The following is a 257,290-nucleotide window of genomic DNA, read 5'->3' on the forward strand; positions in this document are numbered from 1 at the left end:
AGAACCTTCATCAATTTGGCTAACATGACTCAAAGTCTTATGGAGACCAATGTTGAGAGCACAGCTGTGCGTCCTGCAGAATTTGTAGTTCATCTCTTTCCTGCTCCATTCTCCTTCTTTTTCATGTTGGAAGTGTTCCAGACTCACCTCATGTTTTTCTTTTATTTACAGCCAACAGCTACAGTGTGACTGAATTTTTTTAGCCAGTCAAGCAATATGATGAACAACGCTTTGGGTAAAGTTAGCCTGTTGTAAATGATTATTTTAGTAATGAAATATTACCAAAAATGATCAAATAAAAAACAATAAAATAAAATACTGGCAAATAATGCCATAATGGTAGTATTAGATATCTACATCATCCCAATTTTTAATATTTGAACATCTCTAACAATAACTTTTCTATAGTTTAGAAAATTAATCTGGAACAGTAATAGCTCAATTTTTAAGTCAACCTCTTCAAAATTATACAAAAATATGGGCTCCAGTTTTTAATTTATGTTTGCATTTTCAGTCAATTTAATTAGCAATCACTAATTGCTGCTGGTTAGTCTGACGGAACTGAGTGGAAGAGTCGCAGGGCCTGGATGCTCTCTAATGTGGAAGCTTGAAAAACGTGCCTTTTTAATACCTCATAGTTTATGTGGTTTAGGTCAGATGTGTTTGTTGGGCAATCAAGTGATGCCATGATCACTTAAACAGGTGTTGGCACATTTGGCAGTGGTACACGTCTGCCAAGTCTGACAGGTGAAAATGTGAACTCTAAGCTTTCAGGAAAGATGGCTGCGCTGCCTTTATAATCCAGAAAACACAGTGGAGCCACACCATGTCTGATTTAAAAAACAAAACAAAACAAAAAAAGCGTGGGTGAGGCTTTTCATCTTTTTAAAATACTGGACATAAACAGCATTACAACATATTGCAAAAATATCAAGAGATTAAAAATAAGAATGAAATTGAATTTGTGGAATCCACACTTGTTGCTTGAGGATGGTGTTCTTTAATCAAATAAATCACTGCAGCCAATTTAAACTGGATGACTAGCCTTCATTAACCTCATTTGGACCATTAAACATAAAGGCTAATTATGAAGTTTAAATAAGTTTTAATAGCCATAATATTCTTTCAACAAGACATTCCTGGGGCTTGTTTTATCTCACTGGTTTGTGTTATTGTGACTTACTAGTTACCTTAACATGAGATTGCAGATCAAATTGAGGTTACTCGATTTAATAGCTCTTACGAAGAGCAATAAAGCCAAGCGATCCTGCTTTAAATCACCTTTTATATTTCGACATTAGCTTTTCTTTTGACATTCTTTGAATATATTAATAAAACAACAATTGAAAATGTTTTCAAGGGATGACAAGCGCACAGCTGGGGACTTCTTTACGCACGCAATTGTGTCATTATAATTTCAGCTATATGGCTGCGGTGTGCCAGTATATAAGGATAGTATTTGTTGTTTTTATTGGGAAAAAAACCTCCAACGGAAATAAATCGGCTTAATGGACAGAATTAGAAGGGTCTGAATCCAGGGGAGGATTAAGAAAAATTGTGTGAAATAAACGAACGAGTGATCAGGAATGACTGTGCGCCTGTCTGGAGGGCGGGAGGAGAGAAAGCGAGAGAGGGAGAGGAGAGAGGCACACGTTTTCATCCAAACCTCTGTTTTTCCACAGCCTATCGCTTTGTGGCTCAGCTCAGTTCCCTATTGTTTAATCTCTTAGAACAGACAGGGGAAAAACCCGCTCCGCTTGTTTATAAACGGATGTGGTGAGACAATTTTTTTTTAAATTTTGATGCTCGGTGTTCTTGGCTCTGAATGCTGCATCCTTTGTCAACTTCTCCGATTTCTCCACTTAGACTTGAGCTGCATCATGAATAGTTTGGGGACGTCTTTCCATTGTATACCTCTGGAATGCTCGGGATTACACGGCCGAAACCAGGAGAGCATGTAAACGCAGATGGAGTTTGGGATTTATTGCAAAATAAGGGAAAGATGACCGTCTTCTCGTTGTGCTTGCTCCTGTGCGCAGATCTGCTGGATTTAGCCGTCGGTAAGTCTGACCCTGTCATATCTTTTTCTCGCTCTCTCACAGCGGGAGCCTTTCGCGTCCCTCCTATCTGTGCTTGGGCTTTTAACAATAGTGAAACTGTCAAAAGAGTTGAGGGTTTTCATATGTGCAAGTGAAACATGGCTTCTAACTGGCTATGAACCGGACAGCCGGATGGAGGCGATCGGTGCCACGCTTTCCTCATGCCAACTTTCCCTGCCATCAGCGCCAAGCGAGTGTTGAATGAGCGAAATCAATGAATAATGGTCGGATTCAGCTCAGGCTGGAGAGGAGCGAGGTCGATGCGCTTGAAGAAAACGCAAGTAAAGCGGCGGCGGCAGGCCTGATTATATGTTCAAGACTTGATACATCTGCACTATCACAACCAGCACGCATGACAGCACCTACTTTTGAAAATGGTGCAACTAAAGAAATGAATGCAGAAGCACACTCTGTGATGTGCCTTGTAAACACCAGATTGAGCTCAACAGATTTGAAAGTTGTCCTGAAAGGCATTTAAAGTGCTGCATTATGAGCATCTGCCAGCTCGATGTGCGCTGAGTAGTGCTGCTTCTGTGTCGCGTGTGTATAACCGATGGTATGTTTTATCAGAGGAGGGAACGTGACGTTTATGTTTTAATTGGTATAAAGTAGCAAATAAAAGCCGTAGTTTACAGAGTGATAAAAACCGTCTCTTTTTGACAGGAGAATGAAACGCTCTAAGCTTCTTCCTGTGCGGTCAGAAATTTAAACATGTCCCTTAAATTGCCTGCTCTGTTTTGGTTTTTGACAGAAGCGTCTTGCCCCTGGCATTCTGATACTCATCTTAGAGGATGCTTTATCTGCAAGCATTCAGAAGCACTTTGTCCTATTTAAAAAAAAGAAAAGAAAAAGAAACTCAGGGTTCCTCTAATTCCAGTGGAGTTCATTTACAGTGTGCTGTGTAAATGCACTGTGTTCTTTGAAGGACTTCAGAGGAGAGTTCACTCCTGTCCACAAAAAAGCACCACTAGACCAGCCAGCCTCATTTGTTAACCTGTTGTTGGGGTGCACTTGTTTTAAAGTTTTATGATGCTTCTGATCCATATTGGAAATTGTTCAGTGGATCTTTCTACAATGTTAAAAATTACGCATAGTAGACTCTTTGCTGAGAGAATAATGAAGTGCACACAGGTGCTGTGTTCTGCCTGTACTTAGGATTAGTGCACCTCAACAGTGCAATCACAGTGATTTCAAACAGCTTAAACTGTTAAGTGACTGTGACATTTATGTGCAGGTGTAACTGTAAGACAACACTGAGAGGCAGTATTATAATATCTGGAATAACAACATATTGTTTCAGAACAGAAGCATCCTAATATTTCACCTAGGATTTTCCCCTTTTTTGCATACTTTGTTCCTAATATATGTGATTGAAAGCAGTTTTTACACAAAGTTTTCTTCTTTTGTTTTATGGACATTAAGATCAGTAGCTTTTAGTTGGAACAATACATATATTTTTTTTACAATATCTTCACCCTCATCTTTATCTAAACTGCCATACACATTTAATTAATCCCATGATACTTGTTTTATCATCTTACTTGCAGTCCACAAGGTGTTGCCATTTTTTCATCTTTGGACTTTTTTCCATCTATCCATCTATTGTTTATAAGAGCCTTTTTCCAGCAGTCATTGGGAGGGAGGCAGGGTACACCCTGGACAGTTTGCCAGTCTGTCCCAAGGCAACACAAATCCATACAGGACCAACAACCATACACACACATAAAGTTCCCAAAGTGTGTGTTTTTAGGGAAAAAGAAATATCAGTCATTGCAGTTACTTTAACTGAGGGAACTAAGGTAACTTACTTTCCTAAGGTAACTCCATATTTCTTTTTAAGAAACATGTAGAACATGACAATGTCATATCAACAAGCTGTTAGAGTCAATGTGTGATGTACTTTCAGAGTGTGTTGCCACAAGCATTATATTTCTTCATTGCTTTTTTTACAATGGAAGTCCTGCAAGGAGAGGGAGAACTAGATAAGAGGCTTGAGTTTCACTTTAGAAAAGTGAAAATTGGTAATTGAGCTGGGCTATAAGGGAAAAAACAATACTATCACAATAAAATAGTTTCTTATTAGACAATACTGATATCAAAATATTAAAGAAAACCCTTTTATTGTAAGTCTTTGTTGTTCTCTATGATTAAGTGAGAATTGAAGACATCTGAAGGTTATTTCTGATTTTAAACAATTATTTATAAAAGTTGAACTTGTCATCAAAATTTGAAACTTCTTTGGGGCAAATAAAACAGGTATATTTGTTCTAAAACTTCAAGCATTACAGGAGAACAAAAATTGACAATTTCTTTGCTGATGTGAGAAAAAAAATAGGTTTGGAATATAGATTCTCAAAAGTTCTACTTTCTATAGCTATTTTTAATAAAGCTTTTTTTTTTTTTTTAAATGAGCAGTGAAAAAAAAATGTAAAAAGCAATTATTTATATTCTCAGTGAGGCGCAGATTAACTAATCAGAAGGACTGGTGAAATTCCCAGTGGGCTGGTCTGAATTTAGGGCCACAAGTGACAGTTTTATCTTTTTAAAATATATTTTATTTATGTACAGGCGTAGCATTGGGTTACATTACGTTGCCACATCAACAGAAACTTAATCCATGGCCATACTGAAGCAATGTAGAGCATAAAGTTACTGGCACAGGCCAATGTTCTTAGTCAGTGCTGCTTAAAAGATGGAAAGTAAAAAGCGAAAGACTGGTGTGGAAAAGGAAAAGAGAAAAGCTCTCTTTTGTATATATGTATGGAAGCATACAGGTAAATATGCAAATATTGGCAAGTTTTTTCACAAGAACGATCTTATGATTAGTAAAAACTGATGAGGATGATAAAATGGGTAAGGCAAACCACTGTTCAGTCAAGTCAAGGAATTGTGTGGTGTGGTACTTTTAACAAAATCTTGCGTAATTTATATAATTTATTTATCAAATACTCCGAGCCCTGAACTTGTGTGCCCCCAAGTTCAGAGCGGAAATGTAGAATTACTTGTTGAATGAATAGTATTAGGATTAATAATGAAGAGTACGGTCTGGAACAGGATTTTAAGAAATGTGGCCTTGGATACTTGATGATTTAGCTAACCCTAACCCATCACAATTGACCTGAATTGATCAGAATGAATTGATCAGAATGTATTAAAAACTGAAGATTGGTGCTGAGACTCCTGACCTTCTTTTAAATGAGATTTAGTGACTGAAACGGATCCTGAACCTCAGAAAGAAATTCTCAACAGACCAATATACTGCTCAGGCATATATTAATGTTTTAGGGTTTTTTCTTTAAAACTACATTTAAGCAGAAGGCAGGGGATAAAGAAAGTTATATCATAATATGGATAACAAACTTTGAAAACAATATGTTTTTTTTTTTTAGTCATAAGGATCAGATATCCTAGAACACCAGTTTGCTTGACATTTAATGTAATGGAAAATTAAATAGTGGTGTTGTAAAAAATAGTGTTGGAGGTCATGTTCTCTGCAGAGGAAAAATAAATAATAGAGTTTTAAGAAACACGTTTTCTTTATTTTTTATATTTAAACATTTTATTAACTTTTTCATTTTGAAAGTTCATTTAAACAAAATACAGATTCTGATTTTGTAAAAAAAACAGACATGTAAAGAATATTATTTGTGGTGTGCGCTAATATTGAAATAAATTATTTTAAAGCAGCTATTTTAAAGCAGCAGGGAAAAATTCAAAGCAATAAAATAGCAATTGTCTATATTGAGAAAGAAAAGAAGCTTCAGTTGTTTCTATCCTCTGTGCAAACTCCAGCAACTTTCAAAGACAAAAATCAAATAAATAAAATAGACATTGTGTTTGCTCAAAAAAAAGAAAAAAATCCAATTAGGAGAGTGCTGTCTCAGTGCTGCCAATCTCCGCGTTGGCCTGGGTCAGATATTATGCTGTACATTCATTGTTTTCGGCATAGGGGGGTTTAGCACTTGCTTTCGTCTCAGATTGCAAAGCTTTACATTGTGCGTGGTCCAGCAGGTGCCACTGGTTCAGGTGGTAAAACAGATGGAACTTATTTTGAACATGTGTTCAACATAATTTGCGATGTATACTACTTTTTATGTCTGACTTTAAATGGTCAAAATGCGTCCACATGGCTGAATTTTTTTGGGTCCTTAGCAACAATTATCGCTGTGTTGTCTTGTCTACCTGTTACCTACAGTAAGAGGCAACAGCTGCACAGTCATTATCCATTTGTGCATTTGCCTGCTACTGCTGTGCTGTGTGTGTCAACCTAACTCTCCATCACTTAATTCCACTTACATGATTGGCTAGCGACTTTTGATTTAAACAAATATTGTCCCTTTCTGATACGTCTTTTGAGAGAAACTTATTTTGTGATATATATATATATATATATATATATATATATATATATATATATATATATATAATATATATATATATATTGGGCTATATATATATATTGCTAGCTAATATCTCAGTCTTTCTTTGGTTTCTCAGGATAAATCTCAGTCATCACATAATGCGGTCTTTTCACTACATTTTTAAATGACTACAGGTATAGCATATAAAAAAAGAACCTCAAATATTATTTTATACTTTCCATTTATTATTGTTGTCACTCATATTTTCTGATTTGTTGAGTTTATTTGTAACTTTGTACTGATAACAATTTTTTCTTCTCTTGCACACTTGCAGTTTTCTTACATAGCCAGTTATATCGCTTAACCTGTTCTTCCATGTCTCTTTGAAATACATTTCTTGCTGTATCTTGTTTAGTATGTTGCATATTTGTAGCAGTCCAGTGTCTTGTTGTATTTCAAAATTGGAATAAGACAGCTTTCCTGGCTTTCACAAAAGACAACAAAATTGTGTTGATGTCTGTTGTTGCCTGGCAACTTCACACTCATACAAAGCCTTTAGAAAATAATTTACTGGTTTTGGCCCCCAAAATGCAGCTATACTATGCTAACAATATGTTAGATGTAACATCATAATATAAATCAGTAAAACACTGTTTTTTGTTGTTTACAATAGAGATATTACTATAGTCAAATTAAGTGGGTAAGTGGAATTTTTGCAGCGTGTCAAAAAATTCACTCAAGTTTAAACCTTAAGGTGTTTTCACTTATTGGATGTCACATGGAAGATACATTTTGGAAACCTATAGGTTTTAGCACTACCATTTAGCATTTTCGTGTTCAGTACATATTCCAGTACATATGCCCTGACCTCAAATTCAGTGGGGATACAGAGTGGGCCTTTTCCACCAAAGTTTAATGTGACAAGCAGGTTTTTAATACAGTATATTAAATCCAAGGTTATGGCTTGTTATTCTTATCTATGTTCGATATTTTTCTGAACAAAAGATCTTTTAACCCAGAAAAAAAAACATTTGAAAAACATTATGTGCGGTGTATGTTGGATTTGTAAATATTATCTGTGGCAGAATGTTTTATGGTCTGATGAAACCAAATGTAAATTTTATGGACACAATTGAAAAAGTATTTCTGGCACAAAAACAACAGCACAGGGTGTCGGTGAACAAAAATATATAGTATTTCCTTCATCATGACAAAACCACTTGTTCCAAGCAAAGAAACCTCCAGTTTATGAAATTGCCACCATTGTGTTTTACTGTAGTTTCACAACTGGATGTCTCTTTACTTGGAAGGTATTAGGGGTTTTGTCATAATGGAGGAAATAATGAACTTTTCCTCAAAGCATTCACTTTGACCTCTCAACCTTGAGGTGAAAGGTAGAAGACTAACGATTAAGAGGGATTCCATTCTTCAGAGTCAGTGAGCCCAAGCATACATTCAAATTGGAAAGGTTTAGCTGGAGTCCACAACTTAATCTGACAGAAAATCTTTAGGATCAATTTAAGAAGACTGTGGACAAAATAATTAAAATCTGATGTATTTAGAAACCACTGCAAATCAAAGCAAGCACATTTTGCCAAGTCAATATGTTCAAATTCTATTACCATTGAAAACAGAATTAAATTCAATTCCAATGTGTTTTAAAGTTCCAGTTTGTCTTGCGTATCTCATTTACTTAAAGCATCAAAATCGGCTCTCATTGGTGTAGTTGTGGGACAAAAATAATTTCTTCTCCCTGTTTCACCCAGGCTTTTCACTAGGCCTGGGTAAAACTATTTTGCACAAAGCTATGTGTAATGTGTGGTTGGTAGGTCAGAAGTTTGTGGGTGTGTTTTATCCAAAAATGTGCTTAGACAGCAATACTGATATTTTGCCTCAACTATTTTCCTCCCGAATCCTGTTTCTGAAACGCTAATGCTTTTGAGAGACATTTGTCAAACACATTGAGGAATTTTGAGCACTTGTATGATCCTTCACAAAATACTTACAAAGATTGCGAGATGGCTAAAAACTCCGGTATGAAACTTTAAAGTTTCAAAGTTGTTGTCCAAAGTGGAGACTGTCTGCATAAAGGTGTAATGTTTTCTCCTTGACCGTTTTGTTACCTATATACTTAGCAGCATGATGAACGTCCTTAAACCATGTGACAGCGGGTCAACTGTTCGGCGTTGCGTAAGCTGTAGGAGAACCTATTTTCAACCAGATTTTTCTTACATTTTTATGTATTAAGCATTTCTTTTGAAGACTATAATTATAGTATGAACATTTCATAAAAGACATTGTTTTTAATCAGTCAGTATGTTTGTCATCGAAGTTACCTCTGTGCTGAAATTTATGACACATTTAAAGATATGTGTGAACTACAAGCAAGTGGTTGTCTAAAATAAAAATATTTGTTTACAGTTGAGAAACTGATATTTTGAAAAGCTTTATTTTTTTTTTTCTGGTTGCCCATAATTGCCTTCTATTCTAGAAGCCAGAATAACAATAGGGCTTTTTGACTGTTTTGATTCTTTGGGCAAGATTTGTCCTCAGCCAAATTCTGATCCTGTACTGAAATGGTAAACAATATCCCCCCAAAAAACATGCTGTCAGTATTTTGTGAGGGGGTTGGTATTGTCATCATTTTCACTACCTACCTCCGCAGCAGTGTTTTTTGCCCGAGTTTCTGCTTCTTTATTGACAGATATTTTCTGCACAGAGGACAAATATGTCTAAAAATATATTTAAAGTAGTGTGGTCAAGCTAAACTTCTATATTGTATTGTATTCAAGATGAAGGCAGTTTTCAGGTGTTGTGAAATTACTATATTCGTATGAAATTATTTTGTATTCCAATGAAAAAGGGTATGTTAATCATCTTATATCTCATTGAATCATTAGCGTCTCAGTCCTACTTTTATTATTATTTATAAAAGATCAAAACGTAAATTAACTTATCTTAATCCAATAGACTGTACTGCTTAGATTTGGCTAAGGGGGTTTCAGTGGTTTGAAAATATTTAAACTATAGTGCAGCTAATCAGTTGTGAAAGCAGACCATGTAAATCTGATCATCCTCTCCATGTTTATTAATTCCTTTGTACAATCAATAACATTCAAGTTTAGGATTTTTTAAATGAATTTTTTATATATATACAGATTGCTACTACAGGTGGTATTAATGGCATACAAGATTTTCTATTTAGAAAAATTGCTGCACAGAGCCTTAGAGAATTCTGTAAGAGACAAACATTTAATTTGCAGTGTTCAAAAATGAAATGAAATTATATAAAATTGCTGCTTTTTGAAACTTTTTCTCTTTAAAAACGCAGCCGGCTTTCTATTTAACTGATATCTATCGCATGTGATCCACACTTAAAATGCTTTCTCTTTTTTGTACATTGTGAATTTTTGAGAGCAAGTTTATTTAAAACCCATCTGTTAAGGAATGCAGGAAAAGGTCTTACTTCACATGGCACAGCTGTAAGTTGGTTTGCAGATGGTGTATCATGACAATGTTGACAGATTAGTCTAACCTGGATCAAGGTTAGACTTCCGGTGGAGTGTGGCAATCTGCTATTGACGACTGGTCCTGACTCACCGGATGTTGGAAGAGACACTCGCTGTGGTGTGGGTTGTAGTTAGGCCACGATCTAACAATAATCAAGCTTTGCATTACATTGCAGCTTCCATGAGTTACATAAAGTGATTATCCACAGATTTAGGACCCATTTTTTCAGGTCTTCAATTGTGTCTTTGGTCAGACGTTGTGGCTGAATAAATAATCTTATACATCCTTGTATATTGCTCTTATGTGGTCGACTCTGCTAAAGTAGACTAAAACCCCCAAGTGCAATATAACTGATTTATTTATTGATTCCTCCTCATTCTTTTTCACTTGTGCATTTTCTCACATTTGGGGAATGCTTTGCAGCAGGAAGTACCAATTGTATCTAAACCTTGTGATTATCCAGACAATTCTGAATTTACAGTACATTCAACATATGTGGGATATGTTGAATCATCCTCTCCATGAAATTAGAATATTTATTCAGTTAAAAGAAGACTTGTATACATTCTAATTCCTAAAAAGGGAGAAAAAAAATGTCTAAATCTTGAACCAGTCTAAATATTATCTGCATGTGTCTTCTGCTATAATTACCTTCAATTGAAGTGTGACTTCTGTTTTGCTCACCTTTTAGACTGGATCTTTTTTACCTTAAAATCCCATTTAATGTCATAAAAGACCCAGATTAAAACCTGAGCAAGTCAGTGACCCAGAAATGACAGCTTTTGTAAAAGTACTTCAGGGTAGTGCATGAAAAATGAAAATCATGACAAAAATGAAATAGCTTTGACAAGAAAAAAATCTGAATAACCTGAAATTGTCTCTGTGGTTTCATTCAACTCATTCAGTAAATTTTCTGACTATCACTAAAAGGGGTATGAGTGTGACTATATGTAAACATGATTGTTTTTTGTTTACGTTACATGACAGGACACAAAGATCTGACATTTTAATTCTATTTAATCATTACTGTAAGATGGCCTCCGCTATTTGCATCGTGGTGCAGAGAATATGGCTATCTTGTGTTTTATCTCTCTCTCTCTTCTCTCTCTATTATTTTCAATAAATGTTGTGTTCTGATGAGACTTATGAATTTGAAGTACCTTTTAAAAATAACAGCCTTTAAGCAGGTATTAAAAACACTAATTCAGCCTACATTTCTGTATTAAAAAGCATATGATATATATTTTATTTTTTATTATTTTATTGTTATTGATCTGATGTTGGTCAAATCTAAAGTGCTGTGTTTTAATTAGCTGCAAGAGCAAAAGTGTGTTTTATATGTTTATTTTATGTTTATTTTTGTTGTCAGTGCCCTGACTGATGAGGCTATTTTTTTTAGCAGCATCAACATATGATTTTTACAGTGACCCTCATACATTTTTCTTCAATAAAAGTTGGCCTTTAATAAAATCAAAGGTATTTGTCCCAATACCATGAAGAATTGTGACATCATCAAGAATTCCTAATATTATGTAGAGAATTTGACGCTGGACAGTTATTTGGTTTCTGTGAGACACAGTAAAAATTCATATTCCTGACATTTTGGATCAGCCAAACTAGTTTTTTTGTGTGACACAATTTCCAGAAAGCTGCTGCCATAATTGTTGTAGTTAGTATGCTAAACTATGCAGTTTGCATGGGAAAAAAATGTATTACCTTGTAGCTTCAGGGCTTAGTGGTTATTATATACTGCAATACAAATAATGCCGCTGAAGTAGAGCCACCATGACAAACATGAACTTTCATGTTGTCACATTAAGGCCGTAAATATTACCCCCTAAATATTTATGGCATTTATTGATATTGCCAAACAAAAACATATATTCTTATAAAACTGAAAATAATTTACTTTCTCAAGTAGTGAGTCTATGTATTGATCAAATTATAAAATGTGTGCTTAAAAGAGGACAATAAATACTTGGAGGAACAAGTATAAACAGAAAAAATAACTACTGGTATGCCTTTATATACTTTTCTGATATATTTGGATTCCGTGGGAGGTTGAAATAACTAACTTCCATCAGCAGCTGGTGATTTTGAAAAATAGGGACAAGAAAATCTGTGCTCATCTCTGAAGACATCTGCATAGAAGAAGCATAACCGCCACTTTTGTAAGCTTCTATAACCAATGGTCTTCACAAGTAGTGTAGAATATTCCCCTACCAAGAGTACTTTTAATAACCTCTTTGATAAATTTAAAACCAGCAAGTTCATACAATTTTATTCTTTTCTGTGTGATTTTGTTTGTCATATTCAAGCATGATTGCCATGTCTTTTTTCACGTTTCCAATATTTTGAAGCCTTTTTTAAATGACATGTCATTCTTATCCCGACATAGGGTTCATTACATCAAGGCTTAAACTTATATTTGCATAAATGATTACTTTAACACATTTTTATTTTTGGTATAGCGACAGGATTGCTTAACCACATTAGTAAAATTACTTGCATCGTGTAACATCAACCTGTAACACTGTAACATCAACCTGAAAACAAACTGAGTTGGTCATTTTTGTCACAGTTAGGATAGGTATATCAAGGTCATCTCAAAAAAGTACAGAATATGGAGAGTTGACATGACAGTGCAAAAAAACAGAATGTAGTGAATAGGAGAGTTCTAAATAGAAAGGTTGAAATGTTGATTATATGCTGTCATAACATTGTCTTTTTAGTAGGTAAGAATTTATTTGGAAAGAGTTTGATTTATTTTTAGAACCTACTAAAACCAAGAATATCAGCAGAGATGCCTCCACCATTATACATCTTTTAAATACTGCCACATTACGTAAAAAAAAAAAAAAAAAAAAAAAATGCTTTTTACCCTACTTCTATTTAGAGCCCTATTTTATTAATGTATGTTTTATGTGTAAATATTCCCAAATTGCTCACTTACTTGTTTCTTTTGTTAAACCTGCAGCAAAGCACCCTTTCAGTCAGTGAATGCAACATCATGAAAAGTCTTGATCAGGCGTGAAAAAGGAAAGAGATGGTTGAGGGGGTGGGGGTGCACACTCTAATCTGCTCATTGACGTCACTATTGGTGGGCTGATGCTATGCAGATGGGAGTAAGGATGGATTGTGTGGGCTATGTGTCTTATAACAACAGATTATTTCCTTTTATGCATCTTGAATTCCTCTGCATGAGCCTCAGAGAGACTTTTTCCCTCGAGGACAGTATCCTACATTTTCTCTTGCCAAAAAAAGAGGAAAGATATATGAAGACATCTGTCTGAAATTACTGAAGCAGGTATTAGTAACATTTCACAGTGGGTAAATGACAGTTGAAGTCAGTATTTTCCTCCTCATCAAACATCTGTCGTTTTTTGATACCATTTATCAGCTTTTGATCCACCGCTAAAACTTATCATCAAGTTCAGAGAATTAATCTCTTGAACATGACACAAACTACACAATGATAGCAAGTTTGTGCCATAGCCAGATTTACATGTTTATTTATTCAGTCTTTTCCCAAGATGCAGCTTAATATGCTCAGGCTACTTCATCTTTAAGGATGATTACACTCATGTTTTGGCTGCTTGCTCCTTCGTTGAGACTTTTTATATATAGAATGAATTGTGATGATCTAATTTATTTTCGCTTTATAAAACTGTCAGCATTAATTTAATTCTGGTTTAACTGTTGCGTTTGGCTGCTACCTGGTAACTCTCTTCAGCTCTCAGGGATGGTGGAGTAAAATACAGTCTGGGGGCAGCTGTAATGACTAGTCAGTTTCTCAGGTTGTTGTTATTCTTGGAGGTGTTAATGTGTATAAAAGTGCATAATGTGAGGCCAAAGTGTGAGTCTTTCCATTTCTTTTTATGAAGCATGTAAGCATGAAATGCAAACTATTCACATTTACAAATACTGATGTCTCATCCAGTCATCGCATAGCTTTCATTGTTCAGCTTCTCATGGTCAATAACTAATGACATGCTTAAGACCCAACTCTTCTTTCTCTTGACCGGTACAAAGCTGATCGAAATAATATTTTGTTAAACTGGAAGACCTCCTGTTAAAATTATATGTTAAAATTTTTATTTTATTTCTGTTTATCACTTTAAAGTGATTTCTGTTTATCACTTTAAGTATTTTGTCCAAACCAAGCATTTTGTGCAGAATTTGTGTTGTGTGATGCTATATGTCAATATTGATTAATGTTACGTTACATATGCATTCCAGATCTCGCTCTGGCAGGCCTTTAACTAGAGGTTGGCACTTCTGTCTCCTCTCATTTATCACACCTAGATTAATTTTTCTGTTTTTTGTTTTAAGGTTTTGCCATCATCTCATTTTTATTTGTACATCAGCTGTATTACTTGGCAAACAGTTACTGTTTTTTTTATTATTAGAAGCCAAATCAAGTACTCTATTATTTTTAACCATCATTTTATAAAATCTACACATTGTCAATTTATGAATTACAGATCCGCTATGCCAGTCTGCAAGTATTATTAAGCTACAATAGAGGGTCAGTGTACACCATATAAGAATCAACTAATGTATTATATTGACTTCAATCACTGCTCACCAAGTTTGACACTTTTTTTTTTAAATAAAAAAATCATGCTATTTTGGTCTAAAATGCACCTCCTGTTCTGTCTTTTACAATCCTTACAACATTTATTTAGAAGTGTGATGTGGCTTTTTTGACTTGAAGGTTCCCATTATGCATATTGTATTTATGTTTCCCCGGTTTCCTGAAATGGCTGAAGCGAGCAAAAAAGTCGTCACACTTTCTTGCAGATTCAATGTGACCTTCATTGTCTGCAGAACAAGTTAAAAAGGCTCACAGTTGCTGTGAACAGAGTCCTTTCGCTGAAGGAAACTGCAGTATAAGAGAAAAGTGTTTCATCAGTGTCAAGCTTTACTGCTAAAATGGCATACCATTAGCCTAACTGCTGCTCTAGATACCAGGACAGTTTCAGTGATGCAACATAATGCCGACTGTAACCTAGTCAGAGTGTACTTTTTCCTACAAATGGCATACATGTTAAATTTGCTATATTATTGATGTACAATGATATTTAACAATAGATGAATAATCTGACTTATTTCACTGTTTGTATACTGCTTAGTTCTTAGTGTTTTCATTTTTGATTTATTGATTACAATGGAAATGATTTCCACTTGTACTGACATTTTATACCTTGGTGGTTATTTGCCTCCACGGTAAAAAATTAGAATATATTTCTCTTTTGACATCTTTCAGAAAAATGTATTAAATCCTATTGCTTCCTTTCTTCTGGTTAAAGGTTGTTTTGATACAATCCTTTTAGCAGTGATGACTTGGGATGATTAACTTCAGGCAATATTTAGAAATCTCAGAAGACTTAGAAACTAATTTATCTCCTCTGTTATTATGTCTGCCATTATACTGGGAATCTGTGTATCTGGCATGTAATGAAAGTTAAAAAATATCCAGGGAAAAAGATTGTGGAAAATAATTATTTTCTGACATGCAAAAGTCAAGGCAGCACTCAGCCAAGTTTGTGCTGCAATATTCAAACTGAATTGTGCAAACTCAAACCTGTTTAGCAGAATGGGCCAGTGATCGAAAAGGAAACCACATTGCTTCCTTATACATTTTCTGATTAACATAGCATTATAATTTCACAGCATACAAATTTTTTAGGTATCTCCTTTTTAAAATAGGGAATATTAAATGAAATACCATTAGCATTATTTCAGCAGATAGATTTAAGTACCTTCTCATGTCCTCAGTTTTTTATATGTTGTGATCTCTTCCTGTGAGAGTTGAATGTAAGAAGTGTTAAAATTAGTCATCACAGCTTACTGAACATAGGGCCACAGTGTACAAGATAGTGAAAGTTTCATCATACCATAGAAACACTCTGAGATTGAAAATGTCATTGTCAGGAACCTCTGCGATTGTACGATGTCAGTTTATTGTGCAGTTGCAGGGAAAGATATGTGGATTGCTGAACACATTATCCCCGATTTACAATTTTGTAAAAATGTCTTTGTAATCAGATGAGAAATATTTGATGTCAGAAAGAACTGTAATTATAATATGTCCTGTATTTAATTTATTACAATCTTCATTTTTATAGAAGAACTCAAAGTTTTAGACAAGCTTGAAGGGTTTAATGTTAAAATGCTTTTGATTCTTCTTCCAACATCATCACAGCTAAGAAAGAAACAGCCGCAAGTAGTTCCATACATAATTGTTCTCTTTTATTATAGATTCTGGGCAATGAAAAGATTAATTCTTTCATTTAGAATTAAAATGTATTCTTAGCTCAACATCTGTCATTCCTCTCTGACTTCTGGCCATTATTTTTTGCATTCCTTTTCTACTCTTACTTTTAATTCTGATGGGACTTTATGCTAAACTGCTTGTGTTCAGAGTAATAATCCTGAAATAAAATGTAACATAAATCACATCAATAGGGGGTATTGGGTCCTCATAATGCATATTCCTTAATAATGTCATCTGAGGCTGCACAGCGGTGGTGGTGGCACAGCGGTTAATATTAATCCTGTTGCTTAAGCTCCACCCATCAGTGAAAGCACCAGCTGACAAAAAGATTAAAATATACTGTGCCAAAAAAAGATCTGCCTGAAGCAACAAATGCATTGTTTTGCATACAGCAGTCATTGGATGGAGGGTTAAAATAATACTAGTTAATAAGGAAACTCAAACAGAGTGAAAGGCAGTGCTTTTTGCTTCTATTGAATAGTGTAAACTTAACATAAAGTATAATTTGTAGACAAAATCCCTTATTTACATATTATTCATATGATAATCTGGTTATAAATTAAAGAAGCCTGTAAATTGAAATATAATAAAAAGTAATGTATTACTCTATTAAGATCAGATAAGTCTTATTTTTTACTATTATCATAATAAAAAGAACTGCCCCTTCTGTAAAAGCAAAGGTCTTAAGCTGTAAGTGATCAGGCCCTTGCCACACTTAAAAGCTATTAACGCCCAATCACAAAAAAATTACAAGCACACACTACAAATGATATTTCTAACTTACAATAGTACTACATAATGATAGTTGATTATTTGTAAATGATCACACTCCATTCAGTCATTCAATCAGTCATGCATATATTTAGACGCTGATGGTGGCAAGCTACTGAATTGTAGCTGCCCTGGGGCAGTGTGACAGGAGAGAGGCTGCCATGCACCGCCACTGGGCCCTCTGACCTGTTAATTCACTCATTAATGGTCTGAATATGATTTGGGATGTACGTTTTCCCCCACTGTCTGCATGTCCAATATTCAATATTTATTGGCTTTCAAGAAGCTTTCAAAGCACTAAACTAAGCTTGTCATGTGATGTTACTTTACTTGTAATTAGTGCAGTATGCATCCTCCCATACTCACATGTATTAAGGTTGAATGAGACTTGATAAATGTGTTTTATTATGCAAATGTAGACTCCATAGGTCAGTTCAGTGTATTAATTTTTTTACTGTCAGGAGTTTATCGAAATATTTCAACAAACTAAATTAAAAAAAAAATCAGAATTACTATTAACAGATCATAAGACACAAGTTCTAATAAAAGAAATGTTTTTTCTCCTGCTTTCTAAATTATCTGTTAAACAGCAGCCATACTGCCTCTTCCACATTCTTTAGTGGGTGGAGCAAATTCTGATGCAACTTTTTTTTTCTTTAACCCTTGAGAATTTTTTCCCAACAAAATTGCAAATTTTCAATTCTCATGTGGAGTTTAATTACTATAGTGTTCTTACTTAATGAAAAGGTACCTATTGCAGGTGCCCATCATTTTATATCCTCTGTAGTGTCCTCTGTATGTGCACTGCCCATGCATGCCATATAATTTTTTGGGTGTTTAAGCATATCTGGGATTTTTCAGGTAGAAGAAAGTCCACTTTTTTTGGATGCATGTTAATGTGTCCAACTCAAATAAAAAAAAAGAAAAGAGTACTTTAAATTGGAGAGCAGTGCAGCATACACAACTCTGAAAATAGCAGTATTTGGGAAAGGAAACCACATTTTTGGTAGAGCAATAGTATTGGAAGAAATGGAGTTGAAATAAACTCTCTGGGCCATCAGGATGCCTTCTGACATGAACACATTTTTGGCCTGTCACATCTCCACAATGTATCCTTTGAATGATGCAATACTGCAACACTTGGAAATAAGAAGGAAGACCACAAGGCACCAATAACTGCTTAGGTTTGTCACAGCAAATTTAGTAAGCCGTTTTGAAACCAGTTTTTCAAAAGAAACAGCTTTGCTCAAAAAAAGTGTAAATAAAATCCTGTAAAGTACTTATTTGCTCAGTAAATAATGGAAACTTGCACAAATAAAAGTTTTGTGATGCTTTAGAAAGAATAAAAAAAAATCATTAAACAATGGAGAGCTAACTGAGAAAAGGCACAGAATATGGCTCATCTTCACCAGTGCCACTGTGTGTCAATATAACATTGAACATTGGCTTATTTGGAAGGAGAAACAGAGTCACTACAAAAACCCTCGGTATAAAAGTTTATTGAAACAGCGCTTAATGTATGTCACCTAACTGGGCTCAGTGCTAAAGAAAAACCTGCATAATAGAGTTTTTTTTACATATGCTTCCTTATGATTCAATGTTGAATACAAACCATTGAGTGTTGAGTTGAATATCAACCAATGTGTGTTGTAAGTACTTCACCGTCCCTCTGAACCAGGAACATCACTTAACTTTTGAAATATTTTTTCTGAGATACTTTTACCACACAATGTTTCAGTTGTTGGTTGGTTTGTTTTATGGCTTAGTCTCGTCAATCTTATTTTCAGCAGGTAAATCCATGCTGGATTGATTTTGGTCTGTAAATTCAGTCAGCCTTATTATCTCTTACTCAGTACTCCAGTTTTTTTTTTTTTTTTTGCTTTCCTGTTCAGGACATATCACATGGTTGTACTGGCTAGGGGCAGTGTTTGTACAGCACTTCTATTTAATTGTCCATCTTCTGTCAGCTTCATAATTGATTGTTTTTAACCAAAAACACAGCTCTCTGTTTTTATATTGAATACACTTCTGACTGTAAATGCAGTCAGCACAGGAAAAATCTGACTGGTAGTAAACATCCACCAGCATTTATTCTCATAGGACATTGCTGGAAAAGGACCTCAGGCACATGTTCCAATAGTTTAATTTGTTTCATAGTATATTACGAGCTGTGCATCAGCTTTAGACTCAAACATCTGGAAATAAAAAATGAAATGTTAATCTAATGTTGACCTAATATTCATCTTTAGATGTCAAATCTAATTATTTAAAATCTATGTCAAAGATACAGAAAATAGCCTCAATTAGACAGTTAAAATATTTTTGCAGGGATTATATAACTATATTATAATTAAGTTTTTTTTCTTTGAGATCTGAGGTTGTTTCAGCAGATGATAATAGACAAATTACATCACTGTCAAATGTACAAAAAATTAAATGAACAGTCATAGTCTTTGAAATCTTTCATTCAGGCATAATTGACATCCATCCACCCATCCACCCATTGTTTCAGGGGTTATGGTATCTATCTGTCTCAGCAGTCATTGACTAAGAGTGAGCGTGCACAAAGACAGGTCAGTCCATCACAGGACACCACAAAGACAAGTAGGAAAAGCAACCAGGCAAGCACACATTCATGCCAAAGGGTTATTTAAAAAGACCAAATAATCTAACATGTATGTTTTGGACTGTGAAGAGAAGTTGGAGTACTTTGAGAGAATACAGACATGCACAAAAATACCATGCAAACTCCATGCAAAGACTCCCAAGTAAGATTTGAACCAGAACCTTCCTCTTCCAGGTAGCAATGCTAACTGTCCACTGACACCAATTTATATTTTTCAGAAGTTTTTTTTGAAGCTGCAGAAATTCATTTCTTAATTTCTGGACTATAGAACAACTTACTAGGTGTTATACTGCAAAACACTATTTTCTCCCACTTTAAGGGTGTCGCTGTTGTCAGAGTTAGGGAGTAGAAAAAGTGTTCTTTTTTACTCAATAAAAATGCATCAATCATAAATTACATTTTTATCTTTATTTGTACATTTAATTGAAAGTCTTACATTTACATTGCAAGCATTGAAGCATTCCAGTATTTTAGTAGCAGATTTTTATGTTGTAATCCAATGGACTGAAAAAACCCATAATGTAGGTGTTTGGTTTTAATTGCATGCTTAAGCAGGAGAATATTATTTTTGATAGTGCACTGTCCTGTTAGAGACTGTAAAACTGTGATCACCTAAGATGCATGTTCGAAGAGGTCTGCTGAGATAACACTATGATGTATGAAGTCACTGACAAAAAAAGGGCATGTGACAAAGAGGCAGACTATTTAATATTCAGAAGAGTGGTCGTCTTCAGAGTGACCTGAGTAGACGCCCTTGCAGTTCAGTTGCTGAGAGTCAGTATAAAGAGAAAACAGAACGTAGAGTTTGAATTAACAGAATATTATCAAAATTATTGATCAAAGTGTACTGAAAGGTTTGCTTGCACTTCCATACGCCTATGTTAATTGGATTTTAATGTTATCAAGAGCTCTTGTCAAACAGTTGTGAATACCAAGTACATTTTGGGCCTAAATCTTTCAAATTATCAAAAATTGTGCTATGTAATAATGGACTACTTTTTGATTTAAAATTTTTCACATTGCTGAAAGTGTTAAAAGACCCAAGTGTTTCTTGGAATTATGTGGGCTGAACTGTGTGCTGTCTTGCCAAAACACTCCTGTTTGGATTTGTAGTCTGTCCTCATGGCAAATTGCCATTTTAGATTTGCCCCAGCTGAAACTCTCTTCCATCACAAGATGTATTTCTGCTTTGAACAGCACCCAGACAAACTCAACCTCTTGCCAAGTGCTCTGCAGCCAACAGTGAAAAAAGGATAATCAATAGAGATTTACAGGACTTTCCCAAGGCATCTTTGCATAACAGCTTCACTGTCCCTTAACTGTACAAATATCAAAGCCTAGTTATTGAACTCTGATGAGGTCAAACACATCAACACATCTTCTTCCAATATTTATTTATTTAACACATTTGTACATAAAAGGATCATGGGAAACTTTTATTTGTCAAGGCCATAAAACAAATTTATGTTTTATGGTCAAAAGGCAAATGAAAATGATTTATGATAGACCATCATTCTACTCTTAACCTTTTGACCTTTCCTTGTATTGTCCTATGCAAATGAAACATGAGGTAAAGGAAGTAGATTGCTAAATTAAATATCAGATGTTTAAAGGATATGCATATTGAAACATGTTTAAGGTTAAATAGGGGTCATGAACACATAATTGTAATTAAATGTTTAATTCCTTTGTACATATAGGTACAATAGACAGGCAGTAACAGGCATAAAATTGAAACAAATAGATGCAACATTTGACATCAATGCCTTTGAAAAATTATCTACTGATCGCTGTCTATTGTGCTGACATTTCCATCAGAACTGATGTATGCTCCACCTTCTGAATGAAAATCAATTGGTGGGTTCTGTTGCAAAGATAGTATTCATTAAAGGTGAAAAGAGCACACCATAGCATAATGAGCAAATAATAAAGGTACTTATAGTCCACCACAGTCCTTTCAAACTCTCAAAAAAGCAAGTACATGCTAGAAAATGCTTTGATATTCCTGAATGTGTGACTTTAAGCCTTTAAAGACATTTTGCATTTTACCTCACGCACCAGACATAACTATTGTAAGGGGACAGGCGTTGTAGAGAATGTCTTAAAAAGCTACAATCAAAGATCAGATCTTTTGTGTTTGGTCTATATATTTATAAAAGCAATTTGGTAATGTAACAGCACTATCTTTTGCAGTACATTTTAGCAAACATCTTCTGTGACCAGGAAACCATCTCAGAACTTGAAAGTGAAAAATGTGCTGCCTCTCACCTCAACTCTGCAGCATGTGCATTACTAAGAACAGTTTTGCTTGTTTCTTAAATACAACTTTTCTTTACGAAGGAGATTTTGACTTGTAATAAACTCTAAAACACAGAAGCTTTGATAATGTTTTAGCTCATGATTTCAAATTATGTCAAGTTTGCATTAACTAAGTCTATCATTATCCAAGCATGAGAACATTTTGACAACCCCTCTTTGATATGCATTGAATGAGCACAAACCACAGAATCTGTTTGATTTCTTCCCTTTATTAATTAATTTTTCTGGTGGTTCACTTATACTGCTGGATGTTCTTTTTTTCATTTTGCTCACAGCTATGAAGATAAGGACCATCACAATGCAATACTCTTTACAGAATCATTAGCTATTATTGCGCTATCTTAAACAACAGTATGTATGAATATAAAATCTCCAAAAAATGTTTTACTTATACATATAGGTTTCAGATCCTGCCAACTTTTAGTCCTTCATGGTCATTAGATTATTCATACTGATTTAAATTTAGCAATATTTAGTGTTGTCTTAATCTTTTCATTGATGTTCTTATTCTACTTTATGTTTTAAAATTTACATTTAAACTAAAGCCGTACATAAAAATACTGGAATGACATAAAATCAATTTAGTTTCAAGTATGTGTCTATTTTTAATGCACAATTGTTGACAACCAGAATGTTCACTTTTATGAAAATTTATCTTTCTATAAGATCATTAAGATTATCTAACGTAAGTAGCTTTTAATTTGTCTGTCAAAACAACTATATTCAATTTGTAGACAGAATCTATTCATTTTCTGCAGAAACCTAAAATTCTTTAATTTTGTATTCTTTCAAAAATGGGGTTGTGCAAGCTCTTGTTGCCTCTTTGCAAAATTTTTTTATTTTTTATTTATGTGTTTTGTTTCCTGGATTGGCTTCAATTTTGAGCAATAATGAGGATAACCTTGAAGGATTAACATAAATTTATAGCTGCTTTGTCATCACATAAAAAAGCCTATTGATACAGCTATTGGGAAGAAACCAGCTGACTGAGCAAGTAACGTGATGTGCAAAGAGACAAAGTCTAGTCATGTCAGCCATTAGCCAGGCCTAGACAGGAGCTGACCAGTATGATATAACATACAAATGCACTTTCCTGGTAATGTTTGTGAACAGCAGGATAGATTATTTGCAGCTCCAATTACAATCACAACATGTACAAACAAGCGCTCTTTTTCCTGCTGCCATTTGAATTCTGCTTTAAGTGAAGTCAAAATTAATATCAGGATATCATCAGCTTTTTTCTGACGAGCTATTGGTTAACACATCGTAATAATAGCTAGCATCCGTCAGCATTTAGTTTCTATATTCCTTTAATCTGGTGTAAACTGCAAAGCCTTGATTTCAAGGTTTTAAATCAAAGGTTGATGTATAGCCTTGATTATTAAATAGAACAACATATTGGATGTGTACTTGCCTGATGATTTTAATGATGACAGTTGACAAAATGTAAAGTTTACTGCTCGTTTTATAATTGGTGGCCGTGTGATGTTTTTTATGACATAAAGCATTTTGAACTGACTTGGATGCAATTACTAATAGTAGTGAATTGGCACCACCCATCACAAGATTTGAAAACTGGTTTCTACAGAAACTCTTGATACATGCTTAAGGCGAGACATCACTTTCCTAAGAGTCCTGTTGAATGTTTTGGCAAATTGTCCTGCTACTTGGCTGTGACAAGTACAAATAATCACCTAAGAACTGTGTGGAAACCAGTGACGTATGGACAGGGGATGCACAATAATACTACTACCATATTTTCCGGACTATAAGTCGCTCCGGAGTATAAGTCGCACCAGCCATAAAATGCATAATAAAGAAGAAAAATACATATGAAAGTCGCACTGGAGTATACGTTGCATTTTTGAGGGAAATTTATTTGATAAAATCCAACACCAAGAACAGACATGTCATCTTGAAAGGCAATATGCTAACATTACATGACAAACAACGAACTGAGAACGTGCCTGGTAAGTTAGCATAACATATTAAGAGTTATTCAAATAACATGCTAACAAGTTTACCAAGTCATCTGTATCACTTCAAATCATTAAACGCAGTGAAATCTTCATCCTCTGTGTTGCTTTTAAACAACTGCTCACACCGAAAGTAGAATGACACAGACACTCTTGCGGTTTAGTGTGAAAATAACATGTGATACGATATCATGATGTGTTAATTTCAATACATAGTTGCTCCAGAGTATAAGTTGCACCCCCAGCCAAACTATGAAAAAAACTGTGACTTATCGTCCGGAAAATACAGTATATTGAATCATTTTAAATTGATTGCTTGCATGTGATTGTTTGGAATCTCAGCTGATTGTGAGCTGTGACTGCACCCAGAATAAATATTGTAGATTCACAAAGACCTACAGAAGCCAGGGGAACAGAGGTTGCTTGAACTCTGTGATGGATTAAGCTGTCTGGTGCTGCTCATGACTCATATAGAGTAATCATCATTTAGAGCAACAGTCCATAGCATATAACAATTGGAAGCTGAAAAATTACCAATACAGCAAATAGCTGTAGTCAAACAAAGATTTATCAAACATCTCAGTAATACCATCTCACATTACAGATGTACTGATAGAGACCAGGCTGACATTATATCCATAATAGTCAAAGCAGTAATGTGTATTTTATGCTACTTGTGTCTTGTTCAAAGTGTCTGACTGAGTTCATAGAAAGACCATTTGGAACGGGCAAAAACTACTGCAGTTCCCTTTTCCCTACATTTGAAATGCTATTAAGCCTGCCCTGGCATGCACCAAGTTTACATTAAATGAACAAATTAATGTAATGGAGGATAACAGATCATTGTAGCATAGCTTACCAACAGCTACCATCCAAAATAGCATATGCAGATCCCATGTTTGCAGATCAGTCAGTTGGAAACAATTATCCAGCCAGTCAGGATTCATTGAAAAACCAATGGCTTTTTCAACACATATCCAGAGGTCTATTACGATAACCTGTTTCTGATGGCACAGAACATAAAGTGAGCAATCTGTAATTCTGGAATACTGCTGGCAAAGCCTTATGTGCCCTCAGTGCATGCAAAACTTTTCCTACATTTTCAATTCAAGCTGCATTTCAAGGTGCAAATATAAATGTGATGAGAAACAGCAGGGCAGCTATGATAAAACTACATACTTTAAATGCTGTCAATTTGCCACTAAAATTGATTAATTGAGTTATTTGACACGCCTGCTCGCTTGCCAAAAAACTGCTTTTTCGTTGTGTCTCCAAGGAAATCACTCTTAAATAAAGTTAATAGGCTGGAACACTGGAAGTTAGTGATGGGAGACCACACGTAAACGTGAGCGAATCAATCAGACTGTATCCTTTGTCAGGATTGGCTCAGTTCAAAATACATACACACCAATGCGTTCCGTTGTGACAGACGGACCTCAGAGTAGATGTGATAATTCCTATGGGTCAGCACAGTGGTCATATGCCTTACAACCACACTCAGCGACAATCTAGATTGGATGGCAGTCACAGTGAAGACAGGATGCCAACACAAGCACAATTTCTGCCCTTGTGTGCACTTCATACCTATGTCAGCCGTGACAGCCACTCCACGTATTTCCTCTAATGAGGAGCCTCAACACCAACGTGTCACACATGCTAGAAAAAGTGAGAACAGTAAAATGCATGGCCTTTTCTGACTCATTTCTTTGAAAATTTAAAATTTTTCCACTTTGGAAAGTGAGTTTTTGAAGGTTAGAAAAAAAAAAAAAGTCAGATGTTTTTGAGAATTGCTAGACAATATTTTTGTGTGGATAAGACAAAGACAACAATATATAAACATAATCAATGAAGATTAGGCAGATATTTTTAACAACTGAAACTGTTATTTAATTTATGAGAGTGGAAATTGTTTATAATATAAGCACTGGTAGCTAATCTTCTTTGTAATGTGAATTCATACAGTGAAAGATAAAATGCAAACAATGGCAATCGTGTTTCCTGACAGATGACCCACTCAACAGGCTGCCATTTTGGTTCTACTTACTCTAATTTTTGCATCTGCTAACACATTTCTCAAAAACAGCATAATATTGCTACCAACACATTAAACCGCAAATTTGTTACAAGAAAATAAGCATTCTTACTTAGAGCAAAGTACTTTAAATAAGGAGGGATGCCTTTTAAAGATTTTTTTTTATTATTCTACTGTCTGCTTTTTAAAGTAAAAACGGTACAAACATAAAAAATGCATAGGTGTTCTGTAGGCAACAGGAAAATACTATGAATATATGAATCCTCACTTGGGGTGTATTTCCATAGGGCAAATACCTTGAGAATGAAGGAAATCTTTTTCAAAGGTGTTTCTGAGAAAGCCCCTTTTCTTCAATCTGTCCATTTTAAGAGGGGGGGTGGTATGTGCCTGGCATTTCCCAGGTACATAGTGCCATTTTATACCACAATCACGTAACTACATTACCTTCAGTTGCAATGCAAATGTCATATCGATTTAAAACAACTTTATATTGAACTTTATATCATAGCTTTTTCTGATGCCTTGAATTTGGCCTCTCTCTTTACGAACCTTTCTGACATTCACCCTTCCACATATCATCACAGCAATGCTTCTCCTACCACTATTGTATCTGATAATATGTTGAGGAACTTCAAGAAACCTATGGAGATGCCATTTTAAAAAATTCTCAAGGTCCAAGATCCTAACCCTGATGTTTCCTAACCCTGGTCCTTAAGTAAAACCATCCAGCATATTTTAGATGTTTCCGTACCTTAACACACCTCATTCAGATGATTACAATCACCCAGCCATCAGCTGGGCTGATGCAGGGAAACTCCTAAAATGTGCAGGATAGTGTACCTTGAGGTCCAGGGTTGGGAAGCACTGGCTTAGAGAAAATCAAAGTACAGAAAAGGTGCAATTTTGTTCTTAGAGAAACATTTGTGTTCTTGCATAACATGAGGAACAGGAACACTTAAGCCTCATACTTAGTTAGACAGTGTTTCCACTCTTGTTCTCATTTTATGAGTGAGCTGAAATATGTCAAGTCCTGCACACATTTAATCTGAACACCATGAAGATGACCAATGTTCTTGTCAACTCTGATTTTAAGATCATAAGGGTGTGGAAAGTGAAAAATACTTTAGGCTATAATATAATTGTAGCCTCAGCGTAATCAAGAGCACAAATTATGCTGCCATCTGTAAATGAGATTGCTCTCAAACTGGTTGCCATCAAATTTTACACATTTGTTGGCGTTCAAAAGTCATCTGCATTATGGGATTGATGACATCTTTGAGAAAGAGTTGAGATATTTCATCTTATTAGCACCTGCCTTCATAGAGAATTCTTCAGAAGAGTTATGCCAAATATGAACCGGACTGGTTAAATCTTCAAAGGCTGATTTGAAAAGCACATTTATTTTTTGTGGCACATGTTCTGTTTCTCCACATGGTGGCCTGGTCAACACAATCAAATGCATGCATGGAGTCCTTAAATGCAAGGATCTGTTCTCTCATCAGCTGACGAAGAGTGAAAATTTGATTTCAGCTACCCTGTTAAGTTCAAAAACCATCTTCTTCCTCCCTGCTGGGTTTCTCTTTGTGTTTTTAGAGCCCTGATTGAATAATCTTTGAAAACATGATTTTGATGAAAGGGAAGCAGGCTCAAGCTGTTGAATTTCTTAGGCTCTCCATTTTCATCTTTCTTGTAGGTGACCTTTTTCCACCTCAATGGTACATGTTGATTATTTAAAATAAATTTTTACATTAATCTGTGTTGCTTGTACTCAAGCCAAACCATGTTTCTAAATAGCTCTGCCACAGTATTGTGTTGTATACTGTAAATAACCCTATATCTCAGAAATTTAGAATACGACTTTTAATGAGGCTTTTTTTGACAGACTTAAAGTACCTTTAGAAATAACATCATTAAGCAGGACAGCTTACATCTAATGTAAAGGGCTCTGTGTGAAATATGTATTTTCATACCGTAAACTTTACCAGTGCTTATATTTTTGCCACAAGTACTTAACAAGAATGGCTTCTGATTGGATCAGTTAAATTACACTCCACACTTAAGTTGTAGACTTTTTGTTGATGAAAGAAAGACATTTTTTGACATGGCTGGCCACTGGGCTTTATTAACTTATGTTCAACATTGACTACCATCTCAGCCTGCATTTTCTAACTTTATTTTTTAAATCGGCTTCATGGTTGCCTGCAGGAATTTTTTAAAAAGTCACATTTGTCCGAATTAAATACGAGTTTCAAACACAACTGATTTTTAATAGGGTGAGAAATGTTATCTTGCTTCAAGACAAACATTTTCTAGTTCTCTTTGGCACAAGAATCCGACACGTTTGTTTAAAAAATGTCTCAGGAAAACTAAAATTGACCCAATTGTGCAGTACATGCCCAAGTTCAGGCACACCTTAACTCTATGGCTTGCATTATAAATTATGTTTATGCCTTTAGCAATGGGTTTATAACACTTCCGTAAATAGAGATTGTTCGTAGAGTACATTGCAGACACTTAACTTTGTGCATTTGTGTCCTGAGGCGAAGGTCGGGACCACAAGCCAGGTCTACTTCTGCGCCAGATTTAGGGGAAAAGTATATTTATTTAAAATTGAAAAGTTTATCATGGGAAAAAACTTTTAGGTTTTGACTTGTACATTTGGCTTCTGGTTACTTGCCTCAGCAGGTAAGGTTGCAGGTTTGTCTCAGACAATTTTATTCAATTGGCAACAGCTAGCAAGACACTTGGTATCAAATATGTGCTCTCCTTATTATTTTAATGATCACTGTCAATTTTGATGGATTAGTGTATGCATTATCGACCTGAAAATATGAGAGAGAGACAGTCTCAGCATGCTTCACTGAAGGAGCAGTTTGGTTTTATGGGCAAACCCATTAGGCACGTTAATCAGGATAAAAATGTCTATCTCATCTATTTTCAGTGGCTGACCGCAATAATGACTCATTAAACAACGTGTTTCAGAAAAATTCATCTCCATCTTGGCTCAAAGACATTCTGAGATCATTCTTATTATCTTTTGTTCTCCAACATAGTGCAGAATCAGATGCAATTTTGAAGAAATTTACCAAGAAAGATGGAGAAAAATTAAACAAATGAAAAACATGTTTTAAAAGGTTAATCTGGAGGTAAGGCTTTGTACTCTATCTCCATACTAATTGTATTCTCTTGGGTATTCATACTGTATCAAGTCATGCACTGTCTCTATTTTAAACTTTGTTATATTTAATTATTTTTTTAGACATCTGGTCCAATGGATGATGTGTTTACATGAAAAGAATGCCCCAGGCACATGGGTTGGTTTCACATCTACAGTTTTTGTCAACATTTTTCCTGAACCCTTACTTTACTGCCTCATGACCTAAATATGAGTGATTTCTTTTCACATTTTCACTGGGTCTCCTATAATTTTCTGAAACTGGCATCAGTTTTCAACATGAAATTAAGTTATGTAAAAATCAAATAAATAATGTATGAGTCTGTGAAAGATTCTAGCAGTGAGATAGCCATGAGAAATAATACTATGAAAGTTTTATAGTTTTATATAAAAATGTAAAATATATGTTTGCATGTTTTTTTTCTAAAATGAAATTATTCCTGTTATTGTGAAAATAATTCAACATCTAGTTATTGCAGTCATATTTAAGGCATCTGAATTCTAAAATAGATATCTGCCAAATTTACTTGTGGTTTTAAAGTAAACATGGTTACTTATTGTTAACATCCTTTTTAGTGAAGTGTAAAAACAGCTATGATAATGTGGGGCTATTTGCTTGATCTCCTTTCTAAAATTGTGTTTTTAGAGTTATAATTTGTATATTACCCTAATTAAAAACAGCTGGAGAATGTTCATTATTGTGTTATTCCATGATCCATCCAGAATGAGGATTTTGCATTTTTGAAACTGTAACAAGCCATACACTCTTTAATTAATTGCTTTGTTCTATGCAGAAGTTGACAATTTTTGAATGAAACTATAAATTGTTTACATGCACTGCATGTTTCATTAAATTAAAAAAAAAACAAGAAAACCATTTTTTCTTGGTCAAGAAAAACTGTCACAAAACAGAATTGTTTACATGTTTTCATGGTTAATAATATGCCTTGTAGTTTTGTATTATGTTCTGTCTCAAACTGCATAATTTTATTTCATTCAAGCGGAAAACCGGTAATCAATATATCAAGCAATAGCAATGTCAATGGAAAAGTAGTCAAATAATTTTAACCAGGACAAAGCAAAAAACAGAAAAGATACAAAATATTCATATCCAAGGTACTTTTAATATGATGAATGAGCCTCATCAAAGCACACTTTCTAGTTTGTTAAATATGACAGTGTTTTCAGCTTATATTGTTTTATTTGTTGCTTTTGGCCTGGGTTAAAATGATAATTATTGTCATTCTGTATTTGGTGTTATTGTGTAACTCATGTCTAATATATAAATATGTATTTGTAGGTCAAATTTACTGAAGCAGTACTCTAAATGTAGGTTACCACCAGTGACGTGTGGTGATGTTCATAGCTGGTGAGGAACTGACTTAATTTAATAAAATTTACAAATATGAACCCCCAGGAAGTTATTGTTTACATAAGAAAATGTTGTGCATGCGGACAACGTTGGATGGCAAAAAGACAATTCTTTTACAGTTCATGCATACCTGCGCTGCAGTGCTAAAATAATTCCATTAACTCAATCAAACTTGGACATGTAGATAATAATTTGTGCTGTGCCCAACAGCTAATAAACTAGAAAGTACAACTATAAAATATTTTATTGAAATTTAAAAAAATATATATTTACATTTTTAAGTTAGCCAAATTATACCATAAAATGTGTTTTGAAAACTTTCTTGCTCTCATTCCGATATATGCTACATAAAACATTATATCTCAATATTTCATTGCCTCCTTTGCAACAAACTATACATTGGAACTAATTGATAAGGTACTGACTTGCATAAGTAGTCTTCTGTGTAGGGCATGATTCTTTAACAAACTGCATTCAAATTTATGTGGAAAAGTCAATTCTTATTTATAAATCTTGACATAAAGTTTCAGTTATTTGACATATGCAAGTGACAGATCAATTAAATGACACGATAAGTTGCTTGTTTACTTTTCTTTAGCTGTGACAAAAATACAAAGCGTGTTCAACTTTGCTATTTTGATAGCTGTGGTTATCTTGCCATCAGCTGCTGCTGACATTGTACGAGGTGTCGTCAGTTTAGTCGCTGCCAGAATGCAAGATCAAAACTTGAATGCATTCATGGAGGTGAGTTCTGGATATTTGAGGCTAAATAAATGACTGGACAAATATAAATTCTTCTCATTGCTATTTTCATTGAGTTCATCTTTCATTGAGCTCACAGATTGAGCTCAATATTTATTTATTATTTTGAAATAGCTAAGCACTCAACCTTTATGAAGTTGCTAGAGCACTGAAACACTAACAGAAAAGTGTCAACAGAAAAGTTGGCACTGAATTGGTGTTTTAGCTGCAATTCACTGGTAGCTTAAAAGAGACGTTTTGGAGAGAAGATAATGACATCAAAACACGTTTGAAAGGGCAACATGGAACAAAGAAAAAGGCTGCAGTTCTGCAAAATTTTAAAAGCAAACTTCGACTGAACTATATGTTTCTTGTGTAAAAGCTTGACACCTGCTGTAGATTGTGCAAAGCTTGTCATACCCTCAGTTTTTATTTTGTCAGCTTGGTTAAAGAAAAATGTTGGCAAATCTTAATAATATACCGGTAAGCTTCCAAGTCTACAATCTTTTATTTGCTGGATTACATTGTTCACTATGCCCGGCAAGGAATCCCAAGAATATTAACCAAATCTACAAAAGTATCTTAGACACAGATAATGTAGGAAATGTAACCAGTTTATAGTTTTTGCTATATTTGAATATAAATATCTAACTCGCCATACTTTTTTTCATGATTCTCTATTCAGGCTTTCACCCAAACAAAATAGCCATGACAACATCTTTATAACTAATTGCTTGAATTATATAATTAGGGTCTCTTGGGCCCACTGGTCCTAAAGGACTTACCACAATGCTCTTTTTAGAGGATCACAAAGATGGAAAAAGTGCCTCTGCATTGAGTATAGGGATGCAAAGTGGCCTCTTGCATCTATTCATCATGCCTACTACTCAGATGCTTTTTCCTGCTCATTAGAGCTTCACTTACAGTCTAATGAGGAAGCAAGAGGGGTGTTAGCCATGGGGTGGGGGACACACTGCGGTCATTTTATTTTACTTTGAAGGTGACCAGTTTTTTTAATGAAGGTGTACCCCTCACTACATGTAACCTTTCTCCTCTGAGTTGTTAAACTCTTCATCACTTTGTCTCTTTAATTGAGTGTTTTTTATGTTTTTGACTGTCTTTGATTTCTTTATACCTCTGTTTTCCACTGTCTGTCATTCACTCACTGGTGCTCTTTTTAGCTCTCCCGTCTCCTTCACTGGGGTGGAGGCTCTTCCTGTCATGAATAACGCGCATCAACTGCAGAGGTCAAATGAAATGGGTTTTGCAAGATAATGACTGGAGTGATGGTACCTGGGCGCCACCAGATTGTGGCGTGTCTAAGCTTGTCATAAAACGACAGGGGAGGAGGACACTGGTTGCTCCTGTGTCCTTTAGGCATTGTGAATGTCAGAAAAAGCAATGACAATGCGCTCCTGTTTTTTAAATTTAATCTCTGCAGCTCTATGCTCTTTTTTATTTAACACAGGTACTGATTTGATCATTTTCCTCCTCATTCAAACAGAAAAAAACCTCAATTCATCCACAAGTCACAAATCTCTATTGCAACATGTACATTTATGAACTACATCTATAGCTGACTGACGTATATATCTGCCAGTTCTGTCATCACGTGGTGAAAGCTGATATTTAATGCAACTGTCTCCTTGGTATTGGATGACTTTGCTGCATCTCTCCTCCTTTACAAAGTCAAGTTCCTACTTTTTTTATGTTGCCCCCCTTCTTGTCCTCATGAGATTTACAGCTCTATTGAGTGTTTCCGTTCTTTACCTCTGACCGCCATATTTAAAACCCAAGGAAACATATCAAGCTAACAGAATTGGGGGCATCACTCTGCTGTCTTCTACCACTTTGCTGCTCTAAACACTGAGTTTCAGCTTAAATTACATCCCATTAAAAGTCAATGAGCTGTTGTCACATTATAACAGGCCTTGGACTTGACAGCTCACAAAATAATCTATTAAACCTCACGAGTCACTGAGAAGTGTTTGTACCCAGTGAGCAACAAAAAATAAATACATTTGGGACAAATGTCTGTCATTAGAAAAGTGGACCAGCAGTGAATAAGAATATTAAAGAATATTAATAAATAACAATAATAAAAAAATGAAACTACAAAAGGTGAATTCAATAATAAATAAAATGTGTACCTTAAAAATGCTGTGCAGTGACTTCTTAAGATTAATTTTTGAAAAGTTAGATACGTCAGGCAAAAGAAGAAGAAAATTAATATGTAACAGGATTAGAAAACTTTTCAGAAAAAAGGTTGTATGCTTGACATTGATTATACAACCATGATGGTACCCATCTCTATAAATGAATACCTTTATCTTTGACATGTTTACAACATATAGTCTAACAGAGACAATAATTTACACATCACATTTTCTTTCAGTTTGAGGATGTTTTCCTACTGACTTATCAGTAGTCCTATAGGACTTATAGGACTATAGGACTTATAGGACTATAGGACTTATCAGTAGTCCTATAGGACTACTGATAAGTCAGTAACTTAGACAACCTCTTTATGTTGAAGGTTGATAAAGCTCTTAAGCAATGTCTAATGTGCACAAATAAAAGGTAAACATATGCAAACATAGATGTTCAAATGTGCCTGAAAAGCTTAGTGGTGGAGAAAATAATCATCTCCATCATGATTTTGAACTTTATGATTTAGGATAAATTTGTAATGTTTGATACATGTTTGTATCAGTACTATCTTTGTTTTCACTGTGGCAGCCAAAGATACATGGACTTGTGTTTGGGTTTCTTTGTAATACATTTGCTTTCTCATCGGTGTGGCCCTGTTCTTGTAATTGTTTGAAGCATGATGGTGGGTGTCCCAGGAGTATAGGTTTTCTAGGTGCAGATGCTCACAGCTGATTGCATCAGGCCCCCAAGATGATAACCCTGGGCAGAGGTGAAATACCTGACCTTGTGAGCCAGTTCAGGGTTTTGCCAAGGATGTCCCTGATGTTCCTTATTTAGAATGCTTTGCTAAAGCGGGAAACTGAGACAGATGCACGGTGCAGGGATAATGGTTGACAGCAGGGATTTCCATCATTTAGCTTTATGCCTTTACTACTCTACCTTCCCAACACCCTATTCTTCCCATAACTACTGACTTCTTCTTAAACAGCCACATTTACTATGAGTACCTGTACAGAATTTACAGCATGGATGCTTTTGCAATAAATATACACAACATAGATGCACAGTATGATACAGACATTAACTGATCCCTCAATCGTGTGCTCTGCAAGGCGTAAGCCATAAAATTGTTAGAACAAGAATAAACACGCGAGGGAAAAAGTAGGGGAAATAGAGCTGCTGTTTCAGTCATGTTTAGAGAGTATTTTTGGAAATAAAAAAAAAAAAAAAAAAAAAAACGAGCTAAAGATAACTGTATTGTGGCAATGAGGGACGGGTACAAGAACACAGAAATCCCAAATAAAAAAACTGTCATTCTGACCTTCTTATTAATTAACATGGTTGCTTGTGTGCATGTCAGTGATTCTTTTTATTGTCTCCAAGCTGATATACAATCAATTTATGACCAATTCAATTATTTTTGACACTGAAAAAAAAAGACACATAATTGCATGCACAAACAGAAGTCAAATAAAATAATGAGAGTAAACCGAAGAAGTATCCAAGCGTTTAGCATCCACTGTCTGACACATTTACCTGTCTGTGGTTGAATTTCTCTCATCACACTCACTACACAATTATTGCCTTCTCAGAGGCGTGAAAAGAGCTGTCAGAAATAATATTGTCTGTTGAAGATGTTGATCAGGAACTTTTAAGCAATTTTGATATGAATCACTTTACTGCTATGTTCAACTAGCGATGGAGCAGTTGTGTCTGAGCTTGTCAGACTGACTTTCACTTTTTTTTATCACATCGTTGCACAATTATTGGGTCTAAATAATTGTGCATAATAGGTTATGCTGCCATTAGTATGGCTTTCTTTTTCAAAACCAAATAACTTCCAGCATGTGCTTTAAAGTGTGTGTCTTTTTCATGGACATATGCTGTAATAAAATATTTGTTTTAATCTTTACAAATTCAAAATCATTATCTTCATCAAAGATCCTGCAGCTTTTTATTATTTTTTTATATGTTAATAGTTCTTAGTAAAATAAATCAGAATCAGAAGGTCAAACATCAGGAAAACTTATCTAAATAAAACACAGTTCAGTATCCGCAAGAACAAAAAATAATAATGATTAGTGCATGAGTGTGTTTAACTAATGACATTTCTTTCCTTTATAGAGGTTACACATAGTATTTCACCCCTCTCTATATTTTGTCTCTAAGGAAAGCAATATTTTCTTCTGAAATCTGTTCAATCCCAAGGGATGCCTTCTTACATATTGGGTAATACAGTGCACTGCACTGCAAGGCTAAATTTCAAAAGCAGGGGCTCTTCATCTCTTTTGTGTAAGTGAGTGGGGATGTTTTTTGTTATGCTTGTTTTTAGTGCAGAGATGCTGCTCTTTGTCAAAATGAAAATTTTGACAAAGAGTTTAATAAAAAATGGCTTAATAAAGAAAATGAATTTAAAAATAATTTCAATGGCGCATAGTTTAATATTTATTGCAAAATATTGCTTAACATGTTTGGGAGACGTTTGGAGGTTTATGGACTTATGTCAGAGGGTGACCAGCAACAAGCAAAATGGATATAATGTCCTGCTACTATCATTTCCACACGGAAGTGCATTAATCACAGGTTAATTACTGAAAATTAAGTCATCAAATTTGTAAAATATGTACATTTCTGACATTTTAACCATTGATTTTATGAAAATAGTCATGTTTTTGTTTGTTCATGGTTGCCCAGATCCTCAGATTTCACTAAATGGAGCATGTTACCCAGTTCAGCTTATGTACACAGGAATTAAAATGACCCAGATAGATGCACTCCTCATCTTCTTTGATCGCTTAAACCTGACAGATGTGATTCATCTATCCCCGTAACAGCCTTGCATTAATATCCCCTTCCTTCTCAAACACAGCTACATGCAATTAACACAGTATCTTTTTTACAACATAGCGAGGGGGGAATGTGCATGTGCAAGAGCTGCAGTTGGCTGCAGTGAAGTAACAAACGCAACCCAAAATGGAGGGACAACTATGAATACCAATTCCTTGTGCTTCCGCTTGTTCAAGACAAGTGATATCGATCTTTCTCGTATTTCACTCACTTTCTTTTATAAAAGCAGCTATATTTTTGTTTGTGGTTTTTTATTTCTGTATAATACATTATGTTCAAGTTGGAGATGGGAAACGAAAGAAACAAGTACATGTAATGCAGGACAACACATAAATAATTCATAAATGTGATAGTGAGATTAGATAAGCTGTTATATTCTGGGAAATAACTTGCTCTTTCTTGTGCTCTTTCAGAGAAACTTTGTGTCCGGTTAGTTATTCTCTCCTTGCATTCAGTTTTTCTGCTTTAGCATCAGAACATGAAGGGTTGACTTCTGAAAAAGTAGAGTCATTCCAGTTTATTTCTGCACCTTTAAAGCATGCAATGCCTTTCATGAAGTGTACTGTAAAGAAGTTACCTAAAGTGCTTTTGAAGAACAGGCAATATTACCTATCAGGGATCTTTGTTGATGGGTCTTGCTATAAAACAGCCCTGCCTGTCATTGTAACAAATTGTTGGACTCAAATTGATATACTTCTACTTTTATCATTTTACTCAATAAAAATTTATAATGTTTCTATAATGAGAGGATCCTGAAATTCATCTCACAGTTCCTACCCTGACAGCCGACTTTATGGCTCGGTTTTGTCTAAAAGACAAGAAAGTGACGGAAAGGAAACAGCTGCAGGTTGAAAAATGAAAATAATTTGATTGTCTTTGGAATCAGTTGTCAGAAGTACAAGGAAACATAGGTATCTAAAATGATAGCATTAAGAATTATATATAGGAAAATAAAACAGCTTACAAATGTGAGTGGAGTGGAGCCAGTCTTTGTAAAATCATTTAATTGTTCCTCTTGACCGTTTTATACCAAGGCTTTGCTGTCTGTATAAGCTATTTCAGCAAGACAACTTTCAAACATGCTGGCACAGTCAGTCTATTGCACCAGAATGGAATCAGGATAACAACATACTAGTTCGGATGGGCAGTTATTTTTCCTAAACGGCAACATAAAGATGTTGGTAGTTTAGACTTGAATCATTGGCTGAAATCCATAGTTCCAAAAATAGATTTGATAATAGAAAACTCTAAACGGTTTGTTTAACTGCTGGCAACATTCATCATTTTAAACAATAGAAAATAAAATTGTGCTGGTGACATCTTTACAACGTTACATCTTTATTATTAGTAAAGTATGAAGAGAACCACTGCAGGTCTGACAGCACATTAAGCAAGGCACTACTTTTCATATAATCAATCTTGATCTCTCATTATTCTTATTTAAGCACTACCCTCTGACCTATCATTGCTTAAAATTATTATTTAATGTAATCAGAAAGAATGCTTTATTGCCAGATATTTATTTAGCTGGGCAAATAAGGATCTAGACCCTTTGTGTTGGCATTTTTACCAATGCTATAGCCATTACTTCAGTGTTTGCTGAGGTTTACCTATATGTGTAACAGGAAGTCAATGTGAAGGTCATTATTTTGGCCAGGATGGCACTATATTCCCCAGAACAGAGAGGAGAGGAGCTGCAGTGGCAGCCTCTAATCCTCTTTAATTTGTTTTCAGATGAGGCTTTGGAATAGCAGCCTGCTCCCTAAGCAGAGATCACATAAGAACGTGGGCTGGGACAGCTGGCTCCTCTTCTGGCAGTTTATAGCACAGGTCTGGTCATCCTCCCCGCCCTGTAATAAATAATTCTGATGATGGCAGGAGAAGTTACTTTAAGGAGTTACTTTATTTGTTATTTTTACACAATAATTAGGCTCTACACTTAAAGGCCAACTTGCTCTGTTTCAGCTGCACATGCATTGTTTAATCAGTTTAATCAGATTGCCTCAGTCTTTTCCCGTCCATTTCTCTCTTGCTTGACTGTGAAGGTCGATTTATTGCTAACAGAATATTAAATAAAAAAACTCCAATAAAAATAATAATAAAACACATTCCTATCCCAATGAATTACCTATTAGATTTCCTAACTGCAGCATACATTATGTTATTGTGTGTATTTTAAAGCAATTTTCATCAGCGACATATCGTACATAATTCTACTGAAACGATGAAGTACATCTTGAGTGACAGAAGGGGTTTAAAATCTGCTGAGACAAAGCACACCAACAGTAGGTTGTGGTGCAGGCAGGGGGTGGGCAGGCAGTCCTCTAATCCTTACCATAGCACAGATGAAGCTTCATGTAAGTTCAATTTTTATCCCCCCTTACCAGTTTTATATGCTCTGAAGTCATAAACAAACCACACGTTGCCTTTGAGGGCTTCTGATGCAACACAAAGCCCTGGATTGCACCTTCTCCTCTCGCCAGATTAATACTGAAACACAGAGGTAACAAAATTATCAACAAATGGGGCCTTAAAACCTCTAGTTACTTTTGGAGAAGGGTATGACTTTATTACACACCAAAGTCATTTCATTGATTATTTTATTTGGTGATGTACAGTCATCATCAATCACCCATAATGTTATTTTTATTTATCCATATTTATGACAATCCACCAATTGCAATGTATTTATATGTCTGCATTTATACTATGTAAATTTGTAAACTGGCAAATTCAGAAATTTGCCTGTTCCTTGTATGACATCAGGGAAAAATTAAAAATAAATCAGGCAAGATATCAGGAAACAAAGATTGGATCTCCACAAGTCTGATTAATCCCTTGGTTGTTTGCTGCCATCATAAAAACAAACAAAAACAAACAAAAAAAAAACACAGTCCTAAGATCAGAACATCTTAAACCGCTGGAGTAGCAGATGAGACCTTCTCATTTTGTTAATGTGTCCATGCAATTGTTTCCAGTGTAAAAATATATAACTGGCAAAAACAGTAAAACTATGTAATGAGTGTCATTCTTTCACACAATGAGGTACTCTTCACTATTTAATTAATTTCGTTTTACTTTATCAAAATTCATACAAACACTGTCGCCATGAGAACCAACATGTCACACTGGACTTTAACCATTCATGAAAAGAATGGGTCCATCCACACCTTATGTAGCAACCTGACCTAGAATACTTCTTTTGATGTCACTGTTGTGTGTACCATGAAGATGCTCCAGATTTATAGGCCCGAGTCATACTTCTGTTCCTCAAAATAATTTACTGCATTTTGTTGTGGCACTTTGGGTAATACGGACCATGGCTGATGATGTAATTTTGCTTGATGGGTGTATTATTTTCTGTAACCAAGGCAAATAATTTGCCTAAGGCCAGAAATGGCTTAGAAATTGACTGGATGAACTTGTTCTAAAATCTTCTTATCATGTCTTCACACATTTTCACCACCTCATTGAGTATCTTTCACATGTTTTTTAGTTGCACGACCATGTGACTGCAGTCGTGAAAAATAAAAAGAAGCAAAAGATAGATGCAGCAGTCTTTTGGCAAAGATTAATTATTTTGTCCACGTATTACTGAGATTGACAGTCATAGGATGATAAATAATTTTCACAGCTGCAATTTAATCGATGTACTTTAAGGCAAATACATATAATTTTAGCTATCTGGAAATAGGCAAATGTGTTATGTCCTCTTTAAAATATTAAACTTTTTTTTTTTCAAGTGAAATGCCAATAGAGGAACTGTAAAAAATAGAAATATTGTATATCTGTATATCTTACATTTCATTACAAAAACCAACATTCATTGGCTTTAAACATTCATTTAAAGCCAATGAATGTTAGTGTTGCATTTTCTTTGCTTTACAGCAAATTACGTGACTTAGTTTACACATTGACTTAGAATGTCCACCTCAAGCAGTCAAGCTAATGACACATTTGTCTCTGCACATACAAGTTCCCAGCTGGATAATGCACACCAGACCTTCCTGTATGTATCATTTTTCCAGATGTCATCGCCATATAAAACTTGGTGCTCAAACTACTATCCAGGGACCACTTGCAGGCTTCAGCAATGGTGGTCTTTCTTTATCATGCAAGCCTTATGTGCCTCAGCTAATAACAACTGAATCCCAAGAGATCCTTTTTGTTGTTTTTTTTCCCTGTGGAAAGAAACCGCTTTCTTGTTGCTGTTTATTTCCTAAAATACCAAAAATGATGCTGAGAATCACTAAACCTGTGCAACAATATATATGAAAAAGAAAAAGCTGTGAGTTTTATGTTGCATTTGTACATTCCTGAGCTAATTTAGGCCATATAAAGGCAGAAAAGAAAAGGAGATTTTAAAGAACTGAATATCCGTCATAGTTGGCCAGCTAAAAATCCAAGATATAACCCTGTTTGACTAAGCTGTGTAGGAGGATTGGCTGCATTTCTTTTCTGGGTCCAACTTCCAGATGCCTAAGGCCCTCTAAAATGAGGACCCACTGATAAGGTTCCTTGTGATTGCTATCCACCACAGCAGCACTGGAATGTGGGAGGGCGGTGGATTACAAAGGATGCCTGCTGACACTCTTGAAGCTGAAGCATGTCATTAAACAGTAAATCACTCTGATTGAAAAACACACCAGCTTCCATCTTTCTGTTTACAAAGAAGGACATTCTCTACAGGCACAGATTGTGTTCTTGGCCAGAATAAATTATCAGCAGGTCATCTAGATGCTCCTGCCATATTACTCTTCCTGAGCTCTGCTTATATTTACAAATTACCACCCAAGATGTGTTGAAGAGTCTTTCCTTGTCTGCAATTGATGTCAAAGCTGCTCGTCTGATACATTTGAAACCCAATATTAATTTACACTGCATACGTACTCTTAAAATAAACCTTTATTTCCTCAATGTCTGACTGAAAGTTCCAGATGATGGTCTCAAAGGAGTTCAAGCTTGCGATTCACAATATCTGACTCAAATGGATACACATCGGTGAATGTATTTCAACACATGCCTCAATCACACTGCTTCCTTGTATGACATCAGGAAAAAAAATCAAAAGAAATCGGGAAACAAAGATTGGTCCTCCAGAAGTCTGCTTAATCCCTCGGTTCAATTTCCAGGAGCCTGAAGGTGTCAGGTTAATCTGTTCAAACAATTACACATCAATATAATCAGCACTGAAACATCCAACCTCCATCTTGTTTAGGAGGAAGTGGAGTTTTCTGTGCCAAGGATAAATGTGTTATGAATTGTGGTTTCAAACAAAACCAAAACATCTTCTGAAGATGCATGCTGAAGCCAGACAGAGAGTGTCATTATATACGTGAAATTAGACCTGCCAGTATGGACTGAAAGGCTACTCTGTAAAGAAGAAGCCATTACTTCAAAAGGAACATAAAAAGCCAGATAAGATTTTATCTATGAAGAGGATTCCTGTGCTTCGTTAAAATTGAAATTAAAGTTTTGGATCATAATGACAAGATCTGAATGAAAATGAAGGGTTCAGGAGACCTTTAACCTGAGAAAACATCTGCAGTGAAAAGAACAGGAGTATGAGTGTGTCACTACAAGAAAGACTGCTGTACTTCATAAGATAAAGAGTAACATGAAGAAAGAATGTTTTGAGGAAATTATATCTTGACATGAAGCAACATCTCAAGATATCAACCAGGAAGTTGAAGCTTGCAGGCAAATTAGTATTTCGATTAGAGAGTGATATAAAGCATACTGCCAAACTATTATCAAAGTGGCTAAGGATAAGAAAGTCAGGGTTTTGGAATGTCCACATAACATTCCTTCTTCATGGTTTTATCTTATGAAGTACAGCAGTTCTCCTTGCAGAAACACACCCAAACCCCTGTTCTTCAGGACAGTGTCACAAGGCCCCAAAGTCATTTTTGTATAAAATTTGTGGGCAGAGATGAAAAGAAAGATGAGCTACATTACATTACTGTATATCAGTTCTTTTAGGGGGAGTAGACCACTGGGTCTAGATGTCGTCGACATCTAGACCCAGTGGTCTAGATGTCGAGTCTAGACATCTAGACCCAGTGGTCTAGATGCATCTAGATGCAAGTCTATTCCCCCTACTACTTGACTTGGGGAACGATATTCAAAACAGTCAACAGAAGTTTAAGACCTTAAGTAGGAAAGAAAAGACTAAGTACATACATATACACTTACACTGTGTATATATTCAGTAGACATGTACACTTAGAAATAGTTTTTTTTCTTAATCAACTTGAAGCAGAAAGTGTTCAGTTTGATTTGTGCAAATATCCGGTTTCAACTGCATGTGGAGTAGAGAAACTTTGCAACGGGTTTAATGTAGTTTGACATAAAAGCACTTTAGACATAGACAGATGTCTATCGAAAAACAACAGTGTACAGCATTCAGTGTGTCTTTGCTTGGTATTATGCTGCCTTGTGCTCCAGAACAGCTTGAACATGCCTCGTCAGTATTTGCTCAAGTCTTCCAAACTCTGCTGAGAAAACATGAAGCCATTCTTCCAAAGCATATTCCCACATTTGGAGTTTTGGATATGTTGGTAGAGAGCACTGTCTAACAAACCAACCACAAAATCTCCCACAGGTGTTCAAGTCTGTTGAAATCTTGTAAATGTGAAGCTCATATCAAACGATTCATTTTCATCCATTTTCATATTATTGTAAGCATTTGTGACACCACATACCCTGTAGATGAGGGTATTATCATTTTAAGTTTGTGTCTGAAGGTGTACTAACATTGAGAATGTTTTGCATTAACCCATGACTTGGTGTAATTAGCTTGGTTTTTATTTGATGCAAGATCAGGCTAATACACAGAGAAATACTGATTATGTCTTGCTCAGAGAGCATGTTAACTACTAATCGAGTGATTATATAAATCAATCATTTTCTTCTGACTAAAAGCTTTCAGTTAAGTTACTTACATTGATTTTCTTCTTTTAATTACATGTATTGACAAAAATGTTTCTTTACACATTTGGTGTGTGGTATGTGCTTTCTGATGTTATTGTTTTGGGATCCAGGGGCAAAGGCTCAACGCTGGCACTAAATCTTATTAGTGAATGATTCCAATTTTAAAATGATAAGACATGACAGACTTGCTCAATAAAATACTTCACACAGAAAATAGCAACACGTTTTCCCAACAGTTTGTCCACATTTAAAATAGGTTTGAGAAGACACTCTCAGAAAATGTTGGCCGTTATGCAGATTGAAACAAGAAATTAAGTGCTTAATAAATTTATCAATAATTTATGAACAACAAAATCCTGGTCAGTGAACTAATATTGCCCTCTATGTATGTATGCCTGACATCTTTCACATATATTTCTACTTCTGTCAAATAAATTAATTTCAATTGTGTTTAAAATAATGTACTAATATGTCATGATTATGGAGCATTCCAGATTCCCTGATATATCCTATAACATTGTAAAAATCAATTCTTACTGTTCAGTTTTGGTTGGGCCCTTTTAGCTATCTCTGCCCCTTTAAGCTGCTGTGAAGAGAGTGAGTTGATAGACAACAATGGGGAGTGAATGATGGGGAGCTTTGTGGTCAGGGAGGAGGTCGTCAGTTGGTTTTGGGTCCTGGAGGTGGTCAGATGGAAATAAATGTCCAGTGGCATATGGGAGGTTTTATGCTGGATTTGATGAGAGACTTTGTGTCTGCAGGTATTTAATGCATTCAGCTTTGCAACAAGTAGAAAAATAGCAAATGGCAATGGAATATTGAATTCCTCCCTTTCTCCTTAAATGTGGCAAAAACGAAACAATAGAACAGAAACATGCGTTCTTATCCCTCATCTTAAAACCCCTGAAGTGACAGGAAAATGAAAACATGCTTATGAACGTAAAGATCAACAAAAAAAAGGAGAAAGACTGTATAATAAGGTCAAATGTAAAAAGTAAAAAAAAATAAAATAAATAGCAAACGCAGATCCTAAGAAATGTACTAACTAAATGAAATAACAGTTTTTCTTAAACTGTGCTCTCTATATTTGTGTTAAAATAATAAAAATAAATCACAAAAATATGCAAAGGGGCCAAACAATAGCAGCAATGTAAACAACATTTTGAGTTTGTGAGGGGCATTATTTGTTATAGAGCCTTACAGCTGCTGGGAGGAAGGATCTATAATAACTGTTTTGTGCATCTACGATGCAGCGATCTGTCATTCAGTGAGCTTTCTAGTTATGCAACATGCATGGCAGGAGGAGGGGCACTGCCAGATAGTGATGTTAGTTTCACTGGTGTTTTTCTGTCTCCCTGCACCTGCACTGGTCTGAGGGGACATCCTAGGACAGAGCTGGTCTTATCGAATCACTTCTTCCCAGCTGTAGATAAGCTGCTGTTCCAACAGACAACAAGATGGCTGATGCCACCACAGAGTAAAAAAAAAACAAAACCCTGCACACTCAAAAGAGCTTAGACTCCTGAGCATCTGAGTATATTCTGACCTTTTCTGTAAAGAGCATCAGTGTTTTAGTATTTATTTTAGGTGAACTCCCGTTTACTTACATGAGTCCAAGTATGTCTGTGTCAGTTCCTGGGATGTTTAGTCATTGTAGGGGAATGATTGAGAAGTCCACACTGTGTGAAGAAGAACAGTTTCCACACAGTTCCCTTGGGATCCCGTGTATTGCTAACACAGCCTTTTGTTGTAACATCATGGGAGACCAGTGATGTACTCCAGTGTCAGCTGTGATAGATGGTGGTCCACCCCTGAGCGCTCCACCATGTCCCCTTAGAAGTTCTGGTTGAATGGTGTTAAAAGCACTGGAGACATCAAAGAGGAAAGATCTAAGAACGGAAGGCTTCCAGGCTCCATCTAAATCACAAAACTGTGAAGGAGGTCAATGATGCCATCTTCTACTCTGATGCCAGGCTGGTAGGCGAATCTAATAAAGACATCAAAAGGAGGTGAAAATGGTTAAAGACCAGCCTCCCTATCACATGGGTTTCATGGAGCAGGAATTCATCAGCTGTGAGTTCACTGCCACCAGTTTGTGGCTACTGAGGTGCTTTGGTTGTGCACTCTTTGGGAACATAAAGGAGGTCTTCTTCAGATGTGATACCTTCCCAGCTTCAAACTCTTGTTGGATATGAATCCAATATCGCCACATGGTTGATCTGTGCAGCACCTCAGGAGCATGGGTCTGAAGCCATGCGGACCTGCGGCATTTCACACAATGATCTTTCACAGCTTGTTTTTCACCTGGAGTATTGAGAGTGACAGGATTGTGGAATTAGAAAGAGGCTGTGTGTTTGGAGGTGTAAATTATGGGAAGGAGTCTTCTGATGCAGAGAAAGTGGGGGTGGCACAGAGCTCAGAGGTGTGAAAGTGTTGGATGAAAAGCAGGTGGGGGTTAAAGATAAGATGGGTTGAAGCAGTGATTACTGTGAGGGGAGGGGTCCTTGCTGGATTGGTATGAAGGGAGGGGTCCAAAGGTGAAGAATCGGTTTAACTCATTTAACTCATTTACCCACCCTATGTCGCCTCAAACATGGGAGTTTGGTTCATGGCAGAAAATCATTTTTAGACTTTTCCAAATCCCACAAATTTTTAATTTTAATTTTTTTTTGGCGAAGCTGATTCCATCATCTTCTTTCTGTTGATTTCTTTCCATTCATCATTATTCTCAGTTTATTCTACACCCTTCTCAGCTCTTTTGTGTTTTCCTGATCAAAAAGCTCTTTAGCACAATAACAATGAAACACAAAATAAAAAAAACCTCTTGACTGATGAAAATGGTCAAGCTCCACAATAAACTTGCAAAAGTGCTGCAACTTTATCTAGGACAAGACTGAAGACCTTTATTAGCTGAGTGTTGGGCAAACAAAGGTGAAAAGATATTTACTATAAAATTTGTAAAAAAAAAAAATTCTACCATGCCCCATCTATCATTCTCTGCACAACTTGCAACAATCTGACAGTAGCAGTTGCCAACTGTTATTACATAAATTGAGCTTTTTGAGATACAATTCTTGGAAAAAGCTTTTCTCAATTGGAGGACTGGTTTAAAATGGTTTTCCTCCCAGTTTGTTTTCTCAAGCAATCGCTGTGACCAAGTGAGTTGAGGAAAGTGTTTTTTTTTTTTTGTCTTTACAATTTGATCGGATGCTTGACACACTTGCTTTGCCCCCCTTTTGACCAGTGGAAGTGCCTCTTTGAATACATTCCAAGTAGCTAAAGGTTTCTCAGCATTTTTATTTTTGATAAAAAAAAATAGAGTACAGTTTTTAAAATTGCTTGTTCTGTGTTGTCTTCACGTGTGGTGGAAGAGGTGAAAGGATTATGACACAAGGAAAGTGAAACTGTTGAAGCTTAAGTTTATGTTTAAGTATCTCCAGTCCTGGCTAACCTATTCTACTGCTAGCCTTTGACTTTGGACTTGCATTTTTTTTCATGAGGGACCAACAGAGGGACAACTATCTTTGTCTTCTTTCAATTCTTCAAAAAAAAAAAAAAAAAAAAAAAAAAAATCCCCAAAATCTTTTATGTTTTTTAATCTGATAGTGTTCAGATTTGTGTTAGGCTGCTAAAACTGGCTTTGTTTGTTTACATTGCTTAGAGGCATTGTTGAAAAGGAGAGCTGAGAAACACAGAGCACAGTTTTCTCATGCCCCAAGTCGCACCAACACCTTATCCTAGATAGACCTTTAACATAAATAACAAAGCACAATAACAGGTGCAATTTTGATCCAGTCCATCATTGAGTATGTTTTGTTCTTCTCATTGCATTTTGGCAAATTGTTGTTATTAATGGCAGAAAGAATAGTTTGCAGCCCTCATTAGATGTTGTTCCAGCAGAGCCTCTGATGGATTAAGACAAGCTGGAGGCTTTGTTTGCTTCCACAACTACCTAATATGAGCCAATTAAAAGCACTACAATCTCAGGTCATTTCAAACTAGCTTGAGTACATAGTGATGTTCAAGAATTAAGCATCATGAAGAAATGTACTTATTAACAATATAAATTTGAAAAAATTGACAGAACGTGGATTTCATATGCCTTGATAGAACAAAAGACATTTTCTCTCAAAAAAGTTTCTGAGGAAGCTAACTATCACAGATCAAGGATGCAGCACCTTCTCAAACATTTTTCTCAACTCATCCTCCTTGCCATAGAAACTGTTACACAAAATGGTTGGTTCAACTTGCTCTGCAAGAGTCATGCTGTGCTTTGTGAGACTTAGACGGCAAGGTAATATACTTGTTGAGCAGATTGTTTGATTCACACAGGGAAGGCTTATGCCCAGGTGCTTACTTACAGGGTTTATGTTTAAGTATTTCTGTTCCTGGCTAACTTATACATTCTCAGTATTATGGCACATTTCTCAATCGTTGCCAATATATGCTCTAATTTGCCTGCTGGTTCACAGATCACCATCATATATTTAAATTTAATATTTAAATATTTATTTGGTGTTTTTTTTTTCTCTGAAATTAATCAATTAAAAAAGATATTACTTCCATTGACTAATTGTTTCTGTAACATAGAAAATAAATGGTAGCGTAAATGGCCTGTACTTTTATAACTCTTTATAAAGTCTAGAGGACCCCAAGGTGTTTCATATTACAGCCATTCATGTATTCACATTCACCCACCCACTGAGTACATCTGCTGTTGAATGACCACTCCTGGTGAGCCAGGTCCTACTGAGGGTTTCCTCCTCATAAAATGTACTTTTACTTTCTGTTTTCACATACAAAGTAAAGCTTTCAAATATTCATTTTTCTAGACAACAAGATTGCTCTCGTAATTGTTCCCAATTTTCCTTGGATAGAATAGGTTTTTCCATATAGCACTATTACCTAAACTTGACGACATTGTTTTAAAACTAAGATTGAACTGGAATGTATTCAATTCCATTTTTTGGATTTAATTATTTTGGACATTGCATTGAGACCATTTGTTGTGAATTGGTGCTATGTAAATACATTTATTTGAAGTGCTTTAAATGGTGTGGGAAAACACAAAAAAGAACATATTTGTTATTTAAAAAAGAATCATAGCCATGTCTTAACTGAAAAGCTCTTAAATGTACATTAAATGTTTATCTCTTGGGTGCCATTTGGAACGGGCTGAATGTAAGCTTCCATGCTCATTCTAAACAATCCTGACTCCTGTGACTTGCTACTTACATAAAACATTTGCACTCTGCTGTTTCCTATGCTTGGCATAAATTCATACTTACTTCTGAAATATCCAAATATTGCCTACACTAGGCAATATTTTAATAGGGGTATCCAGCATAACAAGACTTATTGCTTGTTGGAGTACCTTTAACAGAGAACTGGCAAATTAAATGTGTCTAATTTATGTAGTTATTTGGATGACACTCCATGGATACTGGATGAATTATATACTCATGTTTGTGTATACGCAAACTGTATCTGTTCCAGTTCATCATAGGGATTCTTTTAGGTTTGAAGTACCCTGGCACAAGTGTATAACCCATGTAATTCACAAAAAATCATCATCCTTTACCACAGGCTCTGAAGCATTTTTCTGTCATTGTGTATACATAATTTCACACTGTGCTACATAGTCAACAAATTGCCCAAAATTAATTCCTGCAACCACAGAAGAAAACCACCATCTGGACCGTGCAATAAATGCTTTACCACTTAACCAAACACTTGTGTCCATTTCTGGAGGCAAAAACAAAATTTTGCACTGATGAGTAATCATGTTCCAGGAGGATAGATGGCATTTCCTTTTTTTTTTCTTTTTTGTCATTGGCTTGCTAACGCATCTTATGACTGTATAGTTCCCAAAGAGACATTCATCGAACCGACTGCTCCTTTTTTGGGTTCTTAATAAGTGGTGAGGATTTCACTGAGATCATCAACCCCATGTTAATGATATGCATTTTCCGAAAAGGTTTACCCATTCAATTTGACTCTGGAGAGAGGAACTCTTCAGTCGTCTGATTAAATTAAGATTTTATAATAAGCAAATCTAGGTGTGTGGACACGAGAGACAAGCTGATTTGTGGCTTGGCTATTAATGCTGATACCCCAAACCTGTTGAAGATGCTGCTCGTATCTTAAAAAAATTCCAGCTTCCAGCCAGTCTCCTAATTACTTACTAGAATTTTACTAAAATTGAAAGTGTTATTCTTACTGAAAATTACATAATTTTCTTCTCAAATGGGTTGTAGAAAGCTGACATTAGATCATTTAAGCACATTGAGTATAAGCATCCATTTATTCATTTTAATTTGGATTTGCAACAAAGTTAATTTATGCAATTATGCTAATTGACGTAAAGCTCATATAATCATTATGTAAATAAATCTGTTTAAATGATTAAAAATCGATCTGTGCAACAAAAAATGATGAATGTGAAAAAGGAAACCAGTGTGAAGTGTGGACAGAAGTGAAGTTGGTTGTTGAGACTAGTACTTTTCAAAAGTGGATGTTTGTCAAAGGTCACTTCATGGGAAAGCCAGAAGAGGGTTAAGAAAAGAAAAAGAAAAGAGCAAAATGGTTTAAAAGAAACAATCACTGGTGAGGGTTTGTTGTATATGGTGCATTCAGAGGAGTGAACAGCCGTTTAATTTGGTGCAGCGTTTAAGCTCCAGCATCATTTTTATGGTGCAGAAACAGCACTGTGTATATCTTACAAGACACAAGATTAATGGTGGTTTCTTCAAACATCATAAATGTGTTGTTTTTTGCCTTTTATGTACATGGATAAATCAATATGAATGTTACTGCGACGCTATAGGGTTTTATTCTTTTTTTGTTCCTATTAACCACAGAGTGGATCTAGCTTTGCATAAGTTTACTGACACTTAATGCTAAGTTAGAGCGACCATATTTGCTTGTTTCAAACAATATCAAAAGTATATTTTCATACATTTAAAAATATCTGATGTATTCACCTTTGGCCATGCTGACACAGATTCACAAGAAGTTTTGTTCAAGTTTGCATTGTGTGCAGCTTGTGTGTAATTTTGAGAATGACACATTGTCTTGTGTTTTCCATACAGTGCCAATTTATTTTTCAGTGGAAATCACTTTTCTCTGCTCATTGAAGTGGTCACTTCTGACATAATGTTTCCTCTATTCATGGTGCATGAGAGGTCAGAAGATGTTTTCTGGAAAGTGAAATTGTTAATTGTTACATAAAATATTATCTAATAGTGGAATTGTATCAAGCTGTCATTATGTCATGAAGGATTGCTTTTCTTTAGAAGGATGTTAGCTCAGATGCTCACTCACTCAGATGTGACTAGGTGCACAGAACAATGTTCTTGTAAATTTCTGTACCAGGTTTTTGCTCAGACAGCATTCCTTTTAGGACATGTTTGTTTTCTCTCAGGTCTACCTATTATCCCAAGTTAATTGCCTTTGTACTCCCCTGCTGCAGTTTGCAAGATCTAATCTTCTGTTTCTTCAGATATTGTAACTGTATATATTTAGGGTTACGACACCGTATCTGCAGGTTTCAGGCAACGTGTAAGCTATTTTGCAAATTGCTGATGATCAAACAGTAAAGTAACCTTCATGAAGAAGAGTTGGCCATTATTTTTTTTCTGCTTGGTTTTTAAATAATTGATTATACAAAGAGCTGAACAGTGGTATACTGGTTAAGACTGTTGCCCCTCAGCCAGCACACCCATTCTAACATTAAGCAGATACATAGAACAAGCCAGTGTGTGGATATGCTACCATTTTCTTAAGATGAACAAAAACAAAACTGAAGTAATTATTTTTGAGCCTATGAATAATGAAGACTTGTTACACAAATCTTACCAACTAAAGCTAAAAGCATCCAGAGAACCTCAAAACTGTTGAAACAATGAAATCCTTTAAATCAAGGCTAAAACCCACCTGTTTAGAGTTTCCTTTGATGAATAATTATTGATTTTTTCCACTGCTCTTTATTTTGCCATCAACATTTAGTTGATAGTTTAACATTTGTTAAACTATCAATGTTTCTTTTTTTATGTTTATTGTGTTTTGTATATGCAGTATAATTTATACTGTTTTGTTGCTAAAATGTACTTTACAAATAAACTTGATTTGACAGCAAGAAGGTTTTGTTTCTATTTCACCTGATCTGTTTTATGTGGATCTTTTTGTTAGATGTGTGTGCATGTGTACAACCACGCATACACACATTCACTATAAAAAAAAAAAAAAACTTTCTTTCCCTGCTTTTTGCACAATAAAATCAGCAGTGACCCCCCAACTGTCTGCATGACAGATGAAATACACCCAAATGAGAACATGTCGTTAAACTTTTCTAATTTTTAATCGAGTTGGTTAACACGTAGTACTGATAAGTAATTATTTACTGACGACCAGGAAGTGCTTTCTTGCATTCATGGAACTAACTCGTAGCTTTTTGCCAGTGACTCTTTAGTGGTTATTATTCTCAACAACATTTGAAAGAGCTGCCTTTTTTTTTTTTTACAAAGTCAGTGAAACTATTAGCTTTATTTTTGTTTTGGTAAAATGAAAGCTGGTCAGATGTATGAAAACATTTGGGAGAGTATCTTCTGTTTCACAGTGGAAAATGCTCATATATTTTCCAAAGATTGCGTTGGCAAACTGGGCACCTGCTCTTAGGTCATAAGATGGAAAGTATCCTGCTGATCAAAAAGTGTTGCTATAAAGAGTAAACAGATGGTTTGTTGCTAAGTGCCAATTTATGATGAACTAGGGGTGAAATAAGTGGTTAGTGACCATTCCAATATGCAATTTAAAGAAAAACACATAAGGATAGAAAGTTTAAGGAATTTAAAATCTTTGTGTAAAAATAATGGGGGATTTTCTGTAACTCCAGTCTTTCTGTCCAAAACTTTTCTGCAACATTTTCATGGAAACTAGCCACACTTTTCAGTGTAAAACATAAATAATTTAGGTAAGATCTGAAAATGTCATTATATTTATTTGGTACCCATTTTCCAATCAACGGATACCAAAAGCACTTGAAAAAACAAGATCATTTTGGAATATTCCTCTTTTGTTTTCTTTACATTTTGCATTTGTTAAACTAATCAGTAACAATTTTGTGAAAATGTTTTACATTGTATAACAATGCAAACAGGAACATCCATGGTATAAAAAACCAGTAATTTTAAACAGAAATATGGCTTTGAAGCAAATAATATTTTATATAACTATGTTTATTCAGATGAACATGATATTTGTGTAAGAAAACAGAAATACACTGCATGGGAGTGGTGAATATGTGTGAAGCTTTGGAGCATATATTAGGAGATATACTTGTGTTTCTTTGCATAGGTGAGCATGATGATGGAATCATCGTCATGCAAAATACAACCTTATTTCCTGAGTTAATGTTTCTTACATACTATTCACTAACCAATTTAAGCTCCATGTGTGTTGATTACATGCACAATTCGCTCAAGGATGATGGATGTAATTTTCACATAGAAAAATAAAGCAGAATAAATTTTATCTTTGAAAGTAATTTGACAACTTTTTAAATGATACTTTTTTCTTAGTCAAATATTAAGTTTTGAATTAAAAAAAGGATATTGGCAATATGTTTTAGCAGCATTATTTAATTAATTTTTTTCATTCCTTTTGTGTATTTTTCAGGATATTTGACAGTTACCATAGAGCCACTGCCTCCTGTTGTTGTTGGTGAGACTGTAACCCTCAAATGTAACTTCAAAACCGATGGAAGGCTGCGAGAGATTGTTTGGTACAGGGTGAGTATGCTTTCAATGCCATTAAGCGCTAGATGGTCTTTACAACATCCATATCTGTTATTCCATTCATACTGTCAATACCAAAAGCTATTTCACATGCTTATTGTGACATTAGGAAACCAGCCATGCATGATCATTCGGTCAATAACAAAAGCCACAACATGTGTTTATGGCTGTTTTAAGGGAGCAGTCCTGTCATGCTACAGATTTTTGGAGCTAAGCTGTTATTTGGGCCAGCTGTAAGAGATACATAGCAAAATGATCCTTGGGAATTTGATTTCACTATCTGATGGTCATCATCGTCATTTCCTAATTGTTCACAGCTGGTGATTCAACCATCATTTAAATCCCAATTGTGCAAGTGCCACTAATAATTAAATTTGGGTTGAATGAGGAAACAAAACTTTATAAGTATATAAGCTTGTCAAAAAAAAAAAAAAAAAAAAAAAAAAAAAGCATGTTGTGAAATTGTGCCAAAAGACATATCCTGACTATCTGCTGGACACTTTTGGAAAAGGACGTTTGTTCAACTTCAAAACAGTGAAAAGCACTTAAATATGAAAAGTCGAGAATGCTTCTGCTGCCACATTATTCTACAATCTTTTGTTTTGGCTCAAAAAGAAAACTTTAAAATCATTTTTGAAAGCTATGCATATTTGCGCCAGACTTTGTCAGTGAAACTGATAAATGGTGATTGTGGGAGGTTTCAGATGAATTGTAGACACTCAAATGTCATTGATGCGGTCTGCTTTTATGAAATGCAATCTTGCTTTCCATTGAATCACACACAAATGATTAATGAGTTTCCCAAACAAGCAAGTACTCAGTCACATGTATTGCTAAGGTGACTTTGCTGATCCCTCTTGAACTATTGTATCCCTGCTGCTCTAAATGCACTGAGTGGTTCAGACTTCCTCCAGTTGCTGCTTTTATGAGAGTTGACTGCATGTAAAAGCTCAGTTATCTCAAAGTGCTTTGATAAAAATTCTAATTAATAAATTAACAATTCTTTAAAAAAAAAAAAAGATACATAAGACATATTTTTGCCAAAGCAAACGTAATATGTACGTTTGCTTTGGCCCAGTTGATGGTTTCCCCGTACTGTGTAGTTTAAAAAAATGCATCTTAAAAACACTGTGGATTTGATTTATTTACATCGACATTGTACAAAAAGTGAGACACTTTACTGCTTTTTCAAAGTTATTATCTGTCCTCTCTAAATGCACAAATGTCCATGCTTCTGCAAAATGTTAAAACATCCAGAGCAAGCAAATGTTAGTGACAGACACAAATATAAAATAATGATGACACAGATTTCCTTTCTTTTAAATTTAATTTGCCAAAGCACAATTAAAATCCATACTCATATATATTTATATATCATTTGTTTTGTTAGAATCAATACTCATACTATATAATTTGTTTTGTGGTGTAGCTTGTCAGGAATATGATCTATTATAGCATACATTTCTTTGGAATATTACGTTCTATAAACTGGCTATTTGTAGACATAAATTGACTTTTGACAGTTGAAACATTTCCAGCTTTCATGTTTCCATCTCTCAGTCAGCTGGCCTGCTGGCCTACATAAACTTTTCCATGGTATAATTATTGACATTCTTTCATGCAATCATTACAGCTTACATTTCTGCACTTTACCCAGTAATTATTTCACACCGGGTTTGACAGTACAGCATCAGACTATAGTGACATTTACTATGGTTTCACTCTTGCAACCTCAACAAAAACTATTCACTAATGGGCAGAATGTTATTGCTTAGCCAGGAATTTTGTCTTTGGACTTGCCTCTGCTTTCTCTATTTTATGATTGTGATATAAAACAGTGTATCTGTACTTATCTTTCCAAATGCTGACCTTTCAAGGTAGGACATAAAGAGATTTATGGCAGTTTGTCACAGCAGCGAAAGTGATCTATGATGTTAAGGGAAATGCACAATTTCATTTAATCAAGCTGGGTCTGCATCATAGTGCATTGTTTTGCTTAAATTCTGTCAGCTCGCTGCAGTGTCCATGAATATTTTGCTTTAAGCAACCACTTTGAGAATTGAGCTTCCTGTATTAAGTATTCTCATGAGGAAAGTAAGGAGGTTGTAACAGAGATTTGCCCCATGTCTCTAGAGTCTGCTTCTCAGCACAACTGCTGATGAATTATAAATCAATTACCCACACTTGGCTGCCAAAGTTTCTTTAATCTCTGCCTTTTATTTGACTAAACACTGTTGACTCCTCATTTTATATCCTGTTCAAATGGACTGTGGAGTGATCTTACCTGGGGAATCTTTGCTTTTTAAAAATTCAACCAAAGCACATTAAAGGCTGAATAAGCTAAATATTTCAACATGATCATTTGTCGTGCAAGTGTGTGACATATTCTCTTTGAAGATAGAGCTTCCAGACTCAATGTGTCAGAAGATGTACTGAAGTTAAAACGATAATTATTGCAGAAAAAATTTCAAACAAAACCTGCTCAAATTTCTGTAGGTATATCCAAGACTTCACACGTGAAAATTATTTTCTTTGAATCCCTTTAATGAATAATATTTTTATTTTAATGTGACTTCCCTCCATGTTAGTGAGGGTCTTTTGAAAAAAATTACACCTTTGGTTTTTCAGTGGCTAAACAGTTTCTCATCATTCAAGCTTTAGGTTCAGATGCTTTGCTTACTTTACTATGTCTTAAGACCCCACTCCTGTCTCATCTAAAAATACTAAAGACTATTGTTTTATGTTTTTCTCTTGAGCTGCTGAAGTGAATCCCAGGTCAATTGTCATGCATTTCACATCAGATCATCTTGTTATCTTCACCCATCATACTGGATGGCTAGGTTTGTTTGTTCATGTGTTACACACATCTTGCTAGTGATTTCCTCTTCATGTTTTATTTTTTCTATAAATATTCTCTCTTAAACCAGCAACATGCTAACTTGGGATAATCAACAACCCAAATCTTTGATTTTCACATGATCTTGAATTGAGGTCTGAATATGTACTGTTTTGCTGTGATGTGTGAACCAATTACATTTAGAAAATTCACAGCTTTGTAGCTCATAGCAGATTAAGTACAGTACAAAACAATTTTTGGGTAGTTTGAATTTTTTAAATTCTTTTTTGTTCAAAGAATAAAAACTGGATTCCAGACTATGTTCAGTTTCCTCAGAAGTAAAGTAGAAAAAATAAACTGTGTTGATGTCAGAAAAGTTAAAGAAAAACAAAATTATATGATATGCTTGTGTTCTGTGAAACCAGTCTGTGTATGTTGGTTTTACTGTTTATTTCAAGCAAGCAAAAGTGGCCTAGCAAAAAATAAATAAATAAATAAAAATAGGGAAAAAAAACTCATATTTTTTCATAAAAATTAAGTATTTTTGCCAGAATATTTTCTGTGTTTAACAGCACACTCGTAGTTCTAGGGCTATAAAAAGCAGCAACCTCCTTAGAAATCTTGTTGTTTTGACAAAATTACATCATGTGTCTGAAATTATTATTTCAACCTTAATTTCATTGAGGAATTCAGCTGCCCCAAAGCTGCGTGCAAGGGGGATATAAAATTCAATAATTCAAAAGAAAAAGCTCAGTAATTCACAGAATCTGAACATTTAATGTAGAGTTGAAAACTTCTCTCAGTCTACCCTGCACAACCTTTTACTCTCTCCTGATTTCCTCACAGCTCTCTCTTTACACACATCTTGCTCGTGATTTCCTCAAGCTTTTCAGGTTTGTAACTATGATCACTCATAGAAATGCACGTTTGACAAAGAATGGCAGATGTGGCCTGATGGGAGATTTTTTTTTTTTTTTCCACTAAAACAGTTGCAGAATTCTTGGTGTGGCATGTCTGATAAAATTAGCATCCACTGGGACCCAAGAGAAATCAATATGATTTAGTTTAAATGCTTTGATAGGAGTTTTATTGTGTTTAAAAGTTTCTGTTAAAGTATCTGTTGACTGCATAAAGATGTTATTCTAACATTGCAGCAGCTGGAATAGCAGTGTGAATAGTCTTACACTGTGGCTCCCGGCCTTGCTGGTCACCACCCACTACTCTGCTTTAGGTTTGTCCATGCTGACACATATTTGATTTTAATGACTGAATATCAAAAAGCTTCTATGTCACTTGATTGTATGTTGAGGATTTAATGTGGTTATTTGAAATTGGGCATTCTTGAGTACAGACATAACTAAACATGAAAGATAGTGTATGCTGAAGACCAGAGTTTGGGCAGTAGTCCTGATGTCACTTCACTGGTTTTATTGAAGTCCAAACAGAACAGTACTTAGTGGACATTGTGCTGTGACATCTTACAATATGTTGAAAATAAGGATCAAATCAAAAGTACTAAAATTGCCAAATTAAAACCAGTGTTTAGTTATTTCCCAATTATTTACTCCCATATGAAATTTGATTGGTGAAAGGTTTAGATAAATAAAACCACAAATGTGGTAGTACTTACCTTGCAGGGGGAAAAATCTGTTTTGTCATTCGGCTCAATTTAGGTGACTCATCAAATATCAAACAGGACAACTTTAATTTAAGTTAATATATAGTAATGTTTTTTTTGTATCACATGTAATGACTTTATTTTTTATGTTGCTAGTGTGAACAAATAGTATAACTTGCAAAATGTACTTTTTATTTATGTAGATAGGATTGTATAATGTGTGTGAAAGCATCAGTACTTTGATTTTGTTTGCAAATATGAGTCAGTCTGTAACAAACACAAAACACTTGTGGCTTGAACTAAGAAAAAAACATAACATTAGCAGATTTTTGTCTTTTTATGCATTCTACATGCTTTTCTGATAATCGTATATGAATAGAACCTCTTTTGATGCTCTTATTTTGTTTCACTCAAGATAAGAAATGGAGACAAACAGTACAAGCGAGAGAGAATGAGAGCAGCCCACAGTAATGGATGTGGTATAGCTCAGCTAATGTTTCAACAGCAAATAAATGAGAACCTTTCAACTCTATATGATATTGCACTACAGGCCACATGACTGTTTTAACGAGTGGTGAACTGGCGGACTGCGGATTAAGCACCACAGATATGCCAACAAGCTGTCATCTATGCTTAACATCATTGCAAATAGTGATGATGCATATTTGATAGTGGGATACTAATGTGATGGCTCTTTGGAACAAGAGTTTTAGAAAGCCAGTGCATGGTTAGATGCAGCCTCTAAAAGACAAGCACAATCATCTCATGCTTGTTTTAATTTGTGTCATTTTAATTAATACGCGCATATGAAACTTCTCCCAGTGGGCACCCAGGTGTGCTAAGCTGACAGCACAGGAGCAAGTGGTGTCTTGCTTGTTGAGTGCTCCTATGTGCTGTGTTTAATTTTAATCACTGGCTTACCCAGCTCTTCCCTCCTGCTCACCCAACCCACCCTCAACTCTGTCCACCATAGACTTTCTCTCGCCTGTGACTTTACCCCTCTGGGATCTTTTTCACACCAATAAAAGTATCTTCCCTAAAACATTTTCTAATTAAACAAAAGCCTGCCTGCTAGTTGAGCCATTTTCTGCAAGCATGTGCAGGAGTTAGCTTTGTCTATTTATCCAATTTATTTAATTTATTTTGACAGACTTGTATTTTTATCCTGGACTCTGAGAACATATCTCATTATTTCATGAGGGCAGGTCTAATAATTGAGTTTACATGGTAGCATTTAATATCAGCAACACTAGAAAGAAAAATATGCACTATCGCTTACAAGCATTTTGTTCTATTCAAGCAAACAGATTATGTAGCAGTTTATATATGAGAATCGAATTTGCAAATGTTTAACTTTTGTTTCATACATATTTTTTTATTTTCATATAAAATAAATAGAGTAAACACTCTGTATCAGATGCGAGTAGCAAGTGGAACTTGCTTTTCACACCCTAAGCGAGTCATCAGTGTTTTGGAACTTGGTGGATGCCATAGAAATGTTCCAGTTGTGTCAGTCTTTACAGCGTCTGTTTGAATTATAAATGTGTACATTCTCTACTTATCCACTTGTTTACCTAAATTGTTTACTTCTACATTTCAGTCCTTCATTCTTTCACTGCAGAGGAATTGTTTGTCTTTGTTTTGAAGGACAACTGTTTGTGCGGCATCAATGCACCGCGAAGTGAATCAGAGCATGTTTAGAACGTTTCCTACTGTGAGTTTCAATGTCTTGATTGGTCATAAATATTTGAATAGCACAAAAACACAGTGGCTTCCAGCAAATCCTGCATGTGAGACACAAAGAACAGTAATTCTTTACCTGCTGCTGAAAATCTCTCCAACCATTTCATGCTAATCAGAATTGGCATGTTAAACTCTGTGCTGCTATTATGTTTTATGTTCTCAGCTCTTGTAATAGAGAACGAATATTTGATGTTGGTTTACATCTTTTCACATATGCCGAAGCTGACATTTATGTTCAGCCTTTTACAAAAATCAATTGCTTATAATATCCAGAAAGGGCAATAAGAAAAGATGGCCATAAATTGTAATTGTCAGCCTATGTAATCTCTGGATGCTTTTCAAGGTTTAATGAAGCCATCTGCCTCCACAAATTGATAGCCTTGACAACTCTCCTCGGGTTGTATTACGGGAGTATCACAACAGTATATATAGATTTGCTGGGAAAAAAAAATTAAAATAGAAAAATATATAATCTATCTATTGTAAAAATGTATTATTTTCTCTAAATTATTTGAGGAAGTCGTATGTGTTTTCTTTGATGTTCACAACTTATTTAATTTGAATTATAAAATACGGTGCTGCATTTTTTTTATAGAGAGGTGTATTCAGGTTATCAGTGAATTTGGTTTCTTGCCTATCTAAATCCTTCACCATGGGTTCAAGAATGCATCTTAGACCTTCTAATAATTTTTTAACTACATTCAATAACCCTTTATTTTTTTATTCTTTATCATTTTTTAATTTAGTTGGTGAGCTTTTGCGTTGCCTGCACATTTCCTAAGCGTTAACATATTGCTTATGTCAACGCAATAAGCAATATGCTTATTGCAATAAACATATTCCAATAAGTAATATTGCTGGTAATTTACCAGAATAAATTACCAGGCTTATTTATTCTGGTAAATTTAAGAGTACTTACAAACTGCCTGGCAAAAGTGAGCTCTCAATACCAATATCATTTCCTATGGAGCACATCTAAAAGCTCAAAATAATGGGAATAAAATATTTCATATTCATGAGTTAGAATTGCTACCAAAGTTGAGATGTAAATCCAGTGCAGAATCTGGCAAAACTTAAACTTCACTTTTTCCAGATGACCATTATCCAAAATGACAGAGTTTGAACTTTTTTGGTAGGTCTCTAGATGTTCAAAGCTGATAAACGCACACATCAAAATACTTGCATTCTAACTCTAAATGCAGTTAGAATGAACTACAAAGTGTTCACTCAGCGTAGCTCAATGCCAATTCAAGTCACATGTTTTAGATTATTGTTTAAAAATATAATACAATAAAAAACATTCATCATCTTCCTTCTTCGCAATAACCCATTGAATAATTTCATGTTGATACTCCAGTAAAGCTCCAGTAAACTGTTCTCTGTCTAATTGTTACATCTCTACTTTTCACCCCCCAAAAAAACCAAGAAAAAAACAAAAAAAAAAAACATTTTTCAGTTTTACTCGTGGCCCACATTTGATAAATCCAATTGAAGACGCTGACAGTGTCTAAGCATGATATAACAGCTATGCAAATGACTTATCTCACGTCATCGTCAGCCAAGGAATGTAGAAATGCATTACCTGAGGGCAACGTGTCGCTAGATTTAAGCTTCTTCCTGTCATCTGCTGCTGCCAAATTCAATGGCAAAGATATGTTGCTGGATACTTGCCTGAAAAGTGGAGTGTTTTTCTAGCCAGTAATCCTGTTGCTTGACTGCAGAGAAACACAGGAGGCGTCATATGTTAAATCCTAGTTCAAATTCTTCAAGACAGGGTTGCCTGGGCAACTGAAATCCCTGACTTCACAGGAGAGCTCACAGAGCGAGTTCACACAACACACTCCTCTGGGGGTTTTGGGTGTCTAACTTCCTGCTGTTTAGTCCCCAGGTGTAAAAGTCTAGTTTCAAAAATTTGCTCTCTTAGGTGTCATCAACTGTTTTATTGCCGCATACGAACAATTTACCCACCTATCTGCCTCCCTGTATGTTTTTCAGCCTGGTTAGAAGTGTCATTTATTACCATAAAGAGTACCACAGATCAGCATCTGCACGACTCGGTGTGATCCTGCTTTATAGTCTGTGCCAAAAAAGGCTTCAATGCTGTCCATAGTGCTGATCAGGCTCTGAATGTCGGGAAAAGAAACATTACTTACATCATTTGCTGTGGAAAAAAAAACATCCTTGGATTTATTTTTGCTCTGTTTTTACAGTGCATTATTTTTGTCTCGATGCTATATGTAATCTTCATTAATGGTTCTGATTCTTACCTTTTTTTCCAAGTTTTCCTGCTGCTATTAGGCAATTAAAATGACAGTTTGGCTGAGTTTTATCTGGAAAAAAGTGCTAACTGAGTCATTTAATTTGTGTACTCTGCCGTATCGTGTTTTGCCTTCCTCTTTAAACTGCTTGTTTGACCGTATAATATTATTAAAGTGAGGAAATAAGCATCACACTACCCTCATGTTGCCTTTCTGCATGAAAAGAATCTACTTTATATTTATATATTTTTATCATATCAAGCACATATTGCATTTCATCTACATTAGTTAGGAAAAACATCTGTTCCGATCACCAAAGAACTTAATGTAAGGCCTACATGTTTTCCTGCAAAAAGGCAGGTAAGTTCTGCCTTTTTGTAATAAATTCATGGCATGTTATATAAGATGTTTATTGTCTTTTTGGACTTTTTGTTTTCCATACAGTCTAATTTTACTGACTGAAAATCTCAAGTGCAGACGTTTTAGCTTGTTACACGAATGCGACTCTGGCAGAATTTCAAGAGATAAATGCATAATCATGATGTCAAAACATTTGCATATGGGCAAAACAATAAGATTACGGGAGTATCCCGTATGTTTCATACAAACATACCTAAAAAGAACATATCGCTTCATATTGCTTTTACAGTAATATTTTTGAACTTCTGATTTGGTGGTGAAATAACTAATGTAATTCCCCTTGAAACTGAGGTATAGACCTCTGCCATCTTTATTAGCCTGCTGCTCTGTGCCGAATGTGGTACCCCCAGGGGAATAGGAGATAAGGTGATATGGATCACTGCACTGCAACCTTCCCCTTTTAAGGATGTCACTGGGGCAAATAAGCAGCCTGTTATACAAGGAATGATAATTACACACTTCATGTCGCCAAAGTACAGGATGAGTCCCTTTTGTTATCCACAAATGCTAATGGAAACAAAGGGACAGATCATTGCTATTCCTGTCTGAGAGCTTTTGCTTCTAGTGACTGGGATAACAATGGGATATTTTGTCTCCATGCTGCCTGGAGTGTATAATACCTCCCCATTGTCAGCATCTCCCAGAGCTCCTGAGGCATCTATCAAAAGCATACCCTGGATCTAATTAATGAGGCAAATGAACAAATGATTGTGAGAGGGGGAGAAAAAAAACCATAAGGTCATTTGATTTTTCTTCCCCTACTGACTCATTTTACTTCATCACTATATAATTAAGACATGTTATAGTTCAATTGTTATAACATACTTATTTACATTGGAGAATAAGTGGATGTGAAGCATGGTTTATTAATTTCTCTAAAGCTAAAGTTAGGTTTATAATTCACCATGCCTAGTAGAAAGAGAATAACTGATGAAATTATGACATATAATGACAAATGCCAGCCAAGGAATCATTTATTTTAGACTGCAAAAACCTTGCTTCTGCTTGTGTCTTTTCTAGGCTTACTGTCTTTTTTTATGCATTTTCAACAAATCTTGAACGATTATAATCCCTCAAGCAGAATCACCAATACCAGATTTTTGAAATCTATTCTTACCATCACAGAATGATTAAACAACAAAGTGATTACTTAGCGATTAGGAGTGGATCAGAGCCTCTTTGTGACATTTGCATTGGAGGAGGAAGTCATTCTCATGCCAGAGGAGTCTTGGCTGTGGGCTCTTCTCTGGCTCAACAACACACTCTGGGGTCCTATGGGAGCATAAATAGAGCAAAACAATTTATGTACTTTGTAGCCTCCTTTCTTTGATACTTTGGGTGAGCTGTGTTTAGATGCACTTTCATATGCTTAACAAATCAATAAACAAAGACAACTAATGTGGTTTTCCACTTCTTAGTTGATATACTTGTTATAAGATTCCTTTATGTTAGCTGATTCTTTTTCTTATTTCTGTTTAATATTTTATATAGTGTTTATGTGTTACTATGATGCAGTTTCAGCATGTGGACAAATTATGGAGTGATTTTTATGTTTATATATTGCCCAGCATTTATGTGACTTATAAGGACTCTAATCTCACACCCTAACACATGACCATCACAAAGAGAGGCTTTTGAACACTTTGCTGATGAGATGGCAGACTGCACTTCACCTCTTTCTCCCACAGGACATCGTGTTCATGATTTTCTGAAAGATTTTCAAATTTCAATTTGTCAGACCACAGGTGAGTTTTTCTTTTTGCTATCTTAAGCAATTTCAGGCTCAGAAAAGGTGCTCACATGTCTGAATCTTGTTTGTTGCATCACTGCATTTTAACTCACTTTTGTTGATGCAGCAGCAAACTGTTTTCACTGGCTCTCATTTTCAGAAGTGCCCATGCAGAGATTTACACTACACAATCATGTCTGCTTTCAATTCAGTGCCGCCTCAGGGTTTCTTATTCATTTTGTCCTAGAATTTTAAAGGGTTTATAAATAGTTGTCATATTTTTCACAGCATCCAAACCTTTTTTCAAAGATGGGAAAAAGTACTTTAAAGAATTCAGGCAGTGCTTTGCCTTCCTCAGCAAGTCATTTGTCTTTCCTAGTGACACATTATCCCACTGGTATAGGGATACAGAAATGACCTATAAACTTTTTCACATGCTGACATTGTCATTTGGATTTAGACATTACTAAAAATATCAATATGTCATGATTTGTTTATGTTAGCAGCTTCTGATCGGCTGTAAAGTCACATGGCGACAGCAATGGCATTATAATTTTATTTTGTAATAAACTAAAAACAATCTGCTGTTTACAATTCAATTAATTTTTTTGTGGCACCTCATTGTGACACTCGAAGCACTTTACAAAAAAGTTATTTCTCTTTAATCCAACTCACATTCTGTCTGATTCTAGTTATCAAACAATGTATAAAGTTCAGATCATTATTAAAATGAGTTTAAAAAATGTCTATCTAAGGAAACCAGGCTAACTGCATGGAGTCATCGGCTTGCAGAATTCACTCCTCATGAACAAGCACATAGCGGCTCTGCTGCTTGGATAGTGTATGCTTGCATGTAGAGGAAAAACTCTCCTTTGAGAGTTAAGAAACCAGGCAAGAGGCCATCTGCCAAGACCAGCAGCCTACATGTAAGAGTTGGTTTTTGTTCAAGTGATATTAATGTAACATTAGTTAAAGTAATATAAATTAGATAGATCATGTTGTAATCTACAGCTGTTTTACATATTAAGCTGTCAAAATTCCATTGGTCATATGAAGAACATGGTTGGATAGTTTGTTTTTTTTCACCCTGAACCTTCTTTTTAAGTTTAACATTTTTATCTGTTGGTATATTCTACAACAACAAAACAAATCTATTTATTTATTTATTTTAAATTAACCCTTATCATATTTAATAAAGGCATGCCCATACTTGACATAACTGTTGTTGAGCAGCTGATATTGTGACATTTTTACAAAGACTGTTAATTTATATACAGTACAGACCAAAAGTTTGGACACACCTTCTCATTCAATGAGTTTATTTTATTTTCATGACTATTGACATTGTAGATTCACACTGAAGGCATCAAACTATGAATTAACACATGTGAAAATATGTACTAAACAAAAAAGTGTAAAACAACTTAAACTACTCCTTATATTGTAATTTCTTCAAAGTAGAAATCTTTTGCTGTGATTACTGCTTTGCGCACACTCTACATTCTCTTGATGAGCTTCAAGAGAAATGGTTTTCACTTCTCAGGTATACCCTGTCAGGTTAATAATTGAGCTTTCTTGACTTAAAAAGAGTCATGAAAATAACGAAACTCATTGAATGAAAAGGTTGTGTCCCAACCTTTGGTCTGTACTGTACATACACAACAGGTCATAGGTTTGTGCAAAGGGTGTTCTTTCTCTCACTGGGAAAGTCGTAATGCAAATGATTAGAGAATACAACACACCTGACAATAGGGTTGGGCAATAGTGATGTAAAGTTTCATATTAATATTTTGTGGTACTATTTGATACCAATAAAAGTGACAAGAAAAACTGTTTATTACTTATGTTTTAGGTAAGTGTATGATTGGGATTGCGTGCCACATTAATCATTGCCCCACAAACACAAATACTGCTCTTGAAAAACATTACTATTTGTAATACTCTTATGCAGGACACCAGTCAGATACAGATATGTGATTTATATAGACATGTATTTTAAAATATATGTCTATAAAATATAGACATATTTTCAAATGTATTTATATTTATTGATGGTTACATTGATCAAACTGTGGAGAAAGGAGTAAAACTAACAATCCTCTGCAAAACGGACAATTCGGGGGTTTTGCTTTTGGAAGCTGCCTTGGAAATATGCATGTGCTGGGCTATTCTTCTGCAGCATTCACTGTTTATATAAAAAAGTGTCTAATGGGTCCAGGATACGCCAATGTGTTTGTAAAATTAAAATGGTTTCATTAATGCACAGTTCATTATTACAACCAGTGACACACTGTTCTGTGAATGTGAAAAGGACACTATGAATTTTTAAATGATGGGTTTAAATGACCCAGTCACCGATCAGAGCAATAATATAGACTTGGCCCTGTCATAACCATACCAACTCTGCAGCCAAGGAGAAACAATTAGAGTAAAGCTTCTCTTCCCCAGTGGGTTAAATGCAAGTGGAAAGAGATAGGTTTTGTAATAGATTTTTATCCGTGTAAAATGAGATGCTGACCTCTAGGTTCAAGACACTCAAAGGGAACAGAGGAGTGGTACAGCACAGTCCCACTGGGGCTAAACGATATTCATCCAGGACATCATTCTTGTGCTCGGTCTGAGTCACACTATCAGCCATGACAGCTGCTCATCATGGCACTTATTGCCAGAAAGCCTCTAAGGGTTTTGAAAGACGAGATTGCATCCGAGCAATCAAGTTCTTTTTTTAAATGCCGTCTCGTAGCTGTCGAGTTGGTCTTGTTATCATGTCATCTTCATGCATGAATGAAAGGGCAGCACTTTAAAATTGTATATCTTGTTTTTAAAGCAAACTTTTTTATCTTTCTATTTCCTAATATACCCAAGAACTTGTCCTTGTCTTTTGCGACATTGTTTTTAATCCAACACTCCAACATATGTTTAAATCAACCACCGACAGATTTTTTTCACTCATTAACTATCCAGCATTTTTGGATATACTTTTACTGACTTAAAACTATTTTGTATAATTCATGCTTCTCTAATGCCTTACAAACAGGACCAGCAGTGGCATGATAAGCTAGAAAAGACAGAATTTGCAAGGTAAGAATGCTAAGGATCATAGCAAGTATAAGAAAAAATTAAAGCATTTTGACACTGTTTGTTACCTTAAAATGAGTTATTATTGTATATTCTACAGTTATTAGAATTGATTAAAACTTTCATTTCAAACCGCTTCTCTGCAATTCTTTTTTTTTTTTTATCCCACAAACACAATTTTTTTACTTTGAAAAAAAAAATTCTGTCAATTAAAACTGTTAAAACTATGACAACCTTTTTAAACATTAATGGCTTGTCTCCAATGGTTTTACGAGTGTCATTTCCTGTAATGCATTCTGTAAATACTGAGCAATGTTTACAGACAGTTTTGAGTGCAAACAGTTTTCTCATTTACATCTTACATGTTTACATAGTCCCTGTGACATTAATCAAGTGCAGCTCATTTTCTGCAGCCACCCACAAACGCGTTGTAATTAATTTCAGAATCTAAGTCTGCTGTCTCTCGTAAAACATTTTGCTTTGGAATAAAAGTTCTGCAATCCAGTTGAAGTCTTTGAGACAGAGCAAATCAGGGGAATTTTATGTCTATTATACCACTCATCCCTAAAGTATTTTTGAGTTCACGCAGGTAAATAAAAAAATAATAAGCTAGTGTATATTGAAATGTTGTAAATGCATGTAATTTCTGAATTTATCTACCTGTTTTATACTGAAATGCATTCCAGTCTTGGTGAAACTTTGAATGAGAGTATGTGTTTACTTTATTTCACTTATTGGTTTCATCCCAATTTCCCTCCAAATGCAATGACAAAAATGCATAAGAATTGAATCATTTTGTTGGGTGGAGGTTGAAACAAACAGAACAAACAAACAAAAACTTTTAGTTATATGAAAACAAATAAATCAAGAGGAGTGTATTTTTAAATTCTGGTTGGATTTGGAGCCCAGATCTCTGTCCTTGGTCATCTAAATTCATTTTTTAATTATTACATTTATATTAACTATGATTATACAATATTATACATTTTCAGATTATTGTTTATTTTGTATTATTGTAAGCAAAAATATTATATGTTATCAAACAACAGTATGTAATTAAACCAAACATATTTCTTTTTTTAAGATAATGGTCCCAGTTGATTAACCAATCTCTACTGTCTGACAATAGATCTTTTACTATTTTAGAGCAGAGAAAAGGAAAACCCCAGTTAATTTCAGATGGTCTTGAGGGTGATGCACAACCTTTTGTATTCACAGAAACTTCGTATATGTTTGTCTAATGACAGCACGATTTTCATTTCGAAATTTTGTATTAGCTGTGTCATGCGTTTTGCCTCTGCTCCAGGATAGTAATGTAAAAAGTGTTAGGTCAGCATTGTAGAGTCTTTATTTAATACATAGTGAGCAGCACTTTAGGCCTTTATCAGCTGAGGCACACTCAAATAACTTTGAGCCTGGCTGTATCATCCTACCCTTTTTAAACACTTTCTGCTCTAGTTCCTTCTGATTTACAAATCGTACACTTTGTTTAGCAACCCACCACCCCCATATTCTGATGTGAAGCAGCTTTTCACAATCAAAGTCCTTCAAAGAAACATTCGTAATTTAGCTTTTTATAGTCTGTCTCCCTTTATGATGAGTCACGTATGCTGTGTATTCTGATCGATCACCACAGAGAAAAATGTTATGTCAGAGGTCTCCAAATGAAGTATTGACAGAGGCATGCACTCATTTTCTCTTTGAATGCCAGAGATTCTGTTTGTTCATACAAGATGGATAAGTAGACCTAAAAACCTCCTTGCCATTTTTCTACTTGTTAGCAGGTCAAAGAGATCTTACTGTAAAGAAAAGAAGCAAAATAACAGATCAAAACAGTCATCTGAAAAAAACTAACACAGAGACTGCAGCTTCACCATCCCAACACAGCCTACAGTACTGTTTGAATGTCAGATATTTAAACATTCATACCTAGTTCTGCACGAGGATCAAATCTGTCCAAAAACAGCTGAAAAGACTATTTTTACTAACACTGTCTAAAAAGACACATAACTGTTTTCTGTACTGTTTAACATTTAATCAGATTGAACTTTCCATATTTAGGTCAGTTAGAATTATTAAAATTGTTCCCATTTACCAAATGCCAAAATATTGTGAAAATCAGAATATTTCCATTCACTAAGCAAGGAAAGTTAAGTTTATTTTTTTTTTTAAAAATAGCGTTTTTGCGTGGTTTTGGAATGACCATCATAAAACACTGATCTCAAGAAGGGTGGGAGCATAGATGAAAAAGTGTGCGTGAAAGAGGTAACCTACAAATCTGACTCAATTATAATATTTTTTCTTTTTCTTTTTGTTCCACCTCTTTTTTACGAACTGCAACAAATATTACAAGAAATTCATTTTTTCATGGTAAGTTTGACTCTGACTTGATGCATTGTATCTCTCAAATCTTTTTTTTTTTTTTTGGTAATTGTGTTTGATTTATTGAACTGAAAAAAATGCAGTTATTGGATTTATTTTTGGGACATGATTTTAGTTTATTTTTGGCAATTCCAAAAGGAAGTGGATTACCCTGTTTATGGGCACAGGCATAAAATTATGCCCATAAACAGGGTAATCAAAAAGGAAAATAAAAGGTTCGACAGTAATATATTTTTGCTTTTGCTTGGTGCTTACAGCTATTCTTTTGACTATATGAAATTATGTTACATTACTTATGGCTAAAATAGCTGTAGAAAAACTATGGAATTGATTATTATTTGGGAACACTGGATTTGTGGGACAAAATTACCTATAATGGATAGATATGTTTTCCAGACAGAAAATAAAGAGAGAATTTTCTCAGCATTTAGAAAATTTGAAAAGCTCTTGTCATTGCTGCCACTTAAATACTTCTAGTTCATTATACTCAGCTAAGGATCACTCCAGAGCAGAAAAGACTATTCACCCATATCCCTGGATGCTCAGTCAGCCTAGTTGGTATAAACCAAATAGAACAAAAAAAATGGGACTTTATTGGAAAGGAAAAGTGTTGAGTTATTGCTATGGCTTAGTTTGATTTAAAATGTTGGATTTATTTAGTGTGGTCTTGTGGTAAAACAATGTGACAGTGTGCTCACTCCGCCATTGCTGTTATTTACATTCTAATTTTGGAAGGATGTATATTTGTCTAGTATTGAACTGTGTAGTACTATACTTCTGTCCAAAACACAAAAACCCAGTGAAAGACAGAGCTCTGCCAACAAATAGGATTATTTGCTTTTTTTTTCTGATAGTTTTACATCTTTCGAGACACTGCTGATAACATTAAATTAAATCATTTTTTAAATAACTTTGAAATAGTTTAGCTTGGCTTAAATCTTCTGTGATCTCTCAGTAACTGCATCTCTCACACTGAGTGAACGTGTCTGCCAGCTTGATTTCACCAATAGTTAAGTTTACATTTCAAGCACCAGCCCAAATTTAGCATAACACATCTCTTGAGTCTTCTTGGCATTCAGAAATGCTGAGATAGTTGCGTTTTTTGGAGTTTACTAATTCATCACGGCAATCAACTGTAAAATACACTCACGTTAAATGCCAGTAAATCCTTTGAGCTTTGCTTTTTTCATTTTTAAACATTTAGAACATTGCCAACTGATGCATTTTATCATGTTAATGAACTTGTCAGAGTCTGGATGATACACATTGAAGAAGGGTTCTCATTTATTTTTCTGACATGTTCTGAAAACACTTAGATTTTAGCATTTTTCTATAACTAATGTCTCAAAAGGAAACATAAAAAAATAACACCTGGTATCAGTTTAATAATTCTCACTACTATTTGAAATGAGTTGTCCAATGAAATTATAGTTTTTTTCACCTCTTTTATTATCTCCATTTCATGCATTATGCCACTCAGGAGTTTATCCTGAGCACCAGCCAACTGCTTCATCTTCATATCTTATTTTCTTCTAAATTTCAAAGTAATCATCTTAGAAAATGCTAAAAGTCCAAGAACTCACTTTCATCTTTAGGCTCCCATATAATTATTCCGAAAGCCATGATAAAGTGCTGCATTTAAAGGCCTCCCTCTCAACTGGGAATTTATTTGGTCAGGGTAAACCCTTTTCTTCACCTCGCTTATATCTGTGGCCTTCTAAATAAAGTAATTATGCAAAATTTTAATCTTTTGCTGTTTTTATTCCTCTCAAACCTGCTCTCTGTGTCATTGTAGGAACTCTTTTGTATTTTGTTTGATAATATTTGATTTTTTTATATATATCAAAAATATTACTAACGGAGATTAGTCCGTTAGTAATCTGCAGTGAAAATCACTGCAGATTTAATGCACACTGAAGTTTAAAAAAAGTGTAGACTTGTATGGAGATTATAGTTCCACTCTATGTGTCTGTCTACAGATGATTTTCTTGCAGTTTCTTTAGAGCAGCTATTTAAAATTCATTAATGTCATCTGATATCTTTTGAGAAACCAACATGTAGCCATTTGAGTTATGCCAATAAGCATTTCCCGATCACACAGGGGTCCTGCATAGGGTTTATCAATCATTTCTTTATCTCACTACAATAATCAATGAAAAAGCAGAAATGTTTATATTAGGCTCATAAAGGAAAATTATCAGGCATGGATTAGAATAACAACACTCTAGCAGTCTCAATTAAAAGCTGGATGTTCTAATCTTGTTTGATGAAACCATAATGTTGCCATGCTGACACATACACTCAAGTGTAAAATCACTAAAATATAAACTTTCATAGATGGCTGGCTCCAAGGGGTGTGCTCCTAATTGCTGTCAGTTCTGTAAGACAGAAAATGTGAGTAATATACAGTAAGCTGTAAAAAAAAAACTGTTTACTGTAGCTGTGTAATGCAGTTGCCCAGTATCACTCACTGAGAAGTAGTGAATTTTCTGAATCTTTCTTTTATGGCTTTTGGAAGCAAGTTCATTGTCATTTATTTAATATCCTGTAAAAAAAATAAAATTAAAAAATTAAAATACACACAGTAGCCACTTTATTTAGTTTGCTGTTCCAGTGAATAACACTTACTAGAGTGGTGTTACTCATTTCCTTCAGGACTGTGCTAATTCTTCATAGAAAGATTAAATAGTGTGGAAATAAAATAAATTCTCATGTCATTACTCCGCCAGAACTAGTCAGGGAAAGAAGAATTCATGCATTCTGTGTGTTTAAATGAAAAAGAAAATACAGACATATTGGACGAGTATCCATTTATTAAATCTACTGTTAAATTTTATTGATGTGTTATAGTTTTCTTAGGGTAACATGAATGGTACTTCCTCTGTTATTGTAGTTAATTTGCTTCAAGGTTCAACAAGTTGGGCATTCAGGGACAGTATTCTGAATATCTTTTTTTTTTTAACTCAAGCTGTAGCGATGCGCTAATCTCACGACACAATACGATATGCAATACCCTGCTCATAATATAATATACGTCATGATATTCAGCAAACGACATAATTTGATACATTTTTGAGATTTTCTGAAATATTTTAGAGGAACATTTTGGTGACATTTTGTGACTGCTCCATAGACTTGGATTGAATTAATTAAACAGATGGTGTAATACTGGTGTAATAAATGTTTTTGTTATACATTTGCTTTGTTTAAATGTTAATTGTGTGGCCTTGTGTATTTGGTTATGAAGAAAAGGAACTTATTTTTCCCTATTCATTTATATTAGATCATGTAATTTATCTATTTCCTTAATAATTGTAACTGGTTGTTTCATTGCATGTCATTTTTAATGTACATGTGCAACTGGGTAAAAAAATGTCATGTGTGATAACTGTCATTTTATTAATGTAGATTTGACATAAAACTCAAAGTAGGACTTCATTTATTGATACTCACAGATAAAAAATCGATACTTTCAGAGAGGGCTAATTGAAAATAGCAATTCAACATAAATCGATAAAATTACACAGCCCTGATTCTAACAAGTGTTGTTTGGGCTACTTTTACTTTTCTAATGCCTTAAACAATTTCCCTTTTTTTTGCAAATTATCTGATTTTCCAAATCAGATAATTTGGCAAATCAAATTATTATTAAAATCCCAATAGATCAACATTTTCTGTAATACCAAAAATTATGATTTGGTCACAGGAGCTTAAATCTTTTGTGTTACACTTTCTGATGCCCAAACATTAGACGTCGTCTTCATTACATCTTGATGCCTAAATGCATTGTTTTGTTCCTATCTGATACGTTGATTTGTCATATGTGTCAACAAGGAAATGAAAAGGTTAACCTAATGAAATTGCTTTTAAGTGTATGTTTAATCAGCATTTGAATAAGTGTTTTAGAGTTTTGAACGTGTAAATGATGTAGCAAATTTGAAATATTTTTTCATTGTTCATTTGAAGCTACTTTGTGTTATGTAGCATTCATTTAGGAAAACAAAGAACTTAATGAGCAGCATAACTGGTTTTCTTAATTTACACATGACAATAAATTAGTTTTCATTAATTCATTGTTGTTTTTTCCCCTTCATGAGCCATGTTTGACTTCATGAAGGATAGATTTTATTCCTTCACTTAGTACAATTAAATTTAAAATTCTACCTGGTAACAACATGACTCATATTTAGAAAAGTGTTTTGACATTGTGGATCAGATATTTAAAATGCCTGTCTGTCTACTCATTCATTTACACCATTCAAATGAGCACATATAAGGCAGGAGTACATAAAACCAGTAAAAATTTATTGCATTAGATAAATCTGTCCCCAGGTTTCTTTATGCAGCTCTCGGAAGTAGTTAAGTTACAACTTAAGTCATTTTCTCACACTATCATGTAGCGGGCACAAAACATACAGCTCAAACAAACTACTGATAAATTGAGTCTGGAACAGTAATGGGGAGATAAACTGATTCATATTGTAGTTCTGATGTTCTAATAGCAACAGTCTCAAACATATCTATTGTGAAATTTTTAAAGATAAAAAAGCAGCTGATTGGACTGTCAATCAGACTTTATTGCAAATGCAATCCATCGCTGCTTTTCTTTGCAACAAATGTTTTTTGAAAATGTCTCAAAGTGCAACTCAAAGACTGTGGAATGTTTTCCTTACAAATCTAAATTCAATGTCTTAAATACAGGTATGCAATAATCCCGCCTTTGGTTCAGATCTACTCAACAGCGGTATATAGTGAAAGAATGGACACTATAAAGATAGGGTTCAGAAAGGATTAAATAAATCATTACAAAGACAAAAAAGGATTAGCAATTCAACATAAGTTTGGATCTCATTTTATCATTTTACTTAGATTGTTGAAAGTTAGAGATGCACTAGATGTTATGGATTTGATTATTTTAGATGGATTTGAATATTTTAGATGTTCGAAATTTGAGTCTCTGAAATGGGCCAAAGAACTTGACCTTTTGTTTGGATTTACCCCTAAAAATGTAAGACAGCTTGGACTTAAAACATTTACTTGTTAACATCCCTGGATGTTTGTTCACTAATGTTCTCAAACAAGCCTCTGAGGTCTTCACAGCTGCTTTTATACTGTGATTAAATTTCATACAGGTGTGCTTGCAGATAAAGTGGCGTCTTAAGGCAAATGAATGCACTAGATTTTATTTAAGTCCCATAAATTTTGTGGTTGTGACAAGCTGAAATTTCTCAAAACAAGTTACTGCATGTACCCGCTGAATTAGACTGTAATTTCCTTTACCGTTTGTGTTTTTTTTTTTAAGATAAAAGGGTAATGTTCCACTCAAGTCACTGCATTGAAAGGTTTCTACATTGTATGTTGTTTTTTCCTTCCAATTTCTCAGAAATGACAAAAGAGCCTGAGGTATTTTTAATCCTACGCTTAGTTCACAAGCATTCTTGTACTAACAAATATGTGGACAGGCTTACATCACTACTGCAGAAAGGTCAGACCTTGAAAAACTTTGTTTTCTCTTTGGTTTTTGCACTACTTAACTGTGCAAAACAGAATGCATTTCAAATTCTGATGTTCCGATATTACTAGCACACTGCAGAGATGTTTTTGACAAACCTTGAAATGGATTGTCATGTAACCTTTGTACAGTATTCAAAAGACTCTCAATCACAGATTTACTGACCTCCACAAACAGATTACCTCCTTATGTTTATTATTTCCTACAAGCATGTTTATTAGGGCTTTACAGAAGCATTGTGTACTGTTCTCAAATAGATCCCTGAGGCCTATCTGTGTAGAAACAGCTTTTTTTTACTCATGCATGTTGACAGCCTATGCTTGGAGCAGACTTGAAGAAATGCATTAAACACAAGACACAGAACTAATGAGAGGAGATTTGTGTAAACAGGACAAATTCTCCTCTCCTGAACCAAGCTCTCTTTTGGTCTTCTTTTTGTGCTTTGCTTCATTAGTCAGTGTTGCTTCTTCACACCGCTGTAAAATCTCAAAGTCCTCACTGGATGACTAAACCTTCTTGAGGCATATGTTGCATTATGTTTTTTTCCAGATAGGAACAAGGTCTCACTTGCACTGATACCATTCCCTTTTGTCCAGTTTTCCTGTGGTTTTTCTTTTCACTGTCACAAGCAAGTAAACAAGTCCGCCTTAGCATGCTCTCATTGTTGTTTTGTTGCTCTGTTTCTGTACTCTAATTGGGAACCATTGTGCTTGGTGTATCTAAATACCAATGTCCTTACTGATGAACTGTGCTTACCAATGCTTTTTTCTACTCTGCACCTCTATACACAGCAAGTATAAAAACTTGCTGGGAATCACATTGAAAAGGACTCACTATCTTACAAAATGCTTTGTGCAGCACTACATGGCTGAGTTGTGTCTTGAGCTTGTCATTAGAGCAGCTGATGGCTCTTCTCAAGAAGAATGTGCCCAGGAGGAAAAGGACAGAGATCAAATGAGTGGCTAGTCTCTCAAGTCATATGTGATTAGTTGCTATGTCCAGACACCTCACGCTGTGGGGTTCTCTGCTTCTCACTTTCTTGTCCATTTGACCATCCACAGCAAAGCAAAGCAAAGTAAAGCAAAGCATTCTTGCTGGAGGACTTCTTTGTTGATAATGAGAAAACTATGTATTTGAAAAACAAAGAACTGATGCGGGTAATTTCCTGACCGATTCTGTGTGCACAGAGACATGAATGTACTCATTCTGTCCAGCAGATTTGAAAATAAATTCTCTTGTCTGCATTTAATTATTGTTGCAATTTTCAAATAATTTTTAACCTTACCTTTAGTCACATCTGTAATTTGTGTCTTGGATATGTAAGAACCCAACAAAAATTGAATGGATATAATGATTAAAAGTTCATTGAGATCAAGTCAAAAGAGACAAAAACAGATGTGCTTTTTACTCTGAAAATCACAAACAGAACAGATATTGCTAAATGTTGAAAAGTAGAAATGAGACATCAGCTCTGTAATTTCAAAGTAAAGGCCGTGGTCGTGAACAACATAATTAGATTATAAAAGAGTTGTGGAAAAAACAAAACACAAAAAGTCACTGTCACAGGCGGAAGACATACAATTTAAAAGTTTGTATGTCTTCTACCTGTTCATCTGATTCAGTCTGAGAAGGGAATTAACAAGATAGCTACCCAGGTCCCTGCTTTGCTTGCTACTTTTGGATGTTTTGCTTTGGCCAGTAGATAAATTTTAGAAGCTCAGTGGTAGAACTGAGCCACTTTCCTAAATGGAGGCTGCAGGAGTCCTGTGTTCGATTCCCAAAGCTATTCTTTATAGCTACTAATGTCTAAAGGCCACTAATTACAGTTATTTTCTTAGTTTCTTTTCTTTGATGTCCTTCAAAGCACTTCTACAAGAATGTCCTTGTATATGAATGATGCATTATAAGTTAACTTGCTTTCTCTTCTCATTGAAAAAGTCACATACTTGCCAAAAACAAGTGAGTAAAGAAAATTATAGTGCCACACACATTCACTCTTCATGAATGTGTGTGCCTGAATGTGTGTGTGCGTGTGTGTTCATGTGTTTGGAGATTTTAATGTAAGCAGGATGGTGAGGAGACATTGGGATATGCATGGGAGAATTAGTAGCAATGATGCAATTCAAATTTTATGACATGTTTTAAGTATATCTCAATAAATTAGTAATTCAGAAAATTAAACTTACATTTTCCACCTCCAAAGTTTAATATTGTGCCCATTTTGCAGCCACAGTTTTTCCTTTAAATCAACCTTTCTGTAGAAGTGCTTGTATTCTGTCAACAGCCAGCTTCTTTAACAGTGACATTTTACTGCTCTCCTTACTTGTGGAGGGTGTCACAATGGCTTTCAGCTGGACATAATAGCGGCATAAAGTGACATATATAAATACTTTGTCCTTGTTACTGTGTATATTTCTAATTTTCTAAGACATTTTGGGGGTTTCTTTGCTTACTAGGTCATTTTAATAAAAGTGAATTTAAAACAACATAAAAACAAAATTTGTCACTCTGCATTTTAAGCCTTAGAATAGAATAGAATAGAATAGAATAGAATAGCATTTATTGTCATTGAACAGGATTCAACGAAATTTCTATTGCAACTCCCGTGCAAAAAGTCAAAAAATACAATATTAAATAAACAAACACACAATAATAATAATATATACAACTAAAATTAACTAAGGCACTCAACCACACCAAAGAAGAAGCAGCAGGTCCAATTATGGTAAAGTGCAGATGATGTGACAGTGCAAGTGCAGAACAATATGGCTGTGGGGGGTTGGGGTGTGTGGGGGGGGGGTGTATGTGAGGTTATGATATGTGTGGGAGGGGGCGGCAGGGAGTAATGGCTCTGACGGCTGTGGGGAAGAAACTGTTTCTCAGTCTGTTTGTTGTAGTCCGTATATTCCTGTACCGCTTGCCTGATGGCAGCGGCACAAACAGTCTGTGGCCCGGGTGGCTGGAATCCATGGCTATGGATCCAGCTCTCTTCTTGACCCGGCCTATGTAAATAGAGTCCAGGTCCGGGAGGGGGCATCCCACAATGCCTTGTGCTGTTCTCACCACCCGTGTCAGTTGTTTCCTCTCCAGTGCTGTGCAGCTACCGTACCACACAGTCACGTTGAGGCAGAGGACGCTCTCGATCGTCGCCCTGTAAAAGTTCACGAGCAGCCGTGAGGAAAGTCCAGCCCGTCTCAGTTTCCTGAGGAAGAAGAGCCTTTGTTGTGCTTTCTTCACCAGGTGGGAGGTGTTGGTATTCCAGGAGAGGTCAGACGTGATGTGGAGGCCCAGGAACTTGATGTTGTCCACACGCTCCACCTCTTCTCCATCTATGAGAAGGGGAGTGTGACCCGTCCTCCTGGACCTTCTGTAGTCCACGATGACCTCCTTGGTCTTCCCTGTGTTCAGCACCAAGTTATTGGCTGAACACCACTGAGTGAGCTGCAGAATCTCCTCTCTGTAGGGGGTCTCGTTGTTGTCTGAAATGAGACCCACTACTGTTGTGTCGTCCGCGAACTTGACGACTGTGTTGGTGGGGTGGATGGCAACGCAGTCGTGTGTAAACAGGGTGAAGAGAGCTGGGCTGAGAACACAGCCCTGCGGTGTGCCTGTGTTGAGGACCAGTGGGGACGATGTTGAGCCACCTATTCTCACCACCTGAGGCCTGTTGGTGAGGAAGTCTCTGATCCAGTGGCACAGTGAAGCAGGCAGCCCCACCTTGAGTAGCTTCAGCACCAGCTTGTCTGGGATGACGGTGTTAAATGCTGAGCTGAAGTCTACAAATAGCATCCTGACGTAGGTGTTGGGATGCTGCAGATGGGACAGGGCTGTGTGCAGAGTGATGGAGACAGCATCCTCTGTTGACCGGTTCGCTCTGTAGGCGATGAAGTGTCTGATGTACCTCAGAAGAATCCTCTCAAAGCACTTCATGATCACCGGGGTCAGAGCGACGGGCCGGTAATCGTTCAGGCTGGTGATGGTCGTCTTCTTCGGTACAGGGATGATGGTGGAAGACTTGAGACACTCAGGAACCATGGTGAACTGTAGGGACAGATTGAAAATGTCCAGAAACACTCCTGCCAGCTGGTCGGCGCACGTTTTCAGCGTCTGGCCTGACACCTTGTCCGGTCCTGTAGCTTTGTGGGTGTTGATCCTCCTCAGGTGGACGTCACCTGGTGCTGCTGCAGGACGAGAGGCTGGTATGCTCTTCCAGTCGGGGTAGATGTACAGCTTCTCTGCTGCCCACTGTGTCAAAGCGGGCAAAGAAGCTGTTTAAGGTGTCAGGCAGGGTGGGGTCGCGGCTGGTCAGATGAGTGCTGTGTTTGTAGTCCGTCATGGTCCTGATGCCTCTCCACATGCTTTGGGGGTTGTTGTTGATGAAGTGTTCCTCAATCTGCTGTTTGTACTGGAGCTTGGCCTGCTTAATTCCTTTTTTCAGTTCCGACCGGGCCCTGCTATAAGCCAACCTGTTTTAGTCTTTCAACTTAAATGTTGAATCAAATCATCTTTCTAAGATGGAAAAAAAATTATTGCAATGTGTATATCACTCTCTTGCCTTAAACCATTTCCTTGTTGATACAAGAAAAAACATTTTTAAACTCTGTAAACATAGGGATATAATATAAATGATATTAAGTCAAAATTAATTGCTTAGTTGTTTGACTATTTAACAACTTTGCGGCAAGACATCTGTCTAGTTTAATGTTGCGCAGGAGTGAAACCTTGACTATCAAGCTGAATCGTGCAAGCAGCCAGTACACCATGTGAGAGACTTTTTTTTTCTGCCTCATTTTTTGAGGGTCAGTTATCTCACCCCAGAAGTATTTCTGCTGTTTGACACCACACCAGGGAAATTCGGAACCAATGTGCTGCACCGGAAAATTAACTGTTATCACTTTGGAGACTGTTTCATGTCAACACTGCTGGTGTCAACATTCCCACAGGACAGTAATTTTATATTATAATTATTACTGCTAATATTACTTTTTATGAGCGATAATATTTTATTCAAATGCCTTGAGGCAATTTTATCTCAGGCTTGCAAGAGTCTGTGTATACTGGTATAAATTCTAGACTTTGTGTTGGGTTATATATTGATGTAGCACAGATTCATTAACACAACTTAAGCAAATAATTTACTTGCTGTGTACACAGTATATCCTGCTGATGGACATGTTATGTTTTATTTCCCTTTTTCTCTCCCATTTGTTAGATTTCTTCTACTCATGGTATTGTTGTATTGGCAACAGTGAGGTCACTATTGTTAATTGTAAAGGTGCAGACATGAATTGGAGGGCTGATCTGTCAAACTTTTCTCACCGGAGAGTAAAAGAGAACAGTGTGGTTTTTATACATTTGCCAATTGAAATAAGATCTTTATATGTAAAAATCGCCTGATCACCAATCTCCCACAATTAAGGAAATCAGATCTCCGAAAATTGATAAATCAGTGCACCCCTAGAAAATATACTTCTCTATCAGACATCTATATCACAGCTGTATAATATATAAATAAGCTACAAAAAACTTTTAGGAGGGGTCTGAAGTAATAGGCAAATTTTGGCATTGATAAAGGATTCATAGTACTCAGTTTTTTAGGTGATTACCTACTGCTTATCGCTGAAGTATCTGATTAGCACCTGATTTGAATCTGTTGGGGTAAAACTTGAGACCACAAATCTTTACAATGATATTTACATCTTTATTGTAAGTATTGAGACAATGATTTGTTTAATAGATTAAAAAAAAAAAAAGTTTTTATTATTTTTATTTTTTTTGCAAATTGAAAAACATTTTCCACCATTTGACAGTAACTTTGCTCATAAAACTGTACAAAACAAACTCAGATTAGGTCATTCCACTCCCCCCCTATGCTTCCTTCCTGAGTTCTTTCTTTTGGTGACACACCAAGATAATCACTGGTCCCCAATTAGCCCTCTACAAAACTTGCTGGATACACCACTGCTCAGCAGTCTTAAGGTAGAATTTAATCTAAACATTAAGATTAACATATTTCACATATTTTTAATTTGATGCATAAAATTAAAACTTAGGAGTTAAACACAACAGGTCTGATACATATTAATAAATACCTTTATTAATTCAAACTCTTTTTTGTTCTACTTTGCTTCAACCTCTGCACCAAAATCCTCTCAGGTTCAGTATGGCACAAGATGTGCCATGATGCGAAATTATGCAGCTAAAAGAAATACAGAAATCTGTTGAGGAAAGCTGATCCTTGCAAACAGATTTAAATCCTAAATGATTAATATCTCATCTGTCACAGCTGCAAGTCCGCCAGAACTACTGCGGACTTTGGTCTTATCAGGAAGTGCGACATTTGTCAGACTGTTCACCTCTGCGGTTTTCAAGAGTTTCCTTTCAATGGCAGTATATTTGCATGATCAGAGAAGAAGCTCATCACTCAGCATGTTTGACAATTTTAAGTTTTTCACAACATTAATTTACATCAGTTTCACAAACACTAATATTGTAACATTAAAATTAAAGATACATTTACTTATGTGCATTAACACTCATTATTTTGTGTTAAATGAGAGATTAATTAAAGACATGGCACTCTTACCAAGTTTTGTGTGCCGCAGTCATGTAAGGACAAAATAATAGGCGAGTGGAACAGAAGATTAGCACTAAAGAGAATACCATTTTTTTTTAAAGGGAGGCTTTTAATACTGAACAAATTTTTTAGTTCTTTAGTTCTTAACTTGAAAGAAAAGAAAACGATGCCCTGGAAGCAAGCATTAGGAGTAAATAATTTGAAAGAGTGTCTGCTGTGGTCGTTCAAATCCAAGCATGTCTTATTAAAAATGGAAAAAGGGTCCATGCCACATTAAGGATTAGCTTTTTTTATTTGAGCATGAAATGAGCCCTATGCTGTTCATTGTAAAGACAAATGAATATTTTATTCCCACATCAGACCCACGCTCCATGGATTTCAACAAAACGTAGGATCATTTGTTTTACACAAATGACCACATTCCCATAACATGTCTCACACTTTATTATCAAGATCCACAAAAAAATCTAAATTAAATTTATTCAATACAGAACCATACAGGGACGCAGTGACATCAGCTATGTGAACTTTTTATTAGAAGCAAAATGAACCAACTATCATGCACTATGTGTGTGCGTGTGCTTAATATTGTATTTGTTAAATATACATTTTAATGTTGTTTTATATATGCATTTCTATTTAATAAAATTCAACCTATAGAATCAGGATGATAAAATTTACTGACCTCATAAAACAGCCTGGGAAACCTGGTTAGAAAGATTTGGCACAGTCCTCAGCTGCATGCTGTCACTGGAGCTGCTCATGAGCAATGAGAAGTCCAGTAATTATTATGTGATACACAGCTGCGAGTCAGTCTAAGTGAGTAAGACAGTGTTAGACAGGGTAGCCAGCAACACACAAGTATAGATTCAACTCACATCTTCAGCAGTCAAATTGCATGCTTCCATGCAGCCTACATTTCAAGCTTAAAAGATGGACTTTGACGCTGTAGATTCTTAGCGCTAAGTGCAGTCATCCTCATTGGTTGGAATTATGTCATTTGCATATTGGCAACAAGCTGCAGCAACAGACAGAGTTGCTTGGGGTAATTTGAGCCTAGAGTCGTCAAAAGTATTTATAAATATATTCATTTTAGCCAACTTTTTCTGTAATGCCTTCATTACCAGTGTAATATTTTTATATTTTTTTTACCTAAATTAATTTGTTTTGACTTGTGACTTTGTCTTACTATTGCCAACAGCACAAAAAACACTGGTGATTTTTGTGCAGTTATTTTTCCATCCTCAGAAAAAAAAATATGCAAAAATATGTTTCTATATTGGGACCTCATAAAGTGTCCTACGTTGGCATCCGATAACGAGATGTTATTTCACATTCAGCATACCAAATTATGTAGACAGAACCAGAAAATCTGTTTTTAGGATTTAGAGAGGTGATAATACAGAGGACATACAAAAGTTGTACCATACTAGAGATTTTGGGTAAATTTTACAGTCTGACTTTTTTTTCCACTTTTCTAATTTGTTTAATAGTTGGGTCTCACCTTAGTAACAAGCCAGGTCACTTGGGCAGATCAACAAAATGATAAGAAAAAAGCTATTAAATATTCTTGAGCCAGGCTTGTTTTGACTCATTTGTTCATGAACAGATTGTCTAATTAATTTGGTTCATACAGAAGATCTGGACCTCCAGCTATTGAGAAAGGAATGTTTGCCCAAGTTGGATGTTTTACCCCATTGCTAATGTATGACTGTGATGTAATATGCAAGCCTAATTGTAAAGAAGCTGTCATCTAGGTTAACTAGATATTGCATGCACCTTAAACAACCAGACACCACTACAAAGAATGGTGGGTGGTTATCTGGATATCTTTTCCAGCCATAAAATGCCTTAAACATTCCTCTTGCTCCAAATTTTATTGCTCAATATTTCAAAGCTTGGCCAATACCGACTGAAAGGCTTTGCTCTTTTCCTCTTCAATTACATTGCAATTATTTTTTGGCCCCTTTGTATTAACTGTTTAGGTTGGTAGCGTAGAATCTTTACATCAACGTTTATAATTTATGTTTTCTTTAAATTGTTTTGAAATACACTGTTTTGTTGCTGCATACATTAGCTTTAGAATATAAGCAATATAGTTTAGAACTCTTGTCTCCTACAAATGTGAACTGGTGTGATCTCAAAACCAATAGGTCAGCCCACAGACAGCCTGTCTCCCAAGAAATGACAGCCATAATAACTATCTTTGTAAGACTGCATCTTAGATGCTTTTAGATAACATGCTTGCATGACACTTAACTGTCTGAATTTCAGCCCGCCACTGCATGACCCTCAACCTGCAACCTTCTGGGAACAGCTGAGTGCAGATGGTCTATTCTTGTTAGTTTTCATGAAGCTCTGCTTTAATCCTTGTATGTAATCTGTCATATCGGGCAGCAGCCAATCACATGCTGTTTGTGCTCTGAAATGTTGGAATCAAAATGCCTGACAGCAGAGCGACGCTGATAACACTGCTGAAAATATATGTTATGATGGTGCTGACATTCTTTTCTTGTGTGGGAACACAAACAATAGCATTAATTGAAAACTTGTTAAAAACTGCAGACATCCCCTATATAATTGTAAAAACTCCTAGTCAAAAATAATGTGCATAGTACTGTATACTGGGCAAAATGTTCTGTCCTTGCCATGCTCTTCATCTGAAATTAGCAAAACAGACATTCAACAAAACAGTTTAGTTTTTTTAATGTTTTTCCCAGTAACTACCTAGTTCAGCTTGCAACAAGAAACTGAAAATTATATTTTAGATGACCTGGTGAGGTTGTATTTTTGTTATATTTGTTTATCAAAAAAGAATTTTCATTTTATATTCCAGCTATTCCTTAAATTGGGATTGATATTGTACCATTTAAAATGCTATCTTACCACTAATGGATTTTACACCAATAACATTTTCCCAATGCAACCCCGATCTTCTATAAGTAGGTCAAAAATGGGCTGCAGTAATTTTTCCTTGAAATTTCATTGGAATATATTTCAAAGGAATTAATTTGGCCTGATAACCTGTGACTTAAAACCATGTATTTGCATCGAGGCAGAGCTGACTGGGGTAGCAAGTGGGCACACTGTATCTAACCGTACTCAAAATTAAAAGCAACTTTTTTTTTTTTTCATATGCTTAGTTTGTAATGTTCACATGTGCACAAACATGGTCAACATGATAAATAGGTGCAGCTGTCCAAGATGAGCGTCCACCCAATGTGCATATACCAGCTCATCAGTGTTTGGGAAAAAGACGTCAGACTCCACTTAGCACTAGCTAGCTAACTAATTCAGCCAATTTTATTAAGTTTCAATTAAGTGTATTTATGTAGTTTCACAACATGTCATCTCAAGGCACTTAACAAGAAAAGACATTTCAATCCAATCATCCAATCAAACCTAGTTTTCAGCAATGCATCTATAGTTCGCTCCTTTTTTCAAAATTGGTTAAAATGTTTTCTTGGGGGTACTGTGACTCTTGAAGTCGGAGTTTGTCCTGATGGCTAGCGCTAAATCCTGCATCGTGTGTCTTTGTCATGTCCTTGCCAAGACATTTGCCCCTCCTTGCTTGTATTAACTAGACGTAATGAAAATATGACATTTACAATTATAATATTACACCAGACCTATTTTTTATTACAGTATTATTGTAACTTTTATGAAAAGTATGTTTGCTACCTTCTTAAGGGTTGTCGATTTTTCAACATGAGCAATGAGCCTTTCTAAACGCATATTGCAATTTACTGAATGTTGCTGTATAATAGGAAATGTATTGTAAACAATAATATTAAACTAAAATGACGAAAATACCACAAAAACTTTTTAATTGTAAAACAGTTAATTTTTGTCCTTATGGAATAGCATAGGGTCTTGTCACTCATGCTTCCGACCCCCAATTTACACTGCTTGTGTCTCCGCTCCACTCCGCCACGGAACTGATTCCACAGCAATTGCACACCCATTATAGTCAATGAGAGCATTTACACTGCCTCCAAGGCGCATTTTGTCGCACTGCCATCTGGCATCATTAGAGCAGAGTCTATTTTTGCCGGACGCCAGAGCAAATGCGGAGTCAATCGAAAAAGATCACGTCACACCTATCGCACCACACCAATCTACAAAGACCGAAACCTATTAGGCAATTTCTTTGTCCTAGTGTCATAGTAGGAGTGTTGGGTAAGGTAGACTAAGTGAGAGAGCAATAGACGAAGAAAAAAATAATTTTGGAAGTTTATAACTACAGTGTTTTACATGACACCTTTCATCCTTTTCATCACTGGTTTATCTTGTGATCTTGCATTTCCCAAGCATTCTTCTCTAGACTTTGCAGCGGTTAATTTTTTATGCACATTTAGCCAGCATTTGCTGTGAACACCAACATTCATTTCTCTTCATAAAGATATATACTGGTAAATATTTTTGATATAAATAAATTAACTGGAAACAATGCTATTAAAATTAAGTGTATCTATAATTTAGGCATTTTTCAGAACCAAAAATCTGTAGGTTACCGTAACTGTTTTGGTACCAATCTGTATGCTGATTGCTCTGAGATCCTAAAAAACATGAGAGTCTAGCAAAATTCCATGGTCAACGTTGCAAAATTTGTATAAATGTTAAGTTGCAGACCTAATTAAGTACTGTTATCACCTTTTTTCTTTAAATGGATTGCTAAATATGCCTCTAATGTATATTTATGTATTTAAATAAACATGACATTGCATGATGAGCTAGACAAAGAATCAAAGGTATTGTACATGTTTGCATCATCAGTTGTGGCCTAGCCTGAATTAGCTGTGCTTCAACACAAAGCAGTGTAGACAGATAGAGGAAGGGAACCTGTCATTCGAAGCATGAAATCCCTTTAACCATGTCCTCTGTCACTCAGCAGTCGGTAGGAGAGCACAACGTGCTGAGCTGTAAACTCACAGGTTAAGAGCCAGAACCACCAATGTTGCATAGTGAATCTGCTTTCATAAATGTAGCAATCATGTGTGGACCATCTCAGTTAGCAGACATGTCGTATCAATACCTAAGCATCCCTCCTTCTTACATTTGACAACTGTAAGTGCTGCAGACTAATAAACCTAATGCGTGGTGCCCTCTTATCCCATTGCATATTAAATTGGTTAGTATTACACTTTCTTTAGGTATTTTGCCTTGCCCCTAATATTTTGCTCTGTACTCTATAAAAGCAGTAGGAGGAAATTTCACCTCTTATACTTACACAGGCATTGCACATTATTGCTGTACTTTAGCACTCTTGTCTCTCATACACTAGATACTTTTCCAACTCTTACTGTGCAGTGCTATTGTATGCATTTTGTGAAAGTAGCTTAAAGGCATAAAGACTTCTAACTATGAAAAGGCACTGTGCCTTTCACCAAATGCCCATTGTCTTTTTGTATGACATTGTAGTATAAGGATGTTATTTTTTTATTGTTTACTTGTAATTTGATACCATCTGGATGAACACATCTAAAAAACTTTTACTGTTTCCACCCATTCAATTAACTGTGCAATTGCATTTAGTCACCCCACTGCCTCGCTGTACAAGTAATAAAAGTAAAAGCAGATTATCATAATACAATATACATTTTCTGTTAAAAAATGTATATTGCATTTCATCTCCACGTAGGTTGGAGAAATATTTGATCATACTTTTGGTATTTTGAGCACTATTGCCCTTCAAAGGATCTACTTTATATGCATACATTTATAATTGAATCTTTGGGAAAATAAAGAAAAGAACAGGATCAACACCAGGACTTTTTTACTTGGATTTTCCAAATAAATAAGTAATACAGGAGTGTCACAGCCAGTTATTGGTTAAGGGGTACATATAGTTAAAGTCAGAATCAGTGCCCCCCATGATGAAATCATGCAGAATTTTTGATATTGCCATAGAAATTACCATGATAAAAGCAGTTCAATGCAAAGACAAAATCTCCACAATATTTGATTGATGGTTATTTTAAAACTGACAGGCTAAAAATGATTATCCTTCATGATATTTAATGGTCAATGGAGTGGGCTCTCTGTCTTGCAACTGACAACAGCCTCCCTCTGTAGTTCTTTACCAGATTGTAAAATGTCTCTTGAGGTGTACAAGCTACCTCTTCCATGGCAAAAAGGTTCCAGCTCATCTAGATTGTTTGAACATTGACCTTATCACCCACCACACATTGTCAATGGGAGTGAGAACTAGGCTCCTTGAGAGGTACTCCACAGCACATATTTTGTGTCCTTCCATAGGTTTATGACCAACCAGCAGTTGTACTTTGGACCATTATCTTGTCAAAAGATTCAATGGCAGACTAAAGAATGACTTGCAACTGATTTCTTTAAATTAATTATTGTTCTGTCATTATGTGTACTTATTAATATGAATGGAAATGGCAACTCATGGTGTTTTAATAAAAACATCATAAAAAGAAAGTGTACTTCAGTCTGTGCTGAATGTAAAAATAAACAAATGCAGTTGTGTGATTATTATGTCTTCTGTCCAGAATGAACCATGCAGGCTCTAATCATGGCTAAGATGTTACTCACTCCCTAGTTAAGCTACAACCCAAGTAACGTATGCTGTTGGTCTAGAAGCATTTCAGGATGAGAGACCAACAGATTGGTTTTGCTTCCCTCAAATAACGTCTAGCCACTGCAGACAGAAATATGTCACATTGACGTTGGGCTCACGTGTGCAGTCAGGTTAATTTGCCACAGTCAGACTGACATGATCATTATAAGTGTTTACATCAGCATAAACCACTCCTCTCATACAGATCACAAATTAATTCCAATTGAACTGAATCTGATCAGAATATTTCGACTGGTGTGTTTGCATAACATATTTTTTTGTTAGCGTTTGCCAGGATGAAGCTGGATATAGGATCAAGTTGGTTTGAATTATTTTTTTTCCCCCTCGAATAAATAGATGTATTCATCTTTTGAAAACTGCATTTTGTTTTTACTCAGTTATCCTTGTCTTCAGACACACATATTTTTTAGAAATAGAATAAATATTACATTTACTGTCTTCTTAACTTCTCTGAAAATTATGTGTTAAGCCATGTTATTTTCTTGGCTTTGTTTAAAACCACAGAGTAGGATTCAGATCAAATCTGTTCTAGCATGCTTGCAGTGTGTAAGCTGTATTTCCTCACTGGCTGCTGCATGCAACATATAAATAGGCCTGGCCCAGACCCCATGAAGAGGATTTCTTTATTTAACCCCTGAGTCCCATTCCTAATGCGACCCCAATAATAGGAGCCATCGTTATAAGAGCAGTTTTCCTGGACGGCTAGGAACGTTGCAAGTTAACTGCTGAGAGAACCAGCCATCTTTAAAGACCTGGACAAGCATGGCATCCTGTTTTGAGTATCTTGAAAGCCACCCCATTGTCAGCTACCTGTCATGGTCCTTTCTTTTGCCTCACAACTATTCCCTTTGCCAACATCCACTCTCTGCCACAAAGCCAACAAGGAAAGGGTGGCTAATTCTCTGCCATTCACGCTTGCCTTTTGATATCTCCAGATGGCCAAGCACAGGGGAGGATTGGTGTCTGTATTCCTTATATGCATTACATGGGTTGAATTCAACAATGCAGTTGTTGCTAAGCTTTCCTTCCCTAACAGTGCTTTTCTGCAATCAAAAGATATTTCATCTCCCACTTGTACAGCCATTTTGGCACTGTTTCGGTCTCTTTTTTCACACCCTCTTTTTCTCCTTTTGTGTTTTATTTTTCTTACTCAGAGCTTTTTACCGCAACCAGGTTCTCTTGGGGAGATATTCAGTGATGTGCAGATTCTTTCAGATTTATTACACATAAGTTTATAGGTCAGTCTTTATTAAGAGGTAAAACCATTAAAAGATTAAAGGGGTATAGATGATGAGAAGATACTTTGCAGAAGAACTGTCTGAGGCTGTCTAAATACATACATGCACACACACACAGTTTTATATTCTGGATGCTTTAGAAAACCAATGTTTTGTATTGTATGTGAGCAGCTTAACAAAATATGATCCACCTGTTGCTTGAATGATTACTGGTTATTTTGAGGAGGTTTCTGAAATGATCACTGTGGTAAATGGAGTAATTGCTCAAGTTTGGGTAATTATCAAACAAAATTTTTCAAATTCGTTTTGCTTGTTATGTTTCCTCTCAAAATAAAAATACATACTTTCTTGGATTTTACATTGCTGATGTATATCGAAACTGAGGAACACTTTCACAAAAGTACTTGCAGGTCCTAAATGTCAACATGTCTAAGATTTTTGTATACATATGAAACAAAATGCAAAGGTAGAACTGCACCTAAAATAGCTACACTATGCATTGGGCAGATTTGTGCATTTATGCAGCTTACTCATATTGTAATTAGGTCATATGCATGCACTTAAGGAAAGCTCACCTGCGTGTGTATGCGTGATTGTGTGTGTTTTTAATTTATGTGATTAATTTATGTGACTTACAGCTAGACCAAAATGTTTGCCGTTTTTGAAGATTGTGTGATGCAGATCTAGGGAAAAAATTGTTTGCAGGGGGCAAACAATTGGTAGTAAATTTTGAAAAAAATGAGAAAAAATATGTGCTGCTGCCAGGTTAGATTTATAAAAAAAAATGTACAGGGATGTTGCAGAAAGCACAATTCATTCTCGACTCTGAGACTTGTTTGTTATCTTTGCCAGTAATTATTCTAATCGAATAAATTATCTTAATTGTGCTTAAAATTGTGTCTCTCCATTTTAATTATAGAATCATAACCTTAAGACTTTGGAGGTGATGCTTCATATGTAGATGTTAATAAACAGAGCACAAATAATTTAGCTGTGTGAAGAAGATTTATGTGTACCAAACAGCAGAGATGCATGGAGGAATTTCTGTCCAGCTTGGCGAGGCTTATACAGCAGTATGTATTTTAGTGCTCAGAAGCACTGTATTTTACGGTACTGTTTTCCCACACTTTGAACCATAAATAAAAAAAAAGACAATTAGGAAAAAAAATAACCCAACTAAATAAATTATTGTTTTATCATTAACAACTACTATGAAATGAAAGCCGAAATAGCTCCATGTCACTTCTTTTATGATCTGCCAATGTGTTCATTTCTAAATGCGTGAGCACCAGCAGCACACTGTGCTTGATGGGTGCGGCATATATGTGTATATTTCCAGTGTTTTTTTGTTGTTGTTTTTACTTTATAGTTGCGGCTTATAGTGAGGTGCGCTATATACTCCGGAAAATACAGTAGGTGTTTTGTCAAAGTTTTTATTCTTCTATAATTGCAAAACAGTGATTTAGATTTTAGATTTATACGGAAAATGTTGACTCTGAACAAACAAAACATTTCTTTCTTTGTGGTTCGCTACTATATATACTATGTTTCTGGCTAAATGGAGCACAACTATCACCTGATTTTGTATGTTTGCCCCTGTATTGTGCATTTTTACCTAGATCTGCTTTCTGAATCCAGCATAGAATAAAAACAACTAGAAGGGGCAAAACAGATGAAGAAAACAGTCAGAAAAACAGCTTTGTGAACACCTTTGCTCCATGAGAATTCACTATGGTTTTGCCAAGATTTAAATTTACAGTTAAAATACAGTTTCATATTTCATGGGCAATGCCAAAGAAGCAGGTTTGTTTTTCAGAGGCAAGCAGCTATAATAGATACCCTACTTTCAAAGAGAACAATCACTCGCTTTTATAAATACAATTTAGCTTTAATGCTTCATGTGGAAATGTATAGAAGGACTAATCCTGAAATGCTTTGACATTGTTTACCTGCTTGGGGGATTTGATTGGATCAGAACGACAGCATCAAATAAGGAATCCCTGGCCCACCAACAATTTTCATCTTCAAAGCAGTGTTAGTGGCTCCATTAAAATCCTGTCACTAGTTTTCCTTTATGGATGTTGAAGCTTCTGGGGAGAGGAGAAATCTTATTCATTCAAATGCTAAGTGACTTAAGCACTCCTTTGAATATTAGAAAGGGAAGAAAAACTTCTCTCATCAGATACAATGCTTAAAAAAGGAAGAGATGAGACCAGTGTTTTGAACATCCACCTCTGTAGAATCTTGTTACATGCCATTACATCTGTGGAACGCAGACTGCTTCAAGGTTTGACACATACAGAACACTGCACTGTGTCAGTCCTCATTATATTTTAGCCATGTTTCTGGACATAGACTGGTGGGGGGATGAGAGACCTTCTCTGTGATGTTACCATATCAGCAGGGTTTTGATGTTTTACCTTGGTTACTATTAGAATGTGTTATATCAGTGTGTCTGCTTCTAATATACAAAAGAAAGCAGAGTGCAAACTGGTCTGCAGACTAAGAAATAAAAGTATTCATATGGCTTTTATGGATACCTACGGCTCTGATAATGGGTTTTCTATTCTGTACAGGTCACAGATGGAGGTACAATCAAGCAGAAAATCTTCACCTATGATGCCATGTTTAATACAAATTACTCTCATATGGAAGACTACCGCAGGCGTGAAGATCTCGTGTATCAATCAACCGTCCGGTGAGTCTCACTTTTAACTTAAAGCAAAAAGCGTTTTTACTCAATGTTATTCTTGCTTCTCATTACATATTTAAACATATCTGATACAGGGATTACAAATGCACAGCTTCCCTTCTCATCATCTGCAGTCTGCCAGTCTGCAATGACATGACAATAGAGTTAGTGTATTAGTGTAGAAGACCATAAACACTGTGTTATTTCTCATGTTTGGAGAAATGACAGTTGTAAAAGGCTTTGTTAAAATCTAGTCTGAAAAGTCCTTTTTTCAACCAAAGTAGAGAAATCTTACCCATCTTTAGCACAGTAGTATTGAGATAAACACCTGCGACAGCTGTCTATTACTGTAAGTATTTGTGGTTAAATAGATAGATAACATAAACTGACTGCAAGTAGAGGAGAAGTAGAAAAACGGAGAACAGTCGGAGGGGTCAAGAAGCCAAGAAGCAACAGTTCAGTCCTGTTCCTTTTACCCACGGGGTCAAAAATATAGCTGGCAATCCATCTCCCCTCACACATAATTCTGGCTCTACTGTTGCTTTGGCAGTTGTGATCAGAAACAGCAGTAAGAACAAGGAAAATTTAGCTTTTCATTTTAGCTACAACATTCAAACCTAGAATATGTTGTAGTTTGCATTCTTCCATAATGATCCCATTTTTATCATTTGAACTTCATTAAACTTTTTTCCCCACATTGTGTTCCTTACTTGCATTTTTTCCCCCGATCTTCTGTGTGGTTTGGCTGCCCAACAGAAGATGATTTATCTGGACAATCCTACAGTCCCTTTGGGAGAGTAAGCAGCACTGAAACAGAATGGTGTACACACTTAGAAACATGGAAACATGACTGCACACAAAAAAATGACATCACCCCCACACCACAGCACATGGGTAGTAAAGTGAGAGAAAACTCTCAAAATATCAGCTGGATTCTACCTGCACCTGCATACTTATGGGGACACAGGGTTTGAGTTATATACCTACAAAGAAAAAAAAAACAAAACAAGATTTACTCACAACAGGTATTTAGCCTACTACAGAAAATAAAGAATGTAGCTGTGTTTATTAGTACAATTATGTGCATGTGTGTTTTTGAACAGCCTCAAAGGTCCTGATTGGATGGAATTAAATAAATTAAGAAACACATCATTAAATCATTAAATGTACCATGAAGTAAATAAATGTTTAATTAAATGTCTTAATAATTTATTCAATAGACAATTATTTATTTATTTAGTAAATATGTTGTTAAATCAATAAAATGAAAACTTACAATAGCCAATGCAGATAATTAAATAAATGTGTATTCAATTATTTCATGGTTCCCGTTCCTGCATTGTCACCATGGTTTGATTTTTTTCGGTCACACTCGCCCACCAAGTTGACGGGTTATGGGCAGAGCTAACATTGATGTGTTAAACCGCAATATATTCGGTAGCCTGAAGCCAACTTGAGCTTTGTGGCATTCACTCAAGTCTTTGACTTTTTACCACATAGTGTGGATGACAATCTCTTGCTTCTGTGTTGTCCGCTAATTGTTGAATCTCTCCAACGAACTCACAGGAAAGCTCATTAAAAATCCGCTATTACAAGGGCTGCCATGATTTTCAAAGAATCAGGACAAACTAGTGGAACAGAATACTAATATCCTTTATTGTCTAACAGTTGGGAAATTTATGTCATGAAAGTGTCTGGACTTAGAGGCGTGTGGGTTCATACAGAGAACCGACACTGATCGGTGTTATCCCTCCCATGGTCCTGCCTTTTGACTTTGATGGGCGAGTTTGAAAGATACAATTATTTCATGCTGACACTGCAGGAATAGAAACCATGAAAAAATTAAATGCACATTTAATTGTTGATCTGTATCAGCTATTAAAAGTTTGCATTTCAATTATTTAATGGCATACTTAATAAATGAATAAATTATTTAAGCATTGAGTTAAAAATGTATTTATTTTATGGTACATTTAATTAATGATTTAGTAAGATTTTGTCCCTTTTGGCACGACATAAATGCTGGCTTTCACTTTGACATCAATCTCCCATTTTCTTAGCATTATTTTGCATAACTGGAAGCAGCTGTGATTCAAGTGTAAATACATAGATTAGTCCTTGAGAGATAACAAAGTGGCAGGAAACATTCCTTGCATGTAACTGAAGTCTAAAAGATGTCTGGTGTTCAAGTTCAAACAAGCAAGGGTTGTATTTTCTTCTTTTAAAGATATTTGAAATTGTTGTAAAATAAGAATATGGCACATGCAGGGCAAGTGTCAGATTGATATTTACGCAAGATATAAATGTTTTTAAAAGCACATGGGTAGGTGTTTGTGTGTGGGTGAGATGGTTAGTTTTTTTTATGCAAATAGCATCCTTTTCCCTGTCTCTTAATAGCAATGAAACATTCCTATGTCCCTTTCTTTATGTCAATGATATTTTATTCTCCTGATCTCCATAAAATCTCCCTGTACTTGGACAACAATCTTTTTCTTCCCCATTTTTTCCCAAGAACACATCAATTTTATAGCAGAAATGTAACTTTTGTTTTAATTTAACACACCCATAGTCAATGCAGATCAAATTTCTGCTTTATTTGTTCCATTTTTTTTCCACAATAGTTTGTTAAAGGACACTTATTATTTTACTTCATTACTGTTGGAAGTCATTTAATTGTCTATATACATAAAATTACATTTTGGTTACAATTCCAAAACAAAATATCCTCATTCACTTTTACACTAGAATGGTCTATTCTGCTGAGATTTATCCACACTTGTTTTTTTAGTGCAGAACGTTTCTGTTATGATTATTACAGAGCTGAGAAGCAAACAAACTGTATCAATTCAAAGCTGATTTTGCAGTAGGGGGTGTTGTGTTTGACAATAGAGACAAGTTAATACCTTTTCTTGTTGAATAGAACAAAATGTAATAAAAATGGTAATATTCTCAAAAGTAAATTATACGCTGACTTTCCTGTTTCATCTTTCTGAAAAAAGAAGAGCCTTATTTTTTTGACATGCATCATAGTTATGGCTGCAGTGAATGTTTTTGCAGCTGGCGCTTTATAGATTGATGATGATTAAAAAACAAATATTAACATGGAAAAATATCAACAATGACATCTCCAAATTCCTTTGAACATATCTTTTTTTCAGCTTAACCAGCCTTGTCTTAGTCTTTCTTTGGTAGAAAGATTAAATATATTTGCTGAATTATGTCTAAAAATTGTGTTTATTTTAGTATTTCTTGTTTAAAAGTAATACAGACATGTGGGGTTTTAAAATTAATAAAGGGATTCTTTTTCTTCATCTTTGAATTTTTTTTGTAATTTCTTATACATTTGAGTTCAAATGTTGACCACTTATATTTTAAATAGAATGAAGTGACAATCAAAAGGACAGGTACTGTAAAAAAAACAAAAAACAAAGTTCAGTAAAAGTAATTCTTACTTTAGGAAATAAATTGACAGAAGGAGCTCTTGACACTGGAGACCATTTTGAAGAAGGACATTTTAGTCAGAGTGGTTAAGCTGGGAGGCAGCACAGGGTCTCCCTGAAGAACAGAGTGGTGATGAAGAGGTGGCACTTGAGTTGAGCAAATGTTTGGCAGCAAAAAGGAACCCAGAGCACCTAAGAAACAATGAGAGAGGAGAAAAATGGAACCAGAAAGAACAGGTTGGCCTGACAGTCTTACTGCTTGCCTGTGTGCCAGATGCTCTGGCAGAGTGTGGTAAGAATGCCAGAGCTGATAAGCCGCTGACATTGATAAGTTAATGCCGAGCAGTTTTCCAGTCACAGGAATCCCACGATACCTCACTCTGATTCAAGCATGCGGTTGAGTTAGACCTTAAAGCACAAATGGGCAAGGACAACTTTGACCCACTTGAGACTAGTGTTAAGTGATAGCTATTGAACATGATGAAAAAGAAGGTCTACTCTTTATTTGACTACTAAAAGCCAAAACGCTAGTTATAGTTACAACAACGTCCAGTCAGATAAGAGTCAGATACATTTTTTATCATAAGAATTTAGATTTATCATTGTCACAATAAATTTCCATTAATGATGTTTAAGAAACAGAATTTTCTGTATAGTTTGTGTTAGTTTTACTATTTTGAGATTATCAATACATATTTGAAAGCGTGATTAATTGCAGTTTCTGTTTTGGAACTGTTGCAACTTAATGTTACAAATCATATTTCTTTATCCAACTGATGTCCTAAAAATACATATTCTAAACATATTTGTGATTGTGACTGTATGGCTGTGGCCGCCATACGAAAGGAAGACATACATAGTACTTACCGTCACTTTTATTGTTATCACAATAGTACCACAAAAAATTGTGACAAAACTTTAAGTCCATATCACCCATCCCTACAGTCAGGTTTTGTATGAACTAAGAAAAAAACTAAACTTTTTTATTTATGGGTTGTGAAAGTCATTGAGTATGTAATGCTAGAAATTCATGTACTGTGAGAAGTCAAGTCTATCAACTCTAATTTGGTGGTGTATACTTAGCATAAATAGAGGAAACAGACCGAGCCCGTGGATATACTGTAAACACTGAGAAGCCTTTTTTGTGCATTGTCTCCTTGTTACCTTTACCTGATTCTGTAATTCCTCCAATCTTTTATTCATTTATCAGTAAGCTATGCTTTTTTTGGATTTGAATTTATGAATGCAACAAATATACAAATGCATAACAAATATACCCAAAGCTCTGTTAAGGAACCAAACCCAGAAAGATGAGCTTCATCAGCACATTATAAGCAGTGAGGACTGAGCCAATCACACTTCTTTTGGCATGCACCGGATCACAGCATTATTCTCGTCATTCTGTTTCATCCTCATTCCTTGAGGAAACATGGCTGATTACACACCTCCCTCTGCATCTAGTCCACTAGGTAATTTGTCTCTGCTTTTCATCAAGTGCAGAGTCACTTGCCATTGCCAGTTCTTGTCCATTCACTCAAAATGCCTGAGGCTAGCAACATTATCTGACAATGTGCTTGCTAATTTGATGCAAAGTTTGACTGCATGAGGTATCAGAAGCTTCTTTGTGAAAACAGTTTTTGTTCTGGCTCTCCATCAAGACTGCAATTTGTTTGCATTTGTAGGCAAGAGGGGTTCTTGAGGAAGGCCGCCATAACAGGAAAGAGCTTTTAGATGCATCTCCTTGAGGACAATCGATCTCTTTTTGCTTTTTTCCCCCCACCACACCTTCTTGTGGGCCCATTACCATTGATCACAACTGTGGATGGTTGTTTTTTAGTGTACACCTGAGGTGTGCCGTATTTAATCTTGTTTGAGGAACGTTATTTTTGTTACACTATTTAAATTTTTTATTACAATATTACATTTAATTGGTGTTGACACAAGATGTTTTTTTATAATACTCTGGAGTGATAACTTTTTTTATGTTTTGTTTATTTTAAAACATCCAACATTTTGTAAGATCCACTGTTTAAGCACAAACTAACAAAACAAGCTTATATTAAATTCTGTTGAAACATTGTACCCAGAAAATATTTCAAAATAAAATGAGGTCACTAAAGGTGGTAAATTTAGGGGTAAAAGATCAGAAGGAATTGAGTGTTTTCCAGCAAAACATATTTTTCCTTGTTAAATCTGAAGTCCAAATCGATATTCCAAAGCTGATGCTTCTGGGGAAATAACTGCCATTATGATGGAAAATCTACTTCAAATAAAATGGTGTTGCCATTCCAACTGAGATTTCAAACATTAGCTCACTCATTAACTAACTAGCCATATTCACTAACTAACTGCAGCAACAGAGTTTTAATTCATTCAAAGTCCTGTGCTGTGTTTCTCTGAACAGATTCTCAGTGGACTGGCACCTCTGAAAACCTTGACATCAAAGATTAGAGCAGTGCTGAAAAATTAATTCCACCAGTCTTAATATTTAACAGAAGTCTTGGTGTTAGGAGTGCATCTTCTCCTCTTTTCCTACTCTAATTCTGATGGACATGAGTTTCTGTGAAACAGGAAGGGGCTACAAAAGCATGCAACCACTAAAAAACACTGGTTCTGTCTTATTGGCTCAAATCTTCATGTGTTTTCTGAATTTTCTTCCACACCTCAATTGATCTTATCTCTCTTTTTCCTGCCTTGAGCTTTGTTTGTTGCTGTTTTTGTGTGTTTTGATATGAATCCACGAATGCAGAAATCATTGTGGATCACTGAACCACAGCTTTTGTTTGTAAAAACAAAGCAACGGGCTACATCAGCATTTCCCAAGACAGAGCCAATTACCCTACCCCCAGCCACCAGCCCAGAGTCAGATTTACAGTGCTATTCTCATCCCTTTAGCTCTGTGGTTAAAAAAAAAAATGCTTATTTTATCTTATCCTTATCCCTGAAGGAAGTGCCAGTAGAGAAACTGGGACTTCTCTTTATGGTGAGATTTTGACCATTCTTTCTTCTATATTTAGCTTACTCAAACATTTTACTTGGTATTTCAGTATTTATCAATTTGCTGCTTTGTGCTTTGGAGCTAGATCATTTAGTTTGTTGATATGATCAGTTCCCTTGTTATTTAGACATTTTCCATTTTTTTTAAGTTCCAAATTAAACTCTAAAAAATACAAAAACAAATTCAACATGTGACAGTATAGAGTTTGGACTAAGTAACCAAGCACAAATCCATATCAGCTAAAAAATACAGGTGTGCATCCAAATAATAGTTTATCTCCAAGGTTTTTGGAAATAGTAGTGCTGGGTAAATTGTTTCTTTTTTGGTTCAACTCAGTAATTGTGATGGACTATAGTCAGCACTAAAACATGTGCATTTTACTGAAATTGCTCAGATAGCTGTAGATACTGAAGAATCAGTGGTCCCAGTTTTGTCAGATTTTAACTACAATTCATATGGACAACATCAGCACATTAATGATTAGGCTGCAAGATCTGGTGCTTCTTTAGAATGATTACATCTTATATTTTGTTTTCTATGTGGTGAGAAACAAGGATTTTTGCAACATTGTCAAAGACGAGATGGGAGGGAGATACAACCAAATGTTTAAAAGTTTCCAAGGGAACAAAAGGGCACATTACTGTCAAAGGCAAATATAAACTTAATTAAAAATGAGGATGCGGAGTCCTCATTTTTAATCCTCCTTCCCACTATCACTTTTTGTGCTTGACATCACAGGAGTCATAGAGCTATTTACTATAGATCTCCATTTGTCCTAATGTTGGTTCCATAAACTTCAAATGTGAGCTAAGGACTGTGTTTTTGACAAATTGCATTTAGCTGTTCTGCCTGGTCTCAAGTATTTAGGTACTGTGCTTGATTAATGTTTCTTCTGAGCTAAGAATTCTGACGTTAGAACAATAATTGGTAATCCTCATTCATGTTTTTATGTAATTTGACCGGAATGAACATTCTACCTGCTCTAAACAAAAAGGCTGTTCAAATTCTCCAGAAATAAACTCTGCATTGAGACTTAAAGACACAAATATAACTCCTTTATTAAGGTCTGTACACTTGTTCCCAATTAGATACAGAGTTCACTTTAAAATCATTACATGGACCTCTAGGAATTTGCATTATCAAGCTTATGATTAATTCGCTGACCTGTTAAAGCCTTACTCATCAACGAGAAACCTCAAGTCAGCCATTTAAACATGATTTACAAATCCTTAGCACTCTTGTCAAACCAGTGGTGATCACTCCATTCAAGCAGTCATGCACAACATCTGGTATACCCCTCCCTATTTTTTCACTGCTAAAGATTGTCATTCAGATAAGCTTTTAGTTTAGTTTATTTACCTCATGCAGTACTTTTATGCTCCATGTCCTTCTTAAATTTAATATTAGGTTTAATGTTGATATTTTAATGATAATTTCTGTTATTTTACTGCAATATTCACATCTTGTTGTAAAGCACTTTGTCAATGTATATAGGTGCTGTATAACCAAAGTTTTCTTACTTACTTACAATGGGGCCCTCTGGAATACGGATTTTATATAACCATAATTCCCTCTGTTTATATGTCTGATGTATGTAAATTTAATCTTCTACACCAGTAAACTGATTGTAGTTGTGAAAAAGCCACTACTTGCAGGCACTTAAAGGTGCTGGAAACTGTGCAGCCATAAAGCGTTCTTAAAGGAAGAAAATGGTATGGATAATAAACCGTGGAGTAACTTTAAAGTAAAGGTATAAAAAAAAAAACATAAAAAGGGTGTTGGCAGTGGGGAAAGGAGGGAGATACAACCAAATGTTTAAAAGTTTCCAAGCGAACAAAAAGGAATGTTACTGATTAGCTATGGAAAATAAAGAGAAGATAATGAGCTGGTAATTATTTTGAAAAATCTGATTGTCCATATGTTCACACACTTATCATCAAATAACTATTCAAACGGTTTTCTCCAAATGACATTTGAAAAAGCAGAACAAGAAAGGCCTTCAAAGACATTCAAAATGTTACGTTTGTTTTCGGTAAATTAATCCTTTTATTTAAGTTTTATGAATACTTCGAGAGAAGAGACTGTACAAATTACCATTACCAATTTCATTAAACCTTTGGTTAGGACCTTTGTTCTTTGCCCGGAAATAGAAGATGGGTAATGCATTAGTTTCCTGGCATAAAAAGGAAGAAAAACACATCAAATGTCTGTCTAAAGTAGAAGCACAACAACTCATGAAGTGGTCTCAAAATCTGAATCAGAAAATTTGTGGTAAAAGTTTTGATTTAGCAAGCAGCTGTGGCAAAGTATTAGAGCAATTGCAGGTCAAAGAAATAATGTGGCCACTGCGAGTAAATTTTTGCAAAAAACAATCTCTATATTGTCGAATTTCCAGAAAGGTGGACCATTTGCATTACAGAATATCAGTTCAGAAAAACAGATGTGGAAGGCAGTGAAATAGAGAGAAGCAGTAACATCTCCTCCATCCATCACTCTGGGCAATGTGAGATCTTTGGCAATTAAATTGGATGATCTTCAAGCACTAACAAGGACCCTGCCAGAGTATTGGGAATGCAATATTGTGTGTTTTGCTGAGACATGAAAGTAGGATCGTATCCCTATTTCTGTCAGGCTTTCTTACTGTGTGAGAAGATAGAGATTTATAGAACTGTGACACAATCAGAGGAGGTTAGCAGTGCTTTTCCACCACGAACCAAGACATGCTACCATGAAGTGCTTTCACTGCAGAGCTGATATACAATTTTTAGCAGTATGTTTTTGTCCATGTTATTTACCAAGAAATCTTATCAGGGTTTTTTGCCGATTATATACACTGCACGGCTCGCTGTACCCAACACCGCATGTGATGTCATCAACTCAGTTGTAGCCAAACTACACATCATCTAGCTACTGACATGAAGACACAGAGCAAACTGTGTTTCTTAAAAAAAAAACTTAAGTCCTTCAATGTATGTAGTAAGATGCAGCTTCTGTGGGGCAGAAGCATCAGCAGCAGTGACTTAAAAAGAGATAAACAGTCGGACACAAAAAGGCTTTTTGTGCTGTAGAGATTTTTCTGGACCCTCTGGAGATTATTTTGCAAAGAACAATTCTTCATAGAATGAATAACAACCATAAGCATCCTTTTCAAAACATACAACAGCCAAGTGTTTTCAGAATCTTTATTGGGTCAAATGTAGTTCTGACTGCAGCAGGAGATTCTTCTTGCCGACAGCCATCAATCACATCTACAACTACTCTTTCAGTAAATTTTATAGTATAAATGGCATTTAATTTCTCTTTAGGATTCATCTAATCTCTTAATCCCACATATTTTTATGTTTTTGCTTAACTAAAGATGCATTTTTAGTTGTACAAATATTTTAGTACTTTGTGTCTATAAGTTTTTTCATTATAAACAAAAAGAAAGATATTTAAAAAGACAATTTTTCTAGATTACAATAGAAACATTTTTCTTTGACATTACAAGGAAGAACTTTGTTTTGCTGAACAACACAAAGTTTACTGAGTCCTTGGGACAGCAAAATTACATTCTTATAATAGTCACATTTGCAGTTTTTTTATGTTTTTAAACACATAAATTCTTACCACATAAAAGTCTGATCATGAAATAAATTAACTCTACTGGGTACCAAGCTGTCAGACTAACCTATTTCTTTCTTATTTATTTTCTTGTTGTTTTGTGCTATTTTAAGGCATTTTGTTTTGCTTTATTTATGAATATTTATCTGCTTAACCAAACACCCAAATGCCTTTTTTTTCTCTTTTGTTACTAGATTTGCATTACCGTAATTCATAGCATTTCTCTTGTGTTTTACAGGCTCCCAGAGGTACGGATCTCAGACAATGGGCCTTATGAATGCCATGTGGGCATATATGACCGGGCAACAAGGGAGAAGGTTGTCCTGGCTTCAGGAAATGTTTTTCTTACAGTTATGTGTGAGTAACATTATTGCATTGAGTGCTATATTTTTCAGAAATGCTTCTTGCTTCAAGGAGAAATATATATTTCAAAACAGAATAGTTGGGTGGAACATTGAATTTATGTAGAGGGACATTTCAAAGCCAGCAGGTCAAACAGTACGACAAAGATGGAAGTGAGAGCCCAAAGGCAGAAAGAAAAAAAAAACTTTTTTCACTCATGTGACATTTTAAATTTTTACGTGAGGTTCTTGGAGGGTAAAAAACTGTTTGGTACGAAGGTCCACCAAGAGTATGAATTTTGATTTAAAAACAAAATTTCTAAATGTTTGCTAACCCAGTTTACAAGAATGGTTAGCTTAAACATGTCTATTTTAGTGCCTTAGAAAAACAGTAGCTTGCCATCATCAACGTGTATGAAAATTACTGATTTAATATAAAACATCTTCGAGTGTGTCTGATGTCATTTCGTTTCAAAAGGCATTCCAAATAAACTTTTCTTTTTTTTTCAGAAAGGAATTAATGCTACTCCAGTGAACTAAATAAATCACTTTGGCCAAATATGTTTTATCCAGAGGTAATTTTGAGAATGATGTTTTATTATTCCTTCTATATGGCTTCTGTTTGTTTTGCCAATATTTCCTTCATAACATCAAAAATATGACGTTATTTTGTTGATAATTTTGTATTTGTAAATTAAAACTAAAACTGCTTATGTTGACTGCGATTTTAATATCAAGTTTCAGACAAATCATTGATTTTTCTTTTTAAATCAGCTCTAAAGTAAATAAATAGAAAAAAAAAAGCTGGAGCAAAGAAATCAATCCCACCTGGACATTATTTAGCCACTGCTTTTTTTTTCAATTTCTGTTCATAATCTCTTGATCTGCATTGTCAGACACTTTGTTGCTCTGCGTTTTACTATTGCCTAAACCTCACACACTTTTTCCATATCTCTACCATTTTGCTGTAGACATAATTAATGATAATTTTACAATTAACTACAATCAAGAGAGGATGTTTTTGCCTGTTGCTCAGTCTTGAACGTAATTATTGTATTTTAGTCTCCCCAGTGACAGCTTTTTGGTTGATGTATCAATTCCAGTTACAAAAAAATGGCTAATCTCCATGTGGTCTTTTGTCTAATTAGCATTTTTTGAGCTGGAACACAGGAGAGAAACAGCATGTCATAATATCACCTCATTATCACATTTTGTGACCCTGAAAACTGGCTAATATTTCATGATCTGTTAAATTATGCATCAATTTTCCTTTAAACAACTCTTTGCCTTTATACTTGTACTTTTTATTACCATTCAAGAGTCTTTGTTTTACATTCCCCTATTATCAATGAAAGGAGATTTACTCAGTTGTTACTTGTTTCAGTTCTGGGTAAGTGGAAGTGAATGATGTGGTCCTGGGATAGCTGTAGCGCCCTATCTCAGCTGGGTCCTAAATCACCACAGAGAGAAAGAAGAATGGCTTCTGGCATTGTGGCTAATTGCAGTCTAAACTGAAACAGAATTATTCATAACCTATTAGTGTGTCAAGTTCAGTGGGATGTAAAGAGAAAAGTTGAGCAGTGAAAAAGAGTATTAAAGGAACAAAGTTAATTAATAGGAAACAGTACACAGAGAGTATTTTAATTTTTAAAGGGTTTCACAAATAAAAATTATCATTTTAATTAATCTCCTGCCAAGACATCCGAACAGCCAACATTAAAACATAAAAACATGAACTTTGGTACCTCAGCTGGTGTCCTTGAAAAGTTTTAAAAGTCATCTATTTTATTTGACTTCCTATTTTTTTTCCCCTTAAACTATATTGGCAAATGCCATTAGGCCTTATGGTACAAATATACTAGAACTATCTTTAGTAATACCAGAGTTGTATTAGAGAAAATACTGATTCACTGTGATGGAGAGAATCATTGTTAAATTATTTAATTTAGTGTCGAATCAGAATCAGTCTCAGTCTGCTGGACAGGATGAATGGAGTAGAGACATGTCACAATGTGGTTTGACCATTTGACCATCTTCCTATTTGCAGTTGTAAGAAAATGAATATTTATGTATTGCAGAAAACGGACTTTCTAGATGTCATCTATAAATATTTGTTGTGTGTTGGCGTGCATGTTCATGTGTCTTGGTTATCTTAACCCTCTCAGGCTCAAATTACTTGCAAAGACTGGCTAAGTTGTTGCAAATCTTCAACACCTGCCTGGAGAGGGTTAACTTATTTCCATTTGTTTTGACCTTTTCACCTGGTATTTCCAAGACACATGCTCATAATTTTAAATGTAAACGCCTTTCTTCAGCAAGAAAAGAAGCTGCAAGAATAAATGTTTCATAGTCGTTTTTTAATCATTTTACTAAAAAGGTTAGAATGCCAAAAATTAAAGTTAATAATTAACATTGTAGTAACTCAGACTTTGCCTACAGTTATAATAGAAAAGTCATTTTCAATCCCTATGAAGCCAGGACCATAATTTTAGCCTCTAGCAGCAGGGGAAAAAAAAGAAAAAAATCTATTCCCATTTTGAGTGGTAAAGATCCAGTCATTATTTGTCATTACTTGATGTGATTCCTTTATGATGCTACAAAGATTAAGATGAAAGGTTATTTATCCCCCCAGAAGTGGCAGTGACCTTGGGAAGGCAGTACCCGCTTGAATTGTGTTCTGTCTGAGGCACCTTAGCCTGTTATTGTCTGTATTAAATGGCTGTTTGCCTGTGACTTGTCAGCTTGATAAAGAAGATCTTAATAGCCATGTTTTTAACCATCTTGTCACGTAAGTGTAGAAATTCTTTCATCTAACCTTTTGTGAAGCGTGAGGAGTTAATTTAAAGGATGCCCTTCAGTAGGTGGCAGGGTTGTTACTTACATCCTCCAGATACAGAGATGAGCACTAAGGTGTAGACAGACTTAATTGCCTTCTTGTCCTGTGTAGCTCAGATTTTCTAACATAATGGATGTACATCTTTAATTAAACACTATGTACATTTAGTTTGATTGTTTAGAAAATGATGGGAATGGTGACAAATGGCTGAAACCCTTAGATAATAGTAGCTGAAAACAGTTTTTTGTTCACAAAAAGAAAGAATTTATGGAGTGGTAATGATGAACTTGTGTCATTTGTGTACAGAGTTGTTTAAATTTAATTTTAGCTGTCTTGCTTTTTGCTTTTGACTCTTTTTGAAGAACCGTTATTATCCCACACAACAAAAGTGTCTTCCTCAGTGTGATTGGTGTCTGTATTTTATCCTAGTTAAATGTCCTTTTTTGACTTACTATTTAATGTCTAAAAACAGCTGTGCACATAATTACTTTACTTGCTCCTTAAGTGTGTAATAAAGCCTGTTGTTCTTTTAACAGTGTTGTTAAGCCGTTTCAGAAGTTATTTTAAATTATCTTCAGCTGCACCATATGTGGGTTAAGAATTTTACTTTGTAGGCTTTTACTTGACAAGTGACAGAAAAAAAACTTGCAAGGTTTTCCATGGTCACTTAAGCTTTCCATTCTTCAGCCATGTTTGTCTTGGTTCCTAATATGTTCGACACACTTTTCTTGTTCCAGATACATTTAATCTGATTATAAGTCCATTTGGGAATAGTGTAACAAGCTTTGGAGCTTTTCAGAGATGTGTAGAAGTATGGGATAATAGAAAAAGTCAAAAACATCAAGTTTACATAAAATGAAAAGCATTTACTTATAGGATGTACTGCCCTACATTAGATTAACTACTAAAATTAAGCAGTTTGCATCAAGTGTAACACCACTTCCAGATATGAGGTGAACAGAGCATTATGCAATGGTTTGTTTCTTGCCTTCACCAGTGTTAGGCATTGCTAATTGAGAGCAATTCAGAATTCACCAAAATTATCTTGTCTCTTGGTCCACTGAGAGAAAAAAAGAATGGAATTAATTCACAGAACAGATGAATTATTAAAGGTCTGTCTTGAGCTAAACTCTGGGGTAATAACTGAAACAAAAACAAATAACCCATGGGTTTCCTCAAGGATACCCAACATTGACCTGTTAGGAAGTGAATCTCTTATTTTCTGTAAAAGATTTTTTTAACCAGTATGTCATGCAGTTATCATTTTGCCTGCGAATTTCTGTTTCCCCTTTAGTTGATGTTACTTTTTCTCAAAACCCACTGAAGCACAAGATCTTCTATTAATGTAGCAGCTACATTTTAAACCTTCATCTGTCAAACTGTGAAATCTGTTGGTGCTATCTTACTTCTAATTAGCTTCAACTGGGTTGTGGCATAAACTCGAAAATCGTATTTGGAGTCATACTGTATCTCATTTGAGGCCGCATTAATGACAAGCCATTTTTACCCTGTAGCTCATTCAGTGCCTCATTCAGTTGACATTCACCAGGCGCTTATCAGCAGGGTAGCCAGTGCATGCCAAGGCTGTAGCCTCATGAGTAAGCCTGTTTTCATACCCGGAGATTTAACATTGCAAACAAAAACACATGCATCAGATGGCTGCTGCTCAGATTCTGGCTCCTGAAAAACCTCGAAGGAAAGAAATTGGCCTGATACAGTTTTCATCAGCTGAGATTATTTTACTTGAATTCAAATGTGAAAAAAAAAAAAAAAAAAAAAGCAATGTTGGCTAATGCGTAACATTAATTCTGAAAACTGATTATTTTCATCTTCAAGGTACGTTCAAGAGACATAATTTCAGTAACGGCAGAACATAATGACATAACAACATAATGACACATAAAGACAGAATTATTATCAAACAGTGGTCAAGTTAATGTTGATGTTGCCAAATAGTCAGCTAAAATTTGAATAGTGTTTTGACTGAAAATTCAAAGAAATGTAGCACGCATCAAAATGTTGCCCAAAAGACAGACGGTTACGTCTTCAAATGATTCCAAAAGTCTTTATTCCATCGCTTGGGAATCACCGTGATTCTGCTCTTCTTGCTTTTTTCAGTTTTGTTCCTACACTAACATATATATTTCATATTTCGCATTTCATGCTGAACATGTTGCCCCCTATAGTCTCCTTTTGGTTTATCTATAAGCTTTGAAGTGTGAGCTTCATTTTCCTCCCTCCTCCTTACTAAAAAATGTCTTCATCACTTCCTGTGCTCTGTTTGCCACTAAGGTCCCTCCTTTTGTGTGTGGATGACAGACGAGGCAACAGAGAAAAAGCAGCTTTGACTCTCTGGAGACAAAGCACTGATTGTACCGAAGGACAAGAAAGTCTTTGTTTTTCCTGCTTTTTATCTAACTATCACCTTGCATGATAATTCTAATTTTCTGACACATTAATTTCATTTCAGGCTAGATTAAAAAAAATACAATATTTTTGACAAAATTGCCAAATGTTACCTGTCTTTTCAGTTTCCTTTGAATTTTCTACAGAAGGCTTAGATATTTTTTTTTAAACATGAACATCATTACATGAAAAGGTCAACTTTTGCAAGAAGCAAGAGAGTAAAATTAATTTATTGTCAGCTATGATATAATTACTAATCAGTATAATAAGTGTAATTTATTTCTTATCTTGTCCAAATGTGACAGATATTTTTTTGTTAGGTCAAGGTAACAGAATGTTCAGTTTTATGATTAATTCAATTAAAAGCACTAAAAGACATTTGTAGTTTCATTTTATAGCATATAAAAAAGAATTACTATTTGTATCAAGATGCGTAAGACTATGCCCATGTTATCAATATGTTTTGTACAAAGTAAACTAAGTGAATATATAATAACCAGTTTTTTTCTGAATCCTACTTCTTTCAAATCAAAATGTCAGTTATTTAAGTTGGCATGCCTAATTTTTAGTATGTAGAAAATGAGGTTCTTATTGGTAAAATGTATCAGTATAAGGTATTGTTAAAGAAATAATGTCCATCATTTATAATGTTAGGTTTAGACCTGAAGAAAAGACATGGTAATGTAAGTTAGTTTGAGTATTTTTTCTATGATTCTGACCCTTTAGTATGGTGAGTCTGAAATTTGACAGTCATCTTTGCTCCTGCACAAAGGAATATGAGACAGGCGATAAATTTAAGGGAAAAGAGAAAATTCAGGTTTAGGAGCTCCAGAAAGCAGCTTCTGGGTATGGAACGAATCGATTTTTTTTCTTAGTGTACCCATTTTTTGAAACTTGAATTGAAATAAGAGCAGGAGGAGCTGAAGGGAAACTGGGAAGAGGAAATATTATTTTAGGGCTCTCATATCTGCTTTAGTCTTTTCTTTTTTTCTTTTTTTTCATTTATTACATTGTATTGTATTATATTACATTATATTATTGTGAAAAGCTATTTGCCCTCATACAGATTTTTGCTGTTTTTGCTTTTTTAACACATAAATGGTCTTAATTTATATAAATTTACTAATCAGTTACTAGACAGATTACTAGACATGCAACCTTTCAAAGCTCTATACACAATAGCCAAATCCACCCTATTTTCTCACAATTGCACATGGATTGAGATGCTGATGTGTAACTTGGGGTTAAGTTCCTTGCCCAGGGGCACATTGATGTATGACATGAAGCAGGATGAAGCTGGAATCATGGTTAAGATAAAGTACAGGAATATATGTGCTGGATATTGGCAGGAGGTCCCATGTTTAAAGTGGGAAGCTCTATTCATGGGTTTGATAATGACAAAGCTAAGATCTTGTAAGATTTTCAAACCAAGGTGAATGATCTGCAAGTTGAGGGGAAATAAACCTTTTATATGCACATCTGTACAAAGTCGGGTACAAAGACGAGCTTAAAAAAATTCTCTCAACGGTCTGGCAAGTATTTAGAAGAGAACCTAAATATTGGACTTTGCAGGAAAGAGGAGGGTAAGTAATGAAACGTAAGCCTCATTTATAAACAAAAACACTGCAGGAGTGGAAAATCAAATACAGACAAGGAAAAGAAACAGAAATGAAAAAGCAACAATCTCATATAGAAAAGATAAATTTCTTTTCTCCTAAATAGGAGAAAAAAAAGGCAACAAGACAAATTGGGATTTACAATTAGACAATGAATTGGAAAAGCTGAGAGTACTTGTAGTAAATAAGAAGATGAACATGAAACTCAAACTAAAACAGATTTATTGTGAATAGGAAACAACAATGATTACCAAGAAACAAAATGTTTCCTATAAAAAATTAAAAACCAAACAAAAAAAAACCTTCACTGAGGACTTTAATAATTATCTCACTCTTTTTTGACCTCAACATTAAACTGTTACACAACATTCAATAAACAAATAATTCTTCTATTTTGCTCTTGTTTTGGCCAGAGCCTTCTAAATGTCTTATTTGCATGTGGAGATTCTCAACAGGTATTCTGGACTATTCAATAGTCCATAAAAATTAATGTTTGGTTAATTGGTGACTCTAAGCCATTCTTTGGTGTAAGTGTGCATGACCGTGGTCATTTGTCCTGTTTGTTTGTACCCTACAACTCACACAAGGACTGCTGCTTGGTTGCAGTTGCTCACCGCGACCCGACAAGAGTTATACAGGAATAGAAAATGTTATTCATCCCATTGTTAATTCTGGATTTGAATGTTTGGAGTTCAGGTATGTCATTCTTGTGTTTTACAGACTTGTGAGCCTTAATGTTTGTCTCCATCAATTAGCACATTAGACACTGCTTTCGTATAAGATGCTGTGCATTTCCAAGATTGTTTTTATCATGTTATGTTTTATAAAACCTTTTGTTTAAAAGGAATAAGTAAATAAAACCCCTTTGGTGTTTCTTACACATTTTCTTCAATAATTTTATCTAATCTTGGTGTTCTTGTTTCTGTATGATATCCCAGCGTAACTGGATTATCTTGCAATCAATGTGGAGGCCATCTATCCATTTATCTGCCATAAGTCTCAATGTTTCTCAATGTTTTTTTTGTTACAAAGTATAATTCCTTGTTGCTGCCAAAGTACCTTTAGGGTAGGATGCTGTGCAGTACATCTGGACCTGATCAAAATCCTTGCTGATGAGTGTATATGATGGAACTGAATCGAACATGGCTAAAATCTTTTTTACCCCTTAAGTGTGGCACTAAGTGTTCACTAAAATGGTTTCAAAATCCAGGACACCTATTCAAGGTCGATATACTTGCAGTGGCTTTGCTTCAAAGAAAACTATTAACACCACACACAACAATTCATCTTCTATCAATCCTGCACAGTTTGTATAGAAACTGCAGCTCATCTATTTCAAAAATACATCCACATACCAAGAAACAGTTAAAGGTAAATTCCTGGTCAATTATACAAAATAAGCTTACAAAATTACTCTGTGTGTTCAAACACACACACGCACGCGCCCACACACATTCTGCTACAAAATGTTGTCACCATAGTGAAGCTTTGTTTGAATAGAGAATAAAAATTATAAAAGCTCATGTGCCAGCGTGGCTGATGGAGCTGATGCAACACCTGCCAATTCCGAGCCCACATTTAGCAGCTTGGTCGGTGTTCATTACAGACCCTGCTGGCAAAATATTTTCTCTGGCATAGGTGGGGGTGGGCAGGTGTTGCCTAGATGGACATAAAAATGTGTTCTCCTGTTCCAAACGTTAGGTCTCTGCCCACTAAACATGTTCAGAACGTCACAATTAACATGATGAATAAGGCAGCTAATTTATGTTTGACCTATGAAAATAAAAAAAAAAGAACAAATATATTTGAGGGATTTTGTGAGAAAAATATTAAGTATTAAACAGATGCAAACCAAAGACAAGAAAGGTTAAATCTGACACATGTGGACTGTATCAAATTGTGTTAGTCCATAACCAGATCTGGTGTGGACTAGCTGATACAGAGCAGCTTATTACACATCATAAAGAGGACAAGGGCACAAGATGTTAAAATGTTGATTTAATTACACACATATATATGTTAAGGTTGTCAACATTAACACATCTGATTAAACTGAAAGTTTTATTGTGCTAATATGACATGATGCAGATTAATCAAATTACTATTTTTAGAAGTAACCCTCTGTACCACAGGGGATTACTTGGTTCGTAGTAGCATGTTATGAGCTGGACACACAGGGTGTGGCAGACAAAAGCAAAACAAGTTGAACATTTTTCAACTTTCTTGAATTACATTTGCTAACCTAAATCTACATGTCTTCATGCCAGTCGCTTGGCTGGATGAGTACAAATGACTGTCGTCTTATCGCACCGATGCCATGGGAAATTTATGCTAAATTACTGTTTAAAACAAAATGACTTCCTATAAATTGAATATAAAAACCTAGAAAACTGAAAACTTTCAGACATGCTTGGTGTCAGACAATAAAATATATTCTTAAACACATTTGGTAACGTGCACCCTTCGGTGTTTTTTGATATAGGTGCAGTTACCCATACAGTTGGACGTACTAGGACAGATGCTTCATGTATTAAAATTTTCACTTTATGCATAATGTTTGGTAGAAGGCAAGACAGCAGGTGGTGAATACAATGTAAAAGCTTTTTTGGTTCAAACCCAAAATTCATGCTTTTTAAGTATGCAAGAAGTAATCACCACTGAATATCTTAAAATCTACTGCTTCCATGATCTTTCCCTGGCAACACAGTGTCCACAGGAGTTGTGAAAAGCCTTAAAAATAAATATAAGCTGGAATATATTTTCATTGTCAGGGTTTGAATATCTATTTATTTCAGAGATCAATTTATTGGTTAAGTTACACTGAAGTGCACATTATAACAAGAATTAGACACTTGAAATACAATGAACAGGAAATATTGTGAAAACTTAAAAAAAAAACAATGACCAGCTTTGACTTGCTCATTGAGTTGTAAAAAGAAAAAAAAAAGCCTTTCAGAGCTTGCTAGTCCTTGCCTGCTCTGCATCTCTTTTAGTAATATTTATGAAACTGACTTAACTCAAAGCCATTTAATTTAGTACCTAAAGCCGTTGAATTATTAATAAAATTATAAATGACAGCCTTGAACTTGATATATGTGAACAACCAGGAACAAATACCAAATAAACAATACTGTCAGATAATTTTGGAGTGGCTGTGTTTTTAGTGTTGATCTGTGCAGAATTTGCACCTACAGCTAAGAAAGCTCAGTATAAATAAACATGGGGGAAATTCACTCAAAAATATTCTGGCAGCTGAGGTTGTGAATGGTAGAAAAGGGATAAGGATGTGACATGTTGGCAGCCTAATAGCTTATATGTTGATGTGGAATTCTGAATTGTGTTAAATTTGCATTTACGCTCTAGTATTTTAGCACCCACTGTAAAACAGAATGAGAACGTGTGAGAAGATGAAAATGTTTAAATTGCGCTTGGTGTCTAATGATGGTTATTAAAACCACAGAATTACAAGACAGGTCAGTTCTTCTCTGTAACCAACTCAGTAACACATTTTATTGCAGTTTCACTAAAACTTACTTGTCAGTAAGAAGTTATAGATTGTTATATATGCTGTCATTAAAGTTTAGAAAGTTGAGCAAAAATTTAACTGTGTGAAAAGATGGTAGATGTTTGCACAAAAGCTTATAGGAAAGAGGTCGACCCGTCCACTGGAGAGTTTGAAGTTTTGCATAATATTGATGGGGTATCCTGTACATTTAACATATTCTGTGAATTCCTGGGATTGCAGCTGTCACACAGTGGACATCTAGTGCAAATATTTTAAATTATAACAAACACATGCTTAAAGGAAAAGGTCATTAAATTATATACAAAAAAAGAACATGCATAAAACATAATGCTTAAAAATAAAACATGCATTTTCCCCAATTATTTCACTAGATAGTGGATACATGTAGATATACAGTTCAACATTTTTTATGTTCAAAACTTTTTGACATCTGAAATGTGACTGTGATGTGCCAAACTAGTTTAACTTCATCACATAAAAGCACATTTCCCAAATGCAAGAATTTTCCGAACATGGACTATTTACTTAAATTGCAGGGATGATTATAATTTAATGAAGAAGACCAGGGATGAGTGACATTTAAATGTGGCACTGCAGATGTCAGAGGTTCCAAACACGAGCTTAGGGAGTCAAGTTTATGCCTTATTAATTAGAGTGCCAAGTTAACAAGTTCGTTCCACAGTTTCATGTGCACATTTACTGGAGTCACACGCTGCTTAAAAACTCTGAAGGGCCAATACAGCATATTGGAATTCAGAAGAGATGTGCATGCAATAACAAATGGAATTGGAGTTATAGTTATCATGTGGGATTTTGTGCATAGTGGTGCCACATAACACCCTCAACCTCTTTCACCAGTGCTGTAGCAGTACTGTTTGCATAAACAGCTGTTAATAATGAATTTGCTGCTGTTTACCATTGTCAGAGTTACTCTCCTACACAACCAGCATTTTCAACAAGCCGACAATGTGTTTGTGTTGTTGGCTAGATATTCTTGTCATATGATCTTATACTACAAAATGTAACGTCTCACGTTACAGGAAAGATGATAGCCTACACATTTTCCATTCACAACAAACATTTATAGATTTTACATCGAAGCATGGTTTTAGCACTAATGATGCTTTTCATTCCAACTCAACTGTTTGTCTATTTGGTCCATTTGGATAATCTTGTTTTAGCCGGTGGCTCTGTGGGGAATGTAGAGGTCTTGCAATTGGAAAATTGTGGGTTTGATTCTAATTTTGTTCTGTCACACGTTGATGTGGTAGTTTGAATGGTGTAAATTCCTAATATTGGTTTTCTAAGAAGAATTTAAAGAATAGACAATAACATCAAATCTAGTTATGTTTTCCTGTGTGATTTAATATATACAGCTTTTGAGATTTCTATTGCCTGCATGAGAACAATGCATTATACTACAACAACAGCTGATGATGCTAAGTCAGAAGATGTACAATCCAAAACATACTTTAAGGTGTGCAAATTATTTTAAGAAAACTGACAGCTTACACATATTTTACATTATTGAAGCTAAAAGCTGTAGCTCTCTGCCAGTTAAACCGGAATGGAAAGTAGCTACAAATATATTGCGACTTTATTTGTGCAACAGTCATTGTGTTAGTCTGATTGCCTCTGAACACACACAGAGGGCGAGGACTCTATAAATGGTCCCTTGTAATGGAGACTCTTTCAGCTGCATCTTGCTGGTGGCTTTGACTTTGCCCATGAGCATATTCTCATGTGTTCTTTGTTATTGCTTTGACAAAGAAGTTTTGCATAATATTGATGGGGTATCCTGTACATTTAACATATTCTGTGAATTCCTGGGATTGCAGCTGTCACACAGTGGACATCTAGTGCAAATATTTTAAATTATAACAAACACATGCTTAAAGGAATGGGTGTGAAAGAAAAACTGAATGGGTGTGAAAGAAAAACAGTCTCACAACTTGACTTACAGTCATAGTTTTGCTATTTCTGTCAAGCCACAAGGGCCCTCACTCTTAGTGCTGTTTTCTGTCTGTTTCTGCTCTATTCATATGAAGACCAACACTGGCAGATTTCTTAAGTTTGTTAAACCAATGATTTTGCTTTGCAGCATTTTGTCATGTTATCTCCATAAATATGTCTCCACCAACTCTTTGACCCTGTTCTTTCATGTTTTACCTCAATAAAAACAGAATATGTTTAGGCACCACTGCTGAAAATGCCATTGGTAATATAGCTAAAGGCTATGTAAAGAAAATCAACTAAATAGTTCACAGACATCCATCCAATAGCCATTTGAACCTACCATACATTATTAAACAACATCAGATTCTTATTTTTTTCTACCTCAGCAGCTATCTCACTTTACTTACAGCAGAACAGCAGGTGCCATGGGTTATATTTACTAAAGGACGATACATAAGCAAGCACTATTTATGTTTGGATATGTAAATCAAGCCTAAATCTTAGAGCATGCTCCTACAAGAGCCACCAAACATTAAAGTGACTTATGACCCAGAATTTTTTATTTAATGTATGAGAAAGTAGATGATTTTTTTCTAGTTTATTGCCATTTGGACCCATTATACTTTTCTTTAAAAATGGTAAGTGACCTGTACTTGTATAGCAGTTTATCTAGTCCACAGGATTCTGAAGTGCTTTCCACTCCATTCAGTCATTCATGCACACACTTGCATGCCGATAGTGGTAAATTAAATTGCAGCCACAGCTGTCCTGAGGGCATGTGACAGCAGCAAGGCCCCCTTACACCAGTGGCACCAGACATGCTGATCATCACCCGTGTTGCCAGACTTGCTTGCTGGTCAGCAAGCAAGTCTGGCGACCAAGGACAAAACAACTGAGACAGACAGCAACTCACCAGTTACAGGGCAAACTCCTTCCACCATTGCCACATTAATAAGGCAAAAATTATTTCAATGTGTCTTCCAAACACAAATATCCTGAAATGACTACATTTAAGCAGCTGTGCTGAAGTTGCATGTAACTTATGTAACTAGTTTTCATAATCCCGGTTTTTGTTTTTTAATATATGACTCTTGGATGCCTGTGACCTTGTACTAGATTTGTTGTTGTTTTATTTTCCATTGTTTTTCCACAGTTTTTTTTTTTTTTTTTACGGTGCACTTTTGGCCTGGAGTGCACAGAGACTTCAGGACCCACTTCTTCTGAATCCAAGCCCAGAGAACCCAGTGAGATGGTAGATAGTGTCCTGACTGGTCACTATTCTTGAAATACTGAGAGAATTGACTGACACATTGGAAGAGACTGGACAAACACTGAATTGACCGATACATTGAAACGACTGTTATTTATTTTATTTTCTGTTTTAAAAAAAAAAAACGCGCCATTTTGTTGCAATTGTACATGTGGATGCACAATTGTTTATAATGTTGAATTTTACTGTTTCTTGTTGACACTTTGTGCACTCCTTTGTTGTTCACACCTAGAATTTAGAATCCTTTGATCCGGCCCAACTTCTTTTTAAATATACTTTCATAGTATTAGTACTAGTCAAAGAAGTAAATTGAATTACCTGCCTTTTAATATTATCAGGTGTATTAAAAGTAACTTGTTGATTACATTACAATCACAGTGTGGCCCCTGTCCAACTTACAAATCCATACAATTTCCCATATGTTTTGCAAAATGTTCACTTCCTGTCTTTATACCTTCTAAATTTTGCAATATTGAGGAGATAATCAGTGTTATGTACTTTAAGTACTCGTGGTTCTTATGTTTTGTATGATCAATGAAAAACATAAGGAAAACAAAGTTTTAACTTCAACTTAATTTCTCTATTTATTTCTGTACTATGTATTATATCCCCAAACTTTGCTGAAGTGTCCCAACTGCTGGGTAAAAACAAGCTTTCACTTTTTAGCTAAGTGCATCTGCATCTGCAGAGATTTGTACACAGCTTATTGCCTATTATAAACTGCATTATTGGAACGTGCACAAATATAACAGTGCTCCAAATAAATTCCTAAAATAAAATTCTGTTTGAGGGAATAATAAAGGAAAACAATTGCAGTATGGAAGAAAGACAGTTTTACTGAATGACAGTAGAGTAGCAAAAACCTGATGAATGGGTTAAAAGAAAAAAAAATCTATTAGAGATACCAATAAAGAGAATCATTAGAAAGATATATGAATGCCTATGTAATTATTTAACAAAAATGTAAGTTCTGGTTGTCGGATTTATAGTCATAACAGCTATGCAATTAAATTAGAGCAGTTGTCAATAAGCAGCTTATTCACAGCATTATTTTAAACCAGAGTTGAATTGACACAGTTCTGAAAGGCTGTGTTTTTGTTTCCATGCTGAGACAGCATGCTTCAATGCCCGGCTGATTATAGGAGGGTTATTTAAAGTGTTGCGCCCTGGCTGACTGGACCAGAACCATTTCTCTGACCTTATTTTGCCATTTCTGAAATACATTTAACAAAGCCTTAGCGCAGTTCAAGTCAGGTCTGTCAGCAAAATGAAGCGGCATTCTTCTGTTACATCAGTCACACAGTTAAAAGGCAATGAAACTGGATTTTCTCAATATTCCTGAAACCACATGAGATTGCATAAGAACCCACATGAGTAAGCACCCTCTGTATGGGAAAATGGGTTCCATATTTTGCTAGCAGGAGTCCAACTATTTTACTGAAGTGTGCTGATCTATTTGGATATTTTGCCTTGTTTTTTTCATGCTGTAACTGTTTGCAAAAATAAACTCCTAAGTTGTCTCTTCCAACAGTAAACCTTAACATAATTTTACCTTTTGTAGCTTAGAGGATTATTTTAAGCTACATTATGTGATTATCTGAACACAGAAAAATATATTTGTAAAGATGACCTATAATCTCAACGAATCATACAAAAATGCTCAAGAGGAAATTGAACTTCAGTTTAGAAACAGTTGGAATTATGTCTATTTTTTTTTAGACATAGGCTACAATTATCATTGAATATGATAAGATGATATTCAAATAAGTATATTGCCTTTATATTGTATTTATTTTCTTATCTAAATGCTTTTGGGGTCTTGTCTTCAGTATTCAATGGGCCAAAGACATAGCATTACATGGTGAGATAGCAACCACTTGCAACTAAGCACAATTTCAAGGAACCAAATACAGGGCGTTCATGTTTTTACAAGCACTATAGGAAAAATCTGAAGAACAAAAACATGCAGAGAGAACATGAATATTCTTTGCAGAATGAGCTGGGATATAATGACAGGATCTTGATGTTGCATGTCGTCAGTGCTTTAAATACTGTGTCAACATGCAGAAATGGGGAATATCAGAAGCTCTTAAAATATTCTTGCCAGATCTATAGGGAAAAAAAAGCCAGCAGATGTTTATTTAGGTTTGTATTGCTTAAGTTTAAAGTAGAATAAAAAGAATGTTGCTCTACCTGAATGAGATCTAATTTACTGAAAAGAAAGGTAAGGACCAAACAGAAAAGAAAGTTACCTGATAACACAACTATGTTATCAATGATTGATAACATGGAAAGATGTCCATGTTATCATGGACATCTGTCCATGTAATAAAATACTTTGGAATGGCTCCATAGAGCAATTAAATAAAAAAACAAACAAAAAAAAACATTTACACATAGGATGGCAGAGTGGAACAGTTGTTCACACCTTATAGCTAAAAAGTCACAAGTTTGCATTCTTTTTTGCGTTTGGTTATTCCACCCCTGCATGTGCTGATTCTCTATGGTCACACAAGTTTCCTCTCAAAATCCAAAAACCTGAGTGTATGTGCATGGTTGTGGTCCAGAAACAAACTGTCGAGCTATTCTGGGTGAACCCTTGTCTTTTCTGATAATAGACACCTGCCACCCTGTGAGTACAGAAAATGAAATGACACATTGCTCATTCTTTGAACTTTGACCTTTTTGGGGAAAAGTACTACAAAAAGATTTCATTGAGGTTTTACACAGGAACTTTGATTTCTAACCACAGATAGACTTGGTTGATGACATATAAAACAAATATTAATTTAGTCAACTTAAAATTGCACCCATTATAGGTTGTTACATGGAGTAGTGGTAAAGCGAGAGCTTCATTGTTGCAGTCTATTAGGCCATAATGCAACCTCTCTTCCTTTCTTCTCTCTCTTGCCATTTACTATGTGAAACACTGATTAAAGTCCACTAGTGCTACAAAATCTTTAACAAAGACATTGCAGTTATTTGCAATGCTTACTCCATGAATATCTTTCCAGTATTGCATTACAGTCAAAATCCAAAATGCCCAATTAGCCATCAGAGCGATATACCTAATTAGTCGGTCCAGCTAGCAAATATGTAGTAGGTAATTTAGTTTTTAAACTTTTGGTCATTTTAGATATAAATCTGTAGCTATCAGTTTTGGAAGTTAATAACTAGGAATGTTTACCTCCTCAATACTGAGAATTTCTTTCAGTATGAAAAACTTCAGCCTTCCATTCCTTGCTGCAAATCTTAACTGTAAAAGTTGTAGTTCCTACACTTCATTTGTCATCGCCTACTGGTACATTATTTATTGCCAAAGAAAAAAGTTTTTGATATTTTGTGCATGGCTCTAGAGAAAGTAAAAGGGTGTTACATTTCTCAGAGGTAAGAGAGTAGCTTATAGAATGTCTGTGAGACAAAATTATGAATACAACTACTATTCTAGGTGTACTAGATGGAATTGAAAATGACCTGGAAGTCTTAACTAAAGGTATTCATTCAGTTCAGGTAGTTAAAAAAATACTCTGTTTAGTTTTTTTTTCTTCTCTTTGATGTTTTATGTTTTCTTGATCAATGTGTTTTATCAGACCTGCCATGTTGGGGTTTTTCTGTTTTGATTTATATTTGAGTTGTTCCAGAGTGGAGATTAATTTTATGGTATCAATGGCAAGAATGCCCATAGATTAAAGTTACCTAATGGATACAATTTCTGTTACCGGGTTATTTTTTCCAAAGTAGAGACTAAGGCTATATTTTAAGGCAGCAATGGCAAGCATAAACTGTTTAGTGAGGTAATAATAAAATAAATCAAAATTGACCTCAGAAAATGCTGGGGGTTTTAAGGATATGAATGAATGAATAAATCTAGGAGGTTTTACAGATGATCATAGTTACGTGTTTGCCATCTGTCTCATAGCTTGGCACAAAGTGAGTCTGTCATTTGTAAAATATGAGCCACTGACTTCCCTGTTTGTAACTCTTTCCTAAATTGTGTTGCAAAATTTGGGAGTCTCACTAACAGCTGGGGACCTTTCATAAGGAACATTTATGATTTGTTACCAGATGAATAATTACAAAGGACAGTATGATTGTCCTTTGCTTGTGAACAAATGCCATTACTTAAGAAATGCAAGCTCTTTGAGTGTATATGCCTTTTTTTAAACAGCAAGATAGGGTTGGGATTTGTCTTGTAGACCACATTATTTATCTGAATTGGAATAGTCTCGACTTCAAAATTTGTGTTTTGCTGAAACAAAAATTTCCAAAAAACTCCTTAAGATACATGTTTTGATATATGAAAGAATCATTTTGCAATTGACATACATCCCTTTGCATTTAAGCTTAATTGAAAAAGATCAGAATACTTCCACACAACAATCTTCATTGTGCTATAAAATGATTTTTTTCTTCTGTCAAATCAGAAGTAGTTTGTCAAATCTTTTACCATTAGGTTTTCACAAGAAATTATGAGGCAGGTTTGTTTCCCCTGTACTTCAGTGATCCTTTAATACAAAAAGAGAAAATAAATAAATAAATATCACTCCATATCCATATGTGGTTCATGTTTCAAGTTATTTTTTTTATTATTGTTTTCCGTTTGCATGACATTTGGAAATTAGAAGTGAAGTAAAGACTTAACACTCCAATGAAATTTACCAAGGTGTTACCATTCTGTGCGTTGCAGACATTCTGAACAGATAACAGATTAAACTATGTACAGAACATTTTTTTCTGGCTACATAATACAGAAGTCAAAGAGAACGCATATTTTTAGCTTGCACAAAGATACTTATTCATACATGTTTCTGCATATGATCACTCAATATTTTAAATGTGTGAAGTGATGCATACACTGGAAAAACACACAGATAAGAGATGGAAAGACCAAACTCCAGGCTGAATCGAGACAATTTCAAGCGGTAATCAGAGGAATCTGGTCATCCTAATTATTCTAAGCTGTATTGGAAACAGCCGAGGCACTTGAGGCAAACTGTAATCAAGACCTCAGGCAGCAGGGTGCAGTGATGAAGAGGCTCTTTACATTTGCAGTTAATATGAAGGCATGAAATTGCAAATTCATGACCCTCAAATGCAGTGTGTTGCAGCCATGAGGTCAGTCTTTTTCTGTCTCCAAGCCCACTCTTGTTGAGAGGAATCATGAGCAATTCTCTCCCATAGGAATATTTGGAACTAAATAATCATTTGAAGAATCCCAAGCGGCAGTTGTATTACAGCCTGGCACCATTGTTTAACCTGCCTCTAACAAGGGCCACAACATGTAAATCAAATAAGTGACTGTGGCTCTGCATTCGTATCCTTTTCTCCATGTTTTCCTCCATTTACATAAGGTGTGACCATGCAGGCATAAAACAGAGCACACACAGAGATTCCAACAAGTAGATTTTGTCATTGCCCTTGTTTCCTAACCCTAAAATTCAGGTCAATTAAAATGTCTATCACTCTTGTCAGTCTGGCAATTAAAGGTGTTCTTGAAACAGAACATATCTTGAAGCAAAAGCTTGAGATTTAATTGAGATGGTATGCACTTCTGTTGAGTGTGAAACAACTCAAGTAGAAAATTGAACCGGTAGTTTCTGTTATGTGTCAGCATATGCTGTAGTGGGATGTGATGACAAATTCAGTGAACTGAAGTTTGTGTTCAAAGATTTAATTGTCAAAAACTAGCTGTTTTTAGAAACTTTATGAAAGGATACATGACCTTCCTTGTATCTCCCTCCAATGCTAAATCATACTTAATGTCAGGTAGAATTCATAAACTATTTCCATTTGCTAAAACGTAAAATAATGAGTGAAAACCTTGAAGAAAGTAAATTCAAAAAAAATACAAAGTTAGAAGTATACATAAGGACATTACCATCCTTTTTACCTTTATCAAATTGGAAAAGCTCAAATGATTATGGGATTTTGAAAGTTAATTCAAATGTTTTGAATGAGTTAATTTATAATATTTTGGTGAATTGGATTGTAAGACACATCTCTAGTACCAAAAACAAAACAAAAAAAGAGAACTGTGGTCCTCAACAAATATGTTTTAACCTTGCATGCAGCTTTCAGATGCCTGAATATGCCTGTCCAATAATGTTCAGACGGGACAGATTCTGTTTTGCAGAATGTGAATGTGTCTTGGTTTGAAATGTGCAAGTCAAGCACTGGCAACGCCCTTCCTAACCCTTCCCAAAAAGAGAGAGTCTTATTATCCCTGGGGAGACGAGTACTGTACAGCCAGAGCCTGAAAGGCTTCATGAAAAGTCAGAAGGAAATTTATAAATACACTCACGAACAAAGACCTTAATATTTGGAGACGTGTTGTGGTTTGACTAGAAAATAATTAGTTTGGCCAAATGACTATTAAATTAGAGCAGTGGTTCTTAACTGCCCTGTTTCAGGTGCTTTCCTTCTGCAATCATTTGACTTAGATGTGTCTTACATTGCCATGGACATCTAAGACATCCATGGCAATTTTACCTGAGAATTGGAATTGAGAAGCACTGACTTAGAAGAAAAAGAGGGAAGTCTGCAAGTCTGAGAACACTATTCTTACTGAAGTATGCCGGTGGTAGTCTCATGTTGGTGGGTGATGGTGTTTTGCTGCAAGAGAGATGTCATAAAATAGTTGGCAACAGGAGGAAAAACTAATATGTAAAAATAATGAAGCAACATCTAAAAAAAAAAAAGCTGTGAAGTTAAATCTTGGGACAAATGGGTCTCATAAATGGAGAATGACCCTAAGAATACTGCTAGATGGCTTAAGGATAACGTTAATATTTTACTGTAGCCATCACAAAGCCCTTATCTCAGCAGTGAAACTTTGTGAGCAAAAACAAAGTGTGTGAGAGCAAGGGAGCCCACTTATCTAATCAGTTACACCTGTTTCCCCAGGGGAAATGGGACAAAAGTCTCAAGCATATGGAAAGATAATGTTTGTCCCAGATCATAAAGTGAAAAAGCCAATTTTATCAAATACAAACCAAATATAAGTAAACTTCAAAAATGCAAAATGTTATATCATTGTGACTAAATTACATCAGGAGAAGTATGTGTATTTTAACATGTATCACCTATTCACCTTCTTGTTCCAGCTGCATATATATGCAGTTCAAATTACGGGACATTACTAGATACATGAGAAGCAAATTTACGGGTTTTTGTAAAATATGTCGAAAGACCAGAGGTACATACCCAGCAATGGTCAGTAGACCAGCCTTTTTGAAATGTTACAGTACAATGCTTTTGCAATCAAAAGTTTTGAGGGATGAGGAGAAAACAGGATTTTTTTCATGGGTCATTGATAGGTCAGGATCACCAGGATACTAGTCATCAGATCTAGTTTAAAAAGGCTGCCTTCAACATCAGAGTCCAATTTATTTTGAAAATGAAAGTCCTTTTCAAACCTTACATAAATCTATTACTTTCTCTGATGAGAATCAGAATCAATGCATCCATGAATAATCTAAGATTGGATATGAAATATTTCAACATTTAGCCATCAAATAACATTTGATGCTAATTATATATCTGCACTTGCATCACATAGTGGTACATCATGAAGTACAGGATCATAAAACATTTAATTTGAATCATCTTGTGATAGTTTACTATGAAAGAACAGTAGCCAATTCAGTTATGCAAACTGATTTTTTCAGCACTTACTTTATGAAAGCTTGCGTATAAAAATACATTTTCTTCTACACTACAGCACTGTATATACATTTTGTTTTTATCTTCTGATTCTAATCACCATTGTACTGAATGTAATTACCTCTGAAGCAGAAAAAAGCAAAGTGATAATATAAATAAAACACATGCCAAGGTATACTGTAGGTAAGGAAAGTGCTGAGATCAGCAGGATTGGCTTAGCCCTGGGATAAATCAAGTCAAGTCTGCTCTGTAGATTTTAGATTGTTGTGAGGAAGAGTGTTAATGTCATTTATGATTTTTGTTTCACTCAGAAAATATTGGCAGTTGCGCAATGGTTACAATGTTCAGAAAGAATGTGTGTAGTGATGCAACTTTTCAGTGGGTATATACTCTCATTGCTAACCCAAAACACATCATGCCAATCTAAGTCTGGAAGTCATATTTTCCAAAGAATTGGGGGAAAAAAGTAATTGCAAAAAGAAAATATATATATATATATATACTTAATTCTTGGAGATATGACTTGTCATATTTTTTTGCATACAGTGATTTAAAATAAAATAAAAATGCACAACCTTTCTTCCCCCTCAGAATCCTCTGGAGAAGATAACATGACAATGGAAACAATGGCATAGAGCATTTTATTTGCAACTTTAAAACAGTGTGAGCCGTGCTCATCAAACAGGAAGATCAGCAGGGTATAGTAAAAAATTATGCAGATATAAATGACTGAATATAACCACAAAAGGAGTAGTCATTGTAAAACTTTACACAAAACTTAAAAAACATGCAAAATTAAACAATTACATTCTTAAAACAAGTCATTAGTGTGAGTATGAGAAACATACCCCTTTTAGATTCTTCTTCTACTATTGCATATTAAATATAGACATAATATGTTAACTGCAACCCTTGGCTCTTTGAAGAAAATACCATTGATTTCAATCATTGGCTTTTTTTAATGCAATATGCATTTTCCTGCCTATGTTATAAATTTGCATGCATTCTTTTGATTTACACCTCACTAAAGCAAATGTATTTTGATGAAATATTCAAACACTGTCATTTCTAATTTGTTTCAAACATTTGGGCCAGTGCATTTGATACTGTAAAAGTATTTGTCCCATACAGATTTCTTTTTGCCTTTTTGTCACACTCAAGCATTTCAGATCAAAACTTGCCCTGGTTCAGACTAAAATGAGTCCTCTTACGGATGTTTTTCAGCTGCATGTAATGCAGTGTGTCAATGCAGCATAAATATCTATAAGGTTTCAATGAAAACTGGAAATCCAGAATGATAACATGTTCCCAAATATCAAACTGCAGTACACCTATGTACACAGATGTTACAATTCCTTCAGGAGCAAACTTCAACAATGGTACTTAGTTTATATTCCATGATGAAATATTATTTTTTTCTCAATGGACTTTTAAATATTTATATGATGATGTATCAGAAGAAACCCTTTATAAAAATCAATTATTTTCTAACATGTCTAGGAAAACATTTACAATAGACTATTTTTAATTCAAGTTTCAAAAATAAGTTTAAACATGTCAAGGTAAAAAAGTCATTTTGCACTATAGTTCAAATTTTGCACATGGAAACTGTAATCCATGGACACCCATTTATCTTGGTCATAAATGCCGTATCAAGAGCCCTTACATGTCAGCTTGAAATATGAATTCGACTCCCTGTCCCTGAATGCTGTATATTGACATTTGTGGTGCTTGCGGCCATCTGGCTGAAGGATTTTGATGTAGTTTATTTTCAAAGACTTCTTTGGGGATTGCTCATATAGTCAAGGGATGAGAAGAATATGATGGATATTTTACTATAACAATAGCCTATCTTTGGCATCATATTATTGTTTTGTTTGTGTCTTTTTTTTACCTATTTGGTGAATTGTTTCACAGTATCACTAAGCTTCACAGAAATACTGATCAAAAATTTGGTACTGGGGGATCTTATAGGTGGCTCCATGTCAATCTCAGGTGAATTACCAGGCTGCTACATGGAGCCTGGGTAAAGCTGAAAAGGGCTAAAGAGGCCAAATTGTAACAGATTGCAAACTTATACCCTTGCCCTTAAGCAGGAACAAAAGGATGGACTTTACAAATGAGGGTGGCAGTCACAGCGTAGTTGATGCTGGTCTTGGTATAGGGTGAGTCCCATCTGCCTCAGTCTGCTATTTTGGAGAAACAAAGAGACGCTTTTTTCTTTTTTTTTTTCTCATCTCAACCAAGCTTTCAAACTGTGTTGGCAAAATGCTCTTTCCAGTCCCCCTTGTCCTCATTATAAACACAAAGCTGTAAGTCCAAGATTGTTTCTACCCTTAGAGAATGTCAGCCTGGGAGAATCACAAAACCCACAGGCAGCAGTGACATATTATATTTCCAATAATAATGGGACATAAGTGAAATAAAGCGCAATTGTGCCCGTACTCTAGTGTATTTAATATGGGCGCATTCTTTACTAACAACTTTATGAGAGCCAGAGATGATTTGATGTGGCTGCTTCTAGACAGCATTCTATATTGATCCCCCCCATGCCTAACTGCACAGTTAGGCATAAGTTAAAGCACAAATGTGCTGAGAAGATTATGGAATATTATTCTTCACTGTTCAACATCCACTGCCCAGTGTAAGCACACAGCGATGTAGCTGCACCTTCAACAACAGTGGCATGATTAATGGGTTTTAGGACTGGGAAACTTGTTCTGTATGACACCAGCTTTTCTCTATGTGCGTCATGCTTTTTCTCCTCCTGACATATACGAGAGTCTCGCTCTTTTTACAGCCATCTACACCACTAGCTGGTTGGCTGGGCGGGAGGATCTGATATGAGCTGACAGCACAGTAATAACACATGCAAATTGGCTGGGTGGGGTGTGAACACAAATGCTAAAAGCACAAAAGTAATGTGATTTAAAAAGCATCTTTGAGCTTCAATCCTCAATGCTGTTGCAGTTGGGGAATAGATGTTTTGAGAGTAGCAGACTCAGGTATAGGGAACTCATACAATGCATTTCAGCTTGACTCCCCCCAACCCCCTGAGAGTAGTAAACTTTGATTGTTTTTCCAGCCTGCTGTCTCTCTTCACCTCAGCCACAGCCTATAGAACTGTGTGACTTGTCAAAGTAAGGAATGAGAAGTTAGCAATTCTTTTATGATTCACTAGGCTTTAGAGAATGTGAAATGAATGGTCTTTTCCCCACCTTCACACCTGCATGTACATGAATTTCAAAAGAGTTTTTTCTAATGCATGAACATCTCAGTGCGAAAAAAGCAGCATGTGGTCATGTTGAATTGTATATCTGTCTTCATACATTTTACATTGCAAATGTCTTGCCTAGGAACCCGTAACTGCTGTACTCAGTCTCTAACACACACATCTGGCATCTACTCACATTTGTCTCAAATGCATGTTGACACTCCCATAATTAATAATTTGCATTAAAAAATGTGTTGCAGTATGAGTTATTAGACTTTGCAATGATAGCACAACAATTATACGGCAGGTCTGGAGTCCAAACAAGAGTGCAATTTAATAAGAGATTGAAAGAGTGATGCAGGACTTCCAATGTACTAAATACTTTGTGTACTTTCACATATACATGCAATATAGAATTCTACATGATGCACCACTATGTGTTCTTACGACGGCTGGTGTATATTTCCAGCTGTCATTGGGCAAGAGGGTGGGTACACAGCACCACCCAGAGACAAGCAGGACAAATAATTACCCTAATACACTTAGTAAAGACTAGTTAATCTACCAGTCATGTGTAATGGTGGAAGGAATCCAGAACACCTGGACAGAATTCTTGGATCCACAAGGAGGATATTCAGGCCGAAAGACCCAATGGAATATATAATATACATGGAGAGTAAAATAGTACCTTTTGAAACGGTTTGAATTTTATAAATGTTTTGAACTGAAGAGCCATTCATTGGAAGCTGTACATGTGTAGTTTCACTTTTATCTTTTCATTTTAATTATTCTGTTTTTTTGTCCAAAAGTTTGAAATTAATATCTTTTACATTGTGATGACAATGTGTAAAGTTAATGCAAAACTTCAGTGAAATGCAAAGAATGCTGTTGCGTAACGGACATATGAATATGAGGAGAAAAGGTCGATTATTTCTTTGTGTTTAGGAACAATGCCGTCTGCTTTCAGATAAGTCACACACAAAATGCTAATATGCAGTGAATGCTTAAGCACCAACATTCTTACATACCCATTAATTAAATTAGAACATTATTGAAAAGTTCATCTAATTCATTAACTCCATCTGTAAGCAAAACACATTTTATAGTTTATTATACACAAACTAATGTTTTCAAGTTTTTATTTCTAGTAATTATGATAATTTTCCACTTGTGGCTATTGAAAACCAAATATGTAGTAGGAGAATATTACATCTTACCTGTTCTACGACTTTTAGATGTATCCCTTCTTCAGCACACCTGAATCAAATGAATGGCTCATAACCAGAGAGGTGCAGAGCTTAATGGCTGCTGATGAGGGGATTCATCCATTTGATTCAGTTTTTTGGGAGAAAGGTTTCATCTTGTGCTCCAGAAATGGACTTCAGCATCCTACATAAGACAAATAAAAAATCATTTTTTTATATATGAATGTGGGCTCACTAAAAAATGTGTTTAATACCTGTTAATGGTTATTAACAAGTTGAAATGGTACTTTTAATCTAATAAACAGGACTCATTGGAACACATTCTAATTTAATACTAATACTAATACTAAATGGCAATATGTTGAAAAAATATGTTGAAACTTTCAATAAAAGCAGAAGAATATCTTTCACGTATTCTAGCACATGTAGATTAAGTTTGAGTTTTATATTTCTTAAAGATGATAGAGATTTCTTTGAGGCATTGAACAGGCTGCAGATTTTCTCACTTATCCATTAGCAGGTTTTATATTTTCCTTCTCACATTCTCTTTGAAAATTACCAGCATAATAGTGCTTAGAGACTTAGAACAAAAACAGGTGTTAGTAAACAAGAGACTGACCAAGAAAAAAATTGTCATGAACATCAGTGTTTCTACTAGGACTGATGGAAATAACTGATGTTTTAAACACTATTCCGAGATTTTCAAGCCAGACTCTCCTCTGCACAACTATGGCTTCAAACCCTTTCCTTTAACATCACAAAATGGATCAATGGCCAGGGTGCAGCCCAGTTGGAGTCCTCACACTGGGAATATATGCTTGGGTTTTTACTGATAATGTGGACACAGCTCTCATTTTGGCCATAAAAGAAGCCTTTTCTTTTACTCTACAAAACAGTTGCACATTGTCATTATTGCCCAGAAAGGCTGAGAAGTGTGATTTGTCAATAGTTGGAAAAATCTTTCACTTTTTTTTTTTCTTAAAAATTCAGACCATCGCCCCAGACTGCCTCTTTATTTGTGTTATTGCACTGGACAGAGAGTAAGAATGTTTTCTCACAAACCACACCAAAAAATAAGCAAATAAAAGTAAGTTACCTTTTAAAAATTCAATGTTCTATTCATAAAAGGGAAGTAACTAAGAAAAAAAATTGAATAAATACATTAATGGAACACATATATTAAAGGAAAATTGTATCAGTTGAGTGATATGGAAAAAAATAATAAAATAAAACTGAAAAACAGATGGTTGAAAATAAACTGACATGGTAATCTTTGATCTTTATAGGAATATTGAAGTTGATGTTCTGTGTTGCTTGTAAGCAAGTCGATGATTTCTGCTCATCCCAAGCTTTTAGGGAATCGGATCTAGAACTGAGCAACATATCAGCTGAGGATACATGATCCAGTATAGTTCTGGTCCCTGGAGCTATAGTGAGCAGTGGACCTTACAGAGACCAGACAGACAAGGGGAGCATTTATTGCCCAGAATGGTGCCTTGAGGAAACTGTGATCTTTTCTTTGCTCAGATTTGTAACTGCTAAATGGCACAAACAAATCCTGGTCTGACAAATAAGATTAGGCAGGTTAGAATAGGCCACATATGCTTGTTTTGTTTAAAAGTGAAAAAGTTGTGTACTCATGCTGTTGATTCAAACAGACGTTTTATCTGAAGAATTTGTCTCTGTTGTGGTTAATAGGTAAAATTTTTACCTCCTGAGCTGGAGGTAAAAATGTTCACATTTTGTGTTGAGGATGTGTGGGGTCTGCAGAGATGTTAGCTGCCCTTTTCCTGAGCATACAGCTATATAAGTTCTGCACAGGGAAAATCTCACCCCTAAGGGTGATCTCTACAGATCTGAATGTTTGCTGCAGTTCTGCCTTGTAAGCCAAACCACACAGTGATGGAGGAACACAGTACTGCCTGAATAATAAGTGTAGAAGATTAGCAGCTGCTCCTGTGAAAGATTGTATTTCTTGAGTTGCTACTGGAAACATAGTCTCCGCTGGTCACTCTTCCAAACATTGTCTATGTATGAGGACCAGCTCATGCCTGAGAAATGCTGGTTCCTCGCAACCAGAACTGGTCCACTGTTGCCATGTTCATTTACAGGCATGTTACAGTCCTGCATCAGTACATTACAGTAGTTTCATGTGCCAACTTCAGAAATTTCATTGACGGGCTGAGGTGCAGTCATTTGTCAAATTATTTTGATCAATGGTCTTTTCAAGGATCTTTTATTCAAAGTGTTAGGTTAGCTATGGGGCATAATTACTTGTCATGGATGCATTTGATTTAGGCTTCTCAATGAAAGTTTTTTTTTAATTATTTATTCACTCATCAAAAAAAGTAGACTTGTAAAGAAGAGTAACCAGCAGAAACTGCAAAGCGATTCAAGACAAAGAGCTTAACAAGAAAACCAAAAACTAAAATCAAAAAATATATAGGCTAGATTTAGTAATGATCAAACACAGTAGCTGCAACACTCAGAAATAACTTCCAGATTTGTTAGGGTTATGACAGTGGGGTGTAACAGAAAAAAGAATAAATTAATAGTTATACAGATATAGACTGGTGAAAGTAAATCAGTGGAGTGACCCTCTTTTTTTGTCACTTTCCCCCTCCTTACGCCTACATGAAGATTAGTGTTAGTTTGACTGTGGTTCTCTTTCTCCAGTCTATATGAGGAGTAAATCAACATAAGCTGTTGCATCAAACTGCACCATTTTTAATTGAAAAACTGAAATATTTATGTGTTGTTTTCAAATTAGCCTTAAAGTGTGACCATCTTAGTAAATTCAATTCTATTTGAAAATGGAGCTGAATCTCTAACTAGTGGAGAGGAGAGATCTGCTGACTAATGAAGTATGAAAAGCTTAGAATTCATCGTCACAGCCAACCATCTTAATCCTGTACAGGCCTGTTGTGTTTGCAAATAGCATGCTACACACAGTAGGTCTCAGTATTAATCATGTCAAATGTTATACCAGGGCTTATTGCTGTCTCAGGCTTAGTTTCCCATTAGGTGGCCCCCTCCCATGGGCTAAATTCAACACAGCACCCTGATCAATGTACAGTTTTCCTCAACTAGCTTGACAGGCGAGTACAATTATTTATCTCAGCATCAATATTTATCTTTAAAGTTGTCAGTTTAACCCTCTCAGGCTCAAATTACTTGCAGAGACTAGCTAAGTTGTTGCAAATCTGCAACATCTGCCTGGAGAGGGTTAATAAAAATAATTAACTTACAATGTCTTGTTTTAGTGTATAAAATGCTACATATTTATACAAAACCTTGATGTTTTAAATTTAGAAATGCTAATACTGTCTAAATAGCTTACACCATGGTTTTCCAATTGGACTAAGGGACAATGTTGAGTGCACATTTGCTGGAGTATCCAGAAAGAAAATTTCTCTAAATACAATTGAAGAAATTTATATTGTTTCATATTGTTATCACTCTATATGCATTTTATGTTTTGGCCTAACTTGACTCTGCTAGATGAACTGCATTATGCATAACCTCAGTGTTAAATCCTAAAGCATGACAACTCAGGAGCAGACCACTGACAGCTAATCATATGCCACAGTGAAGCAGGCTTGTCAGTAAGCTAATGGAGTGTTCTAAGGTTAATTTACAACCATATGAGTTCTATCAATAAGCAATTAAGAGATGTGGAAACACAGAGCCACCCAGGCCAGCAGCTGAATCCCGTTGTAAACCCCCTACCTTCTTTAAATCAATTAATTGCTATGGCATGTCTGTTTAAAAGTGTTAGATAGATTTACTCATAAAAACGGACACATTAAAAAGGCACCACTCCTTCTATGGCCTTCTTTTGTCAGCATTTCTGCCTTAAAGCGTGACACTTGTATTCATAAATCGTAACTTCTAAAGATATCCTTATCTCACATCATGACTGCATTACTATATAGTAGGTTATATGAATTCCTGATCAGAGCTTGGGCCTTTTGTGGTGGAAAAATCTCACAGCTAAATCTCAAGTGAAATAATTTACCGGAAAAGCGCAAAAGTGTTCTGAGCAGAGGATGAAAGCCTTTTGAAAACAATATCTGAGCAAAGTGAAAGCTTACATTTCCATTTCATACTTTGAGATCTTCCTGGAAATTTCAGTGATCTAAATGAATATTTTGCATTCACTCATTAAATGTCAAAATATTTCTGTTTATTATGAAAGTACTTTTATATATACACATGCTTTAGATCATCAGTCAACAAATCAAAGACAGAACTATTTTTATCCTTGGTTCTCATGAATAGAGCCTTTTGAGATTTCAGTTGGAGATATAAAGGGCTTTATAAATAAAATGTATTTTTATTAAATGAGTCGATGTCTTAAAGTTAACCAAAAATTGCCTCAGACTGTTAAAATGTTAAGATGCTGAACTGCTTGTTTAAAATTTGATTTATTTTGTGTTAATTGAAACAATGTTGTGATTATTTAGTTTAACATCAAAATCTCAATCAGTCGATTTAATTAAAACAAAAGAAAACAGGCGTTTTATTCTGGATGACAAATGTTCTGTGGTTGTGGAAAATGAAGAAAAGCTTATAGTTTGAAGCCTAAAGAATATAGTTTGTAGAATTCCTATGCAGATATTGAATATATATATATATATATATATATATATATATATATATATATATATATATATATATATATATATATATATATATATATATATATGTTTATTGAAATTTATTCTAAAAAGAAAAAAAAAAAGAAAAACAACCCTACTCAGTTCTGCACATTCCACCATCAAACTTATTAAGAGCTACCTGTGGCTTCCTGTGAAGCACCCAGGAAGCCACGGGATGCTCCAGAGCTGCACGTTGCAAACTCCTGCAGTAGAAGTTAACTACCTGACCACTGATAAACTATAAAATGATGAACAGTTATGTCCATGTTTTTTTTTTTTTTTTTTTTTTTTTTTAATCAACGTAACATACGTTATTAAATTGTTGTTTGACCAAGATTTCTCTCTTCCTTCACAGCTCCTCCAAACAACATATCAGTGCTGGCTGAGAACACTCCAGCCCCCTTCAGTCGATACCAAGCTCAGAATTTTACTCTTGTCTGCACAGCAAAAGGAGGAAAACCAGCCCCATCGGTGAGTTGAAGATTTTTTTTTCTTTTACAGAAAAATAGAACCTTTAATTCACCCGTTATGTTTTCTATAGCATTTTTGTTTTTTCCATGGAAAAATGTTAGACTGTCAGCTCAATGGTTTTATGGTGTGCAAGAAAAGAAGGGATCCAAAAGCAAAATTCAAAGGCTGAAGTGAACTCAAAGCCTTAGAACTCTTCTATTCGTCACAGACAGAACAAAATTAAAACCACTTAAGAGCAGGTTATCTATAAAGGCAAGGCCACCAAAGACCACAGATGATCCAGCAGGAGCAGAACAGATAATAAACTCACAATGGTAGCACAGAGACCAAAGGATTCAGGAGATAATACTTCCTTAAGAGCTGATGACAGATGTGCATCAGGTGACCGGCAATCAATTACAGAGTCTGTACATGAGGGGAGGGCAGAAAGAAGCGGACTGACAAAGGGAATAATGACACAATGCTAAATAGTAGCACATAATCTTGAAGTCTCAATAGGGTAGAAATTGCCATGGCAAGCTTTTGATCTCGGTACCTCCCAGAGATGTTCAAAGAATTTTTTTCCTAAACAATGCTAATTTCATAGTAATGGTCACATTCAGTAAAGTTAATTCAATGTGGTGGCACAGTCGTGACTAAGTGTAAAATGATCATAAACACTTGCACTGAAATTTTAAGTGCAAGTGCAATTGCATATATGTTTCGGTGCTACATGTATGCCATCACGTGCCAGTTTTTTTCCTCTCAACATTCTGGAGAACAAGAAAAGGCCTTATAAAAAAACGCTACATATTTGACGGTATATGAGCTTATGGACACTGTATGAGAGCATCCATTTGCTGTTCAGTCTTAACAGACCATTAATCATTGTCCATGGGTGTATGGTAATGGACCGCAGACTCGGAGCTCACCTATCTCTTGCAATTATGAGCCCAGTGAGGGGTGAATACAAGGTGAAAATGATTTCCGGTACTTCCTGTTTGATGCCATGATGAGTGAGGTTCTCCCCTGTTGTGATTTCATGCAGAGACTTAAGCCATGTAAGCTTAGGACTGCTGGATGTTTTTTTTTCTAAAAGATAATGGAGACAAAGATGTCTGACAGCTTACAGCTGGTCAGCAAGCAAGAACTGTCTCTGTGTCATTGGATAAGCTACAGTTATTAATTAGCTTTGTCGTTCACACAGCAAGCTGATAAATGAGTTGAGAAAACATTAAAATAAAGAACCTGACTGCTCAATCCACAATTATTCTATCAGATTGCAGAAAATGCATGTATAAAACAATGCAAGTTTCAGAAAAAAAAGATCCATGTTTCACTAAAGCATTAACTGGAGAAAATAAAACTGAAAAAAGAAAACATCATTGCCTCAAGTAACATTGCTTTGCTACTTGAGGCAATGAAGAAATATTTTATTTGGATTTTACCATCATATGCCAGAAGCCAACAATTGTACACTGAAGGTTTATAAATGTAAAGACTTAATTTGCTAGTTATGAAGTTAAAAATATAATAATACATGAATAAAGTAAGAAAAATAGCCTCCAACTCAAAAATGAGAAAATAATTCAAAGTGCATTATCACTGAAACAAATCAACTGTTGACCCAGAAAAGCCCCAGGCTTCAATGGACTGTAACTCAGAAAGTGAATCCCAAAATATCTTCAGAAAGACTAGTTAAATGTTTTACCTAATTTCACCATAGCAAAGGATCAAGTCTGGTTGAAATGTTGAAAGTGACACAACTGTGATGTAAGAAACACTGTTCAGCTTTTCCCTTTTCTTTCCAAACATCCCAGATGACTAAGGGCAAATGTCAAACTCAAGACTGCACATCAGCTGTTCCCAACCCAGTGTGCAATATAAGCAATTCGGGTTTTGATATGCGTAAGAAGAAACAAGTAGACTGCTCAAAATGCAGGCATATTCTCTCTAACATAGTCAAGAATGTTGAGGCTTTATGGAAATGCACACAGAATAGAAATGCATACTGGGTAAGTGAAATTGACTTTAATTTAAAAAAGTAAAAAAATGCTTGGATATAAACTGAAATAGACAATTATGTGGGATTTCTTACCATAACAATTATGGAGGCAATGTTTTATTGTAGAGATGCACCTGCATTTACATTGTAGTATAAACAACAGAAAATATCAAAGCAAGCATCCTTACTACAGAAAACAAATCTAAGTTTGAACCTCTGAATATATCCTATACCTTCACATTTGTCAATTTTATTTAAAGGTTATCTTTTTCAATGCTATTTTGGTCACTGAAGAATTTAACCCCAGTAGCTAAATAAAATAATAATAATAACAACAACAAAATACTGAAAAACCATACTTTTTAGACCAGCATAACACTTTTCAGAAGTGTGAAACTAAAAAGATATGTTTCATTCATACACTGTAGACATATAATTTTTTTTCTAATGTAAATATAACAAATCAAGAGAAGACTCGGATGTAACAGCAGCCATAACTCTCACGAAAAGGGTGTGATTAGTTGGGACAGGTGAAAACACCTGTGAGCAAATATCATGAGAGAAAAAACTCCTTGAATTTGTAATGCTCCTTTAGCGTAGAAAAAAAAAGCAAGTTAAAACCAGATTTCGAAAAACAGAAAAATCTATGAGAGAAAAAAAATCCTCCATACATCTTCCTGAGAGTGTTTGGACAAACATTATTTTGCCTCCTCTTCATAGCTTTGAGTCAGATGATTAGATTTATGTCAGCTTTGGAGTAATGCAAGATGTAGTATAGTACTGAAAATACAAAAAAAAAAAAAAATTGTACAAGGCTGAAAGTTAACCCCAATCCTAACAAAACATTAGAATTTTAGGTGCAGCCTTAGAAGTTTATAATCACCAATATATTGAAAAACAAAAAAACCCAACTTGTTTCGTGTGTTATCCCTTCCACTGGAAGACTGTCCTTATTTCACCTGCAACTAAACTTTTTCAGATCCTAACTGAAACCTTAGAAATGCTACAAAATGCCATGAAAACTTAGTAGGATGTATCAGTGTGAGAAATACTCAAAAGAGAATGCATGAAAAATGTTTGGACATTTTCTCAGTTACAGCTCACAGATTTACCTCACAGCAGGAAATTTTCTGCTGGAGATGCATCTCAGGTTGAAATGTAACTCAAAAGTTCAGGCAGACTGTCTTGAGAGCATGGAAAGCAGCAAAATAAAATGTAGCAAAACTGGTGACTGTTCTTTCTTTGTGTTGATTTTAATACTGTGAGTGTTTGAACTTTTCGACAACATCAGAGAGTGAGTGGAAAGCCAGGACAGCAAAAATCAGAATGTTTCAGCAAGTTACCACAATTCACATAACAGTAAATGCTACAGAATACTAGCTGCTTTGTTCAAACAATGCCTTAACATAGGTCTTCAAAATGTTCTACTTGTCATTTGGGTTGGAAAATCTATGCAAGACAGTCTGAAGTGAATGATGCTGACATACTGTCACACTTCTCTTCCACAGGAGACTAAAAGATCTGCTTCCCATTCTTACTTTTACAAATGATAGAAAGTAACCAGGGAACCTGCAGAGAACACACTGAGAGTGTTCTGTTGTAAACCTATAAGACAATCAGAGTTCTGCTATGTCACTGCTTGGTTATCAAGAAAGAGAATTTTAAATTTAACAGGGAGCCAATATGAAAAGTGAAATATCATATTTTTCTTTTATTTTAATTTTTATCAGGATGCTTTAGATTACCAGAAGGCTTGACAGAACTCAGCAGGTGAAATTTTACATGAGAATTATTTTGTGCAAATAAATTAATGAGCATGTTGTGTATGACTCATAGACCTATCCCACCTTGTTCAAGGAGGCATAAAAAGTCCCCTCCAAGTCATCTTGATTGAGAAAAGGGTTTCAGGAGTGGTTTTATTACAGCAAACTTAAAAGACTCTGGTAATTATCCATTTGCAAGGGATAGATGAATCATAACCAAAATGGAGAAGGTAATCAAAGGAAACGCTTTCCTGAATAATTTGGTTGGAATTGGGTTTAAGATGAAGGCAAGATGAAGCTAATGTTTTAAAAATTCAGAAAGCTTAACTGAAAAAAAAGAAGGTTTTATGCTTACCTCCTGTGCTCCATCATTTTCTTAAGGCCTCTTCAGGGGAGGATGTCAATGATTCTGTTTCTCATAAAATGCATTTTATTTGTAAAAAATCCCATGAAATCTTGACTCCTGAGAGCTGAATGGCTCAGGAGATGCACTGTTAAAATATGCAGCTCTGACTTAAACCAGCAAGCCAGTCTCCCAGGGTCTAATTCCCTTCTTTTCAACTGGGATACATTGTCTAATGCAACATGCAATGAAGTAGTAACGCTGTTAACAATGACATCGGTTTTTGATGGTGTGTGAATTTGGTTATTGTGTTGTTCTGTGTTACTGAGATAAAATAAAATCGAACAAATAACTTAAAGGTTGTTACGGCATTGTCTGATAAAGGTTTATGATTATGCAATTTTCTTTCAGGGCTAATGCACTTGGTTTCTTGATTAAAAAGATTTTGTAAATAAACTTGTTAAAAAATTCATAAAAAAAATGTTTTGAAAAAATAGTTATTTATTCACACTTAATGACAAACCAACCCAAGTTTCCAAGTTATGAAAACAAATGTGCACAGGTCTGCAGATGTTCTTGTCTTTGAAGAGAAATAATTTTTTGAGAGATAATGAAATAAGTATATTATATACTTATTTATTTTGTATATTTAATATTCTTATACTTAAGATTTAGGATTTGCTTCCAATGGATCTGTTAGGAGCAAAACCTGTTGGGCTATTTGGTTATTTTCTGTTCAGGTAACAAACTCTCAAGATTTTACCAGCCCATTGACTCAGTGGTGCAATATGTGCGTAACAGTATAGAAGCAGCACAGAGATGCATTAAACTATGACTCTGCTTCCCAGTATGGCCAGGCAGTAGACTTCTTTCTGCTGACAAGCTTTAAGAAAGTCTTTTTTCAGGAGGACTTCCCAGCTGCTTACTCTATGAAAAGCACTTATGTTTGTCATAGTGACCATAGCATCACTGCAGCAGTCGTCACCAAACTGCCCTAATCTAAACCCCCCAGAGAATGTATAGAACATTTTTAAAAGGAAGAGGTGCAACACCAGACCGAGCAATAGCTTTCTCTTTTTCAATTGAACAACATTTACTGAATATTAACATGATGTTCAGCTTTAGAAATGATCACCTGTGATGTAACTGACTGTTCTACATATAACCTTGCTCAGGTTAAGGCTTTCATAAAAAGATGCCTATGTGTGTTTTTGTTTTATTTTTCCAGAGTAGATTTATACCTGTTTAAATGTGAACACCATAAAGCCATCATTTGTACAAAGATAGGGTCTCTGCATCTCACACTTATTTCTATCTGGTTTTCTTTATGCAACCTTGAATGCATATGCATTACTTCTTTTCAAAGAACCTTTGCCTGACAATGATGGCCAGAGTGTATATTATAGGTTTTCTTTTATATTCAAAAAGCTTCATTTTTCTTACTTCTCAGCCTTGATCTTATGTGCTGTAGTGGGTTCCTGCTTTGATCTGCACCTTGATATACACATGACTGTGCAGCAGTTTATTTCTGTATATAAATCTTTCTTCTTCAAGGCTAAATGTTTCTTTCAAATGTTATTGCTTGTGCACTTTTTGCTAAGTTCCAATGGTATATTTTTGAAAATGCTGCAACTAAAAGACGCTATTTGTGAAAAGTGTCTGGCATTATGTTTTAAGATCTGTCGGCATCCGATGTTTCTGAGCAAGCTGGTGACATATCAATAATATCTCCCCAGTGCAACTATTAGAACATCCTTACAGCACAAGCAAGCACTGATTGAAAAGAAGAAACATAATAACGGTTAATAATAAGCGGGAAAACTGATTAACTCATGGCCAGGATCTCTCTCATTGCCTCTCTTATTTTTTTTCTGCTTCTGTACTCTCATTGAAAAATCCTGTCACTATGAAAATTACTGCCTTGTTCCTTTGACACGACCATAATTAATTGCAGCAACATAAAGGTGTACATGGACCAAAGTATGATTGTTACATTTTGAAAAGAGTTAGAGTTTGAAATATTTTGGAGGTGGGAGCAGCTTGGCAGTGTTCAGAGTGCAGGTGCTTTCATCACTGTCTATTCAGAGAGAAATGCGAAACCCTTTTCATACCATCCCAGCCTAATTTTGCCACTGTCTTGGCATTATGTATGGGCTCCAGCTTAGAATTACATCTCTTTTTTCAGTTCTAATTCATTTCAGCATCAAATAAATGGTTTTGTCTGCCTTCATTGTGCGCAGATATTGGAGTATGAAGTATTTGGGGATTTATAACAGAGGCGTGATTGATAATCACTTTATTCCATGCTGCAACACTGCTTGTAAGAGAACAATAAAGCTGCAATGCCAAAAACACTCCAAAATCCTCTTTTACATGGTGGTGAGCACCACTTTCCAGGTCTCATGTCAGCTAAATGTACCACCAAACAAGCTCGTTTTTCATTTTACTCCCTATTCTACATGTGAAAAGGACTGACGGTACCAGACACATTGTCTGGCACAACTTGTAAAAGCCTATAAAGCTTTAAAACAAATGAAGATTTTAGCCTAATTTGACAATGAAATATTTGAACACTTGGTTTGGGTTAGAAAAAAAAAAAGCATAAAACCATATATACATTTTAACTGAGCTATTTTCAATTTATACTTATCTTTTTTCAGGGTTTGGGATATTCTTGGTAGTTTTGATTCATAATCTGTGACGTTTTGTTTACACTGGTTTTCATATACGTAATCATGCTGAGGCCAAATTCTGATAGACATGTTCTACCTTCCTTACATTTACAGGAAAAAAAGGTAGAACATGTCTTTTTAGAATTTAACGAGGTCATCAAGTTTACATAGAAACTATTAATGTTGCCTACAATCCAGTCGGCTGTTTGGAAGTTTGAAACTAGAACTTTTCTGTTCTACCACTGGAAAAGTAATGATGTCTTAATTGCTAAACTAAATGCAACCATTTTCTTTGATCAGATGAGATTAAAATGTAGTTTTTTTGGGGGAAAAAACCTTCACAAAATACTGGTTGAAAATGTTAAAAATGACCTAATGCTTATTGTTAAGCATGGTCATGGAGCTATGCTGCCTTGGTCTAATTAGGGGTCTCAATGATGGCTTTACAGAAAACATGTTTTTTTTTTCATCTTTATATTTTTTCTTGATTGAGAAATACATCAACATAGGAGCTTGATGGTACTGTTTCTTTTAATATGAAATGATGCTACTAGAATAAATTATACATTTATTTCAGAGCATTTCACTTGTTTTGCAAGTGTGCCAATAAATGTGACCTCCACTTTAATATGCAATTTATTCATATCTTATTTTTCCAAGTCGTCTCAATGGACAAATTCAATTTGAAGCACAATAATTGGTAGTGTGTTTTTACACATATACATTGTGAAAACCTTTCTATGAATGCAAATGAGTTGCACTAAACTGAGTGAAAAGCTTCTTGTTCACAGTGTCACCCAACAAAAGGGACCATGTCACTTTTGAAAGGAGCAATTTATAGTAGACATGTATCAGAGTGAAAAACAGATTAAGTGTTGCTTTGGTAGATTTATAATCAAATGTGGAAAATTAATCAGTGTTTGCTGTCTCATTTGAAAAGAATAAAAGAATGGAAATGCTTTCACTTTTCTCTTTGTCAGAGAAACTCAACTTTTGGCACATTAGTCAGAAGCGCAAAGAAAAACAAATTAACTTTGCAATAAAGGCTGGTGATGTCATTTTAAGAGTAATAACAAATATAAAAAGAATGATGGTGGTAAATAATGATGGGTGGCTTTCTTCACTTGTATAAATGTTATCACATTTTCAAGATAACATTCCACATAAACAGAAACCCAATACATTTAGTTTTCAATTTCTTAGAAATGCTTGTACATTCAAAGAGACAATAAACATAAATCCTATGAGAGCTAAATTCTGGTAAGATTGTATGTAAGAAAATCTTTATTCTTTTATTTCTAGCTTTTCAAAGGAAAAGCTAGAATGAATCTGTTTAGTAGTTCTTAGAAATACATTCAAAAATCTTCCATTGATTTGGTTTGAATTTTACATAATTAACTCTAAGAACTGGTGACACATCAGTTGCAAACACAAAACAACAATACAACCAATAACAACAAGGGCTAAAATTGCATATAATTTTAATGGGCTTTTGCTACATAAAATCTTGTTGGTGAAGAGATTATCTCAGATCATAACACATGCACAAGTACTTACTTTAGGCATCATCACAAATGTGACTGATATTTCTCAGCCCTTCTATCAGTCTTTTTTTACATATGTCACCTCATATCCATATCTTCGGCTTTCATATCCATATTGTAGATTTGATCTGCCAGTGATGGAAGAGGAAATGAAACAAGCAGGATAATGACACAGAAATAATATTTCACACTTTCCCTGGAGCAACATGCTGTTTATTTCAGTCATGCATTTTATGAAGCATTAATTTACGTAGACAAATGGAAAAGTCACAGTAGAATTATTATAAAAGACTAAGCAGGTTCTCAATATTTACCTGAAAATAATACATTTGCTATAGTCTTATCTTTGACTTTAATATGCGGAGGACAGAGCTCTCACATGCTATTAAATCAGGTCCTGTTTATTTAATAATTTACCTATAAATCAAGTTGCATGATAATGGATATGGAAACAAATCAGTCATGCAGATTTACTGAGTTAATTCTCTGTTATACAATTCTATAGCCAAAACAGGTGTTTTTGCATACCAACACCATTTTGTTCAACAAAAGCTATGAAACAGGTGCATGGATCTGTCTAATCCACACTGTTCCCCTTCCACCTGCTGTGATAATTAATGAGGTGCTTTGGTACACAGTGAAGAGTCAGACTTGCTAGCAGATGCAATGGGGTCATTGTGGATAAGACTAATGTTTACGCTGCCTTTGCGGCATTTGAATCTCCAGCCATGGTTCAGAGCATAAGGTAAATGCAGATAACAGGACATGAATACTTGAGTCTTTAGCAGAATTAGGTTCCAAATTAGCCTTATACTTTTTGCTTGTCAATTAACAAGTTGTATTTTGTTGAACTTTTGCTACCTAAAATGCAATATTTAAGATATAGATTTATTTATTTATTGAGTGTTGCTTTTATGTGTCTGTGCCAGAAATCCATGAACATTCAACATAGGTGATTTTAGGGACCAATATAGAAATGCTAGTGCTGACATGCTATATAATTCTAAACCCAGATTTGGAATCATTGTATTTTTACCAAATTAAATTATGTCTGAGTTTCATCTACTTTTGAGGGAGTTAAAAAATCTGGAGTTAGTTCTTCTTCTGACAAGCTGCAGAACCTGTAGTTGCAAAACAAATGTACAGCATGAAGCTACCACCTCTGGGCTTGGTCGTTGATATATATTGTTTACAAGCCTCCACTTGATTTTCCCAAAAATGTCATTGAGATCAAATAATGATGACAAAACAATAATGCAGAAAGCAATTCTATCTACATATGGTCAGCAGTAGATTTGACACTAGTGAACCAGCATCAGATTGCAAAATTCTGACATTGCAACTTACTATGTCCAAATGTCAGTTGCAGTTTATGCATGTACTTAAGCCTGAATGTGTAATTGTAACACATTTGCACCCTCTTTTTATATAACTTAAAATACTTATGCAACCAAAAATGTTCAGAACTTACTAAAATATTTATATTTTAGCAACAGCTTCATCACTTTTATATGAGAGAGAGAGGAAGAGAGTTTTGCAAGATATTATTGCTCTGTATCAGTTAACAAAGCTACATTCCAAAAGTTATTAAGCACACAAACAGACTGGCTGAGAAATTGTCATCTAATATGAGATAAATACTTTTGTCCAACATTATTTTGTTTAATTAAAAAAAAAATGTTCATGAAATCTGTGTCTGTGCTGAATATAACCTAAATATGGGATATGAATACTTTTAAAAGCCGTCATTAAGAAGAGCTGTTTATTTGTTGTAAGAGCCAGTTGAGTTTTATCATCATTTATCACCATTACAAACACTGTGCTGTGGAATCAATGAGATCAAGGCTAGGTTTTTAACTGTGTTCCTGTTTCAAGATGGCTGGTCTCATTTGTAAAGTAAGCTATAAACTCAACCCTGAAAGCACATACAACTTACAGTGTTGTTTTCAGTTACTGAAAATATTCACTGAACGTCATCAGGACTGACAGATAAGGACATTATTAACCATTTATTTGAAATAGCTAAAATGAAAGTTGAAACAAATGAAGCTGTGCTAGTCATATTGATTTAAAAGTAAGTATTTCCATTCAGGAATGAAGTCTGAGGTGGCCATTTTAAAACTAGTACAAAAAAACCCCAATGTCAATACAAATTATACTGTCACTTCAAAGGTTAATGTCTTTTCACAGAGGACACACAATTTGATGAGTAATTGCTGTCCAGGAAGAGTATCTTTTGCAAATGTTGGCTTGAGGCACCACAGCTTGAAAGGGTGCATTAGTGCTATGTTTGAACAATCTGCATACCAAGAACCTGCACACAAGGTTGTGAAATGCACATCTTATAGTAATGTTTCTTTGATCCTCAGAAATTAGAATTTAGATGACCACATGTCCCCCAAAAGAGCTGCGGATTGAACGGTCCTTTTGTTCAACAACACAGAAAAAGGCACATCGTTTCAAAAATACCGTTACCACAGGCAAAGACTATACAACCTTGTTTCAATGCCAATATCTTCTAGGCATGTACTGGAATGAGATATGAATTCCCTGTCAAGAGATTAGGCAGTCAGAGATTTTTATTAAACTCATAGACTGAGGCTGTAAATTCTCTGATATTAAGGACATCCCTTTGTGTTGAAGAATGAGTTTTTAAAAATACATTTCTTACAAACCAGTAGAAATATAACGCCATTCCTTTCCACTGGAAAGAAAAAAAAGCACATATAGTAAGGAAAGTGTGCTTTTAATATCTTTTATTCATTTATTTATTTTTATCCATTACAATCACTTGTTTTGTTTTTGTTTTTGCCCTTTGACGTCTAAAGTTAAAAAAAGGCATTATAAATTAAATGTATTATTGTTGTTGTTATTATTGTCATTTTTTTGGTCAACCAGTAAATCATTCTAAAATCATATACTTTTCTGCCTTTAAAACTGTCATGAATTTAGATATTTAGTCTTTCTTGTGTAGTATGACCAAAAGACTAGACTTTTTAATACAAATTTCACAAGTTTCCCAAAGCTACTTAATGATGTGTAGTGTTGTTGTTTTTTATTTTATGTAAATGTTTTATTTCTGGGGAAATTCTTAGACCCTGAAAATCTTAAGCTAATTTGTGATTAAAAACATCTAAGAGGAACCCTTTTGTTTCTTGAAGGTCTCCTAATTTAGGAAGATTACAAAACTTTAATTTTAAGCAACTTGTTGATTGAGTTTTCTGATTGTCTTTCTGTACCTCCAGATTGTTAGTTCTCCATCGAACTAATACAGTGAAATTCCAGTGTCTCGGTAGAACTGTGAAGGGAAAATATTCACCACTGTTATTAGCTGCAGAAATGATTCTCTATATCTGGGCCTTGACACGGTCCCCTCTTGCAGACGAACAAGACAATTATCTGAACTTCCTGGCTTTGTTTACACAGACATACGCTGCTAACTGTGAGAGCTTTTCATAAGCAGGTGTGTGCTCTTTTAATTATGTCCAGTGGATTCAATTAGGCAAAAACAGACTACTGACAAGTTATGCAAACATGCTACAGATGTTAAAATAAAATAGGATGCATCAGCACTCCACTATTGGGTCTGAAAATAATCAGGATGCTTTGAACATCTAAGTATATAAAAGGAAAAGCTAAACATATTTTGGCTTTGGAGAAAAGTTTGTAGAATTACAAGCAATTTTTAAAAAAATATGTTTTCAGAAGTGGGTGAACTATGTAGTATTATCAAGTGCATTGTTTCATTTATGCATAATCCGATTTAAAATATATCTTGTTTTGTTTCTTTTTTCTTGTCATACCATCAATATCCCATTTTTCCAATACTCTCATCAGGTGTACTTTAAGCGTGATGGTGAGCTGATAGAGGTAATTTCCTACACTGAACCCTCCACCAGCGAGCGAGCAGCCGGCTCAGCAGGATGGAGAGGAGCCAGGCCACTCATCAGCAGGGACCTTGATGAGACCAAACTGCACCGTTCCCTCTCCCTTCTCGATCCGGAAAGCCGGTCGGCCCGTCTGTACACAGAGAGCCCTCAGCGCATTCATACTCAGGGCCAGCAGGCCTATGAACCCAGCCCTGCAACAGAGGTCATTCCAGAGACAGTGGTGAGCCGAGAGTTCCCCCGCTGGGTACACAGCACGGACCCTCTGTACTACTTTAGTCACACTCAGATCCCTCAGAGCGACGGCTCTGTTGTGGTACAGGCTCGACTTACCTGGACCCTCAACCCTCAGCTGGATAACGATGCCCTATTCAGCTGTGAAGTTAAGCACCCAGCATTATCCATGCCCATGCAGACAGAGGTCACTCTGGGTGAGTTAAATGTTGATCTGTTTTGCATGCTGGTTTTAATTTTCTATCATGCTTTTCTTGTCTGTCCTCTATTCTTTTTCAAACACTGAAACCCCTTTCTCATTTTTCCGACCTTAATGTTGTGCTGTCTTCGTGTCACAGTTGGAAGCCGACTGGACCTCCTTGTGTCTCCTTGCAAATGCTCACAGAATAACACTGATTTTCATTTGATGCTGCTTAATTGTGTTCCAGCTGAGCAGATTCCGAGTTTAGCGGCAAGTGCACAACTCCAAGTGAGTGACAGGGCAATTCATCGAGCTGTCTGTTGCTAGATTGAGTTAACCTAGCACCGTTATTGAAAAAGTCAGCCTGAATTAGAGAAGTTGAATGAGAATTTAGACACTCTGACCAATGTTATATCATTGGAAAGAGAGTTTCAGAGATGCTGCACTTCATCAAACTCCTGTAAGTTCCTCAGTCTGTTGACATGCCACTAAATTTCATAGTTTTAGTTAAGGGATCCAAAAAAGTGGGAACTAAAATTGCAATCTACTCCAAACAAATAAATTGTGACTCATACTTTAACAAGACAGGAATTATACTATAAGAGAAGTTCAAGTAAACTTTACGGGTCTCTATTTTGTTTCTCTCTCTCTATTTCTCTCTCTCTCTGTCAGTCTGTCTGTGTGCTTGGGGGGATGTGTGTTAGGTATACAGACTATGTAGTGATCCATGAGAGATGCATACACCCATCTTATTTTATCTAAACACAAAGATTGCTTCCAGCATACCCAATTAAGACTTCAAAGGCTATACTTTGGCATAGTCCTTCTGCAAATGAAGAATATAGTTCTCACACTATATACAGAGACAATATCTTTCACACGATGCAAGGAACGGTTGAAGTAAGGAAAAGTCTGAATGAGGAGACCCTGGTTGCTCTATGAATATGGCTGTGTTGTTTCTCAATGTATTTTATCTCCTCTCACCAGCTTCCATCTAATTAAAAGTTGCTTCTCTTTATGCCACTGAGAAACCATGCATAAATCTATGGAAACTCGTTATTTTTTGTGAAGTTCTTAACCTAATTAGGTAAAAATCTCACATGACATACATTTGTGGCCACCAATATTATGAGTATAAAATATACAGTATGTATTCTTCATGTATTCATTTTTCTGACATACAGAAAGTATTCACCCTTGCTACTCACAGACAGTGTGGGGCCTTTTCCATCAAATCAGTACCAGTGGCTAACAGCCACTAAAGCTTACCCAGCAACAGCTCTTTATGTTTCCATCAGCCCCGAAAAATAGATTTATCCCAGCACCAGTTTGCTGCTCATCCAAAGGAAAGTACCACTTTTGTCAGGAACTAGGGGAAAAACAGCCAAACAAAAATGATAAATTGTTTGATCGTTATCAGAGAATAATATAACTGAATATTACTTATCTTCATATGGTTGATTTTGAAATCACATGTCAAGGAGTTTAGACAGGTCAATGTGGCATACAGATATGCTGACAATTCACTGACTTCTATCTGTATTTGTTTTTGGTCTTTCAATATCAACAAATGGTATTGATAAATTTTACTCTAAAATCTATGCAATTCCTGCTGCTGGTTCATTTCAGTTCAACAAATAAGGATTGTAAAAGTTTTCACTAAAAGAGCGGCAATAAACAAAGGCATTGAACTCATGGCATTATTTGCAGGGCAATTGGGATAAAAAACTTATCTATGTGGCTAAATTGTCTCTACTACACTACTTCACAAATAAACAAAAAACTCAGGAAGGATTAAAGGATAAATTAAGAGACCTTTATAATAATGACAGAAAAATTGGGCACTGATGTGGCTCTTTCATGCTGAAAATAAATTCAGCCAGTTTTTAACTGGCTCCAGCTCCAGCCATAGTTAAAAACTGGAACATCTTTGCTGGAATAACCTTATGCAGGTTCTTTCATTCTCTCTGCACCTTTGTGTGTTTCCGTCGTATGCTTCAGTTTTCTCTCAAATTCAAATGCTGTCAATTTCCAGAGATATAAGAATATGATTACTCGGTAAACCTGAACTGACTATAATCATCTCTGGTTGTGTTTTGAATATCCACTTATTCACTGTGTTTTTTTGTGAATTAGTATTGTTTTCAACAAAATGTATTTAATACTTAGATAAAAGCTTTATTTAATTATTTTTTTCAGCATATACATATTAACAATGTAGATCAAATGTGTCCAGTTGTTCATATTTTGTATGTGATGTAGTTAAATATAGCAAGTCATTGTGAAAAATGTCTAATACCGTAGGCAGTGTCACATATTTATGTTTTTGGCTGTAAGCTATTTGCATCTGTTAGCATATAAGTACAGCTTATATGAGTACAAGCTATACTCATATAAGCTGCATCTGGAGCTGGAACTTGATTTCTAACAGACACTAACCCCAAACAGTGAATCAGACAGTCACACGGATCCAATTTAGTTTGTGTGGTTTGTGTGGACAAAATTGTCATGTCAGTGTCAGAGGTCACAGGCAAAGGTGAAGATTTGAGATAATACAAAGGCAACACTAGCTCAAATAACAACTCTTCGCAACTGATTATGCACAATACCAACTCTGAATGCCCAATAAGTGAGGAGGAAAATGAGCTACCAAAACACAAGGTCACAGCAGATGCCACACCTGTCAGCAGAAAAGTTAAGCTTCAATTCGTACAGTCTTACCTAAAATGGACAATATCATATTGAAATATGTTGTCTGGTTCAATGAGTCTCAACTGCAGCATTCATCCTTGTTTGAATCAGCTTGAGACACTTTGTAATTACTAAGCATTGTGTAATTGAGCACAACCAGCCTGAGTATTGTAACTCACTATGTCCATCATTCTGTGACAACACTGTACCATCCTAAGGCGACTTCAGTGGGATATTGAACCATATCTTAAATTCATTGGCTTTGAGTTCACTGTACTTAAGTGGCTTTATCAGTTTGCAGATTTTCATCCATCAGCGCATATTTGGGATATGATAGAATGGGAGATTCAAACTGATTCAAAATTGTCAGGTCAACATGAATCAAAATCTCTGAGAAAACTTTCTATGCCATGATGAATTACAACAGTAATAAACTGAAAGGAGCTCCAATTCATCACTATCTACCTGACACTATAAATAATCTCTTTCAATAATATTTCTGTTATCAAATGAGATGAGAAATTAAAAATTATGGCTTAGGCGTTAGCAGTCTTAACTAATGATGACTTTGGAAGCATTTTGAGAGTGTTGATGTCTTTTTATATGATTAGTTTTATGAGCATATAGTTCTTGATCTTACAGAAACTCCTACATGCAGACTAAACACAGATTTGTAAAACTTGTTGTGCAGGGCTTCTCAGCACATTTTAACATTTCTTATTTTCCTTGAGACAATCCAAAACTGTTTGGTGATACTTGCTGTTACTGCTGGAAAGTTACTTTTCTATACAGACCATGATTCTAAAAATAATTCATTAGGCAGAAAGCTCCAAAGCAACAACTTTATCCGTGCAGAGATGGATTTTCATTTGATGACAAAGTGTAACAAAAATCCACTGTTGACTATCGCAAATTCTGAAACCCTACTATGGAAAAGTCACACAAACATACAATGCACAACCATGTTTTCTCTGTAGGTTACTTATTCTTGCCTGAAGCCTCTTTTCTTGATCTGACATTTGAGTGTAAACTAATTCTATTCCCAGACAAATACGACCCTGCACATGTGCAGCTCACTGATGCTGCTCCTGCTTTTTAGTGACACTGACTAATTGGAAGCTGAGAAGGATGTCCTTGTATCAGGGCAGAGACATTACTTTTGGGGAGCAAAACAGGGTTGGGCAATGTTTTGTCCTAAAAGTCAGTTGGACAGTCACAAAGCAAGTACAAAAATTACTTCAATCTCTTGAAAGTAGAGTCATGTTGGGAACAGAGGACGAGAAAGGAAGTGGAAAGTCTAAACAAAGCCGAGCAATCGATTGGCAATCCTGTTCTAAAAGTAGCTATTTGTCACAGTCAAAGAATTGCCAAAATCTACTTGTGATTACAAGACATTGTCAAGTTCCAATTTCAGTCATTACCCACCATGACTATTTTTGTGTATTCATTTCTTTTCAAAGATAAGTTTTTAGATTTTATGCCAGAAACTTGCTTTTGTACATGAGAAATAAGATACAGTTTACCAGGTCTCAATTACTAAGTTGTTTTCTGCTGTGCCTTTAAATTGTGTGAGTATTTTCTTAACATCACCTTGAGGTTATAATTTTGTATCACTGTTAAAGTGTATTGGTAAAATACATACTTAGTTGGAATAGTGCTGTAGTCATTTGTCATACATGTTTTGAAAACATTTTTTCCAAAACATTCTTACAAAACCATACATAAATAACAAACTTCACATGGAGCCCTACTAATTTTAAGACTTGTATTTTTTCTGAAACATTTTTATTGATGAGTCACAAAAATCATAATCCCGTTTAGTGAAAACTGTATTCTAAAAAGTGACTTTAATATGATCTAATTAAATGTAATTTACCTTGCAGTTTATAAATCCTCAATGATACTGCTTTCCATTCCAAGTGCTAGCCTGTTGGCAAAGAGGGTTGTGCTATATTAACAGCAATAGTGCCAACAACTGTGACTGCAGGTATTAATTAATATTTATATAATACTAATAAAAACAATTTATTCCTAATTTTCTTTGTTTTACCCTGACAACAAGGGAGGATGCCATCTGTCTCAACCAGTTGCTGAGTGAGCAGTTTGGATAAAGACACAGACACCCATAAAAACATTAATGTTGCCTATTACAAGAAAACAAATCTAAGTGTGGCAATCAAAAAAGTTGATGTCAGAAAAAGAGCTGTCTTAAAATCAAATAATAACGAGAACCAGATTAGGTGGAACTTTTTTTTGTCCTTTCCCTAAAGCAGAAGCCTATTCTTTTATTACTAAAATTTGTTTAAAATATAAACAAATTTCCATTAAATAGGTAAACAAAAATAAAATGGGGAGACTTTTTTGTCATTGTAGAAACAGTGTCTTATTAGCATAAACATGCTGGTTGCTAACATTTTTTTGCCCTCATCTTGTTTTGAGAACATCAGAAATACAATGAAAAGTGTTGAAACTATTTCATAAATAGATTGCAGTCGTTAATTTGAAATATCACATTCCATAAAAATTGTCCTAAAACTTTCTATGTACTGTCTGCATATATCAAAGTAATAGCAGTGTTCTGTTGCCCATGCAAGAGAGAGATAACTGCATTATTTGAAGGTACAATGAAATCAGCTGTCAACTCAATAAGAAATATGGCAGTGTAGATTATAACTGCTTTCTGCCTTTTTCATAAGATACTGACAGAAACGGATGGCACAATGAATGAGTTTTGTGAAATTATTGCCCAATGTCAAAGGTGCTAATATTTTGAAAAGCTTCTTTTCCAACTGTAATAATTAATGTGTTACTACCTTTGATCTTTCGAAGAGCTGGAAGCAGAATCACTTGGCATTCCTTTTTAATCCTAACATCTAAAGAGGAGAAAACACAAAAAGGTGCATTTGTTGATTCTAATTAGAGCTCACTTAAAATTCAAATTGTTAGCCAACCTGCTTTGGACTTGTTCCATCTTGAAACTAAGTTGTTTTCTTTCCTTTTTCAGAGGCAGGAATATTGTTAATCATGTTCATTGTGAAGATGATCTTGATTAAAGACAAACTGGATAATTTTTGAGTAATTTCAATATTTGGTAAGAATCATTATAACTGTATGTGGAATGAGTCGTATTAGGATTAGTTTTGCTACCATATTCCATTAATTTGTATCTCAGTGCTCTAAAAAGATAATTGACTGAAACACACACCCTGTTGTTTCCCTCAGGTGTGTGTAAGTGCGGTCAGGAAATGAATGTGAGATCTTCGCAGAGCTCATAAGTAATAACTCTTTCAGAGATTTAATATCGCCTTAGGAGACTGAGTGACAGCCTGACACTTGACCAATGTTATGTCATGTTTCATGCATATTCATGAACCACTCTGTGCCCTGCATGCAAATGTTACTAGAGCAGGTGGTGTGTTTTGGCTATCTGTAAAAAATTTGTGAACATTGAAGCTTGATAATATAATACTAATAAAAAATATATATATATATATATGTTTTGGATTGAAGAGCGTGAGGGTGTTTATTATTCATTATCAACAGAGATGCGAATGAATCGAGTTTTCCTACAGTGAGCAGTGGCAAAAGGAGATCAGCCACCTTCACACCTCAGTCTAAGCTTTGCCAGAAAGTCAAACAGCAGATGTTCAGTCTTTGTCTGCGTGCGTGTGCATGTGTGTGTGTTTGTGCATGAAAGATAGTGCACTTATCTGCTGAATTTAAATGTTTGCTGAGTTCACTTTGAAGATTTAAATTTAGGTTGTCATACCAGTTATCATATCTTTATGTTCACCAGTATACTTTATATTCCTGCACTGGGATTTTAAGAATGGTACATTTGTTGAGTCTGCCACTGAAATAACGTAGAGCTTGATGTAATGAGTTATCCAACAGTTGGCGTGGCCTTTTAAATTTCTTTGCCTACCTCCTTGACTCCTCTTTCTCAACAGATCCAGTCACCCAGCTAACATGACAGGTTTCCCTAAGTCTGTTGTACAGCTGGGCGGACCTGTTGATGTTCTGCCTCGGCGCCACAGCACACCTGATACAGGGTGCACAGTTGTTTTTCCGGGAGGCATGTTTGTTCTTCGACCTCTCCTGAAGTGAAAACAGTTCTCGTTTGTAAGGGGAAGAATTTGAGCCTTAGGAGGTGGTGGACTGTGGCTCATTTCCCTTGTGGTGTCCTCACCCAAGAGAGATTCTGTCCATCTTACTCAAGCTGCCGTAATCAAAGGCAGTGACGTAGAATACCAACTGTCACTGCTGGAGCAAATCCCAGAAATTGGCCATCATCTACCGGCCATATGCCTTGCAAGCTCTGTGACTGCATGACACCAGTATTTAAAAATACCTTTCTGTTAGTGTGTAGGAGGAGGAAAGATAGTGCTTCCCACCGCCATGGCAATTTTAGCTTGTGAAAAAATCCCATTCATCTTTGGCAAGAGATGGAATAATAAGCTAAGTCACAGTAAGCACATGATGTCTGTGATTGAATTGCCATATTGTTTTCTCTCTTTTTTTGCTAATTTTTGTACATAAATCAAACATGTAAATGTGTTGTAGTTTTTTTACTCATATGTATTTATTTCAATAGATATGAAAAAACTAATAACATTTAGTTTTTTTGTATTTTGACAGTTTGACTGCAGACTCCACATGTAGGCCTCCGGGTGTTACTGATTGGATGTCCTTAGTTTGGTTCTTGTTGCATGTGTCCCTTGGTTCACTGATTTAACGTACTGGAAGCAGAGTGCATGTGATGTAGGTATCTTTAGTGGGTTACTTAATCATTATAAATCATACAGTATGTATTTATAGCTCGATGCCATATAGAATACAATTTAGAGGCTGTAAAGTCAAATTCTATTTTTTATAGTAATGGAAATTATACAGCCAACAGCCTTTTGCATAAGCAATAAATCCCCACATAATTATTATTATAGTACTAGAATTTGTTTGTTCCTTTTTCTGCTGCACCCTATTGTTTTAGGAGGTGGCAATGAAAGCCTTGCGCGGTCCACTGTCCACACGAAGACAAGGGAATTAACTCTCTGAGTGCCTCTTATCTCGCTGCCTCCATACTCCACCCGTTGCACTCTCATTCTTTTCCAGTAATGACTATCTACCCAATTTAGTTCCCTTTCTCTCCAAAAGGGAATAAATCCAGCATAGTCTTTTGGATGAAAGAACCTGCAGGTCCCTGGCCTCTCGCTCTGTGACCTTAATTGACAGGAAATTGTATTTGTCGCTCTCCCTCGACGTCAAAACAGGTGTCCAGCAGGATTTGTTCTCCATGCTCAGTACAATAACCTCTGTCTTGTGTGTGTCCTTTTTCCTTTCAGCTTCTCCAAAGGGTCCTAAACTCTTCATGACCCCCACTAGGGCAAAGGTTGGGGATACAGTGCGCATCTCTGTACAAGGATTCCAGGTATGTTTCCTGGGGTTTTACAGAAATGGACGGATTTACTCTAGGCAATTATTTTGCACATTCACAGAAAAGTCTATTTAGATTTCAGATTTGGGAGTCAAAAAGCTGAGCATAGAATGGTTTTTCATTCTGATGTTTATGTATGCTCATAAAATATTCACTTTTACAAAATTGGGTTTCAAATTTTAATTTTATCCTTTCAGTATTTTTGATTATGAAGACAAACATTGTATTTATATCAAACTGTTTGCATCATCTCTGAAGCCAAACAGAAGGGCCTTAAATCTTTCTGAGCCCCTCCGACAGTGAGACGTGTAATAAATGACAAGCAGTCTGAAGGAGTTGAATGAAATAAAGGGTTTCAATTATTCTCTTCTGTTTTAATAGTCTAATAGGCTTGATACACTAGAGGGGACGTCGCTCCCTCCCTATTCATTCTCTTTGGAACATGTGCTATGGGGCAACACCCTTATCCAGCCAAGCAAATGCCAAAAGAAGAGCACTGAATAGTTGCAAATTTGAGGAGCTAGTTGAAAACTGAGTGCCATTTTTTGCGACCCGTTGCACACCGGTCAGTGCAGCGCAGAGAATGGTGATGCTGCATGTCCTTGCGACAGCCTCATTGGTGCAGCTCGCTACACCAATGAGGCTTGGTGTTGCAAATAAAAAACTGATGTGAAGTTTTTATCATCTTTTGGAGTTTATTATTGGTTTGGTTGGCATTGCCTCGACCAGTTGGTGAGGAGTTTGGGTCAGAATGGCAATATTGTTCAAATACGCTTAAAATAATGATTGAAAGAATTATTTCAATTATATCACTTTTCACGAAGAATATATTCACATACACTGCCATTGTACTTTATGTACTGTTTTATTTTCAGATGTGTTGCTGCTCTATAATGTTAATGTACATACTGTTATTGTAATGTGTACCACCATCGCTGTTCTTATGAGCAGGAGAAAAAAAAATAAGAGGGACGCCAATAAAATACATGGTGTGTGTTATTAATTCAAAATTTAAGTATTTGAATCAGGATTAAATCAAATTAACATCAAATTGAACTTTTACCCAAATTACCAACATTTAATTGAGTTGTGATGATCTTAACAATACCCAGCTCTAATCCTCATTATGCGTGAATAAAAAAAGAAGATGGTGATGATGAAATTGTGAACCTCATTTTGTTTTTGTCATTATATGTCATTAAATTATTTGATTGACTGTGTTTTGTGATTTGCCCTCTACCTTATGTAATAAACCTAATCTAAAGAGGAATACCACCTTATATGAGTTACTACTACCTGTTTAATGTGTTTAAGAATCACAAACTAAACACCAAGGCAAGTCTCCATGATATGTTTGTTACTGCTGCATAATCCTAAATTGACTTTGTCCCTCTATCATAGCCTGCTAAATAGAGCTATGCCCCTGGTGAGTCTTGCCTGGGGATAGTGATGGTCTGTTTGACAGCAATGTCACACCAAAATCAGTCACCCAAACCCAGTCAGGTGAAGAAAATAGGACTAATCCTTAAATAGAACACACCGATGACCCACAGCACAAATCTCCTTTGTGACTTCCCAGACACTGCTCAGTAATCACAAGTCAGATATCATGTTTGATTTATATTCCTTTTTTTATGAGAACAAATTAATATTCTATATTGTTGTTGGTTTAGAGCACTGAGCTATTGGCTGCACATGTTTATACATGTGTTTGTGTTTGCTCAGTGACCTTGGGATTCTTTTAAAGCATCTCTTTGAGCAGAGTTAAGATTGGTTATAACAAACAGGCTCGGCCATGAAACGAAGCCAGTCAGGACCTTCAGCAGCCTGGCATTAACGGATGCAGACTGATCAAGAAGAAAATTTCCCTTATCCTTCACTGGATGTGGGTTTTAGAATTTCACAAGTAGATAGAGCTACGTGCCAAGACTGATAAGTTTGGCTTCTGCCTTTCAGATAAGACAAAAGTCTTCCTTACCAGCTTCTTGGTGATGTACCTTGTAAGCTATTTTTCTTCATTTTTTGAAAATAAATTAAATGATTAACTTCATATCTGAAATTCTGTAATCCCTGGAACAGGCCAGCAGGTTGTGACAACGTTAACATTAACTCAAAATTCAAACAGGAAGTCACAGCATTGCAAAGTAGATTGCGACCTGCTAATATGGATGAATTAAGTTTCTTTGTAGACATGTGCAGATTTGATATGTGATATATAACATATACGTATTTCACTTTGTTACAGTTTGAACTTTTGTTGCATGCTAATGATGAGCACACCAACACAGAATCTACACATACTTTATGTAAATATATGCTGTGCGGTTGTATTGTGACAGAAAGGTAAATACACTGATTGTGGGTTTAAGTATCTCTGCAGTAAGGCTCAAGTAAAAAAAAAAATGCTCCGGCTAAATTTGTCAAATGGTCAACTGCAGCACAAAGAGGATCTACAAAAAACTGTTGTAAAGTTAAGTGTTGGTTATTAATACGTGTTGTTAACTTGTCATGGCATTAGGGGAAAATTGGAACCTGTATAATTCATGTGCGCTTTGCCTTTAATCCCTTGGATGAGACCTACAGTCTCTGTCTGAGCTGCCTTAAACTTTCCTTGTCTTCTTTCTTCTCTTTTCCTCTCTTTTCTGTCTCGATTCCCCAATGGGTGTTGATAGAATGAAGTATTTCCTGAGCCACTCTTCACCTGGACACGGGTGGGAGGTCGCCTACTGGATGGCAGTGCCGAGCGCGAGGGGAGAGAGCTGATTCTGGAGAGAGTGCCGGCAGAGCTCAACGGCTCTATGTATCGCTGCACAGCCCAGAATCCTTTGGGTTCTACAGACACACACACTCGTCTCATAGTTTTTGGCAAGTAAATTTATGTCTGCAACATAATTCAGCCGTAGTTTGAAGGATTTGCTACACTAGCGCTTAAATTATAATTGTAATTCCATTCCATTTTTTTTAGCTATTTAATATAATAAAGTATAAACATTTATTTGCTTTGCATCCACAAGAATGATGTGGAATGATGTACAATTACACAGTTAAATTAAACATAAGTTTATAATTTTCCTATTTCATTTTTGCATCATGTACAGTAGTTTTGATAAATACTTAATTAGAGACCCATGTGACCACATTAAAATATAAATCATTGATGCGACTAAGTGTGTGATTAATAAGAGATTGTCTTTTAAATTGGATCAAACATACAGACATGTTCTAGAGAACACTTAGTTAAAATAGCTATTCTCCAAAGTATTTTCTGTCACTAATGACATACCTAGATCTTTACTTTCTCCAATCTTAAAAAACAACCTGCTTGTGACCAAATTCAAAGAACATTTGTTACTAATAGTGGTACAAAAACCCTTTCTTCAACGCCAAGGCTAAGTTTGTGTATTGATCTTAATTTAGATGTATTTGAGATACCTGTGCTAACATGGGAGTTCTTTCTTCTTGGGTAATGTTTGCTCTGGATACTCTTGGAGAGCAGGCTTTGCTATTTTGTGCCCTTTCCCACACAGAATTTCAATCAGATATGTTCTGCTATTAGTTGATGTCACACCAGTGTTACTCTGACACATTGGTGTTATGTTGAAACATGACACACTTCTCCTTAAAAGTCACACAATTAGTCACAATCACCTTGATTGTGGTTGATTTAAATTGCTGCACTGTGATATAAAAATCAGAGCTGTAAGTGTAAAGGGAGAGGACAGTTTGCATTAGCCAGCAATTTTTAAAATATCTTTTTCTTTAGCTATTTTGAATGTGAAGGACCTTCCATCTTCACATTGGCTTCATAGACAAAACATTTTAAAGTCCATCATCAGTTTAATAATAAAGCTTAGCATTTTCTCCTTGTGCTATTACTGTATACCCTTCAACACTCCCACGGTATCAGCTGCTCTTGCATTTCTGATGCAACTGCAGTTCAGTTACAACACTGTCACTTTGAATAGAGCCATCCCAAGCTGTCGCATGACAGAGGGCTTTGAAAGCTCAAATGAATAAAGCTATCAAGGTTTACATATCAACTAGGTAAATATTTATTTTACAGTTTGTTTTGTTATACTCAATGAAAATATGTAATAAAAATGTATCTCATTAAATGTATGGATTCAGAATTACAAATGTCAGATGCTAATATTTGAGAATTTTTATGATGGTGGCTTACATATTGCAAAAGAAGACAAAAAATATCTTTAGTTTTATGGGCAGTATCTCATAAGACAGATAAAAACAGATTTATTATAAAATAGCTGTCATTACCATGTTATCACACACAATTATGAGAAATAATGTTGACTGGTGATAGTTGTCCCACTTAAAGTCATTGAAATCCTCCATGTAGAGAGAACATCACAAAAACGTTATTGCTAAAGAAACAGGCACAACCTGCTGTGTCCAAGCAGTAAATGGTGCATGAGCAATGGGTAGCAACAGCCTGGAGAGGATTACAAAGCAAGGCATGATCAAGAGGTTGGGTCAGATTGACAAGGTAGGAACTACTGAGTCTGTGCTTCAGCAGCTACTACATTTTCAGAACAAGGGCCACCACTGTCGTAAATCTTAAGTCACTCCTAAACAATTTTGGAAGTGGCTGACATGGACAAAAAAAGGAAGAGGAGAAAAGAGTGAAACGTTGCTCTTTGGTCAAAAGTAATATTTTCAGTTGAAAGTAAATATTGCATTTCATTTGGAAATCATCTCAAGAGGTTGGGAGGGACAGATCCCAAGCTGCTGAACATTCAGTGTGGGCTCCCTAAAAACACCTCAGCGGAGTCACAGACTGATCTGTGACACAGCTATGAGACTCTGCAATGAAGTAATAACTAATTCAGATGTAGTCCCACAGTAGATAGAGATACTTCTTAACAAGTCATCATTTCACAATTAAAATAGGTTTTATTTAATATTACATTTTTTTTTCAGGGCTTTCATTCAGTCTTACTCATAATCATTAAAACATGTGATACATTATTGTTCTATGTCAAATCTACCTGATATATAAGTTTCGCTTTTTTAATTAAATTACTGAAATAAATTAACTTTTCAGTGTTTCAATACTTATTGGATAACAGAGTGTATTCATTTTCATTCTTTTGGAGTATCTTTGTAAAACACTTATTTGAACAAAATTTGAAGTATCTTGCAAATTTGGAAATTACTGAGAAAGTCTAACAAGCACACACTTTAAAAGGTAAAGAGCTGGAGGCATTTTGCTAGGAAGAGCACTAAAGTCTATTTAACACCATGATGCATAGTATGGCCCATCTGTCTGTCTTCTCCTTGTAGATTGCTTCCACTCACGCTTAGGGGAAGTAAATGGTGATTAAGTGACCTTGGCACAATCCCTGAGGTCTTACAATGAGACATTCCTCTTCCCCATAGGGTTGAAGAGATGTTTTGGTCATTTGTTTTCTTCGCCAGGTCTTCAAAATATGCAATCAAAAATAAAAAATGTATACATTGACAGCTTGATTATTGGCTCCCTACCTGCAAGCTGAATTAACATATTAAATCTTTCACCGCTCAGAGTGGTAATATGATCTTGCATAACAGTAAGATGAGTCAGACAAATATAGTCTGGCAACAGCAAACAAAAGATATAAACTGTACTTAGATGAAGAAGCCCTCACAGATATGTATACTTAAGCAAATTTGCTGGGTGTGGTAAGCACACGGGTGCACACTGAGAGTGGACACATTAATTTTGTGTTTGTGTGGCTCCAGTGAGACCAGAGTAGTTTCACGTTGTGCTTTACATGCACCTTCCATCTACTTATGTGCAAAGTTAAACATCCAAAAATAACTCACAGAAGGGAATTAAAGAGTGGTTACTAACACTCTGCAAACCCTCCTGCTGCCTCCCTTGCAATTACTTTATCCCTGTGAGAACATTGAGAATACATTGTCAGAGTGTTTTGTGCAGGTTAGACGTTGATGCGGTCTATTAAATGTAGAGGCTCCAAATCTCTTACCCATACCTGCTGGCCCGTAGCTGCTGTTCTCTGCTCTTACTGCTTCTTAAAAAGTGTTTTGGTTGTTCTGTTGCAGTGCTTTGTGTTCCCAGGTCCATTAACTAGCTTTGGCCTTTCTTATCAGGGATGTGCCATTTAGTGTGCACTTCGATAACTTTGGAATTCAGCTCCATTAGAGAAATGCAAGCTTTACCAGAGAATGTTTTTTTTTCCTTCTTTCTTTCTTAGTTCCATATTTTTTTTAATAATTTTATTCTTCTTTTCACTAAAGTACTCATCATCTCTATAGCAACTACAGCATTTCACTGTCTCATTTTTGTTTTCAACAGAAAATCCGAGCATGATGAAAAACACGCAGAATCCGAACAGTAAGTATTTCAGCTCAACAAACTTGAGTATGTGGTGTTAATGTATGGGGTACAGCATAGCATAAGTATGGAATGATTTGCCATGTGTAAAGTCTTTGTGAGCAGTCCAGATAGAATTAAGCTATGATGGTATTCACAAGTGGCTAAAATACCACTTCAGTGGCTAGCCATACACATCACTGTTGAAAAAGTGCAAGATTATCTGTGTTTCATTTGTGCAGCGGGGGGCTCGTTTCTGGCTTCTAAGATTATCATATGTAAAGTGAAGGATTCTGAGGAGAAGCCACAGCGATGTGACAACAGCCTCTCCATCCCTCTAATTTTGCTGTCTTTCCCTCTCCGCCTCACACTGCAATCTTTCTGTCTTTCCTTTTCCACTCTAAATGTGCTCACTTTTGTTCTCCCAGTTTCATTATACGATATATTTTGCTGCTTTAACCATTTTTGATGCATTCCCTATTGCCGACATCTCACTTTTTTTCTCTTATTCTTTATTCCCCTGCATCAGTGTTTTTTTCTGCTTCTCCTCTTAGCCCAGTCTCTGATTTGATGCAGATTTTCACTCACTCAGACCTTAAGAGGAGTGTAGATCATGCTTTAGTGTGGAAAAACATTCAGTTTTTGGCCAAGTAACCAGAGTTTTGAGCCTTAACAGATGGGCCTCTGAAGCATGAAGTGGTTCACAACTCACCAAGACGGAAATTAGAGTGCGACCCTATAGAGATAGCAATCAGAACTGTGATACAGTAGTAAGAAAAACTGAGTGAACTTTAACAAAAGACTCTTTAATGGCTCATCTAGATTAGTAAAGCTCATTTCCACCCACATCTCAGCTACACTGTAAAACCCACTCAAGGCTAGCTTTTTGTCTTCAGTCAGAAAGCATGTAATCTACATTCATTTATTTGTGAAATAACTGTGCAGTCGACACTTGTTAGGCAGCTATAGACTCTGGGCTCCCTCAGCTACTATGAAAGTAGGATATCCAGGTAGACATGCAAATTTTCAAAAAGTGTTGCAAAGCTAAATAGAGACTGAAATGAGTTTTGATTGTTTTTTTCATCATGTCAAATGTGAAACGTTGAAATGAATCACAATGGATCCATTTTACAAGTCGACTCTGTGGCTAGCAGGTCACACTCAGTTTCACTGCAAGGAGCTAATCTTGCCCAAAAAGACAGTCTTGTCAAATTTTATCAGACTAGTAAGCAAGCCACTGCAGCCTGTATGAATATCTAAATTTTAATTCCTTTTAGAGGGGAACAGCAATTTGCCTGTAGTGTCAGTAACAAGACAATTTGGCAAATTTAAGTGAACCAACTGTATCAATGTGATATTGTTTTTTAAAAATACTATTAGATTGATTTACACTACTCTAACCTTGGATTTATGGAAATATGGTAAAATATGGAAAGTTTTCATTTGCATGTAATTACAGACTTCTGTTATATCTCATGTCGGTCTAGGACAAAAAAAAATTTTTGAATATACTGCAAGCATTTTAGCAAGCATATTTATAATTTTCAACCTAATTAAACAGCTATTATAAAAGTTTGTAAAATCATGAGCAAATATAAAACAAGGATGTGATTTTTGTTTTATAATAGAATTGTTGAACTTTGGTTTCATGACTTAATATCCAGCAGCATACAAGCACCTTATCTTCTGTTCATGAATCAATTCTTCATTACAATTATGAGAAGCCTAGTAATACAAAGAAGGTCATGGACATGCATTTTATGAATCCACATGAAAATATAGTAGCTAATTAATGTTAATTTTTTGGGTTTTTTTTTTTCTTAGAATGTGTTAAGCAGAATTCATAACTTCTGTCAATTTACAAGCAACAAAATATTAATAAAATATTTAGCAATTTTGGTTTTGTTTTATTTCTTCTGTTTTTATATAATAAGCTGCTAATGGACTGAAAAATTAATTTTATGCCATAATTATTTCAGTATAAGCTACAGTGCATGCATGTAATGCCCAACTTTGTCTCAGTCTGCAGCAGAAAAAGCATTCAGGATTGTCTAGGCTGATCTGCAATAGTCAAGAAACAGTTTATTAAAATAAGGGCTTTGTACTCGACCTCGTTCTTTAATTTCAGAAACATCACCTTGTTTATTTTCTTGAGCTTCCCACACCAACTCTGTTGCTCCAAGTTAATTTTCATTGTGTTTGTTCTCTGCAAGCCATATCTGTGACATGCAAATTTGAGAATGCAAATGCCATGGAAACCACAGGAACAGGTGTGTCAGAGCAAGGACAGAATTAGGTCAGAATGGGCATACACAAGTGTCTTGCATCCAAGTCAAATTGATGTACAACATGACGCCAAGAGGTTACAGTACACAAGCCTGAGCATTAAAGCTGAATATCCAAATCCTTGTCAGGTTGATGGGAAGAACCACCAACAATGAGTTGGTGAAGGTTACATCAACCATTTACCAGCTATTTGTATTGCGGGCTGCGTTTGTTAATCTTTGTCAGTATTTCTCCCTGTGATGTAGCTTATCACACTGCGTTATTTGGCAATGAACTGCACTTATCAGATGAGGGAAACTGAAGACCTTTTCTTTGTCAAATATTGCTGTATCAGCTCTGTCTAGCTGGAGTGCCAAATGTTGTCAGGCCTCAGACAGATGTGTACATGTAAAAAAAAACTAATTTTTTAACAAACTCTCAGGAGAGAAACTTTGCTTTTACTCAGTCAAAAAAGAAGCCACATTGCAAGCAGGAGGCTGTCATCATGTGATCTGCATTTAGAGCAGTGGTATGCAAAATTCAAATTCATATCCCGTTTTGGAACACTTTAGGAATAGAAAACAGAGTGCTGGGGTTACCAGTGTACAAGTCCTTGCCACTGTTAGAAATAATAAGCTTCCTCTGGATTGTTTTTATTTAGCATAGAGAAAGGAAAATATTGCTTTTAGCATTTTAGGTCATGCACATAAAGCAATCGCTCAACATCTTCCTGCAGACATCCGTCCCACTGGTCTGAGAAAAATCAATTTGGCAGAAATGCTGAAAGATCTGAGCCAAAAATATGAGGAAAAACAAATGGCTGGGTAACTTCCCCCCATGACTGTAGTCTGGAAGGGCACCTCAGATGATGATCCCATGCTTGAATGAGCCCATTACCTAATGAGAGTGTTCTCGTTACAGCGATCCAGTTGTTGTTGAATGTTTCATGACTTGAATAAAAAAAGAGTGCACTCTGATCCTGGAACTTTGATTTTTTTTTTCTTTAGCTTCAATCATAATTACATAGACAATCCAACTTTTTTATGTCTAAAATAAAAGAAAAAATATTTTAACACATTGCTCAGACATACTAATCCGTTTTCACTAACAGCTCTATCAGGCACCAGATCATATGAAGTGCAGCCACACCCTTAAGTCACCAGCTCCTCCTTGTGCATGTGAATGTTCTTTTGCCATAGACTTTCGCAATCTGAATAAACACTTTATGTCAACAAAGACACACCTGCAGTCAGCAACAGTCTTTCTCCTGCAGTAACTTTAATTTCAAAGCAGAATATTCTTTTGGAAATGAGAAAGGTCTTTACCAATCAGACAGATATAAATCAACAAAACAAAATGAAATCTGAGTAAAAATATCATCCATTCCACATAGCAAGTTGTGATGTGCAGTAAATTGCAAAAACATTTAGTTTGATGCTGCTACAACTATTACATGAAGCAATAGACACTTGAGAAGACATTTTCTATATAAAAATTATTTGTGCTCAGAAGTGGTTGTATTGCTGTCTCTTACAGAGAATGAAAATCATAAATTTTGTAAATGGATGCAATCAAAATTATTCATCAGTTTTATTCTCCAGATGTACTCCTCACAAGGTACATAAAATAAAATTTAATCATAGCAGTTTAACTGTTGTCTCTATGTTTTATGGAGCAGAATTGTGTACAAAAACAGTCTTTCTACACAACAAGTAAAATAGTTCTAATTTTTCTGTATTATGGATATCATTATATCATATAATGTCATTCTATGCAATTTGATCTTTGGTCTACAGTAAAGAATAAGTGATCCACATTAATGCAATTTGACCTCATTAAGATTTTATTGGGTAATTTTCATGCTAGACTATTATTATTATTACTTATTTGCTACATTTTTTTAAATATAAACAGACTTTACGTGTTTCAGTATAATCAATCACGAATGAAGAGTGTTTTTTGTAGACATATTAAGTGTTAAATCCCATATCATTAGAAGACTGTTGCCAAATGAACCATCTGTTTTGTCTGAGATTGTAAACATATCTTTTGTCCCCAGGATATAAGCATTTCTGGTTAATGTCTCTTAAAATTGCAGTTATATTGTCCTTATATGTTTTCACAAAAAACATTGTTAAAATACAGCGCTAGTGTTCTCCACTTACATGGATGGAGACTGATGGCTTTATTGATTTGCCTGATAAGATAATCATTATTGTGCCTGGGTCAATTTTAAACAGTTTGGACACTTGAAAAAAGGAGCCTCCACCATCATATCCAATTAGATTTATCACAGATGTTGCTTGGCAGAGAAAAGAGGGGCAAAATTTACAATAGTGTCTTGTAAAAGTGTTGACATTTAATATTTGCCAATATATTACTGGATCTCATACATATAAACATTTTCAGTTTGTGATTGCTTTTTTAGTTGCTAAACTATTCCAAAATTGGAGGTCCTGTTAGACTGTTAACCTTCCACTTTTGCTTTTTCTTCAAACCCACAAACCTTTGGGGCTTCACATGACCTAACGGAAGAAAAGATCTCGATCTTACGGTCCTCAGTGTGTCACAGGCAGGAAAGTCTCTCTCTCACCAATACTTCTTGGGTTTTCTGTGAACTTTGTCTTCTACAGTAGGTTTCAGACTTTTGTGATGAAAATCAAAATTATGTTTAGTGATATTACATTTTTGACAATTTTATGCCAGACCCACATTTTAAATGACATTGCAGGTAGGGGGATTTTAGCATCCTGAAAAGCTAAAGCTGTTTGTGTGTGAATGTGTGATTGGTTCATTTTCTTTTCAATATTTAGCTTTTTTATTTATCCACAAACTGTTTTGTACTAACTTACGAGGTCACAAGCCAAAGCATATTTGTCTACTCCTAAAGTTGTTTTTAGTCTTCACCTTATACCTGAAGCTCTGATTAAAATTACTTTGTTTTCTAAGCTCTAAAATAATTTTTTCTCTAAAACAGGTTTATATCATTAAACAACAGAGCTGAAAAGTGTTGATGGGAAAAATTTAAAGAGGAAATGCAAATACTGTAAGTGTGTCAGCAGTATCAGGATATGATATGCTGTCATTTCAACATGAAAAGTGTAGACATCACTTTTAAAATGGCTTGAATTTGCTGCTCTTTGCTGCTGCTGCATACTGCACTGCAGTCGATTAATGAACATGCACTTAATAAAGTGCTGAGCTACTCTGGCTTCTGATAATTATTAAGAGGAATGTGGCAGATCATAATATTAAGGACAAAAATAATTCAAGAACAGCTTCTAAGAGTTTAGCTAAATTGTCAAGGGGAAAATTATGGAAACTCCTACAAAAAAACTACAGACTTCTAGGATGTATGAAATTACATTATTTTACCAGCTTCCATAATAAACTTTATAAAGCCTTTAACTTTTGTTCTGTGGTTGAGAAGCAGCTTTCGTATCAATGGTCATGGGACACAGAATTCACTCCTAATCTGTAGTTTGACTGGAATTTCAGTTGGTGCTTCATCCACACAAAATTAATCTTGTTGCATTTGAATGTCATGAACATGAGCTGTTATAAATCAAGAGGAAATCAATGTCTGATTTTTGTTTTGTTTTTTCTTTCTTTGCCTTTTTTGCAGATGAAGCCACTCGCACAGAAAAACGTGGACTGACGTGGCTTGCACTTGTTCTCACAGTTACAGTGGGACTGACGTGAAACGGCTTCTTCGAGACACTCTCCCTCACAAATATAGACACACATTTTCCCCATACAAAACACATCTGAATATGCACACAGAAAAAAACATACATACAGTTCAAAGACCTTCCACAATCCTGCAAGCCTTCTCCAGTCATCAACAGACCCTCTTGTCATCTGTCAAACAAGAAACAGTGCCACCACGTGATGGTACTTTGTTTTATAACAAAATTATATTCAAGATAATATAAAAAGAACAATGTGGTGAACTTCACAGTTACCACCTCCTATATAGTTCCATTCGATTACTTTTTTGTTCCTTGTCCCAAGTCTGCCTGTTGATAAAAAAAAAATCTGATGATTTAAAACAGAAGAAAAAAAGTATTTGGATTTTATTTTCATGAGTCACAATATTATTGGTGTTTTGTGAAATGTGGACAAATGGAACTGGCTTTGACTGCACCATCCTATCAACCACTCCCATCTGTTACATGATGTCCTGGAATGGACCAGATTAGCAACAAGCTGAAACATGATGGAAGTACAGACTTCCAGATGCTCCGAGGGAACTTTCATTATATATATATATATATATATATATATATATATATATATATATATATATATATATATATATATATATATATATATATATATACTTTTTCTTTTGATGGCTTGGAATGTACATGAACATTTAAATGCATTGAGAAAACTGGAGAAATCTCTTTTTTGAGTGTATTTTGTGTACTACAGTGTAAATACTGAAAAATAATTAAAGAAGTTATATGGGTCACGGTGAGGAATGGGTGCTGAGATTGTTGGAGTTTATGCTTCTCCACCTTTGTTTGTACTTCATTCAACTTTCAGATATAATTCTTGATTGAGAGGAAGGAATGAACATTATTTCTGTTTGTCACTTAGGCTTTTTATAAGAATTTGGCTGTTCTTCAAAGGACAGACAAAAAAAAAACAAAAAAAAAACATTTGTCTGCTGTTTTGGGGTTGTGGTGCATGTGACTTTTGAAGATTCTTTCTCCTTTTCATGTGTTGCTACTGACAGCACCACAGCTCTTTGTCACTAGCCTGTAACCCAGCTATTTACTTGTGACCTACATTGTGTAAAATGCGTAACTCTTCCCCAGACATTACCAGTACAAGTAGGATCATTTTAGCCGCCATTCCAGGGAGGAGCTCACAAGAGGCAGCTTGTGTAAACAGAGTTGTTGCATTTGTTTCATTTCACCTGTATTAAAATGGAGAGATGATAAAACTCACAAGCCTTGACTTTACTTACAATTGAGCAAGAGTTTGACATTTTTCTGATGTGCACATATTGTATTCTATACTTGAAAGGTTACAGAAATTGCTGACGTCCTGATGTTAATAATTAGACCATGCAAATGCATTGTTTTAATTTTTGCTTTCATAGAAAAAAAAATCTATAAAAATAACTTTCCTTATTTTTAGAAGTGATCTTATTATATTAAATGAAATTCTCATGTTTTTTTATGCTTTGCAGTTCATGGTTGACTAATTGCTTAATGAGACAGGTCTTTTTGTTTTTCATATTTTAAAAGTTTCATACTGCTGATTTCTGGAGTTTACGGCTATGTAGCACACGTAACAGGGCAGTTTTAAATTGGGGGTATTATATGAAATTGATGTGATTCCCCCATTGAAACCTTAATGATGTCATGCATATTTATGAATCTTTGAATCTCCTGTGTTGGTCATTCAGGGATGCTTGCTCATAGAAAGCACCGCCTATTTCTACTCCTTTGTGGATCTGAAATCTCCAGCCAAACTTCGGCCTCAGAGATCACCCTTCCCCACAGAGTTCCACCAGACTAACAGCAGCAATTAGCAAACACCTGGTGGTGAATCTGCAAACAACTTCTCAGTCCAACTTTTCTTCACTGTCTCTTAAGGACAGTTCCAAGTGGCGCAGTGGAGGAGAATTGTGAAGACTTGCTCAAGGTGGAGTGTCAGAAAGATCAGGGGCTTCAGAGGCCAAATATCAAGACGTCAAATTTCTTTGACGTTACTTTTCATATGAATAGCTTTTTTTTTTTTTTAGAAATACTGCAGGTAATTTTGGTTAATGCAATAAAATGTGGAAAATACAAAATGCTGCCCCTTTAGAGCTTTGATTAGTTTTCTTGTTTATTGTGAAGTCCACAGTGGATCCTTGGCCATCCAGTGTAAACTATTATTGGTTTGTAATAATTTTCAGGATGCAATTTTCTGCATTTTTCTTTGCATTTCTGACTCGCTTTATGTCGAAGAAGGACAAGCAGCTCAATTTCTAAATGCATTAGAATTTGCAGATCATCTTGATCTTACGTGTTCATGTTGAATCATTTTAAAATCATTCTTTTAAAATGATTAATGTGGTTAATAATTTGTTTATTATGTTTTAAATTTCTGTTATATCTACCGTAGATAAACCTAAACTGAGCAGACATTTTTAAATATATGACTTTATTATCTTTTTTGCCAAAAGGATAGAAGAATGCTCTATTTAATCACCTCGCCAGTGTTTACTGGTGTAGTCAGGGACAGATGGAAACTGTGTGTAAACTTGTAGCTGCAGGGTTTTGTCATTATTTGTTTTTCTCAAACTGGTTTGTCAGAAAAGCCATGGCAAAACAACACTCAGTTTAACTGCTAACTAGGCCAGGGTACAGCTTCCAAGTTATGCGGACTTGTGTAAAAACTGCAGAAAAAATCTGGGAGCACCAATTAAAATACATCTTGTGCTTTCATCCCTCATGTTGTCATAAACTGATCAATCATAACAGATGGTAAAAATAAGAAGTGCAAGTGTCTAAACATATAAAGCCTTTAGATTTCAGTCACATTCTTGTTTTTCTACTGGGAGTAATAGTGAGGATAAGAAGCTGCCTTCATGACCTATTTGTGAATTATTCAGAAGTCAGCCATGCTTGCAGAATCCAGTTTCTTTTTTGTCATCAGGCTTGACTATCAGATGACCACAGCACCCTTGCAGCTGACAGGACACCTGACACATCCGCTGAAAGAGTCCAGCGTAACGTATCTTTATAATGCTTCACAAAGGGCTGGTGAAATAAAAAACTGTTTTGTTCCTGATTGTAGGCTTTCTCTAGGTATGTTATCAGCAACAATAATGACAGCCTCACAGTGGTGAGTAGCATGTTTCAGGTATGACAGAAATATGTGTTTGCATCCAGTGGAAATAAATTTCACTGTCAGTTTTCACAATGGAGAATCTCATGGCCACCTGACAGCTCTGTTTTTGTATTGCCATTTATGTTTTTTGTTCCCTACCCTTCTTTCTTTTGGCTTATTTCCAGAAATAGTAATTTTGGAGACTTTGCAGGCACAAGGAAGAACCTTTGCTCTTTGTCAGAGCTATGCAAACAGATGTATGTATCCTGGTTATTAACCATTTGCTAGATGCTACCGCTCATACCTCTCCACCCCTTATTCAAACTAGACTTTGCTACTTCAGCTCAAAACAAAGTAGGAAGTTAGAGATCATGATCATGGGTAACATTGATGAGATTGGATCATTTTTTTCAGCAAATTATAAGCCAGTCCTCTCATTGACATGTTTGATTTGCAGCAGCATGGACACACAAAAAACGATTTTTTAAAGGTAACATTGATCTGAATATGTAGATGGTATTTAAATGGTTTAAAGAAAATCAAGAGTGAGTCAGCAAACCAAATATTGTCCCATTGGTATTTGGATAGTCTGCAGATAGTAAAAGAAACTGCATCTGACTCGCCACAGGTGGTGTATGAAAGTGCCCCGCCTCTCCTGTGCAAGGGATGCAAATAGGTACTCTAAAGCTATCATTTTACACTTGATCCTTTGGGCAAAGAGGCGTAGTCATTGGATCACAGCAGCTCTTTTACAATGGAAACCAGACAGCTTTATGCAGCAGAGGCATTTAGACAATAGCTGAAAGGTTCATTCAACCAACATTTGCTGTCTTATTTTTTTCAGCTATGCCTATCGCAGACCTTCTTGGAGTCCAGTTCGACATGCAGCTGCTGGTGAAACTCAGTTTCTCTGCTGCTGCAGTGCTGCTGGTTTCTTGGGCCTACAGATTCTACAGATCCAGAGACGTGAGGAAAATTAAGCCGTGTGGCAAAGAAAACAAAGAGACAGAAAATTCTGCCAGCCAAGACTACAAGAGGACACAGCAGCATCTCTGTTTTCAAGACAAGGACGATGATGCCAAGCAAGACTTAGCTACTAATGACTTGGAATCCAACAGCACCAAGGGAATACTTAATAAATCTAATTTACACCAAGTTGAAAAGAGTAAGAATGTATTTAGGCGTTTGAATAATGATCAAAATAAATACATAGGGAAGGAGATGCTTTGTCAGGACCAACCAACTGTTTGCCCAAGTAATATTTCAATTGGATCTACTTTGAAGATACATGATCCAACACATTATGGGATGGCTGCTATTACTGGACGTCATTCTCCTTGCCGTTTGAAGAAGCTAGACGGTGGAGTGGGTGTGAGCAGAGAGTTAAGACAGGACTTGGAGCACCAGGGGGTCTACTCCAGCTTCCTCTCTAAGGCGGAGATCAAAGTAGAAGATGCCAAAGTTGTACTGAAAGGATCAGGAGACAAGATTGTGAGTGGAAAAATATATGACTATTATGTTGAATCGTCCTCTCATTCAATAACAGATTCAAAAACTTTGGTTGCCCAGTATGAGCAGAACACTGTTTCAAAGAAGAACTACGGAACAGAAGACACCAGCTTTATTGATCCTCCTGTAAGTCCTATCGTTACGCATGATTTGGTTCTTTCACAAAGTGCTATTGTGGAAGACTCCTTGCAAGGATGCCCGAGGCACCCTGAAAGGCCTTCACTCCTACGCAAGGAGAGCTACATGTCTGCAGCAGAACAGTCTGAACTTTCCATCCACTTTCAGATTTCGACACACTCAAGCCCAGTGACTCACCATGGGGCCTCAGCAGATAATGAGAATATCTATCTTCAAAAATCAACAGATAAAGTACATAATGTGAAGGAGGCGACTGGTGTAGGATGTGGTTCATTCTTGGGTCTTCCAGCAGAAATATTCCTCAGCACAGATCTGGAAATTTTGAAAAGTAAACTTAATCTTGGAAACTGTTTAGAGATACTTCATCTTGCCAAGAAAAGGGGGCAAAAATCGGTTCAGCAAGCAGCCCTAGGGGTCATGTCAGACAACTACCTACAGGTGCTTAAGGACCCCAACCTTTATGGACGGCTAATGGCTGATGAGCGGGAACGAATTCGGAAGCAGAGAATGAGAGCGAGAAGGTTTGTCATAGTTGCAGATATGGACCCTCAAGACTGCTTCAGAAATACAGCAGCACAGATACCAAAATCAGAACAGAGGAGCACATCCAGTGCAATGTACTTTTATGATGACTACAAAGATGTCTGGCATTCTCTTTGCCTGATCCCACAGGAGGTCATTTCTAAAGCCTGTGCTATGTGCACAATGGATAACTACTTATTTGTGGCAGTAGGTTGTCAAGGCAGTGACAGAGAAATGATGCCCTCAAAGAGAGTGTTTTGCTACAATCCTTTGACTTCCATTTGGAAAGAGATCAGTCCTATGAATGAAGCCAGGCCCCGCTGCAAACTGGCAGCACTGGATGGCTACATCTATGCCATCGGAGGGGAGTGTCTCTCCTCTGTGGAGCGCTATGACCCCCGACAGGACAGATGGACATTTGTGGCTCCATTGCCTAATGATACCTTTGCTGTTGCACATCATGTGACTGTGTGCAGTGGAGAGCTCTTTGTTTCCGGGGGTACTCTTAGATATATTTTACTTCGCTACAACCCCAAAACCAACACCTGGAGGCCAAGTCTCATAGTAGGCAGCAAAGATAGATCTATAGATATGGTTGCTGTGGGAAGATTTCTCTACAGATTTGACATAAACCCATTGCTGGGAGTCAGTGTGTTCCGCTACCATACGGTGGCACGGCTTTGGTATGAGTGCAGTGCCAAGCGAATGCTGCACTGCCCGGCCTTCCAGTGTGTTGCAATGGATGGCACAGTTTACTGTCTCAGCCGACACTTCACCATGAGATTTGACGCCGATGAGATCTCTCCTGCTTTTGCAGATGAGGAGTTGAGTGTCCTCTCTGAAGCAAAGGGCTTACTCTTCCCCTTTATCCTTTCACTGCCTGATAAGAATCCTCGACAGACAAGTGTGTAAAAAGGTCTAAGCTTTTTTTTTTTTTTTTGCTGATAAGATTTGATAGTTACTGAGTACTTGTACACGAGTTATTACATTAGGGTAATAACCGACTGGGGGGATTTTATTGTCTCACAAAAAAATATCACCACAAACTTGTAAGCCATTTATTTGAAATGTTATTACTATACCCTCTTCATAAACACAGCACATCAGTTTAATAAACAACTTCATTTTTTTTTTGGACTAGGCATTAAACAAAGATGTGTTGTTTGCTATGTTCTATCCTTGGCTGTAGATATAAAGGATTAGACTTTTAATGATAGTCAAATTGCTATTTGCTTAGATTTACGCAGGAATTGCTGCCATGTTAATTGTTTGCTCCTTTGATTTGCCACTTCTTCCTCCCGTTCTGATAGTTTAATGCCATCCCAGATGCCTAACTTCTTTCCAGTAAAAGGTAACTCATAAAAACAATCTAGAGTAAATTAGTTATTCAAATTTGAACACTCAGTTTGTGCAATAAACTGATAATTTACCTCTGTGCTCATCTGTGTGAGTCATGAGTATAACTTATGCAGTGGTCTTGATACAATGCTGTTATCTAAAGCTGCTCTTTAAGGAAATGACAGATTGTAAATGGGTATGCCATGAGAATGAATGGTTAGCTTCCAAAACATTTGTCACATTTTAATCTGTGCAGCATTTACATTTTTGCAGGTATTTGTTAACACTTTAATAATTCTTTCATGACAAAAAATGCTTTATCAACTCATTGAGTGGAATCATTTTCTTGTAAGAGTCAGACATATTTACCCTGTAATCTATTTTTTATAAACATCAAATAAAGACACAAATGTATTTCTCACTGTCATGAACCCACAGTTATTGACTGTCGACAACAAACCTCTTGATTTTTATTTTTCTTGAAACAGGTGACAGGAAGATAAATATAATCTAAACAACGTATTGTAAACATTGTTAACATACTAAAATTTATTTTGCAATGAAGATTCTCACAATACAAACTGAAGCTGTATACCTGAAAGATATAGAGTGATATGCCGCTATAGCGCCATCATGTGGTCAGAAAGCTAACAGTAGTGTGCGTTCATGAATGCGATTGAAGACTTACCATAACACAAGGACATACGGCTCATGGGACACTTAGGGAATGGTGCAGTAGTATGACTAAACAGATTACACAGGAAGAAACAAACCTGATCAGGAAGGCAGCAGGAAGTTGAAGTGTGTCTCCTTAGAGGCCTCTGATTTGCCTCATTACCTACATCAGATCTATTTTGAACAGTTATTTGATATTTGTCGTTTTTCATAACTTCCATAGATCTGGTATGATTTATATATCAGAGATATCATTTATTTATTCAGTTGTCCTTTTTCTTCCTGCATTGTGAACACTTGCACACTTAATTAAAAAACATCTTCACAGAAATTTTAAAAAATATATTGTTTTAAACTCCCTGACTGAATTGGAGCAATAAAATACATCTGGGACACTCTGCTTTTAAATGTCAATGAACAGAGTTTAATTTATTTTGTCAATTCCATAAAAGAGATGAATACCGATGTTGCTTCACCTGTATAATCTCTACATCACACCCTTATTTGCATATTAAATTGTCGTCTTACCAGGAATTGGCTTGTTCAACCTCCCAGGCTGAAAGGTGGTGCTGGGATTCTATGGTTGTAGCGTTGGCTAAGAACTATCGGTTTTATGTGCATAGAACTGTTCAGAGTCTGTTGCCAAATAAAGTGAGGACAATGAGGGGTGGTGGTCAAACACAATTCTTTACATCAGTCCATGGATAGCAATGTAAACAAGTGTTGCACAAAGCCTCATGCGATAAGTTATGCAGCGCATGACCTATTCTTTTTCAATGCTCTTTAAAAGGCACCATGTGACACAAGCAAATTGCTCTAACTTGCCTCTAAGTGCCTTTTAGGACTGATGATTTTACAGATTTTTCATGACTGCTGAGTCTTAACAGAAACTTGCATTCACAAGGAGTTTTATCACAGGCCTTTATCTTGGCCATCAATAATATGCAAAAGTCTACAATTTATAGAAGAAAACCCTGACTCACACAGTTGTGACAGGCATTCAATTGATGTTAATACCCTGAATGAGTAGTTAAGGGCTGACCTCAGCGCTCAGCAGGGCAGGTCTTCTCTCAAAGACGTCTGGCTTAAAGTCCCAGTGGGGCCTGTAGTCTACACGGCTGGTGCTGTTAGCTATCTTTGGCTCCCGAGTGAACTATGTCAGAAGGAATAAACAGACAGAGACAGCAAAGAGGAATGAGGGAAGGGGGATATACAGAGGCTTGAGCAATGAGCCTAGCTCCAAGATCAGCAAAGCTCACATTTCACTATCGACCCACTCTGTTGCACAGTATTCTTTAAGTCATTTTGCCTCCTAAATTCTGAACCAGGAGTCGATAACTGAAACTTGAGTCGATACAATCAGTCTTAAAGTTTGAGCCAGTCCTACTAAGATGCTGAGCTGTTCGATCAACCAAGCCTTAATAACTTTGGAATTTATCTTAATATTAGCTGAGGCTCTAAAAAAATAATGCTAATGCAACCAGGCCATAGCAATTAGAATTCAGGATTAAGCAATAATCTGCATTTTCTTATAAAAGAGAATATGACAGATTGACATACACTGTTGAATTACTGCAGTAAATTAAAGTATGTAGGTTAATAATAGCATCACCTTAGCTGAAGTCTCTATTCAGAACAATTGCTTGTAAGCACTCTAATTTTATATCTCTGTTCTATTATACATCTGATTTGTGTCCATTCATTCTTTTCAATATCCTTTTGGTCCATACTTTACCCAATGTCAAATCTGCAGCATTTTCTGAGCAAGGCTGGCAAATCAAAAAGACAGCATGTAGTCACCTGATCCCTCAGTGGAGGAAACAATCTAGAGCTTGGTTGCCATGGACACAGCAAACACTAAAAATAAGGTAAGCTGGGTTTACTGTTTGCAAATGGGAGACATCTTATGTGTTAAGATTAAAAACATACACACTTTTGAGTTGAGTTAAGACATTTCCAATTGTAGTGGACATTCTTCAGGGCAATGTTTTGTGATGGGAAATATTGGATTACAGCTTTTGTCATTGAATTTGGAACAAGACTGAAAGCATAATAAAATATATGTAATATTTAAACAAGAAAGAAAAGATGGGATTGGCCTGATTAAAAACATTTACATTTGGAAACCATTCATTGCATGTTGTCAGATGGCCACAGGAGCAGTGGGCTTTAGAATGATAGCACCATCTGTCTGTAAATTAGCAAAGGTGAAATGTCATGACTCTAAACAGCTTTCTTTGTGTTACACTCCATGACATCTTCTGGATCTGCAATGCTTCCAAGGTTCTATGTTGGAAAAGGAGAGGCAATTTTTACAGTATGGCCTAAGCTCAGTGGGTGTGTGATTCCTTCTGAGCTCTTCTCAGCAAACATACAAGTCTCCAGGTCATCCTGAAAATAGAATGCCATTCAGTCGTAAAACAATATGGCCACAGCACGATCCTAGTATAAGGGCAGTTTGAAATCTGCCATCTGTAGGAACTGGGTAGATTAGGAGCTGAGTGCAAGGGAATGACAGATGTCTGCCCTCTATCCTTGCCAGCTTTTGGCAAAGCATGGCAGCCAGGGTAGCCCCTCTGCTGTCCTCTCTGACTGCAACTCTGCTAACGTCCAGACTAAACTCTGTCACAGACAAGAAATGACATGTTCCAGACCTACAGTTATTCAGCAGGATCCCTGTGATCAGGGGCTAATTGGTGGCTAAGAGGTGTGTGTGCATGAGAGAGAGAAAGAGAGAAATAGAGGTAGTAGTACTGGCTTGCTGTTCCATGTGGAGTGAAGTCGAAATAAAAGCTCTGATGGAAATATGGTCAGACAAAAGGCCAATGAAGTTACAGTGAAGGTGAAAGGTATCACAAACAAAATACATATTTACATGACATGATTAGAGGATGTCCCAGTTCAGTAGAAATTATTTTTTCATTGATATAAAGAAGTAATTATTCTTCTTGGAATTCTCAGCACCATCAAAGATGAGAAGCAGAATATGTCTTTCAAAATGTCTGTTTTATTCAATGCAGTTTTATTCAATACACTGAATTGTGAAAGGGAAGTATAGATATCCCAGTCGAACTGAATTGTTAATTGAACCAGGAATAACAACACAATGGGTGTTAAAATAACTTGACCCTGCTACAGGCACATCAGAAAGTCTTTACTTGTAGATCTGTGGGAAAATGTGCCAAACAAGTCAAATACACACATTTTAAACTATTGTTATAGCTGACCTGATGACCTGTGCCCAAACAATGTTGAATCCAAACATGTCAGCAGAGAAACCACAAATCTACAACAAAAGGGAGAAACAGTAAAAACAAACAAGAAAAGAGTGTTCTTGATGGGTAAAGTCAAACTGAAGGTTATTCTCTCTGAGAGACCGTGTTTTGTATGACATCAAAGAAGGGAAATACACGACTTTGTGTCTCTGAGCAGCTCTGGTAGACGTGATTTCTTATCTAAAATTTCTCTCATCTTGGTTTTATCAGCTGCTGGAGGACAAAGAAAGGACAGCAACATAGGATAAAAAGTTGGATTAGAAGAGGTTTGGGATCTAGTTTTAAAAATAAAAACAATATTTGTATTCATGTAAAAAAAAAAAAATGACAGAAACACAATGAGCACAGTTCCAATCATGCTGATGCTGACCACAATTGCCATGCCAACAAACAAACTCTGAACCACTACCACTATTTGAAGCCCCATGAGGAATGTCTGAATTCATCAGCTCAGAGGATACGAGTCCAATTACAAGAGGGATGAGAGCTGCAGCAAGAGCAGCAAAGCCAATTATTAAAATTGTCGAGCCAATGTCCATGGTGTAGCTGGTCTGCTAGACTGAAGGTAAGTCATTAGGGGAAAATGTTTTATCTACCTGTTTTGAGTCTCTTTTCTCCTTCCCACATCTGCATACAATATATTCTGGCCTTTGTTTCAAAACTGAAAATCTTTAACTGTCTGATGTGCAGCAAAATAATTTTATCCTTCACTATATGTCATGGCTGTGTAATAAAACTAAATATGTGTTGTTCAAATAAATCCCTTACATTCAAAGTTGAATATTGCTCAGAAATCTTTCAGTTCTGTCTTGTTTAAGGAAAACAGTATAGTTGAGTTCCAGTGGAAAAATGTTCAGACATATATGGAAAAGTTTTAGCCTTTTTTTTTAATCCTCTTGATCCCACGACAAACCCATATTTTTCAAACTGCTTTTGCCGCAGGGCGGCTTCTTACTGTGTGTATTCGGAAGAAAACATTCTGAGGCTTCCCTAAGAAGGCCGTCTGAAAACGCTTATGTCTGAACTTTCACTGCTAATCTGTAGATGGCAGTGATAGCTTGGGTATAAATGGGCAGCAACTACTGAGATAACTCATATATCTTTTAGACCCTGCAAAAGGGACTAAAAACACATACTGTGATATGAACAGAATAATGCTATGTAATAATAACAATGTAATATGTTATGTATTGTCCTGTAATTACAGGACAATTTCAATGTCCTGTAATTGAAACTGGATCATTTGAAAATATACAACCTTAAATGAGAATATTTAATAAAGTAATTACATTTCTGAACATTTCAAAAATTTCCAAAGTAAGGACAGCATCTGGATATGGGTTGTTCCAGAATTTGCAGCAAAGCCCTCAGAGCCCCTCTGCTTCCCCAAAGTAGCTCAGTCTAACACAAAGCAACCATTGTGCAGTTGCTCTTTAAAACCAGTTGCTGAAAAAGTCTTCAGTGACTCCTGGTAAAAATCAGTGTCAAGGCCAAACATCACAGACTGGAATTTTGTCTGAGGTCCATTAATTCATATGGATTTTTTTTAGCTATGCATATATCTTTTTGCAAGTAAGACTGACAGCTCTGTGAGAGTGAGTGTGACCTATATACTAAATTTCATACTTATCAAAAAGAAGTAACCAACATCAAAAATACTATTGCAACAAACTAGGCTTACATAGCAAGATAGCACTATGGTTTCCTAAGCAGAAAGATATAGACAGGAAAAAAAACTGCATTTGTTTATACAAATCTGAAAAGTGTGGTGTGTAGATTGGTCTCAAAAATATTTCTCCCCATTACAGTATTTTTTCCTGATGTTTCAAATGGGTTGAATATTGAACAATGTAAGATTAAGTAAATACAATAACATTTTTCAAATGACTGAGAATTTTATTTATTAGGGAACAAAACTCCCGAAACTAACCTAATATATGCAAATACATCAATAACTCAACCTAAATAAAATCAGGAACAAATAAAAAGCAAATTCACTGACATGTATTCATTTGGAAAATGTTAAAAGACATTTCTGATTATTTGAGACTCAAGTGAACCTTCAAACTGTCCATAAATGGAGAAAGCATGGAACGGTGGTGAACCTTTCTGGCAGTGGCTGGTCTACTAATTTTCTCCAGTAACACATCAACAGCTCACCTAGGGCAGCCACAAAAATGTACAAGATTTTAAAAACTTCAGCATGTAGGCATGGACTTTAATTAATCCATTCTCACTCACTAATAGGGATTCATCTAACGCACTTCAGGAAGGTTCTGGCCTGTTTGGGGTTGTGGTCTGGCTAGAGGCTGAATCTCCATGTCAGTGTTAGTCTTTTGTACTTTCTCAGGTTTTCTTGCAGGGCTGCCCTGCATTTAGCTCCTCCATATGCTGGACAAGAGTCCAGCATACCATACGCTGATCCCCAGCGTATGGTACTGCTGTCACCACGTGTCACAGCAACAATGTTGTGTTCAGAGTCACGTACAATGTTACAAATAGGATTCTCCACATATGCCTTAGTCTTAGATTGTTTTCTTTAGGCTTTCTGGTGGTCACTTGCCCATGAATGTTAGATTAGTGGCATTAATGAAAAATAGTTGAATTGTTGACAGATTCCGTTTCTTACTTCTCAAGTTGTCATCCACTTCTGCCTCTCAGTTGCCATATTTTTTTTAGGTTAGCAGTTGTGACATACTCCTTCTATTTTTAGATGATGGAATGAACAGTACTCTGTCAGATGTTCAAAGCTTGGAAGAAGTTTTAAAACCCAACTCTGATTTATATCTATTCACAATACAATGCTTGATCTTTGCTAGTGTTCTCTGTCTATTTTTTTCTGACCATCACAGAACATATGTATGAGATCGAGTATCACACTAGTGGATTTTATTCACTCATTAGTAGACATCTGAAGGGAGTTTGTGGCACAGCAATTTGTCAAAGGCTTTCAAATCAAAAACAAGATGGGGAAATGGGGTTTTATTTATTTATTTTTAAACAAGTATTTTTCTTCCACTTTACAGATAAACATCAACATAAGAGAGCTGTAAAAAACCCTCACTGCTTTCTCATGGCTGTTTGTTTGCACGTCACTGATTCACTATTTAATTGCTTAGTCATTAACTGTAATTAATTTGGGGCAGTTAGTTGATTTATGGTGTAATTGCCCAGCTACGTTTCGGGCATTGTGTAAAACTCCCTCAAACTTTTTTATCCAGCAAATCCTAAGTATTTTTTGTATTGTCTTACTGCTGTTGAGCGATTGCAACACTTCTGTTATTCTGTTACTTATGCAATGAGGTTAAATTCAGGTCAACGGGATTACGAAGTTAAATTTTCCCAAAGCAGACTGAGCACCCACCTGGGACGCACAGGGGGTTACCGCTGGAGGGGGGAGCGGGACCACAGAATGAGAACCAGCGCTGCTGTAGACATATAAAGGGGGTGGAGAAGATGCAAGTACCCAACCAGTCAGAGCAGACGGGCACTGGAGCAAAATATTCATCCACACTTAACATGTCAATCAGGATTAATACCCTTACAATCCGCCCCTCTAGGTTCACCAGGACTTTCCACAAGTGAAAATAGCTCAAAGTCTAGGAAGAGGGGGTAATATATAAAGCAGGACAGGACAGCAACACAACACCAAAGACCGCGGCGGTTTCAGTAGCGCACAACAACACACTGCGTCGCTTGGATTTGTCTTTCACGCTTCTGCGTCTCACTCGGTGGCTGACAAGCAAAGATGAGTGATTACTCAGACTTTTCAAGAGCCTGATGCCCTTCGAGGATGTCAAAGCGCTCAAAACAAACGCACTTCTGGGTTTCATTATTTAACACCCCGCGTCCGATTTGCTCATGAAAAACCTTCTGAGGCTGTAGATAAAAAAAATATATGCATACATATATTTGCTGATATCTCCCGCGGCGCACTGTTTGGAGGACATTAGAGCTCGTCAGCGCATTACTTGTCTGCTGTCTCTGGCCACTTTCCGAGATGGAGCTGAAAAGCGCATTTCTTATGCTTTTCTTTCCGATCCAAATGTTCTATCACATAGTCCGGGCAAGTTTGTTGTCGCTGTTGCCAAGCAGCAAGAAGGACTTAAGTAAGGAGGTGGTATTGATCACTGGTGGAGGTCGAGGAATTGGACGTGACCTGGCCAAGGAGTTCGCCAAGCAAGGAGCCAAAAAGGTAAAATGATTAGACAGCATAATGCATACATTTTCTCACTATGTTTTTAATTTTTGCAAGGTGGAGTTGGGGAATGGTTTGTGCGCAAAAGTTCAGCATAACTCCGTGAGCTATTCACAGCCATAACAGATCAGTGACCTGTTATACTTTTTGAAAAATTATTTTGGGAAATTTCATCTGCTGGAAAATCTACCAGCATGTCCACAATAGAAGTTCATTCTGTTTTGAAAGCCACAATAGAGTTGTTTTCATGCATTGCATTAGGACATGGGATGTCTGAAACAGAGCAAATGCACACTAAGATGAAGCTTACAGAGAGAAAAATGCATTATTGAAGCAGTTCCTGCAGATTACAAAATGGTTTTGTCAGCATTTCTAATTTGTCTCTTTTGAGTTAATACTTAGTACAAGTCTGGCACACTGGGAGACCATGAGAGATGCTTCAGAACAGTCCAATTTCAAATTACAGTAATTTCCTATCCCTGAAACTTATATTTTATTTTACACACACACACAAACATATATATATATGTATATATGTGTATAGATTCTACTCATTTTAGTGACCTGTTAGAGGTCAACTCTGCCAAGGTCATGTTTATTATAAATTCATGTTTTTCAATAGTGATGAAGCCCATTTTTACCCTCAACCAAAAACTCCTATCCTCTGCCAATCTTAACCAAGAGCTTCTGCTTGGATCTGAAATGCTTTGCTGACTGCTTTATGCTAAGGATAACAATCCATCAGTGGTTTGTCTGCTAATCATGAAGATTAACATTGCACAGTCAAGTGCTTGAAAATTACCTTTAATAGAGTTGTGTTTATGGAGAAGCTCTTTTTGATCACCTCACATGGTCGCCTTCATTACACATTGATTAAAAATGTTACAATTTCAACCAACACTGAGCAGACCAATAGAAAGTTGATGACTGTAATCATCTGTACATGTGTGACACAGGCATTGCAGCTCAAATTATCTTTTGAAACACAATTTTACCAGCTTGAAAACATTGCTGAAAGTTCATTGAAACATTAACTATTTTCCTGCATCTTTTGTTGCCACATCCTAAGGGAATTAGCAAGAAGAAACCAGTTGATTTAAAAGCATTTCTTTGCAGCTGCACAACAAAGGATGTCTCTATGCTTTTCAGCACCTCATTGCTGATTGTTATCAAGGTGTGAGGGCTTTGAAAACAACACCTTTGGTAATGTCTGTAACAATTGTTCTATGGATAAAGAGATGCTAGAAGGAAATAGGTGGGCAATTATGGATATGGCTGACCTATGTGAACTTTGCACTCACCATAGGTTTCAGCCCCATTGTGCCTCGAAGTCAGAAATCCCTGCTTTGTTTTTGCTCAGACCTTTGTTTGATGTAGACTAAGATAACTATAACTTAAAAAAATTTACCAAAATGAAGAGTGGTAGATTCACTGTGAACAAGTTGACAAATGTCACATGTAATGCAAAGGGAAACTCGTGTTTCCAAAGAATGTCTGTAGAAAAAGTTTCAAGAAAGTCAAAGTATAGACACATTTAAAAAGTACATTTCTTCAAATATCCTTTTTGAAACCAACTTTAGAAAGAAAAGTAGTTGTCAACAACACGTAAACCTTCACGTGGAAGGTGAGTCAAAGCAATACACAGACAACAGGTCTGTGTGTTTGTGCTTGTGTTGTGCTTGAGGCGGGAAGCACACCACTCCCAGCTGGGTATTGCCCTGCAACTGACCTTGCTGTCTCTGCAGTAATTAGACAGCGGCAGGCGACTGCCTCCTGAACTCCTGCTGCCCCCTCTGTGTGCCGCCTTTCTGCTGGCTCATACAATGGGTGTGAAAAGGAGGGTTCATACCCACCCATACATTGAGAGTTGGGAGATAAAGTATCACTGTAATTCAGCTGAAGCAACTCAGTACACAGAGTTGTGCCTCAGTCTGTATCGAGTGACATGCTCTATCTGTCAAGAATTTCTTTCAAGCTCTACCACATTAATTTGTTGATTAGAGAGCTTTTACTTGATTCGTGTGTTGACATTATGTCTTGTTAGGCATGCCTTGTTGGAGCAATCAGCGGTTTATCACCAAAGAACACTGCCTTTCCAAGAACAATTAAAAACAGTTTTCTCTCCGGATATCAATTTGGCCAATGTATGCTTGCTCTGATTGTCCTGTGTCCTTTGACGGGTGATAAACTGATAAATTAAATAATGTTTTAACAGAAGAACACGGTTTTAAATGCCAAAATTTAATGAGAAATGTCAACTTTATTTGTCTGCCTCAAATCCTATTAAGAACTTTACATTATTTATCAAGACCTGTCTTCTTTCAGTGCATACTTAAATGGCCTTGCAAATGAAGCAAACAAACAAAACCCCAATCAAACGAGAGTTGTTTTCAGAAGGAGGCAAACTCCTGATTGCCAACAGTTCTGATAAGGAATTGAAGAGCAAATTGAAGACTGTAATCAGTGGTGCCTCTAAACTATATTGTTTAAATATTTATTTATGATAATCTACCATAAATAAATGGTAGATTACCATTCTCTTTGGTAGAACTCTACCAAGGAGAATCATGAAGTGAAAAGACTGGATCTGAAGATCTTCCATTGTTTCTGACAATACCATATGTGGTTCCGTTCCAATTGCGTTTATTTATTCAGCACTAATTCACAACAAATCCATCTCAAGGTACTTTACAAGGCAATTACATCCCATCTATATGCAGAACTATATGATCAGTTATTTCAATCATATGGGATTATTAAAACTTAATTACATATTTTCATGTTCAATCATAGTTATTTTAATACAAAGCAGTCAATTTCAGATTATAATGCCTGTTGGCAAAATATTAACTAAGACACCTTAGTTGATTGTATGGAGTCACTGATTTGCCTCTACAAATAGCAGACCTCCAGATTGTGCAGTCATATATTTAGAGCACAGATACTGAAAAAAAGAAAAATCCAGTTTCTGCCAAATTATCAGATATAACTTCTGTAATGACATATTTTTGAATCATATTTCAAAGTCACTGTAGATTCCCGCATACCAACTGACTAAATGGGTGTTTACAAATAAACACTGGGAAAATAATATGATATTCCAGGTTGAACATTGGGCCAAGAAGCCCAATGTTCTCTGACTACACACTTCCTGACTTAAATATGCAAGATCACTTTACTGTGGATATTTTTGCCTAGTGCTATCCTCACAGTCATGGGCAACCAGCCAAAGCCTGCACTGACATCCTCAGCTCTTCACACACACACATTGTCTTTGGACTCCCTTACCAGCAATGACAAGGCTCATCTGCCCAACAAGCTGTGTAATCTCTTTGAGAATTTGTATTTGAGAGATGAGGATGGCTGACCCAGTGATTTCATTACCTTTCCCTGACCCCAAAGACTGACAGATCTAATTGCCCAATCACTGGGTCCCCCTCCTTCCCATCCCCATCCAGCCCCAGGTTCCCTGCTCAAATGACCAGCGTTCATTTAGTGTACGGGTGGATGAAGAGACAGTTCATTCACAACAACCTCAAAGCCTTTAATCGTGTATGAAGACTATTTGTTTGAGTAAAAATGGGCTCTTTGTTCTATCAATGAAAAGAGCAACATGTCTTATTGCCAAAAGTTGCATAAAAGATGTCATGTTCAGTCAAAGACTGACTATAACAAATAAAGAATAAGTAAATCCCCTTTTTTTCCCTCTCACATAATATACAGTACACATAAGAGTGCATTTAGTTTGTGTTGTACTCAGTTTCTTTGCAGAACCTTTCTTTGTTTGTCTCTAACCTTTAAAAATCTTGCTGCTTATCAGGTGATCCTTTGGGGCAGAACAGAGAAGTGTTTAAAAGAGACAGTTGAAGAAATTTCCCTCTCTGGATCAGAGTGCTGTTACTTTGTATGTGATGTGGCCAATCGAGACGAAGTGTACAAACAAGCCAAGGTGGTGAGAGAAAAGGTAAACTGTTCTATGTGGTGTAAAGCTACAAGCAGAGGCAATTCTGTCTACCTTTAAAACGTCTTCTTACTTTCCAGCATTTCATTTCAATTTTAATGTCCAGGGTATCTTGTGCTTCTTCAAGGTTGGAGATGTTACAATATTAGTGAACAATGCAGCTGTAGTGCATGGTAAAAGTCTGATGGACAGCGATGACGATGCTCTTCTAAAAACTCAACATATCAACACCTTGGGACAGTTCTGGGTAAGCATTTCACAAGTCAAAGCAGAGACTGTTTGCCTGCAGAATTAGGGGAATTCCTTCTGGTGGATTATCCTTGCTTTTATGTTTTGATCATAGTATGAAAGTGTATGCAGAAGGCACCCAGAACATGTCAGTCATGACTGCTGTTATGGCAGGTTAAGTGGAGAATTTCCAAATTGCCTCTCCGTCTCTGAGACATTGGATGGGTTTTGAAACTCTTGGCATTTTTTTTCTGTATTAAGATCAAAGAACCTTTTCATAAGGAGACATAAATAGAATTATGATGCTAAATGTAATGGGAAATATTAATATGTAATGACACTGCAGACAGTTTCTCATGTTGGTTCTGTTCTTCATTCCCCTCCCTGCACTTATCTTCTTTCCTTCTTTCTCTCTTTTTATGTTAATGCTTTAGACAACAAAAGCTTTTCTCCCTCGAATGCTGGAACTACAACACGGCCACGTCGTGTGCATTAACTCCATCCTGTCCCAGTCCCCAATCCCTGGGGCCATAGACTATTGCACCTCTAAAGCCTCATCACTGGCCTTCATGGAGAGTTTGACACTTGGCCTATTGGACTGTCCCGGTGTTGGCTGCACCACTGTCCTTCCTTTCCACACCAATACAGAGATGTTTCGGGGTATGAGAGTCAGGTTGGTAGACACTCTAAGCTCTGAATCTATATAACCAGATAATAAACAGTTATTCATTTAATAAGATTGCTCCATTTATCTCCAAATCTTAAATGTATTATTTTCTAGGTTTCCTCAGCTCTTTCCACCACTTAAGCCTGAAGTAGTTGCCCAGAAGACTGTTGATGCTGTCAGAACTGACAAGGTCTTCCTTTACTTGCCCTGGACAATGCATGCCCTTGTTATACTTAAAAGGTAAAATGAATTCTCTTTTCATATTTTCTGTTCTTTTCATTTGATCTGGGCTTTTAAAAAACATTTTCACCTGAAGTTATGCCTTTTATTGAACACTTTGTCCCTTGCTTCTCCAAACTCTCCAGCTTCATGCCGCAAGTTGCCCTTGAGGAAATCCATAGGTTCTCTGGGAGTTATACCTGCATGAACACATTCAAAGGAAGGACATAAATCTGGATTGCACAGATCTCGAGAGACGTTTTGTTGAAATAAAGGGAATATGGACCTTAAAGCAATCAAAGATGGAGGATTTCTTTTGAAATCGAAGATGAACACTTAAGGAACATAAAAAGTTGCTGCTTCTGCACGTAGAAGTGAGCGGTAAACTACATGAAACATCTCCCACATGTATAAGGCAGAATTCATGCATAATTCTGTACAAGCTGTTATTCTGGGAAGGTTTTTGTGATACATTTACTATTTTTACAATTTTTAAATAATTTTTAATGTGTCTTAAGAAAAACAAAGTAATAAAATTGAGTTTTAGAAACAAAATGTCTTTTATGTTTAAAATGAAAATGGCAAAACACCAAGTATCCACACAGTATTATATGACTGGGATGTGACTCTCAAAGTGTGATAGCAGTTGAATTTATTCTGAGCACAAGGCAGTGTCACATATGTCGAAAACATAAAACATTCTCTTGGGAGGCGCATGAGGCGTGCTCTTGTTTGGTCTCAGCTTTCAGAAAACATTGTAGGTATGCAAGGTAATGTAATTCTCAATGAAAAATAATGAACCCAAATCAGATCAGTTTGGCCCTCCGCATGTGGGTAAAATGGTTTTGCACAAAATTCAATTAATATGGACAGGCAGAGAGACCGCTGAAGTTATTGCACCCAGCAGTTATCATGAGGCTTTTATTATCCAACAAAAGAAATTGTATTTATTTAAGGGGAAGATGATAATATATCAAATTCGATTTAACCAGTTTGACTCGTACCCTGACGATGTTAAGATGTCTGGAAATATGGCACATTTGTGTTTGCAGATCAAACAAATCCCCAGAGGCATGTATAATAGAAGAATGGAACAATGTGAGTTCTCCTTTGCATTTCAATCTGAGCACATTCAAATACTGTAATACAAAACACGTGGAAAAAAGATAACACAATAAATGAGATTTGACTAAATTCACAATTACTTTTTTAACCAACGTGTTTTTGTTTCAAACTGAAGAATAAAATTAGGAGTTGAGTTTAGTAGATCAATCAGCACTCTTTAGTCTTGAAGTTAAGCAGATCCTGCATGTTCTTTAAATCTGCAAGGTTCTTGGAATTAAACATTGCATTGACTCACAAGTGCCTTAATCCACTGTTGAATAAATGACCATTGATTCTACCTAAGGAGGCTGTGAAATACGGAGCCAGTAAACAAGTTGACTCCAGCATGTTAGATGAATACTTTGACATTTTAGTAAACGTGCTGATTAACTTCCATGCCCAAGGTTATAAGTGAATATCAATACTGGTCTCATGTTTCTCCCATAACTGAGAAGCTAATTAGCTCACTGTAGCATTGTGGGGGTGGGATCTGTGCTAACCTGGCCTTTTCCAGAGGGAAATAATCTGCCTACTGAAAGTGATATTGATTACTTTATCTAAATCTTAGCAAGATAGTGTGAGAAGCCCACTGTATCTTCCTACTTTCTTTATTAATTTGCATTGAGGGCAAAATACTATCTCAAGCACTTCACTGTGTCCTGGCAGACAGGTTTGGGGGAAGGCCCAGAGATAATAAGTTTGATTTATTTTATGCTCTCTCCACATTTCATGTCACTCATTTTGGCATTGACGGCAAACTAAATTGTAAGCATGGCATCATAAAAACAGCTATTACAATTTGTTTTTGATTTGTTCACAATGAATGTATTTTCATAGTAGATGTAAAATGGAGTTAAGTTCTCTTTCTTTAGTTACACCAACACCCAAACAAAAGAGAAAGCCATTTAAATTAATGAGTGCCATTACATTTTATGCTTTCCATTTTCATGTACATCAGAACTAAAACAAAGTAAATCTGACTTTGTTAATATTTGATGAGATGATTATAAGATATTCTTTACCAAGGTTTATCACAGAGGAAACAAGCTGTATTAAGAGTAAGCTGCACCTTTTTAAATCAGTTTTGTTGAGCTCAGGTTTTTTAAAACTGAAAGTCTTTTTCTGCTATCTTCATAACTTATTCTTTAAAAAAACACAAACTATCAAAAACTAAACACCATCTGACAATAGACATGCTAAATATTATGTGCATTACATATGTGCTTTGTATTTCTGAGAACTGTTGGCATAAGTTTTTTATAATGGAGTTAGTTGCCAAACATATTTACAGACTTTTCACATTTTGTTGCATTGCAACCAGAAATTACAGTACATTTTATGTGAATTATATGATGAGCCAACACAAATAGTGCATAATTCTGTAGAAATTATGCACTATTTTGAAATGTTGGGCAAACTATTACGCTTCCTTGGATCAATAGGTTTTACATTCTATTTACAGCTGTAAGTCTTTTCAGATATGTTTATACTTGCTTTGCCCAGGTGTAGAGTGACACTTTTTCCATTCTTCTTTGAAAAACAACTCAAGCTTAGTCAAATTAGATGCAGAGCAATTGTGACATTTAGTGTGTCTTCCTTCATATTACCAATGAAATGTATATCTGGACTTTGACTAGGAAATTATAATATTTGCTTCAGTCTAACCATTCCATTGTCACTCTGGAAACATGATTAAAGTCATCCGGTTTGAATGAAATGCTCTGCCACCTTTGACAGAATTTCTTTTAGGATTTTCATGAGCTTTTCTCCCTCCTTCTTCATATCATTTCTGATTAGCTACTCTGTGCCACTGAAAGGAAGGATCTTCACAGCATGTCACTGCCACTATGTTTCATGGTGTTTGTACTTTATCCCACACAGGGTCTTACATTTAGGGCAAGATGTTTTATGCTGATGTCATTTGTCTGCTAAATGACTTGTGGTTTGTGGCAAACTGAAGATGGAACTTCTTCTGGCTTTTCAACGTCCTGTCAGTAGGTTCCTTTACATGAGCTATGGATGCAAACCACTTGCAGTTCAAGTGGTTAGCATTACTTGGCTGGTTTGTAGCTTATGTATTTTTGGATGCTAGATTAAAGACTGCTTTGTTTACATGATTAAAGCTTGAGATATTTATTTGAAACCTAATTTTGCTTTAAACTCATCCTTAACTTTATTCATGTCCTTTTTTGTGTGTTCCTCTGGTCTTCATGTTGTTGTTTGTTCATTAACATTTGCAACTAACCTGCAACAGCAGTATTTGTACTGAGATTGAATCACAAAGATTTATCTGTCGACTAACTAGGTGACGTCTGCAAGTAATGCATTGCATTAGATTTGTATTTATAAAAAAATATGGAATGACGTCACTTTCCTTCACCTTCAAAGTTTTGCATGCAATTTTCTTAGTCTGTTTTTAGATAGTCTGAACAAAAACATATGTAAGCTTGTGGTTGTAATATAATAAAATGTGAAAAAATATATAATCCAAAAAGTACCTAAATTATGTCAGAAATAGATGGAATTAAAATGCTAAGATATTGCCATTCAGGGAAAATTGACCAGCTTAGGGCTAATGCATCAAACATGCCTACTCTATGGTTAACCATGAAGCAAATAGTCTGTAAATAAAATAGTTGATACACACATATGTGGTATAACAAATGCAGATTCATGTATTCTGACACAGAAGCAGCTTTTTTTTTCTTTCTTTTTTTTGTGGTTCTCTAAAATAAACACAGACAGAGCTCACTCTTCAAAACAATTCTTCAACTTCTAGTGCAAGAGAAATGAAGGGGAATGGTGGCCACAGCTTCAATCACAAGGAGAGACAACCCATGTCTGAACTCAAGTCAGAGTGGTTTTAAACACTAGGAGAGTGCTTGGCCTTTGGCTGCCAGACAAGGCTCATAAACAATCATTTGAATCCTGGTGAACCATAGATGCCCTCCTGTGTGCTCACGATAGGGCCGCTCATAGTGATCAGTAAGTGACCCACACAAGCTTAGATGGAACGGGAACAGGGGAAAGAAGGCACTGCTGAGAATGAATCCGAGCCTCCTTCTGGGGGCCTGTTTCTCATTCTCTCCATGGGCTGTTGCGAAAGCAGTGGGAGAAGCAGCATGTTGGGATGGAACTAGGTCGAGGAGGCATGTTGTGCACGTATGCTGGAAAAGGAGGGCTAAAATGGCTGGAAATCTCCCGGGACAGGTTCAGTGCAGGGTTAGCCAAAAAACAGAATAAATCAAAGTGGGGTTTGGAAAGTCTTTTCCCTTTTGAGCGCTGTCAGCTCAAGGGTTACTGACCAAGTGCAGGTGGAAGCAATGGGTTTAGGATGGATCACAAGAGAAGACATATGTGACTCTAGCTGTCCCAGCTGTGACTACATTCCCAGGTGTCTGTTAATTTTCATTGTGGAATTGTACTCTAGGTGACCTGTATAGGATACATGCTGCCTCTCACCCTACGATAACAGAGACACACAACCAACCCCCTGTGCTCCACTTCCCTGAGAAGGATTAAGTGAATTGTAGATTGATGGATGAGTGACATACTCTTGACCTATAAGATTTTGGAAACATTTGTTTTTTCTTTGAGTGGCAGGATTGTAAAGCTGTAAAGTTAACTTCATGTTCACTACTGATCTGAAATAACTTAGCCCTCAATGTCTATAAGTAATATTTTTTTCACAGTGAACATTTACTATTAAACTCCATAGGCCAAGCATGTAAAATCCCAATGCTGGGACTTGGAGAGTCAGTCTTCAACGATCCATGAAATGTATTTTAGAATCCCAGATCTCTAGACCATTTGAGTTGCTCTGCAGTGATGCTGAACACATGTGAAACCTCAGCTAGTCCCAGATTCTGTCATTATTCGCATCACAAACCCTTGCAGATTCAGTGACATTGGTTTTCTTTAGAGACATTTCTCTGTGACTTTGAAGCTTTGGTTTTGCTATATGTAATACATCTACTTCACTACAATTTTTCTTTTTTTTTTCTATTGCTAAAACATAGGAAATGTCCATTCATTTTAAATTCTACACAATATGTGTCACATATGCAGTAACATTCCTGAGAAAAATGCTTCCGCTTTGCTCTAACACACTCAAGACAAGAGCTATCAGATATGTGAGCAGCAGACTATTACCAGCAATAAAACCCATAAGGTCTGTGCGCTTTGTGAACACAACCTTAAGTGGATACCTAAATGAGAATGTAGCAAGGGGCAACAAGGAGGTAGCAGAGTTCAGTGAAGTAATATTTGTTACAAGACCTATTCCGCTTTCTCTGAACAATGCCTTGGTCCTCTCTCCAGTTTGCTGTTGGGGTTCATCCATCACTGAGTAGGTACTATGATAAAAAGCCTCAGCCCTAACCCACAGCAAGGAGCCAGGCGTGACGCCTCAGTTGACCTGTCAAACTGTAAGAGTTATTATACACAGTAGTGTTAAAGGTTAAAGGGAGCAGTAAACTCGGAGGGTGTCAGTCCTCCAAAACACATTCAGGGACTCCATATGAATACACAAAATAGGCTGCAACCCAGGAATGAATGATTAGTTGTGTGAAGTAGTTTGTTTAGATGGTCTTTTTGAGCTTTTGATGTATTGTTGGAAGATCTCTGTGCACAGTAGCTGTTTTCACTCTTAAATATAGCCGCTTATAGCAAATAAACAAAAAAAGACTAATAAAGAATATTGTCCCAGGTGAAAACTGCAAGAATTTCAAATTACCTCAAGAAATGTCAGCTCAGGTAATTTTTTTTTAAAGAATGGAGCATTTTAAAGTTAGATATAAATCTGAAGCAAAATTCCAAGCCATGAATTTCTATATGTTTCTATATAAGCAGTGCTCTGTGAGATATCGAAAGCTTGGAACATTACAGAACCCTGCCTTGAACATCTCCACAACCTTTTCTGTTATCTATTTGGGGTGTTCATCAGTGTTAATTTGTTCACTGACAACAAACCTGTGAGGCCTCACAGAATAAGTGAGATTATGCTGAGATTCAATATGGATTCTCTTAGTTAATATAATGACTTTTAAAGGGAATTGGTTTAACTGTATTGTATTTAGAGACATTAGATTAACAAGGGCTGAATGCCAAAAAATATATGTTATTTGTTTGTCTATAACTTAAAATGTCAATAACATAAAATTACATTTGTGGTCTCCACAAATGTGGGACATTCATGAAACCTTGTTCTTTTAACGAAATAGTTCACTGAAAATAATAGCAGTTTCTCTTTTCACATTACAAGATACATTAAATCTTGGGCTTAAAATACCTATTATATATACCAGTCGATAAATTATCACAATGAACACCTGCTTAATGCTGTGAATTTGTTGGAAATTTAAACCACACCGATAGAACAAAATAAAAATAATCACAGATACAGTATTCAGTGCTCTTGTGCAATAGCACAGGAAAGAAGCAAGAAAAAATCCCCAACAGGAGGATCCAACCAGTTACAACGTATTTTTATAATACAATTTGCCATTTTAAAAGTGAAAGTTCTATAGTTTTTATTTGATATACCAAAAAATCTCAAAAGCAGAGTGAAAGAAAAACGCAGAGAAGGCCCATTTTAATTGCTTGTTTTCCTGGGTGCCTGTAGAGCATAAATATATATGCCTGGGGGACATGACTCTCTACTGTGAAACCACAAGTCTCTGTTTCACATGTGGTTTCCAGTGTTCTGCTTTTGAACACTGACAGTTAACAGGGAGAAAGTGGGAGGTAAGAGCTGAGGGACAAACAAAGCAAAGTAAGGCCTCCTTTTCACTGCGAGCAGAAGGCAAACACTCAAAGGGGAAGGGTGTGGGAGGGTGAAACACAGTTCACTTTGCACGGACGGGCTCAAGATATTTATAAAGCCCACCAGGCATTATGTCAGGAGAGCTCTTCTGAAAAATGTTGTTCCCAGATGCACCACTTCAACCAGACTTATTTATTACAGTCCACCTTCTTCACAGATTACACAACATTCACATGTGTGAACTTTTGGTCTGATGTTTTACCAGCAGGCCGCTTTACTCAAGGTGAATCAGATGTGGGTCAGATAGAGGGCACCAGTCTCTTATCTCTAAACTGAACATCAGAGCAGGTCTGAAAAGCTTAGATAACCATTTTCCTACAGCTCTGGTATTGTCAATACCCATGATATTATCATGAGGGTTAAAGACTCCAAGTAAGTCTGACTGGTTTAATTTAGATATGAATAATATTCTCATTGCTTAAATATAAATGTTGAGGAACTTTTTTTTTTTTTACCTGCTGAGCGAAGAACCTCTCAATCCCTCACATAGCAATATTACACAAAGACAATCCTTAGCCTGCATACAAGTCATGTGATCAGCGCTTGCGGTCTCTGTGAACTACACCTGAACTTAGCTAAATGGAAACAGACCAAACACACAGTGTGCGTCAGGATGAAAGCATCCCTCTGGAGGGCTGTAACCATAGGTTTGGAAAAAAGGATGTGGCTTGTGAAACAAGACAAGGGAGCTGGAAAGCACTGGTTTCAAAGAGGTGGATCAGCTTGATGTTTGCATGTCTTAGCAAAAAGAAAAAAAAGAAAAGAAAATATATTTAAATTGTAACCCAACTTTTAATTATTAAGAGATAATATTGGTACTCTCCTACTGCAAACCTTTAACATCCCATCCCCCACAAGCCTTTGTCCTCAACTTTCTCTGAATATCTTAAAAGTTTCTTGCAATAGTTTTGCTTTGTGTTTTGCGCCATTCCTCCTGACAGAGCTGGTGTACTGTTGTGAACTGTTTTGCTAACACAGGCCTTCTCCTCTTACCCCTTAAGTACTCTACAGGATTCAAATCATGGCTTCATCATGCCAAAACATTGAAATTCTTTTCCATATTCTTTTTCATTTTGTAACTAAGTTGTGTATCATGGACACTGCCATTTGGAAGATCTATTTGAGACCATTTTTTAACTTCCTTTGATTGTTGCTTCAATATATCCGCAAAATTTTAATTGGTTATGATGTCATATGATTGTGAAATGCACCTGATGTTTGAACAGATGGCTGTGTCAAGTTTAAGTGTCTGGAAATCGTACCGAAGAAAAAAAACAGACCTCTGAAGGTCAATAGTACTCTTCCTAATATCTTTGCATATTTCTTTAGATTTTTCTGAGATGTTGCACAAGCAAGCAGTTTGTCATTCCATGTTATTCCATTTAACTCTGTTCTGCCCTCCCTCTTCTTGCAACTTCACTTATCAGAAATTTATTTTTAAAAAAAGTGACATTCTCATGCTGGCTTTTCAAAACTGAATAAAGGCATTGTAATGGTAATTGCATTTTTCTGGAAAGTAATAAAAAAATATGTAAAAAAGCCATCTTTCATATAATTCAGGCTTTTGGCAAAATAAGGTAATCAAATTATCCAAAAACAGGGTAAAAGACTGATTTACATCAGGTGCCAGGCAACAAAAACAGTAAAATCGTTTTGTAAAGTGTATGTAAAGAAAGGCATTCTACTGTACATATTTATATATTTAAAAACAAAAACATTCACTAAAAGCCTAAAGTCAAAAAGAAATGAAAATCCCAAAGACACAAAACAAAATCTTTTCCAATATACGACTTTGCACCTAAACAAAGGATTGGTTTTTGAGTTTACGATGCACTTATACATTTTCTAAGTGCTTTGAAAGCCCAAGAGACTCCAAGACAAAGTAAGAAAAATGAGAAGTGGAAAGGTAGGAAACAAGCAGAATGTATTTGTGCCTGTCACACAGAAGCCAAGAAGAGTAATTGCCTTCTCAACACCTCAGGGGTGAAAGGTTAGCTGGGAATGTGGGGGGCAGTTGTGCAGCCTGCTGTAATTAGCCTGCAATTGAACAAATAAGTCTTCCACCAGATCCCAGTGAGCGTGTCTGGTTTAGACCATTGATGACCTTAAATGATAATATAGCAGCCTTTTGGAGAACCATTCTACACAACAGCTAGTTTTAAAAAAATGGACATATGTACTGTGTCTTGCTTGAACTATTACATGAGTTATGTTTTGCATAACATGCTATTTAACTCACATAGACAGTCACACAATTGGAATTGATTAAATATTTCTTTGAATTATTCCATGAAGTATCATTAATTTGGATAGGAGCATGTGGGGTTAATTTGGTTAAAAGGAAGATTTGTAAAATGACTAATGTGCAACAATTTAAAAACTGCCCCCATGAGACATGCTTGGATTAGGTATATTCTGAAGTATTTTATCAAATAAGAATAGCTGCATAGCAACCTGTTTTCAATTCTTTCAAAGCCTGAAGCAGCAATTTTGCAGCTCTTTCCATTATTTTTCTTGAACCATAAAAGGAGAAAGAACAAGAAGAAACATACGTCTCTTGTTTGATTAGACCAGGTTTTGTATAACAGGATGATCAGAGCTACTCTCCCCTTTTTCAGCCACCGCTCTGCTGCTGGGCTTGGATGAGCCAGACTGGACTGAGATTGAACTGGGCCGAGGAATTCTCCACATCTGGCTTGTATCTACAGCTTACGGTCATTTGGATGCAGTCAATAGTTTCCAGTAGATCCACAAAGACTGAATTGTTCTGGGTTTGGGTCTTGTCTGCCTTGCTTTGAGAAGGCGTGGTACTCTGGCGCCTGACTGCCACAGCTGGGGCTGTCTGTCAAAACGTCATGTGACACAAGACACTGTTATCCCCGGTGTTAGAAGTGGAAGACAGATTGGGTCTCGCCAAAGCCTCGCCATATTTCTGGCGAGGCTTTAAGGAAATCTGAGAGTTTGCATTTTAAGACTCCATCTCGATTGGTGAATGAAAAACAGACTTTGATCAAAAAGTTTGTTTTCCACAGCTTTTAAGTGCATCACTTGAAGGAAAGAAATCAATATGCAGAACTCTTTCAGAGACTACAAACACTTGCCTCAGTCAACTAAACCACACTCTGGTCCCTTTCCTCCCCCACCAAGGTCCCACACTACACTGCAAGTTTGACAATTGGGTTCAACACCAGGTCAAGCTCTTGGTTTGACAATGGGCCAACCAGTCTTCAATGGGAGTAAAGTAGACAGCTTTCCCACAAAGAGCTCAGTAACACAGAAGAGAATCTGGCTTCATGGCCTCTTCTATTTAAACCACACTAACTGGAGTTAAAGAAAAAATCTTTTTCAGTATTCTACAACCTAACTGTTGCTGATTTTGCTTTTGCTGGCTTTGGACATGAACAGTTACAAACTCAGCTATTTGCTTCTCTTTGAATGATAGTTAGAAGATGTCCTGTTGTTTGCACAGTGTATGAACAGAAAGTGTGAAGCCCTCAATATTTATAGAAGTCAATATTTTTGAGATTGAGAATTGTATTTCAATTTTTTGTCTTACAAGGGCATGTGTTTGTTGCTTTTTATTCTAATCTCAGTCTGTGAACAAGTTTCATAATGCAGGTTTTTAATGTTTCTGTGTATGTTGGTGTATGGCAGGCGAGCGCTGACTGAGGGACATGGATCTTGCACACTGAGTGTGTGAACTCTGGCTGAACCCCTGGGTGTACTGTTTCAGGCACGCTCTGACAACCTCGCCCCAATGACCCGGCTCGCGACTGCACAGTTCACAGGGAGGTCTTCTACTCACGCACTGCAACTCCCTCCTTCCACTACCACCCATTCTCCCTCCCGTTTTTCCCTCATCCCCTATCTGCTTCCCCTGCACCCTGCTTCACCTCTCTGTTCTGCCCTCCCTCTTCTCTTAACTTTTTTTAATCTTTTCCTTCACCATGTGTTTTTTTCCACACAACCTCTCCTACTTTCGGTTCTCTCTATGTCTGTTTCTATTACGCTGTTGTCAACAAGACAGAAACTGTCTGCTGGCATCTTGGAGAGACATCCTCAGCAGACCTGCCAAAGTAGACAAAATCTCTTTAGATACTCAAGCACTTTAACATCTTTATCAGCTTAGGGAGCAAGTTTCTATTGTGGATAAACTTTTCTTGACACAGATAGCATAGTTTCCAAGACAGCATTATCAATCTTTACATGAACCTTTTAAAAAGAAAGAGAAATAAAAAGTTTTCAGTGACAAGAACTTACTTGAAACAGGTCATGGTTGCAAAAAAAAAAAAAAAAAAAATCGAACTGAATTTATAGTTCTTACGTCAAAATTTTATAACAATCTTCATTCCGCATTATAGACGTGTCAGAGTTCAGAACTGGTAGTGATGGCACATCTAATTTAACTGCAGCCTATTAAAAGTGAAGGTATCCAGAATGTGTTCATAGTATTCACATTTTATAATACTTTGTTATGGTAGAGCCTTACTGCAAAATGTATTAAATTATTATTATTTTTCTTAAAATTCTATATACAAATATCTAAATTGTAATTGTGGGGAAAGTTTATTAAAGTCCTGAGACTTTAGTCTGCTTCAGCACTAACAGCTCCAACGTGAGCTCGTTCGCAGAGGTCTGTAGGACTTGAATGCATGCTACTGAGGCAATTTCACCATTTTATTCAAGTGTGTAGGACAAGGACATCGAGAAGTTGTATGACTCTGGTCCTTGTGGAATATAGTTTGAGACCACTGACCTAAAAGCACAGTGGGCTCAAGGTTGATAATTCCTGATTTAAATGATTCTGTTGTAAACTTAACTGCATGTTTAGTGTTTGTGTCCTGGAAGTTGAATGTCCACCTCAGTTTCAAGTTTTTTGCCGCCTCAAACAAGTTTTCTTCCAGGAATTTCACATGCTTAGCTCAAAACGTCTTCCCATAAACTCTAACTAGAATCCCTCTCCTGTGAGAGGAACGAAATTCCTTCAGCATGATGCCACTACAACGACATTTTATCGTGGGAATGGTGTGTTCAGAGTGGTGCGTTGACTGAGTAACACACAGCGTTTTATACAGTGTTTTATATGAAGTCCAAAAAGTTTAATTTTATTCTCACTTGACTAAAGACTCTTAAACTTTTCTTGACGCAGATAGCAACTAGTGTGCTTGCTACTAATTGATTCTTTTTAACATTATTTTTCCTGCCACACTTTAGATTTGTGATATATGACTGAACAGATTCATCCACCTTAGCTGTAGATCTGTGCAGCCAGATTTACAATGGAGCTCCTGGATGCTTGGCTGATTAATGCTCGGCTCTCACAGTCTGTCAATTTAATTGGCTGACCTTATCTTGAATGTCTGCCCCTGTATTCAGGTTGTTACTTATGAACTAAAGTCAAAATTCTGCCTTCCATCAATATATTCCTTCCACCTTTTTGCATGATTATATGAGGGTTTACCTCTGGTGGTTGTAATATTCCATAATTTGATCAGGTTTAAGGAGCACGATTACTTTTGCAAGATAATCTGCAGATGTACTTCACCAGAATACGTTAGACTGAGCTTTTATTTGACACTGACGTTGTGTACTGGCAGGTGAATGAGTGCTAATAAACATGGTCTCTATTTGAGCTCCAAATAAAGACACATGATAAATGCTTCTTTGACATTTCTGTCTCAGTTTCTTCTTATGTTTACTCTAGGAAACCTAAAACATGTCAGTTATCTCTTACATATTTCATCTGACAACATCATCAAATATCACCAGTGGTCTCAAAATCTTTTTTTGTATCACTGTTTAATTTACTCAAACATTACTGAAATAATTACAGATTTTAATCGATAGTTTTTATAGTTATTCGCCTTGTTTCCATTTAAACTCCCACTTACAGGATCTCCAGTATCCTGTTTCTTGTCTCTGTCTCACCACATTTTTTTTTTGTTTTTCTCCTGCAGCTGCTCACATAATCCCTTGTTCCTGAGTAAATAGCCCAGGTGAGTACTTGTCTTGTTTTTTCCATTTTGGTTTGGAAATATTTTTAAGTGTTCCTGGACTTGTCCTCTGTGACTGTTTTTAGCTCCTGAATAAAAAATAATTATTTTTTATTCTTTTTGTTTATTGATGATTGTGATATTGTGTTTCTGTTGTGTGTGCAGTTATATGCATCTTCTGCAATACAAGACCACAAATGGTGTAACATACTGAAGTGCTAAAAAAATGCCTATTCATTGTAGAGTACATCTGAAATGAATGATTAGCATTCTTAGCTTTTTTTGTCAATATTCTTTCAAATTAGTGCAAAGTGAGGAAAAGTTGGTGCACCACTCTAAATATGACTGTTTTGTTTAACATCAGTGTAAAAAGGTTGCTTTAAATGCTGTTTTACTTCTATCTTTGGTCTTAACTTTTTTTGATGTATATTTTTTTAATCTTTCAGATGCTATATTAGTGTGTGATAAGACATGTTCATATATCAGAGCACCTGATGGAAACAAGCACTTAGTAACACTAAAGGACATTTCATGTTTATCATACTCTCTCTTGTGCCGTGTCAAAAGATCTTCAAATCTCTCGCTGTTGGTCACCCCACCAGTCATGTCATTAACTGCCTGCCAACCTTTCTCTAACCCCTAGTACAAGCTTTACTCTTGACATTATGGGAGGAACCACTTATCCACTCAAAGGGCCCATGCTGTGCTGCCTATGCAAACTGCCTGATTAGTTGGCCACCCCTGACTTGCTGTTTGGTATTTGATAGATTGTCCTTCATTTGTCTTTTTTTTTCTTTAGACCTTTGCATGTTTCCACTTCATCTTCACAGACAGCACATCAAGCAGTTTTCTATTTGTTTAGTCAGGGGTTGATAAAACCAGTCAAGAAGGCATGCAAATAATGTCTTCATATGTTGTATTTAGAGAACGGCAGTCTATTGCTGTTTTCTCTAATCTGACTTGACTACGTAGTTTGGCTTTTAAATTGCAGTACTGTGTCAGTGTCTTATTAGGGCAATAACACAAGCCTGTCCAGAGACACTATGGGATGAGAGCTTTCAAAAACATGCCTTCATCTGACTGTTAGAAATTATTTTGGGGGGAAAGGTGCTTTATTCACCCTCCCCTCCTCAGAATGACCTCTGTTTACCTAGGGCATGCCCCCGTTACTCACACACCCTGCAGAACTCCTGCTGGAAATGGGTTTGTATTACAGGGCCCCTGCAGGGCTCGCAGCAGGGACTGGAGGCCGTCAAGAGCAGGCCCCTTTAGCCATGGACAGCTCCTCCGCTCTCGCAGAGTCAGCAAGGGAAAGACCTGAACTTGGGATGACCCCATCAAGCAAAGTCCCCAATGGGTTCATCTACAGGCCACAGCTCCGGATCCCCTCACCCCTAAATTTTCCTGCACTTCTTTTTTTTTGAGGCATGTTTTTCCAACCAGGCCGATACATTTTCCAGAGAAGTATCAGTGTCTCTATCTTCCCCACGGCCCCCTCTACACCACTTCCTGCTTATCTTCTCCCTTTCTTTTCTACTAGCACCATCACCCCATCAACCTTCTCCTTTGAAAAGTCATCTAGTTAACAAGTTTTATTCCTCTCACAAAGATAAGCAAGACCTCTAAAGTTTATTGTCCCTTCATATGACTGTTCTTTTTTATGACCACTATTCAAATATGTCAGGGATTCTGTCTTTTCCTGGTTTCTTTCTTTTTTCAGATTTTTCTTGATAAATATAATTTGACATGGTTCATCAAACTATCAGCATTTATATAATGACATACAGAAAACATTAATTTGAACATGATGTGGGATTAAATTCTGTATCTTTTCTACAAAATAATACTGACTTTATTTGGTATATTATGTTCACTTGAGTTTTTGTAATTTTCTCTGATATGTTTTGAAGAAATAAACATTTGCTGCAGGAAGCACTAACTCATGTCTTTGGCCCCAGTATGACAGTAACTCCATAAAGGGCTTAAAGTACTTTTACCTCTCTAACCTTTTCACATTTTGTCAAGTCACATCAACAACTTTGGATGTATTTTATCGAGATCCTATTAAATTTACCAAAATAAAGTTTTATCTAATTTTGATGTAGAAATGAAAGTCTATGTGATTTTACATTTATACATTTATCTATACACAATTATTCTTGAAGGGTTGTGTGAGTGTATAGGGGGGGTTAAGAGACTCTCCCCAGTGATAATTGAGGGTACATCCTGGATAGTTTACCAGTCCATAACAGGTTTTAAATGTAATTTATTCATTTTTATTTTTTTACAGGAATTAATCTGAAAAGTGTGGCATATGTTTAGTACCCACATTCAATACTTTGCATTACCATATCTCACTGCAATACAGCATGCATAAGTTTTTACTCTTTCTTTAAATGTTTTATTGGCTCTGGTGGCCTTTATTTGAGAGTGGTTAGACAGGAGGTGACGAGAGACTCAAAGGTTATCAGGCCGGGACTCAAACCTGTGGCATCCGCTTTGAAAAGTTAGGCCTCTATATGTGGGTTGTGTTTTTACCCCAGGGGCACCATAGCACCCATTTTTACTTTTTGCAACAAAGTCCTGACAAAATAGGTAAAATTTGGTCAATTTGAAAGTAGAAAGTATGCAAATATCCTCAACTTTATAGTTACAGTAAATTCTCGTAGGTATTTTGTTCTGAATATTCAATGTGCCATTCAAACGCACAAAACAGCTTCATCTAAACCATTCTTTTCCAGCTGAGGATGTATATTCTGGCCAGATGCCTTTATTGGTCTATACAGTGAAGCAACTGTAGCTCTGTGGGTAAAATAGCTGTCTTAGAATTGGAAGGTTGTCGGTTTGATTTCAGCTTCTTTCTATCATATGTTGATGTGTCCCTGGGCAAGGCACTTAACCCCCAAGTTGCCTACCAATCTGTGGGTCGGTGTATAAATGTGTGTGTGAAAGTGACTTTAATGTAAAATCACTTTGAGAGATCAAAATTATTGGAAAAGCACTAAGTTCAATCTATTTACCAGTTAAATGCTCGCGATTTCTGTGGCTTGGTCTGCTACAACCTCCAACAGGAGTCCTCCTTGTTTCTACACCCCTCCATCCATTCATCCATTTTCTGTACACCCTTACCGGAGAAAAGCATCTCAAATTATACTGATACCACCATCATGTTTCACCACAAAATTGGTGCATACAATGTGATGCTTGCAGCAACTTCAAACTAATGGCTTCTGTGTCTGATGATGTTTTTTCTTTAAAATGTCATTCTTTCTGGCACTTGTCTATAGGGGTAATATCTATGGGCTGCATGATTAATAGTTGGTCTCTCAGCTGATTCTCTTACTTTAGCTGTGGATGTCTTCAGTTTGTCCAGAGCTCCTATGGCACTCTTGGCTGCTTTTCTGATTAATGTTCTCCTTGTCAGGAATGTCAGTTTAACAGGACAGCCATATATTCATTGGTTTGCAGCTGTGCAATATCCTTTTCATTTTTGGATGATGAATTATACAGTACTTTGTGAGATGGCCACAGTTCGACATATGTTTCATAATGTATCCCTGCAGTAACTGCTTCCATATCGTCAGCTGCAAAAACTACATCACCACAAAAAGAAAGTCCAAACCCTGAGGTTTCTAAACCACTTACTCTCCTCTCCATTTCTGCACATTGAGATTATGTCTGTAAACACCAGTCATACTTGTCAGATTCTTGACAAGGAAAAGACCTGACACAGTCCAAAATGCACTGGGAACAAACCCAACAAGCCCTGCTACCCCATAGACCTGCAGCACTCCCCACAAAATTCATTGTGGAACAAGGAGATAGCCATTCTCCAGATCAACAAATACCTTTAAACCAGAAAAGCAAACTCCTATTATTCCCTAAGCAATGCAGTAAAAGCAAAGATCTGGTCCACAGCCAGGATGAAAGTTAAATTCCTCCTCCCGAATTGAGTTTCAGTAAGAGTCTTCTCTTCCATGCCATAGAGCAAGCTTTACTCGGGAGGTTAAAAAGTAATAAACTTTGGATTGTTGGAACACGATCTCTTGTCGTATTTCTTAAAAATTAGAACCATCACACATGTCTCCCAGGTCACTGGTGCTGTCCTCATCCTCCATGCAACAATGAAGTGTGTCGTCCAGACTGTCCAAAGCCTTAAGCATCTGAGGCCAAACATCATCCACACCTACGTCCCTTTCTTTAATTACCTCTGCAATATGCCCTGTTGATGAATCAGCCAGTTCCCAAAGGAGAATCAAAGCCTTAGTTTGGTCTACCGGGATACCAGGCTGATAGTTTGGTCTACCAGGATGGTCTGGTAGCCTTCTTTGCTACAGGATCCAACTCACTATGAGGTGATGTCCAAGCCATAATGCTATAAGCCAAAAGACAAAATAAAATCTGTTCTTGAAATGTATCCCAAGGTTGCCTGTTATTAACTGTACTTATAAATCACCATTTGCTTTAAGATAGTGTTTGTTATGGATATAGCAGAAGTCCAAAAGAAAAACACTACTTAGACTCATCTTTGGGAGGCCATTCTTTACACATTTTGTTGAATTGCTACCTTAACATGATGAAGGGTTTGTGCACCCCATGACAATGAGGGCTGTTTTTTGGAGCTTCAGCTCAGAAAGATCAGACCAAGAGTGGTTCAATGATTATGCTGAAAAGAAGACAATCCAAACCTTGCCAGATGAAAGAGACCAGGACATCCTTCTGGAGCCATACGTCTAGGAGGAAACTATCGGACAATCACTTAATGTTCTACCATCAGGTTTGGCCAAAGAAGCCATTGGAACTATACACCTAAGCACCTTCTCCTTCTCCACAGATATTGGTGAACATATTTTATAAATAGAACATTTATTTTTATGTTTAACAATAAAAATGAAGTGCCACCACATAGATATATTTGTACATGTATCAAACTAATCAGTTAATTTGAATTGTTTTCATAATATTTGGACCAGTAATTAATGTAATTGAAATAGCTGGGTGTTACTGCAAACAACATCTTCAAAGCAATGACAGCAGCTCATGTACACCCACTTTCCCACATTCCTGCCCACATTCATGTCTACAATAGTGAGGAACATCTGCTAATGGAGACTCACAACTTTGCAAGAACCAAACCAGACATTCACTGGCTAGAGTGAGACTTGACAAGTCTGACAAGCTTTAGACATTAGTACCAAAGTCCTGGAGAAGGGTTGGATTCTGTCCTCCTTGGAGATACTCAAGTATCCAGCTGATTGCCTTGATTTTGGAGTTCTACCATGTGTGCCAGATGGTCACCTCTTAGAGGTTTCAGGTTGCAAGAAGGACTGTTTTCTGTCCTTTAGTATGAAGCATCACTTCCATGCTTCCATGGGAAGGACTTTAGATAATCGGCCTTCTTGGAGTCTCTGTCCCTTGTTGTGCAAAGAGTGCCGTCTAGGAATTCTGCTGTGTGCTTCGGGGACTTGTGGAAAATGATGGTGTCACCTAGATTTTACCAACTGGCTATTTCTTATTGTTCATGTACTGTATGTGTTGAGAAAGATTAGATAATCATTGCATTGAACAGGAATAAAGTGGATAGTAAATTTAATCAAATTAAGATGACGTCTGTTGTGAATGCATGCTACGTAACTGCAATGACAAACAGAAACAGATTTCATGGTCAAATGGACTTCAGTTCCATTACCTATCAGTTTCAATTTGCAAAGGTCAAAAGCGGTAATGGGTGTAGAATTGGTCTATTATGCTGTTTGTCCCTTAGACATCTATGTGGATAAGTCACCAAGTCAGTAACTCAATGTCACAGAGAAATTAAGTCATTTTTTCCTGACCTAATTCTAAACTACTCCTCAGGCTCTAACTTCGCTAGACCTTTCCCATTTAGCCTGAGTGCTTCTGTGAGCTCAGAGGAGAGCTGCTGGCAGGCAACCAGACATCAGCAGTGGTAATATAAAGGCTTAAAGACAGACAGGACTCCAGAGGCTCTGGCAAGGCTTCCCTCATGTTTTTTGCCTAATAAAGTCCATTACACTCAATATCCTCACCTTAGTTGTCTACCATTTATGACACCATTGAGAGGGCCTGGTGGATTTATGGTTATTAAAATGTCCCCCAGAAAATTGGATTTCTATTAAATGCTAAGGGAAGGAATTTTAACAAGCTAATCTGTTGGCAGGGTTTTCCACTTGAAAGGTGAAAAAGTGAAGGTAAGAAAGTGAAAGCTTGTCGGTAGTTTACATAACATTTCACATGGTACCTAGAAAGTTTAGTTTAAGCCCAAACCATAAATTCACAAGGAAAATCAGAGTTAAAGACAGTAAACACCCAATCTGCAAACAGCATCACCAAGAACAAGCATTATTGAGATTGTCACAGCCACGTAGAAAAATTATGGCTTTGCACCCTCTTGTGGTGCCCATGTATAATTACAATTTTGTAAGAACAAGAAATTGTTTGTTTCATTATTTTAATTCATCTATGTAAAATGTATGTACCTTCAATGGATATTGGTTCCCTCAGAAGAATTTATTCAGATGTTGTCTAATTTGGAAAGGTAAAAAAAACATCTTAATTTTGGAGCTCAATTAAACTGGGTGCTTTATCATTTATTTGGAGAAAGTGGTAACCTCTATTCAAAGATAAAGTTCAGGAAGAAAAATAAAAACCCTGTAATCAAGCTGTCTGGACAATGTTGAGACCCACTCGCTTAACAACAACTGGGAGGCTTTTTTTTTTTTTGCAGCTGTTTACAGTTTGAGCATTTATTACAGAACAAATTTCATTCAATATCTGCTTGCTTCAGTGAATAGGAAAATACAGCTTTGTAGGTTGTCCTTTTGTTGTCTTTGTGCTCTCTCACAGAAATCGTCTCTGGAATTTTTATAAAATATTAAAACAATTTATTTTTGCATGTGCAACTGTTACACATGAAGACTTCAAAATGTTTTTGACAAAAAAATAGCTATATTTTCAAATTTGTTTAAACTACATTTGCCTAGATAGATTTAATTTCAACTGGATTTCAGAAAAGTTAAAGGGCACATTGGAAAAAGTAAGGTTTACAATCTGCTGTAGCATAATATATGTTTTGATAGAATAAACAGACAAAAATACACACAATAGTGTCCTCATCTGGTTCGAAAAGGACTTGCAGTGAACCAGAAACATTCTAGTCAAATACTTGGTCTAAAGAAAGTCTTCAAGTGAAGGGAAAGTCCTCTTATATTTCCACAATCTTTGCTACAGAAAAAACTACAGAATCTCCACAGTATTCAGCTTAGCCTTGTTTTTTCTTCTATGCTTCTCACCACATTCTTTACTATCCAAGTGTCTTTTAACATGGAAGTCTGCCCGTGTTTAGGTCATGCTGTCACTCTTATTTAATAAGCTCTTATTTAATAACCTGCAGACTAGTCCCAAGATGGCATGGTACATACATAAGGAATCAGCAATTGTAACATTTTGTGTCACAGACTCTGTCCAATATTCAGTTAGTGTTACTTTCTGGAATTTAGTTTGCATTGCTTTCCTCTTCTCTTCAGCCACGGAAAGCTGCTGTAGAAAGTTTACAACAGTTTGAAAAGTCAAATATATAACAAAGTTCAAAAAACAATTTTAGCTTTTTAATATACTTGTTACACTTACGGCTAATGCTGACTGCAGTCACTCTACTAAACACAAGGTGCCGCTGTAGAGAAAATAATACTGTTACAAGCAAGAGTGGCAGCAATAGTTTATTAGAGAGCCACATTTTGCACACAAAACATATCACATTTAAACTAATCACCGAATGACCAATCACAGATGCATAAAAGTCTTTATTGACTGAAAGCAATGTTTGCATTGCTAAGCATAAGTATACTATTTTACTCCCCATCGTTAGCATAAAATACTTCTCCAATTCAAAACTATAGTTATGTTACAACTCTCACGTCCATAAACACAATAAAACACAATTTTATTTTTTTAGAATATCGTCAAGAATCTCTTAAACAAAGTTTATTAAAGACAAATAGTGATCAAAGGACAACAAAATTCTTTGTCAACTTTAATTTTTCCAGCTTAAGTACTCTTTTAATGACTACATTTGAATTTCAACATTTTTTAAAAGTATTTATTTAGTTTTAGTTATTGGTCATGAGTACACATTAGTCAATTCATTGTACATTTTCTTTTTGGATACTGGTTTGTGTCAGAATTGATTTTTCCTCTGATATTTTGTAGAAGTGTGATTGTCTTGTATGCAGTCTCCAGAGGGAAAGGTTAGGACAATTCCTGACCAAGAGCCCTTAACCAACAGACCCATCATTCCAGAAAATTTATAGAAATTTCTCTAAGTCTTTGCTCTTTTTTACAATTACACAACAAGAACAACATATGTGTTGCTGACAGAAATTCAAACAATCTTTATAAAATGATACCTTGGCTTGCGTTTAAATTACAGACATTTGTTGCCAAGTCCCTCCCTCTCCTAAGCGAAGTTAAAACTGAAGTTTGTAACTTTTATAAAACATTTTTTTAAACATGTTTGTGTATCATGTTGTGACAGTATTGCATGAGAGATAATTTGTGGAAAAAATATTTCCTCTGCCCTCTCCCAGTGCTATCTGGAAATGACCAATCAGAGGCAGGAAGTGGATTTCAGCACTGTCTACCACAATCTCATGTGGCTGCTCAAGAGATTGTGGTTGCTTGGATAAAATGCAACTATCTAGCATTTTTTGAGAAGTCTTGATTGTTTGATGTATATTTTGCACTTTGTCTGTGACTGTTGTAAGTGGGGAGAGACCTTTCAGTAAACTAAAACTAATAATAATTAAAAATTCAATCAACCTATTAGCTGTATTGTGTGAGGACTGTTGCATGTGAAATTCATAAGCAGTAAATATTATGCTAATATCAGTATTGGACCAAAGACAGCAAGGCACTTGCAAGCTTTTGAAATTGTGACACTTCATATGGATCAGATAGGCTCAAGAAACTTTAACAGCAGGTGCGAATGGGGGACCCAATTAAATTTTTTGTCATGGGGCCCACGATTACTGGCAGCACCCCTGGCAGTGTCAATACAGCTCCAAGAAATTAAGTCATAGCTCAAAATGGAGTTAGCCTTACAAGGACTGAAAGATCTTATAGATTAGTTGTTTCGATGATTCTTATTGTCAAACAGTTTTATTGGGGAATCAAACATGAAAATTAGAACATCAACAATACAAATCCATCCTCTTTTGATGTGAACATAAAACATAAAGACAATACAAAGTCAAACAAAACAAAGGTAACATAAATAAACAAGGACATCTCAAAACCCACCCACCTCCCCTTTCACTAGGACTTACATCTTATCACACCGAGAGTCACATCAAATTCTCTTATCAATATATTGTCGAACGGGTTGCCAAGTTCTATTGAATCGCTTTAGGTTATTTGTTATTGAAAACCGTATTCTTTCCAGGTGAGAGAGCCTTACCAGTTCTTCCAGCCACAATTTAACTGATGGAGCCTCTGATATTTTCCAGAACATCTGCACTGGCTTTTTTCTTATGATGAAGGCATAAGATAAAAATTGTCATTAGTATTTATTAAGTTGTGAAAGTTGAACAGAAACTCAGGGTACAATCAGAAGTGAGTGCAGCCTCAACTCTGTATGAAATACTGTATATCTGATAAAGTTTTGAATATGTCAAACCAAAATGGGGTTAATTTAGTACACAAGGAGTAAGAATGGAGAAGTGTGGCTTCTTCAATATGGTATTTGTCACACATTGGGGATAAGGTAGGGAAAATTTTATGTAACTTCACCTTACAGAAATGAAGCCTGTAAATGATTTTAAATTGAATAAGACAGTGTCTAGAGTTGGCAGAGCTCTTGTGAATATTCTCTATTGCAGCCTTAAATCAGAGACACGCTTATAAGCTTAAAGAAATGTTGATTTCTTTCAACATTTCTTTCAGTTCTTTGAAGTGAAGCGGTGATTACAACCTCTAGTAGTGTCTTATCATCCTGGGGGCTGTAGTGAAAATGGAGTCACCTGCCTGCTTCACAGAAGACCTGTAAAGATGATGTATTTAGATTTTCAGAGTGATCAATGCAATCTTGCCTTAAGTACAACTTAAAAAAAATATGCCTTGTCAATTATCTGAATATTTTTTTAAGTCTGTACAACTGTAAATTGTATAGTTTGTACAATTTAAAATGTATTTGAGTCTCACTGGAGCTTAACATTTCTCTATTCTATACAGGTCAGAATCCCAGATGGAGTGGGATTTAAAATGCAATATAAAGGCTACAACAAGAGAGAAGCAAACAGATTACAGGGACAGAGCAGATTATATGACTTAAAGAAGCTCAGGTGCTTTAATGTTTGCAGCTAGATTGTGTATGCAGTCTTCAAGTCTGAGGAAGAAGTTTCTCTTTTAAACCACCTTCTTGTTTTTTTTAATTAGCACAGATGTCCGCAGAGACATGGCTGTGGTTTAACTGGACTTTTTAATTAGCTCATGTCCCAGTGCAAGACGTACATGAAGAGAATTTATTTATACAGAAGGCATTTCTGCCCCATTTTAGCTCATTAAAGTTTTTTTCTGTTTTTCCCCACAACAAATGGACTGATAAAATTGGTTACTATGAAATGGGTTCCAAAAAAACTGAGTAACTGCTGTATTCAGAATTCAAAGCCTTCAGAATACATAATATTGTAATTTGCTTTATACCCGAAGAAACAACTGAAGCCTCAGTGTATCAGTTTGATTTCAGAATTTAATTCAGATTGACTAATGACCTTTTTTTGGTGTCATGCGAACCATTGCAGAAATAAAAATATATATAAAGAAGACATGCTCCCCTATGCCCAAACCATCACACACACACACACACTTTTATTTTATTTCTATTACAAAAGTCATAAAATTGTGCAACCTCTGCTTGGACTTAATAAAGAATCATCATCATCATCATCATCATCATCATCATCATCATCATCATCATCATCATCATCATTATTATTATTTATTATTATTATTATTATTATTATTATTATTATTATTATTATTATTATTATTTTATGACAACAGTTTTTTCAGGTAGTAGTTATCACAAAACTCCATAAGGATATAATGTGCTCCGTTAAAATGCCTAACCGGGTTAGACAAATCCTAATGCTGCCATTGTTTATCAGTATATTCTGCAGATTAGATGCAATGACACTGATTTGTCACCAGATGGCAGTCCATGACTATCTCCATTAAATAACTAAATATTATTTACAACCTTTGATTGTGCTATAAAATACATTTTGTAGGTTAAATCAGAGACAAGCTTATAAGCTTAAAGCTATACACAAGAATTTAGACAATATTTTTGTTATTCTTTCTGATGGCTAAAACAAACAAACAAAAATATCTAATGACTCTCCAAGTTGAAATTACTTTTATTAATTATACACAACTTTTCATCTGTTTGGATCTTGCTAATTTTGGCCATGGCCTTTACAAATTTGGTTTTAAAAAAAGCAATCTAAATGATTATTTTCAAAGGGATCAAAAATATATTTGACTGTTCTGGTAAATAACATAATGGGTTTTATTTTTATTTATTTATTTATTTTTCTCTTCTCTGAACGTTGAATCCTCTTGGGTGCTTTTGTCATTAATGCTCTTCCAATTAATGCTTAGTTGGGGGACAACTTATGTGTTGCAATATGTCAAAATGAGAATAAAAAATAAAACTATAAAGGGTGTCAGGTGTCAGTATTTTTGCAAGAAACTGTAAGTGTGGGTATTCTTGTGTGCTGCTCAAGTCTGATGCTTTGGTTTATGTTACAAAAAACAATGGGCAGTGCGAATAATGAAACTTAAAGTAGTGAAAAAACCCTATCAGTCTCAATCAATTTCTAAGATGAGAAACTAATCAGTCTGTGTGAAGGATGTGTTCTTTGAGAATCCTAAATGGGTTAATTTATGATAGTGTTCACAGGTACAGTGAGAGTGTTGATCCAGCCAATGTTTCTTTTCTTAGCGTAAATAACTTACACATTTTAAGTTAAATTAAAATATTTGAAATAAATAAAAACTAGAGAAAATTTTCTATTAAATATTATTTTTGATGAGTTTATACTATTGCTTTAGTAGAGTCAGCAGGGCAGATTTTTTTGTGCAGTGCAGCACTATTACTTTAGATGTAATACCTTTTGACAAAGTGTCCTGCCTGATGAAGCACGACTGAAGACCTCTCAAATCTCTCCTTAAGCATTCCATAAAGTAATACTCTAACACAGCTTTGGATCTGTTGTTTGAGTGTCAATGGATTTTTATTACAAGGACATAATATGCATCTAATTAGCAAAGTGAATCTGTGAGCTCAGGCAGGATTCTTTGTCACAGCAAGTAGATCAGGTTTTCTCCTAGATGAAATCATTAAGTGTAATCTCTCAGGTGGCGCTTGTTAATGTTAATACAATAATTACTAGAAAGCACATTGTTTTCCCACCCTAACAACTTAATAATGAAATTGTCATTTGTTTTTTTCTTTGTAAAAAAAACAGTGCCAGGCAAAATAGGGCAGTAATGTAGAGGTGGGTAAAATTAAACTTCGAAAAATTAAAATGCAAAATCATGAACAAGCATTTTCATATGTATCCACTATATTTGATTAAAAAGCAGTTTAATTCAAATTTCTTAAATTTCATTTAGCTTTTTTAGTTCTGAGCCAATTGAATTTTAGTGTGGTGTATCATTTCTCATCCTGTATCTGTAGTAGTGATTAGTTAACTTCTTTGTATTAAAAATGTTTAAGAAATGGATAACGTAGGGAGAAATATTTGCAACTTAATTCTCTAATGTCTAAGTATTTCTTCAAGGTTTTGAATCAATCTTTCTTTTAAGTCAGAGCATTTTAAGACACGTCAATTCACTGATACTATCCTTACCTTATATAACAAATTCAAGAATTTTCTTTCTACAAATATTATGTTTGAACAACATAATATATTGTTCAAATATTATGTCTGAACAATTATTCTCAGTAAAAAAATATATTTATTGTTATTCCTGTGTGGTGAGAAAATAATTTATTGAATTCTTGCACACTTCGGGATCTGGATTATCTGTGATTGGAGTGATGTAGAATTGAACTTAATTGTGGCTCAATTATAGAGTATTTTAGAAAAAAAATAATCATAGTGAAAAAAATACAGGTTGAATATCACAAGTGAGTAAGATGAGCTACAGAGTAGCTTCTATTTATTTTATTGAGTTAAAATAAAATAAAATGTACTATTTATTTTTTGGCACATATATTCCAAGCTTGCTGTTAAGTCAATGATGTATTTTGATTAAAAGCATGTGCTCAAAGGGGAAAATGGTATTCAGATTTGTTGTCTAATTAGCAGAGATGGGTCAGGATTAAAGGCAGGGAATGCCAAGGGCTGTTGCTTTGCTTTTTATTTATGCATGTATGCCACAAGAGACATGAATAAATGATGAAATAAGCATGTAATACATCATTATCAAATTAGTAAAACACGAGCAAGAGAGTCATTTAGGAGCAGTTTTTTGTGTTTCACTTTTGGAAGAGTGTTTTGGTTTTTCAGTATGCTCATTTATGCACACAAGTGAGAAAAGTACTTATATCTGTCATGACCTGTGTAAGAATCATAAATGGAGGCCTTTGTTCATGGTGACAACCTGTCTGATCCTGAAAGGCATCAAGTCATCTTTGCTTTAGGATAAATAGCAGTGATTGCTGAGCATGCAAGCACTGTCTCTCAGTAACTGGTCACAATTAGCTGAACATTGCCCCAAACTTGAATCACACCCTTAAAATAAAAGCATAGAGATTCAATAAATGTGAACTTGAGAATTTACCTTTATTTTAAGCAGATGAAAACAGCATGAGTCATAACATTTCTGTAACATTTTTGTTACAGAGCTTATTCTCAACATTCCTGTATCCAAAGGGGGAAAAAATCAATTGTTTAATTAAGATCACATTACCAACTCATTTTAATAATCCTAAATTCACAGTAACCTTGCTCATTGTAGTTTTCTTGTCAACTCTGTACATAGTTTCCGCCATGGTCCTTCAATCCTTCTCTTTGCTTAGGTAATCGAAACAGATGTGGACTTCCCTCAAAGTCCCCCATCAACTCTGCACCCCCTCTCACATAAACTAATCCGAACCATGACTGTGATAGCAGAGTGCCATCTGCTGTGCTCGAACGCTCTTTGAGATGGGCAGAGCTCCACATCTGGACTACTGCCTGGCCATCCTGTTTTCTACTTATTATCCTCTCTATATACAGTCCCCACCACTCACTCAGAATGCAACAAGGATTTAAAAGCTCATCAGGCTTTATAGTCTTAATAAATCAGCATCACAGTCAGGGATACACCAGATGTTAATATAACGAAATATGTGCAGCTATTTGGAAAGAAAAACACAATTGAGATCTTAGAAAAATTTAAATGAAGTTAATGTGTTAAGTTAAGTTAATTTTCTGAGGGTGCCGACAAATGAAGCTGTGGCATCCTGTACCAGGAGGACAGGATGATCTGCAATAATTTGAACGATCTTGGCAGTTCAGGCTCCAACCACAAACTGCTGCATGCCCAATAACTTGTGACGATGTCTATGCAAGAATGTTCTGACCCCACAACCCTACTTCCACCGTAAATTTACTAAAACAATATCTTTACTCTAAATCAAGATGAATGCTCTCATTCCTGCCCTTAAACATCATCCTGATAGAAAGTTTAACTTTCTCGTTGATGGACTCATTCATGGTTTTCACAGATATTCCAAATTCCACTTATCACTGTTTCTATTTTCAGTTTGCTCCTTCACATCCTGACCCAGTTGACTAATTTCTAGCCAAAGAAGTCAAAGAAGGGTGTGACACTAGTGGTTCCAAATATTAACATTGTAACAATTAATGTAAACAATGAATACAGTTCATCAACTGTGGTTTTTAGTGATAAATAATAATGGATGTTAGAGAAGGTTGATGCATGTTCTGGTTTTATTTTACAACATCAAAGTCAGATGCCCTTAGTAAAGATGTAAAAACGTACTGATTAAGAACAGTTGCAGTTAAACCACTATTAATTGTCAAAAGATTATTCATTTATATTTTGTCACAGATTCCTGTTGAAACATCCAGAAAGACATTATTATGTTAAATCTGAATCCTCTAACCACTCACATTTAATGTTCAATAGAAAGAGTTTTGCAAAAAACAAAAAAACAACAAAAATAAAAGTATTTCCACAGTGTTCTGCCAGCTGTCACTATAAGAAATGACTAAGTAATGAGAAATTAAATGAACATTGATTTCTAACACTGTAGATCTGATGAGTAACAGTTATCACCTTGTGGTGATCAGAGGGTTAATGATCTGCACTCAGTGCTGTAAATGAGATATTCAATTTGGTGTCAGAAATGACAGTCCAGCAAATTAGCTTTGAAACTAGCAATCTGTAACTGCTGAGGGGATGCTATGTCCAGAAATAACAGACACACCCCTGGAGTAATTGCTATATATCCAGACTAGAGTGTATGGAGGTAGATGTTTGCATGTATTCATGACAAGCATAAGTGCTATGTTAAATTAAAGACATTTTTGGACAGCTTTTTTATTTGACTTTTTTTAAGATAAAATGATTATAAAACAAACAACATTAAAATTCAAAAACAAGAACGGTGAAAAGAAGTTAAATGTAGTAATAATTTAATCTAATCTACACAGTCATAATTATTTATACAGGCACCAATCTACTGGCTAACCCGTTTGGCTGTTAGGAACTTAAACCGAAATCATATTATTGTTTGAAACCAAAACCGAGTTCTTGGCAAATGCTTTACGTTTCTTCTATTCAGAATTTCTAAAGCTCTTTCAAATTGGCTGGTTTTATGGCAAAAAAATGGAAATGCACAATTGATAGATTTCCAATGGAATTTATGTCAGGGCCAATCCAGAACCTAAATCTTATCCTGTTTTTTTTTTTATTTCAAGAATATTTTTAATGTGCTTCAGCTTGTTGTTTAGTTAAAACACTTCTCTGTTGCCATGTATCAAAATACCAACTAAAACTCAACCATAAGAGGAATTGGCTGGAGTAATCAGGAACAATCCAAAAAGAAACAAGATGTAGGTCCATCATAAACTGAAAAATTCTGAAACACTTGGCTCTCACTTAATAGTGGAGTGACTTTGGTTAATTTAAAGTCCCCAAAGCTTTATTAGGTGATGTTACTAATAAAATGGAGTGATTTATTTATTTGATACAGAAAAAGTCAATTGACTCTACTCTATTTTAGAGCCATCAAGGATATATGGAGAAGTCTATTGAGACAGATATTGATTGAGTCATTAATCTGAATTACCACCTCTAGACACACAGAAGATACATGTCTGACAGCCAAATGGATGCTTCAGACTTCACTACCTGTAGACCATACATCTGCATGCATTCTTCCTTGGTCCATATTTACTAATATGAACACAGACAATATAAAGACAAAGTTACAGAAAAAAAAAGACACATGAGGGAAGGAGTTGTTTTATCTATCAACAAACAATGGTATAATGGAAAAGGTGGCTTAAAAGGCAGGAGGGCCCTGCTGTTTCTACATGGAAAATACAATAGATGGTTGATTACAATCCCATCAGACCAAAGAGTTTGCCTTGACATTTAGTGAAAGAGGATGTTCCAATAAGTGCAGGTGTGAGTCTTTCTTACTCTTTGTTTTTAAGGTGTATTTTTTACTTAATTTATGTGGGTTTTATGTTTTTCATTAAGCCCAATTCATCTACAAACTCCAAAAAGCTTACATAGACAAGTGTAAAAATGATAATAAATCACTAGTTAATTTTGCAAATGCTGTTTATTTTCTTCACCTTAAAAATTCCTTACAAAGGTATCAAATGAAACTAACCACCGAAAACAGATTTTACAGATCCCCATTTTAAGCATTGAGCATTTTTGAAACTGAATTTATAAATAACAGGATATATAGAGTAAACTGAGCAGCATTGCTTTTACAAGTTTATATAGTCCAGTCGTTGAGAGCTCCTCTCCAGCACACATGAATTAAATGACTCCTTGGCATGTCGTTAATTTCTGCAGATGGCTGGCAAAGGACCATTGATTTGACTCTGATGTGTTTGACAAAATAGAAAATAGCTCTGGGATATAAGTAATCTTTATCCACATTTATTTAAGTATAATAACTTCCCTGTATTTTCTGCCAAACATAAGTCTTAGAAAGAAACTCGTACAGGTAAAGATGCAAATATGTTTTACTGGACGGTGGAAGTGTGTGATACTACATAATTAGGTATCCATCTGATACCAAATAAATACAGGACCCTTATCGCCGACACTAGTATTTTTATTTCAGTCTGATGTGTCATCAAACTTCAGATTTTCATAATTTGTGTTTTTTTTATTTGAATTATTTGGTCAAACCACAAACAAAACTTGGACAACGTTTACTTACAAATACAAAAATTAGCATTTGAGAGCAAATCAAAACAAAATCTTTTTCAGATAGAGTTAAAAAACTATAAAATAAAATTTCGAGTGAATCTAAAACTAAAGTGTCGATCATGCCCCACTAGAATTAATCCAACACTGACACCGACATGGTATTTATATTGATATTTTGGATTGATTCGCCCACATCTACTACAATTTAAGTGCAAGGCAGTCACTAGTTGCACCACATATAAATGTAGTTTTTTGCAAACATTTTATTTAGGTTGCAAATATTGACTTCATTTGGTCAGAGTGAGTCAGTATAAGAGCGATTCAAACATTCATTCCATCCCCCCATTTTGTGCTAGCAGCTAACTCGTTCATTCAATTTTAATGTGTTTACCACACCAGATGAATTTCTCCAAACACACATCTGTCAGAGTGATGACAATCACTAACTGATCCCCAGTGGGTGATTGCAGTAACACCCATTCCCTCTCACCATCCTGTGCATATATATGCGATGTCATTTGGCTTTAAAAAAATTAGAAACGTTAGACAGTCAATCATGAATCACAGAGATATCTAATTTCAGAATGCAAATTTTTAAGAAATTCACTCAGACATAGTTGATAAAAACAGAATGATACAACCTCCGAAAATGCTGCATATAATTTTTTAATTAATTCTCCATTATCTTTCTAATAGGCATTATGCTTTATTTTATTGGAGAATACATTTTAAGGATAACTGGCTCTGCCAAACTGCCAGACTGTCTCTTTAGATGCAGTGAATGAACACTTTTACGGGAACATGCACTGATGCTCATGGCTGCCCACAGCTGTACTGTCCCTGATTCACCTCAAGCACTCTTTGTTTTAAATGACATTTCAAAGGGACAAAGAGCTGTGTTTTTTTTAATGAAAATATTTACCCCTCTATGGAAGATAAGAGAATATGAGAATGCAGTTTTCTAATTTGAAATGATAAGCGTAAAAGCATCAAGATCAATAACAATGTTTGGGTGTTTTTCAAAAAAGATCAATCTCAAACTCAAATAATGAAAAATAAAAACTACACAAACATTAATACACTAAAGAGATCAATATAAGGCTTGTGTGCATCTACTCCTCAATTCTTTATTTCAAAATCTACATTTTGTTCATTTCTTTCCAGAATTTCCCATTTCTAAACACAATTAGATGTTCTGTTTTTGGTCACTCACACTCTGGGGGACATAAGTTGTCCCCCAGAGTGTGAGGACCTTCATCCGTTTACAAGGAGCAGTTTTCTCTGCTTGGACCAAAGTTAAAGAGGAAATTATTTCACAACTTATGTCCCCCACCCTGGGGGACATAAGTTCTTGCCAAGGATACTTCTTTTAGTGAAGTATCGGTGTTCGTTTTGCATTTCTTATCTATCTTTTTTTTTTTTTGAGGACCAAACTCCAAATCCAGTGTACTTTCCTGTGTGTAGTGCATCATTGTGGCATATTGTGTTAAAATTTCCGATCTATGCACTCTGTCATTTAAAACAAAGAGTGCTTGAGGTGAATCAGGGACAGTACAGAACTTGCCTTCCTGTAACGATTCGACAGGAAGTAGTGCATTTTATTTTATTTTATTTTTTTATTTTTTGCCTTTAACCTTTAGTGTAACTAATGTGATTAAAACGAATAGCAATGTTACAACATCTCACTGATTTCTTTTTCAAGCTGATGAACAAATAATGGGCAACTTCGCAACCTAACTTAGGATTTTTTTTTTTTGGTTGTTTTTCTTTTCTTCTTGGGGACATAAGTTGTCCCCCAGAGTGACAACTTATGTCTAGGGGACATAAGTTGTCCCCCAGAGTGATCTTTGAAATTGGACACCAATGCTGCTCATTTCTTCTCAAACTCTGATTCCACAGTAAGGAACCAGATGATTGTTCATTCAAAGCTTCCTGTCGAGGTTATTGGTTTACATCCTTTCTGTCCTGCTTTCTTCCTGACTTAACAAAAGTAAATAAAAGCACAAATGCTGCAGAAGTAACACTATCCATGGAATTAACTATTTCATTGTTTTACAAATTTATATGTAGGGTGACTTGCAAAATTTTATTAACATTTGAAACCAGATATTTACATACACTGGATGTAAAGGCATTTTCATGTTAAATCAGACCAGACTTCTCTTGTTTCAGGTTAGTTAGAATTACCAAAATTATTCCTATGTGCCAGATGCCACAATTCACTCATTTTCACATTGAATGATCACTGTTTCTTTTGGCAATGAGGGGAAGCCCAGATGGTGAAGTCATGACTTTGGAAAACTTTTATAGGATGCATTTGAGTTATTTGGAGGCACATCTGAGAATATTTTTTAATTCCCCCATCTGGAATATATATATATATATATATATATATATATATATATATATATATATATATATATATATATATATATATATATATATATATATATATATGTGTGTAGGTGTATGTGTGTGAGAACAATATTGTGAAATGTATGTATTTCATTTAGTTGCCAGGTCCAGTTAGTTGATGACTCGAGTGAGACACTCTACAGGATTGGGCCTCCCTGAATCCCTCACTTTTTCTTTTCCTGCCTCGGCGTCCAAGAGCACGAGCCTCTGGCTGTGTCGCCATGACAACCAAATGAGGTAAATGGTTGCAGGAGAATCCTCATCACGACCACCATCCTCACACATCTCTCTTCAGTGGTGCATGAGCGTAGTACGATGATGTCTTTCGTGCATGATAATCCTTATCCGCTGTTGTAATTCCTTAGTGGAATTCCAATAAGTGATTCTGTTCTGCAGAGTACTGTCATTTTGCTCAGTGTCAAGCCAACATTGCATCTCCTTAGGGAGAGAGTTATTTTTGTCCTTCAGTCTCTTGACTTTAGACTTCTTTAGAAAAGAAGACTATGATGTGGGGCTTTAATTTTTGTTGTTGCATCCCTCATTATTAAGACAGGGAACATGTTTAGATAGTATTTTGAAATGCATCCTCTCTTTGACAGAAGAAAAAAATACACAAACATCTGCCATCATATGTGTGTGGCTTTGCACATGGGCGAATCGCAGGTTACTGCCAAACAGCTCAAATGTAATGGCATTGGGTGACAACTTACATTCATTTGTTACACTGTATTGCATCAAATCAGGCTAAATCAAGAATATTTAGATGAGACTCCAGATACTTGCTGCAATTTCATGTGACATTTTTCTTTCTTAGTGTAATTTTTTAACACCTTTCCAAATATATTACTGCTATTTGCATATTTGCAGAGTGATAAGATTGCTTTGTGAAATGACACACTGCTGTGTTTACAGATGAGGGTTATTTATCTGCTGCCTTGACAAGCCAAGTCTGTAAACCCAAGGAAACAAGAGGAAGAAATTCACATGTATTACAGAGTTCTTTTTCAAATTTTCCAACTGCCACTTTATTACAATTATCATTTCTACTGTTGTCCAAGACAGGTGAAATGAAACATACCGATGCCTTTTAACTTGCATTGATTTCTGCTGTGTAACATTGTAAACACAACATAAAAATTATCACAAAATGCATTTCTCTCTTTCAGTGCTACATTTTGCCAAATGCTACCTAGATTTTTCATGTATGCACCGTGTAAGTAAATTTTATTTGGAGCAAACACAGATGAAGACAGGAGAAAGGATTTTATTACTATCAGTTTTTAACCAAACATCAATATACAGCTACACATACAGTCTGACAATGTCTGTTTGACATTTGGAAATGCATTCAGCAGCAACAGTGTCGTCACCCATATTTCCGTCAAAATAATTTAGATTTGACCCATTCTGACATTTTGTCTGACAAATCACAACAAGAATTTTGGTATTTTATGCAAGACAAGCCACACAAAAGCAGCCACCACTGTTTCTGCTTCCCAGGGATGTGCAATGCCAGAAAGTTACAAAGGGGACAAACAATGTAAGTAAATACTTCATTTTGGAAGCTGTAATAGAAAAATAGACATGAATCTGAAAATTATCCAGTTGGTAACTTAACATTGCATGCTCTAATGTACTGATATTGGTAATAAAATAAGTAAGAGAAAGTAAAATGTCATGCTAACATTTTTTCATTCTAACAACTAATCTAACATAGTATTTTCAATATACAATAACTACACAGTAGTTGCAAATAATAATGATATGTATAAAAAATTCTCCCTGTGATCCCTTCACATCAGTTTGTGCATCTGGATATAAAAAAAGCAGGTTATAATGGATAAATAAATTCAATTAACTCTCTTAAATTTAACTTTTTTGTGGGTATAAAAGGAATACTTTTTGCTTGTAATCTTGCTTGATTTTCCAATTTTCTTCACCAAGAAAATGTTAGTATTAGAGTGAGGTTATTCAGCTGGAACAACTTAGGAAAACACTGCTCTGGCTATCAGTGACAGTTTGATTCTGATCAAAATATCACATGTGGTACAATAGACTTGGATTTGACTTTTGCACTATTTGCTTGTAGGGATATATTAATAAGTATTGATATTTTGGACCACGTCTCCTTTTTTATATTAATCTGGCTTAGCTCTGTGTTTGGGTAAGTAAAGTACTCAAAGTTAAATCTGGAAGCACTTTTCAATTTGTCTAACTGCCCAAACAATTTAACAGAATATAACTGCAGAAATGTATGTTCATGTCCTACTTCCTGTCCTCTAGACAGACAGGAAGTAGAGGGTCAATGTAAAAACCTTTAATGGAATAAAACAATGAGGTAATTAAATATAATCAGCCTTATCTTTCTCTATTTCCCGATGTTTTGAGTTCTAAGGAATATAATATCTCCAAAACTCCTGCAATTCCTTTCCCTGTTTTTCATTTTTATTATTTGTTTTCCGAAGGAACACTGCTTTTACATCTGAAAAATTCTCAAAGCTGACAACTCTGTTACTCTGATGGACATTTCAGAAGCAGGAGTTAGCAAAAGGTCAGTTTCTATTATTTCTATTCTGAATGGGAAATCAGTGTGTACCATGTTTAGGCAATACATAATATGCACAAATTGAAATTTTACCATACAGTGCCATTATTGTTAAAATGTTGGACATATATGGCGCATATATGAATACATACATCAACACTACAAATAGGTTACAACAATTGTTATATGATTTGAGACATCCTTCGAAAAACTGTACTATGACTCATGATTTTTGCTAATGCCTATTGAAAAATAACAACAATGAATAAGGCCACATTTATATTTTGTCATTTCTGAAAAATGTGCTATTGACTGCTGCACATTTAGGGTTTGAATTCCTACTAAGGAGAAAAAAGAATGAGTCTCTTTTTCCTCTTGTATTTCCCGTACAGAAATGATCACAATATGCGGATGGCTCTTTTTATATCCACCAGTTGACATTCTTTTTGCTACATCTCAGTTTGCTGAATTACAAATGATTACAAGAACATAAGAAATAATTACATATCAGCTTTTGTGCATTTCAACTCCTCATTACTGAGCGTTTGAAAACACTTTATACAAATTCAAGAAAAAAAAGTGTCCAGGATTCTGCTTTATTAGATATGGAGTGTGTTGTGCCATCATTACTGCAGGACCAGTGGAGAAAGAGTTTAAATGTGACTTTTCCTCTGTATCAGTTGAGCTGTGTCATATACTCTTGAGAAAGACAACTTAAAAAAGGATGGAAAAATAAATAACACAATGGCAACTATGTTGAAGATAATCTCAAGATAAACCATTCCCCTAATGACCAATCTTTTGGTTGTGGTAAAACAAATAGCCATATGTTGCAAATTAAGGTTAAGGACTGCAATGAGTGAAGACTGCTGATTTGGTCAAAGCTCCTTTCAGATCAGACTGTCAGCCTCAAATGTATTTTGCAGATGTACTTCATGAACAGCTAAGAGTCCAATTGAAATAAGGTCAAAGGTGACCAGCCGCTGTTTTGTCTACGATCAACCTGAGAAGGTATAGTCACAGAGCTAAGATGAGCATAAGATGATATGGGGTAGCTATAAAACCCTATAATGATCCCCCAGTTTTGATTTAAACTGAGAAATATGTTAAGCATAATCTGGGACAGACACAAATGTGCTAAGCATGATGCACTCCAATTTTGTTTGTATTTGAAGACAGTATTAGCTTGTAACTCACAAAAAAGATCCAATTCAGATATTACTGGGTGTAAGAGAAATGTTCAACACACATATCATGTGCGTTGCTCAAGTAATTGGAGCTGAGTTACACGCAGCCCCATGAGCCCACCAAATCACCTTGTTGGACAAAAATACCAAAGAAAGATAGATATAAGGGGATCTTTGTGTTTATGTGTTTATCACAGAACTCTGATCTGACAGGAAGAAACTGTAAATCTTTGGAGATGGAAATTGTTTGAGTACAAAGGGTTTCTACAAAGTGCAAGTTGGTTTCTATTATGAATCTACTTCTGCCTCTCTGTGTAGCACGCCATCCACAACAACATCTTCCCATGTCATCTTTCCTCTACTGAAACTTAATCTTTGGCAAAGACAGTATTAGTCTAAATGAGATACCTGCCAAAATTGGGTGTACTGTTTAAAGTGCATCAACAGAGTAAATAAATAGATTCAATTTAATACCATACTTTTGTCATAATTTCCAAGACTATACTGTATGTATTTCAGAAATATTTTTTTCTACATAGTATACAGCCATAAATCTAATGAACATATTATCCTCTTTGTTTGTTATTTTTGATTACATACCATTTACTTTTCTACATAAATTTGTAATTATATCATGAATACTGCTGGAAGTTTGAGAAGACTCACTGTCAATCAAACCCTTCTTGTTAAGCTTTCAGCCTATGATTAATTCAGAAGGTGCCACACTATTAACCTTCTTCATATCTTGAGAGCAACCTTTAAATATAAGCAAATGAGGCAATCCAGACAGGACACTGTTAAATGATACGATATGCCAGCATATCACATTACAAGCAGTTAAATACTGAGGTCACTTGTCATTATGACATCCTTTTATAAGGGACTTTAGGTCAGTGAAGTGTCCTGCTTTACATAGATTATGTTCCAGTGAATATGATTTTAAAATTCACAAAAGCTTTTGAGTTTTCTTTACAGAGTTTCAGATTCCAAAGCTGAATATTCAGCATTAGTTTTAGTTTTTTGGTTTTTCTAAGACAAAATTGACAGCACTACAAGAAAATTATATTTCCTATGTGTTAGTAGTCCAGTGAAATCTATTTCTCTTTCGATACAAGTCGAAATTATTTTCTCATTATTTTCTTCAGAATATTTGACACTGAGCCAAAAACTTTGACTTTTCACAGACAAAAATATGATCCTCACAGAATTTTTGAACACATGGAGTGGTATACTTACAAACCTCATTCCATGGAGATGTAATTTGTTAGATAACATCTATATCCATCTTTTGACTGTAACTGTACCAATCCGTGATCCAAGGGTTCTGGAGCTTACCAAGTAGGAAACAGCACTGACCACATACTTTCTTGAGTGTCCTCAACTAGTTTGGAGAACCAGGAAAAACGTCCTTACAAGGAAACTGTTTTTACTCCTCACTCTCTTCTTCATCTCCTTTGGTGCCTTTACTCCAGCGCTGGAAGCAATGAACAGTTGAAGCCAAAAAGAAGCTGGTCATGATGGCCACCACGGATACAGAGATGCCAGAAAAAATTATGATGAGCAGGTCTGTTAGAGTTAGGGTGGCCTGGCACTCACGAAAGCTGTCCTTTGAAAGCTGTGTCAGAGAAACACGTCTGCCATCCATGGGTAGGGAGCACTCCATGCCTTCCACCCCTGAAACAAAACAGGAAATGGAATTGGATTAATTCATCAAATATAATGAATGGTGGCCAGTGTGATTAAGTTCCAGCTCAAGTAGCCAGCAGAAAACAAAAGATCCCTGGTTCATTTTTCTTGCTTGTACAAAATACTTGGAATCTAGTTTGACATTACGAGTTAAAGTTGCTTTGTGTTTACTGTATATCCACCCACAGCAAGGCAGCAGGTACACACTTACTCTCACTGGAAGAGTGTGATGTGTGGTTGTATACTTTGAAATGAACTGAAAACAGTAATTTCAACAGCTACTTAAAGTAGGCAGCTTTAGATCAGCCCATTTTGTGAGCCTGTAGTGTATTACTAACACATTACTATATTATTAACAACTAAAATTGCTCAGAAGATATGTTATGTTGGTCAGTACATTCCACAGAAATCCACATGTCTTGACAGTAGTTAAGCTGCTTTCATATCCAGCATGAAACCTGAGGCTGTATTAATGAATATTTAGTGTTCATTAGACTCACAGTTCACCTACTTTGCATCCGTTTTATCACACAGATTAAAAAAGATAAATTGCACAATGATCGCAGTCAGTTTTACAGTGTATTTCCTTCAATTGGTTGCACTTTGTTGGCCTTTGAGCATTAATTAGACATATGTATTTAATGTCGTCACCAGACTTTAGTTGATGCAATCTTATCATTGCAAACACAATGCTCTATGCAGCATAGAGAAGACTTTTGGCAATGCATTGTACTATAAGAAACACTGCTGTAGTTATGTGGGCAGATATAAAGGTTTGCAATGTGGGTGGCTACTTTTCACTGTTGCTGGGCATGCAAATAGATAAAATTTTTAAAACAACCTATGTTCCCCTTAAAGCCTTTCTTTTTCATAATAACACTAGCAATTCCTTACAGAAGTTTTCATTCAGTCACCTACAATCCTTAATTTCATTAACAGCTCCTGCTACTATTTAGCATCAAATGGATCAATGAAGTGAACTTAAAAAGACAAAAAAAGCACAGTAAAACTCAGAGAATGAAATAAGCAGCTTGTGCAATCTGTAAAGCTTAGTAAATGTACATTCAACACGTAAATGTTCTGACAATGGAAAAAGACATAATGGAAATTTGTGATATCATGGAATTGGTTTCCATAGTCCTCTGATTAACTTGCTACACTATTAATAAGGTTTGTAACTGAACTCTGTAGGAGCTTGATAAAAGTTGGTGACACTAATCCTCTAGTACAAAATAGATTCTTACACCTCATCTGACATTCGCTTAGTAGAGAACAGGAACCCTTACGCACCCATAATTGCAGGAGGGAGACATGATGACACTTTTTGTATATTTCATGCACACAGTTAAAACAGATGTTTACATATGCTGTACAATACACAACCTTTTTTTCTGTGTCGGATATCAAAGCTGATATCAAATTTTACACAAAATTATTCCTATGGAATGTAATGCTTCAACGGGTGTCACCGAATTATTTTATCATACTATTTATAATGTGTCTAAAGCAGGCCAATAATAAGAAAATATGAACAATTCTATTTTAGCTGATAATTCACAAAAAGGCTAGGAAAACACTTTAAAAACAGGCTTTTAAAGGTGTATATGGTGGTGTTAAAATTCCTTTCGGTGATTCTGTGATGAAAGAAAAGAAAACACGATAAACCATTTCAAATCTGTCCTCATAAAATTTGATTTATTTTACATAGTTCACCTGAAAAAAAACAGGTGTAAGAACTTGGTGGAACAAAAGTGCGCATTCACACTAATTCTCTGTTGAAGCACTTTTTGATTTAATTTGAACAATTTGTGTGTCAGGATACCACATCTTGACCTGGCATTTTTGTCTACTATGTTTTCCAAAAGTACAAATCAATCAGATTGTGAGCACATCCCTTAATCACAACCCTCTTCCAGAATCACCACTTATTAAAATTAAAATATTTAGTTGTGGATTCTAACCCATTGCAAATCTTTAATTAGGATGCGAGTTTGGTCTCAATGGAATGTTGAAAAATAAAATGTATCCTTATCTTTAATTTCAAGCAGACACCAAAATTACACAATACTAAAACAGATTTGGACTGACTAACAGATTAGAGAATTACCCAACAGCTGTGGTTCTTTGCAATTGTGACCTTCTGAAGCAAAGACCATAATGACAGTTTCTCATAATTCCAAGCTGTCATGAGAATATTCAGATTATTTTCGTAAGCAAGTAATCTACGGATTGTTCTTACGATTAATTGAGTAATCGGATAAAAAAAAAAAAAAAAGAAATAATATAAAGCATTGGTAAATCTAACTTAACACAGTAGTTTCACATTTAACAATAACTTTTCTATATTTTAGAAAAAAATAATAGGAATAACAGGATTTGATACAGGCTGCATTCCTCACACATACAAACATATCAGCTATATAATGTCAAGACGTGCTTCACCACCCATTTGTTGCCACCAGGATGATATGAAATTTATCCAGACTACCAGGCAGCAGCTTCAGGAAAAGCGACCGAACTCCAAGCATCGCTCCCGTCATTTTAAGGATGCTTATTGGTCCCCCGAAAAACGACACAAATCCAGACATTATCATCCTCCCAGGTTAAACTTGAAAATTGGACGTTATGTTGCTTACTCTTAGCTTTCGTCACGACTCAGGCAGAAGTGAGAGCGCCGCTCAATGCAAATTATGACCACAGTGCATTAAATGATAAAACATATCTTAACAAAGCTTCGAGGTAGATAATTTTTTCTCGATGAATTTTAGTGATGGAGGTTCTCGAATCACTTGAGGAATCGTTTCAGCCCTAAATTGTAGTGAATTTACTAAGGTGTTAAGTCGCTGTATAACAAACCTAAAAACCTAAAAGTCAATGCAGAAATAAAACGTTGGTAATAGTGTAAATAGTGGTGTTAAAATGATGAAAGAAAAGAAACCAGGATAAAGCATTTGGGTCAACTTCTTTTACAAAATTCACCCAATTTTTCAATGAAAGGTTCCTTTACAACAGTCAATTGTAACAGATTCATAAGGATAACTGAAAAGAACAAGCAAGCAAATGAATGAATTAGAAAATATTACACAAAGTAAATAAACTTGAATATGATATAATATAAAAAATATAATATAATATAAAAATAACTCAATAAGACTAGAATTGACATGAATGTCAATGAGATAAAAAAAAATACTTTTGTTACATTCACATTATTTATTATGAGGCAATTTAGTCTTAACTAAATTCTTCCCTGGTTTTCCAGCCTGAGAATGGTTTGAAAACTATTCAGATGAAGTCTAATGTAGGAACTAAAATTAATAAATGGCCCTCAAAATTTAAATGTAAGCTGAACACAACCACAGATTACCATGAAGGTCACCTACTTCATTGCTCACTAGAATTACTTCATTGCTCATTAGAATTATCCAACACCCCAGATTGGATATTTCAGAATTTTAAGAGGATTTTAGTGTCAAAACAGCTGAAAGGCTTTCAGTAGATTATTGCAAAATGTGAGTGCATCTAACAACATGGACTAACAAAAAAACAAAGAAATAAAAATTAAATAAAAAAATAATAACCACTCCTATGGTTTAAGGCACTTAGATATTAAGAAGGGTAAGAATATTGTGCATTTAGCTGTTTTGTGAAGAAAAAACTTCTCATTGATTATTGAGAATGGCACAAATAAGTCTCAACATTGCATGTTTTACTAATATTTGAATTAAAAACTTTTTTTCTTCTTCAATACATGTTGGGTTTGGCGTTTTACCTTTCTTATCGTCTTCTCTCTCTTTATGGTCAGTCATAAATGTTTTCTCCTAATCAATTTAGATTATATGCTTGTTTATGTATATTTCCTAACTCTGGTTATGGAAGTCAAAAATAACTATGATGAGTTTAAGGACTTAACACAGTTGAAAGGAAAACATTTTCAAATTGATGACATATACTCTTTAAGTTTTTTTGTTTTTTTTAAACTATGTAATGTTATAAACTACTCCTGAAATATGTGCCATGACAAGTATTAAGACTCTACAGCAGGCAACTGTTCAGTGATGTAATACAAATCACGTCCTTACACTCTCAAGTTTGTCTGCCCACACAGATGTGTTTCAGTCTTGGCACGAACAGTTGATAGATTACATTTAGGATTACAGCCAGTCAACAGGATAGGCTATCTCCTGTTTCAGCCGTGATTGATCTACCTTGCTGCCTCGTTTCAGATCCCTCCCTATAACACCACTTTATCTCTCCAGATTGATCTCTGAACAAGTCAATTAACAGTGGTCTTACATTTCTGTTCATGTAGTTGAATTTACATTTATAACACTTGAAACATAAGTGTCTAGGGACCTTTCTAATAATCCAACCATTTAGCTATGATACTTGATTTAACCTCTTGAACATATGGGCAAATGTCAAGAGATTCATACATGATTGGAGTTACAAGGAAAAGTTCTTCAGTTCTGAAAAACAGATCTCATACCTAATTGGAAAGAATGTGAGATTCATTCAAGTTAGAAAAAGAATGGATGGTAACAGAGTGAGTAATATTTGAAAAGTATGCACAAAGAGTGAAGCACTGCTGCGACTCAGGGAAATGAGTGAATTATTCATAAGGGGACTCCGTCTGTGGAAAGATTCAGCAACATTACACCAGGCATACACAAATTTAGTCACCATTAAACCACAAAGCATGCTGACTGCTACAAACAGAAGACATATTTAAAAGATCCAAAAATTACTTTTTTTTCTTTTATTTTCAAATTACATAATTAATTCTGATCATAAATACAAATATTAAAAATCTGTTGAATTTTTTTTAATGTATTATAAAGAAAACTAAAATACTATTCAAACAGGTTTTCACAAGCACCCATGGAAATAATGTGTTTTACTTCTGAAACTGGCAGATTATCCTCCCCGGCTTTTCAACATGTACCACATGATGCTATCACATTTTGTAAATCTGTCCACCTTTTTCCCCACTCAGCTCTCCCTCGCCAGCACCATCTCTCACATCCAAACTTTAAATAAACCTTAAATTAGGCCAAAATAAAGCAAGCTGTCAGGTTGTGTTAATAGAACAGATATTTTCACATCATACACCCACGGGAGCTAAAGATAGCTTGGGATGTCCCATTGAGCTTTGCAGCTTAATGTTTGTGTTATGTAGAACTGGTCAGTGACACCATATTGTCAGAGCTGTTTGTGTAGTGTGATAACGGGTCTCAAAGGAGCAACTCAATAGGCTGTGAAGGAAAATTCAGGCTTTGACCTCAGTAGTCATATGAACTGCTACTTTACAGAGAAACTGTTCAGGTCATGACTAGTGTTGATAGCAACACCATGATGGGCCTGAGTCCCAATCTGCCATCTCCCAAGAGAAATTGGCCTGCCCTGCCCTGTAGGCAGCTGTAGCTCCAATTACCCTGGCCAGTGTGCTGTAGAACTATGTCAGTCTGAATTATATATGGCCTTTGTTCATTCTTAACCCAAGAGCATCAGAGACAGCAGTGGATCATGTTTACACTCAATCTTCCGCTGAAACATTTATGAACCTGATTTGTGGCTAAAAGAAACTTTTACATGGTGACCCAGTAAGAAGATTAATTGACTTTTGAGTCAACTTTAAATAAAGAATTAGTTATATCCACTGCTACACTAGAGACAAACTGATGTTATTTAAAAATGAAAAGTGTTTTGTGCTCATTTTTTTTTCTTATAATTTGAAATTCTAAAATTTCAACTATCTTTCAACCTCCCATCATTCCGACCTGCGGTGACACAAACAGAAAAGGATGCTGTGCTGTGAAGTTAAAATCACGAGGGAAATCAAGAAGTGAAAAATGAATTGGGAATTGGATTTACTGCAGAGACTCAGCAGATGCTATATTATGCAGGCACTTATGGAGAATGCTGCAACTATTTTTGTCTGTAGAGAGGAATGTCAAAATATTAATTTCCGTACATTATGTGGGTTCCACACATACAATTTTGAGATTTTTAAATGCTGATAACAGCTCAAAGGAAACTGTTCAGGAAGGCCAGCAGTGTGCCCGGATGCTCCCTCGACCCAGTTCAGGTGGTGGGAGACAGAAGGACTCTGGCTAAAATAACATGACTGATGGACAATGTTTCCCACCCCATGTGTGAAGCTGTTGCTGATCTGGAGACCTTCTTCAGTGACAGAGTGCTGCACTGTATGTGCACAAAGGAGTGTTATAGAGGATTCTTCCTCCCAGCAGCTGTTAGACTATATTTTCATCACTGCTTCCAACAAAAGTATAGCTTATTATTGCCATCACTATCTCATTCCATATACAACCATTCGAAGGAGCTTTGTAATTTGTATAATAAGCTCAGCAAACTCAGCAGTTTCACCAGGTATTTGCTAATTGCTGCTGCTGTTAGTCTGGTGGAGCTGTGTGGAGGAGACGCAGGGGAGGGACGATTGATGGGGCGGGTCCTCAGCTGGGGACAGATGCAGGCATTAAGCAACCCCCTTATGGCTGCCACATGAGATTTAAGGATTCTTCAACCATGCATGAATGAGTCAAAACAATGTTCCAGGTGTGTTTTTTATGAAAAAATAAAATTAGGACATATTTAGCTCAAAAAGGTTGATGTAGGTGTTATATCCTGCCCCCTCCTTTAATGACACCTCTCTTGATTAAATCAAGTTTTACTGGAAAGACTTTGAAATGTTCTTAAAATGCCCTGTTTCATTAGCCATGACCTAAGTAGAGATTAAATAAATAGACACAGACTGCAGAGGTTAAACTATTCCCTTGCATCTCCCCTTGAATAAAAGCTTGAGAACCTGAAGGTTGCCGTTTACTCATTTTATTGTCCCACATCAACTGATGACATTTGTTCGAGAGGCAACGCATACCGCAAAGCCTATCAAATCAAGCTCATTCACTAATGAGTTTCTATCTGTGATTGTATAATCATGTCTCTTATGTATGTTTTTTTTTTCATACTATTTTCCCAATGTTAAGAGCTCAGTCATTATGTTTATTGGGTCTGGCAACATGAGGACTGAATGTGTGAGCAAATTTTCCAACCTGAGGTGGCAAAGGAAAAAAGATTTGAGTGCAAAGTAAGGGCAGAATCAATAGCACAGAACACCATGACCTATATGTATGTAAGTAGTTTAATTTTGTGGGTTGTCAGCAGTTTACAAGACCTGAGAAGTACCAAACTAGTTTTCAGACTGAGCACAAAAGCAGTCAGTGAGAATACAGTTAACTTTCAGTCAAATTGATCTTGCAGACAGAAAACAGGTCTTTATGACAGAGTAATATGCTTGATGAAATGCTTATATAGTTTGATGAAACTTTAAAAGGCTAATCAATTCAAAGAAATCGTCCCATCTTTTACTTTGTAATTGAACTGATTCCTGCAATTATTTTCCACATTAAAAACACTCCTTAGATTATTTGGCTCATGAATAATAAGACTCCATATGAAAGCAGATCTTTTTGACACACAGCTGCCAGCTTCCCCAACATCATCATATATTTTCAGGGTGTTTCATCAGAACAGCTTTATTAAATAATTAAAATGTACATTTAGCTCAAAATGTACATTTTAAGCAAAAAAAAAAAATCTGTTATCACATCTCTGTAATCTGAAGTGAAAATTATCACCCTTAGTACAAGTCATGTGTGGCTCAGCCGTCAGATCTGTTTATTTTTGCTTCTTTGCTCCCACATCCTACCCTGCTCTCACGAGATAAGTCCTGTCTATAACAATTGCACAGAAATAATCTGTGTTCTACAAAAGATTTAACTCCCGAATAATATTTATAACAGAACGCGAACCATGCTATCAGAAATAAACAGATCTATACTTGAAACAGTATAACGATTCTGTATCATTTTCATCATGGAAAAGACTGGCAGCCCCTTTTTAATACAGACACCCTGGCTGTTAAAACCAGTCAGCCTTGTTTAGAGATTTTACCTAAAAAGCTATTAATATTTCATGTTCCTCTGAAACAAGCATGCACACATTGAGGCTGCTTTGTTAAACCACCAAAATGTCCATCCGGTTATGTAACGTAGCTCTCACGGCTAAATTACATTGGTGGATGGAGTCTGTCATCCTAAAAATCCACAAGGATAAAGCAATATACACATGATGGGAAAAATTGTCTTTATTTTCTCTGTAGAAAAACAAAATCTTTGCTTTTGCCTAATCTTAAATTCCAGCATGCATGAAACTGTGAAATAAAAAGCATCTTTTTTTTAAAAAACAAACAGACACATTGATTAATCTCATGAACGTGCAACATTGAGGTCAGTGCTTGGTTCACATGAACGCTTAAATCCTAAACCACGAGTTTCTTTTAAAACAGCTCCATAGAAAATATTCAACAATTTTAAATACTATTAAATTTCATGAAGTAAAACATAAGTGTCACTGTGAAAAACAAGTGCTATTGTCTCATGTTACGCACTGAGTCTCCCACATCAAGGGCTGTGGGGGTGGAGGAAAAAAAGAGACAAAATTAGAACAAGGGAGGGGGAGGGGGTTTCCTCTTCCACTGGGAAAATAAATAAAGAAACAAATAGACCAGGGAACTGTGATGGCGTTGGATTTACCATGTACCAATGAATGCTTCACTCAGATTTTCGTTATCTGACTAATGCACAGCAACAAAGAGCTGTTTCTAAAATGACATTACTTACCATTTGGAAGCTTGTGATGATTTTCCATCAACCATTCAAACAGGTTGGTGAAGTTGCAGTTGCAAACCCAAGGGTTGCCCTCCAGTCTCACCACCCGCAAGGAGGGCAACTGACTCAGGGCTCCCACCTTAAGGGTAGATAGTGCATTACGTTCCAGTTCAAGTTCTCGTAGAGAGGTGAGGCCCAGAAAAGCGTCCTCACTCACCATGCTCAAATATGGGTTGTTTCCCAGTCGCAGTTTGATCAAGCTCCGGGATTCCCCAAAAGTCCCCTTTGGGATTTCAGTCAGATTGTTGCTACCTAGGTCAAGGAAGACTAACCTGGAGGAAGTGCTTAGAGTCCCAGGTTCTATGTAAGACAGGGAATTGTTCCGGAGGTCCAAGTAGACCAAGTCACTGTACAGAACCAGAAAATCCGAAGGGATGCGGGGTATCCAGTTGTCGGCCAGAAGAAGCCTCCGGACATCCAAAGGGATCTCTTCAGGAAGACGGGTTAACCCTCGGCCACTACAGTCCACAGTGTGAGGATCTGGGCACAGGCAGGTTGCTGGGCAGTTTTCGCCCCAGGTCCAAAAGACAGAGGACAGCAAAACGAGGATAGGTTGAAGCCAGTGGACCCATGGCAACATGGTCGAGAGGGTCAAATGAATTAGGAGAGAGGAGGTTTAGGTTAAGGACAAAAGGGAGAAAATGGATGGGGGTTGAGAACAAAAAGGTGGGGGTCAGAGGGCAGAAGATTGGGAGAAGGGGTAGGAAGGGATGAATGAAGGGGGTGGAAGGGATCAATCCTCTTGAATGAGCATCTTGATGTTATGGAGAGAGATACCTGACAGAGCTTAGGAATTGTGTGACGGCAGAACAGCAGAAGAAAACTCTTTTCTAGGAGATCACGTAACGAGCTGCTAAGATAGAACAGCAGTCTATCTGTTTTATATGTGCAACGAGAGCTTGACAGTAACCAGTGAGAATAACGGAGGATAACACAGAGGGTAATGTAGCTCAGAAGCGGTAAATTAACACGAGCAAACTGGGAGAGAAGAGAAGTAAGGGAAACAGACAAGGGAGAGGGGGGTTGAGGAGAAAGCTGTGTCCGCCACACTACCCCACAGTTCGTCTGGCAGCAGTGATAGACAAAGACAATGAGTACTGTGACAAAAAAGGATATATGGAACAGTAATTCAAGCATGACAAGCAAAGAGTTGCATTCCTGCATTCGTCCATTAGTCCAAAGTCTTTGTGCAAAAAAGCCAAACGGTGTGAAAAAAACAGAGCTCACGGAGCATCGTTCAAATGTGTGGTGATGTTTCCCCCGCTCGCCCTTAATTCTCTCTCTCTATCTCCGAGTGCCCTGCAACATGCTGTAAAAACAAAGCCAGGCTCAGTGCTTTTCTGTCCAGCACCATTTCTAAGCTGTTTGAGAGACAATCCAAATGCCCAGGCAGGAGCCTTGTGGATGCAGGATGAAGTGCTGAGCTGCACACAGCCATGCCAATCCAATGTCTGCCTCCGAATCTATCATGGTTTATCTCGTGCCCTCTCCTTTTTCCAGGGGGGCGTGTCTGATTCATCAAGTCACTGTCAACATGTGATGTCACTTCCTATAGTGAGAAGAAATTATTGGTCGTATTTCAGCAACAAGAAAAGGCAAGAAAAGCTGTTAGTAAGATAGCATTAGATTCTAAAATATATTATCAGCTGTTTGTCTTTAAAAATAATATTTACAAATATAAATGTAATTATTATAATTATTTGTTATTATTATTAATAAAAAATTGGCACTCTATTTTCATAAATAAAAATATATCTGTAGGAAAAAAGGACTACTATCTGTCATGATGTGTTTGGATTTTGGTATACGTGTGTGTTTCGATTTTTTCCGACATTCCATTTTTATTCTATCAGCCATTTTATCAGTTCAAATGCAGCTACTTTCCTTCCCTCACAGCTGTACCCAGTTTCTGATGAACCACCTGCTCCTGGTTTAGCAATTAACTTTCCCACTAATATCTCTTTGTCAGACAGCTTTTGATCAGATCCTCATAATGTAATTTTGTATTCACTTTTTTACTTAGAAATATTTCTTTTTATGATTTTTTTCCCTACATTTTGTAAATAAACCACGGATTTTCACCAGCTTGCTTCATTTAAATTCTGCAATTTACTATCTTATGACTATTTCAAAGTGGCCTGCGCTTTTTATTGAAAATATGGCAGTACCATAATATGGTTATGGCGTTATGGCAGTTTCAGCTTGTTTTTATTTATTTATTTACTTACTATGCTCTAGCTTCCTCCCTATAATTGAGTTCAGACAAACAAGCAAATATGATTTATGTTTTTATTCACAGAAACCTGCCATCATAATAGTTCTTATTCTGATCTAATCCGTTTGTCTACATAATCTGTATGCAGACACCCCTGTCAAGAGCCACCAAAGTAGGGCATTGTTTTCACATGAATCCACTTCTGAATGACATAATATGCACAATTTATGGCATTCAGTCTGTGCTGCTTTCACATTCATTTGTTCATGTCATTTTTGCCACTGTAGATTGCACTAAGTGACTAATGCTTGAACCTGTATTAGTCATTCACTTGTAGTAGGGCTTTTTTTATTCATTGTTGTAATATTACTTTACAACTGCAAGGACACAACTGGTGTAGACTTTCCTTGGGGGCAAAAAACAGTTGGCACATATAAAGCCAAGTAACACATTATTAGTATTCTGTTGCTGTCAACTACTGAGTTGGTCCTGTGTCATTTCAGATTAGACTTGAGATAATGAATGAAACTAGAAACTGATTTGAGTTAGTAAAAATTGTTCCTAATATGCTGATGAATCCATTAACTATTATGCTGCTAAATTATGTGGTCCAGCAGATATCCACATTCACCCTGTAGAACAAAGTTTGATGGATCAATGTACACATAGGCAAGTCACCTACAACCGCTGTCTCTACTGCATACAAATATGCAGAGCAATAGTTTCAGGTATGATTATTGGTTACAAAATCTGTCTAAATATTCACACCAGCAACGTCTATTACATTTGGTGATCGATTAAAAAACACACAGCAAATTTAATGCTTAAAGAAACTGAGATTTAAAAAATATATATACAAAATTTTTATTGTGATGTGGTCTAAAGCTGCACTTGCAATTTAATTAATCAACCCTCTCGATCCATTTCTCATGTTGTGTAGATATTGAACACCTAATTTTAGCTCAAATGAATTTAAGCTAAAAATCAACTTCTTAAAGTCAGTAAGATTTAATCTTTGTTAAGTTGATTTTGTGCTTATTCCAAATTTGAAATAGACTGTTTCTGAAGCTCCATTAGTACTTTAGGAAACAATTAGTTGTTTTACAACGGACTGATAAAATTAATACATTTCACAATCTATTGATGAAGTAAAACTGTGACAGGCAGTCACTAATGCTAGCTAATGACAATGCTAATGCTAATCCTGATAAAAATGCTACATTGTCTTTCAGTAGAAGTAGTTTTGTTTGTTTAAAAGTTATTTTGAAAGTTACTTTCAAGTTGTATTTGATCACAATGAAACATAAAAAAGATCTTCCATAACTCCATAACTGGATGTATCTGTTGCAGACATTCAATAATGGATTATACTGACATAAATTGACTTACTGTATCAACGTTTCTAATCCATATTTTACACAATTGCTAAGGTCTTCCCATATTCTTTTACTTTGTCCTCCTATTTCTTTGAACACCTAAAGGAAACCATTTGTGTCTACATGAGGAATAGGCAGTGTGCTTTTTTTAATTATTTATTTATTTTTTATAGATGCTTACACACATTGATTTTACAGTCGGTACCAATGACTCTCAACTAAGGCTGTCCAAAGCAGAAAACATTTGAAGTGCAAGAGAAGTAAGACTGTGCATCAAGGTTTCATGACCTTGTCAGCAATGAAACAGCATCATTCTTGATTTTCCTTATGTGCCCTCGGGTTTTCTGTGGGATTACCATTATGATGAAGGATTCAAAGTTCAGCTTTACTGGATTTAAAGTACTACTGGGAATACATAAAAATGTTGATAAAACTTTTAAGTTGTTTTTCTTGCACATTTAATGATAATATATTAAGAAATTGTCCAACATAAAACTATTTTTATCAATGCACACTGCATGCTGCTGGTTGTACAAACTTATCTAATATTTTAGCTTTTAAGTTGGATCTATTTAGGGAAAGTGAAAGTTCAGCTTCTATTTATAGAGACACCAGGAGCATGCTTGAATTTACACAGTAACAATACCTGCAAAAATGCCTTCTTGAGCCACATCTAGACCTGCTGCACAGTTAGCATTTCCTTTGAAGCATTCACTGCTGTATGCTTAAATTAACTGATTGACCAACTGCAGCTGTATATAAATCAAATTAATCCCATGCCTAATATAGATTAAAATCAGACTGTGTACGTGGTTGTAAACGAAAGAGCACCGCGGCGTCAGGATAAACCACATGGGAGGATTAGTTTTCTGAGGCAGAGCTCAGAAAATTTATTTTCACAGAATGCTGTGAAAAATGCATTACAATTGCATAACTAACAGACCTAATACTAATAAATGTTTGCAATCATAAAAAATATATTTATGAATTTGCATTCACAATTGAGATGTGTCATTTGTTTTCATTATAACAGGCATGGTTATTTATTAAGGCTAAAGTTTTAAAGAAACTTGGTCTTCGTTAGGAAAAAATTACAATGGAGTTAAAATCTGGTTTCTTTTTTCAGTGCCTGGTACAACCATTATAAGTCAATAGTATGACTCTCAGTGTGAGTAAACTCAGTAGGAGGGCTTTCCCTATGGATCAGCCACTGTGAGAGCAGAACAGCTAAGCTCTTTCCGACTGCAATTAAAGAACAGGCCATCAATAAATGATGAATGTCAAACACAGCGTGATGTTTGGCCTGGTAAGAAGCCTAGTATCCAACAGTATGTAGATTAATGGTCACAGCAGGGCAGGAAACAACTGGTGGCATGGTGGAAACTGAGATGGGGGACGAGAGGAAGTTGAGAAGACCCTTTTGCAAATGTCACTATGTCCCTTTCAACACCTCTCACTATGTGGCGGTGGACATTCAAGATGGAACAGCAGCTGTTATTTCCTAAGCCATTCACTGACATTTGGGATTCTTGGCACCTTGCCTTTTGCCATGATAGGACGCGAGATAAAGAATTATGTTTCTATAGCCCAAGGACAGAGTAGAAGAGATGGCTCAGGGCAGCCAGAGATCATCACTGCAGCAATCAGTGAGTAATTCAATATAGTGCAGCAAGGTACAAAGTCCATATCCTAAAAAGTTACAGGAAAGAGCAGCTTAGCACCATGATCCCTGGTATTTCATGTTGCTAAATGATACAAGTGCCCAGGATTCCCACACAGCTGGGTCTGTTTACAGTGATGTTCAAATGAGCAAATCTGGGATCACATGGCATATGGGCCTTCTTCATATGAGAAGGACTCTTTCTTTTACATTTTTTGTCACCAGGGTGAGAAAGATGAGTCAGACTTATTTTTGTTTTAGAACCTCTCTGCATGTAGTAAAAGCCTACAGTCATTGACACTCACTAGGAAGAGACATTTTCAGCCCAGATATGAAAACAGTGTGTGCTGTATCTCACAGTCACTGTGGAAAACATTGCTGACATGCAGCTTCTGAAATTTGTTGGAACATAAATGTGGGATGTTTTGTTGACACATATTACCATTTTGTTTTTAAGTATTATTATCCTAGTTTAAGTCTGAAGGCTAAAGTATTTCTTGGGTAAAAGACAAGGTCAAAATTTGAATAATAATTTATAGCCAGTCCAGAATTACTTGCTTCTCAACATGTTTTTACCACTAATTCACGATAAGCGTTTCATTCCTTGTCTTTAGCGGTAAGCTATTTTAAGACGATGCAAACACTGCAGAATTTGAAACAGTGTGAAAAAAAAGACACCATATAATAACATGAGAAAACGACCTTCAGTGGCAAGGAAGAAAGCAATAATTTACCATGGCCTCCTAACTGTGTCACATCTCAGCAGGAGGGGAAGCAGGTGAGAAGTAAGATGGCACACAGAAAGCTTCATAGAGTAAATAAAAAATTCAGAGTAAAAATTAAATGTGCTTTTCATACACAAAAAATGATTTACAAATTTGTTGAATTTTTCCCATTTATATTGTTTTCTACTGGACTGAGATCCAACCTGTCAAATAAAAATAAAATTGCCAACCCACACCTCTGTGGCCAGGCCAGCTGGCAGGGCATGAGGTAGTTAGTTGATCTCGCAGAAGGTTTAAATTTCCTTCCAGCAACTAAAAAGCTTTCCTCTCAGCTGTGCTATTTAGGGTTTATGTGTCGACTGGGGTTTGGCTGTGCAGTGTCTTTGCTACGTTTGTATAGTGTAACCCTGCCACCTCTACATGTAGCACTTGTGTGTGTCATGTCATCCAAGCCAGATGACATGCCTTGTGCACTATCAAATGTAGTTTGTTTAAAACTCTTTGGAACTGTCAGATGCACCCAAAAGAGCCAACACACTGGCAATGGCAGCACTGAAAGATGAAAGCAAGTGCTTTCTCTACTAATGTAGAGAAAATGACACAGCATCACACAAGATTATGGCTTACATGTATTAAAACAATCTTATTAGATTTAGGGTCTCATTTGAAACATTTACGTGAAAAGTTAGGCTTCAGACACTAAAAGTGCATCCTCATTCTCATTAACATTTTTTGAAAGAACTAAAAGAAAAGTGATTGGAAAAAAATAATATATCTACTTTCAATATAAGAAGTTAAGGAAAGAACCAATTGAGGAAGTGTATGTACTCTTCAGGTTATTAAGTGTGAGACATTGATATTAATTGGTTTTTTCATTAATTTTATGTGTAGCACCAATTCAATCTTTAAATATTTCATAAAGAGCTAAACACCTTCCTTACAATTGTGAACTTTACTCTCAAATGGGGATAATTTTTATTCCCATTTGTAGAATGTAAGGTTGGGGCAGGAGCAATCAGTAAACTGGAACAGACTTGTATGGAACAGACTTCGAACTTTTCCCTGTGAGGCAGTCACTCTGCTGGTTTTTAAGACTAGGCTTAACATTTTGTTTTGATTGTTTTTTAGGTTTTCCTGGCATGTCTTCAGCTATGCTTTTTTTAAGAATTTAACTGTTCCACTCAATACCTTTGTGTATTTCCTTTTTTTCGTGAAGTGTAGCTTTTAGTGGTCCATAAAGCAGAAAATCAAAATGAACCATACAGTACATAGTTTTGTGACTACAATGGGGAAAAAATGTAAGAAATGGAAATGAATGCTTTTGCAAGGCTCTGTGCAACTCTAAGTCAAAGGAAACTTAATAAATAGAAATTAAGTTTGGGAATGCATTTGTTGTACAGAGTCACTAAAATTTTGTTTTGAAAAGGACAGAAACATTTCCCTATTCCTTTTGATAAAAACGGTGGGTGAATGAAATCCATAAATTTTATGGCTCCTGAGATATCAACATATGTTTGGAGGCATCGTTGAGCACGATGACTACAAAAAACATGTTACATGCAGTACGAAAAAAACAATGTCAAAAGTTCATATTATTCCCTAATGTTAAACAGCATAGATGCTGTTTAAGGGCCCAATTTCAGAATGGCCACTGCCTTGTTTCCACCTTGTTTCCTCTGAAACTGCATGATTCATTGCAATTAAAAGGCAGGACCTGAAACATCCGCTGTGAAACACAACATTTTACATTGTAATTCTCAATTCAGCCACAGGATGGAGCGGTTTCCCCCATGGGGAGAAAAATTTATAAAAAGCTAAATAGTATAAAATATATGAAGGTTAAGAATACCAAGAGATATAGCCAGGATTAGGAGAGCAAGCTGAATAGTATGAAAGTTGAATGATGAAAATAGCACAAAGTATGCAGGATGAGAAGTGCGACGAAATTTACAAGGCAACCAGAAAATGCTTATCTAAATATCTTTAGATATGGCTGATGCTAAACTGTGCCAGATGGTGGTGTGGAGTTGGACTAACAGGTACTAAAGCTAAATACTAACAAATATTCTGACTGTAGTTTGACCCCACTCTCTGGGAGCTTTACAGGAGGTCATGGTAGGAATTATCATCTCACTGCTCATTACATTTGGCACAATGTGATCAAAATGCATGTTCAGTAACCTTCCGCCCACACATGCACACAAGCTTTCCTTAGTCTTGCTTAATCTCTCTCTCATCTCTGTTACTGTATTTATTGCTGGTGCAATCCTTTTAATTTTTGAGTGAAAGTTCAAAGGTCGAGAGTGACATCATTATCAGTCATTCATCATCTCTGTCTCTCTGCTACACACTCACTTTCACTGAGACACATGCACAATGGATTTGGAGAAAGAGCAGAACCCAAGGACAGCCTGTAACACCCAGGAGCCCTTTGGCTGTGCAGGACAGTGTGAGTGAAAAGGGCAATGTGAAAAGCTTTCCAAAGGAAGTCTCTGTCTTTGCCCCCAGTCTGGCTTCTCTTAGTATGGTGTGTATTTAGGTACAGCTCATGACAAACAATACTTCAGGATACACAGATGGTCTGACCCATGACGTTAAGATTAACAAAACATCTGTTTCTGCAGCAAAGCTCAATCAAGAGACACACAAACTATTGGCAAGGCACATGCTTTATGTAAGTATTTGGTAGTAATATTGTGACCACACAAATGTTTTATATTTATTCTCTTTCTCAATTAATAGACCATGAAAACATATAAGGTCATTTGGTTTAATGACCTTATATTAAACCAAATGATATTAGCAGACATGACTTTAAATCACTGCTGTATTAATGTTCTTTATTCTAGTTTGTCATATATCCACATACAAAATTTTCTAAAAGCATAAAACATCATATCATACATGACAGATTGTTAAGTAAAAACTTTTGCTTATATGGCTGATTAGATAATGTACAACAATCTTTGTGGTGTTTTATAGTAACTCAGAGATGAGGTTTAACTGAGGTACAATGATTTGTACTTCTATTAATTGAGTTTTTGCTGTTTTTATTTTAGTAAACCAATGGCAAATTCCACATAGCACATATAACATCATTGTGCCACATGGCCATTTGGTCTTCTCTGCCCTTAAACAAAGTATTGTTTAGATGAAAAGGAAAGAAACCTCTCAACATCATGGGAAATTTTCATGTTTAATATTTTCTCCTTTTTTCTTATGCATTAAGCCTAGAGGCAGTCATAGACAGTTTTTCAGCCTCCACAAGATGGTGCCATGAGTGGTTGCCCACATCAACCCTAAACTGCCACTGCTTGAGCTTTATTTATTGGCCGGAAGAAGAAACAAGAAGAGAAATGGAGGTGAGCTTTCAAGGATTTACAAACTGAGACATAAACTTCTCAATTTGTAATCTATGGTTTTGTTGGTTTGCTTTTATCTGTTCAGCAACGTACATTCAATTGGTAAAAATGTGCAGACTTAATCTATTTGCAATGACTGATTTACATTTGCTACAGTACAAAAATAGCTTAGAGCTATATCTTTCCAAAGCTGGAACACATTTTAAGAACGCTCCACTGGGTGAGAGCCATGTCTGTCTGTACAATGTGTGATACAATAACCTTTAACATGGATAAAGAGTGGTTAAGGACAAGGTTCAACTGCTCAATCCCACCTAAGGCTCTACTAAAAAGTGGGTCTAAAATACTCTATATTCCACAAAACTCCAGAGAATCCACTATGAAGATGTCACAGATTTACTGAGCTCAGTTATGGCAGTTGTCCCCAAGGTTCAGGCACAAGCAAAAATAGAACTGTGGTGATTGACAGGCTCAGAACCAAAGACAGATTTTCACTGAGAGCTTTTTTTTCTTAAATTTTGAGTCAAAGGTCATTTTCTGGTTTGAACCAGAAATATGCAAGAAACATCAATGATATGAAATAATATTTTCACAGCTATGGATGTCAAAAAACTACAGCGATAGAAATATTACAACACTGATAAAGGCCGAAATGGATAATTGGTTTCATGTTTATGCAACATTTTGGCTCTAAAATCTGAACGTAGAAGTCAGCTCCAATTAGTCAGGTTGGTTACATCTGAGGCCAGTGTTTTTCTTCAACAACCATAAATCATATTTTGATCACTGTGTTTACAACTCCTTCAATGACAATGAACCCGTCCTTCAGTCTTTTCACAAATAATTGTTTGTGGATTCAAACTGTATCTTCTTGCAGTTAAACTGTAGATCACATGTAAAACTGAAAGGATGGAGGCCAAATCTAGGCCCACCATATTTCTGTGACTCTCCAGAGGAGGCCACAGAAATAAAACTTCAAAATAACAGTTGTGTGTTTACATATTGTTTTATCATTCAAATCAAATCAGGTTTTTTTTGGACAGGGCCAAATTACATCATTGTGAATAATGTTAAATACTATTTAACCTTCAGAAGTACAAGTCAAATGCATAGAAATCTCTATTTTTTTAACAGTTTGTTAATATGTAGTTTTAGCTATACCTTCTGCCACTTTGAGGACATTTATGATGTTGATGTGGACCAAAATGAAAGTCATTTTGACACCAATGCTGTAGATCATGAAAACCTCTCAAATGACATTTCTCAGCACTAATGCTTTGTCAAGGTTCTTGACATGTTGCTCTTCTGTCATGTTGGCAGCTGACATCATCATTAATATGTCCCTGGCAGACGCTCAGGGGTCAGGAAGTCCAGCTATGAGATAGCTTAAAATGATGACATTAACCCGGTGTTACTTGGCAGTGTAATTTCAGGCAGTTTATGTTCTATGTGGTGCTGCATGACAAGACAAAAATAACAGTACAATTGCATCCTCTCCTCCCTAAACAGTGGACATAACTGGCATTCTCCTTCTATCACGTAGAGTTTGGCAGCAGACACTGATCTCACCATATAAATACTGCTCTGTCCACGGGTAGTGTCAAAACCCAAGGTTAACTCTGTTTGTGCTGGCAGGATCATAAAATATGTGCTTCTGTTTCAAATCAGTCCAGGAGAAGATGAAGTTGTACAGAGCACTACACGTAGCAGACACACACGGAATGCATAATTTCATCCAAAGACACATTAACTTTGAGAGAGCTAATGACAGAGATAGAAACACAAAGACAATTCTGATTGGTACAAGTTGACGCGGGTGGAGATAGTTGCCAAGGAGAAGTCCTGAGTAAGAGGTGTGACATGTGCGTCACCGTTTTTTTTTTTTTCTTCTTAAATATACAACTCCACCCTCCTCTCTTGTGTGTATGTCTGTCCTTCAGTCCTGCCACATCAAACAACTTGTTCCAGCACCCACTACCTCACGACCCCCATCACCAAGGATAAGTGGGTGGGGGCCTCCGCCTGTTTTCCTATTTTGAAGATCACTGTCAAAGTCATGGCTCCACATGTAATGAGAGGAGGAAAATATTTCTGGCCACTACATCTCCCTCCTGTCCACAGCTAGTCAGCAAGTGCAAGGATATTCTGTCAGCACATGCCAATCTGAATGTGGAGAGATACACACAAACACATGCAAACACATCAATGCAGAGAGGTGTCAAGTGCTTTGAGTGGTACTGTACCCTTCCTCTGAATCAGCTGTGAAAGTAAAATTGCTGTAGTAATGAATAGACTTAAAGTGACATTTAGAGGAGACAATCTCAATCAGAAGAGAGAGCAGAGCATGACTGCACATGCATAAAAACTAAACAAAAAAAACTTGCTTGCAGAATCAAATGAATAATAAATGTATGGATGCCCTGCGTCCTGTGGTACTGTTATATAAGGAAGGAGGTGACTAACTGTTACTAAAGGACATCTCAGCATAAAATTTACTATAAAATACACAACAAATCAAATTTAATTTAATTCATCAAATTAGATATACAATATATACCCTCTCTTTCACCCCATTTATTTTCGATTGAAGCTAATTTTTTTTTTTATGTCTTGTTGATCCCTCATGAATTTAGTTATAACAAGGCAGGGGGATGAAATATTTAGATTCCAAGTCATGTGTTTTCAGAATTTCTTTTAACCTTATTTATAGGTTAACCATTAAGGGACAGTGTCATGAGACAGCTGAACAACCAAGTGAAATGCACAAATCAACACAAAAAAACAAATAAAACTTTAAAAATAGAAACAATCATTCATCGATACCATCTCTATCCATTAATCCATCCATGATCTTCAAGGGTCGGGTCGCAGCTAAAGCAGAGAGACCCTGACTTCCCTCTCCCCAGCCTCTTGGGTCAGCTCCTCCAACCCTAACCCCAAGCTGTTCCCAAGTCACAGAAACAAACTCCCTCCAGTGTGTCTTGGTCCTTCCTACTATCAGGAAGGACCTGATGGTACATGCATGGGAAACTTCACCATGTGAAGAAAACTTGTTTCTGAGTCCCTCCTGAATGACTGATCTTTTCACTCTTTTCACCCCATATATAAGGGAGATCCCAGACACCCTGCATCCTGCAGAGAAAACTCATTTTAGCCACTTGCATCTGTGATCTCGTTCTTACGGTCACTGGCCAAAGCTTGTGGCCATAGATGAGTCTAGGAATGCAAGGCTTCGGTTTGCAGCTCTCATTTCACCATGATAGATCGGTACGGCGCTCAAATCACTTCAGATGCAACAACAATCCCGCTATCAATTTCCCACTCTATTTTTTTTCTTATTCAAGACTCCGAAATACTTAAGCTCCTCCACTTAACGCAAGGCCTTTTCCTGAAACCTCAATTAAAACCTTCTGAGATAATATTTCACACTTTTAAAATAGACCTTATAAAAATAAAATTTACATGGTAATTCCTGACCTCACCCTGCTTTCAGTAAATGCCATAATTAATTTAGTCATATAACAGATGGACTCAGTAATTGTTAATCCTGTAAGCTGCATATTAAATAATAATCTTTTCAATTATTTATAATGGCCTCTCCAACACAGACATAAACTGATGTTTCCACAAGCCAAAGTTTTCCAATGTAAAGTTTTGTATCAGGCGTTTTATTTGGAATGTGCTTTTACAATTTTTACATTGTGCTCACCCCAACCCACATCTGTGATCCCCGGCCCCACTACTTCCTTGGTCGTCAGTTTAGATTATATACATTTTTTTTTGTTATATGCTTTTTTTCTTGCTGTTGCTGCACAATTTTTGTTTGCTTTATTAAAGTTAAGGGAGTTTTCATCATGCGCTCAGCTTCAGTGGGGTCGAGTTATTTATTGTTGTTTACTTGTGCTACAGGGGCAATGGGAACAACTGACAGACTGTGATTAATTGTTTTCAAACTTTTTCCTGCAAGAAGGGAGAAGTATTCATTTATTTGACTAAAATCAATAATCACTTGCATTTTTGACTTTCATTAAAACAGAGAATATTTAATTGTCAATTACAGTATCTAATTAAAGTTCCCTGTCAAGTGTTAACTGAGATCTGCTTTTCACTGTCAGTTAATGTGACAACTGTTTAATTGTTCTTCTCTGCTCAGGGTCCTCAGTTTATTCAATGACACTCAACGTCCCAAGGAAGCCAGACTAAAAGACAGGTTGTATCAATATGTTTATATTCTCCAAAAAAACTAAAAGTTCACTTAAAATTTATATTAACAGCTTTTAAAATAAGAACAGCAAAATTAAATCACAGAATATCTACTGTATTTATTGTTAGTGAAACCATATGGAATGTGATGTATAGTAGTGACCCGTTCTGCCGTATCTCAATAATGGTAGTAAATTGTATCATATTATGTAGTGCTGCTGTTATTAAACTTAAACGGCTGTTGGTTTTGCTCCAAAAATACTTTACAGAAGACATTTGATTACAAGCATAACTGGGCACTTCACACTATTGTGGCAAATTCTTATGACATAATTTCTATATGGCAAATTCTACTTTAAAATGAGCGAAGCAGCGAAAAGTTTACAAGCTAATTACTCGTCTGTATTGTATAAGTCTATCATCAGGTGAAATATGGTTGGCATGCCCTATTATCAATATTTCATTCATTTCAATAAATATGTTCACAATGACAGTAATAGGAAGTCCAGTCAGTGATGCTATCCACCTTTATTTATGTATATATTCAGAATTACTATTCCAATTGATTGAAGAATAATCAAAATGGCAACAAGTCAGTCAATGTTCAGCTCCAAACTGTTAGCAGGGGGCCCACTATTTAGAAAATTTCATCGGCTGAAAAGATTACAACTTGCCACACTGAGTGACTGAAAGAGAAATGATTCACCACTTCATAAAATAATAACATTAAATTGGATTTCAAAAGTTCGTTGTGAAGAATGGTAACTCAAGAATCGTGATATTGGGATGTTTAGTGAGGTATCATGCACTCATCCATAATTTATCCAAGAAATCATGGATGAGTTTGAACACATCAATGTTCTTGGGAGAGGTCTTGTTCTCCTGTGCTGACGAAATGCAAGACAACAAACCCCAAACATAGTAGAGAGAGCAAATACCATCTTGGTTTTTAACCAAGATAATACATTTTTTGGTGTGCCACACCACAAATCCCTGATCTTAGTTCAACAGAAAACCTTGTGGACTTACGTAAAATATACTGTTTTTGAAGAATATAAGGAATGCAAAGTAATTATGGAATGTACTCCAATCCTCCTGGGCTGGAATCCATAGTTAACAGGTGGCAGAAGATTCTCTATTCCATGCATACAGATGCAAAATTCGGAAGTATTTTTCTATTTAAATGGTAAATATTTGAATTTGTAAAGTAAAAAATAAAGTCATTTTCCTTTTTCCTCACTGTCTGTAGTGATAACAAATTGGATACATTTTCTTCATGCCTCGATATGGAATAGAAGTTAGATTGCCCAATCCAAAAAATGTAATAGAAACAAGCACAAGGATTTCTAGCATTTCTCACTTTTTTAAAGGGTCTGCCATTATTTTAAAAAAAAGAGTAATTCATATGCAAAATGATTTATGTGAAAAAAACACCTGCAAGTCTTCCCATATTTATTCTTGAATAGTTCCGTTCCCAGAACAAATATTTGAAAGCTATATTTACAAGTTAGACATTTCATTGTAATTGTCGTTATTGCACTCATCAGCTATTTGACTGAATTAATCAGGTCACACTTCACAGCAGCCATAGCCAACAAAGTGAGATGGGATACAAGAGCATCATTACTAGATAAGTCATACATACAGATAAAATGCCTAACCTCTCCTGTTTTGTCCTCTAAAAGTTCCAATTATTTTAACTTCAATGAAGAAAAAGAAGAAATGTCCCCATCAGTTTTACTGCAACCTAATGGATGTTATAGAGAGAGTCACAGCAAAGAGTTTTGCCATCACTTATGTCTACCTTCCTTATCATTTAATATATTCCTATTTGGCAAATGCCAAATTTGTGTTACAGACAAACCTAACGCCACAGTACATGTATGCGTCCTAAGGACTTTGTGCCAGCATTACTCTGTAAGGGGCATTAAGACATCTGAGGAAGAGATAAATTGAAAGGCTGGTGCAGAAGCACTAGGAAAGTGAGTTAAGAGCCGACATGAAACATCTCCCATCGCCAGTGTTAGTCAAAGCAGCTCTATCTATCATCCTCTTCTTCTCTCTTTGCCCCGTTAGCTCAACTGTCATTCCACCCCAAAGAGTGTGATGGGTTTACTCCACTGTTTATCTCAACCCAACAAAAGTCCCAGTTTTGAAAAAAAAAGCAATTTTGGAAAGTACCAATGTACCATTTTGTCATGTAGTGCCTGATGTTTAACATTTATGGATCAATTTTCAAAATATCAGTTTGCTTGCATATTTAAAATAAAGATATGAGTTATATGAAATGAAAAAAAAAATAACTTTCATAGTTACGTCATTATTTTCTAAATATTAAGCACATTATTAAACTTTACAAATGATAGAAAATGTTTCACTCTTCATAGAGGAAAATAAATCACAAAGGTATAACAAGAAAATAGAAATAGTTAAGTTGATGCAACCTCTATATGAACTGTTTGCACTAATCATGCATGCATTTTTGTTACTTTTATTATAAAAAAGACTTATTTTTTAATGTTCACATTCCAACTCTCTTTCACATTTATCCCTCTACATCTCACACAATGACTGTGCCAGTGCAAATTTAAATACTAAATAAATAGTATCCAACGCCTCTGAGGCCACAGAAAATAATATGCTGCACATCATCACATGATGTTATTCATCTGTAGTCATGAACAGATGGTATGGTGTGAGTGCCATGTTAATAATGTCCTCCAATCAGTCATTTGGAGAACTGTAGTTAGAACTGCTCGTATAATGACACATGGGAGGAGATTAAAGGTGAGCTATGACCTTCCTGGGATTACACCCAGGCCTGGTAATCTGTTGAGACTGGAAGACACACTCTGCTGCATCTTAAAATATTCTGTCACTGTCTCCACCTGACCAGGGATCAGCAGAGAAAATATTACCACACAGCATCTGACGTTTATTACTGAAGTCCTATCTGCCTCTTATTTCTCCTTGAGGCCCTATTTGACTCCCATTTCTTCTGTTGACAAATTTCATCAGCTCGGGCAAAACAACAGTGGATGAACTAAATTTCTTTGTATTAAAAATCTCTCTCTCTACTCGCTCTCACAAAAGAGGAAAATTGCAAGATGTCTAGACAGGCTGAGACCTTGCGGGGATAAAGGGGGATGGTTGAAGGAGCTGTCCTCCAGAATTTCACTGAGTGGCAAATTGTCAAACACTGCCACCCTGTGGCAAACTGGATAAATAACGAGGGTTTCTTGTGACATGCAGCTCTCAGACTTGATAAACTGCTTTGAGGAAAAAGAAGTTATTCAGTGATAAATACAATATGTTTTATGGGGAAACCTGTAATGTGTGTACCATGAGCAAGTGAATTACTCTGCCTTTTAAGGTTGCATAGTTTCTGTTACTCATAATGTTTTTTTAATGTGTAGACAACATGGAAGACAATAATCTATATTCAGTCTGATCTTCTTGGCCCTTTTCAACATTGTGAAATAAGTAAAGGCCTGGGGGTCATGATGTGGCTCCTGAGCATAAATATTTAAGAAGTTGCAGGCAACTGGCAGACCTAGATGTGAAATAAAAACAGAATAAAGAATGCTTTAATAACTGTCAGGTCAATACTGATGACAATCATGAGAGTTGAATTTCCTGATGTACATTTTCAGGATATCAACCACTTTATACTAATCCTTTGTGGCGGATAAACCATGACAGAGATGTTGTCTCTCTTCTGGTTTTGATATGGATGTTAAAAATGTATAAAATATTTTGTTAAGGAGGCAGCAGAGCAGAAAGACCATGAATCATTTCTGGCACATTTCTGGAAAAAAAGAGAGAGAAAAAAAACAAGAATAAAGGACAGACCTACCAAATTTCAAAAAACACTGCAGATATTTCCACATTTTAATTAGATAATACACAAAATAGCCTGCATTTAAAATCAGCAGGAAATCAAAGTTGATAGATCCCAAACATTGGAATTGTTAAATTTGATCATATTTTAGGTAGCATCTCCTGTAAATGTCAAAGAAAGACATGTTGTCTTCAGAATTTAACTCTAAATGAAAAGTTTGATTTTATTATTTTATTCTCAGCTCCAGTTTTGACAGATTTGTAACATGAATCAATATTTGAACTTTTCATCAAAGTCTACGTGGTGAAGTGAACCAAAAAAAAATCTCCTTTCTCAAACCATTAAGCTAGTGCCTGAAATATAATAAGTCTTACATTTGGAGCTCTTGCATTGTTACTATCAATACGCCTGTTGTAAACAATTATTTTAGTAATCCAGTAATCTATTGATTATTCTTAAGATTAATGGAGTGATACTTGTAAACACAGCCATTACAATGGTATTAATATCAGATATGAATATCCCTAACAATTACTTTTCTGTAGCTTGGAAATTAACCTTTTTCTTTCTTTCTTTTTTTCCGCAATGCAAACTTTTAATACATATTTGAGAGCACCCGGATTTAGAAAGTGTGACGTCATTAACTATAGAGATGGAAAAATGACAAAATAAATCAAAAAAAGGCCAACACTAATCTAAGAAAAGTCAATTGAAATGTAGATATGAGGGTGGGAGGGGAATCTGTGACGTTTATTTATTTATTTTTGGAGGAGATTTGCTGCATTTTATTGATACTGTGAGTTGATTTTGACGGAGGAGGAGGAGCCATCACGAGCTTGGACGTTTGTGTGCTTTGCTGACAGGAAAAGCACACAAACATCTGCACACCAGACATAACTTACATTTTAGTTTCTGACAAAACGTTGTGGCTGCACACACACTGTTCCTGTCTCAGTTGCTCGCTTGTCGCTTTCACCGTCAAACATTTTCCCTGTCCAGATGTTCAAGCCAAGCTGTTTCCGGATTGAAGCGCACCGGAAGGGAGTCACGTGACTACGTGATAATGGCGTCATCAGGACGTTTTTTTGTTTTTGTTTATTATTAAACTGAGTAGCGTATTTTGATTACAAGTTTCTTTTTTTTCAGTGTTACGATTATTTTATTTATTTTGTATACTTTGATAGCTGTTTACTTAAGTTAGAAGTTATTGTATTGTATTTTTTTTCTCTCTTTTTTAACCTGCCTGGATATCCATCCACAACTTTTTTTTTCACCTGAAGATGAGCACAGTAATTTTAAAAAAATCATGTAGTTTTAACAATAATATCTATAATACATTTAACGTTGACATAGTGTGATTCTTTGTTTTTGCCACTGGAGGGCAATGCAGCACTGTTCTTAGAGTCACACTGGACGTTTCACAGGAGAACTACTTTCAGAATCTATAATTCATACAGTCTCAAAAGACAGATATGTAAATAATAATAATAATAATAATAATAATAATAATAATAATAATAATAATAATAATAATAATAATAATAATAATAGGAAAATGTCAAAAATATGCAGAAGAAGACAATTTATTTACAATTCACAGAAATGTCAGACTGGAATTCATTTTAAACAAAGCCCCATCTCTAAATCATACCTTGTATGCTGTAAGCTCTGCCACTAGCATACCTGCATCTGAACCTAAAGAAAAACTCCTCAATTTTGCAAGAGGGAAAGACAATGTCTTTAGTTCTACCCGAAATGATGTGGCATCTGCAAGTTGGGTAACTGAGGTGGAAGAGCATTACAATGAGAGGGAGTTGAGAGTCTAAAAGAGTCACAGAGAGTTCACATGTCTCTCTGTGTTGTAGGGAAAATGCAAAATCTGTGATTTGACATCTGCACTTTGTAGCCCAGTAACATGGCATTGTATAACTGCATGATTATTTTTGCTTCTGATTTTGAAAAGCCAGCTTTTTATTCATGAGCATTCATTAACAATTATATGTTTTATCAGCCGCATGGGACTATCAATATTCACTAGTAACAGTACAGATAAATGAGATATAATTTCCGAGGATGCACTGAAATGGGAAACTGTAACTTTTGAAAATTATAGCTGTCAATGACAGCATTTAGCCTAATTTTTGCTTAATTTTTATTGTCATGCCACAGAAACATGCCATAAATGAGGCCTTTATTTAAAGTTCCTACAAGGACTGCATTAGCCTTTCAGTAATATTTATTGAACCTGCTGGGCCATGTCAAGAAACAGCAGGATAAAGGTTGAGCTGGGTGTAATTTTCTGCAGCCCAGGCACAGTTGTTGACATTTGCTCTAATTCATTGGTTCAGGCAAAGGGCATTTTAGCAGTATGTATTACATTAGCCACTATCTCCAAACTCACATAGTTCAATTCTGCTTCTTTCCAATTAAGGGGAGTTGTGCGGTAAACAGATCCATGCTCCCTGCGCTCTGAGGAAGGATTGTGCCTTATTTCATTCTGATTCCATTCTCCATCATGTGTTTGGAACGGGAGATGATGTAAATTATTTGTGACAGTTCTGACCCATTTGGAAATCTTTGCACACAACATGAGTTTGTGAACTCTTACTTTCTTGTTTGTGTTGGTCCGAATGTTCTTGGTGGCCATAAAAAATTTTCATCTCAGCACCATTATAACAAATTTTCATTAACCTGCTGCCTTTAAAATGATCTAGATGCAAGGACTTTTGATTGTATATATTTATTTTGGCATGGAGTTTCTTTCGTTTTAGATATATTCATAGCTCTTAAATAAATATGTATATCCTTATAAGTTTTTATTTAATTATAAATCATATGATACTTGTATAAATTATGTTTTGTTTTTATTTCCATGCTATCTTAACAAAGAAAACAAAATGTTATTTTTAAATATCACTGATTAGGCTAAAAATATTCCCCCCCCCCAAAAAACAGCTCTTTATTTGTACAATTCCATAAATCATAAACATATTCAACAGCTATTGCTGTTACAACATAAGCAATTAAATAAAGCCTAACGATTATTCTTGTATTAAAACATTTATTTTATATTATTAGTAGTAGTTGCTATAATTATTACAAGAAACTGTAGTGGAAATTAGATTTGAGTTCAGATGTGATTTTTTGCACAATTTTTGATTAAATGTTGGTCATTTAATCTTCTTTCTGCAATCCTCATGGTTGCATTAAGAAGCTTTGTAATTTCAAGACAACAAAAAAAGCATCTGGGAATGTTTAAACAAAGCAAATGTGTCTATGTATCTTTGTTTTTAGAAAGCTTATCGTAGACACACACATAAATTCAACTTACAAAAACTGATATGATCCTGGTGCCATTTCTGCTTCACCGAATGTACATTCATGCATGACTTGTTTTCTACCAATATTTGATTTTCTTCTAAAAACCAGTAGAAAATATAAACATATTTGTTTTCTTAAGTCAACAAAAATGCACATCATATATATATATATATATATATATATATATATATATATATATATATATATATATATATATATATATATATATATATATATATATATATATATATATATATATATGTGGTCATCGGGGCCCTCGGGGCAGTAACCCCCAAACTGGAGCAGTGGCTACAACAGATCCCAGGAACAACATCAGACATCTCAGTCCAGAAATGTGCAGTCCTTGGCACAGCCAAGATACTGCGCAGAACCCTCAAGCTCCCAGGCCTCTGGTAGAGGACCCGAGCTCAGAGGATAAGAACCACCCGCGGTGGGTGAGAAGGGAATTTTTTATATATATATATATATATATATATATATATATATATATATATATATATATATATATATATATATATATATATATATATATATAAAATACATTAAACATCAAGACTGCCCTTCATAAAACTACATGAGAAACGAGAATTTACTCATGTCTAAAATTAACTGACAAATTGGTCCATTCATAAGTTACCACAAAGACTACCAGTGAACTTTCTTTGATCTGCAAAATGATCACACATGTTTTCCACTGTTTTGGTGATGACAGATGTGGCCAACAGAATTTTGTCCATGTTCTTGTCAAATTCCTATGATATTGCAAAGATGCTGTGAATGCTTTTTTTTTAATGCCATTATTCCATTTCTCTTAATTTGGTTATGGAGGTAACAGAACGGGGCTTCTGGCGGTGCTTAAAAGCACTGGGATTGGCAGATATCCCTTAACTTCACCCAAGATCTATGTTTCCAGTAGGAAATGACACAGGCAAAATTAATCAAATAAAAAAAGGCATTCCTTTTTGATGTATGTTTTAACGGATACTACCTTAGAATGGGCCATATTTTATTCTTAAAAACTATGGTTAAACAATGATAACGATGCTTAAAGAAAAGAGATATTTTATTGAATTATTCTACATTTTACAACCAAATGTGGGAGAGATTCTCACATTTGGTTGTGAGAATTTATTGGATGTAAATTGTATTTTGAGATGTAGGTAGAATAATTGTACTCCTAATGTGTGTTCATTATTGTTGATCTCAAGGCAATTCTTAGTTAAGTGAAAGTTAATTAAATAAATTATGTCCTTTGTCTTTAAAGGCTAATGAGTTGCTCACACAGACATTACTAAATTTTCCATAATTTTCCAACGTCTTTAAATACTACTTATCATTTGATATAAATTTGTCTGAAAGAATCTTTATATTTCTGCCAATAACCCAAACTTACATTTCAATAGTAGATTGATGCCTGATTTTATTATTTTTGTTATCTAAATAACAAATACATCAGTTGCAGATTACTGTAATCATGCCCAATCCCTGTTTTTCTCCCCAGTCTTACATTTTTACCCTCCGAGCTGTGACTTTTTAGTCTCTATTGCTTTTCTCTGATTCTTTGATATACTAAGCTCTCAGGGATTCAGGTGTTGGGGTTGGCTGCTTATGGGTGGTCAAAAGGTAACAGCTCAGAGGGCTCCGCATACCATTGGGGTCCCCCTCCCCACTGAACTCTTGAACCTTCTTCTCTCCTGCCCATGGGGTAAACCTCTTAACGCACGCGCCATTCTCCGCCAGGTCAGGCCAAGGTCTGTAGCCTTTCACGCGTTGGCTGCTAATGAGGTTTCAAAATCTCCAAGCAGGGTGAAGGCAGTCTGACCCACACTTGAGAAACTGAGGCTGTGAGAGACGGCAGTACCCTTGGTTTAAATTGCTTTTGACATAAAACCATCAAGCAATCTGCAGTCGTTTGGCTCTGAGGGAAACACCAAGAGAAATAATAGTAACTCAAATGTTTAATTTGACCTCAAAAATGATCTCTGGATTTGCAGCTGTCTTTGGGTAAGTTCTTTCTGATCACTATCCAATGTGGCATTTGTGGACATGAAAGCAGTCACAAACTTGTTCTTATGTTGTGTATTAGAGGGATGCGTATTAAAGTTTAAACTCCAGGAATTTGGATTATTTCTCAAGGATTTTCTTTTTGCAAATCTTCGTGTGAGCTCAATGAAATGTGAAAAATATTGAATGAAATTGTTCTGTTATTCGGTGTCAGAAAACATATTGCTATGATATTAAATTGTCTTAAATCAATTATTTTTTTTTGGTCTTTAAGGTTACCCTGAAATAAATAATGATGAAAAACTGAAATACTAAGCTTTGAACAACTGTTCAAAACTTAATATTGTATCTTTTTTTTTTGTTTTAGATCACTCCAAAATAAAATTTAGATTTTATTTTGCAGTGATTATCCAGGAATGCAAAAATTTTTTTCTTCTTAGTTTTAAAAAGGCTACTGGATGACCAGTTTCATAATTTACTGTTGCAGAATCACAAGCCCCTGCCCTCAACTGCGCAAGACTGTTCCACACTGAAGGCTCCCCACTGGCTCATCTCACCTTAGTGGAGCTCATTTCCACAGCAAAATGGAAATTTATTAAAAATAAATACATTCAAGAAGCTACTAATCCTCATAGCATTCAGCAAACATATCACAGAGGAAGGCTTGTTAAAGTGAAAATATTTTTAGAAGCATCCAGACTATTGCATTGTCTTTTTCTCTCTTTACAGAATTTCAGAAATATAATTGTTGATGTATTCACTGCATTCTTTTTATATCAGTTATGATAATGCAGTTTAATTCTATTGTCAATTTGAAATAACCTTCAATATGATATTCTTTTATAAATTAATTTAGAATAATTAATTTTTGTATTTTTGATTTTTTTTCTTTTTTTGGTTGTAATTCCTAATTTGATATGCATTTTAAATTCTTTTGAATACTTCAAATGTTATACTCATGAACCAATTTACAGTCCTTTATTTTAATTCTTTTATATTGTGAATATGATTTAATTCTTCCATTTGTAAAACATGTGATATTTGCTGTTTATTTTTTAAAAATACTTTTATCTTTTCTTGCATGTAATGTGCAACAAAATTAAACAGACTTTTTGTTACACCAATTGATTTCATTCTGTATTACTCTTATTGCTCATGTGTAACTCCGTGTTAAGTACTAGGGAAGTTGCATACTGTTAGGCGATATAGTCGCTGCAGCTATACATTAAGCAGGATTAATTGCATATAATATTTAACATATTAAATTGTGCACTAGAAAAGAGTAAATAATTACCTACAAGTAATTATTAACATTAACATTTAAATGTACATCTATGATAAGATTTTATTTAGGTATGTTCTTTATAGATGTTATTCTTATAATAAATAAATTACATCATCCCTCGTCCCGTTCATATTACATCCATTTCATAAAGAAATCATGAAATACACTGAAAGTGAGAAAGACATTAGCAAGATTCCACATTCTTATACTTTATGTAAAAAAAAAAAAAATAGAAAAATGTAAAGCAGAGTTCTGATTATATTAGATTTAACCTAGAGTAGTGATAAAGATCATTTTACACTTGGTTGGGGGTAGTTTTATTCACTACCATATTTTAAATTATAATTTTGCAACAGCAGTTACATACTTTGTCTGTTTTGTTTCCTTATCCTGAAATCACCAATATTGTAGTTGGTTTCAATTTAGAAAATGACAATTAACGGTTATATGCATAAAAAATATCAAATTACATCTACAATAGTTAAATAAAACAGACAAAGAAACAAATGGA

The 257,290-nt window shown here is 35.8% G+C and overlaps 4 protein-coding genes across 4 annotated transcripts; 3 read left to right on the top strand and 1 right to left on the bottom strand.

Annotated features, from left to right (window-relative positions):
- Positions 1-1,645: 1,645 nt before the first annotated feature.
- Positions 1,646-166,457, top strand: igsf21a (immunoglobin superfamily, member 21a). Its single transcript, XM_055050398.1, has 11 exons — positions 1,646-1,776; positions 1,867-2,060; positions 52,869-52,981; positions 91,556-91,677; positions 101,951-102,069; positions 132,761-132,876; positions 145,020-145,500; positions 153,518-153,603; positions 156,282-156,474; positions 159,926-159,964; positions 165,834-166,457. Exons 2-11 carry the CDS (start codon positions 1,922-1,924, stop codon positions 165,908-165,910), a joined length of 1,485 nt encoding a protein of 494 aa, XP_054906373.1. The 5' UTR covers positions 1,646-1,776; positions 1,867-1,921; the 3' UTR covers positions 165,911-166,457.
- Positions 166,458-168,999: 2,542 nt separating this feature from the next.
- On the top strand, positions 169,000-172,946 carry klhdc7a (kelch domain containing 7A). The gene has a single exon (XM_055050005.1). The coding sequence runs from the start codon at positions 169,889-169,891 to the stop codon at positions 172,121-172,123; it is 2,235 nt and encodes a 744-aa protein (XP_054905980.1). The 5' UTR covers positions 169,000-169,888; the 3' UTR covers positions 172,124-172,946.
- A 7,039-nt stretch (positions 172,947-179,985) lies between these two features.
- dhrs3b (dehydrogenase/reductase (SDR family) member 3b) lies at positions 179,986-189,314 on the top strand. Its single transcript, XM_055050447.1, has 6 exons — positions 179,986-180,694; positions 184,518-184,661; positions 184,786-184,905; positions 185,321-185,559; positions 185,668-185,793; positions 185,919-189,314. Exons 1-6 carry the CDS (start codon positions 180,500-180,502, stop codon positions 186,001-186,003), a joined length of 909 nt encoding a protein of 302 aa, XP_054906422.1. The 5' UTR covers positions 179,986-180,499; the 3' UTR covers positions 186,004-189,314.
- A 30,530-nt stretch (positions 189,315-219,844) lies between these two features.
- Positions 219,845-234,230, bottom strand: lrrc38b (leucine rich repeat containing 38b). Its single transcript, XM_055050325.1, has 2 exons — positions 232,719-234,230; positions 219,845-224,004 (listed from the first exon to the last, which is right to left on the bottom strand). The coding sequence occupies exons 1-2, from the start codon at positions 233,344-233,346 to the stop codon at positions 223,757-223,759; spliced, it is 876 nt and encodes a 291-aa protein (XP_054906300.1). The 5' UTR covers positions 233,347-234,230; the 3' UTR covers positions 219,845-223,756.
- Between the last annotated feature and the right edge of the window lie 23,060 nt (positions 234,231-257,290).

This window comes from Poeciliopsis prolifica, unplaced genomic scaffold (genome assembly GCF_027474105.1).
Source record: "Poeciliopsis prolifica strain line A6 unplaced genomic scaffold, Auburn_PproV2 SCAFFOLD030, whole genome shotgun sequence".
NCBI classification, from domain to species: Eukaryota; Metazoa; Chordata; class Actinopteri; order Cyprinodontiformes; family Poeciliidae; genus Poeciliopsis; species Poeciliopsis prolifica.

Excerpts from the sequence above, each read along its gene's own strand:
- dhrs3b (XM_055050447.1), top strand. The coding sequence starts at position 180,500 with ATGGAGCTGAAAAGCGCATTTCTTATGCTTTTCTTTCCGATCCAAATG. Across the intron at positions 180,695-184,517 it reads CCAAGCAAGGAGCCAAAAAG|GTGATCCTTTGGGGCAGAAC; the intron begins GTAAAATGATTA and ends GCTGCTTATCAG. Across the intron at positions 184,906-185,320 it reads ACACCTTGGGACAGTTCTGG|ACAACAAAAGCTTTTCTCCC; the intron begins GTAAGCATTTCA and ends TTAATGCTTTAG.
- lrrc38b (XM_055050325.1), bottom strand. The coding sequence starts at position 233,346 with ATGTTGCCATGGGTCCACTGGCTTCAACCTATCCTCGTTTTGCTGTCC. Across the intron at positions 224,005-232,718 it reads TCATCACAAGCTTCCAAATG|GGGTGGAAGGCATGGAGTGC; the intron begins GTAAGTAATGTC and ends GTTTTGTTTCAG.
- igsf21a (XM_055050398.1), top strand. The coding sequence starts at position 1,922 with ATGCTCGGGATTACACGGCCGAAACCAGGAGAGCATGTAAACGCAGAT. Across the intron at positions 91,678-101,950 it reads GTGTATCAATCAACCGTCCG|GCTCCCAGAGGTACGGATCT; the intron begins GTGAGTCTCACT and ends TGTGTTTTACAG. Across the intron at positions 156,475-159,925 it reads CACTCGTCTCATAGTTTTTG|AAAATCCGAGCATGATGAAA; the intron begins GCAAGTAAATTT and ends TGTTTTCAACAG.
- klhdc7a (XM_055050005.1), top strand. The coding sequence starts at position 169,889 with ATGCCTATCGCAGACCTTCTTGGAGTCCAGTTCGACATGCAGCTGCTG.